Genomic DNA, 264,462 nt, shown 5'->3' on the forward strand with positions numbered 1-264,462 from the left:
GGTCAGGGAACTAGATCCCATGTGCCGCAAGAACAGTTCGCATGTCTCAACTGAAGATCCTGCATGCAGCAATGAAGATTCTGCATGCCACAACTAAGACCTGGTGTGGCCAAATAAATAAATAAATATTTTTTAAAAATAAAAAAAATTTAAAAATTAAAACTCAACTAAACTAAACCTAGGCAAAAAAGAGATAAGGGAACAAAGAACAGGTGAGATGAGCAGAAAGCCCATCAGTAAGACAGTAAAATCATTGCATTAAAGGTAAGAGGGTCAACTACTCCAGCTAAAAGACAAAGATTATCACACTGGATAGAAATAAAATCCTATATATGCTAAGTACAAGAGACACATCTAAAACAGAGGGATCAAGAAAGATTGCAAAGAAATGATGAAAAAAATCATATACCACTGAAATACTATGAGGATGGCTGGTGTCACAATCCTAATATCAAACAAATATACTTTAAGGTAAAAGCATCACTAGAATTAAAGAGTGTCACTCTATAATAATAAAAGAGTATTCTAAATTTGTATGAACCTAATAACATGATATATAGAGTAAATGTAGACAGAATTATATGGAGAAACAGACAAGTCCATAGTCATAGTGAGATACTTTGACATACTTTTTTCAGTATTTAATGGAGTAAGCAGACAAGAAATCAATAACACTATAGAAGATTTGAAACAACATAATTAACAAGCTTGACTTTATGGACATATATGCAGCAACTGAAGAATACATTATTTTCAAGAAGATATAATCCACTTTAAAATTTGACTATAGGGGACCTCCCTGGTGGTCCAGTGGTTAAGACTTCACTTTCCAATGCAGGGGGTGTGGGTTTGATCCCTGGTCAGGGAGCTAAGATCCCACATGCCTCTGGGCCAAAAACCAAAACATAAAATAGAAGCAATATTGTAACAAATTCAATAAAGACTTTAAAAATGGTCCACATCAAAAAATCTTAAAAAAAAAAAATTAACTATATGCTGAGCCAAAATGCACATTCCAACAAATTTCAAAGGATTGAACTAAAACAGATAATGTTCTCTAATCACATTGCAAATAGCTTAAAAATCAGTAACAAAAATATAATTGGAAAATCCCTGTATCTTTGAAAACTACACTTTTGAGTAATATGCTTCCAAAATACACTTTTAAATAATGCATGGTCTCTGAAGAAATAAAAATGGAAATTAGAAATTATTATTATTTTTTTTAACATCTTTATTGGAGTATAATTGCTTTACAATGTTTTGCTAGTTTCTGCTGTATAACAAGGCGAATTAGCTATATGTATACATATATCCCCATATCCCCTCCCTCTTGCATCTCCCTCCCACCCTCCCTACCCCACCCCTCTAGGTGGTCACACAGCATCTAGCTGATGTCCCCCTGAGATGCAGCTGCTTCCCACTAGCTATCTATTTTACATTTGGTACTGTATATATGTCAATGCTACTCTCTCACTTCGTCCCAGCTTACACTTCCCCCTCCCAGTGTCCTCAAGTCCATTCTTTACGTCGGCGTCTTTATTCCTGTCCGGCCCCTAGGTTTGTCAGAACCTTTTTTTTTTTTTTTTTTTTTTTTAAGATTCCATATATATGCGTTAGCATACAGTATTTGTTTTTCTCTTTCTGACTTACTTCATGCTGTATGACAGACTCTAGGGCCATCCACCTCACTACAAATAACTCAATTTCGTTTCTTTTTATGGCTGAGTAATATTCCATTGTATATATATGCCACATCTTCTTTATCCATTCATCTGTTGATGGACACTTAGGTTGCTTCCAGGTCCTGGCTATTGTAAATAGTGCTGCAATGACCATTGTGGTACATGACTCTTTTTGAATTATGGTTTTCTCAGGGTATATGCCCAGTAGTGGGATTGCTGGGTCGTATGGTAGTTCTATTTTTAGTTTTTTAAGGAACCTCCATACTGTTCTCCATAGCGGCTGTATCAATTTACATCCCCACCAACAGTGCAAGAGGGTTCCCTTTTCTCCACACCCTCTCCAGCATTTATTGTTTGTAGATTTTTTGATGATGGCCATTCTGACTGGAGTGAGGGTGATACCTCACTGTAGTTTTGATTTGCATTTCTCTAATGATTAGTGATGTTGAGCATCCTTTCATGTGTTTGTTGGCAATCTGTATATCTTCTTTGGAGAAATGTCTATTTAGGTCTTCTGCCCATTTTTGGATTGGGTTGTTTGTTTTTTGATATTGAGCTGCATGAACTGCTTGTATATTTTGGAGATTAATCCTTTGTCGTTTGCTTCATTTGCAAATATTTTCTCCCATTCTGAGGGTGGTCTTTTTTTTTTTTTTTTTTTTCTGAGGGTGGTCTTTTCATCTTGTTTATGGTTTCCTTTGCTGTGCAAAAGCTTTTAAGCTTCATTAGGTCCCGTTTGTTTATTTTTGTTTTTATTTCCATTTCTCTAGGAGGTGGGTCAAACAGGATCTTGCTGTGATTTATGTCAAAGAGTGTTCTGCCTATGTTTTCCTCTAAGAGTTTGATAGTGTCTGGCCTTACATTTAGGTCTTTAATCCATTTTGAGTTTATTTTTGCATATGGTGTTAGGGAGTGTTTTAATTTCATTCTTTTACATGTAGCTGTCCAGTTTTCCCAGCACCACTTATTGAAGAGGCTGTCTTTCCTCCATTGTATATTCTTGCCTCCTTTATCAAAGATAAGGTGACCATATGTGCGTGGGTTTATCTCTGGGTTTTTCTATCTTGTTCATTGATCTATATTTCTGTTTTTGTGCCAATACCATACTGTCTTGATTACTGTAGCTTTGTAGTATAGTCTGAAATCAGGGATCCTGATTCCTCCAGCTCCGTTTTTCTTTCTCAAGATTGCTTTGGCTATTCAGGGTCTTTTGTGTTTCCAAACAAATTTTGAAATTTTTTATTCTAGTTCTCTGAAAAATGCCACTGGTAATTTGATAAGGATTGCATTGAATCTGTAGATTGCTTTGGGTAGTATAGTCATTTTCACAATGTTGATTCTTCCAATCCAAGATCATGGTATATCTCTCTATCTGTTTGTATCATCTTTAATTTCTTTCATCAGTGTCTTATAGTTTTCTGCATACAGGTCTTTTGTCTCCTTAGGTAAGTTTATTCCTAGGTATTTTATTCTTTTTTTTGCAATGGTAAATGGAGTGTTTCCTTAATTTCTCTTTCTGATTTTTCATCACTAGTGTATAGGAATGCAAGAGATTTCTGTGCATTAATTTTGTATTCTGCTACTTTACCAAATCATTGATTAGCTCTAGTAGTTTTCTGGTGGCATCTTTAGGATTTTCTATGCATAGTATCATGTCATCTGCGAACAGTGACAGACTTACTTCTTCTTTTCCAATTTGTATTCATTTTATTTCTTTTTCTTCTCTGATTGCCATGGCTAAAACTTCCAAAACTGTGTTGAATAATAGTGGTGAGAGTGGGCACCCTTGCCTTGTTCCTGATCTTAGAGGAAATTCTTTCAGTTTTTCACCATTGAGAATGATGTTGGCTGTGGGTTTGTCATATATGGCTTTTATTATGTTGAGGTAGATTCCCTCTCGGCCCACTTTCTGGAGAGTTTTTATCATAAATGGGTGTTGAATTTTGTCAAAAGCTTTTTTCTGCATCTATTGAGATGATCATATGGGTTTTTAAAAAATTAATTAATTAATTTATTTTATTTTATTTTATTTTTAACATCTTTATTGGAGTATAATTGTTTTACAATGGTGTGTTAGTTTCTGCTTTATAAGAAAGTGAATCAGCTATACATATACATTTATCCCCATATCTCTTCCCTCTTGTGTCTCCCTCTCTCCCACCCTCCCTATCCCACCCCTCTAGGTGGTCACAAAGCACAGAGCTGATCTCCGTGTGCTATGTGGCTGCTTCCCACTAGCTATCGGTTTTACATTTGGTAGTGTATATATGTCCATGCCACTCTCTCACTTTGTCCCAGCTTACCCTTCCCCCTCCCTGTGTCCTCAAGTCCATTCTCTAGTAGGTCTGTGTCTTTATTCCCGTCCTGCCCCTAGGTTCTTCATGACTTTTTTTTTTTTTTTTTTTTTAGATTCCATATACATGTGTTAGCATACAGTATTTGTTTTTCTCTTTCTGACTTACTTCACTCTGTATGACAGACTCTAGGGCCATCCACCTCACTACAAATAACTCAATTTCGTTTCTTTTTATGGCTGAGTAATATTCCATTGAATATATGTGCCACATCTTCTTTATCCATTCATCTGTCGATGGACACTTAGGTTGCTTCCATGTCTTGGCTATTGTAAATAGAGCTGCAATGAACATTGTGGTACATGACTCTTTTTGAATTATGGTTTTCTTAGTGTATATGCCCAGTAGTGGGATTGCTAGGTCGTACAGTAGTTCTATTTTTAGTTGTTTAAGGAAGCTCCATACTGTGAGATGATCATATGGTTTTTATTCTTCAGTTTGTTAATATGGTGTATAACATTGATTGATTTGTGTATATTGAAGAATCATTGCATTCCTGGGACAAACCCCACTTGATCATGGTGCATGATCCTTTATGTGCTGTTGGATACTGTTTGCTAGTATTTTGTTGAGGATTTTTCATCTATGATCATCAGTCATATTGGCCTGTAATTTCCTTTTTTTGTGACATCTTTGTCTGGTTTTGGTATCAGGGTGATGGTGGCCTCATAGAATGAGTTTTGGAGTTTTCCTCCCTCTGCTGTATTTTGGAAGAGTTTGAGAAGGATAGGTGTTAGCTCTTCTCTAAATGTTTGATAAAATTCACCTCTGAAGCCATCTGGTCCTGGGCTTTTGTTTCTTGGAAGATTTTTAATCACAGTTTCAATTTCAGTGCTTGTGATTCATCTGTTTATATTTTCTATTTCTTCCTGGTTCAGTCTCGGAAGGTTGTGCTTTTCTAAGAATTTGTCCATTTCTTCCAGGTTGTCCATTTTATTGGCATATAGTTGCTTGTAGTAATCCCTCATGATTCTTGTATTTCTGCAGGGCCAGTTGTTACTTCTCCTTTTTCATTTCTAATTCTATTGATCTGAGTCTTCTCCCTTTTTCTCTTGATGAGTCTGGCTAATGGTTTATCAATTTTGTTTATCTTCTCAAAGAACCAGCTTTTAGTTTCATTGATCTTTGCATTCATTTCCTTCATTTCTTTTTCATTTATTTCTGATCTGATCTTTATGATTTCTTTCCTTCTGCTAACTTTGGGGTTTTTTTGTTCTTCTTTCTCTAGTTGCTTTAGGTGTAAGGTTAGGTTTTTTATTTTTCTTGTTTCTTGAGGTAGGATTGTATTGCTATAAACTTCCCTCTTAGAACTGCTTTTGCTGCATCCCATAGGTTTTGGGTCATCGTGTTTTCATTGTGATTTGTTTCTAGGTATTTTTTTTTGATTTCCTCTTTGATTTCTTCAGTGATCTCTTGGTTATTTAGTAGCGTATTGTTTAGCCTCCATGTGTTTTTATATTTTACAGTTTTTTTCCTGTAATTGATATCTAGTCTCATAGTGTTGTGGTCAGAAAAGATACTTGATACGATTTCAATTTTCTCAAATTTACCAAGGCTTGATTTGTGACCCAAGATATGATCTATCCTGGAGAATGTTCCATGAGCACTTGAGAAGAAAGTGTATTCTGTTGTTTTTGGATGGAACGCCCTATAAATATCAGTTAAGTCCATCTTGTTTAATGTGTCATTTAAAGCTTGTGTTTCCCTATTTATTTTCATTTTGGATGATCTGTCCATTGGTGAAAGTGGGGTGTTAAAGTCCCCTACTATTATTGTGTTACTGTCAATTTCCCCTTTTATGGCTGTTAGCATTTGCCTTATATATTGACGTGCTCCTGTGTTGGGTGCATAAATATTTACAATTGTTATATCTTCTTCTTGGATTGATCCCTTGATCATTATATAGTATCCTTCCTTGTCTCTTGTAATAGTCTATTTTAAAGTCTATTTTGTCTGATATGAGAATGGCTACTCTAGCTTTCTTTTGATTTCCATTTGCATGGAATATCTTTTTCCATCCCCTCACTTTCAGTCTGTATGTGTCCCTAGGTCTGAAGTGGCTCTCTTGTAGACAGCATATATACAGGTCTTGTTTTTGTATCCATTCAGCCAATCTAGGTCTTCTGGTTGGAGCATTTAATCCATTTACATTTAAGGTAATTATTGATATGTATGTTCCTATTACCATTTTCTAAATTGTTTTGGGTTTGTTTCTGTAGGTCTTTTCCTTCTCTTGTGTTTCCTGCCTAGAGAAGTTCCTTTAGCATTTGTTGTAAAGCTGGTTTGGTGGTGCTGAATTCTCTTAACTTTTGCTTGTCTGTAAAGGTTTTAATCTCTCCATTGAATCTGAATGAGATCCTTGCTGGGTAGAGGAATCTTGGTTGTAGTTTTTCCCTTTCATCACTTTAAAGATGTCCTGCCACTCCCTTCTGGTTTGCAGAGTTCCTGCTGAAAGGTCAGCTGTTAACCTTATGGGGATTCCCTTGTATGTTATTTGTTGCTTTTCCCTTGCTGCTTTTAATATTTTTTCTTTCTGTTTAATTTTTGATAGTTTGATTAATATGTGTCTTGGCATGTTTCTCCTTGGATTTATCCTGTATGGGACTCTCTGAGCTTCCTGGACTTGATTGACTATTTCCTTTCCCATGTTAGGGAAGTTTTCAATTATAATCTCTTCAAATATTTTCTCAGACCCTTTCTTTTTCTCTTCTTCTTCTGGGACCCCTATAATTCGAAAGTTGGTGTGTTTAATATTGTCCCAGAGGTCTCTGAGACTGTCCTCAATTCTTTTCATTCTTTTTTCTTTATTCTGCTCTGCAGTAGTTATTTCCACTATTTTATCTTCCAGGTCACTTATCTGTTCTTCTTCTTCAGTTATTCTGCTATTGATTCCTTGTAGAGAATTCTTTATTTCATTTATTGTGTTGTTCATCATTGTTTGTTTGCTCTTTAATTCTTCTAGGTCCTTGTTAAGCGTTCCTTGTATTTTCTCCATTCTATTTCCAAGACTTTGGATCATCTTTACTATCATTACTCTGAATTCTTTTTCAGGCAGACTTCCTATTTCCTCTTCATTTTTTGGTCTGGTGGGTTTTTACCTTGCTCCTTCATCTGCTGCATATTTCTCTGTCTTCTCATTTTGTTTAACTTACTGTGTTTGGGGTCTCCTTTTCACAGGCTGCAGGTTCATAGTTCCTGTTGTTTTTGGTGTCTGCCCCCAGTGGGTGAGGTTGGTTCAGTGGCTTGTGTAGGCTTCCTGGTGGAGGGGACTGGTGCCTGTGTTCTGGTGGGTGGGGCTGGACCTTGTCTTTCTGGTGGGCAGGGCCACGTCTGGTGGTGTGTTTTGGGGTGTCTGTGAACTTAGTATGATTTTAGGCAGCCTCTCTGCTAATGGGTGGCGTTGTGTTCCTGTCTTGCTAGTTGTTTGGCATGGGGAGTCCAGCGCTGGAGTCTGCTGGCCGTTGGGTGGAGCTGGGTCTTAGCATTGAGATGGCGATCTCTGGGGGAGCTCTCACAAATTGATATTACGTGGGGCCAGTAGGCCTCGGGTGGTCCAGTGTCCTGAACTCGCCTCTTCCATCTCAGAGGCTCAGGCCTGACACCAGGCCAGAGCACCAAGACCCTGTCAGTCACATGGATGGAAATACATTTGCTCTTGATTCCTGCATGTTCCTGGCCTGTGAACCTGCTAGTGTTGGAGGGTCTCCTGCAGAGGCGGGGGTGGCTGTGGCTCACCGTGGGGACAAGGACACTGGCAGCAGAAGTTCTGGGAAGTACTCCTTGGCATGGGCCCTCCTGGAGTCTCTAGAAATTATTTTGAACTAAATTATATATAATGAAAAAGTGCAGTACAACAAAATTTGTGGATTAAAGATAAAGCAGTGCTTGGAGGAAATTTATAGCCTTAATTGCATATTTTAGGGAAGAAAAAAGGCTGAAGTATAATGAATTAAGCATTCATTTCAAGAGGTTAGAAAAAGAATGGCAAAATAAACTCAATAAAAGTAGATGAGAGGAAATAATTTAAAAGTATAAATAAATGTAAAAGAAAACATACAACAAAGAAGCGACAAAGCCAAAACTGAAAAAACCAACGAAATCGATAAACCCCCATTGAGAATGATTAAAAAGAAAAGGGACACATAGCAAGTACAAGAAATGAAAAAGAGGCTTTGCTGAAAAAATAAGAGGATATTATGAACAACTCTGTGCCAAAGACTTGAAAATTTAGGTGAAATGGACAGATTCACAGAAAAGTACAACCTAAATGACACAAGAATAGAAAATCTTAGTCTTATGATGATTAAAGAAATTAAATCTGTAATTTTTAAACATCTGATGATGAAAATTCAAGACCCAAATGTCTTCACTGGGGAATCCTACCAAATACTGAAGAAAGAAAAGATGCTTACTTATGTGCCTCTTCCAGAAAGTAGAAAAAGATTCAGCAGCTAATTTTGGGAGGCTTGTATACATTTTATACTAACACCCAACAAGAACAGTACAGTAGTCCTCCCTTATCTGCGGGGATCTGTTCCAAGTCCCCCAGTAGATGTTGAAACCATGGATAGAACCAAACCCTATATATACTTTGTTTTTCCTATATATACACACCTATGATAAAGTTTGCTTTAGCAATTAGGTACAGTAAGAGATTAACAACAATAACTAATAATAAAATAGAACAATTATAATAGAACTGTAATAAAATTTATGTGAATGTGGTCTCTCTCAAAACATCTTATTTTACAAATTTAATGCCTCTTCCATCTTAACTAAGCACTTATCATGCATGATGGCTGTAACTCTTACAGTTTGAGGTGAGACAGCAAAATAGCATGAATTTACTTTTCCTTGTTCACAATTTCATGGATAGAAGATTCATTCTTACCATAGATCTTACCAGCCTCAGCGTACAATTTTCTTCCTTATTAAGTCGAGAACTTTCGCCTTTTCCCTTAAAGGAAGCATTTTTTTGGCTTCTCTTTGGCATATCTTAATTGCCAGCATCACTCCTCTTATACTTTGGGTCCACTATTAAGTAAAATAAGGGTCACTTGAACACAAGTGCTGGGATACGGTGATAGTGGGTCTGATAACTGAGTCGCTACTAAGTGACTAGCAGGTAGGATCCACTGGACAAAGGGATGATTCATGTCCCAGGCGGTACAAAACAAGACATCATGGTATTTCGTCACACTGCTCAGAATGGCCTGCAATGTAAAACTTATTAATTTCTGGAATTTTCCACCTAATATTTTTCGACCATGGTTGACCATGGGCAACTGAAACACTGGAAAGTGAAACTGCATATATGGGCAGACTACTGTACCAGAAAGAGAAGATACAGGTCAATTTCACTCATGAGTATAGGTGCTAAAATCCTAAACAAAATAAAACAAAGCAAATCAAGCAATATATAGAATGATAATACACCATGATCAAATTGGATTTATCCTAGGAATGCATGTTGATTTAACATTAGGAAATCAATTAATAGAGTTCACCATATTAATAGATTAAAAGAGGAAATGCATCATCTCCAGTTTGCAGGAAAAGTGATAAAACTTGACATCCATATACAATAAAAACTCATAGGAAAGAATGAAACTTCCTGAATCTGATGAAGGACATCAATTTAAAAACCTATCATACTTGGTAAATATCATACTTGGTAAAAAGTTGAAAGCTTTCTCCTTGAGATTGTGTATAAGAAAGCTCATGCCCATCACTTCTTTTTTTTTTATGACCATCAGTTCTTTTTTTTTTAAATATTTATTTATTTATTTAGCTACGTCAGGTCTTAGTTGCGGCATGCAGGATCTTTGTTGCCTGACCAGGGATCAAACCCGGGCCCCCTGTATTGGGAGTGCAGAGTCTCAGCCACTGGACCACCAGGGAAATCCCTATGACCATCATTTCTATTCAGATTTGCTGGAGGCTTTGGCCAGTGCAGCAGGCAAGAAAAAGAGATAAAAGTTATAATGGTTGGAAAGGGAAAAAAGAAACAAAAACCCAAGACAGTCATTATTCTCAGCTAAGGATTCTATATGAAGAAAATCCAAAAGACTCTACTGTAAATATTAGAATTAATAAAGGATTTTAGTAAGGTTACTGGATATAGAGTCAATGTACAAAAAGCAAGAGTGTTTCAATAGTAAACATAAAAATAAATTTAAAAGATACCATCTACAATAGCATAAAAATATACATGCCTAAAAATAAAACTAAAAAAAAAGATATGCAAAGACTTCTAAATAGGGAGGGATAAATTAGGAGGTTGGGATTGATACATATACACTACTATATGTAAAATAGGTAATCAACAAGGACCTACTGTACAGCACAGGGAAATATACTCAATATTTTGTAATAACCTATAAGGGAAAAGAATCTGAAAAAGAATATATATATATATATATATATATATATATATATATATATATAACTGAATCTTTGTGCTATACACCTGAAATTAACATGACGTAAATCAACTACTAAAAAAAAGTCTATGCTAAAGTATATTCACTGAAATAAAATGTCATTAGATGTGTGTTTTATACGCAGTAAAAAAAAAAAGCAGTATGAGTTGATACCAATAAATATTTGTCTTCCAAACTCCCAAAACGTAAAAAAAAGACCTCTAAATATAAAACTAAAAAAAAAAGTACTGCAAGAAATTTTAAAAGATCTAAATAAATACATTTATGGATAAGAGAACTCAATAATAAGTACATCAATTCTCAAACTGATCTGTAGATCCAATGCAATCCTAATCAAAATCTCAAAGGTTTTTTAAAAATAGAACTTGACAAGCTGATTCCAAAAAATGGAAATGATTCAAAACAGTAGAATGGATAAATAACCTGTGGTATATCTAAAGGATGGAATGAAAATGAATTAACAATGTACAAAACATGAATGACTCTCAAGAAGAAACCACACACACACACACACACACACACACACACACACACACACTCACGCTCAGCCATAGGATTTAGGAATGCTTGTTTTGGTGGGAAACTATAGGTAAATACAAAGAAGAGATTAAACAAAAATTAGGACGGGAGTGAAGATTTGTGAAAGAAAGAGCATACAGTGTGTTCTGGAGTGCTGCCAGCATTCTGTTTCTTGACTTGGATAGTGGTTGTACAAGTATTTGCCTTATGATTAGCCATTGGGTAGTACATTTTTTTGTTTTGTGCACTTTTCTATGTGGGTGTCACTTTTCACAATGATTTTTGAAAGATATAGAATATTTGTTTTCCCCACATCAGGGAGGCAAAATGAAAGCAAATGTAAAATCAGCAGTTGTTCAATGAACTGTAACATGACAAAGGCTATAAGATAGTGGCCTGGACTAAGTCTAGGATTGCTGAAGGCTAAGAATTTGCTGTTGTTTATTCAGCGCTAACAGTGGCAGAGCGACTCTGACTGGCACAGGATCACCAGCCAGGAACAGGGAAGACTCCATATTCCACCTCAGCCTGGACAAAACAAATATAGCGCTACCCAGCTCCCTGTGCTCTGCCTCTGGGCATGCTAAGAGCCCTTTGCATGACTAAGCTGGTATCTTGAGTATTTAGAGATCAAGACAGGGAGTGGGTTCCTTGAATAAAAGGCATGAATATTCAGATTTCAGGAAGGGTATACTTCCATTATAAATTAATAAATGACACTGATCAAATTGTTTAGTCTCTATGGGCTTGTACAGTATGATGCAATTTCCTAGAAAATTAATAACATTGGGTGATCTGATAAAACTGAATTCTTGAACCTGTATAGTAGAAGCTCAGACCTTGGTCCCAGCTTTACCCATCAAATGTACATAGTAAGTGACCCAGGTGGAACTCTCAGCCAGTGTATCTTATCTTGCATCTTATCTCATCTCATTGACATTGGCTGGTTATTACACAGGGCACACCTGGGAATAGAGCTCTACCTGGGGAGAACCTTAGACTTGGAAATAACCTCTGTGGGGAGGAATTCCCCAATCCTTATATTTTACTTAGGGAGGAAACAGGGCTCTATAATAAAGACATAATTTAAAAAAACACAAAACTATAGACCAATATCCCTCATGGATACAAACCCAAAAATCCTCAACAGAATGATAGCAAATAAAATCTAGCAATATATTCAAAGGACCACAACCATGTGGGATGTACCCCAGGAATATAAGTTTAGGTCAACATTTGAAAGTTGATGCGGGAGAGGGAATGCTCCTTGTTGTATCCAGGTGTTGTGTGTTATTAAGAATGGCTCTGTGCTTACCACGTGCCAGGCCCTACGCTGAGCAGTTTGCACAAAAGGGCAACAGATTGGACAGGAAGAAATGTGCACACCGGGCTCCCGGGCTCCATCCTTTCAATTCTGAACTCCGGAGGTGGGGCTGGGGTGGAGGTATATTTGTTTGCTTGGGCTGCCAAAACAATTACCCCAGACTAGGTTCCTTAAACAACAGAAACCAATTTTCTTACAGTTCTGGAGCTTGGAAGTCCAAGATCAAGGTCCCCTTGGCTTTCTCACTCTGTCCTCACGTGGTCTTTCCTCTGTGATTCTGGCTCTTCTTATAAAGACCCCAGTCGGATTGGATTGGGGTCCACCCTAACGGCCCTCATTTTGAATTAACGTCTCTTTTAAGACCCCATCTCTAAATGCAGTCACATTCTGAGGTATTGGGGGTTAGGGCTTCAACGTATGAATTTGGGCGTGACACAATACAGCACATAACAGGGAATGAATTCAGATTTGGCCCCTCTTGGATAGGGATGTCTAAGGACAGAGCCTTTACCCTTGACTAGTTGAGGGTCAGCTCAGAATAACTGGTAGAAAGATCAGATCAGTTCACCTGTTTTGACATTTTGTAGCTGCATAACCTGGGATGAAGCACTTAAAATCTCTAAATTTGACACAATGTCCCCTCACCTAAAGGGGAACATAGTCTTATCCCATAGGGCTGTTGGGAAGAGCATATGGACCGACATTATTATATCAAAGTGTAAGGCCGTGTTCTTAGTCGTACAATAGAATCACCCCAGCAAAAGTGGAAAATACTGATGCCCAGGCCCCCGCGCCCCCTCCCCCCCCCCCACCCCCCAGTTCAATTAGTCTGGGATGGAGCCCAGATACTTACCCTTTAAGAAGTTCTCCAGTGATTCAAATGACCCACCAAGGTTAAGGGGCTGCATGAGCATCCCAACAAGTTTCCAAGGATGGACTAGGGGCTGGGGGTACTCTGTGTACTTGGACTTTCAGAGCTGGAAGCCCCCCTGGATGTTCTCAGGACCACTCCCTCCTGCTTCTCTACAAGAAGAAACAGATGCTGGAGGACTGAGGCTGGACCAGGACCTTGTCCACCCCTGCTCCCAGTCCAGCGCCTTTCTCGCCCCAGGCACTGCGCGCCAGAAACCCCTGCAGGACGCGGGTCAGAGGCAGCGCGAGTGCAGGGCTGGCTCTGAAATCCGGCTATTCCTCCTGCTTTACTTTATCCAGGGACCTGGGACTCAGGTGCTCAGGATTGTGGATGGTGGGGCAGAGCCCCGCCAGGAGGGCCGTCTGCGGGCGCGGCCAACGCTAGGTGGCGCCCGAGGGCCGGATCTGCCCTGCTCCCTGAAGTCCTGGGGGCGCTGCGGATCCTGGGGGTCCCGCTGCGCTGCTGGGCAGCAGAGCTTCGCTCCTTGTGCTGCCCGGTTCCTCGCCTCTTTCGAAGCACTGTCGGGAGAATTACGTGCAAGGACTTCTCAAGACCTAGCCCTTGCCCGACCCCTAGAGAAGATGGACTGCATGTTACCCTGCTTCCCTCTTGCCTTCTCTCACTTGGGGGGGCCTGTTTTTTTCTGGTGAGTTGCTCATCTCTGTTAGCAAATCTGGAAGATTCTTCAACGTTTTGCTGCTCAACGCGTGTCACAGAGGACTGTCGATTAGTAAGAAAATCACATTTTTAAAACACAGGAAACGTATCAGAACGAAGTCAAAGAATTTTCTCCACTCAAGTGTTTGGATAGCAGCGTCACAATGAGGACCCTGAGACACTGTAAAATCCTGACTCAAAAAGGATCCACTTTTGTTCAGAGTTATTTTCATGTAGAGTGCTTTATATGTTTTATAACAATTTTAGAACCAGGGACCCATCACTGTGGTTGCTATTTAGAGTAGCCCCTCCCTAATGCAGAACATCCCAGAAAACCCAACAGCGAAACACATTTTGGAGTAAGGTGTCATCTTGAAGTTCTAAATACTTAAAATATTTCCTTTTGAGAAACTTGAGTTAGCTTTTGCAAAATGGTCTTTCTCATGTTACCAGTTATTTCTTTTTCTCCCTCCCCATTTTATATTAGGAATTTCTTCAACTAACACTTATTTGCCAATCTCTGAGTCAGACCCTGGAAATACACAAACAAACAAACAATAAATAGGAAACAGTCCCTACTCCTAGGAAACTCACCATCTAATGGGGAGGAGAAAAGGTATGTAAATAACACCAGCACCATGAGCTCAGGGATGTTATGGAAACGTGTGTTCAGGGGACACATAAAGGAGCAATTCATTAATTTTTTCTTTTTTCATTAATTTTTAAACTTTGTATTATGAAAAATTTCAAACACAAACAAAAGTAGAAGGAATAGTATAATGAATCTTCTCTGCCTGTCACCCAGTTTACAAAATTATCAACATATCACCAATCTTGTTTCATCTGTGCCTTGCCACCTTGCTGGTAATTTTTTTGTTTACAGTATTATTAAGGTATGATTATATACCATAAAACTCACCCCCGGCTTCCCTGGTGGCGCAGTGGTTGAGAATCTGCCTGCCAATGCAGGGGACACGGGTTCAAGCCCTGGTCCGGGAAGATCCCACATGCCGCGGAGCAACTGGGCCCGTGAGCCACAACTACTGAGCCTGCGCGTCTGGAGCCTGTGCTCCGCAACAAGAGAGGCCGCGACAGTGAGAGGCCCGCGCACTGCGATGAAGAGTGGCCCCCGCTTGCCGCAACTGGAGAAAGCCCTCGCACAGAAACGAAGACCCAACACAGCCATAAATAAATAAATAAATAAATAAAAATTAAAAAAATAAAAATAAAAAATAAAACTCACCCCCTCTAAATGTACAACTCAATGAGTTTTAGTGAGTTGATAGTTGTGCAACCATCATCACAATCCAATTTTAGAACATTTCTACTATATCCCAAATTTCGCTCGTGATTATTTGCAGTCAATCCTCATTGTCATCCCTAGCCCTCATCAACCACTGATCTTCCTTCTAGCTCTGTTGACTTGCCTTTTCTGGACTTTTCATATTCATGGAAGTACTGTATATGTGGTCTTTTGTGTCTGGCTTCTTTCACTGAACATCATGTTTTCAAGGTTCATCCGTGTTGTAGCTGTGTCAGTGATTCATTCTTCTTTATGGATGAATAATATTCCATTGTATGGATGGGCCACATTTTACTTACCCATTAGTAATTGATGACACATTTGGGTTATTTCCATTTTTTGGCTTTTATGAATAATGCATCTATGAACAGTCACATTCAAGTAAATGTGTGGACAGATGTTTTCATGTCTCCTTGGTAAGTATCTAGAAGCGGAATTACTGGATATTATGGTATGTTTATGCTTAACATTTTTAAACTCTGCCAAATTTTTTTTTCCAAAGTGGCTGTACCATTTTAAATTCCCATCAGTAACATATAATGATTCCAGTTCTCCACATCCTTGCCAACATTTGTTATTTCTTCTTGATTATAGCCATCCTAGTGGGTGTGAAGTGGCACCTAATTGTAGGTTTTTTTTTAAGTCTATTTTATTTTATTTATTTATTTTTGGCTGTGCCGCCTGGCTTGCGTTTCTTAGTTCCCCGACCAGGGATTGAACCGGTGGCCTCGGCAGTGAAAGCACCTAACCACTGGACTGCCGGGGAAGTCCCATCTAATTGTAATTTTAATTTACATTTCCCTAATGAATGATAATGTTGAGCACCTTTTCATGTGCTTATTGGCCATTTGCATATTTTTGTTGAAACGTCCATTCAAACCTTTTGTCTATTTTTAAAAATAAACTTTTAATTTTATTATAGTTTTAGAAAAGTTGTGATGAGAGTACAGACTGTCCACATCCTTCACACCCAGTTTCCTCTGTTACTAACATCTGACGTGAGTGAGGTACATTTGTCACAATGAACTAAAGTTCACATTTTGTTCTGCTTTCCTTAGTTTTTACCTGAGGTCCCTTTTCTGTTCCAGGGTTCCATCCAGGACACCATTTAGTTGTCGTGTCTCCTCAGGTTCCCCTTGGCTGTGACAGTTTCTCAGGTTTTTTTTTTTTTTAACCTTGACTTTTGATAACCTTAGCAGTTTTGAGGAGGACTGGTCGGGTATTTTGTAGAATGTCCCTAACTGGGATTTGTCTGGTCTTTTTCTCATGATTAGAATGGGGTTATGGGTTTTGAGTGGAATTCCTCAGAGGTAAAGGGCCTGTTTATTCTGCTCCAGGTGACCTAAACAGCAGAAGTTTATTCTCTCACAGTTCCTGAGGCTGGAAGTCTGTGCTCAAGTTTTCAGCTGGGCTGGTTTCTTCTGAGGCCTCTCTCCTTGGTTTGTAGACTGCCACCTTCTCCCTGTGTCCTCACATGGTTGTCCTTGTGCCTATCTCTGTCCTAACCTTCTCCTCTTATAAGGACACCAGTCATGTTGGATGAGGGCCCATCCCAATGACCCCATGTAACCTTAATCATCTCCTTAAAGATCCTCTCTCCAAATATGTTCACATTATGAGGTACTGAGAGTTAGGACTTCAATATATGAATTTTGGGAGGGATACAGGTTAGCCCATAAGAGTGCCGTTCTCATCATATTGAGGGTCCGTGCCATCAACAAGACTTATCACTGTTGACTTACCACCTTGATCACCTGGCCGAGGTATGTTGGTCAGGTTTCTCTGCTATACAGTTTTCCCTTTCTTTTCCTTTTCCATACTGTGCTCTTTGGAGCAAAATCACGATGTGCAGCCCACACTTAAGAAGTGGGGTTTATGTTCTATGAACCTCTTAGGGGTAAATCTTTGTGACTTTGGTTTTGGCAATAGAATCTTAGACATGACACTAAAAGCATAGCAACAAAAGAAAAACTAGATCTATTGGACTTTATCAAAATGAAAAACTATATCAGTGGATATTATTAAGAAAGTGAAAGGACAACCTATAGAATGGGAGAAAATATTTGCAAATTATCTATCTGATAAGGGTCTAGTATCCAGACTATATAAAGAACATAACAACAAAAAGACAGAACTCTAGCTTTTACAAATAAACGCTGTAATGAAGAACCTTGTGCACAAGGTATTTTGCATGTTTGAGCATATCTGCAGAATAAATTCCCAGAAGGGTGTGTGCTTTTCTAATTTTGACCGCTGTTGCCAAATTGCCGTCCATTGAGGGTGTACCAGACAGATCCCCAGCAGAATTTATTTCCAAACCTGCTCTGACATATGCCAACACTGACAAGAATGCCCAATGCAGTGTTATTCATCAAAGCTCCAAACTGGAAACAGACCAGTGACCCTCAGCAAGAGGATGGAGAAATAAATCATGGTCTCCTCATACAATGGAATAATACAAAGCAGCGAAAAAGGGCAAAGTTCTGCTACCCACGAGGTGGAGGAATCTCACAGGCATGTCAGTGCCTGAAAGAAACCAGATGCAAAGCAGTGCTTCCTGTGGGATTCCAGTGAGATGAATCAGCCATAAAGTTGAAAGGAAGAGGCAATCTACAATGGTAGAGATCAAAACAGGGGTTCGCCTTGGATGGTGGGGGCTTTGATGACACGGCACAAGATTGTCTACTGAGCTGCTCAATATGTCCTCTACCTTGATCCGGGTGATAGGTAGGTAGGTGTAGAAATACATAAAAACTCACCAAGCTATTTGTGCATCACTGATGTTACATCTCAATAAAAAGAAAAAAAGGCTTTTTTTAAAAAAAGCGCCAACGCTGACGTGGAAACAGCAGGGCCCGGGTAGCAGGGAACGTCCTTGGAAAGAAGGGTCGCGCAGCAGGCCCTGTGTCTCTTCGTTCCGTCTTGTCCGGCTGCCGGCTCCAGGTGTCAGGAGGGGAGGCTTGCTGCATCTCCGCCGTCCAGGCTACACCCCCACAGCTCAAGTGCAGGGGGGCTGCTGTCTCACTGCCCTGAGCCACCTCCCCCTGCCCAGACGGCTCTGCACCAGCTGTGGAGCAGCTGCCTGGTTATTTATAGCCTTGGGCTCCGCATGAAAGGAGCCTCTTTCAGTGGCTCCTTCCTCCTGACTTCAGCTCTGCTCCTGAGTCGCTCTCCCCCCACCCCCCACCCCAAGCTTTAATGTTTCTGGAACATTCCAGGTCCCACTGCTGGGCTACATGTCACTGTTGGGGGGGTTCTCCCCTCCAGAGCCGATTCCCGGGGCTCACCTCTCCTGACGTGGCCTCAACTCTCTAAAGGGCTTTTGGATGGGATGAGAGAGCTTATTTCTCACAGACTCAGGCCAGGCCCCGGGGTCTTGGACCCTCAGCTGCCAGGCTGTCTCTCTGGGTGAAGGAACAGCCACTAGGAGGCTGAGGAGGGCTCGGTCCCTTCCCAGGAAGTGCGATGGTGGTCCTGGCCTCTCCCCTTCAGGGTCTCCTGGGCCTCTGGCTAAAGAGGCCGCCAGCCCATCCACCGAGCTTCTCCTACGCCTGGTGTAGGCCTCCTGGCTCTGGGCCTCCTCTGCTGGCCGTGTCCTGCGGGAGCTCCAGGGTCCAGGAGAGCTCGTTAGGGGCTAAACCCTCACCCCTCATCCCACCCCTCTTCTGATGGGGCCTGATGGCAGCGTCCTTCAGGAGCCTTGAGTCTTTTCTCCAAGCCCTGCTAGGCCCAAGTTAGTCTTGTTCTTCTTCTCGGAAAACTAGGATGCTCCGCCCCGTCCCCCCACATCGGAAGGGTGGTGGTGCGGCACCTCGCCAGCTGCGGAGGGAACGAACCAACCCCAGTGCCTTCCGTGGTTCAGCTTGAAACCGGAACGGGGAGGACCCCCCTGCCCCCAACAAGGTGTTAAACTCCAGCTCTCCTCTGTCACCAGCGGCAGGACACTTAACTGCAGGAGATGGGTTCTGAAAACATGATCCAGAAATGCATTTTAAAAATCAAATCCACTTTAAAGGCAGTAAAAGCATTTGCCTGCCTTTCCTCTCGCTCGCTTTCTCCCTTTTTCTTTTCTTTTCTCCCCGCCCCCAACCTTCCCTCTCTCTTTCCTTTTCTTCTTCCTTCCATCTCTCTCTCTAACCTTCCTTCCTCCCCCCCTCCCTTCCTTCCTTCATAAAGTGAAGGATCCCCTCTAACGGGGCGGGGGTGGGGTGGGGAGAGCAGGTCAGGGAGGCCAGATGCAAGTGGACGTCCCTGGGCTCAAGCTGAGTGATTGATGACCCCAGGAGGTGGGATCGCTCAGTTATGTGGGCTGAGTGGCCAGACTAGCAGGGAAACAGTTTGTTCCAGAGCAGAGGAAGCTCCCTTTCTCCGCTGAGGGTTTTCGGTGGCCTGCGTGCAGCTGACCTATCAGGATCCCCCTCAGGCTCAGCCTGTGCAGAGCGTGTGGGGGCCAAGGAGTTATTGGCGGAAACACAAGAGCAAAATTAGCTTTTGTCCTTTGAGTCTGTGGCTGCCTGCCAGCGTCTCCTTCCAATAAGAACACTCTCATTCTCATTCTGGAAGTTTTTGTCAGGTTTATTGCAAACGAAGGGGAAAGCAGACAGAAACAAAGTGACGTTTGCTGAGCTGGAAGGATTGTTTCTAAATCTATTGTCCAGAGCACACCAATTGCCTTTCCCTGGCACTCGCCTTGGTGAGGGTTTGAACCCACGTCAGAGATGGCCTTGTTTTATGACCAGCCTTGGGTCCCCATGCTTGTGCGTGTCTCTGCGTGCATGATGCGTGGGCATATGGCCGATAGATGGTGAGGACCATGGTAAGCCACCACTGGAAACATATGCAAGACAGATGAGCGCTAAATTCACAGGATAATGGAGAATTCTAATGAATTTCACTGGCATCAAGTTTTTATGTTCCTGTAAACTTCTGAAAGCCATGAAATTAAAATGACTACCTCACAACAGAGTAGTTTAATTAAAAAAAAAAGAAAGCCCTACAAAAAAGCGAACTGATAAATCAAAACTCAAACTAATACCCTTCTAAAAATGGAGAATGATACCCTTCAATTTTAACATTTGTTCCCAGATCCCTTTGGCTATGAGAGTTTGTTATATAAGGTACTTTCCTGTTTTCCAGAAGAACGTTTCCAGAAGAACACAGCCTCAGTGTTTTGGCTGCGTCTCTCCAGGTGGTGATGGACAAGGAATGCCCGGTCTCTGACCACACAGGGAAGGTCTGAGGGGCCACCAGGTGACCATTTCAGTGTCAGGAGAGCCACCTGGCTGGAAAGGCCCCTTCCAGGGCATGTAAAGGGATACTATTTAAAGGGATGCTTTCTTATTTTCACACGAGCTTGATAACTGGAAAAAAAGAGGTGAGCAATGTTTCCTTCGTGGACAAAAACACTTAGCCATCAGGGCATTTGTTAATATGCACATTAAACACCTTTCTCCCCCCCGCCCCTGCACATCACTAGGTTGCTAGGAGGGTAAGACTTTTCTCTTTCTAGATGGTTGGTCTGACTTTAAAAACAAAAAAAAGGCAGGTCTCCTCCCAGGAGGAGTGCAGCTTCTCTGTGTATCGTGTTTGCTAATCAGCTTCACAAACCTGTCTACCCAACACCAGCTAAAAAAGTCAAGCTCAGAGTCAAGAATTATATACTTCACAGTTGGTGCAGGAAATCTGACCCAAACACACAGGGAAAGAACATTCTATGATTCCTGGGCGCCTCCGCTGTGGGCTCGTTTTCAGAATATTCTTACAACCCATGGAATTGGCCATGATGCTTCTAAGTGAAAAGATTGGGAAACTGGGCCAGTGACTAAACACTTACTTTGGATTTGTACTATTGATCAAAAAAAAAAAAAAAAAAAAAAAAAATCACTGGAAAAAATGAGCCCTTTTCTTCTATTTTGGCTCAAAACAGTCCAAAGAAAACAAGTTTTGGTTCACTCCTGTCCATGAGCTCAGCTCAGGGTTGAACAAACTCCAGAGAAATCACGGAGAAAGCTTGCCACTCCCCCATCCATGTTTCTTAGCAGGGAGGCCTCTCCGGCCCTTTCAGCGTTGGGAGACACCCCCAGGGAGGGGGGCTTCTTTGCCCTCTTTCTCTACTTGCCTGTCTGCACACATTCTGCTGGAGGAAAGGAGGTACTGAACCTTCCAATCCCAAGAGTGCACTCGAGGTCCTGAACATTTGCAGCCACTCTCTGTTCTGAACACTTCTTTTCAAGCTAAAGGTTGCTGACAGAGGCCAGGAGGGAGGCAGGCTGGGCCCAGGCTGCAGCACCTTCTCCCCGAAATGCCTGCATCTGGATTAAAATGCAATGACCAGCTTGCGACCCCTTGGGCTGCACGGTGAACCCACACACCATGAGCTCTGTGAGTGGCGCTGCCTTAAGGAGAGGTCTCAGGAGTCTCGCAGATAAATTCAGTTTCTGGTTGATAATTTATAGTCAGCACATCTTCCACTTGAAATTGTGCCATGCCAAGAATAAACAAACAACAAGATTTCAGTTAATTATACTGTATTTTGAATTATTTCCCCAGCTTCTCTGGATCTGTAGCGTGATGTTTTCTCTGATACAGTAAAACATTTTAATGTACAACAGATTACAAGGTCTGTAGGGATGAATTAAAGATAATGGGCTTTTTATCTATATACAGATACAGCTTAATAGTTCACAGATACAATTCTTCCTGTTTTGGGTTGTTGACAGAACATAAGCAGTTTCTTACATATGTTTAAAATTTACAATTAGGCTCCTTCCCTTTATCTGAAAGGAAACGGAGTTCCCCTCTCAGCAGTGCTTTCATCTTGTGGAAAAGAGGTGATGGGAAAGTGCAGATGAGAAGAAGGTTGGAGGGGAGGAAAGGAAGAACCACAAGCAGTTTCTAGAAAACATGACGATTAAAAAAGGAAACTATCCATGCTTCTGCAACGGAAAGCTGATTTACACTTTTCCGTGATTGCTTTCTGTATTCCACGACAAGCAAGGGGCCACGTGCAAGAACGACCGTTCTAGGACGGAGCGTGCAACCACCCATGGCCAAAACGCTGCTGGAACAAACCATTGTTGCCCCTTCGTGGTGATGCAACACCGTAAACAAGGAAAACACGCTCTGGCGACCTGTCAGGACAAAGCTGTCAGGATGGGGCGATGCTGACCTGTTGCGTTACATCACACCTCGGGAGCCTCACAGAACTGGTTTTGGTATGAGGATAAGTGCATGGATTGAGACGGTGGGCATTGATGTTAGTAACTGGATCATCTCAGGGGTGGCTCCATCCTAAAATGCTGTCTGTTACAAACCATGAAAACGACACGGGGTTTCCTAGAGGATGTTAAGGCTTTGGGTTTTTCACTGGTGCTCATTTGTGTGTTATTGGTGCTTCGGTTGGATGCGGTAGCGTGAAGAGGGTGTGCCCGTGGAGGCCCTGTCTGGCACACCCCGTCCAATGGCTTACGATGCAGCTGCAGTGGTGGCACCCAAGGGGCTGGGCCCCTGCTGTGTTAGGTCACTGAACGCTGGAGACCCCACTTTGCCGACATCCACTTTTCTGGGTGTTCCCAGCAGGTCCTCTGCTCTGTCCTGACCTCCCCCAAGTCCAAGAACCGCTTTAGAGTCCCCAGGACCATTGGTGGGATTGGCAGGGGTATCTGTTTGGCTTCCATGCTGGTCTGAGAGTCTGGCTCACTGCTGCCTGGGCCAGCCCAGGACTGGATGGATGAAGAGCCTCTTTGTGAGTCTGGATCAGGCCCAAAGTCCCAGTTCGCTGCTCTGGCAGCTTCTTGAGGCTAAAACCAGAAGGGACTTGCAGACGATCTTCTGAAGGGTAGTGGGTGCCACAGGCTTGCCCAGGACTTGGTGGCAGTTTATGGTGAGGGTTTTGGAGTGTCTCAAGCTGGGCCAGTGCATGAGGCTGCCTTCCTGCACTTCAGAGGGAAGAGAGAGAGGAAGGCCAGTCTCCTCCCGGCTGCCAGACTGTCTCAGGCACATGGGATGGTCACGCTGGCACTACAGAGCTCCTGCCAGAGGTCATCCATGGGGCTGTTGCTATGGGAACAGATGCGGGACGTCTTGTGTTTGAGTTGGTGACAGAAACCACCAGTCAGGAACACAGGCAAACTCTTTTGGAGGCCCGGTAACTACTGAATGGCTAGTTCACAAGAATATGCTAGGTTTTCCCTCAAAGCACGCAGGTCTGTTCCTATTGTAATTCTGCCAACAAAACAGACAGTGGCAGAAGGAGATGAGGAAATTTGGAAACGAGATGCTTAAGGGATTGAAGCGGCTACATAAGAAAAGTGAACTGAAGAATTTGGATCACTATCCATGTGATTCATGCAATAAATTCATTTTGTCTCATTTGAAATATTTTAGGCAAAAGGATGCTTTTATCCTAAATTATCTGGATAAGTGCTTCAAATCTCTCTTTTTTTTCCCCAAAAAGTTTTACCTTATCTTCTTAGATTTAGGTTTTAGTTGAATTAATTTCCTGAAAGTTCACATAAATCACATTCTTCAATATTAAAAAACAACCAACCAAATCCAAAAGCTCTCCAGGTACTACAGTAGATTAGGACCTTTAGAAGTCTCTGGAAGTCCTTGACTGAAATTTTTGGAAAGTACAACCTGTCATGCAATTAACAATAGAAATAGGAGACCAAGGGCAACATTTAGCCACGTTCTTCTGTGCTAAGCGAACACTCTAGATGTATCTGTGATGCCATCAGAAGTCTTTACTCTTGAGGAAGAAGAGATATCACTCCAGCAAATCAGAATTACAAAAGAAAAATTCCACCAACTCACCATGTTATAAGACTTGCTTCTAAACTCTTGGCTTCCTTGCTCCTTTGTAGTCAACAAAGTCGGTTTTTTGCCCAAGGTCCCCAAATTGGCATAGAAATTGTGAATTATGTTTTATAGTTCAAGTTAAATGGCCAAAAAATATTTAGTTATTTTCTTTCCCCTCTAATACTTCCCTGAAATTCTGGAGATGTGCAGCTACACAAGGGCATTTTAAAAACAACTTAACGTTACACATAATAACAAATTTAATGTGGAATCAACAGTTGGAGAAAAAAACGGATCTTGTGTTCAAGGTACCTGATCTAGTTCTGTTACATTAGCAAGATGCACAGGACACCAGCATAATCTGTGTTTTATACAGATCTTTCCCAAGGCACCAACGTGTTGTAAACTTGGCCTCAATTCCCTGATGGTCTTGGTTAGCCGATGGACACAAGTCCATATAGACACTTGAATAATTTGAAAACTTTTCCATTCTAAGCAGACACTAGACAATACCTTAAACATTCCACACACAATTCAAGTATCCCGTCTTACAAAAAGAAGGGGAGAGGGAGAGAAGGGGAGATGGATTTACCTTGTCGGTCACTTGCTGACCTACTGTCTTAATCTCACCATTTAAATGCACCATGTCTCACCCCACCACCTGGATTCTCTGTTCTTTTCTTGCAAAGGAAGGGGGGCCAAGCCATGAGATGGTCTGGACCAGCAGCATGCTCTGTCTCTGGCTGTGCAGCTGGGAATCGCTGGCAATGACTGGCTGAGGGGGGCAAGCTGCTCAGCTACGCTGAACCTGAACTTTCGAATCTGTTGGACAGGAAAAACCACCTCTGCCTTCGGTGAGGCATCGTGAGGACAGAAGGGGTTCCAGGTGTCTTGAGTTCCTTGGCAGAAAACTATCATATAATGGGAGGCTGCCTTATGTGTAGAGGCACATTTGCAGGTGTGAGAACTGAATTCCGCAGCTGAAGAGTTACTTTCTTTAAATCAATGAAGTGCCCGCTCGCCGCGTTGCCATAGGTTTATCTGTACTCCTGAAGTTTGGGAGTGAGGTAACACAGCACTGAAACCTACTTGGGAGGTCAAAGGTGATGGTAGAATGGAGGTGGTGGCTGTCCATGAGACGGGGAGACCAGAGCTGGGGACCTCAGAGGGTGGGAACCTGGCAGGATTTGAGACGGATGCCTTGGGTGTGAGGGTGTCTATGCCACGGGACTCCAAGGGGAGCGTGTGAGGCCATGTCACCCCCATTCTGCTCCTTTCCCTGGAATCACATGGACAAGTCCAAACAATTCCCCCTTTCTGCTATCAGTCCTCGCCCTGTCAACCTAGAGGGCAAGAATTTTGTTTGCTGAGAAGATCAAGAAGCCCAGAGGAAGATAGAGAAAGAGCAGCTCTGAGAAGACTGCAGCCTGCTGGAGGTCGCTCGGAAGGAGGTGGGGTCAGCAGAGGCTCTAGTCCTCCAACCCCCTGCAATTCCGCGGGGGGGCCGGGGGGGGTGGCAGGGAGACCCTTCACTGGGGGTGTGGTTCCTGAAAGGCCACCACCAGCCCGGTCAGTCCAAGCCAGTGCCTTGTTCTGCTCAGCTCTGAGACCCTCGAGCTGGGACCCCAGTCGCCATCAGGATTGTTTTAAAAATAAAATATATGACCATGTGGAGTGGCCCCTCTCTCAGGGAGGGACCAACACAATATTGGTGCAGTTGTTTTCCCTGAATGGTCCTCATCTGTTGCTCTTTCTTGAGAGACTGAATATTCCATAAGACCATGAACACGAAGATCATCTCTGATGGGGTACAGACGACACTAAGGAGCCACCGTTTAAAAATGTCAACAAGGAGAGGGATGTCTCAAAATTCCCTTCTGTTTCCTGGTGGGATTCCTAACAGGAGAGCCGTCGGGAAAAACAGTGACTAATCACAGGTGCTCCTCAAATATTCTCAAGTATCACAGCACTGTCACCACCTAAGTGAAAGGAGCTTTGGCACATAGTAGGCTACTCAGTAAAACACCATCTGATCGTTATTTATCTGTTGGAAAGAATCTGATGAACTTTGTCTTTATATTGAAAAGTTCTTTGAGTGGCTCTTCAGATGTACTTAGGTAACTCACACATTAAAGTCTAAAATATAATTGGATTGGAAATGCATATATAAACAAGCAGCATTAACCTGTTTAATCACGTTTCCAATGGAGAGTCCAGAAGTGCTTGGAAACCTCACCTGCAGATACTTATAATTAAAAATCACCATTCCTCCTGTTATTGTAGATCATGGGTATTGGATTTGGATCTAGGAACACGAAGTGGGTTTATTTTGATGTGCATTTTTTTTTCTGGAGAAAGGAGCCACAACTTTCATCAAATTATCAAAGGCTTTGTGAGCCCAAAAAAAGGTTAGGAATCACTGCTGCTGATGACTGAGGTTTCAGGAGGCACTCAGATGGCTCAATACCTGATTGCGTAATTTCTTTCTCTTTCCGACTTTCAGGCCCAGAAGGGATGTGAGAATTCCCCACGCTTAAGTTATTCTGACATACAGTAACAACTCTTTGGAGTCGTGTTATTTAAAAACGAATTTTTACAAAGGAACAGTATAAAAATAGACACTTGGGAAGATTTTGAGTTTACGCCTACATGGTGTGCAACTCTGTATTTTTTCTTAATCACTTCCTCTCACTTATCTCCTGCCCCTTAGCTTCCTCTCCCTGGTACTTGGGATCCATCCCAGGCGGCCACAACGACAGATTCCCACAGCAGAGAAAAGCAACCACGTGTGAAAGAGATTTTGGATAAAAGTAGATAACTCGTCTCCAGCCCCTGCAGAGGTCAAGTGAATACCATGTGATCACCACACTAAACGACACCGTTGGACTACCTGGTGGGGCCCAAAGCCCCCAGTTAAACAGAGACACTTATCAGGCATGATATTCCAAGGGCTCAGAGATCACTTCCCAAGAAACCAGAGAAAAGGCCAGCCCTCAATTTGGGTAAGGTCAATTCTTCATTACACTTATTTTAAAACTCTCCCTAAAATGAGAGTGAAAAGATTAAAAAAGAATAGATGAAAGAGAAACCGTAAGTGATAAGTCCTGAGGTTTACTGCAAAAATTAGAGGCTGTCTTTTTAGACTGTTTGAGAAGCCCCCGAAAGTCCCTGGGGTGTCCTTTCTAGTAGAGAAACGCAACAAAGACAGCTATTCCCTTACCTCTGGAAGGTTCCTAGGGATGCCTGCAGCGCAGACTCAGAGGAAAGAGCGCCCTCGTCAACAAGCAGTGTCCTCACGGGTACCAGGCTCCAGTGGAGGATCACCTAGAAGCTGGATCCCTCAGCGCTGATGAGCAAGGCCTGGGGCCACATCTGCATCCCTTTTGCTGAGTCGACAAGAGGGTCCTGTGCTTTGAAATTGCACATAAATACTGAACTCTCCAGGAAAAACCCTGGGGGAAGAGGCTCTAACCCCTAGCAGAGCCAGCGTTTGGCTCCAGATTTGGAGGTGCTGTGAGCCCCTATGACATGTAAAATGGCATGTGTGTTTTTCGGCAAAGATGCTCTGTGACTTTAAACAGATTCCGAAATGGATTTGTGACTTCCCCATGATATGGGCACCCCAGGACTCTGTAAGGAAGAGGCTATGCAGGCACATCTTTTCAGAAAACTTACTTCATTTTCTCAGTCAGTTGCTGAAGATATTGCGGGAAAAACTATTTAGAAGGTCTAAAAAAATCAGGATGTGGTCGCAAGCAAAATTTGTCCTGCAACCTGCTTCTGTTCCATGTAAAAATAAATAATTCTCAGCCAAAGTTCACTGTAGCAGATATGTCCATTTAAAACACACACACACACACATACACACACAATAAGAGTTTTTAGTTGCCTTGTTTTCAAAGTCACAATGTAAAAGACCTGCAAAGCTTCCTATTTCAGCCACAAATGGCAGGGAACAAGGAGCGTCCTAGTCTCGGAAGTGGTAACGATCTTGTCGATGAGGAAATACCAGACATCAAATATTGAGATTTTAGAGTATTTTAATGTCCATTTCTTCAGTGGGTGCATTATGAAATTATTAGGATTAACAACTTAAAAAGGGTAGAGCAAAGGAAAGATGGAGAACGCAAACAATTGGTTCTCGTGGATTTAATTTCAGATTCTAGGCATGACATGATTTTTCGAAACCACCACCAAAAAGCGCTTACTTCGAAAGTCTAGAAGTGCAAACGCGGACAGATCTTTGGAAACTACAAATCACTACAGCCCACATAATGGGGAAGCACGCGGCCCTTTGGCTCTCAATGTCAAGTGCAAATGTGCAGGTGTCTCCACAGCGCAGTCAGGGTAACGGAGCCGTGAGCAGCCTCCAAGCTCCATGAGGGTTTCATAACTGATGCTCTGCATTCGTTTGCATTGAATGCAATTATGTGTGCTTGTTTATATGTATTTATACATATATAATTTGATCTGACCTGAGGCCAAGAAGAAACTAGCAATTGCAACTCAAAGCAACTATTTACACACATTCAATTCTGAAGTATTGCTTCCTGCCCTAAGTTCACAGGAGGTATTGCTGCTCTGAAGAACGCCTCCACCTAATTGGAAGCGCCTGAACCCGCTGCTCAGAAGCCCGTCTGTCTTCAGCCACCGTCTGCTCAATGCCCACGGAGACAGAGGCCTGGCGCTGCGGCTGCAGGCACTCCGTGGTTCTGTGCTGAGGTATGCTTCCAAGCAGGGGCTGGGAAGGACCCAGTCACTGGTGGCCCAAAGAGAACATCTGTACTGGTTGCTTAGGAAAGCTCGCTCGGGGTGTTTTTTTAAAGACAATTTAAACCGTCCACAAAGGCTCCCATTTGCACAATGCTGAATTGGACAGGTGGACGTCACCACTCTCTCCCTGCGTCCGCAGCCTCTTGGCTTCCCAGGAATCGCAGGAGGGGAAGGGGAAGAAAAAACGAGTTTGATAGGGAGGAAGCGTGTGCAGAGATGAACTCTATGGAGCACGTTGTGAGTGAACAGCAGAGACACGGGGAACAGCAGGAAGCGCCCAGGCCCCTAGCCGCCGCCAAAGCTGCAGAGCCTGGAGCCAGATGGCAGAGGGCGAGGCCCAACGTCTTAATACTGATGGAAGGAACCCCTGACGTGCCCACAAGCCTGACAGACAAGCAGAGCACCAGGTAGTGTTTTTCAGAAAAAATAAAAATAAAATCTCTGCAGGATTTTATAAGAATACATTCTTTAGAAGAGGTAATGTCACAGTCATCCTTTCTCTATTTCTCTAGCATTGGAAGACCAACAATCGGACAGTAAAACCTGAAGGCAAATCTCCCTGGACGTGGAGATCCTGGCTACAACTGCACTGCCGTGGTCCGGGCCATGCATGTCCCTGGGGAGCTGGCTGATCAGAATCAATACTTCATGACGCCGGAAAGGGCAGATTCTGTACGTATTTGGCGAGGAGTGATAACAGGACTTAATGCAGATGTGAAAGCTACACAGAGATTTACCAGTGAAAAGAAAATACACAGGGCACATCGGTGAAGACCTTACACAGAGAAGGAGCCAGTCCTCAAATATCCCATGAGCTGCAGCCACCTGAAGAATGAGGTGTCATATGACTATGACAGGGCAACTCTGGCCTGAGTTCAATTCTACATAAACTTCAGACTCAACGTGGCAAAACGTAATTACAAGCAGGATTAGCAACAAAGGGCACAGAAGCAATTTCCTTGGGTTTTCTGTACTTCCCCGGTTCCACACCTCATTTGCATCCAGATGATTCTGTCCCTACTTACAGGGTAAGAGCTCCATCTAAAGAGGGCTGGGATCCACTCACCAGGCTCAACCCCACCACAAATGGGCCCTGCACAGGCTAAGAAGAGGAAAGGATGGAGAAGCTTCCTGAATGTGGAAGCCAAGCGCTGCCCGCGGCCCTGGTGCTCTGCCCAGACCTGCTTCACAGCGAGCCGGTTCTGATCCCACCCCTTCCGTGAGCAGACCCCCTGGGTGGGGGGCAGAAGCAGGGCTTTTGCTTTAAAAGTGGTGGCCGAGGGCTTCCCCGACCCAGAGTGTGCAGGCCGTGCCCACCGGGGTCCTGCTCAGCCCCTGGCAGGGGAGGCGGCCCAGAGTAGCTGAAGCACTAACGGCCACCTTCTCATCCTTCTGCTGTGCCCTCTGTGACCACACTCCACCCCCCCAGCCTAGTTCCCTTCCCCAGACAGAATGACCTGGCAACCCTCCCCAAGACACACACGTTTCCTGATAAATAAATAAATAAATAAATGCAACCCTTGGATGTTTATTTTGCGTTTCCTCTCAGTTGAGTCAGCTTCCAAGACAAGCCCCTCCGCTCCAGCTGGAAGACCCCTTGGGGCGGGGGCAGAATGAAAAAGGGCTTTTAGATACCTGAGGCCTGGGTTCATGAGCTGTGAGGCCGGTAAGCATTTGGAATCTCGGCCTGCACGAGGAGGAAGCCCTAAAGCTGCTGGGTGTGGGGGCCGGTGGGTGCAGCCACAGCCCCTGAGGGCCTAGAAGGCACAGGTCAGGGGACACCGGTGTCCTGGCTGATGGCCCGCTGTGGTCCTCAGCCTGCGCCCCCCCAGCATCCCCGCCCAGTGAGTTACTGGCACTTGATCTCAGAGTCATGAATGCAAGTGTGTGTGCGTCTATGTGTTTACATAGAAAGGTCAGGTCACTGGAAAAACACTAGTACGTATACAGAAAAAAACCTCAAAAACATTGTATTAGCAAAAAAAAAAAAAAAGTGTCTTGTGAGAAAAAGCAATAAAAATAATATTTTAACCACAGCTTCTGTTTTAACGTCCACCACCACCCAGCGCCACACCCTGGCCACACCTTCTCTGGACTCCAGGCCGCGCCAGCCCCTGAAGGCACTTGTTCTCCACACTGCTGAACGGTCACACCAAGGGGGAAGAGGAAAAAAATGGATGAAAATGAACCCTGAATAACTGTGATCCACACAGAAGTTAGGGCTGCAATGACCACAGGACACCATGTCTGGGGACAGGAACTGTGGAACCTGGACGGACAGAGCACCGCGGGCGGCGCTGGGCCGCATCACGCCCTCTTTGAGACGTTGAGCTTGGTGAGTTCATTGGCTTCCTCCACCCCCGCTTCTTCACAGTCGCTTTTCTCTATGGCTTTGCTGAACCTACACCTTTCTTCGGCTTTGATGGGCTCCTTCCAGGGCCTCTTAGAAGACGGGTGAGTGTCCCTGGCCTGTGTGTTGTTCTCGGAGCCCAGGGACACCTGGTCCGGGTTCTGTACGGAAGGCACCAGGTTGGTGATCTCGTCCGTGGGGGAGCGTCCGATGCTGCCGTCCACCTGGACTCGGATGTCGGGGGAGATAGAGAGCTGGTGCTGCGGCACCATCCCATTGTCTGTGCACTTGGGGTACAGGTAGGTCTTCATCTGGCCTTTGCCCTTGACGTTCACCGTCCCTCTGTAGTCGAAGTCGTAGCCCATCTTGCTCAGGACGCGGTAGCTTTCCTCACTGACCTGGATGCGGCACTCCACCCCCGTGGTGTCCATCCTGCTGGCGATGTTGACCGTGTCTCCCCAGATGTCGTACAGCAGCTTGGTGGTGCCAATGACGCCCGCCGTCAGGGGCCCATGGTTGAAGCCCACCCTGAGCTTGAAGTTGAACCAGAGCATGTTATTGTTGAAGTCGTCCACCACGCGCATCATCTCCTTGGCGAACTCGAACAGGATCTGCAGGTGCTCCTGCGGGTGGCTGCCGTCACGGCACTGCGTGGCGTTCAGCCCCGATGCGGCCATGTATGTGGCCCCGATGGTCTTGATCTTCTCAATGCTGCTGTAGTCCGGCTTGCTCAGGAGCTCGTCGAAGTCCCCGATCAGCTCGTTGAGGACCCGGTAGCACTCCTTGCCGCCCTCGTAGTTCTCCTCGTAGAACTCGCTGAAGTTGACGATGCTGGCGAAGATGACTCCTCCGTTGTCGTGGTTCTTGGAATAGGTCTGGGAGACCTTCAGCTGCTCGGCCACGTGGTAGGGGATGATGTTTCTCAGCAGCCAGTCGGCCTGGTCCCTCATGCTCTGGATCTTAGTGCGGTGCAGGTCCGCCTCCACGTCCCCGTGGTAGTGTAGGCGGTAGCTGACTTCGAATTCTCGATTCAGGAACCAGACCAACAAGAGCAGGAGGAAGAAGACAAGAATCACCTCCTGGCCGATCAGGCTGGCTGGGCTCCTGCTGTCGTGCGGCAGCGAGGCATTGCATGGATTCCTCTCGGAGCTGGAGAGGAAAGAGAGGACAAAGGACGTGCCTTCTGAAATGCATCTTTAAGGGAAAGGTTACTGCCCAGTGCTTCCAGGTTCTGAACCAGCCCAGCTAACCAGCATCCTGCACAGAGTTTTGTGTAGCTCAAACCTTCAACCACCTGCAGCTGCAGAGTGACCTGTTTCTGTTTAGAAAGATGTGGCGAGATAAAGAGTCACTCTTGTAAGATTCCTGCAATGAGTGCTTTGTACTTGCTTTGTTTTTCAGAAGTCTTTAGCTCCTTGATTTTTAAAATATTTTTTCCCAACTTTTTATTTTGAAAAATCTCAACCTTACAAAAAGGATAAGAGACTAGCAAAACAAACATTTGTATACCCTTCTCCTGGATGCAACAATTGCCAACATTGTGCTACTCTGCTGTTTCCCTCTGTCAACACAAACTGCACACACGCACACACACTCACACAGGCATACTTTGCTGAACAGTCTGAAAGCAAGCTGCAGACATCAGGCCACTTCAATTCTGAAGAGTTCAGTACGAATCTCCTAAGAAAAAGGACGTCTCCCCATGGAATCACACCACCACTGTCACACCCAAGAAATTTCACGTCCTCTGATACACTCTGATATAATTCCCCTGCCCCCTCCCTCCCACCCGCCCTGGGGTTAGTTCTGTTTTGCCAAAGTCATTTAAGATAACTTTAACATTTTTAAAAATAATATAAAATGTATACTTTTAAGAGTAACACACTGTAAGAAACTCAAACAGTATAAACAATGGAAAATAACTGTCTTTCCGGTGAGGTAACCTTTCTGTTGCGCACTATTCTAACACACGGCTGTGCTGTAACAACCAGTCCCCTGCAGAGGGCGATCGGCTGTGTCCATCTTTGACTACTAGGAACGAGGTTACAGTGGATATTCCCGAGTGTCTTTGTGCATATGAATGAGCCTGTCTGTGGGATAAACTCCTGGAAGTGGAACTGCTGAGTCATTTAAAATACACTTAGAATTCCATTAGAAATTTCCAAACTGCCCTTCTAAGGGCTGAGCCCATTTCTATTCCCTCTGATGACCAAGTCTGCTTGGTCTGTTCTGCAGTTCCACGGCACCGAAGGGGCACAGCTGGGACCCCAGGACTGAAGATTAGCGTGGGTAGCAGTCTCTTCTAAAGTTTATTCTTCAAATATAATTTTTTCCACTTAAAAATACTACAAAAAAAAAATACTACATACTCATCATATAAAATTTAGGGTGAAAGTAGAAAGAAAAAAAGATTCACCCATCATCACACCATCCAGAGGCGATCACTGTTAATGTTTGCTGAATTTCCTTCTCGTCTCTCTTTTATCTGTTTACAATGCTGTGATTGCTCTGCTCATGTAAACTGTACCCTGATGTACGCTAAAATGCACAGAGCAGGCCGCTAGATTTTACATAACAATGGTCTGGGTCACTTATATGAATATAATTATATATGGAACAGATGGACCCTGAGTTTAGAGAGTACCATGGCACAGAAAGCTCAATTCTACCATCAGAGTGTTTTTTAATGAATTTTACTGTTACCTGTACTTAGGCATATTAAAAATAATGAAACTGACCAATCTGGTCATAACGCCTTCCATGAAACACAGTCACAAAAGCCTGGCTTTGGAGTAACGACGCCGGGCTGGCCCCCCACAGAGCTCTGAGACCCTTGGGCAGGTCACACCATCTTTCAGGTCTCAGTTTCCTCACGAGTAAATTGAAGATGGGCTGGAGTATCGCTAAGTCTCTACCAGCCTAAGGGTCTGTGCAGAAAGGGCCTGAGGCTATGTCTGTAGAACCAGCAGGGTGCCCTAGGCTGGCATCAGGGAGCCTGGATTTGGGGAGGGTTCCCACCAGTCCTTGATGAGAGGGGCTCACTGTGCCTGGACTGTTTGTACAAACAACGCGGTTTATGCACCTGCCCTCCTTCCGAAAATCTGAAATTTTGGTACATGCCAGGCAGAGGGTGCCTATGTGACCAGCCACCAAGAAAAACCCTGGAGTCTCTGATGGGCTTCCTGGGAGGGTGTTTCACACGCGCTGTCACAGCTCATTGCTGCAAGAATTAAGTGCATCTCATACGACTCCACTGGGAGAGGACTCTTGAACGCTGTCGCCTGGTTTCCTCTGGACTCCGTCTCATGCACTTTTGTTCTCTGCTGATTTTGCTCTGTGTCCTTTTGCTGTAATAAACTACAGCCACGGGTACAAACATGTGCTGAGTCCTGCGTCCTCCAAGTGAATGATCAAACCTGAGGGTGGACTTGGGGACCCTGACAGAGGTTCTATGGCTTAATGCCTAAGAACCAGGAACCAAAAATGGCCTCTATGGCAAGATGCACCACACTTCACTCATTTATTTTGCCAACTGTCATTTAAACAAATGGCAGTACTTACTATGAATCTAAAGTACTAAACAAAATAACTATTTTAGATACTAAAACAGATCTATGTCCAGCCCCTCAAGTCCTCTGGTTGGCTCAGAGTAGGGAGAGAATCTGGAGGGAGTGAGTCTTCTCTACATAAGCGCATCTCCTTGGCTTAGGAGTTGACCTTTCCTCCAGTTTCTCCAAAGTGGTAACACTGAGGAACAGCCTCTTTATTAGGAGACGTCACCAAGGCTTAAGGTCATCCTAGAACCAGGCATTGTAGAACCCAGTGGTAGAACTGGGTGGCATGTCTCAGTTTCCTCAATTGTGCTGTAGCTAAAGCTGGCAGCGTGGCCTCAGTCTGGGATGGGCACAGGCCAGTGCCCTCTGGATGGAGCAGGGGAATACGAAACGTGGGCAGGTGTGACAGGGAAAGGGAAACAACTGCACTGCTTGCTTTTACCTTTGCTTAAAAGGAAGGGTCCTAATGCACAGGCTGACATGTTGTGCCCAAGGGGCTGCCTTGCAACAGAAGATCTGTAACCAGCGGATGAGAGAATTATTTCCACTCTACAACCTGTACTTCTTATTCTACTGCAGAAGGGACAAGGAAGGCGATGGTTCTACTCCTGAATTCAAATAGTAAAGGTCAGTCCCAAAAGGAGGAATTTTGTGACTAAATGCAAGAGATAACTTAATAGATGGACAAATGGAAGTCAGAGTAAAATACAGTACAGTTCATTATCACGGAAAAGAGGGATTACAAAATAGAGAAAAATGGAAAACAAAGACCACTCGTTGTCCTAGCCAGCTCAACATGGGATGCATTAAAATTCTGGTATATTTCCATGCCATTTAAAATCTATGCCTAGGATGGGGGCGGGATGCACCAGGAGAAGGCATAAGGGGGGCTTCTGGGTAGTGTTCTATTTCTTGATCTGGGTGACAGTTAAATGGGTGTGTTCACTTGTGAAAATTCACTGAACTGTCCTCATGATCTGGAGGCTTTTCTGTGTATGTGTTATACGTCAATAGAAAGTTAACTGAAAAAAAGATGTTAGGTGCTTTGCTACTAAATCTTATAATTGTCAGTCATACACAGAAACATCTGTATTCTGTTTTCGTTCCACTGTCACTTTAATTCTCCTTCCCAACATCTAAATGTCCACAGATATTTAATGTTTTAATTGTAGAAACAGAGAAAAAAATCATCACTCATCATTAGATCGTAAGTATTACATGTCTTACTTTTTTCATATACAATGAAATAACTAGCTGTAGCTATAAGACCTAGGTAATTTCACATAATAAATGAAAAATGAAAACCATAAATGCTTTCTTTCCACATTGCTGCATTTTAACAGTTGTAATATTTGGGTATATGTATCATAATTTAATTAATTTCTTTTTTACTGACAACTGAAGTTGCTGATGAACTTTCAATATTATCAATCACAATGATCAATATTTTGGGGCATGCAGCCTTTACCAAATGCTGAATTATTTCCTCAGCAGATAAGCAAAAACAGAATTATTAGTTTAAAGGTGATGGACATTTTTATGACTATTTTTTATAGATTGCCAAGTTACTTTCCAAAACTATTGTACCATTCTGAAAAGTAATGAGGCATGGCAGAAAAAGCATGGCCTGGTAGTGAGGGAGGCCAGGGTTTGAACACTGCCAGTATCCATAGGCAGGTTCCTTCGCTGAGCTTCAGCTTTCTTATCTGGAAAATGGGGACAAAGTTACCTAATATATCAGGTTATTGTGTAGATTAAACAAACTTATATTAAACACCATCAATTCATATATGTGCCACACCCCGGCCTACACTGGGTATTCACATGGTAACATTTTGAAGGTACGATTTGAAGATCAGAGGGAATTCTGTAGTTATTTAATAGTGCAATGACTTGGGTAGTAGCCTATTTATTTTCTACTACATTTCCTCTTTTGTGATTTTTTTTGTCTTTTATCTAAACAGGTCTTAATTAGCTCTTTACATAACAGTCTCACAAATATTTTTCTCAGTCTGCTTTTATCATCCCCTCAGTCAGTCTTATTTTTTTGTGCGTGTGGTTCTATTTATTATTTGTAAGATTGGAAAGTTATCTCTGTCTTAGAGGCTTGAGAACTGCTTAATTTTATTTTTTCTAGATGTTTATATAGTTTTATATAATTTAAAATTTTTTGACTTCAATTTATTTAGAACTAATTTTGATGTTTATAGTAAAGCAAGGGTCCAACATTTATTTGTTTCAAATTTCTAGTCGGTTATTTCAAAATATTTTAGGGAATAAATTTTCTTTGATTTGTGAGATCTCCTTTGTAACATTCTAATGTCTTATATAAAATTAAACCAAATCTAACACAGGAAACCCTCGCTTTTTGAAAGTTCGCTTTTTACCACTTTGCTTTGATGAAAGACCTACATTAGTACCTGTTTTTGCTAATGAAAGAAATCTGAAGGGGATTTTTGCCTTTAGAAAAAAAGGCAAAGGGCTTCCCTGGTGGCGCAGTGGTTAAGAATCCACCTGCCAATGCAGGGGACACGGGTTGGAGCCCTGGGTCGGGAAGATCCCACATGCCGCAGAGCAACTAAGCCCATGCGCCACAACTACTGAGCCTGCGCTCTAGAGCCCATGAGCCACAACTACTGAGCCCATGCGCCACAACTACTGAAGCCCACGTGCCTAGAGCCCGTGCTCCGCAACAAGAGAAGCCACCGCAATGAGAAGCCCATGCACCGCAACAAAGAGTAGCCCCTGCTCGCCGCAACTAGAGAAAGCCCGCGTGCAGCAACGAAGACCCAACACAGCCAAAAATAAATAAATAAAATAAATTTATAAATAAATAATAAATTTTAAAAAATTAAAAAAAAAAAGAAAGAAAAAAAGGCAAAAAGCAAAACTAATGTTCAGCATTTGTTTTGCAGCGAGTGTTACAGAGGCAGCACCATCCTGAGCAGCAGGAGCGGCCCCGCCAAGCTCCTTCCCAGGAACCACACTGCGCATCGCAGCATCAGCCGCCACAGCTCTGAACTGTGTCTGTGAGCATCTGTGCTTTACCTCAACTTACTCTGTGCCTCCGTTAGTGAGCTGTGTCCTAACGGAACTGCTTCTTCGCTTTTTGGCTTACGGAAGTTTTCACAGGAACGCGCTACCTTCAGAGAGCGGAAGAAACCTGCCTACGTCTTTTTTTTTTTTTTTAAATTAATTAATTAATTAGGCTGCGCCGGGTCTTAATTACAGTACTCGGGATCTTCGTTGCCACGTACAGGATCTTCAGTTGCGGGATCTGACCAGGGATTGAACCTGGGCCCCCTGCATTGGAAGCATGGAGTCTTAACCGCTGGACCACCAGGGAAGTCCCCTGTCTATGTCTTAACAATTATTCATTTTCCCAAAGATATTATAAGTATGAACTGATATTTTAACAAATAGATATCTTCCACTTACTCTTTTAAGAATGCATATGTTGTTCTTTTTAATTCAAGATACAACTGTTTTTCAGGAAACTTAGAAATAACCAGCAGTAATACAGTTACACTCATTTATTCAGATATAGGCACAATGTTAAAAGCTTACCTGAAATTCTGTACTGCATCCAGGTGTGAAATTACTATGGAACTGAAATTAAAATGCAGAAAACTATTATTATAAAAAGCAAAGAGGGCATTATACAAAGCAATCCGAGAAGAGTTTAAATAAAAACAACTTTCCTATTTTTAAGGTGGAGATCAAGGTAGAAAGTTAAGGATAGTAAATTTCAATTATAATTTTATGCTGTGTGTTAATGAAGAATAACAAAATGGTAAAGACAACGATGTAAAAGCCTTTATATCAGCTGTGGAAAGTAGGCACAATCACTCAAAAGTGAAATCAAGGAAGAGTCTCTAAGGCCTTCATTTTGCTGTTAAGGACTTATCTATGGTGTCGTGTCCTACAGGCTAGAAACTTCAGTCATGTTCAAACAGTGAAGTCTACTGACAAAGGATCAATTTCAAAAGGCCCCGCTGGAGGTGTTGGCAGATTACTTACTGGAGAAGCCGGACTTTGCTATTGGTGATGCCCAAAGCAATCAAACCCCAATTTTAAGACATTGAAAACACACCTAACTAAAGACCTCTCTCTTGGTGCTGAGGAAGGTACCCAAGACACCCATCCCCATTCTCTCCACATGCTGCACAGCTTCCTCTGGGGTCATGTTACCCAGCGTCCACTCAGGCCCACAAATCACCCAAACCTCTCCACCCGGGGCAAGTGCCCTGATGCTTTGTCCTTCAGGTCCCCCAGCCTTGCTCCCTGCAAAGGGGACGTTGCAGAGCAGCTCTCCTGGGCAACAAAGGCCAGTGAGGGCTCAGAGCGGCTTTTTTGATTACAGGAGGTATTAAATGACTTCACAGAAAAGGAAAGAAAAGCAAGAGCTACACACAAACTGTCCTCTTCTCACCCTGTCCAGACGTGACTGTGACACTGCTGTAACCCATGTGTCTGTGTCCCCTCAAAGCTGGAAGAGTCCCCCAACCCCAGCTTCACAGGAGTTGAGTTTATGTTTTGTCCTCCCCACATGTTCCCTACCCTGGGTTCGGCTCAGCAGTGACAGGGTGGACGGGCTGAAAAGATTCTGCGTGAATGCAGGTGTACTGGGTCCAGCAGAGATTCAACCACCAGCCCTACCTCAAGACCTGCTATTTGATTTCTCGGTGAAAAGGCGATGGATGGGTTCCCCATCGCTATGGCTCTCTAGATCCAAGTGGAAAAGGCCCGCACCAGTGACTAAATGACACTGTGAATGGCTGATGGGGTATTTGTGTTGGATCTAAAAGGTTAAAAGTCAGACTGTTGAATTTCATGCTCTTGGGAAAGAGCTTTATAATGACCATAATTCCAGAAGGCCGCACCTTCAGAAAGGAAAAATGACACTTTGTTTTGCTTCAAGTGATTTAACTATTCATTAAAGTTTCCTTTCAAATGCTGAATGACATTTCTATTTCCTTTTTGATCTTAATTTGCAGAGAACTTGAATATCTTTCATGTGGTTATTATTTTATTAAGTAAACTGAGGAATGATACTCACCCTGTCCATTACTGACCACTGCTTTGGTAATACCCAAAATGCACTATGGCGATTTCATCTGATATTGAGACAAATTGGACCACTTTCTACTTTTGAGTTTACTAAAGCAATGGTTCTCGGCAACAGTAATACCATTCCTAGGGGGCATTTTGGAAACACTGGGGGTCCCTCTGGTTGTTTGGGGAGCCAGGAATGTTAGATGCCCTGCAAAGCACAATAGAGAAATGTCCCATGTAACTCTGAAATATCCTGCTAACCTAAACCCACTGTAATTTTAAATAAATGATTCTTTAATATGTGCTAACATAAAACATAAGCAGTTACACAAAAAGTCCAACATTGAGGAGAAGTCTGTTATAGAAACAGAAGCTTAATGGCTTTGAGACATTCCCCTGAAATTTCTGAATAAATTACTCACCATGTGCACTCTGTTATCCAAGGTATCATCGTATTTCCAACTACATATTTAGTTGAAAAGGTTAAAAGCCACAAAACCAGTTGCAAATGTGCAACAGGTAATTTCAGACTCATTTTAACAGCTAAGAACCAAACGTGATTTAATTCGTAGAACACATGAAAGGTAGGGGTCTTACTGGATTTCATTAACAAAGGATGTTTTAAATACAGCACCTATCATTGCCATTGCCATCCTCTATATTTTAAATTTTAAATTCTTTGTAGCACAGCAGTAAGAACACATCCTGTCCCCAGGGGTCTTCACAAAGCTCCTGTTTCTTTTCCTCACACCATCTGTGAGAGGGCTTTTTTTTTTTTTTTTAAAGATTTTGTTGTTGTTGTTGTTGTGGACCATTTTTAAAGTCTTTATTGAATTTGTTACAATATTGCTTCTGTTTTATGTTGGTTTTTTTGGCCGCGAGGCATGTGGGATCTTAGCTCCCCGACCAGGGATCGAACCCACACCCTCAGCAGTGAAAGCTCAGAGTCCTAACCACTGGACCGGCAGGGAATTCCCCCAAGAGTAACTCTTAAAAGTTCTCATCACGAGAAAAAAAAATTTGTGTGGTGATAGATGTTAACTAGACTTACTGTGGTGATCATTTCACAATATACACAAATATTAAATCATTACATACTGCACCTGAAACTAATACGTTCTGTGTCAATTATATTTCAATTAAAACAAAAAGAAAAAGTGAGAAGGAGAAGAAGAAAGGTGGTCCTGCTGTGGAGGGCATTGTGCACGTACCTGTCGGGGCAGAGGGAGACGTAGAGCAGCAGCAGGGGCCCGGCCCCGACGACTGTGGCCAAGGAGGACCTCATCCAGGAGCTGAGCTGGCAGAAGTTACAGTAGTGCACCACGGTGATCAGGACAGCTGAGCCCGTGAACACGGTGGACTGCAATGAGGGGCAGGCTCGGTGAGGACCCCAGCCTCCCTCCTTGCCACATGGGCTCACCTGCCGTCCCTCCACCTGGGCACCCCGAGAGCAAACGACACGCTCACTTACCTGTCCTTCTGTTTAACAAAATATCTGGTGGTTTCAGGGACAGATCATAAATCATTAGATTAATTACCAGAGCTTTCGGTTACAAGTCTCACTGGCACTAAAATTCCTCTCCTGACGTGTGCAAATTGCACACGTCACGTTGGAGGAGAGGAAAGGTAGACTGCCCTGGTTGAGAACTTCCACCGTGTAACCAGTTACCTCCCAAAGCCTGTCCTCCAGGCACCCTGCTGTGTGTCAGCAGAAATGTGATTTGGTTTTAAGTATCAAATGCAGCCAGCCCGCCCAGTACTTCATGCTATACTCGCTGGCACCAAAAATATAATCTTCCACAGCAGGATGAATTCACTCTTTATGGGATTTAACTTGAATGCTCCTTCCCTGATCAACAGCAGCTGATCCAGGTGCCAGTCAATTGTTTGTGCCAGTTCTGCAGACTAACGTCATCTTTTTTTTTTTTTAACTTTTAAAAAAAAATATAAAGTATAGTTGATGTACAATAGCACATTACCTTGTATCATCTGGAAACATGGGTCAGATGCTTCTTTGTAAAACGTGTAAGAAAATAACTGATTTGGGGGACTTCCCTGGTGGCGCAGTGGTTAAGAATCCGCCTGCCAATGCAGGGGACATGGGTTCGAGCCCTGGTCCGGGAAGATCCCACATGCCACAGAGCAACAAAGCCCATGTGCCACAACTTCTGAGCCTGCGCTCTATAGCCCGCAAGCCACAATACAGAGCACGTGTGCCACAACTGCTGAAGCCTGAGTGCCTAGAGCCCATGCTCAACAAGAGAACAAGAGAAGCCACTGAGCAGAAACAAGAAGAACTACAATCCTGCAGCCTGTGGAATGAAAACCACATTCACAGAAAGACAGACAAAATGAAAAGGCAGAGGACTATGTACCAGATGAAGGAACAAGATAAAACCTCAGAAAAACAATTAAATGAAGTGGAGATAGGCAACCTTCCAGAAAAAGAATTCAGAATAATGATAGTGAGGATGATCCAGGACCTTGGAAAAAGAATGGAGGCAAAGATCGAGAAGATGCAAGAAATGTTTAACAAAGACCTAGAAGAATTAAAGAACAAACAAACAGAGATGACCAATACAATAACTGAAATGAAAAAATACACTAGAAGGAATCAATAGCAGAATAACTGAGGCAGAAGAACGGATAAGTGACCTGGAAGACAGAATGGCGGGATTCACTGTTGCGGAACAGAATAAAGAAAAAAGAATGAAAAGAAATGAAGACAGCCTAAGAGACCTCTGGGACAACATTAAACACACCAACATTCGCATTATAGGGGTCCCAGAAGGAGAAGAGAGAGAGCAAGGACCTGAGAAAATATTTGAAGAGATTATAGTCGAAAACTTCCCTACCATGGGAAAGGAAAGAGCCAACCAAGTCCAGGAAGCGCAGAGTCCCAGGCAGGAAAAACTCAAGGAGAAATATGCCAAGACACATAGTAAGCAAATTGACAAAAATTAAAGACAAAGAAAAATTATTGAAAGCAACAAGGGAAAAACGACAAGTAACATACAAGGGAACTCCATTAGGTTAACAGCTGATTTCTCAGCAGGAACTCTACTAGCCAGAAGGGAGTGGCATGATATACTTAAAGTGATGAAAGGGAAGAACCTACAACCAAGATTACTCTACCCAACAAGGATCTCATTCAGATTCAATGGAGAAATCAAAAGCTTTACAGACAAGCAAAAGCTAAGAGAATTCAGCACCACCAAACCAGCTCTACAACAAATGCTAAAGGAACTTCTCTAAAGGGGAAACACGAGAGAAGAAAAGGACCTACAAAAACAAACCCAAAACAATTAAGAAAATGGTAATAGGAACATACACATCGATAATTACCTTAAATGTGAATGGATTAAATGTTCCAACCAAAAGATACAGGCTCGTTGAATGGATATAAAAACAAGCTGTGTATATATGCTGTCTACAAGAGACCCACTTCAGGCCTAGGGACACATGCAGACTGAAAGTGAGGGGATGGAAAAAGATATTCCATGCAAATGGAAATCAAAAGAAAGCTGGAGTAGCAATACTAATATCAGATAAAATAGACTTTAAAATAAAGAATGTTATAAGAGACAAGGAAGGACACTACATAATGATCAAGGGATCAATCCAAGAAGAAGATATAACAATTGTAAATATTTATGCACCCAACACAGGAGCACGTCAATATATAAGGCAAATGCTAACAGCCATAAAAGGGGAAATTGACAGTAACACAATAATAGTAGGGGACTTTAACACCCCACTTTCACCAATGGACAGATCATCCAAAATGAAAATAAATAGGGAAACACAAGCTTTAAATGACACATTAAACAAGATGGACTTAACTGATATTTATAGGACGTTCCATCCAAAAACAGCAGATTACACTTTCTTCTCAAGTGCACATGGAACATTCTCCAGGATAGATCACATCTTGGGTCACAAATCAAGCCTTGGTAAATTTAAGAAAATTGAAATCATATCAAGCATCTTTTCCGATCACAACGCTATGAGATTAGAAATAAATTACAGGGAAAAAAATGTAAAAAAACACAAACACATGGAGACTAAACAATACGTTACTAAATAACCAAGAGATCTCTGAAGAAATCAAAGAGGAAATCAAAAAATACCTAGAGACAAATAACGAAAACACAATGATCCAAAACCTACGGAATGCAGCAAAAGCAGTTCTAAGAGGGAAGTTTATAGCAATACAGTCCTACCTCAAGAAAGAAGAAAAATCTCAAATAAACAATCTAACCTTACACCTAAAGGAACTAGAGAAAGAAGAACAAACAAAACCCAAAGTTAGTAGAAGGAAAGAAATCATAAAGATCAAGGCCAAAATAAATGAAACAGAAACAAAGAAAACAACAGCAAAGATCAATAAAACTAAAAGCTGGTTCTTTGAGAAGATAAATAAAATTGATAAACCTTTAGCCAGACTCATCAGGAAAAAGAGGGAGAGGACTCAAATCAATAAAATTAGAAATGAAGAAGAAATTACAACAGACACTGCAGAAATACAAAGCATCATAAGAGACCACTACAAGTAACTCTACGCCAATAAAATGGACAACCTGGAAGAAATGGACAAATTCTTAGAAAGGTATAACCTTCCAAGACTGAACCAGGAAGAAATAGAAAATATGAACAGACCAATCACAAGTAATGAAATTGAAACTGCGATTAAAAATCTTCCAACAAACAAAAGTCCAGGACCAGATGGCTTCACAGGTGAATTCTATCAAACATTTAGAGAAGAGCTAACACCCATCCTTCTCAGACTCTTCCAAAAAATTGCAGAGGAAGGAACACTCCCAAACTCATTCTATGAGGCCACCATCACCCTGATACCAAAACCAGACAAAGATACTACAATAAAAGAAAATCATAGACCATTATCACTGATGAATATAGATGCAAAAATCCTCAACAAAATACTAGCAAACAGAATCCAACAATACATTAAAAGGATCATACACCATGGTCAAGTGGGATTTATTCCAGGGATGCAAGGATTCTTGAATATACGCAAATCAATCCATGGGATACACCATATTAACAAACTGAAGAATAAAGACCATGTGGTCACCTCAACAGATACAGAAAAAGCTTTTGACAAAATTCAACACCGATTCATGATAAAAACTCTCCATAAAGTGGGCATAGAGGGAACCTACCTCACCATAATAAAGGCCATATACGACAAACCCACAGCAAACATCATTCTCAATGGTGAAAAACTGAAAGCATTTCCTCTAAGATCAGGAACAAGACAAGGGTGTCCACTCTCGCCACTATTATTCAACATAGTTTTGGAAATCCTATCCTTGGCAATCAGAGAAGAAGAAGAAATAAAAGGAATACAAATCAGAAAAGAAGAAGTAAAACTGTCACTGTTTGCAGATGACATGATACTATACATAGTGAATCCTAAAGATGCCACCAGAAAACAACTAGAGCTAATCAATGAATTTAGTAAAGTTGCAGGATACAAAATTAATGCACAGAAATCTCTTGCATTCCTATACACTAACAACAAAAGATCAGAAAGAGAAATTAAGGAAACAATGCCATTCACCATTGCAACAAAAAGAATAAAATACCTAGGAATAAACCTACCTAAGGAGGTAAAAGACCTGTAGTCAGAAAACTATAAGACACTGATGAAAGAAATCAAAGATGACACAAACAGATGGAGAGATATACTATGTTCTTGGATTGGAAGAATCAATATTGTGAAAATGACTATACTACCCAAGGCAATCTACAGATTCAGTGCAATCCCTATCAAATTACCAATGGCATTTTTTACAGAACTAGAACAAAAAAAATCTTAAAGTTTGTATGGAGACACAAAAGACCCCAAATAGCCAAAACAATCTTGAGGGAAAAAAACGGAGCTGGAGGAATCAGGCTCCCTGACTTCAGACTATACTACAAAGCTATGGTAATCAAGACAATATGGTACTAGCACAAAAACAGAAATATAGATCAATGGAACAGGATAGAAAGCCCAGAGATAAACCCACACACCTATGGTCAACTAATCCATGACAAAGGAGGCAAGGATATATAATAGAGAAAACACAGTCTCTTCAATAAGTGGTGCTGGGAAAACTGGACAGCTACTTGTAAAATAATGAAATTAGAACACTCCTTAACACCATAAACAAAAATAAACTCAAATGGATTAAAGACCTAAATGTAAGACCGGACACTATAAAACTCTTAGAGGAAAACATAGGAAGAACACTCTTTGACATAAATCACAGCAAGATCTTTTCTGACCCACCTCCTAGAATAATGGAAATAAAAATAAACAAATGGGACCCAATGAAACTTAAAAGCTTTTGCACAGCAAAGGAAACTATAAACAAGACGAAAAGACAACCCTCAGAATGGGAGAAAATATTTGCAAACAATAAACGGACAAAGGATTAATCTCCAAAATATATAAACAGCTCATGCAGCTCAATATTAAAAAAACAAACAACCCAATCAAAAAATGAAGACCTAATAGAAGACCTAAATAGAGATTTCTCCAAAGGAGACATACAGATGGCCAAGAGGCACATGAAAAGCTGCTCAACATCACTAATTATTAGAGAAATGCAAATCAAAACTACAATGAGGTATCACCTCACACCAGTTAGAATGGGCATCATCAGAAAATCTACAAACAACAAATGTTGGAAAGGGTGTGGAGTAAAGGGAACTCTCTTGCACTGTTGGTGGGAATGTAAACTGATACAGCTACTATGGAGAACAGTATGGAGGTTCCTTAAAAAACTAAAAATAGAATTACCATATGACCCAGCAATCCCACTACTGGGCATACACCCAGAGAAAACCATAATTCAAAAAGACACATGCACCCCAATATTCATTGCAGCACTATTTACAATAGCCAGGTCATGGAAGCAACCTAAATGCCCACTGACAGACGAATGGATAAAGAAGATGTGGTACATATATACAATGGAATATTACTCAGCCATAAAACGGAACGAAATTGGGTCATTTGTTGAGAAGTGGATGGATCTAGAGACTGTCATACAGAGTGAAGTAAGTCAGAAAGAGAAAAACAAATATCATATATCAACGCATATATGTGGAATCTAGAAAAATGGTACAGATGAACCAGTTTGCACGGCATAAATAGAGACAGAGATGTAGAGAACAAATATATGGACACCAAGGGGGGAAAGCAGTGGTGGGGGTGGTGGTGGGATGAATTGGGAGATTGGGATTGACATGTATACACTAATATGTATAAAATAGATAACTAATAAGAACCTGCTATATAAAAAAATAAAATTCGAAAAAAAAAAAAGAGAAGCCACCACATTGAGAAGCCCGCGCACTGCAACGAAGAGTAGCCCCCGCTCTCCACAACTAGAGAAAGCCCGCGTGCAGCAACAAAGAACCAACACAGCCAAAAATAAATAAATAAAATAAATTTTTAAAAAACCTGGTTTGGGACACCAAGAGGGGTTGGAGAGGACACAGGTCCACCGGGGAATCTCCCCAGGGCAGCCCCCGGGCTGACCTCCCTGCCCGCTCCTCTGTCCGAGGCAAGTCTTTTAAAAAGACAAGTTCAAAGGACTGACAAAGAGTTTGCGCCTCTTTAAGGGCCTATATTTAAATTGCTGTCCCAAGCCATCAGGCTTATATTTTAAAAAAGTGATCAGGGAGTCCAGAAGAGCACCAACACAAAATCACCAAGATTTTACTTACGTGTATGTTTGTCTCAAATTCGGAGGTGACATGTGAATAGACCGCGAGGGCGGGGAGGGACACCAGGATGGCCCCGATGAAATGGCGCGGGAGCCAGCCGGCTATCCACTCCAGCAGGCGCTTGGTACAAGCCATCACATCCTCCAGGAAGAACACCATCCTGGGAGCGGGGGGAGAAAGGAGAAATGGGGTATCTGTGGGTGGGGGACCCACAGCCCGGGCCACTCCCAACCCTGGCCTATGCTGTGGCCTCTGGTGTGGGCGGTGGGCAGAACCCCCGCCTCCCTTATTTTTGATCAATGGCAAGTAAACTGGACTCACTCAGCTCACCATACCATATTTTAAGGTTACTTGCTGCATTCGGATAAGATGTGCTTGTAAAAGACAAGCATAGGCCTCTGTGAGTCTAAATGGAGCATGTAAGGACCAGGCAGGCAAATACTAACAGGTCCCGAAAAAGGTCACCCGTCACCTGTTACTGCCTGCTTCTAGGGAGGTCTCAAGTGGGTGGTTCAGGAGGTGTTCGGAATTTTGTGGGGCTTTTTTGGTGCCTCAATGGTTGCAGGCGCTACTGGCACCAACGGGCAGGAGCTGGGGATGGGTGATGTCCCGTGATGTAAAGCGAGGCTCTGCCCTGAGCCCCACATGACTGCTACACACCCCCTGGACAGAGAAAACCTGCTGACGATGACTTCAGCCTAGAGCCTAATTGCGTTTCGTTTACAAACATAAAGTGGTTTCTGTGTGGCAGTAACATACACCGAATTTTCCAGGAGTGCAGCCACTGGGTAAACCAAACAAGATTACCCGTAGTTTTATTTGGGACACCACCAAGAGTCGTCAGCATCTCAGAAACCACATCACAGGCTCCTGGGGCTCATGCCACCAAACCTGCACACCCATAACAGTCCACATTGGGAGCTGTCACATTATCAGTGCACAAGGGCAAACAGCTGACGACTTTGGCGTGGCTGCCCAGGTGGCGACGCCCTGGCATATTCGAGGTGAAGCGCTACACGTATATTATTTTAAATGGCTTTCTTGCCATTTCTCCTTCACATTGGAGTGATGGCATTTCATTGATTGCTTCTGAAATTGTGTGTATAGGTGGGCTATACTTCAGGGTAGGGATGTGGCATCATAAAACGTTTTTCATGGAGAATGGGGAGCTGAGTGCGTGGGGCCGAGAACTGCTGCTCTGCAGGAAGAAGCCCTGGGTCACCAGCAGCGGGAGGTGGAGGAGAGGGCACTGGGGGTCTGCCTCCAGAGGGAGACCCATGCACACAGCCCCCTCTAAAGACACCTCGGTGAGGGTGCAGGCGGGGCAGGCCCACTTCCCTTGCCTTCAAAGGCACAAAGCCTGTCAAGGGCCTCTCGCATCCACCCAGGCGTCCACACCTTCAGTTACCAGTGTAGGTCCTTATCGACGTAGGGTCCCATATCCACCCGCAGCAGGGCCAGAGGAAATCCCCTAGGCCCCGTCCTCTCCTGGGCAAGGACATCACACCAGAGGCTCAGGCAGGAGCAAAGTGGCCCTGCAGAGACGTGGGTGCTCCGGGCACAGCCAGGCCTGGCGTCCTCATGGCCTGCAGTCCTCTGCAGTCCTTAACATGGCTTAGCCCAGAGTTTTTCAAATTGGGTCCGAAGAACAGGGAACAATCATGTAAAGGGTTCTTTAGAAAAGATATGGAGAAAACGCTTGCCTCAGAGGGACTAAGAGCCTTAACCAGTTGTGGGCCCCGCATCGGACAGAAACTCAGGGCAGGGAGGGGAGTGACTGGAAGTGGGTACTGGCTTTTCTTTGGGGTGACAGAAATGTTCTAAAATCATATGGTGGTGACGTTTGCACAAGTCTGTAAGTTTATTAAAAATCTGTGAATTGTACACTTATGAGTGAACTTATTATTTGTGAGTTATATCACAATAAAGCTTGTTTTAAGAAGAAAAAAAGACTAGGGGCCAGAGGATGCCTTGTTTTGGTCCCTTAGGGTGTCCCCAGGCCCAGGGCAGGCCCACAGAGGGCGCAGTTCGTTTGGAAGTGGGTCCCAGGCAGCTCGTGGAGACATGGATGGAGGCAGGCCCAGGGGAGGGCTGTGCTGGGGAGGAGTCACCTGCTGCGGGCAATGCAGCTCCACGCTGGTGGCGAATCTGGGGAGATGGCGAGGATGCGCCTTAGAGTTCTCTCCACTGGGAGGAGGAGGAGGGAAGGGAAGAGCCCCTGGCAGCCAGAGAAAGCCCTTGGCAAAGGGCTGAACGGGCCTCAGTGAGGAGTTGGGGGGGAGGGGGTGAGCGTGGAAGGGAGGGGGCAGGTGTCCAGCTCATCCATTTCAAAGGGAGGGATCTTGCATTTGGGAGTATCAGGGCCAGACGTGAAGCTGTGGTTTCCTGTCCTGGGATATTGGGGAGGAGTAGAAACTCAAGGTCAGGGCCCTTTACCCCATTTCTCTCCGATCCCCAGTGTGGGGCTGTCCTGCTGAGAGGACAGGGCTGGAGGAAGGCGGTGGGCCTGGTGCAAGGACCCAGCATGAGTGGAGGCCCTGTTTGTATCAGTAGAAACATTGTGAGCTTCCTGAGTGGGGTGGAGCCTGAAACTGAAGGCAGGCTGGGCTGGTGCGGAGGGCCCAGCCTCCCAGAGGGACTCTGCTGTCTCTTCGGACACTCTGTCCGTTTTTAAATGGGATGACTGTCCTTTTATTATTGAGCTAACATTCTAGATATTAGACCCTTGTCACGGATATGATTTGCAAATACGCTCTTCCATCCTGTAGGTTCTCTTTCTCTTTGGGGTGAAAAGTGATGATGGTGTTCTTTGAAACATGAAAGTTTTAAATTTTGATGAAGTCCATCTTAACTATTTTTTCTTTGGTTGCTTGTGCTTTTCATGTCGTATCTAAGAAAGCGTTGCCTGATCCGAGCTCATGAAGACCTGGGCCTGTGCTTTCCTCTAGGGGTTTATGGTTTCACCCTTACATTCAAGAGAGGCACCTGCTGATGTGCTGGCAGCCCCCTACCAGCTGTACCCTGTACACCTACCTCTTTTCTTTCTCTGCCCTGCTTTCTTATTCCCTATCTTCCCACTTTCTCTCTTTAAGTATCTGATTTGGGAAATCAGAAGACTAGCTGGTGGCATTAGGGCTGCAGAGGACAATGACCCACTGGTAAGGTGAGTGCCCACCTGTGCTGAGGGCCCGGGTTGGTGAGGGAGGAGCCAGTGAAGCAGGCTGGGGGAGGGAAGAAAAGAGGACCGTCCCCGAAATGGGTTATGGAGACAGCTGTTCCACCAGCAGAGGGAGCTAAAGGCTAACAGCTGGGCAGCCCTGCAGGTGGGCCTTTACCTGACGGAGACCACGAGGGACAGGACCTCCAGAAGCAGGGCTGCTCCGAAGACCACTAGGGCAGCCGGCGGGGGTGGCGTGGAGGCGGCCCCATACTTCAGGAAGCAGGTGATGGAGAGAATCAGAAACACTGTTGTTGACAGAAACACATCCAGGAGGGAGCTGAAGGTGGCACTGGCAAAAGTCTTCACGGGAGAATTCTTTATAACCTGTTGGGGGGAGTGTGAACAGATGCTGCTGATGTATCCTCCTGGAGAAGTATAACCCAGGCGGAAAAAACAGCAGATGCTTGCTGAGCACTTGCCTCCTGCGGACCAGGTACGGGGTGAGTAGTGCTTCAGGCAGGCCGTCTCCTACCCCACCTAACAGTGAAGAAACTGAGGCACAGAGAAGTGAAGAAACTTGTCCAAGGGCACACAGCAACTGATTACAAACCAATTAAGTTCTCACAGGCATGTGACGCCCTGAGCCTGAAAGGCAAGCTATCCACAGGCAAAGTCAGTGACTCTGCATCTGTAGAGACAGTAGCAGGAAAGCCACATGCTAGAAGCTTCCACTCAACGCTGGGTCCCAGGCTCAGGGTATGTGAAAGCTGGCTTCATACAGAAGTAGGAGGTCAATAGCAACAGTGACAGCAAGAGCCTTCTCTGGGCCTGGACGCTGTGCAGGGCTCGAGGGCAGGCATGAAACAACCCGCTTGGGGGCTCATGGCCTAATGGTGGGACAGACAGGAGTCTGAGATGGGTGGTGTCATCAGTGTAACAAAGCGACATGCACATCATGTCAGGAAATCATGGGAAGGAGGGAGAAAATGACGACAACACCAGAGTCTGAGAGAGACTGGTTCCAGGCACCATGTGGACCCTTTGGGGGCACGACCTCAATCAATGTTCACACAGCCCTCAAGGAGGAAATGCTCCCAATCTCAGGGCACAGGCTGGGAGGCTGAGGTGAGGTGGCCACTCGAGGTCACACAGCCAAGGAGGAGCCCGGCCAGGGGCTGTGGCATCTTGATCATGTCACCTACTGTCCCTGTGCCTCCATTTCCTTATCTGGAAAGAGGGATAAAATGGGACCCTGCACTTTATGGGTACTGGGGATGCTTAGATGGGAAATCACAAAGTGCGGCAGGGGCCTAATGTGGGGGCGGCTTGGAGCCTCTCACTGTTTCTGCATCGCTCCCGTCCTTGCCAGCTGGCCCTGTGGTTCAGGGATAGTGTCCCACCTGCTCCCCAGGCCTCCGGGCTCATCTAGTCCCATTACCTACAACTCAGCCACATGACCTTTATACAACACAGTCTGACGGTGCCCACTCCTGTTTTGGATCCTTCAATGGCTCCCCTGGCCTTTAGCATAACGTCCACAGTGTGGGAAGCTGTCATCGGGCCCCTGCCCACCTGCCACTTCCACCCCGTCTGCCAGACAGAAGCGCCCACAGCTCCCTGGATGCACCCAGGCTCTGTCTTATCTCCAAGGTTAAGTTTGCAGGTGCTGGCCCCCCTCTGGAACGTTCCTTAATTCAAGTTAATTGCTAGTCCTCCCACTAACACGGGCTCCTTCTGGGCCCTCAACCTGGGGTTGGTGTGCTCTGTGGCCATTACAGGGCCCCTGGGTCTGGATTCTCATTTCTGCCGAGTTACTGCTTCCCTGTGTCTGTCGACGCTACACCCCAGCCCCAGGAGCAGGACCCGGCGGAGCAGACGCTCAGTGAGCATTTGGTGACCTGTGCCCTCCGCTGGGGAGGCTCTGTACTCAGCACCGGGAGTGGGTGGGAGCTCCTGGCCCTGAATCAGGCGGGTGCCCAATCCTAGCGACGGGATCTCGGCCACTCGGCCTTTCCTGGCCTCGGCTTTCTTTTGGTAAAATGGGGATAATCATAAGCTTCCTTGAAGGGTTGCTGTGAGGATTAAGGTTGCTGATTTGCCTTAAAGGCACCAACCAACCAACTCCCAAGTCCACGAGAGGAGCCTCGCCTGGGGTATTAACGGATATTCACCACCCAGGAGGCTGACGAAACTCAACCCCACAGGCATGAACTGCCCTGTCTGGTTCACCAGGACTCCTGGGGTTGGTCAGGGCCTGGATGTAACAGACACTGAGGGATGATCTGCTGGATGAACGAATGGAGTCGAATGAGAAATCCTTCTGGCTCTGGGGTTGGGAGGGTATGCATTTTTGACCTTGGAACACTAAGCTGGGTTAGATTTGGGAAAAATGCAGGGAGCTGGCTTCTTGGAACTCAAACCAGGCTCTAGGTTCTCGTATTTATTCATCGTTTCCACCAAGCTCTACTGAGCACTTGTGGGTGTGGGGACTGGATGCCACGTAGAGTGGAGATGAGAGACAGGGTCCTGCCTCCCAGAGTGGAGAGTCCAGGGGGAGGCATACGATTCAACAGTCCCACAGGAAGAGATTACAAACTGGGATGCAGCTGCGGAGAAACAGTATAACGGGGGAAAAAAATCCAGTCTGGGGTCTGGGAAAGTTTCTTAGAGGAAGTGATGTTTGGGCTGAGAGTTACAGGACAACAGGAGTTAAGGCAGGGGAGGGGCAGTGGAGGAGGGCTCAGCACCAAAGCAGGCGGGAGAGCGGAGCAAGATGAAAGCCCTCTCAGCTCTTGTCCCATTTCAGTAGGAAGAAAGCCAACAGGGAACAGGGGGAGAAATCCTGCTTGAGAGCAGAGAATAGGTGGGGCTGGAGCTCCCCCATCACCCCTCTCACCCGGTACTAGGCCTCCAGGGGCTGGAGCACGGCCAAGGGCGCCTGGGGATGCACCAGCTGCGGAGGAGAGGGACCGGGAGATGACAAGCCTGGGTTGTTGTAGAGAGATTTGGGGTTTTCTCCCTTGTGGAGATAAATTCACATACAGGTGAAATTTAGGGCTTATGGACTGTGGGAAATCAATATGAGCCGTCAATTTCCTGTCACTCAGGAAAACAAAAATGGCCTCCAAAGCACAAGACTAATTGTGAACTGTGCAGTGAAAATGACGCATGTCTTTGGTAAAATTATAAGGAGCCACGCACCTCTTCTTGATAGCTGGTCCTGTAGGCTTGTTCTAGCTCCTGATCCAGGAAGTTCAAGCTGAACTGATTAATGGGTGGCTTAAAAAAATAATCTTTCATCAGGCTAGAAGAGACGATAAATGCAATCAATCAACGTGCAGCACAATCGTTATATTTATTTTATCAGAAGATCACAGTTACCTACTGAAACGCCATTTGTGAAGCGTGTCACAAAAGCTGTACCTAAAAGTCACCATACAATAGACATTGCTCAACTGCCCCTTTTAGAACATGTCTCTGGAAAGTCCTTCATGCTTCTAAACATAATCCCATTTTAGGTTTCACCTCCACGAAAGAATGCCCATTCACCATTAATATAACACACATCATCAGAACCGTGCTTTTGAAAACATCTTCCTAACGTCCAGAATTAGAATAGAAGGAGGCAGCAGCTTTTTTGTTCCATAAAATGATCCCTTCCAAAGGACCAGCAGATCCCTGTACTGAGCGTACTTATGTTGATTTGGAGGCTTCCTTGCAAACATAATTCAGAACCGGCTGTCCTGTCACTCAGAGTACTGACAGTAATTACCACTGTCACCGCTAACAGGTTGTTATCACAAAATTGTGTTTATAGTTAGTGTAATTTTGGTGCTATTGTCACATATGCAGATTGCATGTAAAACCTGAAAAATGATAATGCTCAATGATTTTAATAGCAGAGAAATCAAGCCTGCTTTACGTGACTCTTTCATTCTTTTATGGACTGCTAGCAAATAGTCATATCCTTTTTATCCTGCAGAAAATTACTATAAATTTAAGGGAATGTTAGCATAATTTCAGAAGGCAAATGCAGCTGTGGGATGTCTCTCTCCCTCACATAATAACTACTAGAATTAAATCTGATGATATATGTAAAGAGCCTATCATGTGCCTGACACACAGTAGGGTTCACTGTAGTTCCTCCTTTCCCTGAAGCAGAGTGGGCTCTCTTTTTGTGCTAAGTGTGCAATACCTTACTGGGCTCTCAGACTTAGAAAAGAGAAAATTCTATCCCCTAATGTTGACCCCCTATCCTCCCCTCCACTTGGCAAGTATGGACAGAGGGAAAAACAACAAAGCAGCTATAAGAAGGAAATGTAATGGTTTCATTTTTGCAGTCAAGTGGCAGGATCCACACTATAAAATGTACTGCTCATTTGAGATTAATATTGGGAGGTTCCACTTCTGGGACTGGAGATTAGCTCCTGTTAGATCAATCGTCTCTCAGATAACAACTATAAACCCTGAACAAAATATAAAAACAACTCCTGGAAGGCACTGGCAATTGACCAAAGCAGTAAGAAAATGGAGGAAAGCCACACTTGCAACAGGTTGAATTTCTTGTGGGGTATTTTTTTTTTCTTTTCTTTTTTGCCTAAAGAGAGTCATTGGTCAGCACCACATGTAGGATGGCTAAAACTCAGAAAAACTACAGTTTTACTGACCTGGAATACCAGAAAATAGAGTTTAGCATGCCCACCAATGGAAAATGAGGTTGGACATTCCAGAGAGAGAGGACCAGAGAAGGGGGAGCCCCAAATTCTGCATATAGGCTCTGCTCGAATCTCTGGCTGACCCTTGAAATACACATGTGCATGGCAGACTACAAGCCTAATTAAGGCTGAAGGAATAGTGGCTGCCCACCTCAGGGTAGACAGAGTTCGGTGTTTGAGTTCAGATGAGTTAACTGTCTACTAAAACAAACAAAAAGTTGATATTCTTCAAAGGAATGTAACAGAATCCAGATTTTCTAACCATTGTACATAATGTGCACAATGCAATTCAAAATTACTAGACAAACAAGGAAACAGGAAACCATGAGCCATCCTCAACAAAAAAGCAATCAATAGAGACCAACCTGAGATTACCAAGAGGTTGAATTGGAGGTTGGGGTTTATAATGTATATGGATATAATACATGTGAAAACTGTAACATAAGGAATGAGAAGAGAGTAATGTACCTATACAGTTGTAAGATTTCTACATTTAAAATGAAATGATACAGGGACTTCCCTGGTGGCACAGTGGTTAAGAATCCGCCTGCCAATTCAGGGGACACAGGTTCGAGCCCTGGTCCGGGAAGATCCCACATGCCACGGAGCAGCTAAGCCCGTGCACCACAACTACTGAGCCTGCACTCTAGAGCCCACGAGGCACAACTACTGAGCCCTTGCGCCACAACTACTGAAGCCCACATGCCTAGAGCCCATGCTCTGCAACACGAGAAGCCACCGCAATGAGAAGCCCGCGCACCACAACGAAGAATAGCCCCCGCTTACTGCAACTAGAGAAAGCCTGCATACAGCAACGAAGACCCAACGCAGCCAAAAATAAACAAATAAATAAATTTATAAAAAGAAAAAAAGTGAAATGATGCAACATTAACTATAAGAAGACTATAAAAATAAAAGACTGCCTAGAGCAACCATTAAAAGAAAAATAATGCAAAGAGGTATGGCTAAAAAGCAAATAAATATATTAAAATATAATAAAAAAGGCAGAGATTGTCAGAATGATTTAAGGAGCAAGACCCAAAAGAGATGTATTTCAAATATAAAGACCCAGGTTAGAATTTTTTTAAATGGAAAATGATGTAGCATGCAAACAGTAAGAATAAGAAGGCTAGAGTGACTATGTTAATATCCGATAAAGCAGTCTTCAAGACAGAGTATTACTGGGCACAAAGAGGGACACTTCAAAATGATAAAAGGATTATTTACCAGGGATATATAACACTCATAAATGTGTATGTACCTAAAAAAGAGCTTCAAAATACCTGAAACAAAAATTGTCAGGACTACAGAGAGACACAGACAATTCCACAACCACAGCTGGAGATTTTAACATCCCTATCTCAATAAGTGATAGAACAAGAGACAAAAAAGTCAGTAAAGAGACAGATGATCTGAACATTACTGCCAACCACGTGGACCTAATTGAGGTTTATGGATCACAACATCCTGAGAATGCAAAATATGCATTCTTTCAAACGCACATGGTATGTTTACCAAAACAGACCACATGTGAGACCACAGAACAAGTTTCAATAAATGTAAAAGGAATGAAGTCACATAGTGTATGCCTTTGACTGCAATGACATTAAATCAAACATTAATAACTAACATATGTAAATACCGTTTGTCACTAAAAGGAGCCAGGGCTCTTTGGAGAAACGGCTGATTCCTGAGCTGGGGCAGGGAAGATATAAAATGAGCCTGTTGTGCTGGAAAGTAAGAAATCACTCAAAACAAATGAAGGAGCCGTGTCGAAAGGACACAGGAGCCAGCCTGAAGGGAGGCTCCCAAAGGCCAGATTCGGGACAACTAGAGCATCAAACTCTAATTAGGACAGTGATAAATGATGTCCTGTTAAGTAAATCAGGACTCCATGAGGGTTTATATGGATTTATAAATCTATAGATGGATACATTAAGTAATAAGTGGGGAGGAGCTCTTCTTTACTGCAGAATGCCAAGCCCCAAATGATAAATGCACAGTCAGCGCTGAAGCAGGAAAACTGCCATTTTGACCAACATAGTAAAGACGGTTTCAACCAAGAACCATCAATGGAGATTAAGTCTAGGGAAGTGTGGTGAGGAATGGGATCTTTACATGATCTGAAAGCATCTTCCCACAGATGGCCGACTAGTCACAGGGAGAAAATGAGTACAGACTGGAGAAGTTGGCAACACTCGCCCAGCTGATCAACATCACTACCCCTGATGAAGGTCAAAGGGGGCACCATGGGCCTCTGGATCTGGTGCCTGAGAAGACACGTCACCTCCATGGGATCTGGACACACAAGCAGCCTGGACAGAATCGTGAGGAGATGTCACACAAATCCAACTTCAGGAATATCTTATAAAAGAGCCAGGCCTGCATGTTTCAAAAATGTCAATGTCATGGAAGATCAAGAATGGCTGAGGAACTGCCCCAGATTTAAAGACTGAAGAGGCCTGACAACCGAATGGTGCAGCATGTGATTCTCTACCGTGCTATGGGGGACACGTGGGACCACCCAACAAAACCGGAATAGGAACCGCAGACTGGGTAAAACACCTCATCAGTGTTAAATTTCCTGAAGTAGGTAGCTATGATCATGTGCAAGAACACCCCTGTTTTCAGGAAACACAGTTTTAAGGGGTAGAGAGCACGATGTGTCTAACTTACTGTCAAATGGTTCAGAAAAAAAATAATAAATTTCACAGGGAGAGAGAGGAGAATAAAACAAGCAGAGTAAAATGTTAAAAGTTGGTAAATCGGGCAAAGGGTGTAAAGAGAATCTTTTGTATTATTCATGCCACTTTTCTGTAAGTTTCAAATTATTTCAAAATACACTGACAATGGAAGGCAAATGCGTGGGGGGGTGAGGTGACTCAGAAAAGGGGGAGCTTCTACCTGCAAATCTTTGCTTTGAGGCAGGTGGCTGCATCTTACCTGTCTTCCTTGATAACATCAACAAAATGGGCATCCGTCTTCTCCCGGATGTTCTTGAACCTCAGCGGAAGGAGGGCTGACTGGTCCAAGCTCACACCTGTCCACCTTCCCTTCTCCTGTAAGATCTCGCACAGGGAGGTCTGACTGTTGGTGAGCTTCTCCTCCGGGGGAGGGCTCAGCAGTCCGTTTTGCGTTTTGGAACTGGGTCCTCCAGAAGCCTGTGTCAGGATAAGGGGGTGGGGGCAGACACAGAGGCTGAGGCGTGAGATGCAGCAGCACTATCCCCCATAACACGGCCATACTGGAGCCCCCTGGACTGTGCCCCGCACACCACAACCTGCACCTTTGGATCTCTGCTCTAACCCGAGCGCTCTGCCTCTCTGCCGGTCTGCTTCTCCCCATTCCCCCTGTCTCCTCCAAACACACCTCCAGGCGCCCAGGACAGTGGTGTCATGGGAAGAGCCGGTAAGGAGGTCAGGGGGAAGGCTAAGGCAGGAGTTGGGGAGGCTCCCAGAGTTTCCTGACCACAGAACCAGCATTCCAGAAGCCAGGAAGACTCGAAGGAAGCGCAGGGGTGGATCCAGGGAAAGGAAACCCAGAGCTGTAAGGGCTGCGGCTTAAGAAGGGGTGACTGATTTGCATTTCTCTAATAATCAGTCACCCCAAGCAACCTAAATGTCCATTGACAGATGAATGGATAAAAAAGGTGTGGTACATATATACAATGGAATATTACTCAGCCATAAAAAGGAATGAAATTGGGTCATTTGTAGAGATGTGGATGGACCTAGAGTCTGTCATACAGAGTGAAATAAGTCAGAAAGAGAAAAACAAATATCGTATATTAATGCATATATGTGGAATCTAGAAAAATGGTACAGATGAACCTAGTTCCAGGGCAAAAACAGAGACACAGACATAGAGAACGGACATGTGGACACAGTGGGGGAAGGGGAGGGTGGGATGCTTTGGGTTTTTAGGATTGACATATACACACTACCATGTGTAAAACAGATAGCTAGTGGGAACCTCCTGTATAGCACAGGGAGCTCAGCTTGGTGCTCTGTGATGACCTAGATGGGTGGGATGGGGCGATGGGAGGCGGGCTCAAGAGGGAGGGGATATATGTATACATACAGTTGATTCACTTCGTTGTCCAGCAGAAACTAACACAACATTGTAAAACAATTGTACTCCAATTAAAAAAAAAGAAGGGGTGACTCGACACAAACGATGTGGAACGACCCAGCATCATGCAGGCTCGTGGGCCAACGACCCGAGGGTGAGGATGACAGATTTGCACCTCCCTGGAGAGTCGCCTGACTCAGAAGCTTGCTTGGAGGCTCCTGGGTCTGGTCTCCAGGCGAGACTTCTCTGCACTGCCCTTGCTGCTGGCCTAACCCAAGCCCTCCTCACGCCCCACCTCTCACCCTAAGGGTTCCCCTCTTCTCCTTCCACATCCACATCCCACCAGCCGTTGAGTCCAGCTTCCAGCCCTGCAGGTCTCACTGCCCGTCAGGGTATCCCATGCAGGTCAGCATCCATCCTGCTCTTTATCAGTCTGTTCAAAACCCAGAGGACTCGAAGGTATGCAGTGGTGTCACCCAAGAGGAGTTGCCCTCGGAACTGAGAAGCTGACCAGACAGGATGTCCTCTCAGGTGGGTGCACCAGGAGAGGCACTGACAGGGACCACAGCCCAGAGCGGGTTACCTTGGTGCTGTTCTTGGGCTCCTCCTGACAGCCATTCTGGACTGCTCCGCCTTCGGCGCCAGCTTCCAATTTGGGAGCAAATGTGATTCTGCACGACGGGCAGGTCTACGAGAGAAACACAGACCGTAGGAGCTCACTCAGGCAACATGACCTCACTACGTGATTCAAACAAGTCAGCTGCTGTTGCAATTTGCTGTCACACAGAACGGCGCAACCAAATGGAAGGCTTACCAAACCACTCAAGATGAGTTAAAAATGAACTGGCTGGGGCTTCCCTGGTGGTGCAGTGATTAAGAATCCGCCTGCCAACGCAGGGGACACAGGTTCGAGCCCTGGTCCATGAAGATCCCACATGCCGCGGAGCAACTAAGCCCATGCGCCACAACTACTGAGCCTGCGAGCCACAACTACTGAGCCCACGCGCCACAACTACTGAAGCCCGCACACCTAGAGCCCGTGCTCTGCCACAAAGAGAACCCACGGCAATGAGAAGCCCGCGCACCACAATGAAGAATAGCACCCACTCGCCACACTTAGAGAAAGCCCGCGCACAGCAACGAAGACCCAACACAGCCAGAAAAAGAGAACTGGCAGCATGAAAATGGAAAATAAACCACACAAAGACCTGTACGTGAATGTGCCCTAATAGCTTCTACTTTTTAGGAGAAACAACTCAGATGTCCATCAGCAGATGAATGGATCAACAAAATGGGGTATATCTACAGAACAAAACATTACTCAGCTATCCAAAGGGATGAAGCACTGACACACACAACAACGTGGATGAACCTTGAAAACTCGTTCAGTGAAAGAAGCCAGACACAAAAGGCCACAAATGGTGGGATTCCATCTGTATAAAATATCCACAAAAGGCAAATCCACAGTGACAGAAAGGAGATTAGTGGTTGCCAGTGGTGAGGGACACAAGGGAATGGGGAGTGACTCTAACCAGTGTGGGGTTTCTTTTTGGGGTGATGAAAATGTTCTAAAACTGACCGTGGTGATGGTTGTACAACCTTTCAAACATACTAAAAACCACCGAATTATACACTCTAAAAGGGTGGATTATATCTCAATAAAGCTGTTGTTAAACAAACTAGCTGCCAACCCACACTCAAACACTAAGCGAAGGTTCTCAAGCTCTCTGTGAAGGTGAGCTGTTCTCATAAAGCAGGACAATCGGAGGGACGAGCTTACAGACCCAGCCCTTCTTATTCATTTGCAGGAATTAGCTGACCTAGAAAAGACAAGGCAAGACTCAACACCGCCACATATAGTACAACACAGGGAATACAGATAGTAGTTTACAATAACTACAAATGGAGCATAACATTTAAAAATTGTCCATCACTATATTGTACTTCTGTAACTTATATAATATTGTACAGCAACTATACTTCAATAAAAAAAAAAAAAGTACCACCGCAGATAGTAGAAAGGGCAAGGCTTTCGTTTCTCACAAACCAGGGTTCAAATCCTCGATTCCTTACTGGTTTGGAGACCCCTGTTCAAATCCCTCACCTCGGTTCTCTCCTGTGTGAAATGAGAGTGAAAACACTTTTCTTGAAGACATATTGTAAGGATTTATGAATACGCATGTAGAAAGCCTAGCATTGCTCCTGGCGCTCAGTGTATCCTTAATAAATGTGCTCTTATTATTAATATGATCTGGTAATCTAGACCACTGAGATAATCAACCACCACTGAGATAGCAACTGACAGCATCCAGGGGAGAAGACAGACTTATTAGGCTTCAAAAACAATTTCCTAGCGTAAGAATCGTTAAGCACTGGAATACACTGTAGGAGGCTAGATATTGTTTCAGAAATTTTAAATAATAAAATTTAAATAAAATAAATGTCACTTAGTGCCTTAGGGCAAGGATATAACCCAGATCACATCCTAAGTTAGATTTCAGGCCTGTACTGTATTCAATAAAAGAAATAAAGATTCTAAAGAGTTGTGTAATTTGGGAATCTGACGCAATGCACCCATTAAATTCGAATGTTCGTATTCATTCAAGAAGTGAAAATATACGTGCCAAAAGAGCTAGCCAAATCAGGGAGTATCATGTCCAAGCAAACAGCAGTACCTAGGTAAAATCTGCTTGTAGCTCGGAAAAAACTGGCATTATTAACAGGGGCAAGATGCTCTAATTGTCAATGGCATACAGTAAAATTATTTTAAAGCACCTCTTGGTATTGACTGAGTTAAACTTCAGAACATGTTGCCAATGGGGCCAATGATCTTCTCAAATGGAAAAAAAAATCCACTACCACACACATGAAGTGACTCCCCCACCCCCAGAAAAAAGTGCGTGCGTCCACGTGACAGGCCAGCAAGATTCCCAAGGTCCTCCCTAGCAGGTGTGTGTGTGTGTGTGTGTGTGTAAATGGCTTTGGTGGTGGTAGCGGTGGCAGGCTTGCTTCTCTAGGGAAACACAGCCTTTTCAGGGGCCAACTGATGGCCCAGGGGTAGGATGGATACAGCCTAGAGCGGCAGGGGTGGTGTGGAGGGTTGAGACCCTCTGAGCCAAACCCTTAGGCTCCAGGGACTGTCTGTCACCAATCTCGTAAAGACACGATGGAATAGTGAACAGATTCTCTGACCACTTTTTTTTTTTTTTTTTAAAGTCTTTATTTATTTATTTATTTATTTATTTATTTTATTTTTGGCTGTGTTGGATCTTCATTGCTGTGCACAAGCTTTCTCTAGTTGCGGCGAGCAGGGGCTACTCTTCATTGTGGTGTGCGGGCTTCTCATTGAGGTGGCTTCTCTTGTTGCTGAGCACAGGCTCTAGGCGCACGGGCTTCAGTAGTTGTGGCACGCAGGCTCAGTAGTTGTGGTTCACAGGCTCTAGAGCGCAGGCTCAGTAGTTGAAGTGCACGACCTTAGTCATTCTGCAGCGTGTGAGATCTTCCCGGACCAGGGCTCGAACCGGTGACCCCTGCATTGGCAGGTGGATTCTTAACCACTGCACCACCAGGGAAGCCCTCTCTGACCACTTTTCAAACGTTAAGTCTACAGAACAAGTGTAACACAGTGATTAAAGGCACTGGTTTTGAAATCAGACTGTCACAGACTGAATCCTTGTTCTATCACTTAATAGTATGGGAATCTCTCTGAGCCTCAGTTTCCTCCTTTGTTAAATGGGATTGTATCGTAAGGGCAGAATGAGGAGACACATGTAAGGCCGGTCAGAGGTATTTTATAGCTACTTTATTTATTTATTTATTTTTTGGCTGTGTTGGGTCTTCGGTTCGTGCGAGGGCTTTCTCTAGTTACGGCAAGTGGGGGCCACTCTTCATCGCGGTGCGGGGACCGCTCTTCATCGCGGTGCGCGGGCCTTTCACTATCGCGGCCCCTCCCGTTGCGGGGCACAGGCTCCAGACGCGCAGGCTCAGTAGTTGTGGCTCACGGGCCCAGCCGCTCCGTGGCATGTGGGATCTTCCCAGACCAGGGCTCGAACCCGTGTCCCCTGCATTAGCAGGCAGATTCTCAACCACTGCGCCACCAGGGAAGCCCCAGAGGTATTTTAGATCAGCTCTAATCCCATGGCACTGACCTCCTAGAATGTTGAACTGAGAAGGATGATGAGGCCACGTCCTAGCCCCGAGGGAGGGGACCCACGGGGGCGGGCGACGTCTGCCGTGGGTGAGGGCTTGCGTGTGTGAGCGTGCGTGCATTGACCACACTTGGCTCCACACACGCCTGCAGTGTTGGGGAGTGCTCAGTAAACACTGGTCCTTAACACTGAAACATCGGGTCACTATTCTCTCTGGTTCTGAAGCCGGTGCATACAATCATTTAAAGTCCTTGATCACAGACTGGACAGCCACCGGGCGTCTGCTCTTGCCCAGCCCTGTGTTTTCAGGCATCTCTTGGCATCAGCTTGCTCCTAAGGATCTTCCTCTCCTCAAGTACACCTGATGCACTTGAAGAACAGGCCATCTGCTTCTTAGGAATTCCTCACGGTGTGCTGGCTTTGCATATGGATGATGTTTCATGCATTTAGAGCCACAAATATGCAAAAGTGACTCTCAAACCTATCGGACACCAGAGAGCATACACCCGCTGCAAAGGAGTCCCTGGACAGGAGTCAAGGCCACCCCAGTCAGACACTGCATCCTCTCTCTGACAGGTCTTGGCTGTGAAGGAAGGGGTGGGAGGGCCAGTGGGGACTGGGACTGTCCGTGGGGACCGGGCTGATCTCAGGGGGCCGGGGGCCGGGCTCTTCACAGATGGGCAGCTCAAGGGTACACCCTTTTGGCAAACAGAGGCTGCGGGGCCTGTACCCCATTCTAATGCACGTCCCGCAGAGCTGCCCACAAAAGAACCTCAGGGAGCAAGGACGTGTGTTGTCAGAGCCCGGATGCTCACAACGGTCTAGGAGACTGTGCTCAGGGAGCCCCGGGGTAGAGCAGGATCCGTGAGGACCTCCTAATGGTCTGAACGGTGCTCACTCTGCACACTCACAGCAGCTTCATCCAGGGAGTGGGGACCCGGGGGCTGGGGAGGATGCCAGCTGTGGACCCAGGCCCTCCTGTGGCAGGGTGGTTCCTGCAGCACAGGGACCCAGCAGCAGATCATTTCGTTGTACTGTGAAGATGTGGCTCTTTGTCATTCTGTTTCTTCCTCAGCTACTTTCCTTTTCTGGGGGAAACTGTACTGATTCTAACTTAAAAACAAATGAAACAAAAACTTTAGAGAAATCTGTCTGCCCTGATGGAAACTTTCTCATATCTCGACATTCCCTCGATCTGTAGGGGGAGCCTCTTGTGCTCCACGGGGGTCCCACCAAGCAACGGTGGGACGGTGGGTGGGTTTGTCCACCCCCTCCCCCGAGCAACTTTCCTTTAACTATTTCCAGCTTCGTTTTAATCAGGTTAAAACGTCTCACATACTGGTTTTTGCCAAGCAGATACCTCTGTGAAATGTTTGCCAACCCATTAAAGGCCCGTCTCTCCCCCTGAGCAGCTGCTGTCATCTCAGACCCCAAGAAGCCCTTACCAGGAAGAGGGGTTTAGATTCTGGGGACTCTGCGGGGCACGCCCAAACTGAGCAACTGACTTGTAGGGCAGCCCCTCTGCAGACACAGTGGGTCAAAGCTACTGTTCTAATGAGGGCGGCTGCCACAATGTGGAAACGCCTCAGTGCCCAGGACGTGCCAACGAACACTGTCAGGTCCTTATCCACGCCATGCCCACGGTCTCGTGCACCTGATCTCCATTAATCCTCATATCGACGCTGCAAGGCAGAAGTGACTGTCAACAGCGGGGGTCAGACTGCGGGGCTCCTGGCCCCTGACCACCATGCAGCCTCTCTCTGGCCTCCTTTCCTGGCACAAAGAGGACCCAGGAATAATCCTGGCACTTTGATCTCCTCTGCCTTGTTCCCCTGAAGTGACCCAAGCAGTTATGGCCACCTCCTGGTTCCTTTAAGTGGCACCACTGGACACCGGCACCAAGGGGAGCTTCACCAAGACCAGCTAAGGTCTCCAGGACAGAGGACTCTCCGAGCTAAGGAGTGTGCTGGCTGTTGCCTGGGAAACCCGAGATCCCCTGGAGAACAGCCAGGAGCAAACTCTTCATCTTCCCAGATTACCCACGCTTCCCCCCATCTCGGATGTGGGCTCTGGAGGGAAGATTATAACGATTTCTCTAACACGCTTGGGTGCCTTTGCGTTTGTTTTTAACACATTTCAACACATACACCCTACATCCTCTTCAGAATACATGGCACTGAGCTATAAAATAGTTTTTTCTTCAAGGCTATTTCTCTTCACAAGATAAATCACTTCTAAGCCAACAGCTGTCCTTTTTTCATAACTGTCAAGGGAGGGAGCAGGGAAACCTCTTTTCTGAGAAACGAGGAGGAAACAACATCAGAAAAGTCCTGCTTTGCCTGGTCAGTCTGCTGAACATGACTACTGAGCGAGCTGTCCTCAGACCAGGAGGAGCATCCCTTGCTTCCCAAACTCGAAACCCAAGTTGAACATGGCAGACAGGAGCATGTAGCCAGAGCACATACGACCTACTGAGGCCCATTCTGAGTTCTAAGCTCTTTCCTGTATTACTTTGTTTAGTCCTCACAAGCACCCAGGAAACATATTGTGAGTAGCCCATTTTACATAAGAGGGAACTGAGGCATAGAGAGAAGGGACTGGCCCAGAGTCACAGTTAGAGAATGGCAGGGGGACAACGCCCTTGACCCCAGCCACACATGTGACATCTCTGCGCGAACAGGGACAGCCTGCCGTGCGGGGCAGAGGCCGCCCCGGCTGTGACCTGCCACGGGCAGGCCAGGCACCCTCCCCAAGCTAGCGGATCGGCACAGGCATTCACACTCCCAAATAGATGACTTCTGCTAACAAAATCCTAGAGGAAAGTAGAAGCCGGATATTAGAGGAAAATAGAAACGGTAATTATTACAGAAAAAGAAAGGCATCCAGAAGCGATAAGAACAGAAAAGTGGACAGCCTGCGAATACTGGAGGCAAAACAACAAACAAACAAAACACACACCTGTAAAAACCAGGTGCAAAATCTCTAAGCCATAGAGTGTAGAACCACTGAAACCTCATAGATTCCTGAGCCCTAAGCGACCTAAGTGAGTTTAATAATCGAGGCTGATAAGACAAGAAAAGTGTCACCGTGGTGTGGTAAAGTTCCATCAGAAAGTCAAAGGAAGAAGATGTTTGGTATTTGGGGAAATTTATTTCATGTGCAGTACTTTACTACCTGATGATGTCAATTAAATGAGCTGAACTAACCTTTCCATTTCAATTCACACGTAATATATAACAATAACAAGCATATTTATATTACATAAAAATAATATAAACATAATATTTTATACATATGTATTAAAATGTTTCATTTTGAAACAAGTTTAGACTTAAACAGAGTGGGAAAGACAGTTCAGAGAGTCCCCATACGTCCACCCCAGCTTCCCCTAACGTTACTTAGCATCTTATATGAACCGTGGCCCAGTTACCAAAACTAACAGATTAACACTGGCACGGTACTATTAACCACGCTGCAGATTTTACTCAGATGTCCTTTTCCTGTTCTGGGATCCCATGCACATTTAGTCTCCTCCAGTCTGGGACATTTTTGAAGTGTCCTGGTTAGGTATTTTGTAAAATGTCCTTGAATTTGGATTTGTCTAATGTTTTCTCACGAGTTGACTGAGGTTTAGGATTTGAGGGAAGAAACCCACAGAGGTGATATGCCCTTCTCTGCACGTACCACAGGGTGGGGGTGGTACATGATACCGCTGGTTTTCTTAACTGTGATGCTAACCATCATCATTTGGTGAAGGTGGGCCCTGCTAGGTTTTCCACTGTCGAGTTACTAGTCTTCCCTTTCTTTCTTTATTTTTTGGCTGTGCCGCATGGCTTGTGGGATCTCAGTTCCCCCACCAGGGATTGAACCCTGGGCCACGGCAGTATAAGCCCGGAATCCTAACCACCAGGGAACTCCCTAACTATTCTTCCCTTTAAAATGAATAAATATCTAAGGGGAGATGCTTGGAGGCTATGCAAATGTCCTGTTTCTCCTTAAACGTCTACCTGCTGATTTTAGAATTCACTGATGGATCTTGCCTGTAGTACTTATTACTGTGATGCTCTAAAGGTGATTTTTCTTTCCCTCACTCCTTCTACAATCTATTAGCTGGAATTCTTCTATAAGGAAGAGTTGTCAATTTATATGTGATGTGCTTCCTCCTAATTGAAGGAAACACACACACGTCTCAAAATATAGACACAACTTGAAAAGTCCTTTTTAAAAAAACTTACTTTACATCCACATTTCAGAGCAGCCTTCAGATTACTATTTACTTATTTGTGTTGCAGCTTTATGGAGATATAATTCACGTACCATACAACTCATTATCTAAAGTCTATAATTCAATAGTTTTTAGTATAGTCACAGAATTGTGCAGCCATCAACCATCACCACTATCAACTCAAGACAACTATTTACAATAAATACTTAATGTCTAAACTACACACACACACACACACACAGAGAGAGAGAGAGAGGGAGAGAGAGAGAGAGAGAAAGAGAAATCTATTACTTTTTCCATCTATAATAAAGTAAAAGGCCCTCACTTCCTCAAACTGAACTGACTAAGCCTATTCATAATGATTTTACATACAAATAACAAGGAGATAAGAGAAGTGATCATTTTCTTAGAATCATTTAAAAAGCCATAGCGACTGTCACAGAAGGGTGTTCCTAGGGCAAGTGACCTCAAAGGGAAAGTATAACCCTTGTGAGACAGGACAGGCCCTCTCTGAATCCCCTCATGTGGGTGAATCCACTTTATCAGCCTCATATCACCAACTGTAAACAGGGAGAAACACCCCATGAGCACATGCCCTGGGTTCTGAATAAGGGATTAAGGCAAACTCACGAAGATCAGCCAAGCAGGTGCATCCCACGGAGGTCTTTCAGGGATGACATAAGATGCTCTCACAGCTCACGTGGCTCAATGATTAGGACGGATGTGATAAAACACCATCCACATCTTTGGTTTGCATTTCTTTGCTCTTTGCAAACACGTCAGCCTGGCTATTTTTATTGGCATGCGCAGTCTCCCTCCATCTGTCACCCACAGGGTTCATGATAAATGAGCAGCAGACACCACAGCAGGGCTGGGGCCACACAAAACAGGTTGCACGTGTGCCGTGTCTACATCCCTTACAGCAACGATTAGCTGCAACAACTGAAGGACCCCCTTCAGCTCAGAGCAAACAGGGACCTTCCCGAGAGACTCAGTGACTCCTTGTGGGCGAACCAAACAGCGCCTCCACCTGCTCCTGTCCTCCCTGCTCCTTCTGCGGTCAGCATCCGCCACTCCGTGCGGACTGAGTGAAAGTGCGCTCCAGGGTCAGCTGAGCTTCTCCAACCCCAGCATTCGCAGCGTGACTTCAGTTAATCTTCACGACAGCCCTGAGAAATTGCCATTTCCCTGTGGCTTACAGCCATGAGGTGACCTGTTCGACCCCAAAGCCAAGGCTTTGAGATGGATCCTCAGCTTTAGGTTCCAGCCTTTCTGAGGCACCCAAGCCACCTTCCGTGACACTGACGTGGCGAGGCCTTGTCTCCTTCCCTGGCTCCCTTCTTGCCTCCTCACCCCAAACCCTCCGGTACCTCTGCAGCTCAGCCCAGAGAGCTGAGTGCCACCATTCTGGTGGGACCCCCCTCCCCCCAGTATGTGACGTCAGGTCCTTCCTGAGGAGCAGCTCTCACGACCAGCCACTCAAGAAGCCAAGGCTTAGGTGTGAAGGGTTCCCTCTGACGTATGACCTCAAGGCCAAAGCCCTTGACCTCTGCCATCACTACTGTTTCTTAGCAGGTCATCATAGTACTCAGACTATTTATGAAATATCAGGTGGCAATTGTCCAGCTGTGAACTGGGAGATAACTTACACACAGGGTATGTGTGCCAGGAGCGGAAAACAAGTGCTTCATGGGCATCACCTTGGTTCTGCCCAGGCTTCCAGTTCAGCCCTCAGTCTAACTCTGCAGAGCTACGTGTCTCTGCATGTCATTAAAAAACTAAAAACATAAGCCAAAAGAAAGTCGTAATTATCTACTACATGCCAGGCACCATGCTGGACCCTTTGGAAAAACTTAAGTTATGTAACAAACAAGCTCTGCATTCAAATAGATCAGAGAAAGGGGCATAAGAAACAAGCAAGTATTTCAGGTTGCGTATGTTATAACCAAGAGGTACAGACTAACTGAATTAAGGCTTCAGAGATGGGGTGGCAGCATCACTAGCTAGAGGAGTCACAGGAAACTAAGGAAGCGCACGGTGAGAAAAGAGGGGAGTTTATGGGGACAGGGAAGCGATCGCACTGCAGGCGAGAGCAACAGGACCAAGCCTCTGTGGATTCACTCGAGAATTTACAGAACACCTTTCCTCTAATACCTTGGTTCTTTCAAGGAACTAAGGAAACCAAGGTCCTCTAAAACCGAGTTCTCCTGCTGAGTTTATGATTAATCTCTCTGTCCCAAACTTTATTCCTTTTCTTGTCCCCTCTAACCTCAACTCTGTGCTAACTAAACACTCCTCAGCCAGAGTCAGGTGACTAAGATGGCTATCATCAATAACATCGCTAACGCACTAAACTGCTGTTGTCGATCTCACTGTTAAGGTACAAACTCAGGTTGTTTCTCCAGGGCAAGATGAGCAGCAGACCCCCCCATCCATGGACCACCTGGCCTGAGAATCGTAAACCAGAGACATCCTGACTCCCAAAACTACGATTAAGAAATGTCACAGAAATGTCACAACACGATGATTAACCCTAGCTTCACTGTTCTTCCCCTCTTTAACTCAAAGACCAAGCTGGAGTGGATCTGAGGCTTGTCTCCCACTCCTTTGCTTGGTGCCCTGCAAATAAACCCTGACTTTGCTGCAGACACCCACTGTCAGAGTTAGGCTTTCTGCACTGTGGGCAAAAAAGCCCTTTTGCTTGGTTACAAAACTCCTTCCACTAGATAAGCACACCCCCAAAAGGAACAGCTTGAAAGAAGAAATCTTTGGTCAAGAGGCCAGAGAATGCTGCATACCACTTCCCTCTCTGGAGACCTATCCATGCATGTTAGCATGCTAAAGTCTCTGAGAAGGCCTGCAGTAAAGAAACCCCTTCAGTGTTGTTTTACCCATATTGACTTGACCACAGAACACTTTTTCCATACTGGACGCCCATTTCCATCCTGAGAAACTACTGTTCAAGGGAACCTACTTGGGGAATCCTCCTTAGACCAGGCCTCTTCCACTGGTCAGGGCTTCCGGCACTGGGCAGCAGGAGGAGGGAGATGTGGGGAGACAGAAATCCCCATGGGAGTCAACTCTTGTTGGCTGCGGCGGCAGCAGCAACAAAGGGAAAGAAGTCTGTTGACAGAAAGAGTCAACAGATCCTGGGAAAGGATGAGGAGGAACGCGTCTGTGATGCAGCGAATCAGAACAGCTCACTGTGGTGCAGACAACATGGAGCAACAAACCAGTGGCACACATGAGCCACCGACACGCTTGTGGGATAAATCTCCTCAGAGAACCTGGAGCAAGAGACTGCGATTTCACTTTTGTATTGTTCAAAAACTCTTACTTGAGGGAAGGCCTTGTATGTCAGATTATAATCTATGTAATCTTTAAAGCAGACCTCACTTTTCTGCCTTTCAAGTCTAGGATGACAGTTCATAGCGATTCACTTGCTTCCCCGGTGCTTATGCCTCTCAGCCGCCTGCCCTGGCCTGACCTGCACCCAGGAACCAGGGCCCAGAGCAGGGTTGTGAGGAGGGACCCCAAGTGGCAAAGCCTGGCATGGAGACTGGGCCTCCTATCTCCTCATGCTCCTTCCACTCCAACCGTGAATCCCAGGAACCCTATGCTTCAGAGGCGTCCCTCATCTCAGATGTCCTGTTATCCCCCAAACACCATCAAAACACCCCCAAAATTATACTTCATATCCACTCATCTTTCCCTCCTGGAAGGGGCAGAAAGATCCTTTTTTTTTTTGTTTTTCTCAAATTCCTTTTGGTAAACACAGTTAACTTCATAGATCACAAGATTATTTGGAAAATTTATACATGGCAATAGAGTATGCTGAATAGTTTTTGCCCAACCAGATCAAAAACAAATAAATATATAAATAGGTTTATGACTAGAACAAGAAATGTTCCGTTGGGGGGAGAGAAAACCTTCTTAAGGCAATTTAGCGCAGAATGCCTGTCATTAACACTGCAGGTGTGTGATACAGTGAGGTCCTCAAGGGCACACGCCCTCATGGATAGAAACACACACACACATCACCTAAAGTGGCAGACAAACGCAACAAAACATTTATTTTTGGCTTTGAGCTCTATTTCTCTACTTGACTACAGCTCAGTTGGAAGCCTGAGGAAACAATTTCTCCCCAAATAATAAGGCCGTATTTGGAAGCCATGTTTTTGCTCCCCTCCCCACTTAGCTCTTCCCGGCCCATGTTCAGTGGTAGCCTGTGAGCAGGGGGCTCCTCTTTCTGACTCCTGCAAGACAGCAGCCCGGGCAAAGAGTGCATTAAGTGCATATAATGCCTGCAGGCATTAAGGAAATTTCAGCTACATCGCTGCTATGCATGTGCCAGAGAGCACGGGGAAGGACAGGGTCTAATACCCTATCCTCAACAGGTGTGAGTTTACCCTTCCCCGCTAGGGGACATCGGGTCATGTCTGGAGACCTTGGTTGCCACGCTGGTAAGAGAGGGTGCTACTGGCATCTAGTGGGTGGAGGCCAGGGATGCTGCTCAACACCCCACCATGCACAGGACGTCCCCTCCACAAACAGTTCTCTGGCCCAACATGCTGATGGTGTCGAGGCTGAGAAACCCTGCATTAAGTGAACAAAGCACACGATGAAAACGATCCGTGTGTGCTGTCCACAAACCTGAACACAGGAACTGCACACAGTGCCTGGATGAGAGACACCATGAAGTCCAACACAGTGAAGTAATCTGGACACTGCAGCTGAGTGCCCCATTATGATGCCTTCAGCTGAAGTACCAAGATCGCAAGCTTTCAACTCTGTTAATGATGTGGATAGGCAGGAATGTACTGGATTACAGCCATACCAATAGGCCATCGTCCTGACCAAACATCACTGTGTTACTTGAGAGCACAAAACAGTGATGTGGAACTGTTTTAACCGTCTCTCTCTTTAAAAAAAAAAAAAAGTAAACGGCAAATATTTAAACTGTAAAAATAAACAAGAGGTATCAGTGGGGGAACTAAATCAAATGTGAAATCTGAGGAACAACTCACATGCCAGAGTGATTTCGCATGCCCAGGGTCCATCGTGTTAATTCCCCGGTAGTTTATTGGGACAGAAATGGGAGCATCTATGCAGCCACCAGGAGATCTCTGTCCCAGTGATGAAATATTATAATGTTCTTGGCAAGCCTGCACTCTTCCAATGATCTACAGCACAAGATTCACCCACACCAACAAGATTTAAAATAATCATAAAACACTGAATTTCAAGAGATGTTTGAGTATTTGAGAAAGTGGTCTCTGAAATAAGATACAAACTAGCCCTCCAAGCAAGATGCTGGGAGAATCACCTTTACTCTTATCATTTATCGTTAGCTTTCAGAAATCCCAAAAGACATCATAGGTCGCAGAAAAAGAAAATAATAACTCAAGTGAGAAGCAACTCTATGCAGTGTAGAAAGAAAATGGAGGTGCATATGTCAAAAAAGCAAAGATATTAAAAATGCAAAATGCTGCTAACTTTATACTAAATTTAAAAATCATAAAAACCAGATGGAAGGGCATTCCAAGTCGTCTGCCATAGACCCGAAGGCTGTTTATTATTTCACATGTTCTACTGCAGAATTAGTATCAAGTTTTAGAAGTAGGAAAAAAAAAAAAAAAACTAACCTTAAGGTTATCAAAGGTTTTGACAGTCTGCGCCAAGTCACTGACACTCCCTGGCGATGCTGTCCCCTGTCCCCTAGGGCCTGAGGACACCCGTGAGCCGTCAATGACCTCAAAGCCAGAAAGCAAGGCCTCTGAACAGCTGCAATGAGACTCCTTCGCTCTCTGACCCGCTATCAGGTATGTCTTCAAACCTATGGATAAAAATTACAGTCAGCACAGGTGGACACCAGCGTTGGTCGAAACGCAGCTCCGTCTTGCTCTCTACGCAGGACACGCTCCTAGAAAGTTGAGAGTAAAGTGAAAATGAGAATAGGTCATATTTTACTACTACTCCCATGACCTTTCCAGAGATGCGCAGCCTCAGGGAGAACGACTGCCTCCAAAACACACCATGTATTCACGCTGTGTTTTCTCTGAATGGGGGCTGCATGCTTCATCTTCTGGGGCTGAAACAAGGGTTTAAAAGTCCTTCCTTGGAAGGGTCACGTGGCCTCTTTCTGACGGCAGCAGAGCCCACTGATTGCGGACCCTATACATTTCGTGGGTTTGTTTCTATCTGTAAATACCAGTCGCCAACATTCATAATGGTCAGTCTAGATGTGAGGGTGACTACAGACCATGTTACCTACGTCAGGCACTGTCAACCACCATGAAAAGGGAGACCAGAATGTGCACGAGGAGGGGAACTAAGCCCTCCCTCGATTCAGACTTATCAAGTATCTCTTTTCTGTTGGATCCAAACATTCACACAGCAGGAACATCAGCTTTTTTTTTTTTTTTTAAATATTTATTTATTTATTTATTTGGTTGCACCGTGTCTTAGTTGTGGCCAGTGGGCTCCTTAGTTGCGGCTCGCCGGCTCCTTAGTTGCAGCTCGCCGGCTCCTTAGTTGCAGAACGTGGGCTCCTTAGTTGCAGCTCCAGGGCTCCTTAGTTGCAGCTCGCCAGCTCCTTAGTTGTGGCACTCGATCTCTTAGTTGTGGCATGCATGTGGGATCTAGTTCCCTGACCAGGGATTGAATCCAGGCCACCCACACTGGGAGTGCGGAGTCTTATCCACCGCGCCACCAGGGAAGTCCCAGAACATCAGCTTTTTGTCAAGCTGCAGTCTACGTGAATTTTATTCTCTCACAAAATCCCCACTGTAAAAAAAAGTTGGTTAAATGGACTATTAACCTACAACTTTACAATCCCCATTAAAGGCTGAAGTAACAATATATGCTATAGTGTTAAGGAGTTGTAACAGGTGGGCTGGGCCCTGCTCCTGGTGTACAGGACTATCTGCTGGGAGGGGAGTAAGGAGCAGCTTTTCCAGATGGAACTCAAGGGCTTTCTGAAAAAGAAGCAAGCCTTATTTAAAGAAATCCATTGTTAGTCCTTACTGGAATTTAACCAGACTACGAATTTATGAAAGGGAGGGACAATGTGATTTATTCAATAAACATTTATTTTAGGCCTGGTGTATGCTGTACACAGAGAATAAAATCAGAACAAAGCAGGATTCCCTCTTAAGGAGTTTAAGCTTCAGCAGAAGGTGGTAGAGAAAAGGCATCATGGGACTTCCCTGGCAGTCCAGTGGTTAAGACTTCGTCTTCCAGTGCAGGGGGTGCGGGTTCCATCCCTGGTCGGGGAGCTAAGATCCCACATGCCGTGTGGACAAAAAACCAAAACAGAAAACAGAAGCAATATTGTAACATGTTGAATAAAGAAATTTAAAAATGGCCCATGTCAAAAAAAATCTTAAAAAAATAAAAGACTCTATATACTATCTACGAAAATAAAGTACATTTAAAAAAAAAAAAAAAGAAAAGAAAAGCCATCATGGAGAGACCCAATCAAGAGGTGACATGTGTCTGTGCTGCTGGATCCATACAGTTTCTCGCACTCAGTACATATTTAATAAATGCTCTAAAATTAATTAAGCAAATAACCCTGGGACTACTTAATCAGTAATCCTTAATCATTTTATAATTAAACCACCATTTCATCACTTTATCTTTCTTCCTCTCCCTCCCTCCTTATAAAATACTGTATAGCGTACATTTTTAGGTCAACCGTTCTGAGAATTTGGCAAGAGTCCCAGGACACCTAGAGACATCCAGGAGTGTAGCCAAAACACAGGTGGGATCCAAAGACTGAGATAAATAATTTTAGATGCTAACTGACCCCAAAAGAGATTGTTAAATGCTCACTCTTAACTAAGGTCCTGAACTTTCATGTATTTTTTTCCAACCAAAAATATACATCCCAAATGATATATAGGATCAATCACAGTTCTGACTAGCTACATGTATAAACTTGAAAGGGAAGCATTAACTAGAATACAACAGAAGGGTAAAAGCAGCTTTGCGTGAATTTCTCAGACTCTGTTACAGAAAACACTGAACTGATTTTATCATTTCGCCTTGGGAGAGTCAGAAAACACAAGCTCTGTGGGCTGAGGAGAGAAAAGCCCTACTTCTGACCTGCCGTGGCATCTCATCCCTGGCTTCGCCCAACCAGGGCATGAAGAGGCCTGGTCCCTGGAGCTGCTGTAACTAGTCCCTCTCGAACTCCCGGGTGTGGCAGGTAAGTCACCTGCAGCGGGTGGGGAGGGGGGCCCGGCGAGCACCCGCAGCCGCTGCAGGGGCTGCCTTGAGGAACAGACAAAGGAAGGGCGTTTTTTGGATTGCAGGGGTGAGGAGCTGAGGCTGCAGGGGAAGGTTTTCCGTTGTGTCTGTAGCTGGCCCCGACCCCAGAACTGCATTCCCATGGGGAGGCCGGCAGCTCGGGGCTCCCCTGCCCGGGGCTCTGCACCCCTGGGCCCTGCTCCCAGTCAGCTCTCTCACCCCCAGGAGGGGTCCTCAGTCAGGGAAGCACTTATCCCCTCCCCGTATGGCTCCTCGGGCAAGAGCAGGTGAAGGAGGCCTTTACTGGAGGCGTGACAACTACAGCAGAGAAAGGGCTGAGCCTGCAGCCCCGCAGGGCCACGAAGACGTGATGATGATGCAGCCAGTCCTCCAAGCAGGAGTGCGCCCTCCACCTGGGCATGGAGCCAGCTCCGCAGCACAGGCTCTGATGCCTGCCTTGGGGTTGGCACCCCTGAGGTTTGTCGTTGCTGCTTTGAATTGTGACTACTGAGCTGCCGCTCATTGCTCAAACATTTATTAAGTGCCTCTGTTTACCATGCACTGTGAGGGTGCTGAGGGGACAAGCGTGAACATGGCAGCCGTGACCCTCCCTGTACGGGGCAGCTCCTGCAGGGGGATCTCGGCAGCAAGTGGGTACGCCTACCCGGTCCAGGACCAGGAAGCACAGGAGGGTGTATCTCACAAAGACTCAGAGGTTTGGGAAGGCCTCCTGGGTGAAGTCCCCTCCACGTTGAGGGCTACAAGATGAGGAGAGGCCAGCCCAGCGAAAGCCACCAGGACCAGGGGCTGGGACAGCGTGGTCAGGCTGTGGGTGTCACCAGAAGAGTCGATGAACCGGACTCCAGAAAGGGAGCCTTCAGCAGGCAGAGTGGAGGGATGGAGGTGAGTGTCGTGTGGCTGGAACAGAGAACATGTCGGGGGCGGCGGGGGAGGGGGGCAGAGAGGAGCTGAAGTCCGTGCAGGGCACCAGGGAGACCAGCTCCAGGAGCCTTCACTCTGGGGGCAACAGGGGTGAGGAGGAGTAACGAGCAGGCACCAGGCTGAGGAAAGGCCAGGGAGCCCTGGAAACACCAGCCACAAGTGGGTGGTGAGGGAGTCAAGGGACAAGGGAGGTGGGAAATAATGGTGAGACCTACTCCTCTCGAAGTGCGGGGGCAACAGGCAAGGCTGCCACGGCAAGCACGAGTGTAACGGGTAAGGGCGTGTGGCTTCCGGGGAGAAGCCCTGGGATTCAGGCTCTGTCCCTCCTAAACGTGTGATGCTGTGAGATACTTCATGGCTCCACATCTCACTAAGAATAGGACTCACCCCACAGGGCTGACTCGAGGATTAAATGATTAACACACGTGAAACCTTCACGGCAGTGCCTGGCGCACAGTAAAAACTCAGTAACGTTAGCTATTATTATCAATGTGGGTGTTTGACCTGCTTATCGCTGGGAGTCTTTTTTATGCTCCTTCTATGTACAAAAGCATTTGCAGGACTGTTAAATCAATAACTGCTCCAAATTTGTTCCGAACTTGAAGTTTTCTTTGGGTAGCTCCTAACAATCAACCTGTATTAGTAACACAGCAATGCGAGTGTTCCAAAGGACAAACGCACAGATGTGTCCATGGCAAGCAAAAAATCGGTGAACAAATTAAGCAACTTTTAATTTATGCTTCAATATGGAAAGTTAGATTTAAAGTGAAATGTTTTGCCAAAACTGGAGTGATATCAGTAATGATAAAGTCAGACCGGATATGAAAGGTCCCAGGGAACGTATCAGGGCCGGGTGACTGGCTGCAGTCAGGAGAGGTCATAAGACATAAGGATTTAATGAGTAACTACACACATGGACCTTGGGGTCCAAGTTCGTTAGAATGGCTCTTTTAGAGCAGAAAGTCAAAAGGCAGCTAGATTATTTATTTCGTTAAGTATAGTGTAAACAGGAGAACAATTAATAAGGTTTCTTATATTCTTTCCTGGTAATTGACTTTAAACCTCACTGGCACAGATGTCTTTCATCGGCTTAATTCACAGCAGGTGGAGAAGTGGGGAAGACGGTTCCCATGAGCTCCTGTCTGACGGAGTCGTTGTCTGCAGCTGTGTGTGCCCGGGAGGCTGACGTGGTTAACAGTCTTGACTATAGCATCAATTCTTCAAGGAGAAAAACTGAGCCTTGCACACAACTTGTGTCTAGTTTTCGTGAGCTGAGTGTGATATGAGTGAGTGCCAAAGTCCATTTTGGAAAAGAAAGACTATTCTGGCCTTTTTATCACGGTCTTTTTCTGCAGGACTCTTGCTTTGGAGGGCGATACCCTCAATCCAAGAACCAAGGGCCCGAGTGTCAACCCAACAGAAAGAGGAGAATAATCAGGAAGGAAAGAATGTCTGGAGGTGTGCTGGGAGTTAGCAGCGTGACATAGCAAACGCCTGGGAGCTTGCATCACTGATGATCTGAAACAATCAATATAAGGGAGGCAACCAGTTTGGGCCGGTTCACAAACCAAAGGGTCTAAAAACTTATTCACTTTGTAATGAATTTTTCCTTCTAATGATATCTGTAATGGCCGAGTAGCATGAGGATTATTTAAACTAAAATGTAGTCAGTCAATACGGAAAATAAAGATTAAAAGCGCTCAATCTTAATCTACCAAATAACCAGGGCCTAAAAACTATAGATATGATATTTCATCATTATCTATTGCTTCTGCTTAGGAAGACCAAAAGTTTTGGTGGAAAAAAAAAAAAAAAAAAAGCATTTTCCACCTTGTTAACATCAAAACACTCTGGATGGGCCTAAGTCCTCTCTGCTCCTATGTGAAACAATTAATCACAAGGAGGTGATCCGTCCTCGTTTTCCCAACACTTGACAATAAGTCACAAGTTCCGACAGCAAATGGCTGTGGGTGAAACTTAACCTTCTTCTTAAAAAGTGAAGTCCCAAACAGTAAAATACGAGACAGATTAACCCAAGCAGGTGAAAGAAACAAAGGGTGGGCACCACGCCTGAGTGGCTTGATCTTGACTACACCTTTAGCCTAACCAACAGACTCTTTCAAGAACATGCACGTGCGCACGCCCACCCCACAGCTGCTCCTGTGGCGGGCGTCCTCTGCACCAGCCTCCATGTCTCTGCAGGAACGGGTACATGTCACGGCCAAAGGTGAGTGACTGGGCAGTCACCTCGTGACCACGTTCCCCTGAGCTGTCTTCTTCTGAACTTTCCTACTTGACATGAATAAGGGCTACCCTGCTCAATGCTCAGAACTAATGCTGGGAGAGTCCAGTGTAACTGCCTTCAAAGACCCACTCCTCCCACCTCTAAAAAACTCCCGAATTACGGTTTAATACCCAGGCCTTCAAAAACTATGAAACGAGTTCTTTTAAAGGTAGCATTTGGCTGTTTATGGAAACAGGCTGCCAGGTACTAACCAACTCATTTATTCATTGGCTCATTCACACATTCACTTACCCAGCAAATGAAACATTTATTGAGTACCTACTAAGGGTAAGGACCTGGGCTTAGTGTTGAAAGAAATGGATAGGAAAAAGGAATGCTCTGGTGTTAGCAACAGTGCGGATGAAAACCGTGACCCAAAATGGAAATACCAGTCACCTAATGATGACCCCATTTCAAAGGGCTGCTGTGAGGATTAAATGAGTTAATGCTTTTCCTTAGAGCATCTTCAGGAACACTCAGGAGTAACTCAGAGTAGACTGAGGAAGGGCATGAAGTAATGCTCATAAAGAATTACATGGGAGGTTGGGAGGCTGGCAGTGAGGGAGAGAACGATGAGTAAGTGATGACGCATCGACAAGAAGAGAGAAGCATGTGAAGTCAAGTCTGTGTGCTGGCGGGATGTTCGCAAGTGACAAAAGGCGTTTTTACAGTGAGTTTTAGAAAACAAAAGGAAAGTGAAGGTCTATGATAACTATCTTGGAATACTGTATACAACAGAGTTGAAATAATCAGAAGAGACTATGAAACAAGACAGCTAGAAGGAAGGGTGTCGGGAACTGAGACAGACTAACAACTAATAAACTGTTATTCACCAAATGTTAACCCAGAGAGTGGTCATCAGACACAAGAGAGCACGTCAGGTCACATCTGGAGCAATTACAGGAGGAGCCACAGACCGTATTCTTTTCCCTGGAGAATTGAGAAATAACAGTTAATTTTAAGATTTTAACTTAAGTTAAACTAACAGTTTAAAAATTAATAATTAGGGACTTCCCTGGTGGCGTAGTGGTTAAGAATCCACCTGCCAATGCAGGGGACACGGGTTTAAGCCCTGCTCCGGGAAGATCCCACATGCCGTGGAGCAACTAAGCCCGTGTGCCACAACTACTGAGCCTGCACTCTAGAGCCCACGAGCCACAACTACTGAGCCCACGTGCCACAACTACTGAAGCCCACGCACCTAGAGCCCATGCTTCGCAACAAGAGAAGCCACCACAATGAGAAACCCGAGCACCACAACAAAGAGTAGCCCCTGCTCGCTGCAACTAGAGAAAGCCCGCGCGCAGCAACAAAGACCCAATGCAACCATAAATAAATAAATAAATAAATTTTTAAATTAATAATTAATTTTACGAGTGGCAGATTTATGTACAGGATAGACAATGGAAAACAGATTCTAGAAAGAAGATAAATGAAAGACTCAATTTAAAATCTGGGAATAGGTGGCAGCTAAATAATTGAAAAATGAAGCCAAAAAAAAGGGAATACATCAAAAATAGAAATAAAGCTATAGGATGCTACGTGAAAGAAGCCAGTCACAAAAGGCCACATACTACATAATTCCATTGATATGAAATGTCCAGAATAGGCAAAAATCCACAGACACAGAAAGTAGCCAAGTGGTTGCCAGAGGTTTGGGGGTTGAGGGATGGGGAGCAATTGTTAATGGTACAGGGTTCCTTTGAGGGGTGATGAAAATATTCTAAAATTAGATTGTGGTGATGGTTGCACAACTGTGAATACTCTAAAAACCACTGACTTACATACTTTGGAAGCATGAACTGTACAGTACGTTAATTATACCTCAATAAAGCTGTTTTTAAAAAACAAAACAAAACTATGCAAAGATCAAGATGTAACAGTCCTGAGATTCAGAGGACAAATGAAAAAAAAACAGTAAGAAATACACTATCCTTGGGAATTCAGAGTAAAGGAGTAGGCAGTAGCAGGTAAAAGAAAAATGTTACAAATAAAGGCTTGGAAATAGATAATGTAGTAGAGCTAGGATGGAAAAACATATAAATAAGAAATAAGGCTAAATAACCTTGAAGAACTAAAACTTCAACATGGCATGAGTTCAGAAGTCTGGGAGAGATTAAACAAAACAAAACAAAAGTTTGACCTTCAGGAGATATCTCCAAGAATCATCAAATTTGCAACACTCACTGCTGCAGGCTAGTCCAGAAGAGCTGGCCCGACACCCAGGTTGTCTTCCTAGATCACCAACGCAATTCCCCCCCAGATGACAAGCGCTCACCGCGCTGCACGGCAAGGCTGCCAGAGCACCAGGGCTGCAGCCTCACCGCAACACAGTAGAGGCGGGGTTCTCCCAGCTGCCCCAGTACTGCTGCTCCCCTCTCACCCACCAGGACTTTCACCTGCAAAGGGCAGGGGCACCACCACCAGCGACACTTCCTGGGAGCATCTTTAGATGGGAAGAAAGGCAACATAGACAACCTCACCCAGAAACTTCGTATTATGCAAAAAAAACAAAAACAAAAACAAAAACCACAACTCTTACCATTCCTGACTAGCCTTTCCTGGGAGTAACCGCGCCTTTACCACCTGTTCCTTCGTGGAAATGTTTATCCAGATTCTGGCTGGCTCCCAAATCACATTTCCAGCACAGTCACACGCTTGCTGCGAATTTCCTCACTTTCCAAGTCAACCAGTTTTCAGGTCACATCAAAGTTTTCTCTCTTTTGATGAGTGCCTTGCATACTGGCTGGAACACTGCCAGAAACAATTTCCCAAACTGCATTTTCTTGTTCCCATAGGCAGACTTGCTCGAGCCACAGAACTGGGAAACCCAAACCTCTCCTTTCTGATCAAGAAGCAATATCTTCTTAGATATTTCCAGTTCCTCTAATTTCATTTCAGCACTGGAGGTGGTCTTTCTTTCTTAGACCTTTTTCAGGAGAATCAAAGCTGTGTTTGTGTGGTATATTCTTAAGAACCTGAAAAGTGTTGCTGGGCGTCAGACAAGAAGTCGAGGGCCCATCCCTCCACTCAGGGGTCACCGGCCGGGTGGTCCCCTCTTCCTCTCTAGCCTCACACTGTTAATTCCTGCCTCAAGAAAATCACAGCTATGTTGTAGACTCTCACAGAAGCAAAACTGAAAGTGAAACCAAGGCAGTGAGTAGTGAGCGCCCACATATGAGAAGAGGTCGAGGGACGGTCCATGGGGCACATCGACATACAGAGATGTGACTTATATAAAAACGTGACCTGGGGCTGCAGTCAACAGCCCCTCATTCGCAAGAAGGGGGTGGATGAGTCTTGAGGAGTCCCCCGTCTAAAGGCGGAGAGTGAGGAAGACCCTAAAGGAGAGGCAGACGCGGGCAGAAGGCCAGGGATTCAGACTCCCCAGGAAGGAGGGGCAGACACTCCAGCAAGCAGGTCCCTGCCCCGTAGAGGTGCTGGCCCCAAACCACATAGCTGAGTACTTGGAGAGAAGGAGGCATGAAGAGCAGCTAGTATCACAGGGAAAGAAACAAGAAAAAAACAAAGTGTTATTCTGAATAACACTAGACCACTGTTAAAGACACAGAAATACAGCTTGAGGAGCTAATGTAAAATGTGGTAACAACAGTTGATAACACTGTATTATATAACTGAAATCTACTAAGTGAATAGAACTTAGATGTTTCCACCGGAAAATTAAAAAAGATAAATACGTGAGATGATGAATGTGTTAATTAACTAGATGAGGGAATCCTTTCACAATGTATACATATATCAAATCACAATCTACACTTTAAATACCTTACAATTTTATTTGTCAATTATAACTCAATAAAACTGAAAAATTTTATGGAAAAAAAAACACAGAAATACACCAAAATATTAACAGGGCAACAGGATTATGGAAATTCACTTTCTATATTGAATCTTCTTATTTATATTTAAAATAAGCATAAAGTTTTGAACTTATTACAAAATATTTTAGACATAGAAACATGTAAGGAAAAGTAAGCTGCAGACTCGGAGTCCTTCCAGTCTAAGGAACAGATGGTCGCCTGTACCATCCAGGTTCCCTGCAGGCCTTCCCCACCACACCCCTCCTCCCGCACAGAGCACAGAACTATCCGGAACGCCACGGCCACAGGCTCCTCCCCACGTGTTTCTTTAAGTTTTCACTACATACGTACGTAAAGCTAAACAATACACAGCATTAATATGTGGTTTTTTTTCTTTACCTCTACATAAATGACATCATTTTACAAGTATTCTTTTGAAAGTTGCTCTTTTTGGTCCAGCAATATGTTTGAGAATCATCCATACTGATACATGTGATCCACATTCATTTATTTTCAACACTATGAAACGTCCCACTGAATAAATACACCATGATTCAAAAAAGAAAGCCTCCAAGTATTATGTTAACACCAATGATAAACTCTGTGTTCTGTTAAAAATAAGAAAGAAATATGATAAATCAATAGGGTAAAGACATGCTGAACGCAAAAATACCACCGATTCAAAGAATACATCATAAATATACATTTAAGAATGAAATGGGGCTTCCCAGGTGGCACAGTGGTTGAGAATCTGCCTGCCAATGCAGGGGACACGGGTTCGAGCCCTGGTCTGGGAAGATCCCACATGCCGCAGAGCAACTAAGCCCGTGTGCCACAACTACTGAGCCTGCGCATCTGAAGCCTGTGCTCCGCAACAAGAGAGGCCACGATAGTGAGAGGCCCGTGCACCGCGATGAAGAGTGGCCCCCGCTTGCCGCAACCAGAGAAAGCCCTCGCACAGAAACGAAGACCCAACACAGCCAAAAAATAAAAATAAAAATGAATTTAAAAAAAAAAGAATGAAATGGAACTTGTGAAGACTAGTAAAAACAAAAAAAATCAGGAGAGGAGCTCAAGGATGGAAGAAAAGTTGCTGGAAAAAAGTCAAAGAAATCAAACTCAGTGAAGATGGCAGGCCAGGCACCACAAAGATCACACTGAAATGGAAAAAACGAAATAGGGAGATGAGAGGAATACAGAGCTCCTCAAATTGTGAGTTAACGAGGTTGAGAGGTGACAATTCCATTACCCTGGTTAAAAAGACCCTCGGGACTGCTGTAGTTAGGTCATATGCCTGCCACTTTCCCAAATGAAGAAATGGACAGAGTGTCCCAGGGAAGAACTCCCGACCAGGCTGACTCAACCCAATCAGGTCAAAGGCTCAGCAGTACGGCTCCACCTGACTTTTCAGCCATACACAGCTGGGCTGGGAGGAACTGGAGGAGAAGGTTCCAGACAGTTCCAGAAAGCTGAAGAGGCTTTCGGGGGGTTGATGAGATAATACAGGAAGTGGACTATTGGGAGGGTGTAAAGAATGTGGCCCAGGGCTGTCCAAGAGAACTGTCTTTGACGACAGAAATGCCCTACGGCTGTCAGTTCAGTGGCCACCAAGCACTCGAAATGTGGCTCATACAAGTGAAGAACTAAATTTCTTTTCTATTTTTTAAAAAATTTATTTTATTTAATTTATTTATTTTTGGCTGCTTTGGGTCTTCGTTGCTGCACGCAGGCTTTCTCCAGTTGCAGTGAGCAGGGACTACTCTTCGTTGCGGTGCGCGGGCTTCTCGTTGTGGTGGCTTCTCTTGTTGTGGAGCACAGGCTCTAGGCCCGCAGGCTTCAGTAGTTGCAGCATGTGGGCTCAGTGGTTGCGGTGCATGGGCTCTAGAGCGTGGGCTCAGTAGTTGTGGCGCATGAGCTTAGTTGCTCCACGGCATGTGGGATCTTCCCGGACCAGGGCTTGGACCCGTGTCCCCTGCATTGGTAGGTGGACTCTTTTTTTTTTTTTTTAATATTATTAAACTATTATTTTTAATTTATTTATTTATTTATTTTTGGCTGCGTTGGGTCTCTGTTGCTGCGCACGGGCTTTCTAGTTGCAGCGAGTGGGGGCTACTCTTTGTTGTGGTGCATGGGCTTCTCATTGCGGTGGCTTCTCTTGTTGTGGAGCATGAGCTCTACAGCATGGGCTCAGTAGTGTGGCGCACGGGTTGCTCCACGGCATGTGGGATCTTCCCAGACCAGGGCTCGAACCCATGTCCCCTGCATTGGCACACGGATTCTTAACTACTGCGCCACCAGGGAAGCCCAGAACTAAATTTCTAATGTTTTCTCATTATAACAAATTTTAAATAGGTACATGTGGCTCACTGCTACCACACTGAACAGTGAAGATCCAGATCCTTCCTTATTGAGAAACAGGAATGAATTGGCAACAGAAAGCTCCTTCTTATCTTTACCAACTAGAGAAGAGGTATAAGAACCATTAAAAAAAGAATGGGTGGAGCAAAGAGGAAAACTAAATGTGAAACCAATAAGCATGAACTTTTATTTATTATAGATGACATTTAGTAGCAAAGACGAGGGGCAAATTACCCTGTACACTAAGAGCAGGGGTAGCCAATTGGAAAATAGGGTAGAAACAGATACTCTAGCAAACAAAATGGTAGACAATCTCTAAGAATAAGAAAACAGGAGAGGACTCCCCTGGTGGTGCAGTGGTTAAGAATCTGCCTGCCAATGCAGGGGTCACGGATTCGAGCCCTGGTCCAGGAAGATCCCACATGCCACAGAGAAACTAAGCCCGTGCGCCGCAACTACTGAGCCTGCGCTCCAGAGCCCGCGGGCCACAACTACTGAGCCCGCGGGCCAGAACTACTGACCCCCCATGCCACAACTACTGAAGCCCATGGTGCCTAGAGCCCGTGCTCCGTAACAAGAGAAGCCACCACAATGAGAGGCCCATGTACTGCAACAGAGTGGCTCCCGCTCACTGCAACTAGAGAAAGCCTGCGCGCAGCAACACACCCAAAAATAAATAAATAAATAAATTTATTTATTTATTTAAAAAAAGAAAGAAAAAAGAAAACAGCAGAGCTTGGAAAGATTGAACATTTTCCAATAAAAACTTAAAATGGTTTGAAAATTTGATTCAAAAATCTAATTCAGAGCCCATCTGTATATAGTTCAACCTTGCTTGACATGTATTATTCCTAAAAATGTTTTTAATATCAATAGTTTTAAGATATGCTGTATTTTCCACTTTTTATACACTTTAAATTGTACTGCATGATTCCTAAAAGCAGTCTGTAAAACGAACACTGAGCTCTCTGATCTTTCACACCCATTAAAAGCAACACATAGTAAAACACACCACTGAACAGATTACCATTTCGTGGGGGTTCTCTGTCTCCACCAGCCTGAATGTTGAACTAGGCACGTGGCCATGATGCTAATGGATTTGGCACAAACTGCTGAGGCCAGGCCGGAGAAGGCGTCTCACGAGCGGTATCACTGTACCGGCCTTTCTGCTGAGGCCCAGCCCCAGGCAAATATGTGAAGCAGATAAACTGACCGGTCGCCTCGGCCAACCTTCCCTCTCTTTCTGTTCCTCCCGGGTCCCCTCCGCCCTGCCACCTGCTGTCTGAATGTCCACCAACGTCTGCATGATCGAGGGCCTTGGGGTGCTGTGACATCACCCAGGATGAGAGAGAGGAGGGAGCCCTGGGGACCACACCCCTGCCCCCTGCTCCCATGAGCTGCCCGCAGTGGTCAAGGAATTCACCCCTGCAGCTGACTGATCTGCACATTGTGCCTTCCTGACTCGAATGCAGTGAAAACATCTGGTCCCCAGTCAAAGCCCAGAAACTCCTGTGTCACCAACATCCAGGCACAGTTTCTGCCGGGCACCGCAGGAGGGGGCCTCCACGCCGAGGGCAGGTCCCAGCGTAAAGCTGTGCCTCCTCTGGGATCATCACAAAACATGGCATTTCCGCTGGATTCTCTGAAATACTTTAAATTCCTTGAGGACCCATAATGACACCTTCTGGAGACCAGATGGTGAACCATGGGTTCTCAACCTGATCAGACCCAATGGCCCCGTGTTATCCCATTTTTATTGCATACTTCATTTGCAATGTCCTCTTTACCCTCCTGAATAAAATTAAATTCATGGACCATACATAACCCTTCATCACCGAGACCACCAAAAACACCTCTACCAATCTCCTGCTGCGTGGCCTTGCATCAAGCCGCCTTAGGACACAGCAGGGGGAGCTTGGGAAAGTGAGTGCTGGGCCACGGCAGGGCCTCTTGCCCTACAAGCAGCCAGAAGTTCCATAGTTCTCTTCCCACACCTCCCCCTGCCAAGAGAGAACCAGCTGGAAGGATATTTAAAAGACTGAAGGGACTTCCTTGGTGGCACAGTGGTCAAGAATCTGCCTGCCAACACAGGGGACATGGGTTCAATCCCTGGTCCAGGAAGATCCCACATGCCGTGGAGCAACTAAGCCCATGTGCCACAACTACTGAAGCCCAGGTGTCTAGAGGCCGTGCTCCGCAACAAAAGAAGCCACTGCAGTGAGAAGCCACGCACCACAACGAAGAGTAGCCCCCGCTCCCCACAACTAGAGAAAGCCCACGCGCAGCAAAGAAGACCCAACACAGCCAAAAAAAAAAGAAAGAAAGAAATGAATAAAAAAATAAATAAAAAGACTGAAAATTCCACAGTGCTGTATGTGCATCTATTACAAAATTGTATACGTAACATGTGAGTGTGTGTGTATCTGCAGCAATTTTAAAAGGAAAAGATTTCGGAACATGTCCTATTCATTCTTTCAGCAAATAATGAGCTCCTGAAATCTGCCAAGAATGAGGCTAGGCCCATTATAAATGCTCTTAGTACCGTACATTGCCTCTGTCTTACTCATCTGAGTACCGACAGCACCCCAGCACCCGGCTGAAGGCCTAGCACACAGGGCATTCAAACGCGGCAAGAGCTGACCACACCCCTACAGCAGTGGTCCATTTGCATAGCATGAAAAGCAAGCGAGGGCAGAACAAAGTACTGAAAGTACTGTACCTTCTCGAACTATATAGTAAACTTTCCTTTTTACACAATAGGAACAAAAAGTTACTTGTCTACTCATTCTATCTGAGCACCTGCTATATGCCAGGTGAATGCTAATGACAAAACTGTGAGCGTGACAGATAATTGTCCCTGACCCCAAGGAACTAGAAGTAGGAGAGTAAACAATAAACCGCACCTCACTGAAGCAAAGTGGGAGAGGAGGGTGGCCCGGGTGAGGCTGGAGTGGCAGGCAGGGCTGCAGCCGTCGGAAGCAGCCTGAGTTGGCGCTGGGCCCCTGGAAGGCCTCAGCGGAGTTTTAAGCATGGGTGCACACAATCCAATTTTCTCTCTTTTTTTCCACTTTAATTTTTTAAAAAACTTTTTTAATTTGAAGTAATTTTAGACATACAGAAAAGTTACAAATAAAGTACAAAGGAGTTCCCTTCTATTCCTCACCCCACTTGTCCTGATGTTACTGTTGTCTTATGCTACGTCAAACATAGAAAAATAATCAAGAAAAGGAAGTTAACGTTGGTACCATACTGTTAATTAGACTATGGACTTTATTCAAATGTCACCAATTTTTGGTCTGATTTCTCTTCCAAGATCCTACCCAGATCCTGGCTGGCTGGGGGTAGTGGATGGCTGAGAGCTGTCGAGAGCATCAGCGGGACTCGTCCTGAGGTTGTTGCTGTGACCCAGGCAGAGGGTAAGAGCAGCCTGGCCTAGGATGACTGCAGGGTAGAAGCAAGCAGATTCCCAACACAACGTCCAGGCAGAACTGAACAGGACAAGCCAACAGGCTGGACGTGGGGGTGAGCAAGGGGAACAAAGCAGACTCCCCAGGTTCTGCCTTACTCCCTGGCTGAGAAGGACCAGGGCAGGTAAAGGTTTGGGGGGCAAGATTAGAAGCTCAGTTTTGGACTCTTTAGTTGTAAGATGCCTGTGAAATTCCCAAATGAAGACGTCCAAGAGGCAGCCACACCGTCCCAATCAGAGGGGAGATTCAGACTAGAGAAGGGATGTCGCTGCTACACCCATGGAGAGGACGACGAGAGAGGAGGGGCCAGGAAGTAAGCCTGAGGACCTCTGATGTCACGAGATGGTGGGGGAGGGGGACCCAGCAAAGAAGTCCAAGGAAGACAGTCAGGCAAACAGGATTCTGAGGAAGCCAAGAAAGGAGAGTATCTCAAGAAGAAGGAATGGGCCACTGTGTTGAATGCTGCTGAGAAGTGATCCTGGGTTTGGTAGCACGGAGACTGGCAGTGCCATGCCAAGTAGGGATGCACCTGAGTGGCCAGACTGGGTGGGTTGGGTGGAGAGTGGAGAAAGCACGTGTCAATCCTTCGGAGAAGTCTGGTCATGAAGTGTGGCAGAGAAATGAGGTGATGTGGCATCCTGGGGGGATCTGTGCAGGGCGGAGATGCTAGAGAATGTTGTGGACTGAGGGAGTGGTCCAGAGAGATTAAAGGTGCAGGAAAAGGAAGGCAGCTAGAGGGGCAACGTTGCTGAAAAGGGGAGAGAAGATAGAACCCATAACTCAAGTGAAGGGATTGGGCATTATCAGAAGGAGGCAAACTTCTTCTGTAAAAGAAAGAAGAAAAAAACTAGACATAATCATTTGTAGGCTTTCCGGGAAGGGAATGTATTTGGTTTGGCGGGAGCGGAGGCAGGACAGTAGGACTCTTGAGGTCTGGCTGTGGCTGAGAGGATGTCACGTCGGGATGTGAGGTTCAGGCTGGGATAGATGCTCTTGAGGGAGAATATCTAGAGTCATCAAGGTGACAGTGCTACCAGCCAGACAAACGGCAGTGGGAGCTGGCTCTTCCAGAACAGCACTCCAAGGCAATGAAAGAGCAAAGGCAAAAGTGAGGCACTTAAGCATCTGTTGAATAAATATATAAATAAATGAATGAACAGATGAGTTGATGTGCTAATTAATCAACTCACAAAGTGAAGCCTGTTTTGAAGGCAGAGTGAGAGGAGATGGGAGAGTGGAGTAGCGTGATGTGCTGTGGATGCCTCGAGGAGAAGTGCGTGAAGAACTCGCACCATGAACAGTGAAACAACAAACAACCCAATTTTATATTTTTAAAGGCAAAAAGGTCTGAATAGACATTTCTCCGAAGAAGACATAACAAATGACCAATAATGCATGTGAAAAGATATTCAGCATCATTAGCCATCAGGGATACGCAAATCAAAACCACAATGAGATATCACGTCACACCCATTAGGATGGCTACAATTAAAAAGACAGACAGGGACTTCCCTTGTGGCGTAGTGGTTAAGAATCCGCCTGCCAATGCAGGGGACACGGGTTCGAGCCCTGGTCCGGGAAGATCCCACATGCTGTGGAGCAACTAAGCCCATGCACCACAACTACTGAGCCTGTGCTCTAGAGCCACGAGCCACAACTACTGAAGCCCACCCGCCTAGAGCCCGTGCTCTGCAACAAGAGAAGCCACTGCAATGAGAAGCCTGCACACCACAACAAAGAGTATCCCCCACTCACTGCAACTAGAGAAAGCCTGCGCACATCAATGAAGACCCACCACAGCCAAAAATAAATAAAATAAAATAAATTAATTTTTTTAAAAAGCTTTAAAAAAATAAAAAATAAAAAAGACAGACAATAGAAAGTGTTAGCAGGGATGAAGAGAAACTGCAATCTTTATACACTGCTGGTGGGAAAGTAAAATGAGGCAGCTGAACACTCCAGCAATTCTTCAAAATGCTAAACATAGAATTACCATATGATGTTCGAATTACCATATGAGTTCCCAGTGATTCTACCCCTAGGTAAATGCCCAAGAGAAATGAAAACACATGTCCTCAAAAAACTTGTAAACTAATATCATAGCAGCATTATTTATAACAGCCCCAAAGTGGAGATAACCCAAAGGTCCATCAATTGATGGTCTATACATACAACAAAATATTATTCAGCCATAAAAAGGTATGGAGTTTTGATCCATGCTACACCATGGATGAATCTTGAATCTCATGCTAAATGAAAGAAGACAGTCACGAAAGACCACGTATTGTATGATTCCATTTCTACGACATGTCCTGAAGGAAAATGAGGGGAAAGCTTGTTTTACAGGAATCCAACAGGTCTTACAAAGCTACAGTGGTTAAGACAGTGGAGTATCCACACAAAGGCAGACAAATAGATGAAATGGCAAAGTGTTCAGAAATAGACTCTCACACATATGGACACAATTTATGACAAAAGTGACACTATGGAACATGGGAAAAGGATGGCCTTTTCAAAATCAGTGCTCAGCTCAGATTGGATATCTGTTGCTTCCTTTACAGCCAGCCCCAAAGTCCTGGGCTGGTAAATATGCACATGCAAAGATATTCAACATCATTAGCTGCTTAGGAAATGCACATTGAAACCATGAGATATCACTACACACCTATTAGTATGACTGAAATGAAAAACACTGACAATATCAAGTGCTAATAAGGATGAGGAGCAACGGGAACACTCATATGTTGCTGGTGGCTACACAAAATGGTACAACCACTCTGGAAAAACCTGCAGCACTTACTTATAAAGCTAAACATACACTGACCATGTGCCCCAGCAATTCCAATCCTGGCTATTTACCCTAGAGAAATTAAACCTATGTTCACACAAAATGCTGTATACGATGTTTACAGCAATTCTATTCATAATTTCCAAAACCTGGAAACAACCTAAAACGTCCTTCAGTGGGTGAATGGATAAACACACAGTGTTAGATCCACAGGATGGAATACCATTCAGCATTACAAGGAATGAACCACAGATACATGCAACAACTAAGATGCAACAACTTATACTAAGTGAAAGAAATCAGTTTTAAAAGTGTATATACTGTTTGGTTCCATTTTAGTGACATGCTCCCAAAGGCAAACTACAGGGGTAGATAAGAGATTAGTTGCTTCCAGGGGGACAGTGGGGGCAGGAGGTGGGTCTATAAAGGGTCAACATAAGGAAAAGGTTTGAGGGGGGTGGAGGTGAATCTGTTCTATATCCTGGTCGTACTGGTGGCTACAAAATCTATACATGTGTTAAAATTCATAGAACTGTACACAAAAATATCAATTTACAAATGACAATTTGAAAAATAAAATTATACAAAAAGGAACTGCCACACAACACTGCAGTTCCAATCCAAGTCTCTACTCGTGAGAAATGAAAACATCTATCCACACTCAGACCTGGACACAGATGTTCAGAGCAGCTTTATCTGTTACAGCCGAGATGTGAAAATAATTCACATGTGCATCAGCAGGTGAATGGACAAACTGTGATCTAACCATCCAACAGAACTTGACCCAGCAAGAAAAAGGAACTGAATACTGATCCACGCTACAACACGGGTGAACCTCAAAGACAGGACACTAAGTGAAAGAAGCCAGATGCAAAAGACCACATAGTGTATGATTCCAGCTATATGAAATGTCTAGAAAAGGCAAATCTCCAGAGACAGAAAGTGAATACACAGGTGCTGGGTTTGGGAGCAGGTCTGCCTGCAAATGAGCATGATGGGCCTGAGGGGTGATAAAAATGCTCTAAAATCAACTTTTGGTGATGCTTAGACAATGCTATAAATTTTCTAAAAATAAGTCAAGTGTACGCTTTTTTTTTTTTTTAATTTTATTTATTTTATTTTATGGCTGTGTTGGGTCTTCGTTTCTGTGCGAGGGCTTTCTCCAGTTGTGGCAGGCGGGGGCCACTCTTCATCGCGGTGCACGGGCCTCTCACTATCACGGCCTCTCTTGTTGTGGAGCACAGGCTCCAGACGCGCAGGCTCAGCAATTGTGGCTCACGGGCCCAGCCGCTCCGCGGCATGCGGGATCCTCCCAGACCAGGGCCCGAACTCGTGTCCCCCGCATCGGCAGGCAGACTCTCAACCACTGCGCCACCAGGGTAGCCCCAAGTGTACGCTTTTAAGAGGTGATTTTTGTGGTGTGTAACTTACACCTTGATAAAACTGTGCTCAATTAAATATTCATGTTTTTTCATGAAAACTTGGCCCCTACTTCACAGAATACACACAAAAAATTAATTCCATGTGGATTATAGACATAAATTTGAAAAGCTAAACAATAAAGTATTTAGGAAACAAAAGAGAAGAATAATTTCATGACCTCAGAGGTCGAGGAAGGTTTCCTAAACAGGACACAAAAAGCATTAACCTAACAAAGAAAAAGACTGATAAAATTCATACTAGGTTGAACCACATGAAATTGCCAATATTTAATCATTCTGATCTCTAAGAATGGCAATTTCACAGTAAAAAGGCAAGACCATAGTGGGAGAAGGCACTTGCTTCACTATAACTGACAAAGGGCCAGCAGCCTGAATATAAAGAGCTCTGAAAAATCAATAAGAAAACCAAACCAAACAAAACCAGACCACTCAGTGGAAAATGGGCAAGAAACTCAGACAGACACTTGACAAAAGAACAAAACCAGATGGCCTGCTGACGTAAGAAAAGGCACTTGACCAGGGAAACGCAAACCAAATCAGAGAATCACAAGTTAAAGCTACCAACAGAAACCCCACACGCCAACCAGAGTGGCTAAAATCAGACAGACTGACAGCGCCCGTGAGGACGCGGGGCAGTGAGGAGCTGCTGGTGGGAGGAAAAGTCGGCAAATTCGCAAACTGTTTGGTATTATCTGTCTATTAAAGTTGAAGATACTCATACTCTATGACCCAAGACTCCCACTCCTGGATGGTTGTTTACCCAACAGAAGTGCATGCAAGTGTCACCAGGACATGGCACAGAAGTGTTCACAGTCATTCTGTAGGAGCCAAGATGGGAACCATCCACACGTCCATCAACAAGACAGAGAGACAGACAGCAGTACAGACACAGAGAACACCTTTCAGCAGTGAAAATGAACAAACTACAACCATAAGCAACAGGGATGAATCCCACAAGCATGATATTGAGTGACGGGAGCAGCCCCAAACGAGTACATATTGCAGATTCCATTTATATGACATCTAAACACAGGCAAAAACAATTGATGGGGCCAGAAGTCAGGATGCGGTTCCTGCAGGAGGAGGGAGTGAGTAGTACTGAGGGGCGCACAAGAGGGTTCTGGAATGCTGGCAACATTCCATTTCGTCTGGGTGCTGGGTGTGTAGATGTGTCCATTTTGTGATAATTCTTCAAATGTACACTTACGATTCGTGCATTTTTATTTATGCATATTATACGTCAACACAGAAGTTTGTTTTAAAAAACAGGCATCCGAAGTCTTCAAAACTGCCAATATCATTAGAGACAAAAAAGGCTGGGGAACAGTTCTAGATCAAAGGAGACTACATGGATGTGCAATGAACAATCCGATCCCAGACTAGACCCTGGATGAAAGTAAGAAAAGCTCTAAAAGATACTACAGGACAACTGGGGACATCTGACTATGAATGACACATCTGCTAAGAGTATTGTGTTACATTTCTTGATGCAGTAATTCTGTCTATGCAGGAGAATGTCCTCGTCCTTAGGAGATACATGCTAAGGAATTTAAGGGGGCAGGGCCATAATGCTTGCAACTTACTCTCAAATGGTTCAGTGGCTCAGGAAAGAAAAAAGAGGAGATACACACATACACATATACACACATATGTACACACGCACATATATATATACGTATAAAGGGCATGTATATGTATACACACATATATAAAGCACATATGTATTTGTGTGTATAAATATATACATACATTTATATAGAGAGAAAGAAAACAAATTTGGTAAAATGTTAACAATTGGTGAATCCAGGGGAAGGGCATATTAGTATTCATTACACTATTCTTTCAACTTTTCTGTAGGTCTGAAATTTTTCAAAATAAAAATTTGGGAAAAAAGCAAAAGCGAATCAAAAATCTGGCAAAACCAAACAACCTAAGCCAAGTGTTTAAGGAGGCACACTGGGTAAGAAAACCACAAAGAAGAGAAGAAGTAGCCCCCAGTAAGGGCCAGACCATGGTTACCTTTGGCAGGGAGGGGACAGGATGGGGTGTCTGGGCAGTGGCAGTGTTCTCTTTTTTAACCTGGTCAACAGATACAACGGTGTACACTTTAATCAGACCGTACGTGTATTTTATGTAGTCTTCTGTAGCTGTGTCATTTCATGATTTTTACAAAATTGTGGTTTTACAAGAACAAAGAGATTGAGCAGGGTAGAGCTATGTGTGCAGCGTGAGAGAAGCAGTTATAATCAAGCTGGAGGAAGAGAGAGCAGCTCAGCCACTCAGCTCCGGCTGCCACGGGTTCTGCCACCACACTTTGCAGGCCCCACTGTGTAGCTGCTTCTGGCATGGCAGCTTCTGGCGTGGCAACACAATCATAACAGCATTACTGCCTCTTAGCTGCCAAACGTTCTCATGATTTGGTTGCTATGAAAACACACCTAACTTACAGTGAAGACTGATTTATTAAAGGTGTTGCAAGATGGTGTTTTTTTTTTTAATGAAAAAAAATTGTCTCCCAGGAAGTCATTTTCCCATAAATCACAAATAAAAACTTAGCAAAAAATATTTAAAACTCCCATAAGTTTTGGTCCTTAATTCTCTTCTCCTGATATTGCTACAAAAATAACTGGAAACAAAATATTTATTGTTTACAGCTGCTTGGAATTTAATTCCAAACGAGTTGGTCAGCAGACTCATTTACTGCAGAGCTAAATCTGCAAGATTCCATGTTGAGGACAAATCGTCTCCACGCACAAAACGGAGGAACCCTCAACAGCTTCTCACCGAAGTCATTCTTGACAAACGACAATAGTATGTGTGTTCCATTTCAGCTCACAGACTCCAGCGCCAAGCTGCTTGGGTTCAGACCCCAGTTCCTCTACATGCAGCCTGTGGAGTCTTAAGCAAATGACTTCACCTCTTTGTGCCTCAGCATCTTAATCTGAAAGGACGTGAAAACAGCACCTCCTTGACAGTGTTGTTCTGAGGATTACACAAGCAAATACACACAGTGTGCTTAGAACCAGGCCTGGCACATACAGGCATTATACAAGGGTCTGTTCAAAGGGAAATGGCCCAACAACCAAACCCAGAGAGTGTGGCCAAAAGGATCACAGATGACGTGAAGAACGGGCTCTGGAGAGGTGCACACTCCTCTGGAACCTGAGAACATGGGTTCTAGCATCAGGCCGTCTGGCTTTAGGTACTAATTTTACCACCTTAAAACTACCTGTTACTTAACACTCTCTGTGCCCCAGTTTACTCGTTTGTAAAACTGGAGCAGTAAAAGTTACGAGCTTGCAGGATTATTGTGAGAATTAAATAATGTATGGGAAATGCCTGGCATGTAGTAAACACTCAGGAAATGTTCGCTTCCTCTACTCTCATACCAGGATATCTGCAGTCTGCCACCCTAGACAGTACATGGTGCTGTGTACCTGATTCTGACCTATTTGCAAGTTAGATTATCATTTGGTGGATAGCTTGGATGAAGACAGAGAGAAGCTGTTCATCACAGATGCAGATGGGAGGACCAACCAAAGACGCGTGGGTGTTGGAGGAGCTGCTGTCCCTGCCAACAAGGGAAGCCAGCAGGTCAGGACAGTGAGCTCGATGCCCCTGCACTGACTTTCTGAGTGTGAAAAGAATGCAGCTGCTACTTCACTTCTTCCTTCCAGATCTTGTGCAAATTGTCCCTTGTGGCCCAAGCTGCATACAGAGATCTAACTTAGCAAAGCTGACATGTGAATCCACTACAGTCCACCCCTGTCAACCTGGCACCCATCCATATATATACATACACCTCTTTTTAACCATAATCAACTTCCAAATGAAGTCAAGGGTAAAATCAGGCTTCCACCTGATGTTATGCAACCATCCCTCTTACAGCCAAAACCATGCTCACCCTCTCTCCAAAAGAATCTAGGTTTAGGACATTAAGCAGTGCAATTAGCTCAAACTAAGGTGGTTTGTTGTCTTGCTGTTGAGGTTTCTCTTTCTTTTTTCATTCTTTCTTAACCAAGAAAGCCTCTGTAGGAGCAGGGAAGTTACAAAGTAATACTCTCCAGAACTTTTTTTCACTCAGCTTTGAAGACAAACACTTGGTGAAGTTGCTGGGCACTATCATATTCCTGGTTTCTTCCTTCCTTAAAAAGAAATTGCTCATTTGGGACGTCCCTGGCCATCCAGTGGTTAAGACTTCACCTTCCGGAAAACTGCGGTGAGGTGGGGATGGTGGTGTGCTGAATTGGGCGATTGGGATTGACATGTATACACTGATGTGTATAAAATTGATGCCTAATAAGAACCTGCAGTATAAAAAAACAAACAAAACAACTAATACTAAACTTTCATTGGGTTATTTGTATGGAAATATGTTAATATAAATGTTTCAGACATTACATGAAATTTCTAAAAATCTTATATTTGTATTTGTATGGAAATATGTTAATATAAATGTTTCAGACATTACATGAAATTTCTAAAAATCTTATATTTGTATTTGTATGGAAATATGTATGGAAATATGTTAATATAAATGTTTCAGACATTACATGAAATTTCTAAAAACCTTTTATGTTCTGCTATAATGTTATAAGTAATAATCCTAGTTATTACTTTAAAATGTATATCTCAGAAATAACGAATTTTCTTGTCAACTGCATTATTATGAACTTTCATCAAATCTTTAAAAAAAAAAAAAAAAGAAGTTTATGGCAGACACAATACACATGTTTGGATGTGTATGGGGGGGTGGGGGTGGGGGGAAAAAGTGATCTGCCTTCAGTTCACACCAGAGTGAGCACAGAGGACCATCTACCAATGTGGTAGAATATTTCTAGAGGTTCAGATATCCTGGAGAAATAACCTTGGACTTCAAGGCAACCTTTGTAAGCAGATTAAGTTAGGGGGTCCCTGGAGAAAGAGAACCAGGAATGGCTTTCTCAACATAAGAGAACCCATTTTGGCCTAAGCCATTTTGTGATCTAAGCCTGGCTGCAATGCTTGCCCTTGAACAGGTCTCAGTAATTAATGATTTTGAGGGAGGGAATGCAGAAACAAGGGAGGAGCAGTCAAGAAACAATAGTACTGCCTTGGGGCAGGGTCCTGGTTCCTCAAGAGATATATATAATAATATATCTTTGAGTTCTGCAGGAAGTAAGGTCCTCACCCACATGGAGGATGGATGATGTTGATCCTCCTGACTTTAATCAACTAAAGCTTGGACTCTGTCAACCTTTGCCCCAATTCTATGCTGAGTTCTCCTCTGCTCAAGCCCCCTCATGAATATAAATATACCCTTAGCTTAAAACTTCCTCAGTTTTGATGGTAAAGGTTCTAACTTCATAAGGTTGGTGTAAGGATTAAATAAGTTCATGTAAAATACTTAGAACAGCTCTGACATATGCTAAAAACTCAATAAATGTGAGTTGTTACCACCAAAAAAAAAAAAACAAAAGAAGAAAGACTTCACCTTCCAATGCAGGGGGTGCAGGTTTGATCCCTGGTTGGTCGGGGAGCCAAGATCCCAACATGCCTCGCGGCCAAAAACCAAAATATAAAACAGAGGCAGTATTTTAACAAATTCAATAAAGACTTTAAAAATAATCCACAACAACAACAACAAAAAAAATCTTAAAAAAAAAAAAGAAAGGAATTGCTCTTTAAAATGACATTCAATTAAGCAAACATTTTAAGGAGGGTCTACTGAGTGCAAGATATTGATTCCAGGTTAAACAAAGTATTAAAACAAGCCTTTTACCTGCTGATTGAATTGTCTTTAATAACTGTGCTTGTGTAGCACTTTTCATTTCCATTCCCTCATTTGATGTTCCGATGAGATAGGTGAAATAATCCTGCCTCCAATAGAGACGGGTGCGCGAAAGTGGCGGGGGCAGTACCTAACCACAGGGGTCAGGTTTAAGTTGGAGGTAAATATCTATCCAAAATGTCCGGATGGAAAAAACCACGTATGATAAGACAGAAAAATAAAAGCTCAGAGAGGAAAATCACATACGGAGCATTAAAGACCAGCAGCAGTGTCATAACACTTCCCGAGGAACAGGGGGTTCTAGGACAAGGTTGGATAGGAGCTCACTCTCAGTAAGAAGAGAGCTGCCCCCACTCATAATTCTCTGTGTTTCTATCTTATTTTTTCCTTCTAAAAAGCTATGCTCTTTTCTAAATTTTTAGATCTATTGCCAAACTCAAGAACACTTGACTGAAACAGCATAGAACTCTGAAATCACAAATAAAGTACTAGCAAATTCCATCTTCATGTTCTATCATTTTACTGCTGTGCTGGTACCAAAAAAAAAGAAAACGATGTGTAAAGAAAAAGCTGATGATTTGTGAGTTTAAAGTTTCTTTTTGTTTTTATTTATCTCAATTCATTTTAAGAAAGAAAAAGAAAAAATATATGACCCCCCCATTATTATCTGATTATTTTATAATCTTATATACAGACATAAAGCATCATTACAAGAAAAGGCACATACCAACGGAACAAAATAGAAACCTGATTTCCTTATTTTCTAATAATTTGTAGTCTTTGATTCTTTGCTTAGAACTTCTGTTCATCACAAAAGGAGCACATTAACAATGTGCTAAAAACCTTTGTGACTTTGGGCAGGGCACCGAAGTTCCATGGAACTCAGTTTCTCCCTTTTAAAAAAATAAGATAGTTTAACTAGAATCATCTAAACTACAAACGCCTTTTATTAATTCTTTTAAAAAAGGATTCATAAAATAAATAAAATTCTACAATTTGATGGAGCCATTTTTGTCTAAGATGTTTAGCAACGCCTGGCAAAGGAAATCTAAACAAGGGCTCCTGAACAGTAAGGCCTATTTTAGAGACTTGGACTTCTCTATCATAAACCTATGGAATTAAACTGTTGACAATCTAGCCACCAGTGACAGCACAGCTCAGCATCAACAAATGTATTGCATTTAATCCTGGAAACAGAGGCATGCAGCTGTTTTTCCTGGAAATCAGCTTTGTCTCTGGATATTCACAAATCCCAATTTAGAAGGCTATTTGAAGAGAAACAGCATGAGAGTATCACTTCCAAACCTTAATACTTTTAAATAATGTTTCTCGATTGGGAGCCTGCATCTAAACCCTACCAATTTTCCAGGACCTCGCTCGGAGGCCACTCCAGCCCTGCAGACAGGCGGATGGACTCTCCATCCTTCTTCTGTCATTCCCAGAACAATCCATCTCTCCCCAGACAAACATTCTTCTCCCCAGCATCACAGTGGTTGGCTCCTGGCTCCCTTAACTGACTATAAATTCTCTGAGACTGCACTGGCTTTGCATTGTTCGTGAAGCAAGCACACAATAAACATTTGTTAAAATAAACTCGTATAAATTAATATAATCTTCTTAATTTAAGGGCATAAATATAGATTACAAAATCATTATAAGTGACTCCGAACAAAGCCCTGAATTGAAAAGCCCAGTTCCATTTTTTAGATCCTTTGACGACATTTAAGGGGAAGTTGAGGACAAAAATAATACCAAAATAAAATGGTTACTGAGAAAAAAATCAAAGTCTAGGTAAGAATAATCAGTTTGAGCTCTGTTTTAATTAAGGAGGAGCCAAGCAATTTTGCTTCCCAATTTTCTTGATTCGTGTAAGAGACCTCAGATAATAACTAGCTTTGAAAATCCTTATGAATTTGCAATTCATGTGAATCATGAAACTGAGGCTAAGCTTTAACTATCCAAGGTCACCTAAGTAGTCAGTGGCAGGGCTTAGCCTGAACCATAGCACATGCATTTTCCTGTATTTCCCACGTTTATGTTAATCAACATACTTTGCACAGATTCATGTGTGAGCACAGCTACATTTTTCATACTAGCTTTGTAAATAAGGACAAAATGGTATCAGCCAGGCAACTTTGTTGCTTGTGTGTGTTCACAGTGCATGTGTATTTTAAGCACTAATGATATAAATGAAGAAACCAACAATGTTTCCCCTCATCCAGGAGGAATCAATTCTACATGAGTAGGCTAGTGGTCACTTCCAAAGCCACATTAAATGTGTGTACTTCATGGGAAAGGGTTGAAGTTAACTGTCCTAATGCCCTTTCATTTAAATCTAGGACACGTGCCTCTCAAATAAGAGCCTCTAAAAATTCTAGGCACATCATCAACGTAGATAATCTTAAACCAAGACTCTTTACTAGTCTCCCTTATCAAGGTAATATTTCTCTCCAGTTAATGACCAGGGGATTTATATATATCTGTTACAAAGTCACTATGTAAAAAAATCTTGTTGTTGTTTTTTTTGGCAGGGGCCGGGGGGAACAACTAGATTGATAAAGAGGCTTCCTTTGCAACCAACTCACTTCTGTGTGGACCCTGAGACACATACTGGTGTTCATTCAGGATAGAAAGTGACATGACATGGGTGTCTACAGTGACAGTCCTTTAAAGCTTTGCCTGCGGGAAACTGAGAAGCTGCTGTGGGTTGAAGCGTTTCCCTGCAAGAGCAGCCAGGTGACCACAGTCCTACCCCCTCCAACACACACTTCTTTAAACATAAATAGCATTTTGGACGTCTTTAATTCTTTGCTTCCAACACTGCACACATGAAGGTTCCAGGACTGGCAGACAGCCTTTTTTCCTGAACAGTAGGGTGGGAGATGGGTCCAAGGCTACCCACAGACTTTGCTGACAGTGTCTGAAAACCGCAGAGCGTATTCTGAGAATACAAGAGAAACGGGCCTTTGTTTTGGAATGAACTCGCATCCCCTCAAGTGTTCGCCATTGTTTAAATTGCAGATCTCCCCTAACTTACCCCTGGACCTCTCACCAGGCAGCAAGGAGGCCTCTTGGTGACAGCGGCTCTCAAGCCGCACTTCTGTTCTCCCCAGGCCCCACCCTGATCCACCTGGACTTGTAATGCCATCCTCCCCTCAGCCCCACGGGAGGACCCAGTTCTCCACAGCGTTCATCCTGGATGGAAACAGGTCTGAGGCTGGGAAGGGTGCCAAGCAGAGATGTTTTCATTGGTTTCTATTCCCTGTCATTTTTCAGGGAAAAGGAAACACCCAACGATCAGAAATTGTCAGGCAGACATAAAAGAGATTTAATTAATCATAAATACTCCTTTAAAGTTGTATTTGCACTGCCATTTTAAAAGGAGATAACACTAATAACATGAGAATGAAGTCTCTGTTAAAGGAAAGTGACGACATATTGTTCAAATTTCAATTACTTCTTTGTTCCACACTGAAAAACCATCCTCAATTAGTTACACACACTTACTGGGAAACACAGCGGTTCATCCCTCTGTCACATTCTCGCCCTTCTGTAGTTTATATAACTTCTCTTTGTTCAACAAACCGCGGTACAATGTCAAGATGGAGTTTATTATGAAAATGGATCCATTAAAACCTACCTAAGAATAACACAACACTACAATTCTGTGATTTGAAAAGGAGGTGAAAGAAACGCCAGCACACCCTCTAGAACGGCTCAGGCTGGCACCTCGCCCCACCTCCAGAGGAAGACCAAAACAGGAATGACGAGGAGCAGAGTCACGGCCATGGCCTCCTCCCTGCCTTCCTAGGGCCCATTTCTGCCCTTTAGAGATAAACTAGAAATTCCTTGAAGTTAGGAACGTGTGTTATTATTCACCACTCTCTCTTCCTCAGAGAGTGACTCAGTGTCCTACACGGAGCAAGTGTTCGGTAATGCTGGTTGCCCACCATTACCGAGTGTTTCCACTGACCCTCCAGCAGGGCCGCTCCAGCCCCCAGATCACTCATAACCCTGGGGATCTCAGGAGGCACCTGGGCAGGGCCTCTGGTCACTCACTGGATAAAACCCAATAACATCCCCATCAACTGAAACCCCTGGTCTCCAGACCATGACTCAAAGCCCAAGCAAGTGACCAGAAACTCCCTGAGGCCATCAGGACTTGAAATGACCAAGGGTCCTATATCAGTTATGACTCCAATAAGGAAATAGTAATCCCGGAACGGAAAGATTTTACATACACGGAAGCAGGGGGCCCAGGGAGCAAAGGTCGGGAGAACGCAGCACTCACCACGAGGCGTTACAGACAGGAGCTTCCAGGAGAGCCGCTGCCGGTGTGCCACCTGCCACCTGTCTGCTTCAAACACCACGGACGACCCAGCAACTTCTCCCCCGCCTCCCACAGCTGAGCAGAACCTAACCTGGAGCTACAGCAAAGGACCAGGGAAATACAGCTCCAAGCTTTCGCTGCCATAAGGGTACAACTTGGAAGGGCAAGCATCTAGCTAGCTACACCCAGCCAGGCCCAGGCGCCCTGCTGGTGCTGAACACCACCCCCCATAGGCGTTCTTGACCTCATCAGACCCAAGCCAAGCTCAAGGATATCGGCTAACAAAACACTGAACACTTTCTGCCAGATTATCCTCAAAAACAGTCACTGGAATCTCTGCAGTAACTCTCTAAGCCTCTTCTGAGCTTAAACTGAGTACAGACAGAATTTTCCTCTGACACGCCAGTAAACCCGGCCCACACTTCAATCCAGCTCTGCCAAGGAGCTGTCACTTCCACGGGCCCCTCACCAACAGTGCCAGCTGATTCTTCCAAGTGTCAACATCTTTGGGCTCGACTGAGACATAAATACTGATAAAGAAGACCTTTTTCTGAGCTTATGTTGGATATGTTTTTCTATGCAGGCCACCACTATAAACAACATCCCTAGACTAACGGAATGCCTTTTTGTAGCAAAAGTTAGACTTTAAAGTACATGTATTGCTCGCTGGCACAGGCTGGGGGAGTCTGCCCAGCACTGGAGGCACAGGGGCAGGGGACACCCCTGGGCTGGGGAGTTAGTGCCAAGGCCTAGATGATGCATCCATAAAAAGACCAGTTACCTACGAGGGTACTGATCAAATAAATGTATCACAGATGATGGGAGAGGAGAGGTAGGACCAGGGGAAGGGGGAAAGTGAAAATGAACCATGTGATCTGAACTGTAATTGGACACATCATGCTTTTTATAGCTACCTCGTTAGATAGAGAACAATAAATGTACATGTGCACACATGCATGTAACTATATACTGTACGCATGTGTGGAGGAGAGTATACACACACGTGAGTTTCCTAACTACATCCACTGAAAAGGCTTAGTTGCCATAATGTCCCAGTAGCCGTGGACATACAGAGCACTCAGAACTTGCTTTCTAGAAACTATCCTTGGGCTTCCCTGGTGGCACAGTGGTTAAGAATCCGCCTGCCAATGCAGGGGACACGGGTTCGAGCCCTGGTCCAGGAAGATCCCACATGCCGCGGAGCAACTAAGCCCATGCGCCACAACTACTGAACCTGCGCTCTAGAGCCGGAGAGCCACAACTACTGAGCCTGTGCGCCACAACTACTGAAGCCCGCAGGCCTAGAGCCCGTGCTCTGCAACAAGAGACGCCCCTACAATGAGAAGCCCGCGCACAGCAACGAAGAGTAGCCCCCTGCTCACTGCAACTAGAGAAAGCCCACACGCAGCAACGAAGACCCAACGCAGCCAAAAATAAATAAATAAATAAATAAATAAAAACAAACAACTATCCTCCACTCAAAGGAACCAGAGCTTATTGGAGAAATGACTGACTCCAAGGCTGGGGAAAAGAAAGATCAAGATAAGCGTGAATGGGGACTTCCCTGGAGGTCCATTGGTTGGGACCCCGCTCTTCCACTGCAGGGGGCGTGGGTTTGATCTCTGGTCAGGGAACTAAGATCCCACGTGCTGCGCGGTGCAGCCAAAAAATAAAAAATAAAAATATAGTTACATTAAAAACAAAAAAGATAAGCCTGAATGTGTTGTGCCAAAAAAGTAAGGATGATATAGACACGTCAAAAGTACACAATGGCTCCCACTGGCCAAATCTGGGACAATCTCAGCATCAGAGTAGACAATGACAGTAATGGATTATAACCCAATGAATAAAGTAAGATCTATAAGTCTGCTGCTGGGAAGGGAGGGAGCAAAGAAGAAAGAAAGCTCTACCTTACAGTGGGACACCAACCAATAAATGCAAAATAAATGATGTGACTAGAAAACTGCCCTTTGGTAACCATCACACTAATTGATTCAGCTAAGACACATCAAAGGATGCTAAAACTCGTGGGTAAAAGTTTAATGAAAAACTGCCTCGTAGCCTTACATAGCCTCAAAATATTTCCCATCAAATAGTTATTTAATAACTACAAAAGGTTAATTAATTAATTTTACAGTGAAGAAACCTGGCAGACACCTTCTCAACTAATGATAACTGCTAACTAACATCTCTGGAAATGGGACAAATCAAAATTGTGTGCTCTCCTATTACGAAACACCTAGGAGGATGCAGCCCCAATTCTGCAGTCCTGCCAGACAAACCCAAACTGAGGGACATTCTACAAAAGTAACTGGCCTGTTCTCTTCAAAAATGTCAAGGTCATGGAACTCAAAGACAAGGAACTGTTCCAGATTGAAGGTGACCAAAGAGCCATGACAAGCAATGTAACATGTGAGCTTGGGTTGGCTCCTGGGCCTATAAAGGACATCATTGGGACAAGCGGCAAAATGTGAAGGGGGTCTATGGATTGGGAGGTGTACGGTAACAACGTTCACTTCATGACTTGGGTGGGTGTACGGTGACTACACAGGAATGTGTCCTTGTTTTTAAGAAATACACAGGGAAATATTTAGGGACACTGTCTACAATCTGTTCCCAAATGGGTCAGAGAAGAAAGAACATGTGTGTGTAGAGAGAGACGAATGTCACAGAACACTAACATTTAGGGAATCTGGTGAAGGGTTGGCACAGGATTGGTGGGGACCCCAGACACCCCAACCACACAGTTCTGGTCACACCCACTGGGGGCAGCTCTTAAGACAACCCACTTGGGCCGGCCGACTGGACTGAAAGGCGTGTCAGTAGTGCCTCTTTTACCCCAAATGCTAAGTGGCATTTGATCATCTATGCCAAGAGTAGAGACCAGGACACCACAAACTCCTAAGGGAAAGGCCGTGTCGTTTATCTCTGAACCCCATGCCCACACCACATTTAGGCTCTTATAAATGCTCAAACATTGGGTGCTCAACCAATATGTGTTGAATACAAGCTCCTTGTGTGGGCCGAACAGTGTCCCCCCAGATTCATGTCCACCAGAGCCTCGGAATGTGGCCTTATTTGGAAATAGGGTGTTTGCAGATGTGAGTAGTTAAGGTTCAAGATGAAATCACAGTGGATTAGGGTGGGCCCTAACTCCAATGAGTGTCCTTACAAGAGACAGAAGAGGACATGCGGAGACACAGAGAAAGCCATGTTAAGATGGAGGCAAGATTAAAACGCTGCATCTACAACTGGGGAACACCCAGGATGGCCAGCAGCCCCAGGAGCTGGGAGAGAGACCTGGGACGGGTTCTCCTGAGTCTCCAGAAGGAACCAACCCTGCCCACACCTTGATTTTGGACTTCTGGCCTCCAGAACTATGAGAGAATAAATTCCTGTTGTTTGAAGCCACCCAGTGTGTGGTACTTTATTACAGCAGCCCTGGGAAATGAATATACTACTCAAAAAATATGTAAAATGGCTTTATCAACAATACTAAAATCTCACTTAACATGTTAACTTAATTAAGGTAAATCACTTTAACATACTCGTATCTCAGCTAAGTGAATATAACACAGCATCTTACACCACATACCACATAAGCATCGTTTCTTTATGACACTGAGCAGCTCTTAACCTGCCCTGGGAAGAGTAGAGACTGTCAGAGGTGCACGTTGGATTTATTTTCCTTAAGAGACAAACTGATTTCTAAATTACTGACAGCCTACTATATGAATGGCACAGTTTTAGACATTCTGACGTGTTACAAATAAACCACAATAAAAACTTCCTGGAATAGGGGTTAAAATGTGGGAATGAACACGATATTTAATAGGCATGCATTTCCAGCCATGAATCATACCACACACACAGCACAGTGATATGTAAACCTCTCATGTAGAATTGGGCCATGTGAAACTTTAAAATGCAGTGAAGTGGCCCAGCTGGCCACCGTTACTAAATGAGCACAAATCTCTCTGTGATTTAGGGTAGAGACAGTACACACATTTGGATTAGAGGACTGGAAATAGTTAAACTATGCAGAGCTTCTGCAGAAAACACAGTTGCTGTTTTTTCAGTTTAGTCAGTGAAACATAAAATAATATTGATGTCTGAGAAGGGCTTTCGATGGGAACAGCAGCTCACATTCATCAAGAGAGCACTTACCCTTCCTCCAGAGCATTTCACGTGGAGCCACAGGTCTATTTATAACGGCTGGCACAGGGCACCACAATGGGTGATTGTATTGTGCAGCTGTTTGTGTGTATCAAGAAGGGTGGCCGTGGACAGCCTGCACTTTGATGTTTCCCTTTTTTGGAGATTTAAAATAACATTTTAAAAACTGCCAACCAGCAAGGTCACGAAATATTTTTGGATGGCACGGGAACGAGTGCACAGTTGCGGGCCCTTCAGATCGGTGGCCTGGGACTCGGCCAGCGAGCCCGATTGCACAACATCCGCCACCGCCAGCTTTGCAAGTTATTTGCCTGGGAGCGCTCACAGACTACCCCTTCCTGGTAATGAAAGTGCAGTTGACACATCGGCAGAGGGTCTCCCTGACAGGGAGGACCCAAGGGGATGAGGATTTCCCTGGCGGCCTCGCTTCCTGTAGCAACCACTACCTCCAGGCCTTTTTGCTGCCCTCACCCCACAGCTCCCCCAAACCCTGGCCGTACCAGCTGCATTTTCTCCAAGCGCTTTCCACTGACACACCACGTATTTCTCTAAGATGCGAGTCCGTGTTTCAACTCCCCCATTCTACACGTATGGTCCACAAAAGCAGGGACAGGGCAGTGTGTTTGTTTTCTTCACTGATGGATCTACAGAACCGAGACTCGGGCCTGGCATGTAATATTTGCCAAGTGCATACTCGTAAAGTGACTTAATTTAAGTAGCAGAGACAGTGGTTTCAGGAAGCACATGGGAATCCTGAGGACCAGTGTTTGAGTCCAGAATTCTCCCCCTACCACAAAGATTCCAGGTTTGTTCACACATTCACAGCATGCAAAAACAGAAATGGACTTCATAAAACACTTGATTTCCTCAAACTGTGGTAGGACGCAAAGACTAATACCTCACAGGGCTCGATTCTGAAGTCATATTCATCCAAATTGTATCTCTGAAACTCTTAAAAGCACTGCTCATCCATCCGGCAAACCTTCCTGCTGGAGGTGTTAGACTTGGGAAACACTGATGCTAATGAAAAGCGTGCCCCTAATTCAACGAGTATTAAAAGCATCAGGTTACGCAAAAGGGACACTGTACTGTGTACAACAAACGACTCCTGAGATTTTAGTCTTTTTCAGGGTTTTACCTCAGTATATCATGAAAACCTAACGATTTTAGGTAAATAAAATTCAACTCACCACTCAGAAATTCTGGAAGGTCAGGAAGAGGCAGAGATCAGGGCCCCAGTGGAAGGGGAGGGGGCACAGGGCAGAGGGAGGAGGGGACACAGTGGGGGTGTCCTGGGGGATTCTACCGAGCCTTCCTTCCACGCTGTACAGGCACAGCCAGGCTCAGAAAGCTGGTTCTACTCAGCAAATTCACAGGTGAGGAAGCCTTTAGAAATGCTTTTTTGGGGAAAAATTCACTAGCGGAATAAAGGTGTGGCTTCCTAAATGTGAGTAACTCTTTATCAAAGATGCCTGAGTAGCGATAAAGCCCCCTGCAGGTATGGGCAAGATGACTGGCTTACTGAGGATCCCAGGCAAACGGCTTTGAAGCCACTTCTTAACCCTTGATGACGAGCAGTGTTTGAAACACACAGGCAGGGAGCTCTCTGTCAGGGCTTGGGAATATGAAAGTCGACAACCAAGAGATAGCAGGTCAAGTTCCCCCAAAGACTCTTCTTTTCCCCCCAGAGGTCATCTTCAGAAAAATCTGCGATACCCTGGATTCTTGAATAATTTCCTCAATATCAGAGCTCAAAACATTTACAGAACACCTGCCTCGTGCACAGCTGTTTTCCTACCTGCACAAAAATTCTGTGGCTCCAAAGCAAATTTAAAAGGGGTGTTAGTCCTCCCAGGAGTTAGAACCAGCCCTCAATGTAAAAAGCAGAATTCTGACCTCAAAATTGGTCTCCTGGGAACACCGGGCGGCAGCATATGATCTGCGATGACCAGACCAACAGACGCCCCAATTCATCTCTGCATCAACAGCAGGCATTCAATGCCATGCCTGCACGTAGTGGGTCCTCAGGAAACGTACTTCATTGTTATATCGAGCACAACGAAGGCCAGAGACGTGCAGAGCTTTACATGTTTTCATTATCAGTCCCACAAGCTGACAAGCAGTCCACACCCCCCTTGCCCAGTCCCTACCCCTGTGATTTCTGAAGTTGCCTCACCACAGCAACCCCCGCCCGCTTCAGGCCTGGGAGGAGATGAGCACCAGTCCAGGAAGACCTGCTTTGAGGGCCACGGCCAGTGCTGACGCGGGGCTGGTTCCAGCAGAGCTCCGCCTAAGACCTCAGTTCTTTCAGGTCACCTGCACGGATGAAACCCACCCCAACCTTATTCTGCTACTATTTTACATCTATCATAGGTTTCGGCAGATAAAATAACATGATTTTTTTAAACTGATGCTTGTTTTCTCATTTAAAAGGCAATAAATATATATTTTTTTTTCTGGAAATACCTAACAAAGGGAAAAGTATAGGGTAGTGAAAAAAATAAAGATGATCAGCAACCCCAACCGGAGAGATCAACCCACTCTTAACTTCCTCACTTCCTTTCCACCACTTTTAAATAATAGCTTTATTGAGATAAAATTCACATACCATACAATGTACCCATTTAAAGCACAGAAGCTGGTGATTTTCAGTGTATTCACAGAGCTGTGCAACCACTGGCACGGTCGACGGAGAACGTTTTCGTCGTCCTAAGGAGAACGTTTTCGCTGTCCTAAGAACAAACCCTGTGCCCTCCAGCAGCACACACTCCTCCTGTCCGCCCAGCCACTGGCCTCCTCCGCATGCCTCCCAGCACCAGCCCGGCTCCTCAAACCCGTCCTCCAGCGACTGCACTTCCACACCCTGCCGTGTAGGGAAGTCTCGACTCCACTCAGAGGTTTAACTAATTCCGAAGCTGCTGCGAGAACATATGAGGCCCCACTTAACAATATCCTCTCCTATCTGAAATGTCACTGTTAAGGGGTGATTCCTTGTTAGTAATAAAAAAAAAAAAAAAAAAAAAAAAAGATGATGACGACAAAGACTACAGGAGGAGGGACACGGAAGCATTTGCTATGCACTCCAAAGTACCAAGCATTGTTCCAAAGCACATTACACAAAGAATCCCGCTACATCCTTCTCACAGCCCAGTACAGCACGGACTGCTACCAGCCTCACTGCAGAGACAGGAAAGCCAAGGCCTGGGAAAACCAAGGTCACAAAGGCTTAGAAGAAAGAAAGCTGAAATTTGAACCCCGAGCAGTGTGACACCGGAGCTCAGGCCCTTAACCCTGCACCACGCTGCCTCTTCCTTCACAGAACTCTCTAAAATGCAGTCATGCCAGAGTGACATCACAGGGAAAATGGTTGATGGGCACTTTCCTGGAGAGCCTGGGAAGAGATACGCTCTCAGTGGGATAAAGGACGGGGGTTGGGACACTGTAGAGAGGGGACTAGACAGGCGAGCGCTGTGAGAAGTGCAGGCAGAATTAGGGCTACTTAAAATACATAGATCATACCAGTCTTAGTATTCTGTCCTTGCCAGGAGAGGGCCCCTAGTCTCCTTTTAGTCAAACTAATTATTGCTAATTAAGTTTATCTCCTTGAATCAAGGAGCTAAAAGTCCCTGAATTAAAAACCGTGTGGCAAAGGGTAAGGGAATTGTGTGGTGAGGGGATACAACCAAAAATACAATGACTAAAGTAAGGCTTTGGTCTGGAAAGCAATTCACTAACTTATCAGCAGTGGCTACCTTTAAGGATGGAAACAGTGAATGCTTTTCATTTCCATTTTATACATTTCATACTGCTGTGTTTTTATAACAAACTTATACCACCTAGGAAGTTGGGGGGAAAAAGATATAAAAAGGCAGGTTGGGGGGAAGGGAGAGAACTTCTGAAATAATAAGTGAGGAGCTTGGCAAAACTTCTCCAAAAGCAATGAAAAACTGGACAAATTTGTCAAAAGCAACCACTTCAGGAATGGAAATCAACCGAAGGCATACAACAAATTGAGAAGTATTCACTCAAAAATAACTACAGAACCTTGCGCCCCAGCAGTGGATCTATGGCATTTTAGTCTGGTGTGCTCCACCCCTCACCCCAGCTCCATCAACAGTGTTGGATCCACCAGGGCAGGACAAGCTGTGAAAACTGGTGGCTCTGTTGCTGTGGGGGATGACTGATGTGGAGTAGAGCACATGCCCAAGGGCACTATCATAAACAACAGTGATCACAGAAAATTATACAAGGCCAACATCTCCGCGAGCCTTAGGTCACAATACTGACTGGGATAAGCAACAGGCCAGCAGACTAGCCAAAAATACATTACGTACATGCATAAACAAGAGAGCCATAGTGGGCAAGGATAAGCTCCTACATGTCCCTGGTGTCCTCAAAGGGTACACACATGCAGGAGAGACCAGAGAGGGCCCTAGCTATCTACTCATCCCTGGTTGAAGTGAGGCCTAGCACCTGCACAGAGGAGGCAGAAGAAGGTCTGGCAGAAAGTAAACCAAGGCAGACCTGTAAATGGCCTGAACTTTGAGCACATTCCTCAATGCACACACAGATCCACTGCAGAATGATGAAACTTTGCCAGCTTAAGGTGTTTAAACTAACTCTGAACAATCACTGGCTGACCATTATGCTATGGTGACCCAGGGGCAAGCCTTAGGAAGCCAGGCTTAAATATAAAAACAAGAAAAAAAAATGAACAGGATCAGCAGCAGCTGCATACTGCTAAGAAGAGAGACTCTACAGAATTAACCATGCAAGTCACAAACAAAAAGCAACAACAACAAAACTGGATTTTGTCATGGGTGATCAGAATCTGGAGTTGCTATATTATGTGACCTAAAATACCTAGTTTAAAAAATAAAATATGAGACATGCAAAGAACATAAAAGTACTGTGAACTATACTCAGGAAACTATACTCAGGAAAAAGAGCCATCAATAGAAACTCTAAGGGGGCCCAGATGTTGAACTTAACAAAATTCAAAGCAGCAATTATAAACATGGTCAAAGAAATGAAGGAATCTGTGTTCAAAGAAAAAAGGAAAGTATGAACACAACGACTCATCATATAGAGAATATCAAAAAAGAGATGGAAATTATAAAAATAAACCAAATGGAAATTTTGGATTCAAAAGTACAATAAATGTAGTGAAAATTCACTAGAGAGGCTCAATGGCAGACCTGAGATGGCAGAAGAAAAAAAGCAGCAAAGTTGAAATTATTCAATCTGATGAAGAAATAAGAAAGAATGAAGAAAAATGCACAGCGCCTCAGAGACATGAGGGATACCATCAAGAATATCAACGTACATGTAAAGGAAGCCCCAAAAGGAGAAGACAGAAAAGAGCAGAAAAAATATTTGAAAAACAAAAAGCCAAAACTCCCCACATTTGATTTTTAAAGAATTGATCCTCAGGGACTTCCCTGGTGGCGCAGTGGTTGAGAATTCACCTGCCAATGCAGGGGACACGGGTTTCAGCCCTGGTCTGGGTAGATCCCAAATGCCGTGGAGCAACTAAGCCCATGCACCACAACTACTGAGCCTGCGCTCTAGAACCCATAAGCCACAACTACTGAAGCCTGTGCACCTAGAGCCTGTGCTCCGCAACCAGAGAAGCCACCGCAATAAGAAGCCCATGTACCGCAATGAAGAGTAGCCCCTGCTCGTCACAACTAGAGAAAGCCTGCACACAGCAACGAAGACCCAACGCAGCCAAAAATAAAATAAATAAAATAAATAAATTTATATTAAAAAAAAACTCAACAAATGAATTAAAATAGAACCCTAGAAGATATCTACTTAACACAAAAGAAGACAGTAAGGAGCAACAGAGGAACAAAAAAAGATGCAAGACAGAGAAAACAAATAGCAAAATGGGAGAAGTAATCCAACCATATCAATAAATCCACTAAATGTGAGTGGGTTAACCACTCCAGTAAAAGGCAAAGACTGTCAGACTGGATAAAAAATAAGAACAAAGCAACAAGGATTTACTGTATAACACAGGAAATTATACCCAATTATCTTGTAATAACCTATAGTGGAATATAATCTGCAGAAAAAAAACAAAAAAACTGAATCACTATGATGTACACCTAAAACTAACACAATATTATAAATCAACTACTTCAATAAAAAATAAATAAAAATTTTAAAAATTTAAAAAATAGAAACAAAATCCAAATATATGTTGGCTACAAGAGACATAAAAAGGTCGAAATAAAAGGATGGGAAAAGAAACTATGCAAACAAAACCATAAGAAAACTGCAGTAGCTATACTAATATTAGAAAAATCAACTTTAGGACAAAAAATGTTGTTAGACAAAAAGAGAAATTTTTATAATGATAAAAGGGTCAATTCATTAGGAAAATATAACAATTACATACACATAAATACTTAAAACAGAACTCCAAAACACATGGAGCAAAAACTGACAGAACTGAAGGGAGAAACAGACAACTCAAAATAATATTTTAATTGATATAACAACTAAACAGAAAATTAGCAAAGATATATAAGGCTTGAACAACCAACCTGACCTGACATTTACAGAACACTTCCAGCAACAACAGTGGAATACACATTCTTTTCACGTGCACATGTAACATTCTCCAGGGCAGACAATAGGCTAGGTCAAAAAAAGTAAGTGTCAATACATTTTAAAGGATTAAAATCATGTAAAGTATGTTGTCTACCACAATGTAATCTAACTGGAAATCAAGAACAGAAAGAAATTTGGGGGAGCCTCAAATATTTGGAAATTAGAAAACATGTGTAAGTAATTCAAGAGTCAAAGAAGAAATCACTTCAAACTGATTGAAAATAAACATAGCAGATCAAAATTATGGGATACAGCTATGGAAAGTACTGAGAGGGAAATTTATTACTTTTATAAAAAGCCTGTAGGGAAAACAGAAAAGTCTCAAGTCAATAACCTAAGCTGCCACCCTAAGAAACTAGAAAAAGTAAAGCAAATTAAAACCAAAAGCAGTAGAAGGAAGGCATGAATAAATATTAGAGTAGAAATCAATGAATTAGAAAAAAAAACAGAGAAAATCAATGAAACCAAAAGTTCATTCTCTGATCAGGAACAAGGCAAGGATGTCCATTCTCACCACTTCTAGTCAACATTGTACTGGAAGTTCTAGGCTGTGCAACATGGCAGGAAAAGAGAATTTTAAATATACAGATTGGAAAGGAAGAAGTTAAACTGTCCTTATTCACATATGACATGATCCTGTATATAGAAAATCCTAAGGCATCTATAAAAAGAAACCTACTAGGAATGTGAGTTTTAGCAAGTTTACAAGATACAAGATCAATATCCAAAAATCAACTGTTTTTCTATATACCAGCAATGAACAATCCAAAAATGAAATTAAGAAACAATTCTATTTACAACAGCATTAAAATTAATAAATATTTAGGGATAAATTTGATAAAAGAAGTGCAAAATTGTACACTGAACAATATACATTATTGTTGAGATATTAAATAACATCTAAATAAGAGGAAGGAGACAGACACTGTGTTCTTAGATTGGAGGTCTCCCTATTGTTAAGATGGTATTTCTCCCCATACAGAGCTACAGATTCAACACAATCCAGTAAGTATTTTTATAGAAATTGACAAGAATGGCCATGAGTAGATAACTGTTTGAAGCTGAGTTATGGGTACCTGAGTTCACCATACTATTGTCTTCACCTTTGTATGCTTGAAATTATCCATAACATGGCGTTTTTTGTTAAAAAAAAAAAAAAATTGGGACTTCCCTGGTGGCACAGTGGTTAAGAATCCGCCTGCCAATTCAGGGGTTTGAACCCTGGTCCAGGAAGATCCCACATGCCGTGGACCAACTAAGCCCGTGCGCCACAACCACTGAGCCTGCTCTCTAGAGCTGGAGAGCCACAACTACTGAGCCCGTGTGCCACAACTACTGAAGCCCGCATGCCTAGAGCCCATGCTCTGTGACAAGAGAAGCCACTGCAATGAGAAGCCCACGCACCACAACGAACAGTAGCCCCCACTCACTGCAACTAGAGAAAGCCCATGCGCAGCAACGAAGACCCAAAGAAGCCAAAAATAAAAATAAATTTATTAATTAATTTTTAAAAAATTAGCAGAGCTTCTTTCTTTTTGCTAGATGGGATGCTGCCCAATTCATCAATCACTGAATAAAGCCAATGAGATCTTTAAAATTTTTTTAAAAAAATTAACAACTAATTTGGGGCTGCCTTAATTCTCCTCACTCTTCACCCTCTGCTTACATCACTCACCTATAGGTTGATCCTTGCTTGGAGTCCACATTTAGTACACATGGCTAGTGGCTGCGTGGGTGGGGAAAACTAAGAGGGCAAATACACAGAGTGACAAAGGAAGAATAAGTGAAAGATCGGAAGCATTAGTGACAGGTGTTCCTGTAGTCTAGTCTGTCACCAGGCTTAAATTTTTGGCAGTTTATAGCCACTCCACAACCGCAAGTGTCAATCTCTAATGATCCACGTGCCAGACTGGAAGCTACCAGAGTCGGCTATAAAATGCCCCTCTATTGTTATGTCAATTGCACAGTAATTTACTTGGATTTGAGCTAAGTACAAATTAGTGGTGCTCTAAGATCAAAGCATCCAGGGCTTTAACGTTGTCATCTTCACTGCCTTGCCCCACCCCATCCTGTCTGGAACACCTGCACATTCCTTTCGCTTTCTTCCCAAGTGCACACCCTAAAGCCCTGGCTGAAAGGGAAAGTAAGCTGTGTTTTAGTTTCCTCCCAAATATTTGGTGCTTTCCAATTTTCTTTCTTTCTTCCCTAATGGAATAATACTTGACATTTGTTACGCATTATTCACCTCCTCTTAAGATCCTTACAACACCACCACACCACAGATAGGGAAGGTATTAAATCTGAAATAATGGTGAAGTCCAATGTCACATAGCAGCATAGCCTCCTGCCCAGGCCCATGACTTCAACAAGCGGGATGTGTTTTCCACTTCCTGCTGCTGCCTCCAAGGCACAGGGGCACTTCCTAGCAACAGATAAGGGGGCCTATCCTAGGGATGATGGGTAAGAATTTGCCTGAGTATCTGTGAGGGGCAATTGGGAAGTTCCATCTACATCTCATCATGGAATCCCCCTTACAAATTTATAAAAATATACAATCTTGAAGTTTTAAAAAGTATTAAATATTTCTAATACATAATACCCCACAAATCTTTTGTCTGGAAAAAAAAACACACTTGGTTTTCTCATCTTGATCTACTACTGCAAACTTCCCTCTACTCCTTGACTATATTTTAATTTTCTCTCCCTAGGCTAGAGCAGTAGTTTTACTTTTTAATGACAGAGATCATATGTCAAATAACATTTCCATGAGACCCATGAAGAGGTGAATATCACTCTTTAGAATAACAAATAATTCATATAAAAAAACTTAGCTTCAAATAGGAGCAATTTCAAAAATGCCCAGTTAAACATAATCTTGTCCATCCCAACTTTCTCATTTACATACAATTCAAAGAAAGAATTTGCTTTTCCATAAATTTCCATTTTCTTTAGAGGCAGAAAAGATTCTTTATTACATCAAAGCAAATGCAACTTTACTATTCAGTTTCCTCATCTGTTATACAATTAAACTGAAATTCATCACCTGAGACAGAATTAGAGAAAACTGCTGCTAATGCTTAGCTCTCATGAAAAAGAGTTTTAAGAACTGACAACCTTTTTTTAAAATGAGAATAACGGGTGGGAGGGGAGGGATTGAAAAAAAACGCACCCCAAGTTAGAAACATGAACTCCTGCTCTAAGCGCAGGTTTTTTTTAAAAACTGGGTTTATGAAACAGATTGAAACAATATTTATAACCAACATTACTTCACAAGCAGAGTAAAATACTGATTTTTAAAATCCTTCTTCTTGTACCATGGCTATTTTTGTGTTGGCCAAGCAAGTCACTTCCTCTCCCCAGGCTTCTAACAATGAACACAATCTGACAGCATTACACACACAACAACTCCACTGTAGACCAAGAGGGTTCTGGGTCAAACCCAAGACTTAAGGTTCAAATTAGGATAGTTATCAAATTAAGATAGTTCTGGCTCAACTGAGTCATCCTGCACAGGCAGCTGAGTCAATTCAAGGCTAAAATGCCTGCTCTGGGGTAACCCTGCGCAGCTCAGAGGGCTGTACTTAGGGTCTGTCCTAACATAATTGGACCCCCAGAGGAGTCCCAAAACCAACACAGCCTCCAGGTGACCCTCACAGCACGTTAAGTCAGGTCCCAAGCTGACCAAGAGGATGGGATCTCTGCCACCAGCAGTGAGATGTCACCTCCCTAGACACACTCTTCCTCGTGAGCTAACGTATGCAAATATTTACTTTGTGAGTTTGTACATCTTCACTAAGTGAACAGAATCAACTCTCTGGACCTGTTTTCGGTGACTGAACTAAGTCTACTGTTACACCTTTGGTGAAAAATTGATTCCTTCTTTCATTACATAGGCTAGAGGGAAAAAAGATAGCAGAAACAGTTTTTTCCCCTTTCACTTTTGAAATTTGAAGGTGTTTAAATTAGAATTTTTCTATTTGTGGGGAAAATGTCTTTGGATATTATGATTTATAATTCAAGAAGCTTAAGAAAGAAAGAATGTATAGAATGTGATACTTTCACACCAGGACACATCTGATCCACACCCAGTGTAGAGCCAGGGTTTATTCTGAATTCACTTTTCCTCACCTATGCCTTCAACATGCATTTCTGCCACTTAGGGTAATTCATATAATTTTTTTTAATTTTAATAGTTTTTTTTGCTAATAAAAGTAATACATGTCCACTGTAGAAAAAAACTGAAAAGTATAAAATATAAAATTAGAAGTTCCTCTAATCCAACCCTAATGACAACCACTATTTATAGATTCAGATACATCCTTCAATGCGTATCATGATCTCTGTGTACACATACTCTCAAATACATCATTTTATAGAAAATGAAATCATGTTTCACATATGGTACAGTCATTCGCTTTTTTCAACGGATAATTGATGATGGCTATTTTGCCCACATTGGCACACAGAGATCTACCAGTTTCATACAAATACTGACAAGTATTCCACTCTATGGAAAGACTGACTGAATTTACACTTGATAGAAACTCAAGTGATTGCCAGGGAATTCCCTGGTGGTCCAGTTGTTAGGACTCCATGCTTCCACTGCAGGGGGTGCAGGTTTGATGCCTGGTCAGGGAACTAAAATGCCACACAGCGTAGCCAAAAAAAAAATAAAATAAAGAAACTCAAGTGATTTCCAGGCTTCTGTTGTTACAAGTAAGATAGTAACCTAGATCCTCCTAAATTCATCTTTGCACACTTACACAAGTATTTCCATATGGTAAAATCCTAAAAGTAGAATGTCATGGTCAAATGGTAAAATTTGGAAAGATATTGCCACATGCCCTCCAAATAGTTTTTCTCAGTTTGTACTTCCAAACACCGATAGTGTTTCAGGGCACCTGATTTCCCTGTCCCCTCACCATCAACAACTACAACCAATCTTTTAAATCTTTGCAAATGAAAGAGTTTAAACATTTCTTATCATGCTCATTTCAGTCTGCTCTTTTGATTATCAGGGAGATTGTGCATTAGGTCCTCCACGTTACCAGCTATGTGACCCTGGCAGGTAATTAATCTCTCCATGCCTTTTTTTCCTTCTTTGTAAAATAAGAATACGACTAATGTCTTTCTCCTCGGGGAACTGTAAAGATCTAATGAGTAAAGGCATCTAGGACACTTAGCACAGAGCCTGACACACAGTAGGAATTCAACAACATTGTTGAACAATGAATAAATATCATATTCTATCACGGAGAGTTGCCAGAGTAATCTCAACAATCACCACTGCTGGGAATTTGAGTGCTATTCACTTTTTGCTATTATCAATTGCACTATCTTTGGGTAAACTGCTCTTTTGTTTTTTTAGAACCATTTTCTAAGGCTATTCGCCCAAGATTTAAAGAGTGTTGTAGTTCTTGCTTCTATTCTTTAGAAAAAGTGAACTAGCAACAATATGCCACCCAACGGGTTTTATGATTTTTTTTCTGATTTAATAAGTAAATAATGGTGATTCAAAGCATTCTTATTTGTATTCTTTAAATTGCTAATAAGGATACACATTTTCCATATTGTTCATTATTCACAGTTTGGAAAATAAGTCTTTAACAGTTATAATTTTCATGTATATATGTTTCTCCAAATTATGACCTGAAAAAATCCTTCTTTTACAAGTAGTAACTGGAAAATTGCATATCATCAATTTATAAATAAACATACACACATCTGTATTTCCTATATGTGACTTTTCCCTATCAGTAAAAAAAAAAAAAGACATAAGTTAAAAATTTAAATAACATTATCTTATAAATCTTATATAATTTCTGAGCTCAACTTAATTTCTGAAAAATAACCAAAGAGAAGTTTTTTTTAGAAAGCTAGAAAGAGTGTCATTCCACATTAATAAAAATTAAAACCAAGATAAGTTACAAAATCACAACTTTTCTTGAATCCAACAAAGAGGTAATGCCACAAGGCAACCAAGTAGCCTAAAGTCCTAGACCCCTCTCACACATCAAGAGGAAGGACAGGTGGATTGTCCTACCAGTGGCAGAGCCGAAGAGAAGGACATGCCTCCCATACAAATGGAATCTAGTGAGACAGATGGACAACATGCATGACCAGCCTGAAAATTAGAGCAGAGAGATGGAAAGGATGAGAAAGAATCAAGTGGAAATGACAGAAATAAAAAGCACAGCATCAGAGACAGTACCAGAGGCAGACTCACCACAGCTGAGGTAAGAATCGGTGAGGGTGAGAACAGGTCAACAGAATCCCAGAAGAAAGAAAGAACGGAAGGAAATATTTGAAGAAATAATAGCCAAGAATTTGTCAAACATAATGAAAGGCATCAAACCACAGATCCCAGAAGCATAGAGGACCCCAAGCAAGATAAATACCAAAATCACATCACATCCAAATTGCTGAAAACTAAAAATGAGGAGAAAAATCTTAAAAGCAGCCACAGCTGGGGTAAGAAGTGGAGAGACTACATTCAAAGGAACAAAGGAGAATAATTACAGCAGACTTCTCTTCAAAAACAATGCAAGCTGGGCTTCCCCAGTGGTGCAGTGGTTAAGAATCCGCCTGCCAATGCAGGGGACATGGGTTCAAGCCCTGGTCCGGGAAGATCCCACATGCCGTGGAGCAACTAAGCCCGTGCGCCACAACTACTGAGCCTGCCCTCTAGAGCCCGTGAGCAACAACTACTGAAGCCCGCATGCCTAGAGCCCATGCTCTGCAACAAGAGAAGCCACTGCAATGAAGAGTAGTCCCTGCTCACCGCAACTAGAGAAAGCCTGTGCGTAGCAACGACGGTCCAACGCAGCCAAAAATAAATAAATAAAACAATTTAAAAAAAAAAAACAGTGCAAGCTAACAGACCCACAGACTTCGAAAACAAACTTATGGTTATCAAAGGGGGAAGGTGGGGGGGAGGGATAAATTAGGAGTTTGGGATTAACATATACATACTACTATATATAAAATAGACAACCAACAAAGACCTACTGTATAACACAGGGAACTCTACTCAATATTCTGTAATAACCTATATGGGAAAAGAAACTGAAAAAGAATGAATATATGTAGATGTATACCTGAATCACTTTGCTGCACACCTGAAACTAATACAACATCGTAAATCAACTATATTCCAATATAAAATAAAAATTAAAACAAAAACAATGCAAGCTAAAAGCCAAAGGTGTGACACCTTTGAAGTACTGAAAGAAAAAGATTCAACACAAAATCCTATACCCTGAAAAAATACATTTTAAAAATTAATGTGACAGGAAGAGATTTTGGGATTAGCAGATGTAAACTATTACATAGGATGGATAAACAACAAGGTCCTACTGTATAGCACAGGGAACTATATTCAATAGCCTGAGATAAACCATAATGGAAAAGAAAATGAAAAAGAATATATATGTGTAACTGAGTCACTTTGCTGTACAGCAGAAATTAAACACAACATTGTAAATGAACTATACTTCAATAAAATTTTAAAAACTTAATGCGAAATAAACACTTTTTCAGACAAACAAAAGCTGAGAGGATTCATTCCCAGAAGACCTGAGCCATAAGAAATGTTAAAGGAACGGACTTCCCTGGTGGCAAGTTAAGAATCCCTGGTTAAGAATCCACCTGCCAATGCAGGGGACACGGGTTTCATCCTTGGTCCAGGAAGATCCCACATGCCGCGGAGCAACTAAGCCCATGTGCCACAACTACTGAGCCTGCGCTCTAGAGCCCGCGAACCATAACTACTGAGGCCGCATGCCACAACTACTGAAGTCCGCACACCTAGAGCCCATGCTCCGCGCAACAAGAGAAGCCACCACAATGAGAAGCCCACACACCGCAACGAGAAGTAGCTCCCGCTTGCTGCAACTAGAGAAAAAGCCTGCGCAGTAACGAAGAGCCAACGCAGCCAAAAATAAATAAATAAATAATAAATATAAATTTATAAAAAAAAAGAAAAAGAAATGTTAAAGGAAGTTCTTCAGTCACAAGATGAAAGAAAGAAGAGAAAGAAAACTAGATCTACACAAGAAACTAAGAGTTCCTGAACTGGTTTTAAAGAAGAAAGTCAGGAAAAAATTAATTAAAATTTTAAATTCAGTTCATCAATCACAACTGGCCACTTTTCAAGTACTAAGGAGTCACATGCGGCTGGTGGCTACCATACTATACATTACAAATATAAATATTTCTGTTATTGCAGAAAGTTCAACTGGAAAACACTGCTCTAAAAGGTAATTTATTATCTAAAGCAAAAATAACAAGAACGTATTATGGGGTTTACAACATATATAAAATATAGTAGTATGACAATCATAGTATTAAGTATTATAACAAGGTTGTTATAAAGTGGATAAAGCAGTATAATATCTGAAGGCAGACTGTGATAAGGTAAAGATATATACTGTAAACTTTAGGCAATCGCTCAAATAGGTTAGAAAAAGGGCTTCCCTGGTGGCCCAGTGGTTAAGAATCCGCCCGCCAATGCAGGGAACACGGGTTCAAGCCCTGGTCTGGGAAGATGCCACATGCCGCGGAGCAACTCATCCCGTGTGCCACAACTACTGAAGCCCGTGCACCTAGAGCCCGTGCTCCGCAACAAGAGAAGCCACTGCAATGAGAAGCCGCGCACCGCAACGAAGAGCAGCACCCGCTTGCCGCAACTAGAGAAAGCCCACACGCAGCAACGAAGACCCAACACAGCCAAAAATAAATAAAATAAATAAATTTATTGAAAATAAATTAACAATAATAATTTAAAAAATAAAATAGGTCAGAAAAAGAGATACAACAATTAAGTTAATAGAGGAGACAAAAATGGAATCAGAAAAAAATACTCAATCCAAAAAGAAAGAGGAAAAAGGAACAAAGAATATACAGGACAAGGCATAATACCTGTTACCAACAGCCAGATTATACACCAAAAAAGGCTGAATTTTAGTGTATGTAAATTATGCCTCACTAAACCTGACTTTTATTTTTAATGAGAGAAAAAAAAATAATCAAGGAGTCTTTGTCTTGATACATTAGTTAATTTAGGCCCCACAACAGAGGTAGACTTAATATTTATTTCACTATATGTACAGAATCATTTTATATTTGAAAAGTTCTAGGCTGCCTCGCTGACTGCGAAGTTCCCAAGAACTGTGCAAATACAGATATCCCTTGCTGGTGATCACACAGCTTATAAGCAGTAAAACTAGGAATCAATTTAAGTTCAGATTCGTCTAACCCTCAAGTCCATTCTTCAACAAAATCCAACAGGATTCTGAATTTGAAGAGTTTATGAATCGAGTCACAAATGCATTTAAGAACCAGCTCTTGCTAAAACAGGGCAGGGGTCTTACAGGATTCTTTTCCCCAGTATTGGTATTGAGAGTGCCTGCACTTCGCAAACACACTTCTGGTGCACTGGTCAGCCTAACGGGGTGCCCAGCTGAACAAGTAAGACATGAGACTGGAAGCAGACCAGTCAACGCAGGTGCCGTGGGTGACTGCTGTCACACGCTCACTGGTTGCTGGACAACTGTCTCCCAGACACAGAGGGAGGTACCCTCCCCACCAGGAGTGGGTGCTGGTCCCAGCCTCCTGCGCCCTCCCTCTTAATCCAAGGATGTGAGAAGGAAACATACCAGCAGATTGTCTACAGAGAGGAAAGTTCAAAAATGATAGAGGAAAAGAGAAGTCAAATATTTCTTTGTATGGAAAATCCAAAAGGTTATTTTGAAACTAACAAAAACTCAAGTAAAACCAATAAACTTTAAGAAACCACTTCATGCAGAATATCGACAAAGTGAGCCATGAGACTGCACTGCCAACACTGAGAAGTGTGCAACAGAGGCACTTATTTTTATTATTATTTATGCCGTTTAAAGAAAACAAAGAATGATGACATTCTGAGTACTGTTAATGCTTGATTTTAACTCCTTGTTTTATCCCTACATTAATATTTTAAACCCCAGAGGATTATTAATTTACAGTAGAAATAATGAAGGAAAACTGGATGTATTTACAAGAACTTTGCTTCCCTGAAAGCATGCACTCCATGAACACCTAAGTACTGAGTACCCGCTACGTACCATACACCGGAAATACAAAAACGTTGTAAACTGTGTCCCCAACAGCCCACAGTCCACTGAACGGAAGGGACAACTCCAAAAACTGGTCAAAGCAACAGGAACTAAATACAGGTTTAGAATTCATCCTGCGTGAACACAGAGACAGGAATGCTGCACTCTGCCTGGGGCTTAGGAAAGCCTTCACAACGGAGAAGACATCAGAGCTGGTTCTTAGAAGGTGAGCAGGGGCTCACCAGGCACAGATACTTGGCTAATGAGAGAGCCCAGCCTATTCGGGAGAAAGGCAGAGAGGGTTTTTGGAGAAAGTGACCGATTCTAAGCCTGGAAAAATTAGTTGCAGTCCCATTATTCTGAAAGCCATCGGTATTATTTCTTTAAGTGACAGACACCCAGTTAACGAGGAGAAAAAGAAAGCACAAAAGTACTAAGTGTTGACAAATCAAAGGCAGAAAAGGATTAGAGCCCCAATCCCTCAGGTTTATGCTTAGTTGTTCATCTATGACATCCTTGCTGGAAAAGCTAATCAGAGCTAAAAAGAGAAATTCCAAAGTCAAACCCAGGATTTATGGTGGTAAACCTATAAACCATTCCATCAAGAAATTCAACTGAACAAGAGATTTAGATTTTGTGCCTTTTCTGTCCAAATGACAAGAGTTCTGCTTTGCTACCTCCCCTTCCGTCGCTTTACATAACCTGTTGAGTCACACAGAGGGGTGAGTGATGTCCCTTGCAGATGAGAAATGTTCAAGCTTTCACCTCCGTGGTCTCAGTGGCTGTTGTGATAACTGGCAAGAGGTGAGGCACACTGGGGACTTAAGAAAATACCTGAAATGGTTACAAGAAAGTGAGAAGTGCACCCAACCAGGAGCTGCAGTCACCAAGGGCCCTCTATCCATTTGATATGAGGCGCTGACAAATAAAGGAGCTATCTATTAGTAATGCCCCAAAGAGATCCGAAGGACAGGGATAATTAAGAATCAGTCTCCTTTCTGTAAGTGCTTTCTATGGCTAGCACGTGGACAAGCTATTTCAACTGACTGGATTATGGGGTATAAAATGGGGCCCAAATTCAGGGATTTATTCAGGGGAGTTACAGTTTTGTTCAAAACTCACTCACAGGGGAAATAGCCTTATCGTGACTGATGGAGTAGCGTGGCCTCATTCCGTTCTAGAAAAACAGCGCCGAGGACAATTCCTAGTGCCACCCGAGTACAGGGGAGAGAGCTCTCACGAGGGTAGTTTTTTGTTTCTGGTCTGCTTAGGAGTTCTTTTTGGCTGTGGCCAAGCAAACACCCTTCCCCAAAGTCCTTTAGAAATTAAATGGCCAGTTTGGTGGCAATGAGCACTTAAATAGGTCAGCATTTCTTTTATTATGATTATTTCCTGCACTTTACATCACCCTTTCTTTTCTTAGGGAGAGAAACCACACACACACACACACAAAACCAGAGTCCTATGTTACTGTAACTCTAAGCAGAGAAAAGGCATATGTGGGGCCTGTACATGCCAGTTCAGTAAACAGAAAGGAGATATAAAGACTGAAAAGGAAGGGATTTTAAATTTATATGACTTTCTACCAAGAAAATCTGACACTATCTGATTTTTAAACACCAGAACAAATAAGCATTCAATTAAGTGGCCAGTTACACAGAAAAACAACTTTGTCAGCTTTATAGTTTCATATGAAGTTAAACACACACTCACCATACAACCCAGCAATTCAACTCCTATGTATTTAACCAAGAGAAATGGAATTATGTGTCCACAAGAGACCTGTGAATGTTCATAGCAGTTTTACTCATCATAGCCACTAACTGGAAACAACCCAAACTCATCAACTGATGGGGTTTTTTAACTGTGGTAGATGATCCATCCATACAAAGAATACTACTTAGCAATAAAAAGGAACAAGTTTACAGATTCATGCAACAACATGGATGAATCTTAAAAGCATTATTCTAAGCAAAAGAAACTAGTCAGCAAGGGCCACATACTGTGTGATTCCATTTCTATGACATTCTGCAAAAGGCAAAACTATAGTGACAGAAAATAGATCAGTGGTCCCCCTGAGCTGGGAACAGAGGAGGGACTGACTGCAGGGGTGGGCATGAGGGAACTTTGGGGGGTGATGGAAATGCACCACATGAAGTGGGGTAGTGCTTACACACTGCAAACATTTGTTAAAACTCATTGAACTGCGCCCTTAAAATGGGTGGGTTTCATTGTTATGCATGTTATAAAAATGGGCAACTTTCCTGTATACCAACAGTAACTAGCTAGAAAACATAATGGAAAAAGACGCTAGCCATAGTAGCAATGAAAAACAGTACACCTTAAGAAGTATGTAGGGCTTCCCTGGTGGCACAGTGGTTAAGAACCTGCCTGCTAACACAGGGGACACAGGTTTGAGCCCTGGTCCGGGAAGATCCCACATGCCGCGGAGCAACTAAGCCCATGGGCCACAACTACTGAAGCCCGCACTCTTGGGGCCCGTGCTCCGCAACGAGAGAAGCCACCGCAATGAGAAGCCCTTGCACGGCAACCAAGAGTAGCCCCCGCTCGCCACAACTAGAGAAAGCCGGCGCGCAACAATGAAGACCCAATGCAGCCAAAAATAAAAAAAAAATAAATAAATAAATAAAATAAATAAATTAAAAAAAAAAAAAAAAAAAGAAGTATGTAAAAGCTCATGAAAAGCTACAAAACTTTACTGAGCAACAGAAAAGGGGCCTGTGTAAATGGAGAGATACCCTGTGTACGCCAGCTGGCTGGATGAGAAGACCCAAAATTGTGAAGATGTCGAATTGATCTGTAACCTGAAAGAACTTGAGTCAAAATGCCAAAGGGAGTTTGTAAGAAAACAACAAATCTAACTTTGATCTGGAAGAACAAATGCATAAAAACAGAAAGACAAAAAGACCTGCAAGAACAGACTCACATATAAATCAGAATTCTACACAGTCATAAGTGGTATGCATCAATATATGTTATATAATTCATAAACCATACCCATCAATAAATGGTATAAAATAACTGTCTAGCCACTTGGACCACCCATGCCCCACACTCAAATAAATGTTAGACGGTTTAAAGATATCACTATAAAAAAAGAAAAAATGCAAAAGCATTAGGATATAATCCTGGAGTGGGGAAGGCTTTTCTAATCATGTCACCAAAGGCAGAAACCATAAAAGAAAAGAATGACAGGCATGCCTACATAAAAATTTAAATTTGCACATGTCAAAAAACATCATGACTGAAAGGCAAGTTATAAACTGGGGGAAATTTTTACAATGTATATGGAAGACAAAAATCTAAGATACTTATATAAATAAAGAGATTTTCTCAAATTAATAAGGAAAAGACAAATACCTCAACTCACAGGCAACTCATAAAAGAAGAAATACAAGAGAGCAATTCACATATGAAAAAAGGTTTTGGCCTCACTAGTAATTCACGTGGGCAAAGACAATGGCCAATAAAGATGTCTGTCACATTATTATAGTTTACAATACTGTATTTCATCAAATCTAAGATGCCAACTGTAAGATGCATCGTTATGTTTTGTTCTATTGTGAAATAAAAGACAGGACTGTCAATTAAACTATGACATATCTTAAATTCTGTGATGCATCCTGATTTGAGGGATGTCTGGAAAATGCACATCTTAGCATCATGATATATAATAATACAAAACTGGAAAAAATCGGAATTTCCAACAAGGGAGAGTTCCTGAATAAGTTATAGTACATCCCTATGATAAAAGTTTACAGTCATTTAAAATGATGATATAGATGTATATACAGATTAACAGGAACAAGGAAGTTATAAAACAACATGTTTACTATGACACCATTTTGTTAAAAGATAATTATTGGTATTGCATTGAAAAAGTCTAAAAGCCTTATTATACCGGGATGTTCAAAGTGGTTATCTCTGGGTGGTAAGCATTTTTTATCTTTTGTTTGCTCATCTGTTTTTTCTGAAAGTTAGACCACAAACATGTTTCACTTTTATTATAAAAAATACATAAAAATATATTTGTCTTTTCTATATATAAAAATCCACCCACCTGGTCATCTGTCTAAACGTAAGGCTTCAAAAGTCACACAATTCCTTAAAGATGCAATATTTACAGGAGAAAGAAAAAACATGAAACAATCTAAAAGCTCAGGAAGGACATGGTTAAACAAACCATGGTCATTTGTTCCAAGGAACATTACATTCTCCTTACAAATAAGAATATGTGAATTAAATAGACACACAGGAAATCTACATAAAATAGCAACAGAAGTTGAAAACACAAATTGGGTGACATCAATTTTAACCAAGAAAGAAATTATTGCTTGTATCTAAGGATGTGAAGGAGTTACAGTCTTACAAAAAGAGGTCACTTAAGGTAAGGGGTTTTATATAATTCTTTGTTTTTATCTTTTCATTCCTTTTTCATATAAAATTAGTTTAATAGAGGCAAAAAAAAAATAGACTTTCCAGAACCACGTTAGCACTCTATAGGTCTCTAACATTACTCTCTAAAAACATTCCATGTAGAAACAAACGGCCAACAGATAGCACTCTTCCCCACATCTTCTCTAAACTCCTAAGTTTACAATTTTGTTTTTCTATAACCTGTCCAACAAAAAAGCAAACCTCACACAGAAATGCCTATGCTACAGGGAGATGTAGCAAGAAGTTTCCTTCATCTCTGTGTGTGCTTTTTTCCTACTTTCTGGTTAAGGAAAACATTTGAAAGTTCATAAAAACAAGGAACTAAAATTAGATAGACGAGAACTGAACCTTGACTCAACGGTAGGGAAAACATTATTTTTAAACTGAGAAATATTTATAGGTCTGTGCTTTATGGAAAAGGAAGACAGGCGTGCTAATGTATGTCGACGGAACAGCCCGGGGCAGGGACAGGAGGCTCAGGAAGAGAAAATACTTTCACTGCATGTTTATATTTCAGGAGCCGCTGGCACTTCACATATTTTTTTCTCATGGAATATGAATTAGAACCAGTAATTACAGAGGATTTGAGAACACTATTCACTTAACATTAAAGAAAATGTTGTAAACAGCTCACAGCACACCGTGAAACCATCTCCGCCTCCTCCTACTGCCATCCTTGGGACCGGGAGTGTTCCCCAACCCCAGGAGAGGAGTGCTCCCCAACGCCACGAGAGCTGGCTTCGCTCTAGACACTTCATCATCCCTACAGAACAACCAACACTTTCCAGAGCTCCCAATGAAAGTTTAAGAAATATGTTTGTTATAAGGTTTTTTTAAAAAGACACAAAGGTGAAATCTAAGACACTTAGCAGGTGACTATTAAGGAATAAATCTCTTACACATTAAACCCACATTCATCTTGACACTCACAGCACCGCTCAAAACCTTCAAGAGTGCTTTACCTCTCACCACATCAAGTCTAAACGTCTTCCTTTCATTCATGAAAGGAATGAAAGGAAGCCCCCGACCAGTGGGGGAGGAGAGCAGTTGTGTCTGCAGGGGCAAGCAGGTAAGAGCTGCTGCAAGGGGCCAGCAGAGTGGGGAGGCGGGGAGTCCTTCCACTCTGGGGGCTGAGGAGAGGGGAGGAGTGCAGAGAGGCCCTGCTCTGAGAAAACTCAAACAGTAAGGGTGCAGGCTCAAGGCAGAAAAAACAGTTGTGCCAGGTCTAAGGGACTGGACCCATCTAGGGGAAATGAACAGTAGAAATGCAAAGTCTGAGTTGGTTGCATAATCCAGTTTCACAATTTCTCCTAAGAACAAGCACCTAAATTTTCATTTTAAAAACACTGCATGTGGACTTCCCTGGTGGCACAGTGGTTAAGAATCTGCCTGCCAATGCAGGGGACATGGGTTCGATCCCTGGTCCAGGAAGATCCCACGTGCCATGGTGCAACTAAGCCTGTGTGCCACAACTACTAAGCCCGCGTGCTACAACTACTGAAGCCTGCGCGCCTAGAGCCCGTGCTCCACAAGAGAAGCCACCACAATGAGAAGCCCACACACCGCAACGAAGAGTAGCCCCCGCTCACCGCAACAAGAGAAAGCCTGCACGCAGCAACAAGGACCCAACTCAGCCAAAAAAAAAAACACTGCATGTTTTCATTAAAGTCACAGCCTTAGTGCTTTGCATCCTTAAGGGCCATTTTCTTTCTTTATGCCCCCACCTCCAACCATCCTTGACAGCAGAAGCCTGATACTCTTTGGGGGATCTCCCTTTCACCTGTTCCAGAAAGAGACCCCACCCCCACCTGGCCCCAGTTGATGGAGCAAGGTAAGACCAAGCCAACAGGGCCTCACTCCCCTTACTGGTGACTGGTGAGAGCATGGACATGGTCCTGCCCTGGCCAAAGGGACCTGAGGGAGGTCTGCTCGGGGATGTCTAGGAAAAGTTTCATTACTAATAAAATAAGACATGCATGTGAAGGAAAGGCCCTCTTCTTTACTGGATGTCATCATGTCACCTGGAATGTCTGCAGCCACCTTATGCCACAAGGGAAGACATCTCCCACACAACAGGGATGGCAGAGAGCAAAGACAGACAGCACCCGGGTCCCTGAAAATGTCATCAAACCTCTGACTTAAAACCCTGGAACTGCCACACTTCTTGTTATATGAGATAAGAAATTCTTTTATTTTTAGCTACTTTTAGTTAGGTCTTCATTAACTCACACACTACTAATTTGAAACTATCTTGGCTTTATTTGTAAGCATTTCTACATATGTTTACATCCCTTATGAAGTGGGGAGTTTTCTATTTTATGGTGAAGCTTTGTTTTGTTTTACAACAAACATCTCCTGTGTTTTTTTTTTTCCTTTTTCTTTTTTTTTTTTTTGGCTGTGCTGCGCGGCTTGCAGGATCTCAGTTCCCTGACCAGGGACTGAACCCGGGCCACAACAATGAAAGCCCAGAACCCTAACCACTAGGCAACCAGGGAACTCCCCGACATTTCTTCTTTAAGGAAAGCACACAGTAAGAGCTCTGGCAGCATTTTACACAGTTCAGGGAAGGCACTCGAGCTAGTGAACGTAAGTGTTCCAGGCCCTGGAAGATGTACTCACTGTGATCTCCCCATGGCTAAATAAAGCATCACTTGCTTTAAGATCCTTCACTCTATGCTACACTTCTTAGCAATCTTGTTCCTATTAACTAGGCCCCCCACATATTTTGATTTCATGGAGGAAACGCCCTGGCAGTAGATATGAATATTCTACCCGTAGAAAAATACACTATATTCCCCAATGTAAAAATACACTATATTCCCCAATGTAAAGCAATACATTGGCACCTAGCTTATATATCAGTCTCATGATTAGCATGAATCAGTCCTCCTAAACTTGTACAACTCTGGACACCAATGGGAATGAAGATTCTGAACGTCTGACTTCTATCTCTCCCAAGAGGCTGCAGTAGCACCATCCACCGCATCCCTCTGTGTCCTGCAGAGATGAACTACAAAATCTCAATCTCCAATCTCACTGCCTTGTACTACGATACATTCCAATTAATTGTCAGTGTTAATGTTAGTCTGCGAGGTTTCTGTGTTTTCTATAACAGCTTTTTTGAGATACAATTCACATACCGTACAATTCATCCATTTATAGTATACAATTCAGTGATATTTAGTATATTCACAGAGTTATACAACCATCACCACAATCAATTTCAAAACATTTTCACTGCCTCAAAAAGAAACCCCATACCCATAAGCAGTCACCCTCCTTTTCCCTTCAATTCCCCCAGCCTGAGGCAACCACTAATTTATTTTCTGTTTCTATGGATTTGCCTGTTCTGGACACTTGAAATCCTTTAATATGCAGCCTTTTGTGTCTGGCTTCTTTCACTGAGCAGGATGTTTGGGAGCTTCATCCACATGGTAGCGTGTGTCAGTGCTTCATTCCTTTTTATGGCTGAACAGTATTCCATCTAACGACAGACCACATTTTGTTTATCTGTTCAGCACTGGATGGACATCTGGATTGTTTCCACCTTGCGGCTGTTACGACAAATAACGTTTTCCGGTTTTCTGGGTGCACACCTGGAGTGGACTGCTGGGTCACATGGTAACGCTGTGTTTGACCTTCTGAGGAGCCACCAGGCTGCTCCCGCCCCGGCAGGGGGCTCCACCTCACACCCCGCCAGCACGATGGGTGTAGTCTGGGGGAGTTTTGAGACAAGGACCACGGTTTATTCGTCCTCATACCCTCAATCCCTACTAGGTCCTCAAAAACTTTGTTTAATGAATGAATGTGAACAAATGTGGCTTAAAAAAAGAAAAAGAAAAATGTAGCCCAGCAGCAGAGTAACAGGCGCTTTCAAGGACTGTTCCTCCCTGGCGGGATCCTGACACAGGCTACACGCTCCCTCTGTGCCCTGGAGGAGGTGCCCCCACTTACCTGCAGTTTTACCTCCCCACCCACAGGCTCGAAGAATATCCTAGCAGAAGGCAAACGACATCTGCTGCAACCCCGTGGGCCCGAGGGCTGCCTCACAGTGTGGGCTCATCCACTCGTGGGCATCGTAACCCAGCCGCCCTACAGAGCGTTCCAAGCTGCGCACAAGGGCAACTTCTCAGGGGAGCCAATAAACACACCTTGGGGGCGGGGGGGCAACACCACTCCCCAGAGTGGGGGCTGAGGTGGCACTGGAGCATCCCACCCACCCTATCTTCTCAGCACACGGCCTCCACCATCACCTTCGTGGCCACAGAGGGACCCTGCCTCTTCCTTTGCCCCAAAGGAGGAAGGGTGGTTTTCTGATTAGAAACCCACTTTTCTCCTCTTCTACCCTGAACAGTACTGACACTTAATATCGCTGACATGTTCACATACTCTTTCTTGTTTTAACTACATAAAAACAAATAAAAATGAACTATGAACCAATGACCTTGTTTGGGAGCTGAGCGCTTTCGGTAGCCAATGTTGTTTTAGAAGAACGTTCTATATTAAGGTCGCACTGTGGGAACACTGCTAGCCGTGGGTAGTATCCCACATCCCCATGCTCGAAGGACAGTTAACAAGTGGAGAGTGTCCGGATGGCACGGGAGGCCCCTGGCTCACTCGCCCCACGGAAACCAGAGGGGAAGCCTAATTTTACCACACTGTATTTAGACAGTTTGGATTCATTTGAACAAGAAAGTTCCTAGAGCTGTTCAGGGCTTTTTTTTTTTTTTTTTGGTCAATATTTAAATAGCACTTTTTTAAAGCTTGCCCTAGATAACAACTGTTTATCTAACATACAATTCCAAAGTTGCCAAATCCAATGCCAGCCCAGAGGGGACAGCCAAAACCCATATGTTTATCAAAAACAAAAGGTCTCTAAACATGTTACATCTACATGATAGTTCTTTTCCTAATCGCAATACCACTCCAACTTACAGGGAACAAAGTCATTATTTCAATCAGGATACATCATTCATAGCTACCTATTATCAGCTTGGCTCTCAACTCAGAGGACATTTGCTGAAACATCTGATTGCCAGATGTGACTAACAACAGGGTCCTTCTTACAAGTTTCTCATTTTAAAAAGTGGCAGAGGTTTGTCCAAAAGTTAAACACAGAGTTACTCCATGACCCAGCAATTCCACTCCTAGGCATATACCCAAAAGAACTGAAAACATGTACTCAAAAAAAAAAAGGAGGTTCACAACAGCACTATTCACAATAGTCAAAAGGTAGAAATAGCTTAGATACCCATGAGCAGATGAATGGATAAACAAAATGTGGTCCATCCATACAATGAAGTATTATTCAGCCATAAAAAGAAATGAAGTTCCAATACATGCTACAACACGGATGAACCTTGAAAATATTATGCTAAGTGAAAGAAGCCAGACACAAAAGGTCCCATATGATCCATTCACACGAAATATCCAGCGCAGGCAAATGCCTGGAGACGGAAAGTAGATTAGTGATAGTCAGATGCTGGGAAGAGGGAGGAATGGGGAGAGACTGCTTAAAGGATATGGGGTTTTCATCTGGGGCCATGAAAATGTGCTGGAATTAGAGGTTGTACAACACTGTGAATGTACTAAATGCCAATGAATTGGTAACTTTAAAATGGTTAATTTTATGTAATGTGAATTTCATGTCAATTTTTTAAAAAGTGAACAGAACATCAGGAAAGTGTCGGATTACAGCAAGGAGGTGGGTGGCAGAACAAAGCCCTTAAAAAGTTCTCCATGTGGTACGAGAAGCCCAGCATCAGTTTATAAAAGCAATTAGGGCAGCATCACCAGGTCTGTAGTTTAGACTGGGAGCCAGTCAGGTTCAGATCAATCCTAAATCCCTACCCAAGGATTTTTCATGACAGTCTTAGAAAGACTATCATTAAGAAATGTCTACCCCTGATCCCAGACGCTGGGCGAGCAGCTCAGGATGCCCCGTAGAGAAGTATGAACTGAGCACCTGACACATGAAAATACATTTTTCTTTATCTGTAAAAGGGGGGAAGCGGGAATTCAAGTGCTGCGTTCACAGTCTTAAATCAGCCATAACATTTATTAACATCTCTTCAGAGAGATGAATGCACCTTCCACCCACCAGACACAAAATCACGAATAGCAGTGACTACGTCCTCACCCTGCTCTATTTTTCTGCACAGCCCCATTGCTGTGAAACACTGTGTCCAGCTTCTCATGTATCTGGTTTTACAGTCTCCCTTACCGCAATCCCCATCCCGATCCCGCTGTGCCTGGAGCTCACGGCAGGGGGAGAAGCACATGCAAAGGGCAGGTGAGCACCAAAGACGAAAGGTGAGTTGTCTGGATAGGAGGGAAGCCTGCATCTGACTCCCTCCTTGACTCTCGGTGGTGGGGGTCTGACACTAGAGCTCCCACTCCCGCTGTGCCCCCCCCACCCCCGCTTCCTCACAGCTGCTGGGGAGGGGGGGTACCATCCATTGCATGGGTTTCAACACTTATGAAAAAGGCTGGGGGGAGGGGCAGGGTGAAAACCAACATCTGCTAAACACCTACCACGCACCAGGCGCTCTTACGTGCCCCATCCCATTTGATCAGAACCAGAACCCCTCAGGTTAGGTGACACGCTTTCCTAAAGAGAAAACTGATGCACACATGGCGTTTATTAACATGTTGACTACCTGGACAATTAAGACATTGACAACCCATCCTCTTAAGAATTAAATCTACCTTAATTTTTAACCTCAGAGAACAGCCTTACTAAACCAGAAGGCCGAAGCCTCCATAGGCTTGGCAGACACAGGAATGTAACCTGCAGCGTGAGGAGCGAGCACAGATCAGGTAACTTCGGAGTCGCCTGGGCCTGCACTGGGCGCCTGGCACCTGGCCAGGCCCTTCAGGAAGAACAGACCTTCCTAAAACAAACAGCAACCACAGACTAGCACCATACTAAAGGCTGGACGACTAAATTTGGGGGCTGCAAACCCATGCACACCTTCAGCTTAAACCAAAGAGGAAGAAACAAGGCCTCTCCTTCCTTGGCAGTGTATTAGAGGATGCCCAACACACACACTTCCTATACAATCAGCTATTCTTACCAGATCGTTCTTGGGAAAGTCTGCAAAGTACTTTCCCAAAATTCTGGTAAATTTCAACAACAATCAACAGTTCCCAAATTTAACATTCACGTTTTAGCATTATAATACAACGAGTTATGGAATGAACTGTTAATGAATTCTAATTAATTCATTATTAGTTATAGAATCTATAATTCCCATTTTCTATCTCCACACACGCAAAAGAAACCTACTCCAGTCTTGTGGAAAACATGCTACATTTACTAAGACACAGATTTGATTCAAATTTCCCTTTCTCCTCCCCCTTAAAAATATACTAAAAATAACTGTCATAACATCTTACTCATCTGAACTCAGTACCTAGCAACTTATTCAGAATATAGCTGACAACCAAAAACTTGCACAAAGACGGAACTCTTCGTCTCCTTAATGAAACTATATCTGCAAGGTTAATGAGCTTGGTTATTTGGGGGTTTTTTTACGGAGTAAAGTGAAAACCAGGAGCAAACCTGTTACAGGAAAGCATACACTGATAGCTACATAAGCTGATAGCAAGACAGCAAGCAGAAAAAGTATTTAAAAACATAAGAACTGGAAAAACAATAATCTTGGTTTATTTAAAATAAAGCAAAAAGTCCTATTTTTATAGTCAAATTGCTATATCAATAAAAGCCAAATAGGGCTTCCCTGGTGGCGCAGTGGTTGAGAATCTGCCTGCTAATGCAGGGCACACGGGTTCGAGCCCTGGTCTGGGAAGATCCCACATGCCGCGGAGCAACTAGGTCCGTGAGCCACAGTTACTAAGCCTGCGCGTCTGGAGCCTGTGCTCCGCAACAGGAGAGGCCACGATAGTGAGAGGCCCGCGCACCGCAATGAAGAGTGGCCCCCTCTTGCCGCAGCTGGAGGAAGCCCTCGCACAGAGACGAAGACCCAACATAAACAAAAAATAAATAAATAAATAAATAAATAATAATTAAAGGTGCTAATAATTTTAAAAAAAAAAAATAAAAAAAATAAATAAATAAAAGCCAAATAACAAGCAATAAAAATAATTGAGTCAACAAGAAAATTAAATTTTATTTGGCATATTTCATTTTTATGAAGGTAAAAAGTGTTTTATACATTTCAGAAACACAAAACCAAATGTTTAAACTGCTTAACCAGGAAAACGTATGATTGACTAAAGGGGAAAATCCTGAGCTCTTCAGAAAACTTGACAAATCCAGAAAGACTTATTAATACTATATTTGATATTTATATCTAACAACATATCAAATGAGGCTGGTTTCAAAGCCAACCACATGCTACTCCCAAAGCTGTCTATTCGGGAACTGGCTGGGAGAAAGGAAGGGGATTAGGGAATTTAATATTTAATCAACATGGATCAAGCTTAGAAAAGAGAACAGCTGTTAAAAAAAAAACTAAACTGATTATGTGAAACTACAATTCAGTATTAAATCTCATTTAATCATGTCTCTCAGGAAAACTTCTAAACACTAGTGAAAATGAAATAGCCATATTTTAGTCAAGTTATATTATTAAATAATAAAAGATATTTTTATCATTTCAATTTATTTTCAGTTTGACTGTTGATTTCAAAAAAAGAATCACTTTTCCATCAACTGATGAATGGATAAACAAAATGTGATCTATCCACACAATGGAATATTATGCAACCAAATAAAGGGATGAAGTACTGATACAGGCTACAACACAGGTAACCTTGAAAACAATATGCTCAGTGAAAGAAATCAGACACAAAAGGCTGCATATTGCATGATTTCATGTGTATGAAACATCCAGAATAGGCAAATCCACAGAGACAGAAAGTAGATTAGTGGTTGCCAGGGGCTGGGAGGTTTAGGTGGAAATGGGAAGTCAGTGCTAATGGGTACAGAGGTTCATTTGGGGGTGATAAAAATGTTCTAAGATTGATTACGGTGATGTGCACACATCTGTGAATATACTAAAAATCACTGAATTGCATACTTTAATAAATGGTACAGTATGTGAATTATATGTCAAAAAAGAGCTGTTATTTAAAAAAGAAAAGCTTAAAATCAGCCACTCTAAGAACCTTGTTCATATTCCTTGTTCAGGAAAGTTCCACACACCATAAGCAATGTTGTTGAAAGAAACAGAAACCTTAGTGCAAACTGGAACACCTCCAGGGGAGTATATGGAATTGGAAATTTAATAGCTACTAAATAAAGTAACATCATGACTAGAGCTATGAAAGCAAACATTTGCATTTGAACTTCAAATGGCAAAGGGACAAAGTTGTTATCTTAGAATCATCAGCTCTGAAAGTGTTCATAAATCACAATTTCTTTCAGGAGCCAGAAAGAACACAGAGTTAATTAAGTTATTCCAGCTGAGAAAGTCACTATGAAATGTGTGTTAGAGACCAGAAAAATCCTTTGAAATGTTTTGTTTGCATGGTGTTCCAAAAGTTTTTAACCTCCTGCAATTACTGACACACTGAGTCAGTCGCCTTAGCTGGTAGAAAACATATGACTCCAACGGGCTGTGAATAACAGTTTCTCTAAGGGAAGCTACAGTTTCACAAGTTGGGCCTTTGTTGAGGTGAAATTCTCTCTCAGGTCAGATGACATATGTACCCAGAGTCAACGCTGTCTTTCAGAACAAAGCAGAGTGTTTTTCCTTTTCATTTTGTTTCACCAGCCATGCAAATCACAGAAAATGTTTTATTACTTTCCATGAGCTGCTTTGCTATGCTTCGCTATTTGTAAGAAAGGATAAGAAAACCATTCAATTTCTTTTATAAATCCTTTATAATTAAATCCAAGGGTTTCCTTTTATCATTTGGTGACCTCTAATTTCTAATTAAGAGGCCTAAGCTAGACACTTTCCAGGTGTATTAATTTGGGGGCTACTAAAGTCACACTAACTACACAGTAAATACATAGGACCCTGGCATACTAACTATACAGTCAGCAGATCCAGGAACTCACCATCAGGAGCAAGTGAGTCTTTTATTAACGGAATGATCGGTAAGAGCATTATTAATCCAGTATTTGCTCTGTCCTGCCAGTGAAAAACTTGCCAACACAAGTGAAATTCATCTTACTGGCAACTAACCTTCCAATCTCTCTCCAAAGTAATGTTCAAACAGAAACTGAAGCACATTTTTTAAATTTAATCACTTCACATTTTCTCCAAGCCATTTCAAAAGTAGTTCTCAAACTTTCAAAATAAAATGGGGTTCCTCTAATGATACCCTGGCTTTATATAACAAATGTGATTTTAAAAATGTGTAAATTATACTTCTATAACTCAATCTTATTTACTTATATTTAAAGGAAGTAAAGAATCCTTTAGAACATTAAGAATTTCACCATGCCCTGCAATTTAGCGGTTAGGTAAATCTGAGTTTCCATATGCTAAATTTATCTAAGTAAGGGTTCACAGTTTAAACAAATGAATGAAGAAGAAACCAGTTTTTCATATGAATAACGCGTACTATGTTCCAGTCACAGAAGCTCAGCTATTCTTAGAGAAGGGTGGGGGATTTAAAGCGCATCTAGTTCAAACTTTACGTTTTACAAACAGGAAGAAACTGAGACAGAGAGATTAAATTATTTTCCCGAAAGTGTTTAACTAGTTAGTGGAGAAAACATCTTAAGATGAAAAGCTAATCTACTGAACAAATTTATTTTTTCAAACAATAATTCTATAAAAAAAAGTACTATTCTTTCAGAACATCACCCTTCCCTGGTTTTAGACAGCTCATTCACAAAACAAAAACTAACATTAATGACCACAAGAAGCATTTCTCTATGGGGAAAAGAACTCGTTTATGAAGTTACAGAATGCAGTATAATCCACACTTGAGACGTTAACACTTAATAGGGCAGAACTAAATCAATGCGCGATAGTCTCTTCCACTTAAAATGTCAAAGTCTTAATGGGATATTGTATGTTGATATCCATAAACAAGAATATAAATCACCTGCATGTGGGTTTTCTTCCTCTCTACAAACTACGTGGTAAAAAAACAAAGTTAATATTTCCCATACAATTCAAACATAAATATAAATGATCCAAAAGCTGCTTTCAGTAGCACATTTTTCTTTGGGAGGAAAAAAAAACTGAACAGAATTTAATAGCATTACATAAAAATCCTGGAAATCATGCACAAAGATTATGCTGGAGCTTTGCCGAAAAAAGGGTATGCTGGCTTTCCATGTGCATAAATTATAATCAAATAGGAATTGTAAGGAGCTACAGTATTATTAAAGATAAATATACTTCTTGAAATCTCTGTTTTAAAAAGCTTAAAAATGATTGCCTAAACTAAGCCATTCAACCCCATATTTCCTGAACCCTAAATAAACACTTGGGTTTTCAATCCTCTGAGTTCCTGCCCAGCGGCCTTCCCCCGCGCAGGACCCAGGAGCCCCGGACTGCCCACTCTCCCACACCCATGGGCCCATTTCACACTCCTGGGCACTGTCCTCTCTCCTTCCCTAAGTTCTTTAATGATCCTACCGGTAGCCTCTATTTAATTAACCACTCAACTATTCCTGGAAAACCAGTTGTTGCCTTCCCTCTCCCTTCTGGTTTGTTCCATGTAAATGTCTGGGCTGTGGTTATTCTTCATTCATTCATTCATGTCACAAATATTGAGCATCTGCTATATGCCAGCTATGTTTCTGGCACTAGGAATACAGCAGTAAATAAAATGTGCAAAGATTCCTGCTCTCAAGACACATTCCAGGGGGGTGGAGACAGATCAGAAACAAAATAAGTCAAATGCACATTATACAAGACAGAAAGGAGAGTGGCAGGGCAGTCATTCCAGGAATTACTATTCAGAACAAGGTTCCTGTGAAGGGGATTCCTGAAGCTGGGCCTCCTGGAACCCTTCACAGCTGCCCTGGGGGATGGGGCTCGACGGGCTGGGCGCACACTTCAGTCTGCAAACAAGTGATCTACATTTTGGTCTAGGGTTTCTTTCATTTTATTGTTCTTTATCCTTATTTACCAACATTCACAGGCACCTGTCCCTCAACAGGCATTAGTGGGAAGATACCGGAGACAGATATGCTGCATTGCTCTATAATTGTCAATTGTAAGAATGTAAATTAAAGCTTCTGACGAGCTTGAAAAAGCACAAACCATTTGTTCAGCAGTGCTCTTTCTTCATATAAACATGCATATACTGTTAATTTTCTTTTCAAAAAAGAAGAGGGTAAACCTTACCTCAGTCTCGCTAAACAAACATACCAGACAAACAGAATTAATGAGATTTTAATGCCTATAATTTCTCTACTCCATAAAAATGTTACTCGATGAGTACAAACACTGCCAGTTTGTATGAAAAGGATTCAGGGACCAACTGGAAAGGGTTCTCAGGGCCCAAGATAGCACAGTCTGAGCATCAAAAAAAAGAAAAAATGATATCTGTAATGGAGTGAAATACACCAAAGAAGCTAAAATCCAAGAGTTTACATTGATTCTTGAAAAAAAGCCACTGGTCACCTTCACAAGATGTTAAGAAACCAACTCAGCCTGAAAACTGGTGGATAACGGGAAAGAATCAAGCAAATAGAACACAAACTTCTCAACATACACAGTCCCCAAGATCCTAAGATTTCACAATGGCTGAGATAACAACGTGCCTAAAAACACTGAACAGGAAAGAGCTGAGCGAAGAAAGGTATAGTTTTTTTTCTGTTGTTGCTGCTGCTAAGAAAACTGTCCCCACTTTCAGTAACGCTAGTTAGTGAATCTAATCTCTACGGAGAGTTACTATGTGCCGAGTACTTTTCTAAGTACTTAATATTATTTCCTCTTTTAATCCTTAAAACAATTCTATGAAGCGGGGACCAATGTTTTCTCATACAGTCCTTTGGGATTAAATACTGGCTCCACCACTTAGTAGCTTCTTCTAGCTGTGTGACCATTGCAAGTTACTTAACCTCTCTGTGCTTCAGTTCCCTCACCTATAAAATGGAGATGATAAGTCTCCCTATCTCCAGCCCTTTTTGTATACAGCATATTTGTTTAGGTGATTATTTGATTAACGTCTACTTTCCCTTCTAGGCTGTAGGGTCTAAGAGGGCACGGAGCTCTATCTCCAGAACCTAGTCCAGGCCTCACAAATAGTAGAAACTCACTTGATACTTAATAAATAAATGAGTTTACAGCAGAATACAGTAGAGCTGAATAACTAACTACTCTGGTGTAAACCTCGTCCAATATCTCCAGAGTCCCAAAGCTAAAGATTTTCCCATAATTTCTCAACTATCAAGGGTCATATCATCTTAAGTACCTCTAAGCTCTGGGGACCAGAAGCAGCCCAAGAACAATACTGCCTAAACTCCCTAGAGTTTTTCAGTAAAGAAGCTGCCAAACCTGGCAGCTACAGTTTAACTAGGGCAAGTTATTGGTGTTCTGTATTTTGGACACTTGCCCTTTTTCATTCGAGAAACTGACACAATCACAGTCCCTGGTGTGTTCTGGGTTTCAGTACCCAGTTACGCAAGATGTGCACCAAACAGAGTGCCGGAAAAAAGAACACCCTTGAGTGCAGTACAAAAACGTGACTCCCCAGGCAGAAGAGTTGGTTATTATTTATTTAACTCCGGTTGCAATCAAGTCACTATGCTAATAAGTGCTTTACTTGAATAATCATCTCGTTTGAGTCTCCCAATAGGCCTCTGACAGAGGCGCTATCATTCCTAGCTTGCCCAAGGTTCCACAGTTCAGAAATGAGAAATGAATCCAAATGTATGGGAAACCAAAACCCACGCACAGGACCGCTATACTATTCTGCCAAAGGGGGAGCCCTTCAAAAATAAATCAAAAAACCAAGTTGACAGTCTTCATCCTGACCCCTCAACACCAGCAGCAGAGATCTGGCAGAATCACTAAGGATTTTTTTGAGAAAAAGGAAATGTATGAACTGAAGTCACTTGCTACTTCCACAATAAATGTCACACGTCTATCCTAATTCCAGTGTGAACTGTTCCATCTACATGAGAATGTGTTTGGGGAGTAGGTACAAAACCCTCACTCTTCCTATCTTACCATTTAGGGAAGCAGTTCTGAAAGTGCGGTGTGCAGACCCCCATGGGTCCCTAAGACTTCTACAGGGCATCTGTGAGATCAAAACTATTTTCATAATAACACTAAGACATTATTTGCCTTTCTCAGTGTTGACACTGGCCTTGATGGTACAAAAGCAAAGGTGGTTAAGACTGCTGATGCCTGACTAAACTGGGTGGTGGCACTAAACTGTGCTAGTCATCAGTGAGCTCTGTCCCACCACACACTTGCAGAAGGAAAAAAACGGTCATTTGCACTTAAGAATGTCCTCTGATGAAGCAGTAAAATCGAATAATTGTGTTAAATCTTGAGTGCGTGTCTCTTTAATGTTCTGTGGGATGACATGGGAACAGCACCGCCCAGAGCACTGACGTGATGGGTTGTCACCAAAAGCATCTGTACACCTGTTTGGGCTGCAAGCTGAACTAGCTGCTTTTTTGATGGAACACCATTTATACTTGACCCACAGACAGACTATGGTCACTCAGACTTGAGTATCTGGCAGACTGTTCCTGAAAAATGAATGAAATGAGTCTGTTGCTTCAAGGAAAACAACTGAGAGTATTTGTTGCCAAGGATGAAACTCAAACTTTCAAGTAAAAACCAGAATTTTGGAAAGCTTTTATCTGCCACTGTGAAGCTGACATCGTCCCTATATTTAAAGACTTCGCTTATGTCAACATTTGGAAGATCTGCATAACTCAAGAAACCATAATTTTGCAAATGACCAATGCATGACGTTAGAAAATCACACCTGGGGAAAGGTTCGTTTAAAAATCCAACGGGGTTTTGATAGCAGACGAAAAAACTGATTAGTAGGATTTCAGATTCCATATTGCAACTAACCCTTAAGAAACTACCACTTCTTGGATGTTGGTACAATATCAAAGAAAAACATCCACAACTGTCTAAAACAGCTATCAAAATGCTCCTCCACTTTCCAATTATATATCTCTGAGAGCCAGATTTTCCACACATTCTTCAACATAATGCAACAGACTGAAGGCCAAAACAGTTAAGAAAATCCAGCTGACAGGCTTAAAAATGGCTAACATGGTAAATATTTATTATGTGTGTATGTGGAATGACTATACTCTCACAATATCGAAATCCAAACAGAAATACCAATTAAGTCACCAATCAACAGAGAGACAAAAATTTAAGCGCATGTGCACACACGACAGAAAATTCACTGTGTTCTTCTTTTCAAGATTATTATTCCACAGCAAAGTACATAGGCGACACTGACCAGTAGGTAGAAACACAATTATTATTTGAAGGCTGGCTAGTAGATGAGAACCCCGAAATTTCTTTACTTATTCTATTTGCTTCTTTTTAATTTTTCCTTCTTAGTTAGTCTACCTGAAAAGATTACCCTCCTCCCTTCATTCCACCTGAAATTCAGCGAACCATACCCTTAACTTTCTTTGCCAAAGGCTAATTCTACTCAAAAGCTGGTCCTCAGAATTAACAGCTGGGGTGGGGGGTGGGTACCTCCCTGGTGGCGCAGTGGTTAAGAATCCACCTGCCAATGCAGGCGACACGGGTTCGAGCCCAGGTCCGGGAAGATCCCACATGCTGCGGACCACGGGCGCACTAAGCCCGTGCACCACACTACTGAGCCTGCACTCTAGAGCCCCTGAGCCACAACTACTGAAGCCCGCGCACCTGGAGCCCGTGCTCCACAACAAGAGAAGCCACCACAACGAGAAGCGCGCACCGCAACGAAGAGTAACCCCCGCTCACCGCAACTAAGAGAAAGCCCGCGCACAGCCATCCATCCATAAATAAATAAATAAATAAATACTTTAAAAAAAAGAATTAACAGCTGTGTGCTCCTCTGGAAGCCACATAATTTGGTCTGAAGGAGCCTGAATAAACGGTCATCTGGGGCTGCCTGAGCACGGACTCCACAGCTGTTTGTCGTCTCCGATCCCAGATGTCAAGCCAAATTTTCTGCTTCATCTTATCTCTGCCCCTTGCTACTCGAGAGGCTGTTTCGACGTGCACAAGAGAGACCGCGCAAGGACGCAGGTGAGCAGGGAGTTTCTCTTCAACATGACTTAAGAGCGGACACCAAGCGGTCAGCTGTGAGCGAGCACTACCGTGGCAAGGGTTACAAACTATCCAAGCTACCGCTTGAAGCCAGGGGTGCATTTGAGCAAGCAAACTGCACCCCAAAGTAGTGTGTAGCCAGGGCTCCTAGCTGTAGCTGGCAGGAAACCAGGGAGCCCAGACATCCAGTTTGGGACAGCTGCTGGCAAAAGCTGAAGCGCCAAGTGCGTCTGTCCACTGTCAGTTTGAGGAGTGGCCCCAGACAGAGGCTAGACAGTGACTCTTCCAAGTGCCACCCATCAGCACATGGTGAAGGGCTTGGTCACTGAGGTGGCCAGTGGGTAACCATCTCTACCAATGCACATCAACAGACCTTTCGCCGAGCTAAAAGCTTGGTTTGGGGGGAAAGTCTTGTTTTGTTTCTGCACCTAACAATGCAATAGCCCCGGCATTCCCTTCTACAAATGCATGAGTGTTGGTGTCGATTTGGAATGACTGTGCACCTTCGTTTTATCTTCCTAGTATTTAAGAGAAAAGATGACTATTTTCTGACAGTTTCACTTTCTTTGTGACTCTCTACCTATGAAAGGAAAAACTAACAGTTCTAGACAACACTCCTCACCTTTTTGCTTGTGGCCCAAGACAGAACGGAACAGCCAGTACCCTCATGGGCCCGGTGGTATGTCCCAAATAGTGTGAAAGGACCCTTCTTCTCATCACTCAAATCAGACTATTTCTTCCTAATCTTTAATAATAATTGCCCCTCACTTTCCGGATCATTTCCAAAATCCTAGTCCTGTGCTGAAAATTCTTTCAGCCTTCTCTCTAAGTGACTGGGCACCCTCTCTAAAATTTCACACACAAACTTTATCTTTTACTTGTTTATTGTCTGATCATCCTATTAGAACAGAATCACCACGAGGGCAGAAATTTTGGTGTTTTGTTCACTGCTGTATCCCCAGCACCTAGAAATGTGCCCAAAACAAAATAAATTATCTGTTGAATGAATGAATGGACAAGCCAGGGGCTCCTGGCCTATTTCATAGTCTACAACTTGATCCTGCATTTTCCATTCACACCACAGAAACTTCAAAGGCCTCTCACCCATGCCTGATGTCAAACTGTCCCCACGTCAATTCCAGAAACTTGAAAAGCCATTTCCGGTTCAAAGAATCAAGCCCCTCGCCTGCCCCTGTCATCTGTTTAAATACGGCTATAAGTCCAATCCAGCTGATCTTACTACTGCTCACATCTATCCCCTCATCTCCACCACCACTGTTGTTACCTTGGTCCAGGTGACTATTGCCTCTGCCTGGGATTTACTGAAACAGCTCACTAATCACCAACCCACATTCCCTAGAACTGAAAGAGTAAACTTTCTCAAATTGCAAATCAGATCACCTAAGCTTCCTGCTCAAAGCCCATCAGTGGCTCCCCATTACCTACAGGATGGAATTCAAACTCCTTCCCGGATAATTGCAGTCTTCCTTGTCCTGATGAACTACTTAAACTGCCCAGTCCACCAAGAAACGTAACCCCAAGCCTTTGCCCACGCTTCCTCCACTGCACCGAATGTCCTTCTTTTATCCACCTGGAAAGCCACTGCTCGACCTCAAGACCCACCAGGTGCATGCACCTCTCTACTGCATTCCCATCTCTGGACTCAACGATGTTTATACCCTCGAGCTCCCCCAGGTCACAAACCATCACGACTCCACCTGTGCGTCTACGGGGCCAGGTGCCGTGAGAGCACAACAGAGATGCTCTCGGGGTGAATGAATACGCAGAAATGATGAAAGTCCACTTCCCACAAAGCCTGTTCAGACAAATTACAGAGCGGCAGCTTCCTTTCACACTGCCAGGCTAGTGCTGGAATCCCCACTTTATTCAATGGATATTCATTTCTACAGAATCCTCTACTGGTTATTTTTAACCCCAACATCAGAAAAGCTGATGCCAACACTGCGTAGAGAAAAATATCTGCCACAAACCCAAAGATGGGCTAAAAGGAATCTTATGTATATAACCTTAGTCCTCTGTATGAAAAGGGTCTTCTACAAACTATGCTATCATCTCAACTGAGCAGATTTGTACAATGTCAGGAAAATTGAACTGTGCAGTTTCAAAAAAGGTCAGGAAGTTGTGTAGACATCCTCTATTACTGGGGTCCCGTCCAGAGGTTTTCAAAATATGCTGAATAAAGCAAAAATCATGGTCTCAGGGAAACTGTAAAAGGAGAGAATATCATACAAAAAAATCACTGGTTAAGCTAAGCCTTCTATCCTTCCCCATCTCCCATCCAGTGCTAAAACTTTTCCTTATAAATATACAGGGTACACAAATTTAAAGAAAAAGTTAATTTACGAAATTTACACTATGTGAGTTTTTCTTAAAAATCAACAAACTCATTCTGGCTTTTCTTTTTTTTTTTTGGTCAGTGTCTTTGAGACCTTTGATCTGTAAGTTGAAAATAAAATTACACATAAATTAACAAAAATGGGTATTGCCAAAGAATCAAAGACCTGGCAATTTCCAGACATACTTAAGGATTACATCTGTTTTTATTTTTGAAATTCAAGTAATACACTATTCAAAGCACCACTTGCAAAACTGCTATCATTGTCATACTTAATCTAATGTAGTACAGCGCTGCTCCATTCTTTGAAATCTGTCCCACAACCCCTGAGGACAGAGCCTGAGACACTCAGATCCCAAAGGTGCCAAAATGTCAAGCAGGGATTACATCCGCACCCCACTCCACTGGCACCTCCAGACTCCAGAGCAAGAGACACCCTCCTGCAGAGGAAGACACTTGTCACGGCAGAATCTCTTAAGCGAGCTACAAAGTGTAGCTTCTGACCTCATCAATGTAGCCTTGCAAGCTCTCAAGGAAGAGGGAATTATGAGGTGAAAATATATTTCTACTCTACCCACAAATTCTTCAACTGCTGGCAAAATTAACAGAATAAAGAAAAATTAGAATAAGAATAAAGCACCCTCGCCAGATAACAGATAAGTAAATGACATGGAACTCCCGATCACAAGCAGAGAAAGAAAATATCAACTGAGCACACGGGACTGTGTCAAGGCTGACAATCTACCCAGGCCCTCAAACTCAACCACTTACCAGCGCTGATTTACACTATTACTTCTCCTGTCTCTGATTTAAGCTGTTACTTCTCCTTCTGAGGATTCCATTCCCTGGGGCTTTTCACTGTGTAATTATGCAACGTGGGGGCACCACAAAACACAATACAGCTTTACAAATGTTGCCTTTTAAAAATTAATGTTATTTTCTCTACATACTTCCAAAATAGATGTTCCCCTCAATCCAGAAGACTTTAGTAAAATATAAGGACAATTTTTAAAAAGGAGGGGAGAGGATGTTAGTTACTTAGAATTCTTACTTTTGATCCCACTTACTTATACATCATTTCCCAGACCTCAAAAATTTTTGCCCTAAGTGAAAATAAGAAAAATAAAATAAAAGAAGCAGCTCAGTGAAAACATAAAGAATAGCAGTAAGGAGCTTAAGACAGGGACACATCTGAGGGGTTGGGGGAGGGGGTCTAAACTTTCAAATCACCTGGTGGTTTGAGAAGTTCAATATTCTAAAATGCTGCAGTCTATAAGGTAAGACAAATACCATGATAAGAAAGCATTGTTAAATAAATGAAAGCTAAAAATGCAAACATTTTTTAAAAAGAGATCTAGGCAAAAGGCAGTGTGCACTTAGGGGTACATAATTTCATCTAATTCTCAAGGGTCTTGCAGGGCTGAGCCGACTTCCTTATCCCAGCAAAGTGAGGCCCAGAGAGGAGAAAAGTTTTATTCTTCACATTTTTTGGAAAAAGGCATAGAGAAACGTTTTAATGGGGCTTCAGGGCGACCAAATGGATCACAAAGGCAATTTTTTATGGTGCTTCAAAGTTTTGACCACTGAAGGGCTCCGATCCCCTTACACTCATCAGACCTGCCCCAGAATCTCAGAAACATTAACAGCCGACTGGCAGGATACATATTGTCAAAGTTCTCCTTCCTTCAAAAAATGGTGTCATCTATGTCAGCACTGTCAGGGTGTGAACAGATCTGTGATACCTCACTCACTGGGGGAAAAGTCCCACTGGTCCTGAGATGCCCCCATGACAAGGTGTCCGAGAACAACTGATCTGCCTCCAGATGCTGACAGTGGAAAGGGACTGTTTTGTTTTTCCAACACAAATGGGATTGGGCAGGGAGATGACGAGGCAAAGAAATGCACATACCTTTCAACTGGTCAGCAACAACGTTCTGGCCGAGGCGTTCAGTAACCTTCCCATCTTCCATTTCGTACCGGTCATCTAGGTATTTTGCGGTGGCCTCGGAAATGTGAACCTTGCCAGCCACTCCCAGCTGCTCCATGAGATTGGCCAAGTTCACGTCATTGGACCACACGTCGAATTTAAACCTCCTCATGCCCAAGATGCCGCACAAGACAGTCCCCGTGTGAACCCCGACGCGCATGTTCACCATCTCTTTCTTCTCTTGGCAGAACTGCTCGATAGCCCTTATCATGCCCAAGCCCATTTCGATGCAGCAGTAGGCATGGTCGGCCCGAGGCTCGGGACATCCGGCCACACAATAGTAGCAGTCTCCCAGGGTGCTGATTTTCTCACACTTGGTCTCCTCGCACAACCGGTCGAAGCGGCCGAACAGATCGTTGAGGAGCCCCACCAGGGCATGGGCGGACTTATTGGCACTCATCTTGGTGAAGCCCACGATATCTGCGAATAAAATACTGACTTCTTCGATCTGCTGCATTTTAAACGGGCGGAAGGCAATAGGGGCTTTCTGTATGGAAGACTTTTTCTTCCTGTTCTTGGGGCTGGAGGTGGCGTGCCTTTTGACAGAATTCTCGCTCTCCTCGTCCCCCTGCTTCATCAAGTCATCAGCTATGATTCTTGGCATCACAGAATGAATCATCCTCTCTTTCAAGGCTTTTTCCACTTCCAGATCCTTTCCATGCATAATTGACTGGCCCACCTTAAGGAAGGTGCTCCTGGATCTCACCTGGGACATGATGAACAGGTGGATCCCAATGGCATGAATGCAGACGTGGAGCAGGGCTCGGCTCAGCAGCTCCCAGTGCAGGCCCTCTGCTCCAGGTGAGGGGAAGCAGGCTTTGTCTTGGAAATGATAGCCAAAGGTCTCAAAAAGAACAGAATAGGCCACTCCCAAAATCAAGCTCAAGTACAAAGGTAAGTGCATGACGGTGTAGAGCAAAAAGAGCACTTCAATGCACATGGAAAAGTTCCCCACTTGAGATAAGCAAGTTTCTGTGGGCCTGGCTGCCCGAGTATGATTGAAGCTGTCAACTCGTCCTGAGAGGGGTGTCAAAACCTGAAACTGGGCAGCCAGGGTCAGGGCGAACACCAGGAGGGTGAGAACCAGCGAGGTCCACACGTAATGCCGGGCGTACAGCTTGGTGAAGGTAAACAGAAAAAAGCCCACACACACCACGAGGAAGCACAGAGCAGGGGCTACCATGACAGTCAGTTTGGATCTCATGTGGACCCCAAAATAGATGCTCCAGAGAAGGCAGGCGAAGCCAATGTAGAAGAGCGCATACCGGAAGCGGCGCTGGGTCTGCGGGAAGCAGCGCTCCATGCAAGCCTCCTCCAGGTTCATGGAGTCGAATTTGGGGTCCCACCACCGGCTGGAGGCCCTCTCGAACAGCTGAGGCAGCTTCTTTTTCCTGCGCAGGCGGCCTCCGGCGCCCATTCTCCGGGGGACACCCCCTGAGTCCCCGGAGCTGCTACAGCTGGAGGAGATGCTGTACTTGCAGTGTTTTGGGTGGCTGTTGGAGGACAGCTGCTTGGGGTTGATTTTGACCCTCACGCTGTTGCTGTCTCCGCTGGAGTCACAACTCACCTCGGTGCTGTGGTGCTGCAGCAGCTGCTGGTGGGGCGGGGAAGCCATGTTGCCGAGCGCTCGGAAGCCTCCCGGCCGGGGTCACCGGGACCTGTCAGCGAGACAACCAGAGTTACACTGGGATCTGTTCCTGCAGGTACGCACACCTGAAGGCCACGAGCTCTACCGGTTTCCTAAGTGGGTGCCCCGGCGGTCTGCTGGGAAAGGCACCGTCTGCTCACAACAACCGGGTAATGTCTGAGCGCCACTCCACCGTCCCCCCCTCGAGGCCAACCGCAGCCACCGGGGCCGGACCTAGAACACCCGGGGGTCCGAGCGGGGGCTGCCCCCGCACCCGTCCAGCGCCGCCCGAGCCCGCGGTGCGTTTCCTACGCGCGCACTCGCCTGCTCCGCCGCCGGCTCCGGAGGGAAAGTCCAGCCGAGCCCTCTCACGCCGCGGGCCGCTCTGGCAAACACAGCTCTCCCGGCGGCGGCCGCGGGCCCCTCATGCTGCGCACAGAGCGGCGCCTCGGCCGCTTCAAGGCCGACGGCCGGACCCCCGCCCCCGCCCCCGCCCCGCGCCCGGCGCCCTCGCGCTCGGCTGCTCCGCGGGCGGCGGGCGGGCTGCGAGGCCCGGCGCAAGTTTGCGGATCCCGCGGCGCTGCGGCCACCCCCGTTGGCGCGGCTCGTCTAGCGGGGCCTGACCCGGCCGCGCCGCCCCTCCCGGCCTCCGGGGCCAACCCCGCGCCCCGGAGCCGCGGGGCGCCGAGCGCAGGGCGCGGCGGGCGCGGGCCCCTCAGCCGGCGGCCCGTGCGCGGCGCTGCCGCAGAGCCCGCTCCCGGGACGCCCGCCCGCCCACGCCTGGGGCGGCCTCCCGAGCTAGAGATGCCGCCGCGGCCGCAGCCGCAGCCGAGCCCCGCGATGCTACTGCCTCATGTCGGAAGAGCCGCCGCCGCCGCCACCATCTCCAGCCCCCTCCCTCTCCCCCTCCCGCTGTCACTGACAGACTCGCGCCCGCGCAGCCCCTCGCCCCACCACAGCGCGCACGCGCGGCCCGCGCACGTCGCCGCCAGGCCCGGGTACGCGCACAGTGCGCGCGCCAGGACAGCAGGGCTGCGGGACGGGGGCGGGCCGCGCGCTGAGGCGCCGCCCTCCGCCCGAGGCCGCGCTGCGTCCAGGCCGCGGGCTGCAAGCACTAGCGGGGGCGGGGGCGGGGTGCTGCGGGCACGTTGAGAGACCACCGTTCCCCGCGGCTCGGCACTCCTCAGACCCGCTCCGGGGAACCTAAGGGCATCTGCTAGTTAAGGAGCAACTGGGGTGTGACGTTTGGGACATGAAAATGTTTGCCCTTCTGCTCGGCACACCTTGTTTATAAATGGAAGTTTGCAACTATTGCATGTGCCTAAAGGGAGGGTCCCCTTTCTTCATAAGCAATGAGCAAGTGTCACCCGGGGCCCTAGGCCCTCCCTGAGCGCGTTTGGGGCGACCACCGCAGTGCAATCCAAGCCCCAGCCTCTGCTGGCCCAGCCTGGCGGGCCTCCAGGGCGCCGTGGTTGGCCCTAGAAAGCTGGTGACACTGAGAAGCAACTCCTCCAGCCCCAGGGAGAGTTTCCCTTCCCATCCTTGGGTCGTCTCCCCCTCCTCCTGAATAACTGTTTTTCCCTTTCCACAAATGAAGTTTTCAAAGGAGTCTGCTACTCCCGCGGCAGTGTGACAGTGGCCTCTCGAGCATTGTCTGCAACGTGAAGTACAGTCCTCTGCTCCCCAGGGCACCAGTCCTGACCCTTCTCCTCCACACACTTCACAGTACCTCCTGCCAGTCATGGGGATCTGCGCCCTCCTTGCCTCGCCAGGTTTCACTGTTGAATTAGAAAATAAAGTATCAATAAAATGTGGCTTGTCTATATCATGGAATACTATTCAGCCATAAAAAGGAGTGGCATGCTGATTCATGTTGCAACCCAGGTGAACCTTGAAAACATGATGCTAAGTGAAAAAAGCCAGTCAGGAAAGACTGCATATTGTATGATTCCATATATATGAAATGTCCAGAATAGGCAAAGACATAGAGACAGAAAGCAAATTAGTGATTGCCAGCGAGTGGGGGTGATGGGAATGAGGAGGGAGTGCTAGTGGGTGAGGGGCTTCTTTGGCGGGTGATGGAAATGTTCCCCAACTAGATGGTGGTGGTCACACAACACTGTGAAAGTACTGAATGCCACTGAACTATACACTTTAAAATGGTTCAAATGGTAAATTTTATGTTGTGTATTTTACCACAATAAAGAAAAAAGAAAACCAAAAAGTAACACAGTGTCTTTGCCATGGTTTTTCTGCAAAAAGTGCATAACCTCCATCTAATCATGAGAAAACATCAGAGGAACCCAAATTGAGAAGTGTTTTTCCAAGTTATTTACCAGTACCCATCCAAAGTGTCAAGGTCATGAAAGACAAAAAAAAGACTGAGAAACTGTCACGAGTCACAGAAAACTAAAGGATACAACAACTCTGGATCCTGATTTGGAACCTGGAACAGAAAAGGCCTTCTTGGGGAAACGAATAATTTCTGGAGTTTAGTTAATGGCGTTGAGTTGTGAGGTGTTAATTTCCTGGTTTGGATCATTGTACTATTGATATGATTAGGCACGATGTTAACATTAGAGGAAGCTTGGGTGTGCGGTATAGGGGAACACTCTAGTACTTTTTGCAACTTTAAAATTGTTTCAAAATAAACGTCATAAAAAGTTAAAAATAAACCTTTATTGAGCTTCAGCTATGTGCCAGGCTCTCTCACATATTCCATTTTTGCAGGTGAAGAAATTGAGGTTCAGAAGATCAGAGTGCACGGCACAAGCCAGTCAGTGAGATAAGAATAGGAAACTTACATTGAGCGAATGTGCCAGAAACCACTGGACGCTTTCACTTGTGACCTTTTTGGTCCTTACCACAACCCTCTGAGGTAGATATCATTGTCCCTATTTTAGAGATGTGAAACTGGGGTTGGAGAGTGACATGTCCAAAGTCAGACAATGGGCTAGGGACAGAGTTCACATTCAAAACCCGATCAGACTCCCGCGGCCACGAAGCTCTGAGCGGCCCAGGCACCACCCTCTGTGAGCTTCCAGGTGGCCCTGCCTCCTCTGTCGACCAACCCAGCTGGACAGGCAGCCCTTGGAGACAGTGCTAACTGTGCACCTACCCCCCATTTAATGCTACCCCGAGCTCCCCATTCCTCATCTCCTTCAATAATCTGAAAGATTGCCTATCTGTGCTTTTCCTCCCCTCTGCAAATTATTTCCATCCACCCACCGTTTCTGGTGACTTTGACATTATAAATCAATTAGTCATGTCAGATTTTTAGACACAGGGAATGATCATACCCACCTCCCTCCTTCTCTTTTGTATGTCTTCTGGAAGCAGTTAGGCAGCATTCCCTGCTGTTGAACGTCCTCAATCTCCAGGTTAGGGCGTGAGTCATTCCATAAACCCTTGGGATTGAGGACGATGTGCCTGGCACTGTGCGTTAGGTCCTGGGTGTACAATGATACACCATCTCTGCCTTTAAGGGGCTTGTAGTAGCTGGGAAAGATGCCAAGGGAAGGGGATGGGGATGGGTTAAAAAAATGGAATCAAGATCCAAGTGAGGCCTATGTGTTGTAATTGGTTGAGGTAACTCTTATGTCTCCTTTTTTTTTTTGGTTTATTTTTTATTGAGGTAACGAGATCTTGATTCAAACCAATCAACTGTATAAGATTTTATGAGGGCTTCCCTGGTGGTGCAGTGGTTAAGAATCCACCTGCCAATGCAGGGGACACGGGTTCGAGCCCTGTCCAGGAAGATCCCACATGCTGTGGAGCAGCTAAGCCCATGCGCCACAACTACTGAGCCTGCACTCTAGAGCCCATGCTTTGCAACAGGAGAAGCCACTGCAATGAGAAGTCTGCGCACTGCAACGAGGAGTAGCCCCTGCTTGCCGCAACTAGAGAAAAGACCGCGCGCAGCAACGAAGACCCCACGCAGCCAAAAATAAATTAAGTAATTAATTAATTTTAGAAAAGATTTTGAGAGAACCAAGGAAATCTGAACACTGTATTTGATGATTACTAATAAAATTTTGTTATAATGGTAAAAAGAAGACGAAGAAGGGGGAGGAGGGGGAGGGGGAGGGGAGAAGAAAGAAAGAAAAAGACAATGAAATTAATTAAGCTTGGTGACAGATTGCACGTGAGGGAGAGTTCTATAAAGGAGGTAACTACATTCTCATTCTTCCCCAGACCTGGTGGGGAGTTGCTGGAGGGTCCTGGGTCCCTTCTTCTCCACCCCCAGCGTAAAGGTGCCTGATACCCTGCACATACAGGGAAGATGCTTTCTCCAACCATCCAACCCGGGTTGCCACTAGATCTGCCAAGGTTTTCTCTCCATCTGTGATATGTGTAGAACTTCCACCCGGACACAGCGTGAATCAGAATGCGTCCATACAAACTACAAAAGCTTTCGGAAAGCCTTGCTGGCCCCATCCTGTCATCCTCGCCCACCCTCACATGCATGATCACCTGATCAGTGAGGATCTCTGCTCTGAGCTATTAGAAGTCACTGGGGTGACAACCGTGACTGGGTCTGTATGGATGGAGCACCACATTATTTTTGGTTGTCAGGTGGGCAATTCTCTTGGAGAACCACCCACTGGTAGAAGGGATTCCCCTCTCTTACCTGCTCATGTGTCCCAGGCTTTGATTACAAGCTTTGAGTCCTTTCTTCTTTCAGCTGATGAGGGTGAGTTTGTAAGAATCTACCCACATTTTTTTTCACCATTGACTTCCTCCATCCTGTTGGCTGGTGACAAGTCTTGGGCAGCTGCCTTTATGCTGGCAGAGAATCAGATGTCTGGGCAAAACAAAAGAAGATCGATTAGAGAAGATAACCAAAATCCCTTGCAGACTCCTCTATAATCCAGGAGTCTTCAATCTAGTCATGTATATAGATTCTAAATCCTGCTGTGCCTGGTACATAGCCCAATAACACCTTATTGAATGAATGCATGTGGGAATTAAAAGAGATAAGACATATGTGGGGGACTTTCCTGGTGGTCCAGTGGCTAAGACTCCACACTCCCAATGCAGGGGACCTGGGCTCAATCCCTGGTCGGGAAACTAGATCCCACATGCCGCAACTAAGAGTTGGTATGCCGAAACTAAAAGATCCTGCATGGGGCAACTAAGATCCGGTGTAGCCAAATAAATAAATATTAAAAGAAAAAAAGATTTATGTGAAATAGTTGAGCTCCCCATTACTTTTAATAAGCAGAATAAGTAACACTTTAATGTAATGCTTATGAGTTTATAGCTTTTTCTATCTACACTTATAATAGAGGCTCTGGCTTGAACCCAAAGCTAAAATATGTGATGGGCGTATTTATGACACCATGGGGCCAGGGAGGACCAGTCCTGGGGGCAATCACATTTTGAAGTAAGGTTGGTTGACCCAGCAAGAGCTTGGCTGAGAGAGAGGATGGGGGATAAAGCATGGTGTCTGTCACTAGATTTGTCACCTGGCTCACCTCCTGCTGGACTGCTGCTCCCATCCCACCCTGTGGGTAATGGTGAGGAACTTTGGAGTAAGTGTGAGAAAAACTGCATAAGAGCTGTGTAGTGGATTGAAGAGTGTACCCCCAAAACTCGTGTCCACCTAGAACCTCAGAATGTGACCTTATTTGGAAATAGGGTTTTAGCAGAGGTAATTAGTTAAGATGAGGTCATACTGGAATAGGGTGGGCCCTAAATCCAATGACCAGTGTCCTTATAAGAAGAGGCGAGGACACACACACAGGGAGAAGAGAGGCATGGGGAGACAGAGACAGTGATTGGAGAGATGCCTCTACAAGCCAAGGAAGGCCAAGCATGGCCGGGAGTCACCAGAAGCTGGAAGAGGCAAGAAGAATCCTCCCCTGGAGCCTCCAGAGGGAGCGCAGCCCTGACATCACCTTGATTTCTGACTTTTGACCTCCAGACTGGGAGAGAATAAATTTCTGTTGGTTGAAGTCACCAAGTTTACCGTCATTTGTTATAGCAGCCCCAGGAAACTCATACAGTTTCCTCCCAAACTCTGTAAGTCAGGGTACAATTAGCACCACCTCCAACAGTGTAGACACAAAAGGCAAAGGGCAGAAGGGGCTCTCACCCACTTCACAGCGGACCAGAGCAAAGCTTTAGTGAGAGCTGAGAGCTGCTGGAGACCCCCAAGGACAGACACCAAAGGAGGATGGAGATGGATGTTAACTAGGGCGGGTGAGAGAGGGGAGGAATCGGGTCACTTTTGTTTTAAAAATGCTCTAGGGCTTCCCTGGTGGCCCAGTGGTTAAGAATCTGCCTGCCAATGCAGGGCACACGGGTTCAAGCCCTGGTCCGGGAAGATCCCACATGCCGCGGAGCAACTGGGCCCGTGCGCCACAACTACTGAGCCTGCACTCTAGAGCCCGCGAGCCACAACTACTGAGCCCACGGGCCACAACTACTGAAGCCTGCTCGCCTAGAGCCCGTGCTCCGCAACAAGAGAAGCCACCGCAATGAGAAGCCCGCACACGAGAGTAGCCCCCGCTCACTGCAACTAGAGAAAGCCCACACGCAGCAACGAAGACCCAAAGCAGCCAAAAATAAATAAATTAAATAAATTAAAAAAAAAAAAAATGCTCTAGAGGGACTTCCCTGGTGGCACAGTGATTAAGAATCCGCCTGCCAATGCAGGGGACACAGGTTCGAGCCCTGGTCCGGGAAGATCCCACATGCCGTAGAGCAACTAAGCCCATGCACCACAACTCCTTAGCCTGTGCTCTAAAGCCCATGCGGCACAACTACTGAGCCCGCGCGCCTAGAGCCCATGCTCCACAAGAGAAACCATCGCAATGAGAAGCCCGCTCCCGCTCTCCGCAACTAGAGAAAGCCCGCATGCAGCAATGAAGACCCAACACAGCCAAAAATAAATACATAAAATAAATAAATTTAATTTTTTTAAAATGCTCTAGAGAGGCCTGAGGAAACTTGGGTTACACAGCATCGTGCCCATTTTACAGACAAGGAGCTCAAGCCAAGAGAAATAAAGCACTTTGCCAACAGCTATAGAGTTGCCAAGCATCTTATGGCTTCCAGCATCGGTGCCATTCTGACTCTTGGTCCTCGGTATGAAACCTGTTTTCTCTCTGGAAGGTCTCTCTGTAGCTCTGAAACTTCCCCGGGGCTAGATCTTGGTGGTGGTCCATTGTGCTCATCCATTGTATTGGGCATTTGCTGGTCCCTCTCCATCTGGAGACTCACGTTTGTCGTTTCTGGGAAACTTTCTGGAATTGTTTCTTTGAGGATTTCTCTCTTCTGTTTTCCCTGTGCTCTTTCTGAAATACTTATTACTTGGATGCCAGACCTCTTGAATGGTTCATCTCATTTTCTTGTCTCTATTTTCCATCTCTGTGACTTTCTTTTTTCTCTTTAATTTTTTTGCTCAACATTCTGAGAGATTTCCTCAACTTACCTTTCCATCTTTTATTGAGATTTTACTTTCTATCCTTTTTTTCTCTTGAAAAACCTTGCACAATAATAATAATTCTGCTATCATGTTTTACTGTCCGAGGATTTTTCTGTCTTCTGAACTTTTAAATCTCATCCTTTTCTCATGTCACCAGTGTAATAACTTCTCACCTCTCTGAAGATGCTGAAGATAGATTTTTTAAAATGTCCTTTTGCATCATCTCCCGTTTTTCTGGTTGTTTTGGCCTTTTTCAAGTTAGAGCCTCTTCTTACCTGTCTGGTCAGCCCTAGCTGTCCATTCACAGTCCAGAGGAGTCACTAAAAATCCAGGGTTTGTCAACCACAGGCTCCCCTTTACACAGTGGTTCTCAGACCTGGCCACACGCTGTAATCCCTCGGGAGGCTTGTGGACACTAATGACATGACCCCATCCTCAGAAATTCTGAGGTAACCGTTTGGGGATGGGGAGGAGTACAGGGGGGGCATTTCAAACCTCCCCAGGGGATTCTTATGATCATGTATTGCTACAGAAGGTTCTGGCCAGGTCGTTTTGTAGGGGACTCCCTTCTAGGTATTTCCACATGTTTTTCCTTAATCAGGTTTTCTAGAAAAGGCTCTTCCAGCCTGGCTGCCCCCTCAGCTGAGAAGGGAAGAGGCTGGAAATCTCAACATTCAGCATCAAACCTTCACTTAGCAAACCATTATTAGGGATAGTAGTTTCCACCCTGTTGGAGTGCCGCTGACTTTCACCCTGGAGCCCTCCGGTGGCAGTCACTCACATGATGAATCTGTCTCCATCCGTTCCCACCGTGGTAGAACCCTGTAAACTTGTTATGATGATACGTGTATATTTAGGCACATGATGGTATCAAACTATCATTAACACTACTCAGAAAGTGTGCGAGCCAGATAACGTGATTGCACGGCCAATAAGTAATAATTTTTTTTCAAACATAGAAAACCTACAGGAGAAAGTCTCCAGCACCACCCACACTGAGAAGCTCTAAGCTGTTGCACCCAGCCTGCACACAACCAGCAGAGTATTTTCTGGATCTCCCTGCTGTTCCCATTTATTCTTCATGTTCCGATGCTCCATGACAAGGTCCTTACACAAGCTGTGATGAGAACTCGCCACTCCAGTGATATGATGGGACTATCTGAGTGACCCAAGCTCTCTCACGTGCAGGGAGCAGCAGAGCCTTATGTAAGACTCCGAGATATTTGCAAAGTGTGCTCCTGACTAACTGCCAACTCTTTACACACTCAGGGTAGCCTTTGGTGCTAGAGTCTTATTGCTCTTGATGGCCATATATTTACACTTTTCTGGGAATAGTGTCATAATTTGAGGCCACACCCACACACTCTCTTAGACATAATCATGGGGCAGGAGGAGCCCCATGGAAGGAGCCAGTAGGTCTAGATGCCCTCTTTTCTGTCCAGACCCTCCCACTCTTAGTCATGGTTAGTCATAGGTCTTCTTAGCAGTTTGTAGCATTACAGGCTGAATTCTGTCCCCTCAAGATTCATATGTTGAGATCCTAATCCCCAGTACTTTAGAATATGACTGAATTTGGTGATAAGTTCTTTAAAGGGGTGATTACATTAAAATGGGGTCATTAGGGTGGACCATGATCCAATGTGACTGGTGTCCTTAGAAGAAGAGGAAATTTGTACATTCTTTTTTTTTTTTAATTCTTTTCCATTTTGGTTTATCATAGGATATTGAATACAGTTTCTCAGTGCTATACAGTAGGACCTTGTTGTTGATCTATCCTATATATAATAGTTTGCATCTGCTAACCCTAACCTCCCACTCCATCCCTCCCTACCCCCATCCCCCTTGGCAACCACTAGTCTCTTCTCTATGTCTCTATTCTGTTTTTGTTTCATAGATAGGTTCATTTGTGTCATATCTTAGATTCCACATATAAGTGATATCATATGGTATTTGTCTTTCTAAGAAGAGGAAATTTGGACACTTACACGTACAGAGGAAGATGATGTGAAGAAACACAAGGAGAAGATAGACATCTACAAGCCAAGGAGAGTGGCCTCAGAAGAAACCAATCCCACCAACATCTTGATCTCGGATTTCTAGCTCCCAGAACTTTGAGAAAATAAATTTCTGTTGTTTAAGCAGCCTAGTCTGTAGTACTTTGTTATGGCAGCCCTAGCAAACTAATACAGATGGTAAATTTTTATGTGTATTTTACAACAATAATAATAATTATTATTATATCATAAGCTTATAAATATGCAAGTGGAAAAAAACACCAAACCTATTTAAAACTTTCCACTTCCTCTGCCTGGTCATTTTTCTGGCTCTTTCACCCCACCCTGCACAAGTGCCCCTTTTGCACCTCTCCAGCCAAGGATACCAAGGGACAGGAATGTGCAGTCCCTGAGATGAGATTCATCACGGGAATGGCACCAAGGAAAGCTGGGAACTTTTATCCGCTTCCCCAGGACTAAGAAGTGGATCCTCTCTGTGTTCCCCTAGCAATTGGGGCTGCTTCTGTTGTTTACCATTACGCAATTTAAAATTAAGTGTGTGGCTCGCTCTTCGAAGGCTCTCAAAATCTGGAAAGCAGAGATCGGTGCAGGAGGGCTGGTACTGGGGCAGCTGGGTTGCCGAGCCTGGGGGCTTCTGTCCAGACTGTCCCCCTCTCCTACACCTGCTGCTGGAAGCCAGTCGGTGATCACAAGAGGATGGAGGGGAGCAGGAACCGAGCTGCAAAATCCAGCGCCACTGAAGAGGACCGTGCGTCTGCAGTTTGAGCCTGCTTGTTTGAAAGCCAAGTTTCTTTAAGCACATTTTAAATCCTGGAAACATTAAAAGCTTGGAAACCACCTTTTCCTCCCTTCTTGAGTTACACGGAGCCACGTTCAAAGACATAGGGTATAGATGCATCAGGACACAGATAAACACGGTGTAAATCATAGTGCAAGCATCTTGGGTTTATGAAATACTGTATGGTTTGCAAGAGATTTGTGCCTATACTCCTTCCTTTGATTCTCATGGTAGTGCTGGGCGGCAGGGGGACAGGACACATTGGCCCCTGGCACAGAGGCAGGTACCGAGACAGGGGGCAGGTCCTGAAGGTCCAGAGCGTTTCCAGTGCAGAAGGGGGTCTAGATTCCCAGGCCCACCATTCTCTCGGCTCCACCCTGATAGTAATAAGTACTATTAACTATCGCTTGCTCTGTGTCTGGCATTTTCCATTTATTACCTCATTCAATCCTTACCAACCCTTTGGGGAAAAAATATTTAGCCAACAAACACTCCAGGAAGGATCTGAACTCAGGTGAGTCCCCAAATGCCACCTTCTAAATCAGCGGCATTCAGTTTACTCCAGTTCCATCCTGTCCCAATCTGCTCGTCTGTGTTTGGTCCCAGGTACATACCGGGTACTGTGCGGCCGGGCAGCAGGCTGGCGGGGATCAAGCTCCCAGGCCAGGCCAGGGCTGGTCTTGCTTCCCTGACCCACACCCATGACTGGGTGAGGTACTGGTGTCCTGGGGCTGCTGTAACAAATTACCACAAATTTGGTGGCTTAAGACGATAGAAATTTAATTCTCTCACAGCTGTGGAGGCAAGAAGTCCAAGATCAAGGTGTCAGCAGGGCTGTGCTCCCTCCAGAAGCTCTGGAGGAGGACCCTTCCTTGTCTCTCCCAGCTTCTGGGGCCTCCCGGCATTCCTCGGGGTGGGGGCTGTGTGGCTCCAGTCTCTGCCTCCATCCTCAAGTGGCCCCTCTGTCTCAGGATCTCCAATCTCCCTCTGTCTCACTCTTTTTTTTTTTTAATTATTTATTTATTTAATTTATTTATTTATTTATGGCTGTGTTGGGTCTTCGTTTCTGTGCGAGGGCTTTCTCTAGTTGCGGCAAGCGGGGGCCACTCTTCATCGCGGTGTGCAGGCCTCTCACTGTCGTGGCCTCTCTTGTTGCGGAGCACAGGCTCCAGACGCGAAGGCTCAGTAGTTGTGGCTCACGGGCCTAGTCACTCCGTGGCATGTGGGATCTTCCCAGACCAGGGCTCGAACCCGTGTCCCCTGCACTGACAGGCAGATTCTCAACCACTGTGCCACCAGGGAAGCCCCTGTCTCACTCTTTTTTTTTTTTTTTTTTTTTTTTTTGTCTCACTCTTATAAGGACAACTGTCATTGAATTTAAGGCCCACCCAGACAACCCAAGAGGATCTCATGATTTCAAGTTAATGACATCTACAAAGACCCCTTTTCCAAATAAGGTCACATTCACAGGGACCAGGGGTCTGGAGCTGGGGGGACACTATTCAACCCACTATAGGAAGGAGGCAGGTTGGCCTGCAGTGTCACCCTGTTCTTGCAGTGGTAGCTGCTCCGGCCACAACCCTAGGATGGTCCAGGCCTCCGGCAGGCAGGCAACAGGACCAAGGCCGGGCGGTCTGTCATCCAAGAATCGGGGAACAGGGCTGGCATGCTGGTGCCCAGGGCAATGGGCGAACACAGCGCAGGGCTGGGCAGGAGAGAGATCGCTGGTTCCTGAAATTCAGGGAGGTTGGGGACAGAATGCTAATTCCAAAGGCCCAGGGCAGCGTTGCCAGGACAGCGTAAAACCTCATTCCTGGGCTGCTCAAGTATCCCGAGAAGGCGGAAGTCGTGTTCTCCCCTGTGGCCGGGCCACAGGGCCCTGCGAGGGAGAGGGGGCCAACCTCGCTTGACTAAGCAGCCCAGAGCTGATCTTCCTCCTGACGCCTTATCAGCTGAGCCTGCGGTCACAGTGCCATTTGCAGGACTGTGGCCCCACCAGTGCCCAGACAGGGATGGTGACCACGCAGGAGTGCCCCGGCCGCCAGGACAGGGACACAGCAGAGAGCTGGCAGGTCTCCGTCCTCCCTGGCTCAAGGTGGAGTCACAGATGCCTGGCCACAGGCAATTCTGGACTTCGGTTATATTCAACAAACCTGCTACCTGCTCCCAACAAGCAGGGAAGGGGGAGAAGGCATTGGCAGAGGAGGGGATAAGCCTCGAGGACCTGCAAGTCTCGGTAGGGCTCAGGGAAGGGGGCAGAGTCTCTTGGGGATTCTGGAAGAGGCAGCAGGACTGTGTGAAGCCAAAGTGGTGGGCTCTGCAGTGGGACTGCCCGACTTCAAACCACAGCTCACTGTGCAACCTTGGGCTAGTTACTCAACCTCTCTCAACATAAGAGCTCTGCTTTATGAGACTCAAAATAGAACCTACTTCATACAGTTATTATGAGAATTAAATCAAACAAGCCAAAGAAAGCACTTCACACAATACCTGGTATGTCAGCCAGTTCACAACAGCAACATCGGAGGTGAGTCTTGCAGGAGGGTGTGAAGGTTAACTTCATGTGTCAACCTGACAAGGCCATGTCGCCCAGCTGTGTGGTCAAACATCAGTCTGAATGTTGCTGTGCGGGTGTTTTTCAGACGTGCTTAACATTTAAATCCACAGCCTCTGGCTCAAGCAGACCATCTTCCCTAATGTGGGTGGGCCTCACCCAATCAGTTGAAGGCCTTAAGAGAAAAGACTGAGGTCCCCCGAGGGGGAAGGAGTTCTGCGTTCAGACTAGACAGCAATTTGGACTCGTGGACTCGCCTGACTCTCCAGCTGCCGCCTCCCCCGTGGATTTCCGACTTTCCGGTCCGCACAACCTCCCTCTGTAAACACATATCCCCTTGGCTGTTTCTCAGGAGACCCTGACCGACACACCAACACTGAGTCTTCCAACCCATGTTCACGGCTGGGGGGCTGGTGGGGGGCTCCCTGTGAGGGAGGAGGCAGCGCTCGGTCACGGGAGAGAAAAGGACGTCCAAGCCAAGGAGGCGCCCACCCCACCAGGGGCTTCAAGGGACGAGAGGCGGACTTCACCACCTTACAGTGGAGCCCGAGGCTCAGGGCTGAAGGGACTTGTTCAACGTCACCAACTCAGAACGGAGCTGCTGGGCCTGAACCCGGATCTGCCTGACTCACAAACCCGGGGCTTCTCCCATCAATCAAGTGAAGGTCATCCATGGCAGAGGAGAGGAATTAGCAGGCCAGGGAAGAGGGTGGAGGGCTGTGACAGGGGGCGGGGGGTGCAGGACAGCGAGAGGGTCAGAGAAAGCACAGGAACCCAAGCCAGGCAGATGGGGAGGGTGAGCCCAGCACTGCTTAAAGGGTTGACTGCATTTGATTTAAACATGCCCTGTTTGGGCTCAATATCAATTCTTCTCTGGGTCTCCAGCCTGCCACCTGCCCTGCAGACTTCAGATCTGCCAGCCTCGCAATAGTGTGGGCCAATTCCTTAAAATAAATCTCCCTGTGGATGGGTGGATGGGTGGATGGATAAATAAATAGATGGATTGATGGATGGATAGATCTAGATATACAGATACCTCTAGATAGATCTAGATCCATCTATTTATATTATCTATCTATCTATTAATCCATCTACTATGCACACACCTGTTGGTTCTGTTTCTCTGGGGAACTCTAACAGCGGGGTCAGTAGAACCAGTGTCCAGGAGCCGCAAGGACAAATGTCCCAGAGAGAGGTCCGAGCAGGTGGGCTGTTCCAGGGAGGTTGAGCAGGCCAGATGGGCGCAGGGCAGAGGGGACGTGAGGCAATTAAGCAGGACAGGCAGGGTGGGGCCATGTCAAGAGGAGGCGTGTGTGTGCCGGAGCTGCCCTGGCAGAGGCGGCCCTGCACAGAGCACATCGGCAGGACGCCCCCACCCACTTCTGTCTGCTTTCACAGATAGAACCAGGGCGCTGCAGAAACATGCTTGCGAAGAGAAAGGAGCCTTCCTCTTATCCACCAATGATGTCATGCACAGATGCAGACACATCCCTGCCTGAGGGCACCATGGCTCAAAGTCAGGAGGAGGCAGAAACGCTTGGGAGGTGGCTTTGCAAGGCTCTCTTTGGAATCTGGGTGCAGCCGCCCTACACAGGGATCTGGAATGTGCCCGCAGCGAAGGGACTTCCTGCACATTTTTGAGGTTCAGGGGATTCTGAAGGTAGGGGCTGGCATGAGAGAACAGCCTCCTGGGACAGAGGCTCCAAAAGGCAGGCAGTGGGAGCTGGTTTCACGGGAGCCCTGCTCACAGACTGGGGCCAGAAACATCATCCCCACCAGACACGCTAAAAGCCGACCTTGGTTACACAGGGCAGCTGAACAGACCTCACGGCCAGTTCACGAGAGAAAATGGCCCGGTGGCAAAGTGGAGTCATTCAGTTCCAGAGGCTTCTCTCTTCTTTATTAACAGGCTTCCCACTGGGAATGGATGCTATGCTTGCCCTTCCTAATGGCTGACTGCTATTATATCATACATTTGCACCCATTCTTTCTTCCAACTGTATAAATGCCAAGATAGGACAAGGACAGAGCAGAAGTCACAAAGCTCGAGTGTTTAGAACATCAGGGCCAGCGTTCCATTTCTACATGGAGGCCTAGCTATACTGCAAAAAATCCTCATGTTCCAAAACACCTAAAAAGAAATATATATTTTTTTAGTCCGGTAACAGAAACATAAAATTTACCATTTTAACCACTTTTAAGTGTACCATTCGGTGACATTAAGCACATTCATATTATTGTGCAACCATCACCTCCATCCGTCTCCAGAACTTGCTCATCTTCCCAGACTGAAACTCTGTCCCCATTAAACACTAAGTCTCAATTTCCTCCCTGTTCCCAGGCCTTGGTAACCTCTATTCTACTTTCTGTCTCAATGAGTGTGACTATTCTAGGCACCTCATCTAAGAAAAATCATACAATATTTTTCCCTTTGTGTCTGACTTATTTTACTTAGTATAATGTCTTCAAGGTATATCCATGTTGTAGTGTGTGTCAGAATTTCATTCCTGGGGACTTCCCTGGTGGTCCAGTGGGTAAGACTCCGCGCTCCCAATGCAGGGGGCCCAGGGTTCAATCCCTGGTCAGGGAACTAGATCCCCCATGTGTGCCGCAACTAAGAGCAGATGCAGCCAAAATAAATTAAAAGAATTTCATTCCTTTTTAGGGCTGAATAACATTCTATTGTATGCATGTAGCACATTAATTCAATGTACATCTGGACTGTTTTCACCTTTTCACTACCTTGAATAATGCTGCTATGAACGCTGGTGTACAAGTATCTATTTCAAGTCTGCTTTTTCTTGACTTAGTGATTTTTTTTCTGAGTGAAAATTATTGATATTAAGTTTTTCATTATTATTTATCTTATTATCTTTATAATCTCTGTTGCATTTATGGTTACGTCCCCTTTCTAAATCTTTATACTATGTAATTGAGACTTCTTTTTTTCTGGATCATCTTGTCAGAGATTTACCAACTGCATTACTCTTTCAAATAGCTAATCATATTAGTTAGAACTGGGTTTGGCTCTGGGTTACAGAAAACCTCCAAAGAGCAGTGACTTAACATGTTCTCACTGTGAAATGTCCAGGGCTGGTCTGGCCGTCTACAGTGTCAGAGAACCAGGCTCCCCCGATCTGTTGCTCTTTCATTTCCAAGGAAGGAAAAGTCGCTGCCCAATATCCAAAGGTCACCCTTTTGTACAAGACAGTTTCTGGAGCTCCAGGCAGGAAGGAGGAGAAGGGAGGGAAGAAAGGCATGCCTTCTTTCTTCCATCTCCTGAGAACTGCACACACCACCTCTGCTCATATTTCATTGGCCAGAACACAGTTATATGGCCAATCAACTTGCAAAAAAGTCAAAGAAACATTTTGTTGTTTTCTCCTCTCCATATTTTGCTTTCAACAGTCAATTATCTTTCAAAGAAATTTTTTAAATGAGAAAAACTCATCTATTTCCCCCCTCCAGTGGTCTGTGTTCCTATGTATACATCTAAGTTTCTATCTGCTTTCATTTCTTTCTGCCTGAAGAATATTCTCTAATATTTCTTACAGTGCCTATCTGCAGGGAACAGATTCTCTCACCTTTTGTGTATTTGAAAATGTTTTCTCAAAGACTATTTTCACTAGATATAGATTTCTAGATTGATAAGGTTTTTTTCTTTTAGTGCTTTAAAGATGTTGTTCCAGTGTCTTCTGATTTGCACTGTTTCTGACAAGAAATCTGCAGTAAAATTCTAACCTTTTTTTTTTTTTTGGCCATGCTGTGCAGCTTGTGGGATCTTAGTTCCCAACCAGGGATCGAACCCGGGTCCTTGGCAGTAAAAGCATGGAGTCCTAACCACTGGACCACCAGGGAATTCCCTTTGTTCTTCTATTTTTAATGTATCTTTTTTTCTCTCAAATTTTAAAAGCTTTTTCTCATTATCACTGTTTTCAGCAATTTGATTATGATGTGTCTTGGTTTGGTTTCATTTTTATTCTTCTTGGGATTCTTTGAGTGTCTTGGATCTGTGGATTTATAGTTTTCATCACATATGAAAAACTTTGGCCATTATCTCTTCAAATACATTTCTTTCCTGACCTTCCTTTTTCTGGGACTTTAATTACATACAAGCACACATACACATACTGCTTCATATTGTCCCACAGGTCAGAGAGGATCTGGTGGAGTTTTTTTCCTTTTTCTTTCTGTGCTTTACTGAGGATTGTATCCATTACTATGTTAACAAGTTCACTGATCTGTTCTTCTATCCACCCCTGCTATTAATCCCATCTGGTGAAATTTATGTTTCACATACTGAATTTTTCAGCTCTATAAGATCTATTTAGTTACATTTTTATATCTTACACTTCTCTCGTAATTTCCTTTAAGTCCTTGAGCATATTTACAGTAGGTGCTTTAAAGGTCTTGTCTTTTAAGCATATCATCTCTCTCATTTCTGTTTCTATTGACTGATTTTGCTCTAGATTACGGGTCACATTTTACACACCCCCCGCCCCATTCTCATGTCCATGTCCATGTCATCAGATGCTGGACATTGTAAATTCTACATCACTGAGTGTTAGGTTTTGTTCCAATAGGTAGTTGGGTTACTTGCAGATTAATTTAGTTCTCTCAAGGTATGTTTTTAAGCTTTGTTTGGACAAGTCTTTAATATCCTTTACCCTAGAAATAGATTAGCCCAATTAGACCCTTCTAGAATCTCTACGAATGTCCTGTGTATTCAGTGAGGACTCTCCACCCTAGCTGGTTGAAACTCGAATATTTTCCAGGCCTATGGGAACTCCAGGAGTTGTTGACTTTACAGTTCTCCAGTTGTCCTTTGACCAGCCTCATGTAGTTTTACCCTATGTATATGTAGAGATTACAGGATTGTTGCAATTTTTAAATAGGGTGATCAGGGTAGGTCTCACTGAGAAAGGAACGTTTGGGCAAAGATTTGAAGGATGTGAGGGAGTGAATCATGTGGCTATCGGGGAGCAATGTCCCAGGCAGAGGGAAGAATCAGGGTGGTAGGAATGGCTTGCAGACGGGAACCCACCTGGTGGGTTCCAGGAACAGAAAGGAGGCCAGTGTGGCCCCAGTGGAGTAAGCCAGGGGAGGAGTCACAGGACGTGAACTCACAAAGGTCATGGGGATTATAAGCCACCATAAGGACTTGAGGTTGTACTTCAAGCAGGATGGGGATCTGGAGAATTTTGAAAAGAATTGAGGGGACTTCCCTGGTGGTACAGTGGTTAAGAATCCACCTACCAATGCAGGGGACACAGGTTTGAGCCCTGGTCCAGGAAGATCCCACATGCCGCGGAGCAACTAAGCCTGTGTGCCACAACTACTGAGCCTGCACTCTAGAGCCCATGAGCCACAACTACCGAGCCCGTGTGCCACAACTACTGAAGCCGGTGTGCCTAGAGCCCATGCTCCGCAACAAGAAAAGCCATCACAATAGAAGCCCATACACTGCAACAAAGACTAGCCCCCTCTCGCCGCAACTAGAGAAAGCCCACGTGCAGCAACAAAGCCAAAAATAAATGAATAAATTTATTTTAAAAAAAGAAAAGAGCATTGAGAGGAGTTATGTGATTCGTCTTACATTTTTAAAAAAGAATCCCTCGGGCTTCCCTGGTGGCACAGTGGTTAGGAATCTGCCTGCCAGTGCAGGGGACACGGGTTCGAGCCCTGGTCTGGGAAGATCCCACACATCGCGGAGCGACTAGGCCCATGAGCCACAATTGCTGAGCCTGCGCATCTGGAGCCTGTGCTCCGCAACGAGAGGCCGCGACAGTGCACTGCGATGAAGAGTGGCCCCCACTTGCCGCAACTAGAGAAGGCCCTCGCACAGAAACGAAGACCCAACACAGCTAAAAATAAATAAAAAATAAAAATAAAAAAAGTCCAGTGAGCAACTCATCAGGTCAGCTTGACTCCCAGAGTTTTTCAGGGAAGGTTTTATTGAGCACCTATTATGTGCCTTGATATTTTGCACTGAGTTAAGGTGGGTGATGGAGAATTCATCATGATATCAATCCACTCATTGTGTGATTATCAACATTTTCTTACTTAACACACAGTCAAAATATCATGTTTTTATATTTAAATGATTATGTTTATATCCAAACGTTGCTGTCCATCGTGCTCCTCTACTCGCTGTGGCTGGAGCCTTCATGTCTGCTGTGCTATACATCCCTTAGGGATTTTTCTCAAAGACTGATGATCCAGGCACTGAGATTGCAGCTCAGAGCCACATTCGTCATGATACACACAGACTGTTAGAAAATGAATGAGCTAGGGTTGTTTGTTTGTTTTAACTTATTTATTTATTTATGGCTGCATTCTGTCGTTGCTGCAAGTGGGCTTTCTCTAGTTGCAGCGAGCGGGGGCTACTCTTCGTTGCGGTGTGTAGGCTTCTCTTTGTGGTGGCTTCTCGTTGCAGAGCACGGGCTCTAGGTGCATGGGCTTCAGTAGTTGTGGCACGCGGGCTCAGTAGTTGTGGCTCACGGGCTCTAGAGCGCAGGCTCAGTAGTTGTGGCACACGGGCTTAGTTGCACCGCGGCATGTGGGATCTTCCCGGACCAGGGCTCGAACCCGTGTCCCCTGCATTGGCAGGCGGATTCTTAACCACTGCACCACCAGGGAAGTCCCTGTTTGTTTTAAACTATATTTAATTCCGTCAAGGCCAACAGAAAAGTCACTTGGACCTGGATTCTCTCCGCTTTTACCAGGTAATCAGTCTGGGTTGTCAAAAAGCATCCACCCCTGTTGCCTGTGTTCAAGGAGAGGAAGTCTGACTTTTCGGTCTAGAAAACTCCCGTTCAGGCAGCTGGCACCTGTCTGGAATCGAGGCTAGAAGACACACACACAAAAGCAGTGAAACTAGTTGGTACAGAAAAGCCAGGCAGTCCACCTCCACGTGCGCAGTTTATTGCAAGACAAAGTGTTGGCTCATCGCCTGGGAGTCCCAGACACACCCTCCCACCCCTGTGAGGGAGACAGCAGGAGAGCCCCCCAAAGCTGGGCCTCTGCAAAACTGAAGCACACGAAGTCAGTCTGTACCTTTTCTTTCTGTGTTTCTGTCTCCCTCAGCCTTGACCACACCCAGCCAGTGGGCTCCACCAGACCTGAGATGAAACCCCAGCTCTGAAAGCTGCCGAATGGGCCCTTGAGCAAGTCATTATTTACCTCTCTGAATCTCAAATTCCTCTTCTGTAAATGAGGATAACCCCCACCTTGCCCATCTCACAGAGTTTTGTGAGACCCAAAAGGAAAAAATGAATGAGAAAATGCTTTGCATACAATGATGAAAATAGGCTGGGAAAATGCACTATGTTATTCTTGTTAGTCTCAGCTCTGCCCCTGACAGTGTCACCATGGGCAAGTTAAATAAGTTCTTTTTTTTTTAAATAAATTTTATTGATTGATTGATTGATTGATTGGCTGAGTTGGGTCCTCGTTGCTGCGCGCCAGCTTTCTCTGGTTGCGGCCAGGGGGGGCTACTCTTCGTTGCGGTACGCAGGCTTCTCATTGCGGTGGCTTCTCTTGTTGCAGAGCACGTGCTCTAGGCGCGTGGGCTTCAGTAGTTGCGGCACGCGGGCTTCAGTAGTTGCGGCACGCGGGCTTCAGTAGTTGTGGCTCACGGGCTTGGATGCTCCGCAGCATGTGGGATCTTCCTGGACCAGGGCTCGAACCCGTGTCCCTTGTATTGGCAGGCAGATTCTTAACCATTGCACCACCAGAGAAGCCCCAAGTTACACAAGTTTTTTAAGTCTAAGTCTCCTCATCTTTTAGGCAGAGAAAAGATTACCTACCACAGACGATTAAAATAGGGATTAAATAAGATAGTTAATATAAAGCAAACACTGTTGGTTGGCTTTCCCAAGCGCTGGGGAGGGCTTCTCCTCTTAAATAAGAATGTAAGAATTTGCTAAGGGAAAGCTCTTTAGCCTTTCACTCTTCCTCGCTTCTTCTTCCTGCCTGGAATGTATGTGTGAGGCCCAGACGTGCAGCAGCCATCTTGCAACCATGAGACAAGAGGCTTGAAAATGAAGGTCTATGCTGGGGATAGAGGAACAGAAAAATGGAAAGAACCTGGGCTCCTGATGGTCATTGATACCAGCCCTGGAGTGTCTCCCTATGAACTTTCTGCTTCATAGGAAAAAACAATTCTTTTTTGGCATCAGAATCTGAAGTAGGGTTTTCTGCTGCTTGCATCCATATGCATTCCAAAGTAATACACTGTCTTAACTGTTTCCTAGAGAACACAGCTCTGAGGTATGGCGGGCATGTGGTTTTACTGTGTTGAACAAGATCGCTGAAGTGAAATTAAAGTTTGAGAATTGGATGAAAATGTTAATCATGGGAACTATGATTAATTTGAGAATCCTCATACTTTCATAAGTGAGGAAAATTATAGTGTTATTGTTATGAAACAACGGAGGTTATCAAATCGTTTGTCACTGGAAAAGATCCTTTGGCAAATGCTTCCCTTGAAAGTAAATGAATATAACAAAAGAAGTACCAAGCTTGTAACATGAAAATTATTAAATATTATAAACCAGAAAGTAGATTAGTGGAAAAGAATCTGAAAAGGAATATATAAATATATATATATATACATATATATACACACACATATATACGTATTATATATAAAACTGAATCACTGCTGTATAACTGAAACTAACACAATATTGTAAATCAACTATACATCAATTAAAAAATTTTTAAAAAAAAGAAAGTAGATTAGTGGTTGCCAGGCCGGGGATTGGGATGGGGTGGGGAGTTAATGGTAAGGTGTATTTGGAGTGATGAAAATGTTCTGGAATTAGATAGTGGAGATGGTTTTACAACTTTGTGAATGTACCAATGAATTATACACTTTACAAGGGTGAATTTCACAGAATGTGAATTGTATCTCAATCACCAAAGAGTGAATGAAGAGAAAAAAAGTAAAATAAACCAAAAAGTAAGTGGACTGACTAGTTAATCAAAGCCTTTTTCGAACTTCCATATAAGTCCAATAAATTGACCTCTTAGCCCAAAGACACATCCATGGACATTTCCACCGAAGATAACTTGAGAATTCTGTCATAGCGCCTCCTCTTTGGCAGCATTCCAGGCATCTTCCCTCAGTGCTTATGTTGATTGACATGGCTCATAAGGCAATGAAAAAAAATGTAATTTGTATCCACACAACCTGTGATACCAACGTAGAGAAAACAGCCTAGACTCTTCCATCAATTTGCAGTGTCAGTCCTCTTTGATTCAATAGCTGTGATTTGTGTCAATATCTGTGACAAAGACACAGCTCTGATAATAATACTATGGCCTGCTGTCTATACTCATAATTGAAGGAAATATTACATATCCATTAGGAGTTATAAAAATAGAGAGGTAATTTTTTCCCATTGAAAACAAAGCCCATAAAGATGGATATAAAATACTTTGTGCAGTTCCTGGCATACAGTAGTTGCTCAATAAAGGTTAGCTATTATAATTATTAGTGGACTGCCAGTGAATGTGGATAGAATTCAAAAGTTCTCCATTACTCCTTCTATGTGGACTTCCTCTCCCTCCTCCCAAGGTCCCAACATTTGGCTACCCCTACTCAGCCTTCCCACAGTCCTGACAGACAACTACGCAAGATCTGAGAAATGGACTCAAGCTGAGTTATCAATGACTGATGGACCCCCTCATGTCCCTTCCTTTTCCTTCCCTTCCCTCCACTGTCTGTTCTCAGGCTCTATCACATCTAAGTCATCCATATTTGCCACCCATGTGGGTGTGCAATACATCATCTTTCATTGACAAAAATGACCCTATTGCCTCCCAAACTATTTCTCCAGGAAGTAGGAGGGATGGGTCTAGGCTAACACAGTGTGGTCTCCATGGCAACAAAGCAAACTGGCTCATCCCAAGGGACTGGACTTCTGACACAGGAAGCAACGAAAGAGTCAGCCTTAGGCTGTCACAGCCTCAGCACCCACTCTCGCCGACACCCCAGGCTCCACCCAGATCCTCCACCCTGGGTCCCACACTCCCAGCCGTACTCTGACAAAGAGGCTGGGCTGGGGAGACCTAGGGCGCCAGACACACACCCAGGATGTGCTCACCACTCCCCAGAGCCAAAACGCCCTGGCTGAAAAACAGAGAAGTGAAACCTATAAAGAATCAGGGCTTGTTTCCAGGCCTCCAAGTTCTCCCACTCTGACCCATCTATTGCGTATGTGTGTAGACAGAGATGACAGAGACCTGTAGATGATAGAGACACAGATGACACAGGGAGAGCTCAGTTATACACTCGACACACACTCTCTCATTTGATCCTGTCGACCTGGGCAGAAGTATATTATTGATGAGAAAACTGAGCTTAACAGAGGCTTTTTCAACTTAGCTGAGGTCACCAGCTGACAGGAGACTGAGGAGAGGCTGGCACCAGATTTGAAGACTTACCGGGCACTGACAGCCCCACCTGAGCTTCTCGGCATCTCCCAGATTCACCAGACAACGTGAGGACCCTGCATCTGTGTCCAGGGCTGGCCCCCACCGGCACAACACCCCTGCCCTCCTGAGAGCCTCCTTACACAAGAGGCTCCAGCCAGACCACTGCCTCAAACGCTGGGGGGAACAGGTCAGTTATTCCTCGGTCTCCTCCGCCAGAGCACAAGCTTCACTCATGGAATCAGGGGTTCATGGGCTGGATCTTCACCCTCAGAATCTGGGTCTGGAAGAGTACGCCTGGGACTGAACTTTTGACTCCTCAGGCTTAGGTTGGGGGCCTCAGGTAGAGCCAACAGCTGAGGGAGTATTGGTTGAATAAGCGAGCAAATTCCAGGAATATTTTCATCTCCCAAATGTTAATTCACAGTATTAATGATTATACCACAATTTTAAAAATTTAGAACACTAAGTAGATTATGCATACAGATAAAATTTTTATTGTGCTAAAATAAACATAACACGATGTACCATTTTAATTATTTTTAAGTGTACAGCTCAGTGGCATTAAGAACATTCACACTGTTGTGCAACCGTAACCACCATCCATCTCCTCAATGTTTTCATCTTCCCCAACTGAAACTGTATTCATTAAACAACTCCCTATATCCCCTCTCCCCAGACCCTGGCAACCACCATTCTACCTTCTGTCTCTATAAATTTGACTATTATAGGTACCTCATATAAGTAGAATCATACAATATTTGTCTTTTTGTGCCTGGCTTATTTTACTTAGCATCAACTCAAGGTTCATCCATGTTGTAGCACATGTCAGAATCATATAATGTTTAAAAGACACTCATTGGATCATCAAAACATGCTGATGACCTCTTGTTGCAGTCAGGGCCCATTCTCAATGCTCCAGATCAAAAAAGGTAAATGACAGAGTCTCTCCTCCAAGATGTCAGCCAATGAAACTCATGTTAAAAGGGTCCAATGTGCTACTGGAGGAGAGACAGCCAACATACCCGGCCTTCCTCTCCACCCTTGAAAATGGCTTTCTGGGACTTCCCTGGTGGCACAGTGGATAAGAATACGCCTGCCAATGCAGGGGACATGGGTTCAATCCCTGGTCCGGGAAGATCCCACATGCCACGGAGCAACTAAACCCGTGCACCACAACTACTGAGCCTGCGCTCTAGAGCCCATGTGTCACAACTACTGAGCCCGCGTGTCACAACTACTGAAGCCCACGCACCGAGACCCTGTGCTCCACAACAAGAGAAGCCACCACAAAGAGAAGCCCGCACACCGCAACGAAGAGTAGCCCCCGCTCGCCACAGCTAAAGAAAGCCCACACGCAGCAACAAAGCAGCCCAAAAAATAAAAATTAAATTAAATCTTTAAAAAAGAAAGAAAGAAAATGGCTTTCTACCCTCCAGCCTATAAACTATGGACCATTTCTCCAGGTGAATCTATTGATTCCAGAAGACAATGTAAAAATGAAAATGACTAATGGGAGGAATTTCAGGCCACATAAGGGTGGTGAGTAACAAGTATCAGATGGTCCAGTACCAAATCCTCAGGTCATGCTCTGGAACAAAGTGGCCACTTTGTCTGTGGATCTTTCTGCAAATTCTGAAGGGCACCAAGACTTCCCATCCAGCAAGACCACTGCTTCGGCGCCCACGACCACCAGCATGCCTGCTGGGAGGCTGCAAGAAGGCCATGGATGGAATGAAGATCAGAGTTCCAGGCAGTGATAGGAAGTAGAGGGAGGGAGGCAGCATTCACTGAGCTTTTACTCAAAGCAAGTGCCACACTAGGTGCACCTACACACAGCATCCCACTGAATAATCCCAACAGCCAAGTACATGAGATGCCATCACTTCATGTTTATAGATGCAGAAACTGAGGCTCAGATGAGTGGATAAACTACCCAAGGTAATACAGCTAATTAGCATTGGAACGGGCAAGCAAATTCAGGCTTGTTCAAACTCAGAGCTCTTTTCTTCAGCCCATGATGCCTCTCATCCCACGATGGGGAGTGATATGTTCCCCACCTCTCACCTCCACACTGTCCCCCACCTAAGACCGCAGACATGCATCACGGGAAGACACTTTAATGGTGGGAGCCACAGAAAGCACAAGGGTGTTATCCTCCTCCCACAGAGACCATGAAGGGGGCTGGGGGTCCCTCAAAAGAGGACCTCTGGAAAGGACAGGTCTACTATGAGACCTTAAGTGAGAAAAGGGCAAATGCTTACAGCACCGACAGCTTAAGCATGGGCAGGGCTGCTGGCTTAAATGAAGGATGCTCGAGCAGCTTTTCTAATTAATGATGGTTGAGTCATAAGAAGAAAAAAATGTTGGCTCCAAGCTGATGCTAAAAGAAGGGTGCCCTCTGCAAAGTGCCTGAGTAGATGTCTCCTGCAGCCGCGTCCCCCACTCTCTCCTCCAGCCCTGATGCCACACCTTCTGGCACCTTCTCGTGAACAGAGGCTGCAAAGAAGCAGAAGGCCTAGCCCAAATGGTTTGAGAGAGCTCACCTTGGCCAAACAAACGATTGGTGAGGATGCTGATGGGGAAGGCACTTCCACATGGCTGAATGGACCACAGCTGGTCTTGTACATCAGCTACAGCATAATCTGAGGGGCACTGGCAAGTCCACTTCTCTACACTGATGTCACAGCTCCTGAGATCTCACCTCCAAAAATGACTTTCTTCAGGTTCCTTTCCCGAGGAGAAGTTTTCTTGGGAGGAGAACATGCATCAACTCCCGGTGAAGTGTTAGGTACAGAATCAAATGGATCTTGAAGGTCACATGATCCTGCCCGGTGCAGGAATTTCTGACAGCATCTGCTTGTATATTCCAGGGATATGGAAACCACAATCATGGTTGTACAGCTCCCATAAAGTTCTTTACCTTAAGCCAAAATATTTTCCTATAGCTTCTTCTCCTCCTCATATGGCATTGGGAACAAATGTGCTTCTTCAAGGCAGTCTTGCAAGCCCCCAAGTACCTCTCCTGAGAACCCCAGTTCTCCCAGCTCTTCCTTGTGGCGTAACTTTCAGGGTACCCCCTTTCCAGGACGCCTCCAATGGGCCCACTCCAAATTAGCAATAAGACTCCCGCCTGTGTGTGTAGAACTGCAGAGACAAAGTGTAGAATCCCAGTTATTTGTATACACACACATGTACACATACACACACTTACACAACCAAGGGAAAACAAAAGGCTCCAAATGGAGGTAACCCAATAGACCCCTGGGAAGCATCAGATGTGTTAGGCACTCCTGGATGCAAGAAGCAGCAACTCTCTCAAGTTAGTTCATGCAATACTGTTAGGATACTTGTAGAAATAAGGAATAGAGAAACCTTAGCAACAGACCCTTGGAGAAATCAAACACCTGAGCCTTGTGGGAAGAGCAGGAATCTCCAGGAGAGCAAGGCCGGCCAGGCACTGGAACTGGAAGGCCACTGGAAATCCAAGGCAGCTTGGGAAAGCAGGCCATCTCGTAGACCCCCAAGCAGTAGGCATTCTGAGGCTCATTCCAGTGCTCTGCCACTAGTAATTCAGCTCCCCTCTCACTCTGCTTCCTCTCATCCATCTCTTTTTTTTCTTCTCCTCTGCCAAGTGTGTGGTTGATCCTGCCTCATTTCCCAGTTCACAGCTCTCCGGGCCCCCGCAGAGATCACTGGCCACTGCTGCTCAGGAACGAGCAGAGGAGGCTCATCAGGAGCTGGAGGCATCCCAGTTTCTCTCAAGAGGAGGACGGTGAGCAGGACCAGCCTGTGACTGACCTTTTAGTACATCCGGTACCCAGAAGGGAAGACTAAGAAGGTGTTCATTTCAGGGCACACAGGAAATAAGCAAACAGAGACTTCTTGGTTATCAGGTCCCCAGAGAGAGAATCGACTTGATTCTGATATACAGATGGAAGGAACTCATGAGAATCACCCCACGTAACCAGCTGCTTCTTGTTGATGATCATTTGGGGCTCGGAATAGTTCCCAACCCCAAACATCAGCCCCATCATCTGTCCACCTACCACTTCACTTTCAACCCTCTGTGGCTTCCACGTTCCTCTATTAAAATAAAAATGCAGGACTTCCCTGGTGGCACAGTGGTTAAGAATCCACCTGCCAATGCAGGGGACACGGGTTCAAACCCTGGTCTGGGAAGATCCCACATGCCACGGAGCAACTAAGCCCATACACCACAACTACTGAGCCTGTGCTCTAGAGCCCGCAAGCCACAACTACTGAGCCCACGTGCCACAACTACTGAAGGCCGTGCACCTAGACCCCATGCTCCACAACAAGAGAAGCCACCACAATGAGAAGCCCGCGCACCACAAGGAAGAGTAGCCCCCGCTCGCCGCAACTAGAGAAAGCCCAGGCGCAGCAATGAAAACCCAATGCAGCCAAAAATAAATAAAAATAAATAAATAAATAAATTTATTTTTTAAAAACTATTAAAAAATAAATAAAATAAAAATGCTGCTTAGGAATAAATTTAATGAAAGATGTGCAAGGCTTTTATATTGAAGACTACCAAACACTGTTGAGAGAAATGAAAGACCTAGATGAATAAAGAGATGTACCATGTTCATGGATTAGAACAGTGGTCCCCAACCTTTTTGGCACCAGGGACTGGTTTCGGGGAAGACAATTTTTCCACAGACGGTAGGGGGCGGGGGTAGGGAGATCATTCAGGTGGTAATACGAGCAATGGGGAGCAATGTGGACCAGCAGATGAAGCTTCACTCTCTTGTCTGCCACTCACCTCCTGCTGTGCGGCCCAGGTCCTTACAGTCTGTAGACTGGTACCAGTCCATGGCCCGGGGGTTGGGGACCCCTAGGTTAGAAAACTCAATATTGCTAAGATGTCAATTCTCCCCAAATTGATCTACAGATTCAATATAAACCCAATCAAAATTCCAGAAGGCTTTTTTTTTTAGAAATTGACAAGCAGATTCTAAAATTTAAGTGGAAACGAGAAGGACATAGAATAGTCAAAATAATTTTAATAAAGAATGAAGTTGGTGGACTTACAGTAGCTGATTTTAAGACTTACTATAAACAACAGTAATTAAGACAGCTTGGTATTAGCATTAGGATACACAAATAGATCAATGGAACAGAAAATAGAGTCCAAAAATAGCCCTACATATATATGGCCAATTGATTTTCAGCAAAAGTGCCAAGATAGTTCAATGGGGAAAGAAAAATCTTTTCAACAAGTGGGCTAGAGGGCTTCCCTAGTGGCGCAGTGGTTAAGAATCCACCTGCCAATGCAGGGGACACGGGTTCCAGCCCTGGTCCAGGAAGATCTCACATGCCGTGGAGCAACTAAGCCCGTGCGCCACAACTACTGAGCCTGCGCTCTACAGCCCATGAGCCACAACTACTGAAGCCCGTGTGCCACAACTACTGAAGCCTGCGTGCCTAGAGCCTGTGCTCCGCAACAACAGAAGCCACCGCGATGAGAAGTCCTCAGACCACAAGGAAGAGTAGCCCTTGCCTGCCACAACTAGAGAAAGCTCACGCACAGCAACGGAAGACCCAACGCAGCCAATAAATAAATATAAATAAATAAATAAAATATATTTAAAGAAAAAAAAAAAAACAAGTGGGCTAGAATAACTGTCTACCCAAAAGGGAAAAAAGATATGAACCACAGCTTATTACATTACACCAAAAAATTACGTTGAAATAAATCCTAGACCTAAATGAAAAACTAAAACCATACAGCATCTAAGAGAAAACATAAGGAGAATATCCTCATGACCTAGAAGTAGGCAAATATTTCTTAGGCAAAACACAAAAAGCACTAGCCACAAAAAAATTAGTAAACTGGAATTCATAAACATGTTAAATTTCCAACACACCAACCGGAATTGCTACAATTAAACAGACTGACAGCACCAAATATTAGTGAGGATATGGAGCAACCAAAACTCTAAAATGTTGTTGATGGGAGTGTAAAATGGTAAAACCACTTTGGAAAAAAGTCTTACAGCTTCTTATAAAACGAAAAATAAAACCATAGACTCAGCACCTCCATTTCTAGGTATTTACCTAAGAAAGAGGTAAACACATGTCCATGAGAAGACTTTTACAAGAATATCCATAGCAGTTTTATCCATAATGCCCAAACTTGGAAATGTCCCAGATGCCCATCTATAAGAAACTATGGGGACTTCCCTGGTGGTGCAGTGGTTAAGAATCCGCCTGCCAATGCAGGGGACATGCGTTCAAGCCCTGGTCCAGGAAGATCCCACATGCCACAGAGCAACTAAGCCCATATGCCACAACTACTGAGCCTGTACTCTAGAGCCCGTGCGCCACAACTACTGAGCCTGCATGCCACAACTACTAAAGTCCGCGTGCCTAGAGCCCATGCTCCACAACAAGAGAAGCCACCACAATGAGAAGCCTGCACGCCACAATGAAGAGTAACACCCGCTCGCAGCAACTAGAGAAAGCCCACACACAGCAACGAAGACCCAACACAGCCAAAAATAAATAAATAAATATATTTTAAAAAAGAAAAAAGAAACTATGGTAAAGTTGTACTACTCAGGAAAAAAAAAGGCACAATGCACAGTCACAACAATATGGGCAAATCTCAGAAACATTATGCTGAGTGAAAGAAATGAGTACCTAGTATATGATTCCAATTATATGAAGTTCTAGAACAGACACAATTAATCTATGTTGGAAAAAAGCACCACTGTGGTTGCTTCTGGGGGGCTAATGTAGGAATTGACCAGGAAGTGGCACGAAGGTACTTTCTGAGGTGATGGGAATGTTCCATATCTTTTTTTTAAATAACAGCTTTATTGAGGTATATTTCATATGCTATATAGCTTACCTTTGTAAAGTGTACAATGCAGTAGTTTTCAGTATATTCAGAATTATGCAACTGTCACTGCTAATTCCAGAAGAAACCTGATATCCATTAGCACCCCTCCACCCCTAGCCCACCCTTGAACAATGCATCTACTTTCTGTCTCCATGATTTGCCTATTCTAGACATTTCGTATAAATGGAATCATACAATACGTGGCCTTTTGATCTGCCTTCCTTCACTCAGCATCACATTTTTAAAGTTCATCCACGTTGCAGCATGAATCAGAACGTCCTTCCTTTTCATGGCTGAGTAATATTCTGTTGTGTGGATGGGCAACATTGTGTTTATCCACTCCTTTATCGTTTTGGGTGATGGACATTTGGGGAAGAGCTTGACGGGAAAAGGCACAAGGGAACTTTCCAGGGTGACATAGTACTTACCTGAGTATATATATTTGTCAAAACTTATTGAACTGCGCACTTAAAATATGTGCATTTTATTGTAAATAAACTATAATTCAAAGAAGAAGGCCCCAGAGAGAAAAGAATAAAGAAAGACAGAAAGAAAGAAAATTGGGAAGAAGGAAGGAGGCAGGAAGAGAGGGAGGAAGAAAGAAAAAGAAAATATATTCTGGGAGGTAATTCCTCCTTGTTTTAGCCACGACCCTCATGGGTTATTTGAAGGGTGGGAAATCACTGACGACGACAACCCCCACCCCCTGCCAGCTTCCCCGGTGGGCTGTAGCAAACTGCGTTCAGTGGGTATCAAGCTGTGCTTGGGATTCCCCCAGCGACCCTGTGATTATCTGAGCGTGCTCACCAATCAACTCTTGTTGCCTTCACAGGGCACATTCCACTGCAGAGAAAACCCGCCTTTTCTGCACCCAATTTGCAGAGAGTCTGCTTTGGGCTGGCCCACCCCCGCACAGGCCCCCGTGCCCCCTCAATCCCTTTTGAGATCATCTGAGTTCTCTGCTCACCAGGCAACTTTGTGAAGCCAAGTCGTCCTCCCAGGGAGATTTTCCTGCTGCAACAGGGAGATGTAACTGGTTAGCCCGGCAGTTCTAGCTCTAATGTAAGTCAATAAATTGACATGAATTTGACATTTTTTTAATATTTTTTTTACACCTGAAAGAAGGCCTGGCAGGCAGGGAAGGTGCCTGAGGACTTAGTCACAAATTATATCAGGACACCCCGGGCAACGAATACTTTGTCTCCTCGTCAAAGGACACTTAGGATTCCGCAGGTTAAAAATGGTCAAGCAGTGGCATTTTCTTTAGCTCAACCTGTAGAGCATCTAGTGGTTGCAATGAGACAGGCTGGGACCTGGGACCCTTTGCTGCAGTGCTTGCACCTGGACAAACGTCTCCTGGAGCAACAAAATACAAAGAAACCATAAGACTAAAAATAACTGAGGGCTTGGCAGTTAGGGCAAAGTATGGACAAAAAGATACACAGAGAAAAAGCCCAACTGCCACTTCTGAAGAGCCAGGAGCAAAAGCAGGGGGTTGGGAGAAAAAGCAGGGTCCTGCGCATGCCCCCTGCACACATCACCAAAGGGGTGGGCAAATCACCTAAGCCACCCCTCCAGCCGGACCCCTGGACACACCCCACCTTCACTCCATATAAGGAACCAGCTCACGCCACCTCAGGGAGGGAGGGAGCAAGGAAACCTGTTGTTTGTTCTTGCTCCCCCGCACGCCGCCCCCCCCCCCCGAGCCCCCTGCAGCAGGGGTCCCAATAAAGCCTTGCCTGAATTTCTTGTCTGGCCTCTGATCAACTTCTGCTGATTAAGGAGCCAAGAACCCTGGTCAGTAATAGCCAAGACTCTGCCTGCAGGGCTGGACACCTCTGTCCTAATTGTGTTTGGGGGTGCAGGGGTGGGCAGTAGTGTATATGCAGGAAAAAACGACTAGTAAGATGATGCCAAGTGCTGTACCAGTGCAGCGCCGTGAAGTTCAAGTAGCGGAGAGGCCACTTCACACTGTTCTGTCCACACGTGCCGTGCCCCCAGGCTTGGGATGTGATGGCTAATCAGTGTAGCCCCACCTCCAAGATACTCCCTCCCTCCCGTGTTGTCTAGGGGCGTAGACTGCCTAGCAAACAAAGAGTTGGGATGCTCTGTGGGAGTCGTTACAACAGAATTAATACAATGGAGTTCACCTAGGGCTTCTGCCTGAGAGCGGGGGGGACCTTAATGGAAGACAGGCTGGGTCCACAGAGGACGTTCCAGAGAAGCAAGGCTCTTGGAGTAAAAGCGCAGAGGTGGAAACACACGCAGACTGCAGGATGCATTGCTTCCCGGTTACACCCTGCATCAAGAGGCCACAAAATCTCCCCAGGGCTTACCTCCAGGAGTGAAACAGAAAGGAAGAGATTCCCGCCCTGGAAACAGCCTGGCTTCTCAAACTGGTTTCTGGCCTGAGCCATTCCCTGATGGTCGGTATCACAAAGGACAATGAATGAGCCAACCACGCTATCATATCCATATGCAAAAACAGCCATGTCACTGAGACAGAACTACACACCAGTAGTAACTGGATGACGTTTGGTCCCAAGGGTGAGAAAGTCTGGAGATGAAAAGAAGACAAAGGAGAGAGGAAGGGAAGGAGAGAGGGATGAAGGAGGAAAGAGAGGGGAAAGGGAGACAGAGCTGGAGCAGAGGAGGAATGGGCATCCCCCCTTTGCCCAAGGAGTGCAGGCCAGACTTTCCAAGACACGGAGAGCTTCCTAGGACTCCTGACCCCAGAGAACATGATCTGGGCCACGGCAGTGGAACAGGCTGTGAGGCCTAGGGGATGGAATAGCCCTTCCTGGCCTGGGTATCTAACCCCTTTAAGCCACAGACCTTGTCCTGGATACATATCCGAGCAGGAGAGCATCAGGAACTATAATAAACACCAAGGGGAAGATTTTGCAAATAATTGTTTTCAATTGTCACTACTTAAGGGCTAAGACTCTGAAGTCTGAGAGGCAACATTTTATTCTCCCTAAGCAATCAGAAACAAGAGGAGAACTCTCTGTACTTGGTAAATCCGCGTTGGTGTGGGCCCACAGGCAGCAGAACATGACAGAGGGGGTGGGCAAAGGTGCAGGGATCCTCAGCAGAGGTGCGATTCCAGATGGTCCAGGTGTGGGGACTGAGGGGGCTGCAGCAGAGAAGGCAGAAGGCAAACCAGGAGAGGAGCCCACTCCAAAGAAAGCCACCAGGGCCACACATGGGAAGGGGCGCACATATGCAGCCCAGGTGGACAGAGGCCCTTGGGAGAGGCTCCTCCTTAGCAATGAACACCCCGGCTGTTGGCTAGGCTAGATCAGCCATGTGGCGCGTGAGTGGACTGCACAGGCTGGGGAGCTGGGGGCTCTGGCTCTGCTATGAACTGGCCAGGGAACCCTGGGCCAGGCATTTCCTCTCTCAGGACCCGTTTCCTCATTCTGAACAGGATGGCAGGTGGAGGGGTTACAGGCTTTTCTGCTGATGTCTAAGACCTACAGAAGCATCACTGTAGGAAGAGAGAGGCTCGACAGCCCTCTACCCCAAACTCTACCAAAATATGTCTCTAGCACTTCCTTCCTTCAACTATTTGCCATTCTCCTCCAGCTTTCTTAGTCCCTTCTCTTTCTTCCTGGGCAAGAAAGTAAGCTTGCAAGGGGGCACCCTCCGCATTTACCAGGGAAGACCTGTGGAGTTGGATACATGCAGAGCCATGCCTGGAAAGCTCTTCATACACATGCAGGTCTGTGACTCATGCCCAAAGGCACTCAGCCTGAGAAAGCCAGGGTCTTGGTGGGCTTTGCTGGCTGCCTGGGGGCCGGCCTCATGCTACGGTGACATGCCCAGGGCTGCCCACCACTTCGGGTGTCTTCTCCTCCAAGGCACCTAAACCTTGACTCTTACCCTCAAAGTCTTGCTCCAGTTAGACTTGCAGGACAAATAGGACGAACCAATGGCGTGACTTCAGGCCTCTGAAGACATGTGGGAATCAGGAGGGCACTTTTCCAGGCCCTGTGTAACACAGCTGATGCCTCTGCCTACCCCATTTCTAAAGAGACTCTCCCCCTCAAACCAGGACATTCTCCCGGGGTGGGGGGTGAGACCCAGAGATACCCCAGGCTGGCTGACTCTTCCCTAACTTTCTATTTCTGCCATACGTGCAGGCCTGCTTTCCCCTGCAGATGAAATGAAGATGTTTCCCAGGTTGTTGGGTCTTCCCTGGCGGTCCAGTGGTTAAGACTCTGCGCTTCTACTGCAGGGGCACAAGTTCGATCCCTGGTCAGAGAACTAAGATCCTGCACCGTGCGGTGCAGCCAAAAAAAAAAAAAAGGAAGTTTCCTGGGTTAGAAAAACCTAAGGAAGACTCATAAGACAGAATCAGAAGGAAGGAAGAGGAATTGATTTGGGAAAGTGGAGGGAGGGAGAGGGTGACTGAAATTCTGGGTAGGAATGTAAATTCACCCAAAATTTGTAACATTCACTCTCACTCAGTAGAGTGATGAAGTAGTGACATTTGTTATCACTATTACTGTTTTTTTTTCCTTTTTTTAATTGAAGTATAGTTGATTTACAATGTTGTGTTAATTTCTGCTGTACAGCAAAGTGATTCAGTTATACATATACATACATTCTTTTTTATATTCTTTTCTATTATGGTTTATCACAGGATATTGAATATAGTTCCCTGCGCTATAGAGTAGGAGTTTGTTGTTTACCCATCCTATATATAATAGTTTGCATCTGCTAACCCCAAACACCCACTCTATCCCTCCCCCACACACTCCCCTCACTGTTACTGTTTTAGTTCTACTTTCAAAAGGCAACATTTTAAAAACAGCTTTATTGAGATATGCTAGTATGCACAAGATTCACCCATTTAAATTGCACAATTCCATGGTTTTTAGTAGGGTCACAGAGTTGTGAAACCATCACCACTATCTAATTTTAGAATATTTCATCACCCCAAAAAGAAACCCCATACCCATCACCAGTCACTCCCCATTCTGCCCCTCCCCACTTCCTAGGCACAGGCAACCACTAATCTACTTTCTGTCTCTGTAGATTTAAAAGATTGCATTTTGCCCCCTTAGGTACTTTTCCTACAGTCAGGATATGGCATACAACAGATGGCAGTGATGTCTTAATCAAGATCTCATGACTCATAAAAATGGCCAACAAAGAAAAGATGCGTCTTCTTCCTCTTCCGGGGACAGTATCTAGAGGCATTCAGGATGGTTCAGCGTTTGACATACCGTCGTAGGCTGTCCTACAATACAGCCTCTAACAAAACCAGGCTGTCCCGAACCCCTGGTAATAGAGTTGTTTACCTTTATACCAAGAAAGTTGGGAAAGCACCAAAATCTGCATGTGGCGTGTGCCCAGGCCGACTTCGAGGAGTTCGTGCTGTGAGACCTAAAGTTCTTATGAGGTTGTCTAAAACGAAAAAACATGTTAGCCGGGCCTATGGTGGTTCCATGTGTGCTAAATGTGTCCGTGACAGGATCAAGTGCGCTTTCCTCATTGAGGAGCAGAAAATCGTTGTGAAAGTGTTGAAAGCACAAGCACAGAGTCAGAAAGCTAAATAAAAAAATGAAGCTTCTTTGGGTAATAAAAAAAAATCAAAAAGAAAAGATGCTTAAAATCACTGATCATTAGGGAAATGCAAATCAAAACCAGGATGAGATATTACCTCACACCTTAGGATGGCTACTACCAAAAAAAACAGAAAATAACAAATGTTGATGAGAATATGGAAAAATTGGAACTCTTGTGCATTGCTGGTGGGAATGTAAAATGGGGCAGCCACTATGAAAAACAGTACGGCGGTTCCTCAAAAACTTAAAAATAGAATTACCATACTATCCAGAAATTTCACTTCTGGATATATACTCAAAAAACTGAAAGTAGGGTCTTGGAGAGATAATTGCACACCCATGTTCCTAGCAGCATTATTCACAACAGCCAAGAGGTGGAGGCCAACCAAGTGTCCATTGACAGATGAATGGATACGCAAAGTGTGGTATATACATACAATGGAATATTAGTCAGCCTTAAAAAGGAAGGCAATTCTAACACACACTACAACATGCATAAACCTTGAGGACATAATGCTCAGTGAAATAAGCCACTCACAAAAAGGCAAATATATTGTATGATTCCACTTATATGACGTACCTAAAGGAGTCAAATTCATAGAGACAGAAAGAAGGGTGGTTGCCAGGGGCTGGGAGAGGGGGAATGGGAGTTAGTATTTAATGGGGACAGAGTTTCAGTTTGGGAGGATGAAATCGTTCTGGGGATGGATAGTGGTGGTGGTTGCACAACAGTATGAATGTACTTGTTAACACTGAACTATACACTTAAAAATAGTTAAGATGGTAAATTTTATGTCATATATATTTTACAATTAAAAACAAAAGGATCTTATGACTATATTACTCAGCCATAAAAAAGAATGAAATAATGCCATTTGCAGCAACGTGGATGCACCTAGAGATGAACATACTAAGTAAGTCAGACAGAAAAAGACAAATACCATATATCACTTATATGTGGAATCTAAAATAGGATACAAATGAACTTATTTACAAATCAGAAATAGACTCACAGGGCTTCCCTGGTGGCGCAGTGGTTAAGAATCCTCCTGCCAATGCAGGGGACACGGGTTCCAGCCCTGGTCTGGGAAGATCCCACATGCACGGAGCAACTAAGCCCACGCGCCCCAACTACTGAGCCTGCGCTGTAGAGCCTGTGAGGCACAACTACTGAGCCCACAGGCCACAACTACTGAAGCCCGTGCGCCTAGAGCCCGTGCTCCACAACAAGAGAGGCAACTGCAGTGAGAAGCCCGCACACCGCAACTAGAGAGAGCCCACATGCAGCAAGAAGACCCAAAACGCAGCCAAAAAAATAGACTCACAGACAGAAAACAAACTTATGGTTACCAAAGCGGAAAGGTTGGGGGAGGGATAAATTGGGAATTTGGGATTAACAGACACTACTATATATAAAATAGATAAACAACAAGGACCTACTGTATAGCACAGGGAACTATATTCAATATCCTGTAATAACCTATAATGGAAAAAAATCTGAAAAAGAATATATATGCATGTATATGTATATATAGGTATGCATGTATATAACTGAATCACTTTGCTGTACACTTGAAACATTGTAAATCAATTATACTTCAACAAAAAAAATTAAATTAAAAAAAAAATCTCATGACTGATACCAAAAGGCTTAGGCCAGGGATGCCTTTCTTGTGACACACAAAAGCCTACTTTTCTTCCTTTTAAAAATAAAATATAACGTTTTATTACACAGCTAAACATAGGCAACGTTAGCAAATATTTATAAAATGTTATTCACAGAGTGTGCTTTTTAAGAAACAAACACTCAAGCACAATTTGTTCCTTTCTCATTAATCCTTAACTATTAGCACAGGCTTAATAATTTTGTAAGATTGCATTGACTGAATCCTTATATACAAAGGATGACAAGCACACACCATGCGTTAATTCATGTACGCTTCCGATACTAAGAAGCAGATCCGACTACTGATCCCATTTCACAGTAGCAAAACTGAGGCTCAGAGATACTAAAGAACTTGCCCAGAGACCCAATCGAGTCTTCTGTATCCAAGATGAGTACTAAGTGTTACTTCTATTAAAGGACAATCGTTCTCAAGAAGTATGAAAACATCTACTCTCTCATCAGTTAGGGGCCAGTTTAAACAAACCCACCCCAAAAACCTTTTTCTTAGCAATTCTCTACCAACAGCTTACCAATTACCTTCCAAGAATAATTTTTTAAAAGCCTGCATCCCTTACAACAAAAACCTTCAAAACATTCAGTCAAGCGTTCTTTTTTTTTTTTTTTTAAATGTAATGAGGTTTGGGAGCAAATGCATCTGATGATGTCTTAGCTAAGTCCCACATCTTTCAAGTCCTCTACTGGAAAGTTGGACAGCCCATGAAGAGCTGAGGGCCGAAAACAAGCCAGATGCAGGTCTTTTACGTAGTTCCTTCCGTCACTCAATCTCCATCACCTCCACCGTCTCTACACAATGTCTCTAGTTCATTGTGAAACATGAAAAGCATTCCGGTAACAACGCGATGTTGACCATCTGTCTGGTTTGGCAGGAGAGACATTCGGAGGAAGCCCCTTTTGATGAAGCTGGCCCCTTCCACAGGCCAGGCTTCCAACATGCGGGGTTTGTGTTCTGTGAACCCAACTGGTCTCTGTTGTTTGGACTAAGGGCGGTTCTCCAGAACGTATTTGGAATCAGGAGTAACAGATCCTCACTGAGTCTTGGCTGGCCTCTTGAGTGGAGGGAACTATATTTGAACAGATCAGGATGGCCCTTTTCTGCCTCACGCATGGGTCGGAGGCAGGGACAGCCAACCTGCCACCTTGCACACCAAGATGCTGCCCCGTTTCTTGATGGCCAGCCAGCCCCTGGGTCAAGTCCCTTCCTGAGACCCAGTCTGCTCCTGTCCTTCAATCTCATGGTATATCTCTGAATCTTTCAAAGAAATTCTACTCTTTGCTGTAAACTAACTCCAGCTGATTTCCGTGCATGTGATAACAGAAACCGAATACGATAGTAGACTCATTTCCCCACAATTTGTATCATCGCTGGGCTTATTTTTTCCTACATTGTCAGATTCAAAGAAGAGAAAGGCATCTCCAGCCCAGAGTTACTTACCTGCCTGAAGAGGAAAGCTCTGCACACCATGAGGACCAAAAACAGGCCCCCATCTTCCTAGGCACCACTAGAAAAAGTGCAATAACTGAACATGAAACAGTCGTGGTTGCCAGAAAGAGGTAAAATAATGTTAGATAAACTACACAACGACATTTAAATGCATTCAACTTTAATACTGCGGTTATCTGCAAAAATGAAAACAAAGCAAGTCAAGTTCCTTGGTAAAAAAACAAAAACAGGACTTTTTAAAGAAAACAGTTAGGGTGAGGCCAAGGAAAGGACACCAACTGGGAGGCAGGAGAAACCTAAGGGGAAAACTATCCTGCACACATGCCCCTGAGACTGGGCGGGAAGGGACGGCCCCTATCCATCCATCCATACGCCTAGGGCAGGGAAGGAAAGCTAAAAAATCCTTAGTCTTGGGACTTCCCTGGTGGCGCAGTGGTTAAGAATCCGCCTGCCAATGCAGGGGACACGGGTTTGATCCCTGGTCTGGGAAGATCCCACATGCCGCGGAGCAACTAAGCCGGTGCGCCACAACTACCGAGCCCGCGTGCCTAGAGCCTGTGCTCCGCAACAAAGAGAAGCCACGGCAATGAGAAGCCCGCACTTCACAATGAAGAATAGCCCCCGCTCACTATCAACTAGAGAAAGCCCGTACACAGCAATGAAGACTAACAACTAGAGAAAGCTCGTGCGCAGCAATGAAGACCCAAGGCAGCCAAAAATAAATTAACTTTTAAAAAAATCCTTAGTCTTTTCTTTTTAATTGAAGTATAATTAATTTACAACGTTGTGTTAGTTTCAGGTGTACAGCAAAGTGACTCAGTTATACTATATAACGTTTTTCAGATTCTTTTCCATTATTGGTTATTACAAGATATTGAATATAGTTCCCTGTGCTATACAGTAGGTCCTTGTTGTTTATCTATTTTATATATACTCGTATCTGTTAATCCCAAAGTCCTAATTTATCCCTCCCCCACCCCCTTTACACTTTGGTAACTGTAAATTTGTTTTCTCTGTCTGTGAGTCTGTTTCTGTTTTGTAAATAAGTTCATTTGTATCATTTTTTTAGATTCCACATATAAGTGATAACCTGTGATATCTGTCTTTCTCTGTCTGACTTACTTCACTTAGGATGATCACCTCATAGTCTTAATTAGAGAGAGAGGGAAGAGGACGGAGAGTCATGCTCTCAGATGAAGGTAGCACTCCCTCCCTCGGTTCAGACCGGAAGGCTCACGTCCGTGAACAAACCAGGCTCGTTCAGACCTGCACATCTGTGCTTAGCTCTCTCCCTGCCCAGGAGGCCTTCCCTTCTCCTGTCTACTTAACCCAACCCTAGTCATCCTCAAATGCCCTGCAGTAGAGGCCCCTCCTCCCCGTCACCTGCCGTGTCACCGCCAGCCCTTCCAGATGTCCCCCTTGACCAAACTCCCAGGGCACAGAACCACGGCTGGCATAGCCCTCAGAGAAAACATCCGACTTAGTCACACCTTCCATTAAAGTTCTTAATTACAAGCATTTCTTTGAGTGTGTTAGTACTGTTGAGATTGTAAGTCTCCAAAACAGGGCAAGGACAAAACCACAGAGAAGTCTCATCCTGCTGTGAGTGGTAGTGTCCCAGCAGTGTGGAGAAAGGCGGGTGAAGAGGCAACTCAGCAGCACTGACATATGCACGACCTAATACTCCAGGCCACGTTCACAGAGAGGGGTCTTACAGAGATCCCGTATTTTCCATCAAAGCGCCTTTGTAATCATCATCCATTGGAAACAGAATGGGGAAAGAAAGACAGGGAAGCAAAAATATGAGTTACCATGATCTAATTTATCAGAAATGGTCCAGAGGAGTACCAGGGGCAGGCACTGTGATTTCCCCCAGTCAGTGTACCAATTTCACAGCAGGACCCATCTGTGTGATCTCTGCGCCAGAGTCCAAAAGAGTCAGGCCAGCCTGAACACCGAGGCTGCCCAGACGCTTGGCAAAGAAGGGTTCCTGTAATCAGCACTGATGTTAACATTGGCTGGTGGTGATTCCTACCCCCTCTCCCTCCCCTGCTTGAACCTCACACCTGCAGGGTTCTCAGCTATTTGGGGGCCTTAAAACAGTTACCAGGGCTTCCCTGGTGGTGCAGTGGTTGAGAATCTGCCTGCCAATGCAGGGGACACGGGTTCAAGTCCTGGTCTGGGAGGATCCCACATGCCGCGGAGCAGCTGGGCCCGTGAGCCACAACTACTGAGCCTGCGCGTCTGGAGCCTGTGCTCCGCAACAAGAGAGGCCGCGATAGTGAGAGGCCCGCGCACCGCAATGAAGAGTGGCCCCTGCTCGCCGCAACTAGAGGAAGCCCTCGCACAGAAACGAAGACCCAACACAGCCAAAAATTAATTAATTAATTAATTAATTAATTTTTAAAAAATAAATAAATAAAACAGTTATCAGGTATCAAGACTGGTGGCCCTGCACCCTCCTTATTGAAAGAACCAGCTTCTCTAAAGGCAAGAGGTATGGATTCACAGAGCCTGGGGATCCTGAATATTTGAAATCCACACAACAATCAGTGTCGTTCCTCCACACCACTGAATTAGCCCTTAGGTGTACTTCAATTAATGACGCCACCATCCTCCCCCCTCCCCTAGACTCAGAGTCTTCTCTTTCTTTTGCCCCACAGCAAATCAGATGCCAAGAGCTCTGCACTTTATCTCCCCAAAATCTGTTGCATTACCCTCCTCCTCTTTCCCAAGATGGCATAGTGGAAAGAGGAGGCTTTGGAATTAGACAGAGCTGCCATTGAGTAGCTGTGCCTTTTTTTTTTTTAAGCTTCAGTGTTCCCACTAATAAAATGAGGATAATGGTAACAATACCTACTGTATAGCTGTGATATGAGGAGGGGGATGACACTTGTGACAATGCCTGGTACACCATTTGCCATAGAACAAGTTCTTCCCACTCCTTAGCTTCCTTCATCTCTTCCATCCCTACCACGAAGGCCTGAGGTCAGCCCCTCAGTTCTTCCTTTCTACTAACATATCTGCGGTTGGCAGAATCTTAAAATCCTCTGCTCCCACATTATTTCCCACATTAATCCTCAGGACGGTGATTATGTTAGCACATGACAAGGGGCATTCTGTAGATGTAATTACAGTTACTAATCAGTTGACTTTGAACTAATCCAAAGGAAACTATCCAAGTGGGCCTGACCTAATCACATGAGTCCTTTAAAAGCACAGGGTTTTCTCCAGCTGGTAGCAGAAGAGGAAGTCACAGATTCCAAACACCAGGGGGATTTGAGGCACCGCTGCTAGACTGAAGATGGGAGGGGGAGGGGGCACATGGAAAAGGTAAGAGGGTGGCCTCTAGGAGCTGAAAGTGACCCCCAGCTGACAGCCAGCAAGTCCCGCCTGGACTTGTAGGCACTGTTTTAAGTTGCGACGTTTGTGGGTTTTTTGTTAGGCAGAAACAGAAAACTTATACAATCTCCTAATTGGGGCCAGAAAAGGAGAGAAGACATTTTGAGGGGAGAAAGGGATTGACTTTGTCTTCTTCACATATTTCCACCTCCTCTCGAGTCTTTGAGGACCCCCAACTCTGCCCTCCCATGTCAGAGACTGTCCACCACATCCCAGCCCCGGGCACACACTGCCTGCCACTGGGGAGCCTCTGCTCCTCTCAGGCTATCTCATCTTCTCAACTGTAGGCTGAGTGCTTCCAACACAGAAGCCACAACCGGACCTTTTTCATATTCCCCGAAGCACCCAGTAGAGGGCCAAGCATACAATAAACACTCACAAATATTTTTGGATAAAGCCAATTTCTTTCAGCTCCAGTGACCAGCAGGGCCAATGAAGGGATCCAAAACCTAGCCAGCCACAGGTACCCAGAGAGCCCCTCCCAGGAGACTCTGGTCTCACAGCCTCCTGGGATTAACAAAGCGCCAAGATGGGGATACCCGTTTCTGCACCTTGACCTTTCAGAAACACTGGCCGGTCACATTTTCAGGCATGAGTCAGGCTAGCACTTCCCTGAATCATAGTCTGTTGTGTGTGTGTGTGTTTTAATGTTTACCTACACCTGGAATTTGCAAACACAAAGGAAGTGAGAATAAAGAGGATGACAGATCTCACAAAATGCACTACCTGTATTTTGTTCAACAACAGGTTTATTTTGGATGCCCACCATGTCTGGGTAAAACAGTGCACCTCAGACTGGGACTTGAACCCACGTGCCAGGACTCGAATCCAGCCAAAACCCTGATTGGGACTTGAACCCACGGTCTTTTAATTAGAATCACTCACATGGTATCTGGACTTACTGAGGCTCAGGTTCTTTGTGCCTCAGCGCAGAAGGAATTCAGCGAGAGGCAAAGTGATAGGCAAGTAGATCTATTAATATAGGATGCTTGTAAGAGATGCAAGTGGGGAGGTGAGGGAGCTCTGCCCTGAGGATTAAGTGGGCTACAATTTTATAGTCAAGGGAAAGAGGGTGGGGAAAAGACCGCCTTCTTCGGGTAGACATGAGGCTTACATCACTAGTTCCTCCTCTGTATCAGGCAGGAGGGTGTCTGACCCTATGAGGTCAAACTAGGATTATCATAGCACTTATTCAAATCAGTAGAAGGGTGGTGACATTTTTCTTCCACTTAATGGCCTAGGGCATATCTCGTGCTTTTATTTATGGCTTTATAGTTAAGCAAGACTGCCTCGTTCCACGATGTTCCAATAGCTTTCTTGAGTGATCATTAACTTACAGTGGTCTTCCAAAGTTTCCTAGGTTTCCCTCTCTATCTATAGTCCCCTACTGGGACTTCTACAACTACCTGTAAACTATCCTATTCTATCCCTATCACAGGCACCAAGCTAAGAAAGACCCTGGAGACAGAGAACCAAATCAGAGTGGCCCCAACCCTTGAACTTGAATCCAAGTCTCCCCTGAACACAGTGGTCACGGCAGAGTCTTTGACAGTTTGGAAACCAGGAGACTGAATTTCTTCAGGTCATTAAAACGAGTGACAGCAGACTCAGGTCTTCTCCAGGCAGGCAGTGGGTGGGGTCCCTGCCGCATTCTACCCACCCCTGTGACTCTGGGCCCACCTTCTCTGCCCCACCCTGGACTCCAATCACAGGCCAGTATGATGTCACTGTCTAAACTTAACAACCGTCTTGGCAAATTTTATCTAGGGCCCTCAAGCACAGATTAAAAAGTAAATCCATAGCATTTGAACAGACCTTTACAGCTTACAAGGCACTGTCATGTTCATTGTCTCATTTGACCCTCCCAGGAGCCCTAGAAAGTGGGTGGGGTAAAGATTATTATCTCCACTTTACAAATGAGGAAACTGAGGCTCAGAGAGTTGAAGTGATTTACCCAAGGTCACCTGGTTTAGAAGACAAAAAAACCACGTTCTTCCTTCTCTACCACCTTGGATCTAGTCTTTGGGCCTAAATGGGAACTCAAAGGGAGACTGCCTAAGCTCTTCCCAGCTGGCCTTAGTGGCTGCTGATTTGAGAATTTTGTTACCGAAAGAATGAAAGAGAAGTAAGGATCAGGAGTAAGAGGAGAATACAAGGATGCCTGATACTCCAGTAACACTTTATATTTTTCAAAGAACTCACATATTTCTTACCTCATTTGGGTCAAAGAACAATCCCATAAAGGTTAATAAAGCAAGTATATTGTCACCAGAGATTGGCTCAGAACTAATCCCTAACACTTCTGATTCCAAGACTCTTTCCATAACCTAAGGGAGGGGATTCTTGACACTCATACCCTGCTTTTGTCCCTTTGGTCCTGAGGGTCAAGACCGAGAGACAATTGGACACCCTTCTCTTGTGTATCCACACAAGTCCAACTTATAATGACCTTTCTTTCTTTCGTTCTCTTTTTTTTTTTTTTTGGCCATGCCCGCGCATTTTGCAGGATCTTAGTTCCCTGACCAGGGATCAAACCCAGGGCCCCTGCAGTGGAAGCATGGAGTCCTAACCACTGGGAATTCCCTATAATGACCTTTCATCTCACTGTTCCGCTGCCAGAAGTTGTCCCCGGAAAGCAGGCACCTCCCCATTCTGGTTTTAGGATTACTTTTACACAACTGATTTTATATAACTGATACACCAGGGAGAACGTTACCTGTCAAACTGCTGTCCATTCATTGAACAGATGTTTTTGAGCAGGGCACCACTCTGGGCTAGTAGTCCCTGGGAGTTAGAGAAATGAACCAGACATGTTCCCTGCTAATGAGAAGCTCACAATCTAGTGGAAGTGAAGAAAACACAAATATGTGACCAGATACGTGACATTCACGAACATATAACAAGATGGAGTAAATGTCACAACAGAATTATCAGCAAAGGGCTGTGGAGGATCAGCGACAATTCCAACTGTTAAGAAGGAAAGTGTCTTGGGACTTCCCTGGTAGCACAGTGGATAAGACTCCACGCTCCCAATGCAGGGGGCCCAGGTTCGATCCCTGGGCAGAGAACTAGATCCTACATGCATGCCACAACTAAGAGTTCGCATGTTGCCACTAAGGAGCCCAGGTGCTGCAACTAAGGAGCCCGCCTGCCGCAACTAAGACCCAGTGCAACCAAATAAATAAATATTTTCTTCAAAAAAAGGAAAGTGTCTTCCTGAAAAAGAAAAAAAAAAAACAGCATTTGGGCTGGGCTTTGAAGGGTCAATGGAGAATCTGGAGAAGCAGACAGGTGCAGATCACAGAAACATTGTAAACATTTGGGAAACAGGGACGAAGCCCGTGTAAGAGCACCTTGAAGTCTGCTCGGCCCCCAATCTTACCCTGAGGCTGGTTGCGATCCAGCTTAGGCCTTCAGCTAGATCTAGGTTGGATCTTGCCCCCAACTTGAGGGAACCCAAGGGACCCAGACCATCCACTTCTTACTTTCTCAGGTTCTATGGTATCTGCGGCACGTCCCACCCAATCCTAACCGCCCTCTTAACCACTCACCTTTTCTGTTCTCTATGTCTGTTTTGCTTTCCCAACTAGACTAAAACACCAGATTCCTTGGGAACACAGTCAGGGGGCATCTGTATCCTATCCCAGCCAGCGTGAGGCTGGGCACACAGTAAGTACCAAAAACCTCTTTGTTGACTGGTTGCTGAAGTCTATAGGTCCAAGAATCATGAGATGACAGTTTCACAGACAAGGCGAACAAGAAAGGGTAGCATGTGTAACCCTCACCGGGGATAGCAGTGAAGCGATTAGGAGAAGACATGTACCTCTGGTTTTAGGGTTACCTTTTACAGAACTGAGCTGAATTTAAATCAAGGGGTTCAGACTTGCTGGGTCATTCTGTGGGACTGCCCTGCATTTCCTGTATTTCACCTTCTGCTCTCTGACCAAGTCCCAAGGTTCCTTTAATCTGTTTTTCTAGTTCCTGCTTGTCAACATTTTCCAATGAGACATGGTGTCTCATCCTTCCTCTTGGAAAGAATAATGGGGAGGACAGCAGAGTTGTCACTGCCAGTCTGGAGACCTACAGTCCAAGGCCGGAGGAGAGAGCACAGTCAGGGCTGGATGGAGGTGGGAGTGGAAAGGACCCCAAGACAGAGTACAGCTTTCTACTGGGTGGACAAAACTGACAAACAGGCACACTGGATAGGGTCAAAATCCAAACAGGTCCCCATGGGGGAATAGGGCAGCTCATGCTCCATCTCCCTGGGAGATGGTCCATCAAGGTAACCAAGTAGGAACAGGGTGGGAGGGGCAGGTGCAAAAAGGACCAAAGGCCCAGGTGGTGAGTTTAGGGATTATCTAGTCCAACCCTCTTCTCTAATCCCACAGTTGAGGTCCTCAAACATTCCCTCCTGTGACAGTCTAACCCATTTCCGCCCAGTGTCTCTCTTCATCTTTGATGCTTCCAATCCATCCTCCAGGTTGCTGCCAGAGTGGTCTTTCTGCAACACAGTCGGTTCAAGTTGTCCCTCTACCTTCAGGATAAAGTCCAAAGTCCATATGGCCTAAGAAGGCCCTTCTCTGCTAAACACAGATAGACCTTCACATATAATCTCCTGTCTTTACCCTACTCCTCTCCACCTTCCACTGACCTCATTCCACTGACAAAATACTGCACGACATTCTCCAAAGATGCAGTAGACTTACTCCCATCTGCCAGGAGAATTCCAATTTCAAGGTCCAGCTCAAGTGTCACCTCTTCAGTTAAATCTCCCCTCACGTCCCCTAGGAAGGATGAGTGAGTTTCTCTTCTGTGCTCCAAAAACACCTCTGTATAGCATTTATTACCGTGATTTGTACTGATTTACAGAGACTGAGAGACCATCCGGGTAGGGATGGGTTTTGACTTCTCACAGCCCTCCTTGCCCTTAGTTAGCATGATAGGAGCAGGTGGTCAAAAAAATGTTGACTTATAAAGAATGAACCCCTTTCCTTTATAAACACACAGTGAGCTCCTGGCAGAGCCCAATTAAAATCTAGGTTGTTGATGCCCAGATCAGGCCTCTCCTTCCTAGGTTGCCTCTTCTACCTGTTTTCCATGCCTATACCATTGGATGCTCCTCACTGACCTGGACTTTGAAGCACTGGGGCAGCGACAGATATTGGCAGAAGCAGGAGCCCAAGCTGTCATCTGTACGGAGAGTCTTCTGTGCTCCTCCTAGGGAACTGTTTTGATGCCGAGGGGCTCTGAACCAAGCTGTAGGCGGTGACAGAGCAGGTTAGTCATCCCAGCCCACACCCATTCTCTGCTCAAGGGCCCCAGCACCTGTCTGCCTTGGGTGATACGGGAAATGGTGCTCTGAGCCAACTCTGGTCCCAGGGAGGGAGGGCTGTCACTGTGGCCAAGGTCTCCCCCACCCCTGGTGGTGAAAGCGGGAGTGATGGCCTCTACCTATCGGAGCAAACATAAAGGGACTCAGGGAGTACAGGGAATGGCCTCAGAAAAGCTGCAACCCGTGATAAAGGTCAAGGGACTCAGCTCACCACTCTTTGGGCCCCATCTGGAGAGACAGATGTGTAGGGCTTTCCACCTAAGCAGCTTGTTCTCCACTGCCTGCCCTCACTGGTGTGTCTTCATTTCCCCAAATTCAAGGCTCCCCGAGGAAAGCACAAGGCATCCTCCACCACCTATCCCCCAGACGCAACCAGGACATTTATTTTATAGCTGAATCTTGTTTCAAGCAAAGTTAGCATGTAAAGTTGTGGGATAAACCTTCACTTAACTCTTTTCACCACAAAAAGCTCCCCAGAAGCATTCATTCACTGGTGGCTTACTGCGTATAAGGATAATCCCTGCCCCCAGCAAAGAAAATAAGTTGCATATCCAAATTAGGGCACATACAGGAGACAATGCGATAAATCCTCTAGGGGAGGCTCACCAAGGTGAGTTTGGGAATCTGGAGGTGAATGAGTTTGAAGGAAGTGGCATATGAGCTGGGCTTTAGAGAACAGGCTGGATGTGCCATTCAGAAATAGGTGGAACGGCCCTCCAGACGGAGGAGGCATCATCATCAAAGGACTGGAGGAAGATCCACGAACTATGGATGGAATCAAATGTGAGGCAGATCCACACGGAAACCCAAAGGGTGGGCTGAAACAGTGCATTCAACATGCCCAAGCCCCAGGGTCGCAGGCTATGGCACCCGGAGAAGGCTCTGGACAGCCAAAGTGCAAGAGGAACGCAAATACTGCAGCAGCAGGGTTTATCCTGGGTGAGGAGTGGGCCAGGATGAGCCTGGGAATTAGACCACAGTTCAAATGCCAGCTCTACCCTTAAGAGCTGTGTGTTCTTGGACATGTTACCCAACTAAAGTCTTGCTTTTGTGCAAGGTCCCTCCCTAATACTTCCTACCGAGTAGATCACGATGAAACGAAATGAGATTATGGCTAGGAAGCACCTGGCAGCGTCAGGCACACAGCAGGTGCTCAATATAGGTCAGGTTCCATCTCCATGCTTGAGGTGTTGGGACGATGAACAGCAAATGAAAGACTCTGGGGGACCCTTGACGAAGGAAGAGGCCAATAATAGAGGATTCTGAAGGAAGGGGGTGCTAAAGGAAGAGGAAGCAGGGAGGAAAGAGCCCAGTGCCTCTGAGCTGAGGTTTCTGCTCCATAGCAGGCCACATTAGGGGTGCTGGTAAAATGCTCCCGGCCACACTGGTCTTTGGTTCATCCCCGAAGAACCCTGTGTTCCAGGAACAGCACAGCAATGCAGTGAGCAGAACGGAGCTTGTGGGTGGAGCGCAGGAGTTGAGCAGGGAAGGGAGGCAGCACCTAGGCCCCTGCCCAGATGGTGGGGGACCAGAAATCAGGAGGTGGGTAAGGCTGGTTGCAGAAAGAGAAATGTTTTTAACTCCAAAGATATCCTCTACTAGGAAAGGCAAAATGTCCAAGGTTTGGGGTGTTTTTTTTTTCAGATCTATATACCTACTCTTTTAACCTGAATAACCTGGCTTATCACAAAGCGGCAGGAGAGACACCAACAGGCTCGGGACTCACCTCTGCAGACAGCCTCCAGTCCCTCCAGCTGCGCCCCAGCCCCAGAGAGAAGAGGCACAGCTAAGGATCGTCAGGGCGATTCTCCATCGAATCCAGCCTCTATGTGCTCCTCTTTCATTTATTCATCCCACCAACATCCACAGAGGAACTACTATACACAAGATAAGATCCTGGAGAGGCAGATGTCAGCTTAGTTGTCCACACCTCTATCCCTCGAGTTGTTTCTCTAGTCAGTTTCTTTATCTGTCAGATGGAGAAAATGGGTTTATGGCAAGATGCAATGAGATAATGAACATACCTGGCATAGAGTAAGTGCTCAAGAAATATAAACTATTGTTATACTGGTAGAAGCAAGATTGCATGTTATGCTGGTTATCTTTCATTTGTTTCCCCCCACCCCACCCCCGTACATTCTACATCTTTTTCCACCCTGTGCAGTGCCCTAGAATTGCTCTGTATGGACTAATCAAGACTCCCTTGTCCCTGATTTCCCATTGGGTTTGGTCCATGGGGAGCCAGATTAGAGGGAGGGAGAAATTGAAGACAAGGCTTTTATTCCCCCAACTCCCTTCCTGAGCCCCTTGACCCAAAGTCCCAGCTCTAGGAAAATGACCTTCCACACAGCCTCCCTGCCTCCAGGCATACAGGTGGTAAGATCCCACTGTGACTAGCCCCAGAATATTTCACTCTCCATAGTTGTTACCCTACACTCTGCCTCAAATTACGCAATTGAAATATGCCATCTGTTTTCTACTGGCCCCTGACATACAGGGTGAAGGAGTGTGGGAAAAGGCTTGGGGATCAGGAGACCTGGATTTGAGTCCCATCTCTCCTCCTCACTGGCTCTGTGACCCTAAGCCAGTTTCTCCTTCCCTAGGCCTCAGCTTCCTCATTGGTAAAAAGAATAGCTCTTTTGTCCTACAGTTCCCCGCCACCACTGGGCATTCTGTGAAGTTAAACCCAGGAAAGGGATGCATATAAGGAAGTAGAGCTGCCTTGGGCAGAGGGCAGATGAGGCAGCTAAGCCCCACACCAACGCATTCTTCCCCAAGAATCACCTAACCCCTTTCCAAGGACTTTCCTTTTCTTCTCAGGCCACCAGGGTACCAGATACCCAGATGATCTCCGCTCCAAAGCAACAGCCGAGAAAACTCAGGGAATTAAAAGAAATTCCCTTTACTTTCAGTAAGCAGCTGGCCAACCCTGGTTTAGCCACAGAGGTCCCTTCCCAATTTCTAGTGTGCACAGGGGTTCAAGCACAGAAGCCAGTAAACACTTGATGCCCACAGGGCTGCAAAAGAAGGGGGCATCTGGGGCAGAGGGACCTAAGCCAGCATCCTGTCTGAAGACCCTGAATAGAGATCCCTGTCGCTGGGCATGCGTCAAGTAAAGGCTAACGACCACTTGATGAGATACTACATAATCTCTGAAGTCCTTTTTAGCTCCTGAAATTAGTGACTCAGGAAAACCCAGGAGCCACAAGAAAGACATTCTAATAATATCACCCTCCATGGCCCCCTTATCTGAAGTTTCATTTTTCCTAAGTGCTTTCCCACCTGCGGTCACCCAGAAATAGAAAAAAGTGAGCAAGGTAAGGCTGGGTTTCTGTCCTAAAGAACAGGAAGAGAGGGCAGTGTGGATTCTAGCTTTACCAGCTTCTCTGAATTTCTGGCGGGGTGAGGGAAGTGGAATAACCTCCTAAAATTATCAGTTCCTGTTTTACCTGAAGTTTGACCGCAGGTGAAAACCACAACATAGTAACTGCCAGCACCAATTTGCCTTTGACGTTCTTCACGTCCCCCAAATGCCTCCAGAAATCTGTGGCTTCACCCCAAAACTCTGAGCAAGTTCAAGGCCTTTCCCGACCCCAAATGAAAACTTCCGCGCTCCTCCGGGCTTCCAGCGGTCGGACCGCGCACAGAGCCGGCTGGGTGGGCTAGCCTGCAACGCAGCGCGGCCCGAGGTCGGCCTCCGCTCAAAAGGCAGTCAAGGCCGACAGAGCCAAGTTCCTGCGCCCCGCGGGGAGGGGACCCCGCTGCCCGCCCCGCCCCCGGCGCTGAGTCACCGCCCGCCCCGGCTCAGCCGAGCCCGCGTTCCCAGGAAGCGCCACCACGCGCCTGCGCATGCGTGATCCCGGGAGCGTTGTCGGGAGCTCGCAGCCCTGGATGAGGCGGGGCCCGGCCGCGGGCACGAGCGGAGGCGCATGCGCGGGGCGCGCTCCCGCGAGCGAGGCTCAGCCGGAGCTGGGCTCAGTGGCCGGGCGCGGTACCTCCGCAGGGTCGCGGTGAGGAGCCTTTCAGGGATAACAATTTGCGAGTCAAGAGCCGGGCTTGAGGGGCGAGGCCAAGTTCTGGCGCCGGGAACCGGATTCCCCCACGCTCACGACCCTGGTCCAGAAATGCCCTGCTCCGGGCCTCGGTTTCCCATGGAAGGCGGGGGTGGGAGGGTGGGGGCCGTGCACCGACGAAGGTTGAGGCCCTCCGGCCGCGGCGTTGACCTCGGACTGGACCTGGCCGCGGTGAGGATCCGGACCACAGCGCCCGAGGCCCCCAAACGCGGAGGTCGCTGGTCGGGGAGACCCGTCCCTGCGCAGGAAGCCGCCCCCGACCCCCTCAGGAGCCCGTCTTGCTGGATGATCTGAGACCCGAGGCCGCGGGCCAGGAGCACCCGTGTCCTCGTCTGGCCCGGGGTACACAGACCTGCGTGTCCTCTTGTCTGCTGGCCCTGGTCACCTGGGCTGGAGTGACCGAAACGTCACAGGGGCCCAGAGAAGGAACACAGATTTGCTTCTGCCCCAGGGCTGGTAGGGGCCCAGGGTCCAACAGGGGCTCCTAAGTAGGGCCAGAATGATGGGGTGGGCTCCTTCCCGCCGCCTCCTTACCAGGCTCCAGCTCCTAGGAGTGGGTCAGCGTCGAGAGAGGACAGAAACCTGGTACCCCCCACCCATCAGGCCATGGATCACTGTCAGAGGAGCATTGCCCGTGGGACACTATCTGGGTAGCTGAAACAGGCTCCTTGGTGCTAAGCTCTCACCTCTCCAGTCAGCCCCAGTGCTGCTGCCTGCAGAGACTTCCCTGCTTCTTTTGGCCCTCTCTGTTCAGAAATGGAGTGGCCTCGAACCCAGGTTCCTTGGGCTTCCATTTAAGTGCTAGTTTTCCCTAATTCACCTCATCTCACCTTGATTCCTCACTGGCCACACAGATGTCTTCCTTTTTGTGGGTTTGGGCCCTTGATGTTCCCCCAGAATTCACCCCCCTGGCCTCTGACCTTCCAAACCCACCCATCCCTCAAAGTGTAGCTAGAATTCCCATCCCTCAAAGTGTAACTAGCGTTCCACTCCCTTCCCAAGCTCCATAACCCCCTGGCTGTCTCAGTATTCTCAGGAGACGAATTCTCAACAAAGGAAATCTATTAAATGCTTAAGTAAATTACACAGTCTATATGCATTGGTCAGACTTTTCAAATAATTACATTTGAAAATGAGAAAAAAATCCTCTGTCAGACCATGTATCCCCATGTATGATTTAGAAAATGTGGTCGCTTCATCCCAGAGGACTTCCCTGGTCACTCGGGTTCCATGACTGTATCCCTAACTGGATTGTTAGCTCCCCAGGGCAGAGACTATGCCTGAATAAATATATAAGAATTCCTGGGCTTTTGAAGTTGCGGTGGAAAAAAATCCAGAAGTCTGGAGAAAATAGAAGTAGAACAAACAAATATTTTTTGCACTCTTCACAAAGACAAAATCACTCTTTTTAGCGTGTCAGAAAAATGTACTATCATAACTTGCTCTACGCTCCAGATTAGCACAAGTCAATGTGATAGAATATAGTAGAAAGAATAATGGGATGGACAGAAAATTGGCCTTTTTGTTTGGTTTGTCATGTTTTAACAGGGTGAACTTGGACTTAACTTCTCTGGATATGCAGTTTCCCCATGCTGGATTTGGATTTAAGGATAAAAAATATACCTGCCCCATCTACTTTACAAGATGATCATGGTAGAGATCAAATTGAAGTGGAATTAAGGGTTTGGTTTTTTTCTTTTAATATTTTTTTGTTGTTGCTTAGGAAATAATCCTCAATAATCTTTTTAAAGAAAATTACTTTTAAATGATATTTTTTTTTTGTTATTAACAAGTTTCAAGGTGCTGACTGAACATCAAAAAAAAAAATCAGACAATGCTTAATTTTTGCCAGTTTGTAAAGAGGAGGGAAAGGGATCAGAAAGAACAAGTGTCACCAAATGTGACCCTGGGCAAGTAACCTAACATGACCTGTAGGGTAAGTCAGACTTCAGATAGAATTCTGGCCCTCCCAAATACACAGGCCATCATCCCAACCGCTCTGACCATCAGTTTCCTCATTAGTAAAGTATGATCAATAATAGTAATAATATTTACTGAATGCTTTCTGTGGGCTCTGTACTATTTCAAGCATGTTGCTTTATTAAGTCATTTAATCCCCTCAACAACCCCATGAGAGAGGGACTATTAATATCTCCATTTTGTGGGTGAGGAAACTGAAGCACAGAGAAGTTAAGTCATTTGCCTAGGGCTGCCCAGCTAGTAAGTGGTGGAGCCCAAGATGAATCCCAAGCACTCTGACTCCAGAGCCTGTGCTCGTGTCTGTGCTGGACGGCTCCTTCCCTGTGGGGTTATTTTGAGGATTAAATGAAATAAGGCAGGGAGTTCCCTGGCAGTCCAGTGGTTAGGACTCGGTGCTGTCACTGGCGTGGCCTGGGTTGGGGAACTAAGATCCCGCAAGCCGAGCAGCTGGCCAAAAAAAAAAAAGAAAAGAAATAAAGTACATAAAGCACTCAGTGTGGCCTGGCACACAGCTGTTAGAATTACTGCATAAGCTTAAGGTGTAAGAGTGGTAATGTCTATAGGTCTATAGACCAGTTCCTGGCGCAAAGGAGTGCTCTAGAAGTTGTTTCCCTTCCCCACTGACTTTATGGGAAAACAGAGAACAAGTTCCAAAGTGCAAGCACACACAGAATATGCTCATTTATGCATGTCATTTTTGTATGCTTTGGATAAGAGGTTGGCGCAGGGGATACCTCAGAACCTGTTGAATCCACCTTTGCTGCATTGCTCTACTCTCATTTTTTTTTTCTTTCTTATGCTTCTTTTTTATTGCCTTTATGGTCTTCTAAGGAAAAATTCAAGTTTCCCTCGATTGGGAAAAGCTTGAGCCGAATGTCACAGAAAGTGGAATTGGCTTGTAATGTTGTCTGAAGGCTCAGACTTTGGGGGACACATGAAAAGCCCAGGGACCATTGGGATGTCCTCCTCGGGTGGAATCTTCCTGGGTCTCCACCCTGGGTTGGGCACCCCCTACACACATCTGCCTGCACACATGCTCCCATGATCTGAAATCCACACACTGTTCATACAGTTACTTCACAGCCACGCCCACCTCCCCACCTCAGACGTCCCCATTGCCCATGGACCTTCTCCACACAACACACAATGCACACCCTCTAGACATCTGCATCTGCTGCCCGACACACACCCACACACAGAATTTACACGCATGCGTTTGCATGCTCCTTATAGATCCCCCTGTAACCCCCAGATCTTCAGGGGACACATACACATAGCTGTAGACTCTCCATCCACAACATCCCTCATATCATCAGGCTATGTTTAGAATGGTCTTTGATTTTGCTTTCTGCATTTTGCCCTTCTGTTTCCCTATCATCCTAACGGCAGACTTAACGTAAATGTAGTAGGATGAGGCTTGTGAAACAGCACAATTTTGAACATGCCAGCAGGGTTTGATGTGTTTTATTTATCTTCAGAACAGACCTCACCTACCTTGCCTTTTCCTGGGAAAAGCTCCATGTTCTTCCATTCGTGGGAAAACGCTGGTTGCAGTTACGGGCAGGGCCAGTGACTTTGTGGGGTGGGTGGCAGCAGCAGCCTTAGTCAGAGCAGCTTGCTCAGCTGATCAGTCTGTGGAATGTGGGCCCCCTAATCGGGAGGAGGCCAAGGGGAAGAGGGCATTGCCTTAAGATCAGCCCCCACCTCAGGAGAAGCCAGAGCAGATGGCCTCGCGCTGAATTCGCTGGGTCCAGCATCCTCTCCGGTGTGAGCCCATCAGTGCTGGCGTGGGTTAGCTCTCACACTCCCCTTTTGCTTATCCCCAACCTCCCACCAACACCCCAGGGCCCGGTTCTTTTCCTTTTGGGAACATGCTCACGCCAGGACAGTAAGGTGTGGCGGGAAGTGCACAGGCTTGAGGAGGCAAGGACTGGCTTGGGTTTCCTTGAAGGTGGGTACCAGCAGGAGTGTGACACGCCGTGGGGGCACCACTCTCTGCAGAAGCCAAGGGGAGGCACCATCCTTACGTTCAGGCCTGACCTGTAGCATCTCCACCTGAGCTTCAGGTGCCAGGTGGGCAGCCGCGTGGTTGAGGGCATGGACCAAATGCTGTGACCGCCTGGGCCAGCTCTGTGGGACAGAAGCTTCAATAACTCCTATTAATGGGCTACTGCCACAGAGGCCAGGGAAAATGACAAATTCAAGGTGATGAGGAGAGAGTATTACTTCAAGTTTCCAATTGTACAATAGCCTTAGTTTCAGAGCTGGCTGAAGGAACAAGTCACCTTTGACACCAGGAGGCTAGAAGCAGGAGGGAGTTCCAGAAGATGCTGGGAAGGCGTCCCAATCAAGGGTGGGCAACTTATACATTTTCAGTCTATCCCCAAGAAACTTAGAAATTAGTACACAGGGGACTTCCCTGGTGGCACAGTGGTTAAGAATCTGCCTGCCAACGCAGGGGACACGGGTTCGTGCCCTGGTCTGGGAAGATACCACATGCTGCAGAGCAACTAAGCCCGCGCACCACAACTACTGAAACTGGCATGCTCTAGGGCCCATGTGCCGCAACTACTGAAGCCTGTGTGCTAGAGCCTGTGCTCCGCAACAAGAGAAGCCACCGCAATAAGCCCGCGCACCGCAACGAAGAGCAGCCCCCGCTTGCCACAACTAGAGAAAGCGCACGCACAGCAACGAAGACCCAACGTAGCCAAAAATTAAATTAAATTAAAAAAAAAAGAAATTAGTACACGGGGTGAGAGGCGACGGGAGGAACAAATAGGTGGAGCACAGAGGATTTCTAGGGCAGTGAAACTACTCCGTATGATGCTACAGAGATGTACACATATTGTACATTTGTCCAAACCCATAGAAGGTACAACACCAAGAGGGACCCTAATGTCAACTCTGGACTCGGGGTCACTATGACGTGTCAATGTAGGTTCGTCAGTTGTAACAAATGTACCATCTGGTGGGGCGCTGATACTGGGGGAGGCTGTGTGGGGAGGGGTTATGTAGGAAATCTCTGCCTTCCTCTCAATTTTGCCGTGAATCTAAAACTGCTCTTTAAAAAACTTAAAAGTCAATAAAAATCAGTACACTCCACTAGATAAAAGGAAGAAAAAGAGATTACACTGGTTGGAGGCAACGAGAAAGCACGAGGCGTTAAAGAGAGATTGGAACTTTATTGAGACTTTCTCCCTGATGAACTCAGAATGGAAAGAGCACTGGAAAGGTTCTGCTTCGGAGAGAAACAGCAACTGTTCAGGCACAAACGTTCATAGATACTCCTCCTGGAGGAATCTCCGGATTCCAAATCCCCCCCAGTTCCCCACTACCCCCCACCCCCACCCAAAGAGTCAGAATTCTGCTCGAAATCCACCTCCACAGAGCGGGGTACAAAACAGCACTTAAAGCCCCAGCTGGTTGACAAGCCTGCGGGAAGTTAGAAAGAAGGGAAGTCAAGGGGTGAACAGAGGAACAGAAGGAGTAAGAAAAGTTAGCTGGATGGAGAAAAGAAAAGGGGGGAAAGATCGCTGATGATGTTGCCCCCCCCAGAAAATATAAATATTGTATGAATGTGTTCATCTCATTCCAGCTGCTTCCCCCAAAGCAGTGGCGACCTCCGCAGCTATGACAATGCCCAGTTCTCCACTTTTTCTTCCCCTTCTTCACTGGGAAAAACAGATATGCCAAGAGTAGCTGAGGGCAGGAAGGGGCATTAAGGAGCAAAGTGGGAGGGCAGCCCCTTGAGAGTGCAAAGGATGGGAGATGAAGCCAGGGCTGCTTTTTAATGAGAAGGAAGCAGCTCCCCAGGTGCTGGTCACCAGGCTCCTTGGATGCCCCTGGCAGGCTTTGCTTCTCCGGTTGGCTCTGTCCTTAGAAACAACGTCCTGGTGGCGGTGGGTCCTCTGGTCTTCTTGTGGGAGGTCCCGGGTCCTCCAAAAAGCCAAAAGAGGCAGCCTCTGATGCAGCACTCGCTGGAGTGCTAATCATTCTGAGAAACAGGAATTCCGGGATTGCAGTTCTCCATGTGGGCCTAATCTGATCACCAATTTGCCAATTTGCGTCCACTGCCTAATCCTCAGGGCGCCGCTCCCTCTGCTTCGTCTTCACTGTCCTTCTGGTCCGGGTGATCCCCTGGTGCTGGTGGGTCCTCCTGGTGAAGTCCCCCGAGACAGGTCACTCCCAGGAGGGGCCGGGTCAGTTGTCACTCGGCAGGAGGAGGCCCTCGGGGCAGCCGGGCCAGCCGGGTTTCCTGGACTTAGACTCTTCACCCACTCACTTCCCATCAAGAGGCTTGTCCCCTCCAGGCTCTTCCTTCTGTCCCCCAACCCCATTGCCCTCCGCCAGGCAGGCATGACTCTCATAGCTAGCTCCTCCTCTGTGCCCTCAGGCACCTGTTATCTCCCTAATCTCTCTTGGACAACTTAATACACACACATTCACACTCATTGGTATTTGAAGGCCAGGCTCCCCTACCATGTGCGCTTGGTGGGTATCAGCATCAAGTTCAGGTGGGAAACTGAAGGTCAGGCCTAGGTTGCCACCAGCACCAAGTGGCTGGTGCTGGTTCTGACTCCTGGGAAATTGCTCCGAGTTTCGAGTGTCAGCGCATCAGGGAACGGAGAAGAAGGGAAAGGAAAAGCCATGTGATGAAAACCAGGAAGGAACGAATCTTCTGCCAAGTGTCTCCACGGAGAAGCTGTGGCAACAGCAAGAAGCTCTCCACTGTCCCCTTTGAAACCCAAAGCCTTTGGGGTCTGAGTTTTCCAAGACATGCAATAGACAAAGACACACTGCAAACCAATTAACCCTCTGAGCCCTGCCGGGACTTTCACTGAAGTCACTTCTAACAAGTAAATTACCTGAATGCGTGGAACAGTCACCCTCCTCTTGGGGCCAAGGAAGGGACTGAGCTTCCTGGCTGGCCTAGAAAACAATGCCAGAGAAATGGCCTAGGGGAGGCAGATCCTTCTAGCCGGGAACTCTTGTTCTCTCTCAGCATTCTGGTATCCTGAATCGTTCCCCACCCCTTGGGGAAACAGGGGAGAGGCCTGGGGGTAGGCTCAACACCCAGGTTGATTCAGACCCTGAGAGACTGTCTCCTGTTGAAGCCAACCCAAGCTCAGGAGGCAGCCGAGGGCTGGGGACAAACAGAAGACTGTGTGTGGAAGGCAGCCACGTGGACGGAGAAGACAGCCCCACGGAGCTCAAATCTCCTCTAGTTTCCCAGCTTATCGGGGGGAAAAGGAATTTCAGCTGCTTTTAGCTCATGTGATGCTCGTTAATCCAGTTTACACTAGAATTTAGCTGCTCTCTGTCCCTCCAAGAGGGGTCCAGGAAAAGCAGGTGTGGCCTGACGTGCCTCAGTCAGGTTCCTAATTGAAGCAACAAGACAAGCATGCCACAATTCACAGTTTCCACTCTCCCCCCTCGACCCACCCCTTACCCCACCAACTGGCCTCAATTAACTCCCAAATCTCCAATGCATAACGGTTCCTGCCAGTGTGGCTCAAAGGGTTAATAAACCAGGACTTCTCAGACAGTTAGGACACAAGCTCATTCACCAACAGGAGCCCGAGAATGGCGACACAGCAACCTAGGGTTTCCTATAGCGATTCTTTGGGGTTTCGCCACACCCTGTTTTGTCACAGTTGAGAGCACCTGGATTCTTCCCCAGCCCAAGGCTTCCCAGGAGGCTGGGGAGCTCCTGGGTGATGGCCCGCTCAATCTTATCCAGAAAGCAACCTCCCATGTAGGAACACTGCTGGGACAGGAGCTTGAAACTGGAGATAGGGTTGATGCCAAAGAAGTCCTTATAGGCCTCGCGGTTGGGAAGGTCAAATTTGCTGACGTTGGTCTTTGCCAGGATGGTCTTGAAGATGTAGAATTTATCAGGGTCTTCCACAATGTCCTTAAAGACCAGTTCCCCATCACTGAAGAAGGTCATTTTGTCCTTGTATGTCTGCAGGTAGCGGTCGACCAGGAGGGCGTGAATGCGGACCCGGATGGCATACTGGCGGATGAAGGCAATCTTGTTCTCCAGCCTGTTCTCAATCACCTGATTCAGGTCTTCCAGGAGGGAGATCTCTTCCCTGAGAAACAGGTCCCTGTGGGTGTCGGGCTTGTAGTCATATGGCCAGAAGGAGCTGACGTACACCCTTGGGGGCTCTGTGACGTTGATGAGTGGGGCCAGGCTCCAGAAGAGGGCCCCATAGACCCTCATGAGCATCTGCATGGCCAGGTTGTCGGCTTTGTTCAGGATGATCCTTATTTGGGACTCACGCCCCTTCAACTGGCGGAAGAGCATCTCCAGCTCCAGACCCACGTCCAGCTTGGTTGGGTCAAAGACAACAAAGATGAGGTCCGCTCTGTCGATGAACCACTGGCACACGTCGTTGAATGGGTAACCTTGGGGAGAGGGAGCGAGAAGTCAGGCTGGGCATGTCCCACCCCAAGCCCCTCGCCCCTCTTTCCAGAACCAGACCACTCCGTGGCTCGAAGGGAGTAACGGCATCAGGGAGTTTCCGGGTTTCTAAAGACTTTTAAAGAATTAATTACATATCTCCTGTCCCTTGTCAACCCTCAGTCAAGAATGGCCTGGTGCGGGGGGGGGCACTTCCCTGGCGGCGCAGTGGTTAAGAATCTGCCTGCCAATGCAGAGGACACGGGTTTGAGCCCCGGTCTAGGAAGATCCCACATGCCATGGAGCAACAAAGCCTGTGCGCCACAACTACTGAGCCTGTGCTCTAGAGCCCGTGAGCCACAACTACTGAGTCCACGTGCCACAACTGCTGAAGCCCGTGCGCCTAGAGCCTGTGCTCCGCGACAAAAAGAAGCCACCGCAATGAGAAGCCAGTGCACCACAAGGAAGAGTAGCCCCCGCTCACTGCAATTGGAGAAAGCCCACTGGCAGCAACGAAAACCCAATGCAGCCAAAAATAAATAAATAAATAAATTTATTTATTTTTATTAAAAAAGGATGGCCTGGGGAATTCCCTGGCAGTCCAGTGGTTAGCACTCCGTGCTTTCACTGCTGAGGCTGAGGGTTCAATCCCTGGATGGGGAAATAAGATCCCACAAGCCGCGTGGCACGGCCGAAAAAAAAAAAGAACGGCCTGATCCTTGTTTTAATCCACAATGGAATCCAAGGCTCCAGGAAAGCAAAACACTTTTTCCAAATGGAGATTTTCCCACTGTCTGAAAAGATCTGGGCAGTGGCAAAGATGTTGAAGGAAAAAAGTCAGGGAATTAGAAGGAATAAAAGAGAAGGTGCCTTACTTAGGGGAAAGAAACATGGACCTGCCATCAAGACCTGGACTAGAACTTGGGCTCTGCCACTGGCCAGCTGAATGTTAAATGCTTCTAAGCCTTAGCATTTTAGCTGCAAAATGACAAGAAGAACAGTAACACCTAAGATGATATAAAGATTATGATGTTGCTATAAATTTAGGAAAGCACCAAACTAAAACTGCCAGGCTGTCACACAGCCAGCTCCATACATTCTAATTCCTTTAATTTATTTCCAAAATGAGAGGACTAGGAATACCTGTCTTGAAATGTTTCTAAAATGATCAATCAGTAATGCATAAAATTATCCTATGCATTATAGGAGTGCAATAAAGACTAATTTATTATTATAATTATTAGTGATAATGTTATTACTAGCTATAAAACAGGGTTCTGGTTATAACCAAAATGAGAGTTATAACCATAAACTGAGATCCACCATCTGGTCATATATTCCTACAAATGCCCCGTTATGACTCATCTCTGCAGACGGCCCTGCGTTGTAGTGACACTAAGTGGCACTTCCCTGCCACCTGAAGGCAAGCAGAGCTTTGGAAAGTCTGAGACAGGCTTCTATTGAAGCAGGCCTGGTAAAGCAGATACTGGGACTAGGAAGAGTTGAAGGTCAGGTTTAACCCAGATCCAAGTTAGCCAGAGGTCAAGTACATGGGGACTGGGGTCCAATGAGTCCAGGCTCTTGATCACCCAGACACCCTGGGCCTCCCAAAGGCAGCTCAGCCCCAGCACAGACCTCAAGGAGCTCCTGACAGAGAAGACCAGGCTTCCCCTTGGGAAAACACTGATGGCCTCCAAGCCTGATCAGTCCTTGGGAAGGGAAAAGGATGAGGTACCCCACACCTAAGAGGCACCACGGTGACAACAAGAAGGGGCTGGAAGCAAAGAATGCATCCCCTGGTCTTGGACAACACTAGCCTCTCCCACGTCTGCCTTCCATCCACTGTCTAAAATATTAACAGTTTTCTAAGACAGCGCTCATGCTGTTCAGAAATGATTGTTAAATTACCTCTTTCTTGTTGCTTGCGGTTCTCGATGATGCCTGGAGTATCCACAAATGTGACCCGCTCCAGAAGTTTGTGGGGAACCTCAATGCCGATCAGCTTCTCCAGGAAATTCTGGCCAAACTTCTCAAGGGGAGAGAATGACCGGGCGCTGTCAGCAGCCATGACGATACCCTCGATGGTCTTCAGCTTGGGCCCGTGCATGAGGACCGTGAACTCGGAGGTGGTGGGCTCGGCGCCTGCACACACAGCATGGGGTCAGAGGGGACACAGTCATCTCCGGGGAAGCGATCCACCACCAAGGACATGGACAAGCAAGATGTTTCACGGAGGGCTTGCCACAGGCGTTGGATACTATGTTTGCTAACCCAGTGGCTTCTTTTTTTTTAGTTGTGATAAAATATACATAACATAAAATGTACCATTTTAACCATTTTTAAGTATACAGTTCAGTGGGATTAAGAACATTCACGTTGTTGTGCAACCATCACCACCATCCATCTCCAGAATATTTTCATCTTGCCAAACTGAAACTCTGTCCCCATCAAACACTAACTCCCATTCCCCCACCCCCCGCCCCTAGAATCTCTTCTGCACTTTCTGTCTCTATGAATTTGACTACTCTGGGACCTCATATAAGTGAACTCATACAATATTTGTCCTTTTGTGCCTAGCTTATTTCACTTAGCATAATGTCTTCAAGGTTTATCCATGCTGTGGCATGTATTAGAAATTCATTCCTTTTCAAGGCTGAATAATATTCCACTGCATGGATGGAACACATGTTTTTTATCCATCATCCATTGATGGACATTTGGGTTGTTTATAGCTCTTGGCCATTGTGAATAATGCTCTGTGAACATGGGCGTAACTGCTGGTTTCTTGCATGTAATCTTCATTATTATATTGAAGACAAGTATGAATATTTTAATTTTTCTTTTTTCTTTTTTTAATCTGTCATATTTTATTTTTTTAATTGAAGTATAATTGACTTACAATATTATGTTAGATTCAGGTGTATGACAGAGTGATTCCATAGTTTCATACATTACAAAATGATCTCCACAATAAGTCTAGTTACCATCAGTCACCACACAAAGTTATTACACTGTTGTTGCCTATATTCCCTGTGCTGTACATTACATCCCCTGAATGTTTTCATTCTTCAAAGTGCTTTTTACATATGACACTAAAATACCAACAATCACACAAGAAAGTCTCACTGTTACCTGTATAGAGCTGGTAGCGAGTGTTTTCCAGCCCAAGGAGATAGTTTATCATGGTGGATTTGCCAACACTCCACGGTCCCAGGAACAGCACCATTGGCTTGGATGTGATTTCCCCATCTGTGGGCAGCAGGGATGAGACATGGAGGTGAACTCACAAAGCTCCTTACTGCGGAGGGACAGGGTTCTTCACGCTGCGTCCCAGACAGTCCATCTTGAGTTGTGGGATTCTACCCTGGACCAGAGAGCGTGTCGCCATCAGGGGCACATCTCATGCTATGTTAGTGCAATGACCCAGTTAGAGGACATGGGAAGACAGCATTTGGGCCATGCACAGATCCGCAGCACACCGGCCCCAGAGTGGGAGGGATCAATTGAAGTCAACTCCTCCTGGTTCAGATCTGGGAGCGAACGGTTCATAAAAGGGGCAGGAGAGAGCAGCCATGCGGGGAGAGGCTGCAACGCCGCTATCTGGATTGGTAACCGAACAAAGGACACAGAAGAGGCTTATACACCCTTGGATGGTCTGGACTCGGGCGCTGCCTGTCCCCTGCCTGCCTCCCCTTAACTGCACCTCCCGACACCCCTCCTCAGGCTCAGCCCAAGCCAGGCTCCAGGGCCGGTCTCAAATATTAGTCTCCAAAGTCCACAGCACATTTGCCAGTGTCCGAGACCAAGCGCTGACTCGGCAATTCTCGGGTTCTTGTCCCATGTTGGGGAGAACACCCTGCCTGGGCTTCCCCAGTTGGGGTCCCTGAGCAGGAAAAGCAGAATTCTCCAGGGCTCGGGGAAGGGGCAGTGAGAGGCTTCTTCCTGCTGACTTACAGCCCCTCCTTGAGCCCTGAGACCAAGATGGTGTCTTGTGAGGGGAGAGCACATATTTATTACCTGAAATTGGTACCAGGCCATGCCCCTTCCTCCCTGCTGGTAAAGACACTCAGTGAGTCCTTCGCACTGCTAGGTGTCAACCCCTGGCTCGGGGACAGGAAGGGACTGGCGGGCTGGGGGTTGGGGGTGGCAGGAGTCCCCAGTTATAGCCACAGAGATCCCACAAGAAGCCTTTTTCCCCAGGCCCAGGCCACACCAAGGGGAACTGGGCCTTCCAGCTCTCCCGGGAGACCACCCCAGAGGGCTTTCCCGGCTGCTGTTCCCGCTCTCTGCAGCAGGGGGCGGCACTGGCACACGCAGGAGGCTGCAAGTGAGGGACCCAGCAGGGAGGTCACACAGGAGGCTGCCCAGGGGCACAGAGGAGCCCTGGCACTGGCGAGAGATGAGGGGAGAGGAGGGAGCCTGGAAAGTGAGATCAGGACACTGAGATGCTCTCCCCACAGAGAAACCATCCCCCTGGGCCGCCTGCCGAAGAAGATTGCAAGGGAATTGTGAAACAGGAAGAAGGAGAAAGTTACCACTCCTAATTCCAGCTGTGTGGTCTGAGTAGCCCAGCATCTCTCAGGGCCTCCGGTCCACCTTCTGTAAAGCAGGAATAATGTAGGCCCTACAACACCCCATCCGCTGTAGAGCCATTGGGAACATCACGGAGATGATACAGAAACAGCCAACTAATATAGGAAGAGACGTGCAAACCACTGGCCATTAAATGGCAATTAGATGCCATTGTTAACAGGTTTCCAAGACAAGCAACACTTAAAAATGGCCTTGCTGTGGGGCAACAAGAACACTATCCTGTGGTTGTGGGTACACAGAGGACAACCTAAGGCAATTGAGCAACAACTATCAAAATATTGAATTCCAGCATTTCTTTAAAAAATGTATCCTACAAATATACTTGCATGAAATACATAACACTTATAGCAGTGTTTGTAACGCTTTAAAAACAGAACATGGCAAACACCTCGTGGTCCATCAGCAGGGTATGTTATTTAGGGTGGTGGGTTCACAAGGACCAGAAAGAGCAGCTGTGTGGTGTGATCCCATCTTTGTAAAACAAACGAAAAGACACCCTTGGATATGCTCATGTAAGCAGAGCAATATCTGGAAGTATTCATGAGAAACCGTAGCAGCAGCTGTCTCTGGGAGTGGAATTAGAGAGGCTGGAAATCAAGAAAGAGATTTTTATTTTTCAATCTATACTATTTTGCACAGAACTTTTTTGGCAACAAGTATATCTTATTTTTATGATTTTGAAAATCAATTTTTGAAAGAATCCAGACCCAGGGGAAGTTGAGTTGAGAAGCCATTAGGAGGAGGGAAGGATTCTAGGCCAATCAGGGGACTGAAGACACGACCTGTATGTGAATGGGGAGCCCTTCATGGCTCTTGAGCACAGGAGGGATGGAAGTTGGCATCTCCATCCTTGGAAACCAAAACTGCCTGCATGAATGCTCACAGATGAAAACACTTGCTCTCCCATAAAGCCCTGCGCAAATTAAGGGGCACACCTGCTGGGAAAGGATGGTTCGTGCCACTGAGGTCTCTGCCCCTCCCTGAGAACTCAGGAGAACTCCCCTTGAGGGTTCAGGGAAGTGTGGACAGTCAGAGGTATAGGCGGGACCTCCGACCTCCAGACACTAGAGGTACCTGTGATCTCGTGCTGCCGAAGCTCATTGTATTTGTAAGACTGCTCCAGGGGCTTGATGGATGAGTGGTAGATCTTTCGAAGCCGCTGCAGCACCACTGGGGGCAGAGAAGGGCAAGGGTCAGGCAGGGGCTTCACCAGGCGGCTTCACCGCTGTGATCCATCTCACTCCCCAGCGCGGCTCTGGCCCCGCCTGGTGGGGAGCAGGGGCCGTGCAGTACATCAGTGTTCCTGGGGGGAGCTGGTGCACATCCCAACCCTCAGAAATCTTTAAACCGAAAGGCATCCCCCCAACGCCTGAAAGCCTCCAGAGCTTTTTTTTAACCTAATCCTCTTCTCCTTCCCCTCAACAGTGTGTCCAGAAGCACCGCCTCAGCCTGCAGCTACCTGAAGGCCCTCTCTATGGCAGATGGGAACCCCATCTCCTTCTCTCTGCCCCCACAAACTCTACTCATGCTTGCCTTAGGTTTAGAGGGCAAGGAGGCATGGCCACCCCAGCCCTGCACCTTTCACCGCATCCTCGGTGCCCCTGGGAGGATTCAGACATCCCAAGTATCTTCTTGAGAAGAGTGTGGCTCCAGGGAGAAGGGGCTCGTGGGGTGAGGCACAGGGAGGGAAGAACATGGGGCCACCGAGGGTCAGTCTTTCCAGACCCTGCCCGTGAGCTGCCCGTCCCCAGCTGTGTGCCAGAGCAAAGCCCTGCCCTGCTCTGAGCTTTCACCAGCTCATCTATTAAGAGGAGACAGTAAGCCCTGCTGAAAGCCTTGGGTTATTACAAGGATGAAATGAAATACTGGACACCAAAGGGCTTTATCAACTGAAAAAATCAAAGCCAAAGTGATGAACAGCCCTCCCTGGCCATGACTTGGAGGCTGCACCGTCCCCAGGCAGCAGCACTGGGATTTGCCTTCCACCCTTTCGCTGGTCCCTCTGCTTGGATCGCCTTTCCTCCTCCCCGCCAACCCAGAGCCCCCCAGCCTTGGATGCCTTCTCCATGAAGCCCCCCATCTCCAGGGCGCTCCTCCTCCCTGGGGTGCCTGATGGCCTCGGAGCTGCAGCCATGTCCCGCCAGGCGCTTCGTGGCCGCTGGCCACAGGGCTCTCACAGCCCAGCCCAGCTCAGCTCCCCACCAACACACCACACAGCCCATCCCCCGCCCCACCCCTACCACCCCAGCCCCCCCACCTCCCAGCCTCTGCCCCTGGTTACCAGAGAAATCATCAGTTGGCTTGTCCTCATTTAGCATCAGAGTTTTCTCAACGTGGGAGCGGTCCCTCAGCGGGGCTTCCTCACTCACATCTTCCGCCTCTTCTGGGGAGAGAAGCAGAGAGCAGGGTTAGGGCAGAACTAGGAGCCAGTGGCTCTAGGTTCCCTCCAGTCGGGCAAGGGCGGGGTTGTGAGCAAGTGCTGACCAAGCCTTGCCAGGTTCAACTGCAAGGAACCCTGTTTCTAGGAGGGAGTTTTAAAATTCAAACTCAACTTGTCAAGCTCCTCGATCCATTTTAGGTATTCAACAACTGTTGATTGAGCACCTACTACATACACCAAGCACGGAGCACTGCATTGTGAATGCCGTGGTGCCCAAAACCGACCCAGCTCTGCCCTTGTGGAGTTTTCTACAGTCTGGCGGGGAGACGGGGTGAAATAACCTGGAAAGTAATATAATTACAGACAGCGATGTGGGTATGGAAGGAAAGATTCCAGAAGCTAGGAGGGCCTAAGAAGTGTGCCTACGAAGTCTTAGCAGGGGGAGTTAGAAAACTTCCTGAGAGGAGTGATTTATAGGAGTCTGTATTTTGGGTTCTAAGAGAACCACTGGCCTGGTTAAGTGAGCATTTTATCAGGAAGAGCTGCTACAGGGAGTCTTGGGGAGCAGAGTGGGGAGGGGGGAGGGAGAGGCGGGAGCACTGCTGCTTCTGACCCAGCAAGAGATGTCTGTGACCACCTGAGGCTCCAGGGAGGGGTGCTCACATTCCTGGGCCTCTAACATCACAGCTGTTTCTATAGGGGCTGATTGCACAAAGGATTTTAGGTGATAGAAGGAGGATAGACTTGGCCTGTGGGGCAGGGGGAGACCAGTTCCAGGAGGGAAGGGAGAAGAGAAGAATCAATGTGCCTCATGCGGCACCTCAAGAGAGTGATTCTTTCTGAGATCAGATCCAGAACTAGGAGGCCAGGGAAAGGGGAGGGGCCTGCTCCCCCAGTGCGAGTACCTGACAGGTGTGGAAACTAAGCTCTGCAAGGAAACCTGTGTTGGAAAGTGAAGATTGACCCCAGTGCCTCCATCCTACAAGCCAGTTCTTGGTTCAGGTCAGTGTACTTGGTGGATGAGGCCACACCTCCCTAGGATGCTGCAGCCTCCAATGTTGCCCAGCAGCTTTGGCCCTGCCCAGCCCCCCTCCCTGTTCCCCGGCCCAGAGAGCAAGCAAGGCTGCTGCTGCTCCAGGTGGACGGACATCTGTGGGACATTAGTGTCACAGACAGCCTGAGGTTTCTTATCACCACCCTAACATGGCCTAGTCTTCAAGGGGAGACCCCAGGAGCTAGCCCACCAACATGGTCCCGCAGTGCCCCCTCACATCCACCAGCCTGCCTCCGGGCCTCAAATCCTGCCACTATGCCCCCCACCCCAACCCGGTCCTTTGGGTTAAGGCACTGGTCTGTGTTAAAGTGCATTGAGGGACTTTAACCGGTAAGTTTCTGATGGCCTATAACGTGATCAGGTTCCTCTGGGCTCTCCAGGGTCCCTCCGAATTGGGGATAAGCGGCTAATGAACAGCCCGAAGGCACCCCGAGGGCCGGGCAACCCCCATGGGGCCTCCACCCCACGAACCCGGGGCTGGCTGGGGGCTCTCCCGCCATGTGGGTCCCTGCCTGCCCCTACACACAAGACCTCCGGGAAGACCGCAGCCGCCACGCCCCACCCCCACCCCCGCCACCCCCGCGGAGGTGCCCGGAGCAGCCCTGGGATCCCCTACCCTGAGGCCCCTCCTCCTTGGGCTCCTGCGCCTCGGCCCCCTCGGGCCCCGCGTGCGACTCCTCAGCGCTTGGTCGGGGCCCCTCCTCCCCACTGCTCGAGCTTCCCGCCGCTTCCTGGGGTCCTTCCCCGACTTCCTCCCCGGCTTCTTCCTCCTCCGAGGCGCCCCCTGATTCTTCCGAACTAGACCCGTCGCCGCTGTCCTCTTCGGATTCTTCGCCCCCCTCTTCTTCGTAGGAGGCCGCGTCCTCATCGTCCTCGGGGATCCCCTCTGCGGGGCGGTCCTCCTGCGCGCCCCCCACCTCTGCGCGCGCGTCCGACGCTGGGCTGGGGCTGGGCTCCCCCTGGTCCTCCGCCCCCTCTGCGGCTTCTGCGTCCAAGTCCGCGACTCCATCTGGCAATTCTGGCTCCGGGCCGGGCCCTGGGCTGCCCTCCCCTCCTGTCTCGACCTCCTTGCTGGGAGAGTCCCCTGAGTTTTCAGGCTCTGGGGGCCCTGCTGCTGCTCCCTGCGCGGGGTCGTCCCTTAGCGCCTCCGCGGCTTCCTCGGGGACCTCGCCACTCCCAGCTTGTCCCTCCGCCTCCTGTCCTGGGCCCTCTCCTGAGCTGAGCTCTGGCGCCCCCTCCTCCCCGGGCGCCGCCTCCCCTCCTGGGGGAAGGGCGCTTCCTCCAGGCGGGCCCGTATCTTCCTCCCCGGACCCCGCAGGTTCCCCGGGGGAAGCTGACTCGGAGGCTGAGGCTTTGCAGAGGCTGGCTTCGGGATCAGAGCCCAGGCCGTTGGTGGCGGGGGCCCCGGCGGCTGTCTTCTCAGAGCCCCCAGCCTCCCTGCCATCTGTGGGGTGAAGGAGCAGGTTCGTCTCTCCAGGGGCCGCTTCTGCCTGAAGCGCCCTTTCCTTCTCCTCTAGACATGCGTCTCCAGCAGAGAAATGATTCTCCAACAAACTGCCAACATCTTCTGTGCCACCCGAAGCGGAAACTTGCAGTTCTAGATGATTAGAACACGATTGGTAAATGTCAAGGGGTTGGCACTCGCTTTGCTTCTCAAAAGTCTAACTCAGCCTAGCTCCTGTCTCCAGGAGAGCGGTGTGGACCAGCGGGACTCTGGGGCTCCTCCCTCCCTGGTCTTCATAACCGCCCTGCGTGGCCGGCACAGCCTCCCTCTTGCTGGGAGCCGTGGCTCAGAGCGAGCAGCTGACCCACCCCGAGCCCCGCCCCTGACCCTGCCTCTCCAGCCTCCCCGTGGGGATGGAAGTTGGGCGAGCCCTTCCAGCCCTTCCTCAGCCTTGCGGGCAGGCACGTGCAGCCTGGCTTACCCGGAGATCTTTCCAGGATAGGACAGATGCATGTCCACCCCACCCCTTGTCAGTTCCTAGAGTCATTAACCAGCGTGCTTTTTATATTGCTACCAGCAAAGTAGTGAAAACAGGTGTGTGCTGGCCAGATCCTCTTAGGTTAAGGGGCAGAGCACTTAGGGGATTACTTGTGGCTCTCAACCTTAAGTCACACATCCAATTCTGTCCCCTTAAGGGCAGGCATTTGCTGGCCTCTCTACCTAAGATTAGAGGGGACATGGCCTGAGGAGGAAGAGATACCCAAAACGGGCAGGCCTGGGCTTCCTGGTGGACTTAGTGAACCCCTCCTGAGGGGATCCCCTTCTAAGGGCCCAGAGCTTTACCGGGACAGCCAAGGGCACTGGGAGAGCAAAGCAGAGGGCAGGAAGGGGCCCAGTCTGTGTCAGATGCTTCTGTCAAGGGACAAGTGTGATTTATTTGGACAATGGGGTCAAAAGGGAGGGTGGGGCCTAACGCTTCTGCCCCCTCCCACCAGGCTGGGACCTGTTTAAGGAGGAGACCCACAGAGGGGGAACATCGCCAACACATGGGGATGAGGGGACGGGACCGTGGGTGCCCTGCCTCAGGGTAGCTGAGACATCCCTGGGTCTCCCTTGATTCACAGGACTCTTTCTGAGGAAGCACCATCCCTCCTCCCTGCTGGGTACAGCGCCTCCTCTCTCAGGCCCAGCTCTGCCTCCCACAAAGAAAAGCCACTTCTTGGGGGTACCTACCCCTTCTGCCTCAGGGTACCCACCCCCTTGTTCCCTGAAAGCTGGGGAAGACACCAGGGGCCAGGAACAAATATTTTCTCATTAACCCTCACAGATACAACCTGCTATCAAATTCAGAAGGATGGGAAGTTTGGGTGCCTTTTATTATAAAGGAGCCCACATGTTGATATAACACTTCCCCCAACAACCTTCACATTTGTGACCACATTCACCTCCCTTATTACTGTCAGCCAGGTTTCAGAGGTGAAGGTCTAGAGAAAGTCTTTGATTTGCCCAAGACACCAGGCGGCTAGAGGGCAAGTGGAACCCAGAACTGCCTGCTCCTTGCCCAGGCCTTCCATGCTACGCTGTGTTGAGGGGCGCATAGAAGAACCCCTTCCCGCTGGTACCTCACCCCTCCCTGCATGCGCCCTCTCTGGCTCCTGGATTGCAGGAACCAAGGCTTAATCCTCCCTCTGTTCCCAGAGCTGGGACCCTGCCTGACCCCCAGAAAGTGCTATGAAGATGTCCATGGGGAGATTTGGGTACAATAGGAATTCCTGGTCCCTTAGTGGGGGAGCTGGAGGTTACTCATTAAAATTTTCTTTCATTACCACCTGAATACCTGTAAGTCCTGATTCCTTTGCTTGCATCTCTATCTCCCCCCCCCACGCGCCCCCCCCACCCACCCCGACAACCTCTGGAAAAAAATCTTATGGCAGGAATTTGGTTTAACCCAAGAGACTGACAGGCCTCTGAGCAGCAAGATATATGTGAGATACATTTGTACAATTATTCAGTGTGCCAGGCAATGCTTGAGCACTTTATGTATAAAACATGAACTTACTTGATCTTACTCAACTTGCTTACTTCTGTAAAACAAGTCTTACTCATCCCCATTTTACAGATGAGAGGACTGGAATCAGAGGCACTGAATGCCTTGCCCAACATCACACAGCTAGCAACTGGCTGAGGCCATTTAACTCCAGAGCTGACAAGGAGATTGCCTGACCCTACAGAAGGGTTCTACCCTGCCCCCTACCCCATCCTACTCCCCCCCACTCCCCCGCGCTACTCAGCGTGTAGTCCAGGCCCCTGCAGCATCAGCATCACCTGGGAGCCTTGTAGAGATGCAGACTCTCAGGCCCCAGCCTAGAACCACTGAATCAGAATCTGCATTTTAACAATTCATTTGTTGCATATTACAGTTTGAGAAGCACAGTCTACATGAGCTCAGAAAACTGCCTCTGAACCAGTGGTTCTTGACACTGGCTGTATATTGGAATCACCTGGTTCTTGATCCTACTCCTCTCCCCCTCCTCAGAGGTTCTGATTGAATTAGTCCAGGGTGTAGCCCCAGCATCAGAACTTTACCCCCCCAAAAAAAAATATTGGGGAGTAATTCTAACATGCAGCCAAAGCTGCAAACCTCTGCTTAGCCAAATTATCCTGACCCCAAGGCTTCTGCTCTTGGCCCCTCCCCACTCACGTGCCCACTGGAGGCTCCCAAATTGGATGGGTCACCAGGGCTTTGCATCTGACCTTGCAATAGCAGTGGTCAAGGATTCTCCTCTAGGGAATCCAGCCCTTTCCAACAGGCCCTGTCACCCTCTACTATTAATGTTGTTGATGATGATGGTGGTGATAGTGATTTTGATGGTGTTGATTATGGTGATGATGGTGGTGATGATGATAATGGTGGTAGTGATTTTGATGGTGTTGATGATGGTGGTGATACCGGGCTGAACAGACTGTGGGTCTGACTGCCTGTGGCATTTCTAATATTGTCAAAACACCCTCTGTCCTGGTTGGGGTGAGAGAGCTGCATCCTCTGAAGGGAGATAAGGACCCCAGACTTTGGAGGTATACGTGACCTTCGCACTGTTGTGTATTTCCACGCCTGGGCCCTGGACAGGAAGTCAAGTGGGTATATGTGTGTACACACATTTACATCCATGCTCTTCCCTGGGTTTTATGACTTAGTGCCAAGCTGCCCCTGCCCTTCCACTAAGCAATCTGGAGTGAAAAAAAACCCAGGGTAATGGTTTCATGCCCTGTGACCTTCCTTCCTAGGCTAAAAATAACTTCTCTGACAGAAAGTCTCTCAATGGAACAAGCCATGCCATTGGGTCCCCAGAGCTCAATCCCCAGGAAGCAGCTGTGCCATTGGGCCCAATCTCTCCTCCAGGAGGCAGTCAGAGGCTTCAAGAGACTCCAGTTAAACTCAGTTCAATTCTGTGAAATCAAACCCAGTGTCTTACCACCCACCCTGGCCTCCCTAGGGTCTTGCTGAAGCCCCCTAGTGGCCCTGGAGGAGGGGTGGGGGACGCAGAGGACCCAGGACATGCTGGCCAGTGTGAGAGCCTGGTAAGATGAGGCTCAGTCTACCCCAGGACATGTAGTACCGCACTGTATGTGCTAATGTCAAGGCAGCCGCCTGGGCCCTGGACAGGGTACGTGAATAGCAAGTCCCCAGCTCAGCCTCGGCGATCATGGGAAGGCCCCTGAGCCTGACAGGCTGGTGCCCCAGGCAAAGCACAGCATAAACTGGCTCTGCTTTCTCTCCTGACACCCCCTCTGCCATCAGCCTTTCTCTGGGGGGTGGGGGCGTCAACCATTCAGTTGCTCCCCCACCCTCCCACAGCCTTAGCAGGAACCCCAGGCTCAGTTCCTCTCTCCTCTCTCCACCACCAAACACGGGACTTTTTTCCAGCTCCTAACTCTTCCCAAACACTTTTGTACAGACTCAGGTTACTGCGGAGTTGCCAGGGGACTTGGTGAGTCCACTGCAGAGGAGGAAGCTCTGGCTGGGGAGCTTTAGAGACTTGCCCAAGATCAGGGGGTAGAGCTGGGACAGAGCCCAAGTTCATGGCCCTCAGTCTAGAGTTCTTTCTGCTCCCACATGGTTTGCAAACCACACCCCATGAGATGCTAGCGTTCCATGGAAGGGCCTAGTGGGTGAGGGGAGATGAAGGAGCTGGGGTTCAGCCACCCCCTTGGTACTTCCTGCCCAGCAGCTCTCCTTGGGTCTCTCTGTCCCACTGCCTAAGTCGGGTGGGGTGGGGTGGTTGACAACAACTCTCCTGCCTCCCCTGCCTTTTCCCTAAAAATTCCTCCTCTTGATCATTTTCTCCAGCAGCCCAAGAAGACCCCCATCACAGCACCTTTCCACTTTGCTGATCAACATGCACCCAGCACAGAGCTAGATGACATCTGACCTTCACACAGAACTTCATACTTCCCCAAGTAACTTCATGTTCTTCATCCCCCCCAGCAGTCCTCTGAGGCAGGGAAAGCAAGGATTATTAACTTCTCTTGAAATGAGGAAGCAGACACAGCAAAGTCAAGTGTTGGCTCAACAGGCCATCCAGGGCTGGGCTAGCACTCAGGCCAAGAAACAAAGCTGAGCTCTCTGGACCACAACAAGTGGCATCCGAGCCCTGCAGGGCTTTCCCGGCACAGATGCCCCATCTCTAGGGTTGGGTCAGTGTGAATCTGGGTGTTTCACAAGGTGATTCTAATGAACACCAAAGTTTGAGAATCCCTGCTCTGGGTCACCCTCAGTACCAAGTGTCAGGGAGTCTGTCTCAAGTTTGGAACTGGACCTTGGGAGAAGAGAGGTCAACACCCAAGATCTTTTGTTTGGTTGACCTGCTTTGGCCGACCTCTTCATGGACCAGAATGTAGACTCAGTTCCAACCTTCCAAGTCTCCTTAGCGCATGTTTCCAAGCATCTGTTGACGTGACTTCTCATCCGTTTGAACTGAAACCATTGAGTCCAAAGTCACACACAGGTAGACTACACCGTTACTCATACATGATGATGCAGATGCGTCATCAGTTAAAAAAAAAAAAGTCCTCGTGGTACAATCACTTTCCACTTCTACCTCTGGACACACCTGTCCCCGGGAGTCAGGAATAGTGGTCTGGTCGTCCAGGTAGTCCCCCGTCTTTCACCAGGCTGTCCTCTGCCCAGACACTTGGACGTCTCATCTGCGGTGCCTGAGGTGCAGTGGAGGGCACTTCAGAATCAAAGTTCACAAGGCCAGAGCGGCAGCCCAACCCCTCCGTGTTCTAGATCCTGTCCCTGAGCGCTCCTGGACTGAGCCAATGGCAGCGACCCCCCTGGCATCACATTTTTTCTTGGCCTTATTTATAGAGTAAATGTTCACTGCTCAGGGCCCCTTGTTTCTTCACCTCTTGGATGAGTCTTCAGATGGCTTTACAGACGCTGATGCTGAAAAGGAACTTAGGAGGGAAGTGCCTACCTCCTCCTGGGACCCTGAGACCCTCTCCCTCACCGTTCTGTGGGCCCCTCTCTCCTACCCCCAGACAAGGAGACCAGGCAGCCATTCTCGGAAGGTTCTTTGGCTTCCTGGCCAAGCTCCTAAAGTCAAGGCTAATCCCACCATGACAGCTTTTCCCGGGCTGGACTCTAGCCCCAAAATAATTCACCCAGGGGATAGGACACAACGATGTGGCAGCTGTCAGTGGGAACCATGGGATGGGGGTCAAAAGGGACCTCCTCACAGACAAACTGGTTTAATTTCACTGATCAGGATCCTAAAACTCTGATAAGTGATTATCCCAAGACCACAGGGCTAGTTAGGCTAGTTAGCAGTGGGCTGGTTCTGGAACCCAGCTCTCCACCAATTCCGAGTCTCTTGAGCTGTCCCAGCATCTGGCCACTCCCTTGCCCACCCCGAAATGAGAGGGGGTGAGTCAGCCTCAGACGGACAGCGACTTCTCTGCCTACCCTCTTCTTCCTCCCTTTGAAAAGGATGTTCAAGACTTCAAGACAATTGTTTTTAACCCATAAAGTCCAGAGATTGACAGAATAACTCCATCCCCCTTCCCCACCCCTAATTCCCGGGAATTCTTGGTTTGGGAGGTACACAGAGAAATCGCCCGGGATCCCACAGCCATGGTGTACACACGTGCTCAGTACTGACGCCCGGAGGATTCATGAATATGGGTGAGCACTCACTTTCAAAAGGCAAGTACCTTTGGAAGAATCAAAACATTAAGCCCTAAGCCCTGGGTGTGACTCGATCATTAAAGGGATGCTCACCTTTCCCTGCCTGAAGTGAGCACAGATTCTTGCAGGAGTCGTTGGCAATGCTTCCTCCATTCAGAGGGGCCGAGGTGGGTGGGAGGGAAAAGGAAGGAGGGAGGGATGCAAGTTGGATTCTGAGACAGCCTGAGGCAGGTGGGTGGTTTCCCCCACCTCCACCTCCTCACCCGAAGAAACAACTTCCCTGGGAGCTCGAGGACCACCTCTGGGAGGGCTGATGGTCTAACTTTGGGGTACCAGGCAGGGAGCAACCCACTGGGGGCTAAAGGAGTGTGGCTCCCCAAGGTCGCGGTCAGATAAACGCCTTGGGTTCAGGTCAGTGCTGTCATGGGCTTGGCAGGGGTGGGGGAGCAATGACACAGACCCACCGCCTCCCCGAGCCAGGGAAGTGGGAGGAAGCTGGTTTGGTTCTCGAGCTCAGGAACCAGATCTGACACCTTCCTGGGCCAGGCCCACATCTCAGGGCTTTCCTTTGCCGCGAGACCCAGAGCCAGACTGGTCTCTCTGTACACCGTTAGAAGCCAGGAGAGCTGGGCTCTGCTCCTTGGAGCCTTCCTTCCTCACCGCCATGCAGGTTAGTATATGGGCTGCCCCTCACTCCCCACACCCAGCTCCATTCACCCATAAAACGCAGAAAATGATACCTGCTTTGCCAACCCCTTCAGGGTATTTTAAACATCAGACGATGTTTAAAAACATTCTACAGGGAATTTCCCAGTGGTCCAGTGGTTAGGACTCGGCGCTTTCAATGCCGGGACCCAGGTTCAATCCCTGGTCGGGGAACTAAGATTCTGCAAGTCGCATGGCCAAAAAAAAGCATTCTATGAATGTCAAGTATGATAATAATAATTTCCTAGAAGAGCAAAGATGCCAGGCCAAAAACAGAACGAGCTTTGGACAGGAACCAAGCTGGCTCACCTGCACCCTACTCCCCTCAACCCCCTGTTTCTGGGGATCAGTCAGTGGGCCAGGCGAGGTCTTTCTGCCCGGGGTCCTTCTCCCCTTCTTTCAGCTGGAAGCAGCTCAGACAAGGAGCTGTGGGCGCCTGGGGGTGGCCCAGCTCTCCGTGGTTCCCGCTGGCCTGGGTCAGGAACAGACCTGAGCTACCAACACTCCCGGGCCCAGACCTCGGCCTCCTCAGCCCCAGGCTAACTCCTGCGGCCACTGACTCCCACTTCCAGGCAGCCCTGACTCACCCAGAAACTTCCACGGCCACACTCGCCTCCCTGTCTTCTGCCTCCCAGGCCCCTCCCATCCAGCTGTTGAAGTGAGGTGACCCTGCACTTCACCCCAGTGCAAAGGCATATCAGGGGCCACATCTGTGTGAGAACGGGTGAGGGCCCTTCCCCGCTCTGGGAACCGGCAGCACGATGGGAGATAGGCCACTCGAGTTGCCCACGTGGCCTCACCGCCGTCCTTAAGACCAGTGAACACAAGGAGCAAAACAGTGAGCCCTTCAGGAAAGACTGAGGCCTCGGGGACACTGCTTTGGCTGTCCCAGAGACAAGGGAGAGCAGCTCCAGCTCCCCCTCAGCGGCACTTTGCTTGTCCAGCAATCAGAGCTGATGTTTCCACGGCTCGGAAGGGCCTCGCACACCGGCCTGCATGCCCCGACCACCGCAGCCCCTTCACCTTGGCACCGCCAGCAGCTCTGCCCAGCTCCACAGCTCTCCCCCCACCATGCCAGCTCAGGGGTGAGGCGTCATCCTTAGCAGATCTCACCCCCAGGAGCCCCTGCCACTAGGTCTGCTCAGAGGAGTTTAGGGAGGAAGGTCAAGCCAAGGGGGGAGGGTATACATTGCATGATTCCATTTACATGAAATGTCCAGAACAGGGAAACCCACAGAGGCAGAAAGCAGATTAGTGGCAGCCAGGGGATGGGAGGCTGGGCAGGGGTGGAACAGGGTAGGGGGTGGGGTGACTGCTGACGGACACAGGGGTTTCTCTTTGAGGTGAAGAAAAATATTCTAAAATTGACTGTGCTGATAGTTACACATTTCTGTGAATATACTAAAAACTATTGAATTGTACACTTTAAATGGGCAAATTGTAGAGTATATTAATTATATCTCAATAAAGCTGTTCCAAAAATGGGGCTTCCCTGGTGGCACAGTGGTTAAGAATCCGCCTGCCAATGCAGGGGACACGGGTTCGAGCCCTGGTCCAGGAAGATCCCACATGCCGTGGAGCAACTAAACCTCTGCGCCACAACTACTGTGCCTGCGCTCTAAAGCCCGCAAGCCACAACTACTGAGCCCATGTGCTGCATCTACTGAAGCCCTCACTCTCTAGAGCCCGTGCTCCACAACGAGAGGCCACCGCAATGAGAAGCCCGTGCACCGCAACGAAGAGTAGCCCCCGCTCACTGAGAAAGCCCGCACGCAGCAACGAAGACCCAACACAGCCAAAAATAATAAATAAATATAAATCAATTAATTAATTGATTAATTAAAATTAAAAAAGATAAAGCATTAGAACATCCCTGGAGGTCCAGTGGTTAAGATGTGGCACTTTCACTGCAGGAAACTAAGATCCCAGGGCTCAGCCAAAAAAAAAAAAACACACAAAGCATCTACAATTCTTTTCTTTCTCCAAAACCTTAGTTGAATCTGTTGTCTACCTTCAAAATCTATCCTCAATTTAACTGTTTCTCCCCCACCTCACCCCCCGCCCCCACCAGCACTGGCCCCAGGTGCTGTTGTCTCTCACCTGGGCTGTGGAACAGCCCCTTCCTGAGCCCCTTGCCCCCCTCTGCACACACCCTCCAACGCTGCCCACCCCCACCCATCTCTGTCTCTTTGCTTCACTCTTCCGGGGAGCGTCAGGCCCCCCTTCCTCCCTGTGCTGTGCTTTCTGCTGGGAATGCTCCCCACATAACTGCCTAGCTCTCTCCCCTCCTTCCCTGAGTCTTGGCTTCTGGTCACCTTCTCTGCCAGGCCTCCTGGCCACCCTGGTGAGGCTACCTCCCAACCCACCTTCCCCTCTTTCCATCCTAGTCTCTTTCTCAGCTGCACCTATAAATGTCTAATGAACTAGATAACTTATCTGGTTTCCTGTCTATCAGAGATTTTTGTATCCCAGCACCTGAACAGCCAGTGGATGGATGGATGGATGGTGGCAAAACATGAGGCCTTCCCTTAACTCAGGAAGTTCAAAGTTCCAGAAGACAGGAGATTCAGGACCAGGATTCAGAACCAGAGAAGTACCCATGGGCGGGGTCACTTTACCTGCCCAGTCCTATTATTTTGTGATCAAAGGGTCCTAGGAGTATCTGCCTTACCAGCTCAGGAGGTTGCTGTGATAACCACGATCTGGATTCCTAAATATAAAGATCCTCCCCTTAAAGAAATAGCAGCTAATTGGAGGGGCGGCGGGCAGGCAGGAAGAGAGAACTCGCTTCCTGGCGGCAGAGTTTCAGTGCCAGGCAGGGATGTGGACCCCGGGGGCTCATCGTAGGAGCTCCTGGGGTAGGGGGGGTAAGGCATTTTGGGTGCAAACTGGATTCACTGGTGAGCATTTCTGGAAAGGCGAGGGGCCCCTGGAGACCTGCCCCCACCCCTGCGCTCCTCCAGAGCCAGGACAAGCCACAGAGAGCGCCACAGAGACAGTCACCAGCTCCCAGAGCTGGCCGACACCCCAGTCTCTGGGTTGGGGACCCGTAACTCCGCTGTGAGGAGACCCAGACACCTTCCAGCTAGGGGCTCCTGCCGGCAAGGAGAGCGTAGGAAGGCAGAGGCCGAGAGGTGGACCCCTCGTGGATGGTGTCAGAGGGTCACCGGGAAGTTCCTTCTCCAAGTGGCGTCTGCAGAGTAGTAGGAGGGGCCTGCACCCTGCTCCTCCCCTGCCGAGCACGTAGGAGACAGTGCGGGGCTGGGTGCTGGCGCTCACTCCCCAGGAGAGTTTCTGGGTTCTCAGCTCACCGCTCTCCCCATCACACGACCAGCCAGAAACCAGACCCCCTGCCCTCAGCACGTGCCTATTCCTGGAAAATTCTCCCCACTGTCCTCCCGAGCACCACCGCTAGGCTAGGTGCTGCTCCTGGAATCCCCTGCCCCTGGCCAGCTGTCTATCCATTCATTCAACACACTTGTCCAGGGAGTGTCAGCAGAGCTCCAGATTAGCCGCTGGTGCAATCGCGTAGGCAGTGGGGCCCGAGAGAGGACCAAGGAAACAGGTGTGACCACCTGGGAGAGAGACGAGAACAATCTGTTCATAGCCAGTAACTGCTCAGCAGCCTGGGTCCAGGGCTAAGGAACCGTAGTGGTTGAAGAGCGTCCCATCGGGAACCTCAGGATGTGACATGATTTGGAAATAAGGTCTGTGTGGAGGTAAGTAGTCAAGATGAGGTTATATTGGATTAGGGTGGGCCCTGAATCCAACGACTGGTGCTCTTATAAGAGGAGGAGAGGGCTTCCCTGGTGGCGCAGTGGTTAACAATCTGCCTGCCAATGCAGGGAACACGCGTTCGAGCCCTGGTCTGGGAAGATGCCACATGCTGTGGAGCAACTGAGCCCATGTGCCACAACTACTGAAGCCCGCGCTCCTAGAGCCCGTACTTCACAACAAGAGAAGCCACCGCAATGAGAAGCCCGCGCACCTCAACGAAGATTAGCCCCCGCTCACTGCAACTAGAGAAAGCCAGTGTGCAGCAACGAAGACCCAATGCAGCCAAAAATTAATTAATTAATTAAATTAATTTTTAAAAAATATATATTAAAAAAAAAAAGAGGAGGAGACACACAGAGAAGAGGCCATGTGAGGGCAGAGGCACAGATTGGAGAGATGCACCAACCAGCCAAGGAAGGCCTAGGCCTGCGGACCCACCAGAAGCTGGCAGGAAGGATCCTCCCCAGGAGCCTCCAGAGGGAGCGCGGCCCTGCCCACACCTTGATTTCAGACTACTGGCCTCCAGACTGGCAGAGAATACATTTCTGTTGTTTGAAGCCACCCAGTTTGGAGTCATTTGTTATGGCAGCCCCAGGAAAATAATATAGGAACCAACACCTAACTCAGCCCCACAAAAGCTTCCTGGCCCCTCTCTTGCTAACTTGGTCATGCTCACCAGCCCCAGGGCCCCATCCCCGTCCCCTGCTCCCCCTCTCCCGGCAAGCTCTGACTACTTATTTTTAGCCCCTGATTACATCTGCCTTATATGGTTCCCTACTTCTACCATGAGCGGGGACAGCCTCCCCTCCTAGTTTGTAAGCTTTTTGAGGACAGAGAATCCCGAGGATATTAACAGTGCTGAGAAGGGGCAGATGTGTTGATGGATTCCCCGAGGTGTCCAAGTTTCATGATATTTGAGGAAACCAGAGGCAGATGTCAAGCTACAGGAATACTGTCCGCAGCGAGACCCTGTACTCATTGCCACAGTCCTTCTAACCTTAAAAAGTGTCTGAGATCGAAAAACATCCTAAGCATCCAATAACATTTTCTTATTTTAGTCATATAACAACCCCATGCTGTAAATAGGGCAAGTATTATTATCCTGTTTTACGGGCAAGCAAACAGGTGCAGAGATGGTAAGGGGCTTGGTGGCGAATTGTGACAATGCCAGGGCTTGCTCTGTCCTCAAGTCCCAGAGTGCATGCCACCCCCCACCCCAGGCACACGTGTGGGCAGCCTCGGGGAAGGGGGGTCTGGGTGGAGAGGCCACTGGCCTAAACTATCCACTCAAAAACAAAACTGAGGCAGGAAAAGACAGGAGAAGGAGGTGGATTCGCCACAGGACTTCTGTTCCTGTCACAGCTGGGACCCAGGCTCCTTCTGTCGGGAGCCTGAGGCCAGGATGGGCTCCCCCAGGCCACGGCGAGGGCTGTGACCCCCTCCTCAGTTTGTCCAGACCCCTTCCCAGGTCCCAGGGAGCATTCCTGGTGTCTTGACCTCCTGGGATAAGCTAGAGAATTAAGCGATCTTCTATTACCTGATCCTTGGAACAAAGGGCAGAAGGAAATTCAGGAAAAACCAAGTAACCAGCAGTGGCTGGAAGCCTCTCTGGTGAGTGCAGGTGTACAGGGCAGGCAGCTATGGAATCAGATGTACTTCAAAGACCTAGTGATCAAGGCGATGGCTTTGTCCTCACCTATTGCCATCTAGGGAAAATTCTATGGGAGGCGGATGAATGGCCACTTGGAGGAGAACCAGGAGCCGCAGTTTTGGCAGTGACCCGGTGGGGGAGGGTGGGTTTGCTCCCAAACCCCAGGGCTCTCCCCTGGCCTGGTTGTGGGCTGATCTCCCAGTGCAACCCACTTCCTGCGGGCCCAGAACTCCAGACCAGACTTTGCCTGCACCTGTTTGAGCTCAAAATGCAGTCCCCACTCTAGAAGGATCCAAAAATATCTGAGAGGGAGGAGAAGGGGAGGGGCTCACTGGAAGGGGAGCAGGCTAGAGTATGCTGAGGGCTAAGGAGAGAGCCACTTGGCTTGGCATTCAAGGCCCTTTCCAGTGGGCTCCAACCCATCAGGGTGGTCTGATCTCCCCAAACAGGAGCCCCACAATCTAGCCAGAGCCGGTGTCAGCCCTTCCCTGCCAGCGCAATGCTCCGAGCTCCCCCACTCCTGGCTTTGATCACCATCTTCAGATACTCCCCTGTCTCTGCCTCCTCATTCATCAGACATTGTCAAGTGCCTCCAGTGAGCCCAGTGCTGTGCTAAGTGTTGGTAATGGAGTGATGAGCAAATTAAACAAATGCACAGCCCTGTCCTCTTGCAGCTGACAGTCCAGCGATGGTTCCCTTCCTCCCAGTGTAGCTGAAACCCTGCCCCTCCATGAAGCCAACCTTCCAGCCCTCCTCTGAAGTCCAACCAGAGCTGCCAGGGGTGTTAGTTACATTTTTTTTCAGTGCGTGTCATCTCCCTAAATAGAATGTGGCTCCTGGGGGCAGGGCCATAGCCCATTCCTGCCTGCACAGCGTGGCCAGCTGGGACCTCACTATGGGCACAGCCTGGCCTTGGGGCTGGAGAGCTGGGCCTTTCAGAGAAGGGCCCCCATCCGCCTCATCTTTCCGGCCTCTCCCGTCAAGTGTCCACCTTGTGTGATTAACCAGCCCCACCCTTCCTCCCCACTGTTCCTGCTGTGTCCAAATCCACATTGCACCCTCATGCCTCTTGCTGATCATGTACTGCCTGTCACCCCAAATCACAAGTCCATCCTGGTTCCCGATCCAGGGTGGGCTCCCCAGGGATGGCCACATCGCCCATTTCTTCAGGACCCTCTGCTTCTGAGGAGCCCTCCTCTCCCCAGGACTGGCCACACAGCCTGTGCTCGTTCTGTGCCCTTGAGCACTCTCTCTGAGTTGACAGAGGGCTAGAGGTCAAGTGCTCTCCAGGTTGCGAAAGACAAGGACCCCTGGGGGAGGGCCCACCCGGGAGGGCCCACCCAAGGGCCAGAGGAGAAAAGCCTCTTCTGATCACTTAACAGCCTTGCAATGAACTTGGGGAGCCTGCCCCAGCTGGGCCAACCTCCCACCCGAAATCCTTCTGGGTCCCAGACTGAGAGCTGGACAGAGCAACGGCGACTGTGCCTTCCTGTGGTCCCGATGACACGATTCCAGGAAAGACGGGCTCCTGGGATGGGGCCAGGCAGCGGCTGCCAGCCAGCCCCATGGTCTCCTGGTCTTCAGAAGCAGGCCTCTGGACACACCCACAACCAGGCTCCCCTCCACACCAGCCCAGCCGGGGAAGAGCTGGAGGGTAGAGAGGTAGCTACTGTAGGCCCTGCCTGGGGCTGTGAACAGCTGACCTAACAGCTCAGGCATTTTAAAAGCAGACTCCGCCGCCCAAGCCCCTCACGCTGAGGATGGGCAGCTCAGGACAGGCTGATCTGGAGCTCTCTGAGAGGGAGGACAAGGAAGCGAAAAGCGCAGGCTTGTCTCCGGGGCAGAGGGGTACCTGGGACCTTGACTCTGAACAAATCCTCCTTTGGGGCTGGAGAGGGATGAGGCTGAAACCAAATGGAACAGGATGTCCCTGAACCCAGAGAAAGACACAGCACAGGTGACACAGACCAGGAAATGGATGTCTCCAGAAACTCCACTAAAACTGACCCATCCCATTTGCCGAATTATGCTACCCGCTTCGCCTCCAGCTGAGGTCACAAAGGCTGGGGGTGAGCAGAGAGGATGGGGCCTCCTGAGGACTGAGCAAGTTCTGCAGCTGTGGCCACCGTGGCTCCCTCCCTCCCTCCCTCCCTCCTTCAGGGTCCAGTAGAGAAAGCCCCGCTCTACAGCTCACCCCTCGGCACTCAGAATCGATGGACTATCTATTGCCTCAATGCCGTGATTAGGGACTTTGGGTAAGACCTTGTCCACCAGAGCAATAAGAAATTCCATGTTAGAGATGCATTCCTTAAGGTAAAATCTTCTGACTCTTTTGAAACAAGTGGTTTGGGAAAGTGACAGTCTAAGTGTTGAGCCATTGGCCCTTGTTGGAACAAGTTTCAGGGCATGTCTTATTGGGGGACAGAGCAGGGCCAGTGTTGGGGGAGAGAAGGCAACCACCAAGAGGGAGAAAAGGAGCCCAACAGGGCAGAGGTAGGAGTCTGAAGCCAGACTTCTAGCTCCCGAGTCCAGATGGCCCCTGAGAAGGCAGGTGAGGCAGGTGAGCGGTCTTAGAGGGGCCTGGCCTCCCAGAGCAGATCGTGGGTCCCCTCAGCCCAAAATGAGTCCCGCCGATGGGCCAGGGAGCCACAGAGGGAGGCCTTGCAGCCACCGGGAAAACACCCTGGAGGAAACCTGAGCCCAGCTGCCTCTGGGCCGCGTGCCCCACAGCGGCTTCCACTGAGGTAATCTAACCGGAGTCTGAACACAGCGCTTTCGGGTGCAGGCCCAGTGCACATCTGCGGAATTAACACCTCGGGTGCGGAGCCTGGGGTTGAATTTTGGGGCTGGTAAACCAACAGCAAGAGACCAACATCCACTGTGACTAAAATGCTGATTCACTGGCCGTCTCCTGGCCTCATCTCAGACGGGACTGGAGACCAGGCTCTGGTCTGGGCCCTGCTGTGCGAGTCCACACATCTTGGGACAACCAGCCTCCCTTTCCACCCCACAGGGTTCTTGGGCAGATCAGCTGGTTCCTTCCCCTCCATGGGCCTCCCCACTCCATAGCAATCCCCAGTATAGACCAGGATCCCCACTTCCTAGTTCAGCTCCCTGACGGGTCCTAGGGCTGTTGAGTGGACCTCGAGTGTATGGTGTCCCTCTGAGGTCTCCACGACATGTCCCCTCAGACCCACCTAGGACCTGTGCATCCCACTCAAGCTCTGACGTCCAGGCCACTCCATCCACTGTGTTCATCAGCCTTTCCTGCTCCTCCGCACCCTCCCACCAGCCCATAAACACACAGCCTCCTCTGGCAAACACACCCACCACCACCTCCTCTTAGGGTCATTTATCCTTCACAGACTTAATGTTAAAAGTCTCACTGGGTGAATGTGTCGCCTCCCTGTCCTCACTGAATAACATGAGCTGTTCGTTGACAGTTCTCGGCTTCCTGGTGTCCAAGCTAACGCCTCACCTTCCACGGCTTCTCCGTGAGACTCACTGCCTCTCCAGGAAGCATCCTTCCGCTCCGCTGCCAGGTCACACCTCTGCCTGGGTCTCATCCCATCTTCCTGAAATCCATTTATCTTCTTCCTCTTCCCACTTCCCAGGGACCGGTCCTTGAATCTCTTTCTCTACAAGAGCTTCCTTGGCAATCTCAGAGCCTCGCCCTCATCTTTACTCAAACAAATCTCATCTCTGGATCCCCAGACCTGACTTTCCTCCTAAGCTAACTATCTCCATCCAGATGTCCCCCAGAACCCAAAATTCATAAGGACCCCAGTTGAACTTTTAAAATTGGTTCTTTTATGATCCTGGTCTTTTTTTTCTGGCAAGGTCATGCCAGCCGTGACCTACACTATCCTCGAGCAATATTTAAATGTAAGAGGTTGTGAGTCCAGCTTTAGATTGGATTTGGAGTAGGGGAGGGGCATCCAACAGCGGCAGACCCCACCCGTTCCCCCTCCCCCAGCCGCCACCCTTGTTCCAGGCCAGAAGGCATCATATCTATGCCTTGTACTGGCCCCTCAGACCAGGTCGAAGGAGGACCAGCCATCTTTCTCCTGTGTCTATAGGGATTAGGCTCCTTCCCAGTCCACCACACCTAAGCGAGCACCAAAGGGCCAGGTAGATGCAACCGGCCTCGTCAGGACCTCCTTCTGGTCCAGAATTCCAGCTCTGGCCCTTGAACTAGCTGTTTGAGCTTCACTGTCACACCCAGATGGGAGGCAAAGCCAGCATTTCCCAAACTGTGGTTCCACAGGCCACCAGGCAAGGTGCCCACATCTGAGGGCTGCATCCATTGAGCAAATCCAGACTAGTGCCTCACACGGTGGACCACGTGCTCCCTATGGCTCGTCCAGCTGCATTGAGCCAGGAGTCGGGGACCTTGCTGGGGACACAACTTGCAGGAGGGCTGGAGAGTCTTCTGGGGTCTGCTATCTCCCCAGGACCCCTGAGCCCATGACCTTCTCTCAGAGCCCTCCCCACGGTGGATCATGGTATCTGGGCTGCCGTGCTGAGGGTATATGAAAACCGCCTCTTTCCAGGTGGGTGAGGAAGGGTCACGAAGGAGTTCCTGAGAGACCCCCATCACTCATGGAGGGCCCGGGGAGCCCCAGTGTGAACCAACCTCTCGCCATTGGATGTCAGGGTGGGGCCAGAGCAGGTGGGCAAGTCTACAAACCAGGGCTGCGCTGGAGGAAACAGATGAGCAGACTCAGAACACCTGCCATCCCCCCATCTCTGCCTCAAGCAGGTAACGGGAAGCAAGGACGTCCCAAATTCGGCCTAACAAACGCCAGCAGCTTAAGCCCAAAGCAATGTTTTCTCAGCCCCTCCCCCATCCCACCCCACATGCTCTCTGAGGAGTCTTGCCCTGTATCCCGAGGGAAGCTAGCCTCCTGTGGCCTCACGCCCACAGGCAGAGGGACTGGGGCGTCCAAGGAGGCCTGTCAGAGAGAGAGCAGCTGAGGAAGGACAGAAACTCCCAGGTGGGCTAAGACTAGCCCTGGCTGGATGTGCCTGCCACTGAATTGCTGTCTGACCTTGAACATGGCTCTCTTTCCTCTGGCTTTCGCTCCCTTACCTGGACAATGCAGACTGAGTAAACCCTCTCGGGGCTGTTCTCCTCTGTCCTTGAGCAGGCTTGTCCCCAGGCCAGGCCCCTGAGACAAAGGACTGGGCTGGATCAGGGTTCGGGGGGGAGGCTGTGGAGCCCATCACCCCAGATCAGAGGGCCACGGGAGCAACATGGGCACAAAAGAAAGAAGGGCAGCTCTGTACGGTCCCCCCAGGAAGCAGGAAGGGGAGTTAGAGAGAAGTCTGCCTGCCACCAGCGAGAGGCGAGTGACACAGGAATGGAAATGAGGATTCAGCAGTGGGGTGGGAAGTTCAGGACCAAAGCCGCTGCCTGTGGGCATGGTGGCATTTACCGGGTGGCATATTTTAGGGGAAAGTCAACCAGTAGGAAGGACTTTCATTATGGGGGTCGGGGGAAGCCACTCTTATGGCTGAAATCTCCCCCAGGTATCGCAGGAGGAAGCAGTCTTTGGGGTGTGCAATATGCAACTGGAGTGGTGAGAAAGCCCACCGCCAGGAAGAATGCGCAGCCCAAGTCCTGAGCAGGGGTGAGGAGGGCGGGAAGCTCGCACACTGGTGGACAACCCTTTCCCGGAAGCCAGGTCAGGGTCACACCGCAGAGTTTGGGAAGGAAAGGGCCTGCAAAGAGAGGATTTTTGCACAAAGCACCCACCCGCCTCCTTTCCCAACAGAAAGATCCCCCAATGAGGCCTGTGGAACATTCCAGATGTCCAGTTCCCTTCGTGGAAGAAAAGATAAAGGATGTCCCTAAAAGGCTAAAAGTTCCTGGGGCAGTGGTGTGGAAGCAGAGAGAGGTGGCAGCTGGGGCCGGGCGGAGCTGGGGAGAGGGTGGCAGTGGATCCCGGGCTCAGGATCAAATGACACGGCTGTTTCCATACTTAGCCGCCTGACAGCCGCTTGGAATCCTCGCCACCCCAGCCACTGCAGCCCCACAGAGCCCAAATTAACTCAAGGGCAGACAAGGGCAGGGCCCAGCGGCACATGCGAGGCCAGAGCCCCCCACCTTGGTCTCTAACCCCCAGGGAATGGCTTCTTCTCCTGCCTGCCGCGGGCTCTCCTGCCTGGGTCTGGGACCTCAAGAAACAGAAGCTCCCAGACCCCACGATCCCCAGCGCAGATGAAGCCAGCCGTCATGAAAAGGCAAAGCAGGAGGTCCGGGTTCCTGGGGTGCCCCCAGAGCACCCCTGGAGCACCCCTGAGAGGAACTCAGCCCCAGGAGTCTTGGGAACAGAGGTGACAAAATGCTCGGGTACCCCTTCCACGCCTATAAATAACCCCCATGCCGTAACCAGAGCCACTGCCTCGGCCACACAAAGTGCTGAGATGTCAAAGGAAAACCACGGCACGCAGGGCCCATCCCCCTTCTGACAAAGCCCCCAGCCTAGCCCAGCTTCATTTGAGTGGGTCCCATTCCTCCTCTGAACTGTATCCAATTTGGTTTCCAGCCTGATCCCCAACTTTTATCTCCAGTCCCATCCCAAACTGACCCGCACTCTGTCCCATTGTTTCCAAGCCGTGTTCCCCCACCCCGCCCTCACTCATGCAAAGCCAGGTCTCTGCGATCTCCACCAGGTGGGAGGGTCAACTCAACGACCTCCAGGGGCCCCTCCACCTCCAAGATTGGGGTCTTTTGTCCATCTAGGAGGCTCTAATCTTGACTTTTGGGGTTCTCTTCCGCAACATCTACTGGCCAGCCCTTGTCTCTGGCCCTGGCCCCCTGCTCCAGGCCTTGCACCTGCCTGCACCTCTCCGGTCATGGCTTCTGCTCCCTCTGGCCTCCCCACAAGCCCCAGGTGCTCTCAGGTCTCCGCACCCAGTGCCTTCTCGGTCAGACCGCCTGGGAGCAAAGGTCTGCCATCAGCTCCAGGAATCACGGAGGCCTCATCCTCCATCTCCCGCCCAAGCCCCCCACCCCCCCACCCCATGGTAAACATAAAACCTCGGGGCTTCGTGGGGGTCGCAGACTGGCCTGGCCGACAGGGCAGGGGTCATACCTGCTTGTCCTGGGAGCAGAAGCGAGGCCACGAAGCAGCAGAGCAGGACCAGCGCCCTCATCGTGACTGCCAAGAGAGCCCAGCTGCTCCTCGCCTCTATTTATAGGGTGGGTGGCAGCGCGGGGCGGGGGAGAAGGGTCACACAGTCACTAGGGCAACTGGACGGACATGATAGGCAAGCAGCTCAGACCCCAGAGGCTGCAAGGAGGCTGCTCTGCCCCTGCTGCGCCAGCTGCCGACCCCGGAAGGCAGGGCCCCGTCTGGATTCTCTCCCCTAGCTGCCTGGGGTCACGTGACAGGGGTCACGGGGCGGGGTAGCAGAGAAAACATGGGGCGTCCTTTGGGTCAGGTCTGGGACTCAGGAACCGAGTCTTCCCAGCATCTGCAGTAACTTGAGCTGAAGTCTGGGCAATCAGTGACCTTCACACGCTTCAGTTTTGTGAACTAAGGGCCTATTCGACAGCCACTGACACAGGTTTTAGCCCCTCCCCGAAGGTCAGGAGGGGAGAGCCTCGATGGTTAGTTAAGGAAACCCCGAGACCTGACCTTTGAGGTCGATGGCGAGGAGCTTCACCTTCCCAGGCCTCTGGAAGAGACAGAATGCTGGCGGGAGGGAAAAAAGGGGAGCGAGGAGGCGCGCTGGATGCTCTGAGTGTGGTCGGTCAGACAGTGGAGGGACGGATCCCTTTCCAGCGGTGCCTCTGCTATGTGCTACTTGATTCACTCTTCCTGAGGGCACGTGATGGCCCCTGAAAGCCAGTTCTAGGAGGGGTAGCACTGGCTGGTCCTGCTGGGAAGGGGGGTCCCTGTGGGGGTGACAGCTGTCTGTGGAGGAAAGGACGAAAGTCAGTTTGGCATCTTTCATGTGCTTTTTAAAATGGCTTTACTGAGGTACAACGGCCACACAGCAAACAGCATATTTAAAGTGTAGAATTCGATACATTTTGACACACGTACATAACCACCATCAAAATAACGAAGATTCCTCACTCCCGAATTTTCCTCATGTCCCTCCCTCCTACCCCTTCTCAGGCAACCATTGATCTGCTTCCTGTCACTACACGTTTGTTTGCATTTCCTAGATTTTGATATAAATGGAATCTCCCCATATGTGCTCTTTTTATCTGGCTTCTTTCACGTAGCATAATTACGCTGAGATTTTTTCACATTGCAGCGCGTATGGGTAGTTCACTCCTTTTGATCCTGATTCCATGGCCTGGATGGACTACAGTTTGTTATCCATCATCTATTGAGAGACTTCTGGGTGGTTTCCAAGTTTTGGCTATTACCAATAAAGCTGCTATGAACATTCGTGTACAATTCATTATGACATACGCTTTCATTTCTCTTGGGTAAATACCTAGGAGTGGAATGGCTGGTAGGTGTCTGTTTAAATTTTTTCTTTCTTTTATTAATTAATTTTTTAAAATTTTTATTGAAGTATAGTTGATTTACAATATTGTGTTAGTTTCAGGGGTACAGCAAAGTGATTCAGTTACATATATGTATATATTCTTTTTCATATTCTTTTCCATTCTAGGTTATTACAAGATATTTAGTTCCTTGTGCTATACAGCAGGTCCTTGTTGTTTATCTATTTTATATATAGTAATGTGTATATGTTGATCCCAAACTCCTAATTTATCCCTCGCCCCCTTAACTTTTTTTCTAAGATGACTGTACCGTTTTACGTTCCCACCACCACTTCCTCCACATCCTTGCCAGGACTTGGTCAATCTTTCAAATTTTAGTCATCCTTACAGGTGTGTAGTGATATTGCATTGTAGGTTTAATTTGCATTTTCCTAACGACTAATGATATTAAGCATGTTCCCATGTGTATATCTGTCATCCACTTCTCTTTTGTTTTTGTTTTTTTTTGGCCGCACCATGCGGCTTGCGGGTTCCCCAACCAGGGATTGAACCTGGGCTCCCGGCAGTGGAAGCATGGAGTCCTAACCACTGGACCAGGAGGGAATTCCCTGTCATCCACTTCTTCAGTGCATCTTCAATGAAGTGCCTGTTCAAGTCTTTTGAGCATTTTTTACCGGTTGTTTTCTTTTATTGAGTTTTAAAAGTTCTTTACATACGCTGGAGACAAGCTGTTTATCAGAAACATCATTCATAAATAGTTTCTCCAAGTCTGTGGCTTAACTTTTCATTCACATGTGTCTTTCAAATGGCAGAAGTTCTTAATTTTTATCAAGTACAATTGATCAATTTGTTATTTTATGAATTATGCCTTTGGTGTCACACTAAAGAACTCTTTGCCTAACCCAAGGTCACAAAGATTTTTTTCCTGTTTTCTTCTAGAAATGTAATAGTTTCAGGTTTTACATTTAGACCTATAATCCATTTTCTGCTATTTTTTTAATATGTTGCAAGATGTGGACCAAAATTTAGATTTTTACAAATGGATGTCCAGTTGTTCCAGTACAACTGGCCATTTGTTAAAATGGCCACTGAATTGTCTTTGCATCTTTTTTTGAAAATCAGTTGACCATATATGTGTGAATCTATTTCTGGACTACATTCTGTTCCATTGATCTATGTGTCTATCCCCTCACTAATACCTCACTATCTTGATCACTATGGCTTCCTAATAAATCTTGAAAACAGGTAGTGTGAATCCTCCAACTTTGATCTTCTTTTTTAAAGTTGTTTTGACTATTCTCGTCCCTTTCATGCACTTCCACATGAATTTTGGAATCAGCCTGTCAATTGTTTTTCTAAAAGCCTTCTTGGAGTTTAATTGGATTAGGATGAATCTATAGATCAGTTTGAAGAGAACTGATGAGTTATCGATTGCAATGGTTAACTTTATGTGTCAACCTGACAAGGCCATGTCGCCCAGCTGTGTGATCAAACATCAGTCTGAATGTTGCTGTGTGGGTGTTTTTCAGACGTGCTTAACATTTAAATCCACAGCCTCTGGCTCAAGCAGACCATCTTCCCTAATGTGGGTGGGCCTCACCCAATCAGTTGAAGGCCTTAAGAGAAAAGACTGAGGTCCCCCGAGGGGGAAGGAGTTCTGCGTTCAGACTAGACAGCAACTTGGACTCGTGGACTTGCCTGACTCTCCAGCTGCCGCCTCCCCCGTGGATTTCCGACTTTCCGGTCCCCACAACCTCCCTCTGTAAACACATATCCCCTTGGCTATTTCTCGGGAGACCCTGACCGACACACCAACACTGAGTCTTCCAACCCATGTTCACGGCTGGGGGGCTGGTGGGGGGCTCCCTGTGAGGGAGGAGGCAGCACTCGGTCACGGGAGAGAAAAGGACGTCCAAGCCAAGGAGGCGCCCGCCCCACCAGGGGCTTCAAGGGACGAGAGGCGGACTTCACCACCTCACAGTGGAGCCCGAGGCTCAGGGCTGAAGGGACTTGTTCAACGTCACCAACTCAGAACGGAGCTGCTGGGCCTGAACCCGGATCTGCCCGACTCACAAACCCGGGGCTTCTCCCATCAATCAAGTGAATGCCATCCTTGGGGGAGGAGAGGAATTAGCAGGGCAGGGAAGAGGGTGGAGGGCTGTGACAGGGGGCGGGGGGTGCAGGACAGAGAGAGGGTCAGAGAAACCACAGGAACCCAAGCCAGGCAGACGGGGAGAGTGAGCCCAGCACTGCTTAAAGGGTTGACTGCATTTGATTTAAACATGCCCTGTTTGAGCTCAAACAGATCCTTGTACAGCCAGCAATGATTCACAACAACCAAAAGGTGAAAAAAAGCCCAGGTGTCCATCAGCAGATGAATGGATAAACAGAATGTGGTCCATCCATACAATGGGATATTATTCAGCCATAAAAAAAAAGAAAATACTACTACATGCTACAACATAGATAAACCTTGAAAATGCTATGCTAAGTGAAACAAAAGTCACAAAAGGACAGTATATTAGTTTGCTAGGGTTGCCATAACAAAATACCACAGATTGGGGACTTAAACAGAAATTTATTTTCTCATAGTTCTGGAGGCTGTTTAAGTCCAAAATCAAGGTGTCAGCAGATTTCATTTCTTCTGAAGTAGCCCTCACTGAGAGAACCTTCCCATTTACCTCAGAAATTAGAGGCTGTCTACCTTAGAAGGACCCAAATTCATACCCAGTGCAGGAATCCCTCCCCCACAATAGCTCTGACAGAGACCTCTGTTTGAATACCTCCAGTGACAGGGAACTCACTACCAGAGAACACTAACTCTGCTGTTTTGAATACGAGGTGAGGCCCACAACCAGCCACAGTGCTCCAGATCTCCTCCTCACCTGCCACCGCACCTTCCCACAGGAAGCCAGGGACACGCACCACAAGAGTCCCCTAGAGAATGGAGATCGCCTCTCCCCTGATCTCAAACATGCAGCCCCCCACTAACCCTCTGCGCCGTCCACCCCAGACAATTCCTCCTCCCTACAAGGGAACACATTTTCATCAATTCTCTTTCCGAATTTTCAGAGCATCCTCTCTATCTCCCACAGGAGGGGAGGCAACGTGAGGCAGACAACGAATCTCTGGAATGTGTACAGCACCGCAGCCTTCTCCAATCACTTTGCCGTCTCCTCTTGAACTTGATCCTGAGGCTGCCACGGAACCTGTGACCTAGGCCCCCTAATTCAGGAAACTCTGCAGCTGTCACTCCTAGCTCCTTTTCAATACCAGGGGTGTGGTGGGGTAGAGCCAGTTTGGGGAGCTCATTCCTTCCTACAGCTGCCAGATTCAGGGCCCGACCTGCCCCCCAGCCCCCAGTCCTACCCCTCCTCTCAGCCAGCACACGCTCACGTCAATCAACACCAGAAGCTGCAACTCAGCAGGGCAAGAGGAGAGAGGGGACCAAGGCAGGGGATGGCACTAACCTCACCCCTAGCGCAGGACCTGCAGGGCAAGGGAGGCACACAGAACTCCAGAGAGAGGGAAAAAGACAAATGCCACAAGGATGGTAGCATCCAGGAAAGCACAGAGAGGCAACTGGATAAAGAAGGGCCCATGGGATGGGCTCGGGTGGGATAGGGGAGAGCCAGAGACTACAAAGTCTGAGGCTAAGGACAGCGTGGCCAGCCAGCTCCAAGAGGTGGCTGGAGGATTTGCATGTGCTTTATGTACTGGTCTGAGGACAGTTAACCAACCGCTAAGGTGGCCAAGGTCACAGGAAGCCCCTCCCCCCCCACCCCTTTCCACTAGACAACCCTTCAAACATCTCACAGAGCTGGTGCGAATGCCCTGCTGCCAGGGACGCCCCGAAATCAGGGCAACAAGCAGCATTTATTTATCATAACCCACCCTGTGCCAGGAAAGCATAAAGATGGCTCCCAAATATCCATAAAGTACACCAAGAAAGCAATAATTGGACGTAACAAGAGATGAAAACCACACAAAGGCAGGCACACAAAATGGAGCCATTTGTAAGGCTGATACAAAAGCAAACGGCACTACATACGTAAGTCCTCCCATGTGTGTAACTTGATCACTTGCCAATTCACAGTGTCCTTAAAATAAGAACAAGCCAACTGTTCGGGAGAAGTGAAATTATTTCTGCTGCTGAGTCTCAACAGGAATTTCTTCTGAGGATCTTCACAAAGAGGACACGGTGTAATGTAATGATCCTTGAGATCAGAGCAGACATACATTTCCCATGAGATTTAATCCCTAACAAAAACCTTAAAATAGGGTGGGGGAGGCCACCAGGAACCAAGAATGCCTAGCCCCCTCCCAAAGAAACCATCACCAAAGAGAGTCACATGCTTAGAATGTCCCTCCACGGCCACACTGGTGGCAGAATCAATAGCCTAGCACAATCTATTTGGGGGACAACATCTACTAAAATATATTCATAATAGCCATTAAGTTGGAAGCAACCTAAATATCCATTGTTAGGTGACTGGCTAAACAAATTTGTGGTATGTTCATACAATGCAATATTCTTAGCAATAAAAATGAACAAACTGCTAATATACACAAAACCATACATGAATCTCAAAAAATATTAAGAGAAGCCAGACAAAAAGAGTATATATACTGTATGATTTGTATGAAGATCTAAAATAAGCAAAACTAGGGAGTTCCCTGGTGGTCTAGTGGTTATTAGGCTTCAGCACTTTCACTGCTGTGTCCTGGAGTTCAATCCTTGGTCAGGGAACTGAGATCCTGCAAGCTGTGTGGCACGACCAAAATTTAAAAATAAATTAATTAATTAAATAGACAAAACTAATCTATAGTGATAGAAATTAAAACTGTGGGGAATTCTCTGATGATCCAGTGGTTAGGACTCTGCGCTTTCACTGCAGAGGGTGCAGGTTCCATCCCTTGTCAGGAAACTAAGATCCGGAATGCCACGCTGTGTGGCCAAAAATAAATAAATAAATAAAACTGTGGTGAGATTCCACTCTACACCTACCGAATTTGTTGAAAAAAAAAAAACTGAAAAATATAATGATCTGACAATATCAAGTGCTGATGAGGTTGCACAGCAACTCCAATTCTCAAACATTGCTGCTGCAAAATGGTACAGAGCAACTGTACACACACATACATAAGTGAGAGCACGTAAACTGTAAAATCTGAATAAGCCCTGCGGTGGGCACTAACAGCGATCACCTGGTTTCCATGTCATACATTAGGCAAACAAGACGCTAGCACTGGGAGAGGCGGGGTGAAGGGTGCAGGGGGCCTCCCTGTACATTTCTATACTTCCAAATATTAAGTTTTAAGAAGCAAACCACTTGAGGGCTTGGTGGGGTGCCGGCTACACGGGTGTATATTCAATTTGTGAAAATTCACGGAGCTAAACACTTCAGTTATGAGCCCTCTTCTGAGTGTACTTTATACGGTACTTCAATAAAAAGGCTTTTAAGACAGGTTTTGTTGAACTTTGCATTGACCGTGGCTCTCCTAGACCCCTTCCCATCACAAAAAATAAAGTCCAAGCTTCTTAGCGTGGCTTGGAAGTCCTCTACGATCCGGTTCCCACATGGTCTCCACTTCTTCCTCCTCCCAGGCCAGTGTCCGCACTGCCCGTAGGATACCGTGCCCTTTCCGACCCCCTGGACTGGCTCCCACGTTCCCCTGACGCCCGGACCCGCGGCCGTACCCACGGAGGTGTAGCCAGAGCAAGATACACACAGGGCTCCCAGACTCGGCAGGAAGAAAAGAATGAGATACTTCGTGGGTAGTTTCTTGCATTCATCACCTGCGTGGAAATGGCAACGTTTCAGACACTGCGGGTTAAAAGGAAACGTGCTGTTAAAATTAATGTCTCTTGTTCCTTTCTGACCGCGGCCTCTAGACCGTCGTAAGTCACGTGTGCAACGCGCCGGACTTCCGCCGGGCAGCGCAGGCGCCACCACCCGTGGCCGCGTCCTCGGAGCCCGCGGGTACAAGGAAAAGCCGGCGAGCGCCTCCACGCGGAAAACACGCAAGAACCGCGGGTTCGCGGCGTTTGCGTGCGGAGCGTGCGTGAGAGCGCGCGGGGCGGGGCCGAGCCTGGGCCAGAGGAGCTTGCAGTCGGGAGCGCGCGAGATGGCCTGAGGCACCAAGGAGCATGCGCACCGAGGGGCGGGGCGGAGCGAGTCAGGGAAGAGGCGGGACGGAGGCCGCGCCCCTGATTCTCGCCGCCTGCTGGTGAGACCGCCTACGGCCGCTGGGCGCGCCACGACAGGTCTGGGCTTGGGGTATTCCCCTGGCCCCGCCCCTGAGCCGCGCCTCTGGCCTATAGGAACTGCGTATTTCCACAGACACCGGAAGGAGGCGGAGCCTCCGCCTTGCTGGGCCAGACATCCCGGTTCCATAGCGCCCTCTATTGACCCTCTCAGAAGCTGCCTGGAACCCGTCGGACGCGCCTTGCACCTGGCCAAAAGGGGTCGCTCTGCTGGCCTTGGGGAGAGGCGTCCCCGCCCAGATCCTAGCGAAGAGGGTTCCCTCAAACACGCATTTATGTAAATATATCTAAATATATCCCAAAAGAGAAAACTACAGTAATAATGCTAAGTGAAAGAAGCCAGACTCAAAAAGCTAAATATGTAATGTCATATACTGTAAATGAATATATTTATAGTATATGACATTTTGAAAAAGGCAAAACTATAGGAACCATAGGAATAGATTGGTCGGTGGTTGCCAGGGGCTGGGTGGACCACAAAGGGACATAGGGGAACACAAGGATGAAGAAACTATATCTTGATTATGGTGATGGTTACACATTTGTCAAAACTCCCACAAGCAAAAACTAAAAAGTGAATTTTTACCGAAGTTAAATTACACTTTAATTTCTTTAAACACTAAAAAACAAAAAGCAGATTGGTGGTTATCAGGGGCTCAGAGAAGGGAGGAATGGGGAGAGACTGATTAATGGATAAGGGGTTCATTTTGGAATGAGAAATGTTTTGGAACTAGATAGAGGTGATGGTTGCACAGCATAGTAATGTAGTAAATGCTACTGAATTGTTCCCTTCTAAATGCTTAATTTTAAGTTATGTGAATTTCACTTTTAAAAAAGTATTAAAAGTTCTAAGAAAAAAGAAAAAATGCAGGCTCCTGCCTGCCTTTCTATTCAACAAATTCCTGTCTGGAGGCATTCATTGTGGGGTGAGATGTGAATCAGCTATTCTTCCTCTCTGGCCTCAGTCCCCATGTACCTGTCATGTACCTGAGGAAAAGCAGGTCAAGAGGGACACATTATAAAGCAATCTCTGGTCATGGAGGATGAAGGAATTTAAAGGACCACCCCCTTACCAATTAAGATGTAATGTCCTTGTGCCATTATGATTCTCAACTTTCAGAAGAGAAAACTGAGTCTCGAAGATCAAGTGGTTTGCCGAAGGTGGATCTGATCACCAGCAGACCAACCCCAGGACCTGAGCTCTTAAACACCGCACCATAAGGGAGTGCTCACTTCTCTTCTGTAGATGAGGATACTGAAGTTCCAAGAGGTTACACGAGCTGAGGAAGTTGCAAAGCCTAGGGATCAATCAGGACCACTGAGCATCTTGTGTCCTTTCTCTAGGAGACAGGAACCTATGGCTTGGTTGTTCATTCTCTCCTTGCCTCCCACCAAGGAGGAGTTGGGAGCCACTCACCTCACCCCCAACACCATCTCCCATCTTTGCAGAATCCCCAGAGTAAACCCAGGGAATCTAAGGATGCCAATTTCTCATCATAACACCACACATAAGTTGGGGGAGTCATCACGCTCACCCACATCCAATCCCCTCCAGTGTGCCCAGAGAACACCCCCTACGCTACCCCAGGAAGCCTTCGCCAGCTCCTCATGACAGCACACATCCAGGAGACACAGAATCTAAAAAACAAAGTACAAACTTTATTTTGTTTCTTTATAAAGGCACAGTGGCCTCTTGGTTTTTTCCCCCCACTTTCTTAACAAAATATAATAGCTTCTCCTTGAACACAAAGACCTCAAAATTGTAAAAAAAAAAAAACAAAAACAAAAACAAAAAAACAAAACTAAAACCAAAAAAGAACCAACAACAAACAAAACAAAAAGAGAAAGACAAAGACTTTTTTGGGGTGTAAGATGGGAAACCTGGAGGGAGAGGTGGGGGCCGGACAGTGGTGGAGAGTGGCGATTCCTAGTGCTGAGACAGGGAGGGGAGGGAAGAAGGGCAGCAGCAAACCCCAACCGAGAAGCAACGGAGACCCCCGGACCCCGAGAGCCCCGACCCAGCCAGACCCCCAACCCATGTAAGTGCTTAAAGAAGAAAGAACACCAAAAAGAGGAGGGAAGGGGGAATTAAAAACTGACGGTCGTAGGGCTGGCTCTGGGGAGGGCAGAAATACCTTGGGGTTTTGTTTGATTTTCCCTGTTCTTAAAAACATGTTTCAATGAAAAAATGCTTTTTGGCAGAGAGAGGCCAGGCACCTCCGTGTCCGCTTCCCCAGCCTCCGGGGCCGAGGCCCAGCCCCAGGTGTCCCGGTGCTGCCACGCGCTCCTGCCGCCCCAGCCCCGGACCTCGGGTTGGGTGGCTTCACTCAAAGGTCGATTTACAGTATTGAAAAAGAGGTCATAAAAGAGACCCAAATGATGCCGTAATTTTGTAAAAATTCCTCACTCGTTCACCCTCATCTCTCCCAGTTGCTGCCCCGCCCCCTCCAGCCCCCAGAAGGGAGAGGAGGGCTGGGGGGTGGTCAGGGAAGCCCCCCGTTCCCCACTGGCTCCTCCCGGCTCTGGTCCATGGCGTCGCTGTCCGAGGCCTCCGAATCGGAGGCGGTGTCGGAGGCGTGGGCCTCGGGGCAGCTGCGGACCGGCTTCACGATGACGGCTCGACGCTGCTCCTCCTCCTGTTCCTGCCTTTCCTGGGTGCCCTCGATGTGCTGGATCGCCTGGGGGAGAGGCTGCCATGAGGATGGCAGGGCCATGTGGACAGCCACCATCTCCCCCACCACCCACACCCCCCCCCCCAAGAAAGGTCCAGAAGTAAGCCTGGCAAAGCAGGGGCAGCCTGCCAGAGTCAGGGGAAACAAGCTTCAGAAGCCCTCTGCTGAGCTGAAAACGACTTGGAGGGGAGACAGTGCCCAGCTGCGTGAAGTCACAAGCGTCTTACGCTCATTTATATATTTCAAAGTCTGCTTGTTGGCTTATGGAAGGCCTCTGTTATAAATTTTATTATTCAATTTGTCGGGTTTACGTGCAACTCAAGTTCTGGGGGGTTGATGGCCTTTTTTCTGTTTGGGCGTTTTGGGTTAATTGTTTCTTTCTTTGCAATGTTGTTGGGCCTCCCAAGAGGTCTCTGCCCCAGGCTGGGCACAATAGTGACTTCAGGTCGACCTTCAGAGCTGACAGTGAAGCCAGGCTTCACTGTCACCCAACCGGTCACTGCCACCTCCACCCCCCATCCCAGGTCCTGGACCAACCCAAGAGCTGGATGCAGGAACGCTGAAAGCAGCGGGCTCCGGGAATAAAGGACCCCCCTCAGCAAATGCCACGTGGAGAGAAAGAATGGGGTCTTCTGGGCCATCCAGTCCCCCCTCTCTGCCCCTCACCCCAGATGCAGAGATGGAGACCCATCTGGCTTCCAGACTTCCTCCCCACAAAGCTCAAGCTCTGTCCCAATCCCCTCCAGTCACCCACTTTCTAATCTCCCCACAAAGGGCCCATTCCCAGAGGACGACCCCCCATGCGTTGCCCCCTCCCCAAGCCAGGTACCTGCACAATGGTGTCCAGATTTTGCCGGGATGTTGAAACAGAGTTGATGACCGAGGAGGGGCCCATGGTGACGACATTGATGTGGTGGGAGGGAGGGGGTGCTGGCGCCGGCACGATCACCGTGGGGTGGTGGGTAGGGGCCGGAGTGGGCAGGAGCTGCAAGACAGAGGCCCTCAGTCTTTCTGCGAAGTTTCTGGGAGCTGCCCCTTCCCTTCTGTCCGCCACAGAGGGTATGGGACGGCCCTCCAAAACCATCTCCCTCTGCCCACTGCCTGGAGAGCCTCCACCGATCACCCCAGCCCATCGGCCTCCTTCACTCGCTGGGGGCTGTCCAGTTTGTGACCCCTCCCACCCCTCTTATTTTAAGAATGAAGAAAAGGTGGCCTGGAGAGGGGCTTTAGGCTGTCTAAGACTGCATGGCCCTTCCCTCTCCAGAGCCAAGCCAGCACTTCACATCTAACAAATACAGTGATGGTCGGGAGTTCAGACTGAATTTAGATGGCCAAGGTTCAAATCCTTGCCCCAAACTGCTGAGGATCTTGGGTGTGTTACTGAACTTTTCTGTGCCTCCAGTTCCTTGTCAGTAAACAGGAGTAAAAACAGCTCAGGCCTCAAAGGGCTACAACAAGGATTCAATGTAATAATGTATGCAAGACACCTGGAAGCCAGGAACATCTGCATTACCATGATTTAGGCCCGGGGTCCACCCTGCTAGACACCCAGAGGCACCAACGTTGAGTCTGAGAGCCCTGGCCCCGGCCCAGGCCCAAACTGCCCCTCCAGGCACCTCCTGCTCACCTGGGTCCGCAGGTGTTGCTGTTCCCGCTCCAGCTTCTCCTGGTGCAGCAGCCGCACCTGCTCCTGCTGCTGTTGCAGCTGCACCTGCTGTGCGATCACCTTGAGCTTTTCCGGGTACATGTGGGCCTCCAGCGAGCGCACCTGTAGGTGGAACGGCAGGCTCAGGGGTAGGGCCCGGGCCACACCCTGGCGCCTCCCCCAGCTCGGGGCCCACAGACTGCTGAGGTCGGCCTCCCTGCCACCCTCAGGGTGGAGACCAAAGTCCTGACCGTAGCCAGCCAGGCCCGCCCTGACTCTGCTCCCCTCCCGTGCAGCCCCCCTCATGCCATGCTCCCTCCCTGCCTGCCTCCAGCCCCAGGCCTTTGCCCATGCTGTTCTCTCTGCCTGGAGCACCCTTCTCCCCTCTCTGCCTGGTCAGCGGTGAGACTCGCCCTCCCACCCTCGGCTCAGGTCACTTCCACAGAGAAGCTATGGGGTGGCCCATCTGGAACCAGCCCAGGTCCCCCTCCTGATGCCCACCCATCCAGTGTGGCCTTTATCACAGCTGCATGATTACGATGTGAGAGCCTTTGACTCATCTCTCCCCAGGCAGACAGTGACCCCCAAGGACTGGGACCTCTCTGCTTTGCTCCCCACTGGACACCCCTCTCCTAGGCCTGGCACAAAGCATGAGGTCCCGTAAGTAACAGGAGGAAAGGAAGAGAGCTGGACAGCATCCCCCGCCTGCCAGCCCACCCGCCTCACCTGCTCCTCCAGCATCATGCGCACCGAGCGCTCCTTGTCCAGCTGCTGCCGCAGCTCGATCATCTCCCGCCGCAGGTCCTCCGCCTTCTCGTCCTCCCAGATGTCTGGCGAGCCGATGCCCTCGTCCTTGTCCTCTGCCCGCCGCCGCTTGGGGGATGAGCCACTCAGCTCCTGAGGACCCCAAGGGGTCGGTGAGTGTGCTGTGACACTGCATACACCACAACCACCACCACCACCACCGGGAGTGGGGGTGGGGAGCTCCATCGCAGCCCCCCAAAGCTGTCAAACCCAGGTGCACCGGCACTGGGGAGCCCCAGTGTGCAAATCCACCAGACAGCCAAGGCTGGGAAAGGAGGCAGAATGGACTTGCTTCCCAAAAGTCACCCAGTTCCTTCCAGAGCCCACTCCACTGCACTTGACCCTGGCTAAATCAGGGCCTGGGCAGGAAGGCAAGTGCCAGAAGTAGGCAGGTCAGTGGGGAAGAAAGGACCCACAGCCACATCACAGTCCCAAGCCAGTGGTTGGGCCCGGACACGCCCATGCCAGTGAGAGGGAGCCAGGAGGAGGGCAGGGCGCTACCTGGATAAAGCGCTTGAGCTGTGTGTTCTGCTGCAGGAGCCTGGTCTTCTCCTGCTCCAGGGAGAAGATGTATTCCGCCGTCTGCTGGAGAATGGCTGCCTGAGGGCAGGAGGGACAGACAAATCAGGGACCCTGGCTGACAGTGTTTTCCGAATCTCCCTGCTCCAGCCCACCACCTCCTCCAAGAAGTCCTCCCGGCGCTTGCCCACCTTGCTGAGTTTCTCTCCATCTGTGTGGGGGATGAGGGTCTTGAGGGACTGGAAGCCCGCGTTGATGCTCTGCATGCGCCTCCGCTCGTTGCTGTTAGCAATCTCCCGCCGAATCCGCCGCTCCTGGTCCCGCTGAGTCTCAGGGGTCAATGGAATGTTGGCAAGGCTGCGGGGAGGACAGGGACAGACTCAGGCTGGGCGCCCTCCATGCCCTGCCCCCAGTGGCCCCTGTCTTTACAATTCATCTCCAGAGGGGCCTAAGTGTAACAGGCATCCCTCCCACTACAGAAGATACCAGCTCTGTCTGATGCTTACACCCCCAGTAGATCAGGGGGCTGATGGAGTAGCGTGCTCTGGGATGCCTGGGTGTCAAAATAAGCGTGCAGACATCAGGTCCCAAGCCCAGTGTCTGGCCAGCATGTCTGAGTGGGGCCCAGAAACCCACATGGCTAAGAATCCCTGTGATTCTGATGCAGGTGGCCTCAGGTGATAATCAGAGACACCTGCTCTTGGGACACCTCTGAGCTCCTTGCTATGCACCTGGACCCCCTCCTTCAAGGTCGCAGGCTTGAGGACTGAGGGAGATGTCCCTCCTCCCTTCCCATCCCCACAGCCACAAGCTACTACATAAGCCCCCAGCCCGGCCCCAGACCCTGGGCTAAGGCTTCAAAGACAAGACAGGTACCACTCACTCCAGGAAGAGGACCCGGCCAACCTCCCCTGGGGACAGTTCTCCCTGAAGCCCACCCATCCCAAAAGGCAGGCCCACCCTGTGCCAGAGAATCGAGGCTCCCAGCATGCAGTAGGCGATGTTATTGCATATTATGTGATTGCATCTTGCAGGAGCGGCAGCCAGTGGGGTGAGAGAGAAGGCAGCAAGCGGTAGGGGGCGAGGCTGCCGGCCGAGAGGCATTGGCAGGAGGCAGAGACGGCAGCAGGGCCTGTGGGCCCAACGCCACTGCTCCCGAGAGGTGGGCCTGTGTGTGGCCTGGAGGAGGCATGCTCCCCTTCCAGGCCCTCTCCTGCAACTCCCCCGCCCCTGGACTGATGGCTTCCAGATGCTGGGCTCCCAGAAGAGGCCACCGGCCCCACCCAAAGCCACAGCCCTGGCTTCTTCCTGAGGGGCCCTCCTGGGGTGACCTGGTCCAGGCCTGGGCCAAGAGAGCTCACACCTCTGGGTCTAGGAGAATGGGGAAAGGATTCTGGGCAGCCTTATTCCATTGGTGGGGGAGGCTGGGCTCAAAGAGGTAGGTGCCCAGGCCCCCATGCCCATCCCTAGGCAAAAAGGAGTTTGCTTGGAAACGTAGGAGGGGAGCACATCTGCAACAGCTAGAGACAACCGAGGCCTTGCTGGCGTGCCAGCCTGCCCCACCTGTCCCCCTTCAGCTCCCTGAGGGACCCTAAACTCGCTCTTGCCCCCTCCTGGGTCTCTGCCTCCTCTCCCCACAGAGAGGGCGGTCAGCTGGGGGTGGGCTGGGAGCAGGCTCCACACCAGCCGCTGCTGGGGGTCTGAAGCCCTGTCCTGCACCAGCACCCCCAGCGTCTCCCTGGGACCCTCCCCAAGATACAGTTCCCTCACAGCACTGGAAAGGGGGCCCACGACCCCCATTTACAAATGAGACTTAGGGCTCAGAGTGGGAGGGACACAGTTTTAGGGTCAGACAGCTGGGCATCTGGCTCCCCCACTTCTGGGCCAGGGGCACCTCCCTTCTGTCAAGTTTCCCTGCCCCTACAGTGGGGGTGATGGTGAAAAGGGGAGGATGCCGCTCAGAGACCTGATAAGCAGTGGCTTGCCCACCCCTTTGCAGGTGGGGGGGAGGAGGGGGCGTGGATCAGAACTGAGTCCAGGCTCCTGGGTCTGGCAGTGCCCTCCAGACCCTCTGCGGCAGGTGGATTAAAGACATGGGGAGGGGGGGCTTCCCTTGTGGTCCAGTGGTTGAGACTCTGCACTTCCACTGCATGGGGCACGGGTTTGATCCCTGGTCGGGGAACTAGGATCCCACATGCCACACAGCGCAGTCAAAAAAAAAAAAAAAAACTGTAAAGACACGGGGAGAAATATCCCTAGGAAGCCAAGCCACTGAGTGACTGAGACCTGTCTGGGAGCTTCCCCATCCCTGCCCCAGAGAGATACAGGGAGAGACCGCCCCCCCCACCACTCACCCCACCCCTGGGCGCTCCCTGGTGATGCCCACAGGCCAGAGCTGACCAGAGTGGTAAGGGGTCAGAAAGGAGCCCCACCTCCAGCCCTGGGTCACCCTGAGTGCTGGCCCTTCCAGAAGGCCCACCTGGAGACACTAGCAACAGAGTTACTGTTTTAACCTGGCGGTCTCGTGGTTAGGACTTGGCGCTTTCACTTCGTGCGCTGGGGTTCAATCCCTGGTTGGGGAACTAAGATCCTACAAGCCGAGGGACATGGCCAAAAAAATAAAATAAAATAAAATATGAAGTCTTGAGTTCTTAATGTAATGTGCTAAGGACTCACTTTGCTGGAATTTTCTCACTGAACCATCTCAATCTTCCTCTGAGTTAAGCGGCCTTATGGCATGAGGACACTGACGCTTGGGAAGGGAACAGCTACAGTAAGTGCTGGGGCTGGGACTTGAGCCCTGATCCCAGAGCCCTGCTCTTACCCACAGGGCAGAGTGGGCTCTGCACCACCCCTCAGAGCCGGACACCCCGACAGACAGGTGACAGTCACCCCTGTAGAAAGGACTGAGCACGGTGTGCACTGCCATCAGGTTAGCTCTTACTATCACTCACAGGACTTTTTATATTTTTCCCTGTGTGACTCCCATGGACACCCAGTTGGGTGGCTGCGTTGCAATAAGGAATCTAGGGTTCTGGGAGGGGAAGTGACATGTCCAAGGTCAGGCAGCCACACCAGGGCACCACAGGCACCTGCAGGAGCCAAAACGAATGCTCTCCTCCCCCACCCAGGTGTGGCACCCTCTACTGAGGGCTCACACATAGCCCTGCTTACCAGAGCCCTGTGTGTGGCCTCAAGAGGCAGCGCCCTGGCCCTCCTGACAAATGGTGGGACAGGACGAGGCCCAGAAGTGAAGTGACTTGCCCAAGATCACACCATGACAGAGGGCATAGCAGGGTACAGCTGCAACGCACCTCCTGCACTTCCCAGCCCCCAAGTCCCACCAACTCCCCAGGCTGAAGCCAGAACTCAACACCCACTGCCCCCTACCACTGCCGCAGCCCCACCAGCCAGCTCATCTGCCCATGAAACCTCAGCCCAGGGAAGCCAACGTTCAGCCCCTCCCTTCTCCCCAGGATGCCCACGAGCTGGGGAGACACCAAAGGAGACCACAGGACCCCAGGCCTGAAGGCCCCAGCCCAGAAGTTCCCAGAAGGAAGGGGCCTGGCGTCCAGGCAGGGAGAAAGGGCCTGCTCATCCTGGCTCTTCCAAATGTTCTATCTTGTCCCCTTTACCACCAAGTCCATCAGCCCAGGCTCCTGGTTCAGGAACAAGCTGCTGGTTAACCTAGTACAGACTTAAGTCCCAGAAAACAGACTTCACCCCAAAGCCACAGTTCCTCATAGGGACTTAGGCTGCCACCAAGACCAACTCACCTAAATAGCCCTGGAAGTTTCTTTAATAGAATGCAGACTAACCAGGGGTTCTGACGAGTGGAATCATGACCATCCAGGGGTTCCTATACAGGATGGCTAATTAGCATTTCCAGCTGCTACTCTGCTAGATAAAGTGGATTTTTCTGCAAATGCCTGAAAGTTTCTTACATTTCTTTCTGAGTTTTGCAGAAGTAAACATGATTTACAGTAATTGTAAGGTCCTCCACCTCCTTCACATCAACTTCAGACCCCCCCCAGGTGAGCAGTGAGGCCTGGTCCACAGATGCTCTCTCTTACTTGTCTCCCTCCCTGAGAGCCTCAGCCAGCCAGTCTCCTGGGGCTGGGCAGCCAATGGCCAAGGAACTGTTTGCGTACCAGCCTCCAGTGCCAAGACCAGAGCTGCCACCCCCCTCTACCAGGGTGCCCCCAAGACAGCCCCCCCCCCCTGGAATAATGCCCACATCCCAACCAGAGGCTCAAGGGCAGGAAGCCGACTCTTCAATTCTAGATCCGGATCTGTACCTGTCCCTCCTGCCTAGCCCAAGGGCAAACTGGTATCCCCTAATCCCCACACCCCCCTGCCCGGCTCCAGCCTCAAATTAGCCACTGAGAACTCTCATTTCACACTGCCCCAAAGTCACTCACACACCCACCACTCAATGTCTACACAGTCAGAGGTGGGAAAGCCCACGCAGGGTTTCTCTCATACCCCAAAAGGAGGACAGGAGGAAGACGACCCTCTCATCAAGGATGCCCAAGGCCCCCATCCTTCTCTCTGCTGCAGGTACTGGAGCAGCCCGGGGCCCTCGCCCATCCCCACTGCTTCTATCCATACACCCTGCCCTCAGTCCCAGAACAAACCACGTCCAGGTTGTTCCCATCAGAAACACCCCCTCCCCACAGCTTCTCCAGCCCCTCAGAGGGAGCCCTGCACTGGGTTCAAGTGGAAACTCCAGCCCTGCCACTTACTAGCTGTGGAACCCCAAGCTTAGCCACTTCATCTCTCAAAGCCTCAGTTTCCCCATCTATAAAACAGGGGAATACGGCCTCACTTCATAGGGTCGTGGTGAAGTTTAAAAGAGATGGAGGAAAAAAAAAAAAGGGAGACAGATTGAGGATAACAGGATGCCTTGTTTTTTTCAGAGTTTGTACCCAGGATCCCAGGAGAACCCATGGCTCTAAGGAAACTGACTTGTCCTGTAGCACCATGAGACTTCTAGCTCTTAGAACAGGAGCAAGTTCTTGTTTATTGTGGTGTCCTCAATCCCAGCACAAAGTAGGTGCCTCGTAAATACCAGATCAGGGACCCAACACACTCCAAAGTCCCTAATTGTTCTCTAATTCCTTCTGAGGGGAGCTGGTCTCTTTCCCCCCTATGGTCGGCAGTAGGTAAACTCTTTAAGACCACCGTGCTCCTGCTTCTAAGAATCTGAGTGCCACTTAATAGCTACCAGGCACTTTCCACACACGTAGCCAAACTTCACAGGTGCTCCATTTTACGGAGGCTGAGAGCAGTTAGGCAACATGTCCAAAACCACACAGCTTATGTGCGTGCCGCTGTACGGTACCGTCCCCTCTGGGAGACTGAGGAGAGAAGCAGGGAGCTCTGCTAGTCACTGAGGGATGGAGCAAAGTCCACCAGCCTGAGAAGCGAGTATATCCAGCCAGAAGGCCCCGCCCAACCCACACTCAATCCTACCTCACCCAGCAGCTCCTCCTGAAAATGAAAAATCCCAGAGGCCCCAAATCCACACCCAGTGCATGGGCTGACAACTGTCTCACAGCTGGACAAGCTGAGTAGTCCCCGTGCCCAACCCTGGGGCACTTGGTCCCTAAGGGACTGCTGGACTCCTCTGAAGGGGGGCTTGGAAGAGGAACAGGTCAAGCCGGAGTCCTAGGGGGCCCAGAGAGGACACAGCCAAGGCCCAGGCCTGGCAGCCAGAGGGTCCTATGTTACCAAGCCTGCCTGGGATCAGGCCCAGAATGTCCACTCCAGCATCTGGGGCAGCTCAACCCACCTCCTCACTGCCCAGGCCCCCTCTGTGCAATCAGCAGCTCAGGGTAAGAGCAGGGCTCTGGGATCAGAGTTCAAGTCCCAGCCCCACCACTTGCCCTACCTGTTCCTTCCCAAACCTATCCTCCGCCCACACAGAAATCATAAAGCCACTTTACTCAGAGGAAGATTGTGACAATTCAGTGAGAAAAATCTCACAAAACGAATCCCTACAATGCATTATGTGTTCCAGAATTTTTTTTTTTTTTTTTCTTTTCACTTATTACAGCTAAGCCCTCCAGGTGATCCTTAGGGAAGGGCCAACACTCAGGGTGGTGCTGCTGACTGCCCACCACCTTGAACTTAAGAGTAGTTAAGGGACTTCCCTGGTGGCGCAGTGGTTAAGAATCCGCTTGCTAATGCAGGGGACACGGGTTCGAGCCTTGGTCCGGGAAGATCCCACATGCCACGGAACAACTAAGCCCGTGCGCCACAACTACTGAGCTTGCGCTCTAGAGCCTGCAAGCCACAACTACTGAAGCCCGCGTGCCTAGAGCCCGTGCTCCGCAACAAGAGAAGCCACCACAATGAGAAGCCCGCGCACTGCAACGAAGAGTACCCCCGCTCACCGCAACTAGAAAAAGCCCGCACGCAGCAATGAAGACCCAATGCGGCCAAAAATAAAATAAATAAATAAATTAAAAAAAAAAAAAGAGTAGTTAAGGTGGTAGCCCTGGTGTGTGCGGGGGATGGGGGGGGGGTAGGGGTGTATACGTGTGCAGCAACCTTCCCCCAACCTGGTTTCTGCAGCCCCTGGTGTCGACCAGCCTGGGCCACACCGCCTGCGGCTCCTCCTCCCTCAATCCCCGCCTTGCCTGCCCAGAACCGCAGAGCACGTGGCCCCAGCCCTGGGGAGCCATTTCGCTCCTAAAGTAGCACGGCAGGAAAGGGGCCACAGGTCCCAAACTTGGAACCGCAGAGAACAACCCACGCAGTATCGCCGTCCCACAGGTTGTGTTCAATATGCAGATGCCCAGGCCCTTTTCCTAGCGATCGGAATTGCGGGCGTGTGCATTTTAACAACTGTCCAGGGCGATTCCGCTAACCCATAACTCTGCGGTAAAGGGTAGATCTGGAGCAACCCGGGCCAAACTAAGAAAGTGCCTCCTGGGGAAGGCTACGGATCTCGGACCACCCATCCACCCACCCACCCAGCCTTACGGACAACCGGACGCTTTCGGTTTATGGCTGGGGGGAGGGGCACGAGACCGGAAAGTTTGCAGCGGAGACCCACGTGCGGCGGGCAGCGGCCTGGTGAGGCTAGGGGCGACCTCTGATGCCCCCTCCCCAAAAAGCCCCGCACCCGGCCTGCCTCGCCCATCCCGCCCGCGGGGTCAGAGCTTTGTGCGGGTAAAGCGTGGCCCAGGCGCGCCTACAACTCCCACAATGCCGCACCGACGCGGCGCGGAGAACTACTGCTCCCGCGAGGCGGTGCGCTGAGGTCCGCCTACTCCAAGAGGGCTGCAGAGTCACGTCCAGGCCTCGCTAGTAAACAGCGCCCGGGCGCGGGCGGCAAGCTAGCGAGTGGCCGCCAACGTGCCCGGGTCCACGGCGCTCCCGGCGGGCCGCGCCGGCCCCTCGGGTCCCGCCCACTCCCGCACCCCGACTCCAGCACGCCCCCCCGACCCCGCTGCAGCCGCTCCCTGCAAACACTCACACCACCCGGCTCCCCGCTCGCCCCCCCGCGCTCGGAGCCGCGGCTTAGCTGCATTGTAGCCGTCCGCCCCGCGGCCCCACGCGCGCCCCGGGCCCCCCAGACCCCCTTGCAGGGGGCGCCCAGAGAGAGCGATGAAGGAGGGAGAGGAAGGAAGCCGCCGCGGGAGGGGGGAGGAGGAAGCGAGGGGGGGAAAGCCACCAGCACCAAGCATGGCCGGGACTGCTGCAGAACCACGTGGGTCTGTTTGCAATTTACAAACGTCGCGACTCGCCCGCCTGCAGCGGACAAAAGTGACCGGGGCCGCCCGGGGCCCCCACGTTCCGAGGGAGGAGGGTCCCCGAGCGGCCCAAGCCTGGCGCGCAGGGCTGCAGCCACCCCGGCGGCTAAGAAAGGCGAGAGGGTCCGCGGCGCGGGCCATGCGTGCGCACACGCGCGCCCGCCGGGGCGGACTAGCCGGGGGCTGCAATCGTGGGAAGGGGGTGAGGGGGAGGAGGAGTACACACCTACAGAGCCCTCCTATCACTTCTTTCTCTGTTTTCCTGAAATGTTGCAAAGAGGGCACCTTCTGAGTGGGCACCATGAAATACTCCATAGCGATCGGCCCCCCTCCTCTGCACGAGCCAGGTCCCGCGGTCCGCCGGAGAATACAAGATGGAAATCCGAATCAAAGGGCAGCGCCGGACGGAGGTGCAGAATCGGCCGGTCCCAGATGCTGGCTGCGGCGGCGGCGAGGGGAGGGAGGCGGGCGGGAGGGGCGGGAGGGAGGTCTCTCCGGCCTGCCTCCCCGGGCGTGTGTATATGTGTGTGTGTGTGTGTGTGTGTGCGTGTGTGTGTGTGTGTGTTTGCAGCTGATCAGATGTCTGTTTCAAGGCGGGAAACAGCTGGTGAAAACTCAGCACTCCCCCGGCCTCCTTCCGCGGAGTAAGGAATTGCATGTAAACAAAGGACTATTTGCAGCGCCCCCCAGGGCGGCGCGAGGCCCGGGCGAGAGGGGCGCTGGCCCCCGGGGGCGAGTGGTGGCCAGGGTCTGCGCGCCTCCCCACCAGCTCCGGGTGCGGGGGCCGCGGGCGGGCTTGAAGGGCGCGGCGTGAATGAAGCGAGCTGCGGCCGAGCTACATGCGCCACTATGGGTGATGAGGTCCATCAGCTGACAGGTTGGCAAGCGTAGCAAAAAAAAAAAAAAAAAGGCCAGCCACAGCGAGGAAACCCAGCCCGCGCGCCCGGGGTCCGGCGGGGACTGCTCCGTGCAGGGTCTGCGCGCTTGGCGGCCGTCGGGGTGCGGGGGTGCGGGGGTGCGCAGCTGGGCCCGGCGAAGGCGAAGGCGGCCTGAGGTGCTGCTCTGGGCTTTTTTCTTCTTCGGTTGCAACTGCAGAGAGAGGAGCTGCTCTGGCGCGCTCCCTCCGAGCCCAGGGCCCCCTGGAAACTTGCGTCATAGCCACCGCTTCCCACATGTAACTTGGGGCCGACTTCAGAGGCCGGCCAGCCCCCTCCCTCACTCGCTCCCTGCCTAGCTGCCCACCACTGCCCGCCCGGCCTGGGCTCCGGAGCCTGGGAATCCCGGAGCCGGGGAGGGGAGGGCAAAGGGGGGCGCGCCGGGCGCCTCGGATCCTGGGGCTGCCTTAGGAAGCAGGGGCCCCGGCGGGGAGGGAAGGGTGGAGGCGGGCCAGGACAGCAGCGGCCCCGGAGGCGGGCTGCCAGCGCGGCTGGGAGGTTTGGTGGATGCTACCGGGTCGCCTCCTATCGCCCCTCGCTTTACCCCTCCGCTGGGAGGCTGGACAGCAGGAGGCACGCCCTAGCTTGGCCTGGGCAGGCGAAGGCTGCATCTTCCCATTCAGGGCGAAGCCAGTGCGAGACTTACTCCCCCGCCAGGGTGCGCTCTCTACTAGGGGTGAAGGCCTGGAGCGGGTGAGGGAGGGACGCCTTGGCTGCGAGCTTCCGTCCGCCCTTCCCGCGTCCCCTCCCCTGGCTCCTGGAGGTTGGCCCCTGGCTCAGGAAGACCGCGCTTGCCTTGGAATGTCCTCCCTCCTGCCCACCGCCTTTCCCAATCCCATCCGCCTTCCAGGTTCCGCCCAAATCGCGCCTCCTAATTGAAATACTGCTACTTATAACAAGGATTACTGTTATTATTAAGAAATGTTATTGTTATTAGATATTCGGAGCACCTTGTAGATGCCTGGCAGTTTTGCGTGAATATTTTCCAATCCTTAAAGTAAGCTGTCAGGCTGTTTCTGTAAGTACAGATCCTGGACCGTGTAACATCGCAGTCCCTGGAGACTTCACTGTGGGGACAGGAAGGATGACATCTGGGGACAACATAGGATACAGGGCCACATAACTGTGTACACTGAGCAGCGTCCATAGTGCCTGGGTGAATGAATGAACGAGAGCTGGGAGAAGTGTGCCCACCCTTCGCTCTGTCTTCTACGGAAATGCCTTGACCCAGCCTGAGCCCGGTTCCTGCGAGCGCACTGTCACTCAGGCTGGCCTCCCCATTTCTGCCAAAGGCATCCTTTCATCTAGAGCCCTCTGCTGTCTCAGATGCACAAACCCCCACCCCCCTGGCTCAGCTGCTCCTGCCCCAAGGCCTGAAATATCATCACTGCCCCCACTGCTCCCACCGCCCCACTCCAACACTCTCCCATCACTAACCCGCTTCACGGCAGTAGCACCAGAAGTCCCCAGAGTCCAGGCCGTTTTCCATTCCCAGGAGGCTCTGTACACCCCTTAGTCTGATCCCTTCCCAACTCCTAATTCGGTCCACTGTGCCCTCTGGAGCCCTCAAAGGGTGTTCAGCAAAATCCCCTTTATCCTTGGTCCCTGACTTTCCCCCTAACCTTCTTGCTCTAAGTTAGGTGTCAGCAAACTTTTTCTATAAAGGGCGTGTAAAAGTTATTTGCATGTGGAATCTAAAATATGACACAAGTGACCATATCTAAGAAACAGAAACACACTCACAGACATAGAGAATAGACTTGTGGTTGCCAAAGGAGCGGAGGTGGGGAGGGAATGACTGAGAGTTTGGGATTAGGAGATGCAAACTATTATATACAGGATGGATAAACAACAAGGTCCTACTGTATAGCACAGGCAACTATATTCAATATCCTGTGATAAACCATAATGGAAAAGAATATGAAATATATATATATAACTGAATCACTTTGTTGTACAGCAAAATTAACTCATTGTAAATCAACTGTACTTCAATAAAAATTTTTTTTAAATATTTGTATTAGCTTCCTATTGCTACTTTTACAAATTACCACAAACTTAGTGACTTAAAACAACACAAGGGAATTCCCTGGCTGTCCAGTGGTTAGGACTCGGTGCTTTAACTGCCATGGGCCAGGGTTCAATCCCTGGTCGGGGAACTAAGATCCCGAAAGCTGCACAGTGCAGCCAATTTAAAAAAAAATTATTCTCTGGAGGTCAGAAGTCCAAATGGGTTGTATTTGTCTGAAATCAAGGTGTCAGCAGGGTTGCACTCCTTCTGAAGGCTCTAGGAGAGAATCCATTTCCTCACCTTTTCCAGCTTGTAGAGCCTGCCCACATTTCTTGGCTCCTGGCCCCTTCCTTCATCTTCAGAGTGCATCACTCCAACTTCTTTGGTCATCACATCTCCTTCTCTGACTCTGACCCCCCACCCACCCTTATATGATGACCTTGGGCCCAAGCAGATAATCCAGAATAATTTCCCCATCTCAAGATTCTTAACTTAATTATATCTTCAAAGCCCCTTTTGCCATGTAAGGTAACTTATTCACAGGTTCCAGAGATTAGGACATGAACATCTTGGGGAGGTCATTTTTCTGTCTACCATACCATTCTTAGTTCATGAGCCATACAAAACCTGGCAGAGGTTACAATATGCTCCATCTATTCCACTACTAGGTACACATCCAAAAGAATGAAAACAAGGACTCAAACAGATGATCATATACCAGTATTCACATCAGCATGATTCACAATAGCCAAGGGTGAAAACAACCTAGGGTCCATCAATGGATAAATGGATAAACAAAATGTGGTCTATTCAAACAAGGGAATATTATTCAGCCTTAAAAAGGA

The 264,462-nt window shown here is 46.7% G+C and overlaps 4 protein-coding genes across 7 annotated transcripts; 1 reads left to right on the forward strand and 3 right to left on the reverse strand.

Moving 5' to 3' along the window:
- Nucleotides 1-28,019: 28,019 nt before the first annotated feature.
- ADCY9 (adenylate cyclase 9) lies at nt 28,020-202,005 on the reverse strand. 3 transcript variants are annotated; one of them, XM_059899021.1, is made up of 15 exons: nt 201,724-202,005; nt 200,001-200,243; nt 198,071-198,198; nt 155,380-155,553; nt 152,479-152,527; nt 149,045-150,780; nt 73,437-73,627; nt 60,002-60,106; nt 58,291-58,508; nt 53,834-53,936; nt 50,808-51,016; nt 47,473-47,632; nt 40,941-41,089; nt 38,242-38,283; nt 28,020-32,269 (listed from the first exon to the last, which is right to left on the reverse strand). In XM_059899021.1, the coding sequence occupies exons 6-15, from the start codon at nt 150,735-150,737 to the stop codon at nt 31,078-31,080; spliced, it is 4,062 nt and encodes a 1,353-aa protein (XP_059755004.1). In that variant the 5' UTR covers nt 150,738-150,780; nt 152,479-152,527; nt 155,380-155,553; nt 198,071-198,198; nt 200,001-200,243; nt 201,724-202,005; the 3' UTR covers nt 28,020-31,077. The 3 variants fall into 3 exon arrangements, with proteins under 3 accessions (XP_059755004.1, XP_059755005.1, XP_059755003.1); XM_059899022.1 differs by lacking the exons at nt 198,071-198,198; nt 200,001-200,243; nt 201,724-202,005 and adding an exon at nt 163,465-163,509; XM_059899020.1 differs by lacking the exons at nt 152,479-152,527; nt 155,380-155,553; nt 198,071-198,198; nt 200,001-200,243; nt 201,724-202,005 and adding an exon at nt 151,074-151,241.
- LOC132348879 (large ribosomal subunit protein eL34-like) lies at nt 186,015-186,434 on the forward strand. Its single transcript, XM_059896821.1, has one exon. The coding sequence runs from the start codon at nt 186,050-186,052 to the stop codon at nt 186,401-186,403; it is 354 nt and encodes a 117-aa protein (XP_059752804.1). The 5' UTR covers nt 186,015-186,049; the 3' UTR covers nt 186,404-186,434.
- Nucleotides 202,006-207,489: 5,484 nt separating the features above from the next.
- On the reverse strand, nt 207,490-239,893 carry SRL (sarcalumenin). Its single transcript, XM_059898980.1, has 7 exons — nt 239,628-239,893; nt 219,377-220,357; nt 217,608-217,709; nt 216,401-216,496; nt 213,866-213,982; nt 212,642-212,875; nt 207,490-210,738 (listed from the first exon to the last, which is right to left on the reverse strand). Exons 1-7 carry the CDS (start codon nt 239,686-239,688, stop codon nt 209,927-209,929), a joined length of 2,403 nt encoding a protein of 800 aa, XP_059754963.1. The 5' UTR covers nt 239,689-239,893; the 3' UTR covers nt 207,490-209,926.
- Nucleotides 239,894-248,905: 9,012 nt separating this feature from the next.
- Nucleotides 248,906-261,310, reverse strand: TFAP4 (transcription factor AP-4). Of its 2 annotated transcripts, none has more exons than XM_059896898.1 (7): nt 260,898-261,310; nt 253,100-253,265; nt 252,891-252,989; nt 252,312-252,482; nt 251,568-251,708; nt 250,770-250,925; nt 248,906-249,958 (listed from the first exon to the last, which is right to left on the reverse strand). In XM_059896898.1, exons 1-7 carry the CDS (start codon nt 260,984-260,986, stop codon nt 249,752-249,754), a joined length of 1,029 nt encoding a protein of 342 aa, XP_059752881.1. In that variant the 5' UTR covers nt 260,987-261,310; the 3' UTR covers nt 248,906-249,751. The 2 variants fall into 2 exon arrangements, with proteins under 2 accessions (XP_059752881.1, XP_059752882.1); XM_059896899.1 differs by having other exon boundaries at nt 248,906-249,946; nt 260,898-261,303.
- Between the last annotated feature and the right edge of the window lie 3,152 nt (nt 261,311-264,462).

The sequence above is a fragment of the Balaenoptera ricei genome, chromosome 15 (genome assembly GCF_028023285.1).
Source record: "Balaenoptera ricei isolate mBalRic1 chromosome 15, mBalRic1.hap2, whole genome shotgun sequence".
Lineage (NCBI taxonomy): Eukaryota > Metazoa > Chordata > Mammalia > Artiodactyla > Balaenopteridae > Balaenoptera > Balaenoptera ricei.

Bases quoted from the DNA above. Each gene is read 5' to 3' on its own strand.
- LOC132348879 (XM_059896821.1), top strand. From the start codon at position 186,050: ATGGTTCAGCGTTTGACATACCGTCGTAGGCTGTCCTACAATACAGCC.
- SRL (XM_059898980.1), bottom strand. From the start codon at position 239,688: ATGAGGGCGCTGGTCCTGCTCTGCTGCTTCGTGGCCTCGCTTCTGCTC. The intron at 220,358-239,627 runs GTATGACCCCTG...CTAATCATCTAG, and splicing joins TCTGCTCCCAGGACAAGCAG to AACTGCAAGTTTCCGCTTCG. The intron at 213,983-216,400 runs GTACCTCTAGTG...TGCTGCCCACAG, and splicing joins TCGGCAGCACGAGATCACAG to ATGGGGAAATCACATCCAAG.
- ADCY9 (XM_059899021.1), bottom strand. From the start codon at position 150,737: ATGGCTTCCCCGCCCCACCAGCAGCTGCTGCAGCACCACAGCACCGAG. The intron at 53,937-58,290 runs GTAAGATGCAGC...CGTCTCTTCTAG, and splicing joins GATGTTATCAAGGAAGACAG to CCTGATGAAAGATTATTTTT. The intron at 38,284-40,940 runs GTACGTGCACAA...TTTTAATTTCAG, and splicing joins GTCTCCCTCTGCCCCGACAG to TTCCATAGTAATTTCACACC.
- TFAP4 (XM_059896898.1), bottom strand. From the start codon at position 260,986: ATGGAGTATTTCATGGTGCCCACTCAGAAGGTGCCCTCTTTGCAACAT. The intron at 252,483-252,890 runs GTAGCGCCCTGC...TGGGGTCCTCAG, and splicing joins AGCTCAAGCGCTTTATCCAG to GAGCTGAGTGGCTCATCCCC. The intron at 251,709-252,311 runs GTGAGGCGGGTG...TTCCACCTACAG, and splicing joins GCATGATGCTGGAGGAGCAG to GTGCGCTCGCTGGAGGCCCA.